The sequence below is a fragment of the Myotis nattereri genome (genome assembly GCF_964212035.1).
Source record: "Myotis nattereri genome assembly, chromosome: 4".
Classification (NCBI taxonomy): domain Eukaryota; kingdom Metazoa; phylum Chordata; class Mammalia; order Chiroptera; family Vespertilionidae; genus Myotis; species Myotis nattereri.
The window spans coordinates 33555327-33843684 of NC_138079.1; the positions used below are offsets into that span (position 1 = coordinate 33555327).

The 288358-nt window shown below is 39.3% G+C and overlaps 3 protein-coding genes across 4 annotated transcripts in view; 2 read left to right on the forward strand and 1 right to left on the reverse strand.

Moving 5' to 3' along the window:
• SHISAL2B (shisa like 2B) overlaps positions 1-17481 on the forward strand; it is a 22782-nt gene extending 5301 nt beyond the window's left edge. Inside the window, exons 2-3 of the mRNA XM_081089111.1 lie at positions 3576-3733; positions 16170-17481. Coding sequence (XP_080945237.1) covers positions 3576-3733; positions 16170-16306 — 295 coding nt within the window. The 3' untranslated portion in view covers positions 16307-17481. The remainder of the gene's footprint in view (positions 1-3575; positions 3734-16169) is intronic.
• A 4529-nt stretch (positions 17482-22010) lies between these two features.
• On the reverse strand, positions 22011-64160 carry SREK1IP1 (SREK1 interacting protein 1). The gene is made up of 6 exons (XM_081089112.1): positions 63797-64160; positions 56429-56696; positions 47121-47168; positions 39687-39830; positions 26766-26838; positions 22011-22796 (listed from the first exon to the last, which is right to left on the reverse strand). Exons 2-6 carry the CDS (start codon positions 56439-56441, stop codon positions 22607-22609), a joined length of 468 nt encoding a protein of 155 aa, XP_080945238.1. The 5' UTR covers positions 56442-56696; positions 63797-64160; the 3' UTR covers positions 22011-22606.
• CWC27 (CWC27 spliceosome associated cyclophilin) lies at positions 56837-240763 on the forward strand. Of its 2 annotated transcripts, XM_081089109.1 has the most exons (15): positions 56837-57097; positions 65862-65958; positions 73934-74046; positions 76220-76363; positions 77788-77886; positions 79213-79316; positions 81526-81595; positions 88696-88775; positions 89558-89591; positions 92767-92924; positions 161968-162071; positions 207448-207557; positions 211928-212031; positions 238201-238389; positions 240007-240763. In XM_081089109.1, exons 1-14 carry the CDS (start codon positions 57056-57058, stop codon positions 238361-238363), a joined length of 1422 nt encoding a protein of 473 aa, XP_080945235.1. In that variant the 5' UTR covers positions 56837-57055; the 3' UTR covers positions 238364-238389; positions 240007-240763. The 2 variants fall into 2 exon arrangements, with proteins under 2 accessions (XP_080945235.1, XP_080945234.1); XM_081089108.1 differs by lacking the exon at positions 240007-240763 and having other exon boundaries at positions 238201-238704.
• Positions 240764-288358: the final 47595 nt, after the last annotated feature.

A 288358-nucleotide genomic window follows, 5' to 3' on the forward strand; every position in this document is an offset into this window, starting at 1 on the left:
TGCCAGGATTGTGGGCTTGATCCCCAGTGTGGGGCATGCAGGAGGCAGCCAATCAATGATTCTCTCTCATCATTGATGTTTCTATCTCTCCCTCTTCCTTCCTCTCTGAAATCAATAAAAATATATTTTAAAAAACAAAACAGAAAGCAGAAACAGCATACTCTGTTTTTGTTTTCCTTCATGTGGACTGGTTTTTTAAATTGTGTACATTAAAAGCCCACTATATGAACGCTGAATTCAACTAAGTTGCCAATTTTACTTTTAAATTGACTAAATTATGTGGGTGTTTTTTTTTTATGAGATTGTATTTTTTTTAATAACCAGGCTCTCACTTCAGAAATCTTGCCAGATGTCTGGCCTCCCAGCTGCCTTGAGCAACAGATAATATTAATGAAATGGGTTATGCTCCCATGTACCTGTGTAGAGTCCTCACCCTCCTTGACCTGTATAATCTACAAAAGTCATCTTTGGGGCAAACAAGCAGGAAAGAGGAGTTGCCAAAGCCAGGAGTCTACCCCTTGGAGTGCACCAAGTGAGTGAAAACTCCAATGTAACTATAGAACTATAATTCTTGCCACAGAATTACTCACTCTTCACTTGTGTGCAAGGCTAGGGGAAGTGGGCTGACGTGAATAAATCAAGCATAAGAATTTCCATGCCTGTGGCTCAGGAGGCAGCCTCTAACTTGCAGGGGTGATTTATCTCCTAAAAACAAGGTTAAATTAGATGAGCTTAGCCCCTTACTTTTAATTCTGTTCTCCTTACTTCCAAGGCAGTGACATACCTAGCATCGCTATTCAGATTCTCCCTTCCCTCCCTTGTGGTACATGTCAAACTTGTCAAGGCCCTAATCTCTGGGAAATAGCAGAAGCCTGAGGCAGGGGGTCCCGCGGGGGTGAGGCCTACGGAGTCCTAAAGAAGCATGCCCGACTCCGGAGACCGGTTCAAGACGCAGATCTGATTTTATTGTTTAAGAGCAGCAACATATATAACATTCCAGACCAATCAGAAGTTTACACCATCCTTAGGGCAACCAATGGTAAGAAAGATAGGGTACTATGTAGGGGCTCTAGGGGGCTTACTCAGGCGGGCGCTGCCACTTCCCAGTGTGCCGAGGAAGCTTGTATAGGCGGAGTGCGCTCACGCCATTGCATCTGCCACTGCACTGAGATAAATCTCCTGAGCTCTTCCCACAGAAACCTACAGGCAAGCCAGGAAGACAATGAAGGAAAAGGTTATTACTTTTCAATAGTGATGAATTTTTAATTACTACAAGTAGACCCATCACCCGTAAATTATTATTTACTTCCACTTATGGAACATTTATTACAAGCTAAGGATTATGTAAACACTTTTAATAATTGTGCAAAACACCATAGGAAAGTCAACAGAAGTATCTGCCCTTGAGAAGCTTAAAACCTAATTACGTATTTACACACCCACACATACATATGGTTCATGAAGGTACATATATTTGCATTAGTCTTTCAGTCCTTTTTCTTCAAGCTCCATCTCCCATTTAAAAGCATTAAGTTCACAGGTTTATGTAAACTATGTTAGTTCTCATCTGATTAGTCTTATAGATAATTGTGTCAGAAGGAATTATTACAAATTTAGTGTAGAGCAAATATTATCAGATATACACTTTATTTTTACAGGAAAGTGCAAGGGTTTCTTCCTTAATGCTAGAAGCCATTGGTATTATGCTCTTTTAGAAAGGAAAAACTCATACTGAACAGGAACTTTATGTAAATTTCATAACTATTGCTTTCCTTTATTTAAACCTTCTCCTCTTTTGTGATAGTTGTGGTTTGGTATAATAGTAAACAATATCTCCCACACATATCTCCAAAAGAAAAGTTCTGCATTTCTGGTAAACATTTGTTTCAGTACTTCTGTGGAGGCAAATGTTTGTTTGTTTGTTTGTTTGTTTGAGATATATATATATATATATATATATATATATATATATTGACTTTTTTACAGAGAGGAAGGGAGAGGGATAGAGAGCCAGAAACATCAATGAGAGAGAAACATAGATCAGCTGCCTCCTGCACACCCCATACTGGGGATGGGCCCACAACCAAGGTACATGCCCTTGACCGGAATCGAACCTGAGACCCTTCAGTCCGCAGGCCAACGCTCCATCCACTGAGCCAAACCGGTCAGGGGGCGGCAAATGTTTTTATAGTCATCTTTTATTGGTAAACCTGATCTTTGCTTCTGGAATATATTAATAACAGAGTCACGATTGAGATGTTTTTGAACTATCTCTAGGGAATCATGTAACCTTTTACCTATAATATGAATTCACATGATATTCTATACTAATATTAACAGACTAGTGGCCCGGTGCATGAAATTTGTGCATGGGGGAGGGGGTGTTCCTCAACCCTCTCCAATCTGGGACCCCTGGAAGGATGTCCTACTGCCAGTTTACAGGGATTGGGCCTAAACTGGCAGTCGGACATCCCTCTCGCAATCCGGGACTGCTGGCTCCTAACCACTCACCTGCCTGCTTGCCTGCCTGATTGCCCCTAACCACTCTGCCTGCTGGCCTGCTTGCCCTCATCTTCCCTCCCCACTGGCCTGATCACCTCCAACTGACCCCCACTGATGGCCTGCTTGCCCTCAACTGGCCCCCCTGCTGGTCTGCTTACCCCCAATGGCTCCATCCCTGACCAGCCTGATCACACACAACTGCCCTCCCCTCTTGGCCTCTAACCGCCTCTGCCTCGGCCCCGCTACCATGGCTTTGTCCAGAAGAACATCTGGAAGGTCTCCTAGAAGGTCTCCCAGTCTAATTAGCATATTGCCCTTTTATTAGTATAGAGGCCTGGTGCACGGGTGGGGACAGGCTGGTTTGCCCTGAAGGGTGTCCCGGATCAGGGTGGGGGCTCCCTTGGGGCGTGGGGCAGCCTGGACGAAGGGCCTGTGGTGGTTTGCAGGCCGGCCATGCTGCAATGGGGTGAGGGTCCCCGCTGGGGGGGCATGGCCAGCCTGGGTGAGGGGCTGATGGCTGTTTGCAGGCTGGCCATGGCCCTGGGCAACCCAGGCTCCCAGACCCTCCTTGAGCGGAGGCCACAGTGGCTGGAAGCAGGTATCTGGGTTTAATTTATTTTCTATAATTGAAACTTTGTAGCCTTGAGCAGAGTCCACAGCCGGCCAGGGCAGGTGGGAAGCTTGGCTTCCTCCATCGCCAGGGGCAACCCAAGCCTCCTGTTTGCTCCAGCTCTGTGGCTGCTGCCATCTAGGTTGGGTTTATTTGCATACTCGCTCCTGATTGGCTGGTGGGCATGGCTTACGGGCATGGCTTGTGCATGTGGTGGAAGTATGGTCAATTTGCATGTTTCTCTTTTATTAGATAAGATATATGTATAGAGAAAATATGGTAAGAATTTCATGGTAGAGAAAGGAGAGCTGTAGATTGCAATCATATACTACTATTATTTATCCTAAAATATAATTTGATTATGAGTAACTGAAGCAAGAACTAACAGTATTTAAACCTCCTCTTTAGTTCCTGTGCAAACTGGTCTGTGTGACACTCACAATGTTTTCTCTGTTTTCCTCAGCATCGGTGCCCTGATTGGATTGGGAATTGCTGCCCTTGTTTTACTTGCCTTTGTCATCAGTGTCTGTGTCCTTTGCTATCTATTTCTGCATACAAAGCCTCAAAGGTTAGACACTGGCCTTAAACTTCAACACCTAGAGACTTCTTCCACTCAAGAAGGTAATTAGTACCCATTATTTGTAGCCAATTACCTGTACTCTGTTGAAAAGAATAACCTGTACCTGGGTAAGAGATCATACTGCTAATGAGTGCTTTTTAAAAATTCAATTCATTATGTTTCTTTGTATAAATACATGCTAAATTAGGCCTCAATGATGAAATACCTTAGAGAAATTGTGCCTGAGGGAAAATAGCAGCAGGATGTAGATGTTCTTGTGAAAAATAATACATTGATCCAATAAATCCACTTTAAGATATGTATGACTCATTACAAAGTTTTATCTTCTTGGAATTTTTAAATTTTGTTTTTGATGGAGCCACAGAAGTCACATAAAGAGAGAAACGACTACCTGATAATGAATTCTCGGTGTTGCATTACTCTAGATTGGTTAGTCAATGGCCAGCTAAGCATTTACCTTGTGCACCTATGGTGTACAGACTTCGGAGGAGGTGTGTAAAATAATTCAGAGGCATGTAAAAGAAACAGAAAAATAGACAGAAGATAGTCCTGTTTTTGAGTAGATTATGAACTAGTTACATATAGTGATGTGTTTAGTGTGACTATAAAGTAGGAAGACATTTTTATGTGTCGTTCATGGAACTGGGTTTCATTGTTATTTCAGTTATGATGTGCTACACATCAATTGGTTGCCTCCTGTATGCTAATTGTTATCGTTAAGAAACTCAGAATTATTAATATTTTGTGAATATAAATTTCTGCAAGTGTATTTAAAAAGTAGTAATTATGGTCCAGAGTTGCTCAGTAGGTTAGAGCATTGTCCTGTGCACCGCAGGATCACAGGCTCGATTCCCAATGAGGGCATATACCCAGGTTGCGGGTTTGATCCTGCTTGGGGTGCATACAGGAGGCAACCAATTGATGTGTCTCTCTCATATCGATGTTTCTCCTTCTCTCTCTCCCTTCCTCTCTCTCTAAATCAATAAAAACATATCCTTGGGTGAGGATTTAAAAAAAAAAGTAGTAATCATAAATTGTATTTCGACATATATTTAGAATGTATTTTAACAAAAATTTAGAATATACGTATATATATATTTAAAACATGACACATGCTGACTACCATTTAAAAAGAAAATTTAGAGAGTTGTTTTAAAAAATTAGAAAATTCTCTGCTCATATGCTCTATTTTAGCTGGATCCTGAAGCTTGTAAGTGTGGAGCACGTGCTCTGTGACCTTTCAGTCCACTGCTGCTGCCTGATTGCATAAGCTCTCCTTGCCTTCTCTGTGGGGAGCTCTCTCAGGGGTATCTCTTTGCAGTCCTCTTTCTGAAGCCATTTCTGAAGTTTGGAGATTGCATGGCAGACTTGACAGGTTTTTATGGGTTAAACCCTTGTTTCTCCACAGGCAAAATGAAGCAGTGGGTTAGTGATTATGAAATAACCAGATCACATAATCAATTTTTGTCTCAACTGCTTAGATAATGTAAGGTACCAGTTCTTAAGTTTTACTACGCATGAGAATCACATAGGGAGCTTGTAAAAACTGCAAACTTTAAAACAAATAGCTCCCTTTCCTATCCTCGTTCCCCTGTTGTCTACTGCCCACGCTGGCCAGGCATAACTGGTCCTTTTTAATGCTGTTGAGCATCCTTATAATCATTACTCTGAACTCTATAGCTGATAGATTGCTTATATTCACTTTATTTAGTTCTTCATCTGGAGAATTCTCTTGTTCCTGCATTTGGGGCCTGTTTCTTTGCCTCCTCATTTTGGCTGCCTCTGTTTGTTTGTTTCTTTGTATTAGGTAGGTCTGCTGTGGCTCTCAGTTTGGGTAGGGTGGCCCTGTGGGTGGCCCTGTATAATAGGTGACCTGTGGGACCCAGTGGTGTAGTCACCCTAATCACCTGAGCTCAGGGCTTTAAGAATGTCCCTTGAATGCATTATGTGGGCTTTCCTGTTGTAATTGAGTCGTGATTGCTATTGGCCCATTTGTGCATGGGACCAACCCTCAGCCTGGCTGACAGTGAGACTCAACCCCCAACACAACATGCAAGCTGCTGTGCAGGAGTTGATCACATGAAGTGACATTTGCCTCAGCATGGTCTAGTGCCTGCCGAGAACTCCCTGTGGAAATGCTTCTTGTGAAGCTTATTGGATCCTGCTCTGCTGTTTTCCAGAGCTGACCACTGGGTGTATTGGTTTGGGGACTCTTTGGAGAGACTCTGGAGCAGACCAATGTCAGACCCTGTTTGTGACTGACCCTGGGCAACGTGTTTGGAGCTGTTAGCAATCCACAGCTGTGGCTCCTTCTACTGGGCCTGGTGCATGTGGAAAGGGACAAGCTGTGCACCAAGGCCTGCTTTAACTAGCACCAGAGCCCAGGGGAAGGTCAGGAAATATTTCAAAACACCCAGAGATCTGCCTCTGCCTGCAGGCTGTCTCTTAGGTTCTGTCACATAAAGATCCTTTGGCTGCACTCCTCAGCAGGACTTAAGCTCCACAAGGTGGGACAACTTGGATTCCCAGTGGGTGGGACTATTTGCCCCCCCCCCCCCCCCCCCCCGCCCAGGCTGATGCGGCATAGAGGGGAATGCTCTGCCTGAGAAAGATGGCTTCTGCAGGATAAGGGAATGAATGACTCAGCACAGGGATACTGGTGACTGACCTCACAGCTCTCACCCCAGAGCCACCAACCCCAGACTCTCTTCATGTAGCTCTAGTCCTGAAGCCCAGTGTGAACGGCTGCAAACAAAATGTTGTATATTGGCCCTTTGAGAGGCAGACAGAAATCTCTCTGCTTTTCACAGTCAGATTTTATGCAGTCACCTTTTCCAGTTCTGGTGCTTTGGACTAGGGAAACCACCTTGGGGTCTAGACCCCAGGCTTCTCAGGGGGAAACCCCACAGCTGAGCTATTCCTCCAGAACTTCAGTTGCCATCCCTGGGAGTCTGGCCAGCCTTCTTGTGCCTCCACACTTCCTACTAGCCTTGATGAGGCCTCCTCTGCAAGTCCTTGGTTATAGATTTCTCTCCAGCTAGTCTTCACTTGGTTATTCAGGATGATCTTTCTATACTTTAGTTGTAATTCCAGTTTGGTCCTGGGAGGTGAGTGTAACTTCCACCTGATTCATCACCATCTTGGATCTCCAGCCTCCATTTATTTATTCATTCATTCATTCACTCATTCATGTATTTATTTGTTGAGAGTACAGATAGATGTCCCCCATACTCATTCCTTTAGCCCCCACTACCCAACCCCCACTGCACCCTAGGCCTTCCTCACATTATTATCTGTGTCCATAGGTTACGCATTTATGCATATATGTTCTTTGGTTACTTTCTCCCATTACTTTAAATTAATTTTTATAATTGAAACTGTTTTCATTACAAGCAATTTGCATGGCCTTAAGGGAAATGTACTTTTGTGTACACACTAAAACTGACTTAGGGCACTGCACTGGATTTTTTTTTTTTTTTTTTGTCTCTCTAAATGACAGCAAGTTTAAAATAGTTTAATCTTAAATAATTTTGCCAAGATTTTTTCTTTCTGTATCTTTATTCTATTGGGTTTCATTTTTTTTTCAATGTATATAGTTCAAGGCTTTATACATTTTGAATTGATCCTGAAAGAAGCTGGTCTCTGGCAGTGACCATAGCATTTAATTGGGCTACCTCCAGGGCTCACTTTGTGTAGAGATCCTATTTCTAAGCAATTGATTAGCCTTTAAATTGTGGCCATAACCATTTCTTCCTTTTTAACTTTTGTATTTTGAGTTATGCATGTTTCAAATGCCAACATTTAAAAAGAATAGCACAGCTTGTAAATCATACTGTATAAGATGTACAGCTCTGAGCAGAAGATGGCTGTGTGAAGGGCATTTTTCTGAGTAGACACTCCTGAGGGTGAAGCCTCATTTGAAAACATATGAATTAGTAGCTAGTAGAGGAGCAACGAAAGGGGCGAGAGTCTTAGATCCCTGCTTCTCAAACTTTTCCATTGGTGAATCCTTGAAGGTCAATAAGAGAGGAACTTATGCTTCCAGAAAAGCAAGAGCTAGAGTGGAAAGGCCTGCCTTAAGCCTTATGAGCTTTTAATTGTTTGAAGTTACCCACTTTAGTTTTTAGTTTATGGGAATTTTCTCTTTGACTGTATAATGTAAGGGCTGGCTTTACTCTAATAATATCTTATTTTCAGATATGAGTGAAATTGATGCTCCAGGACTGACAGTGTATTCACCCTGTGATTTTTGAGTGCCCATCGACACCCTGCAGCTGTGGAGTGGGGTGGAGAATAGAGGAGAAGCGTTCTGAGAAACAGAGTTTTTGATGAAAATTAGAAGGCAGATATCAGCAGGGGTGCCTGGTACACATAAATAATATAGCTGTATGGGAATAATAGACAACTCCAAGCCTGTATTTGGTGATTTCTTTTGTCAAGGCAGGTGATGTAAATGAAAAGGACAAACAAATCAGCAGTAAGACACAGTTGTCTAGGAGAAAAACGTAAATTACATCTGGAGTACTGAGAAAGAAAGCAAATTGAAGATCATATAATCATTTATTCTGCCTGTGAGCAAAATAGGACTTAGACTGGCTCAGAATGATCTATTTCTTCTTTTTAGAGGACACCCTTACTCCTGAGTTAAAAACAAAAACAACAACTCACTTCTCTTTAATTGTAAGAAAATTAGAAAATATAGAGAAACAAACAAATAAATGACATCCATGATCCCACCATATAAAGATAATAGATATTAAACCATAGTGAATATCCATGGATTTTTTTTTTTCTTTGCATCTATAGATATATATAACAAAATGGGGAGGGGGTGAGTCTTATAATAACGTGCTTTTTTTTTTTTTCACGGAATAATATCAATATCTTTGTTTGCCAATAAATAAATACCTTTGCCATAATTTTTAATTTTTAATGGTTACATTTTATTACCATGATGGAGTACTATGAATATTTATTTATTTATTTTTTCTATTGATTTCAGAGAGGAAGGGAGAGGGAGAAAGATAAAACATCAATGGTGAGAGAGAATCACTGATCAGCTGCCTCCTGCATGCCCCCTACTGGGGATCAAGCCCATAACCCAGGCATGTGCCCTGACCAGGAATCGAACCAGTGAACTCTTGGTTCTTGGGTCGATGCTCAATCATTGAGCCATACCAGCCAGGCTATTTTTTTATTTTGATATAATTTCACATTCCAGAAAAGTTACCAAAAAATTATAGAGAAAGTTATATACCTTTTCTCAGCTTTACTAACTTAATATTTTGCCTCATTGTTTTCATTCTTGACTTTCTCTTGATATACATTTTCTGAACAATTTGAAAATAATTTTCAGATATCCTATCTTTTAACCATAAATATTTCACTGTGCATTTCCTAAGAACAAGAATAGTTTTTACATAATTACAGTAAATTTATCAAAGCCAGGAAATATAACATTAATACAGGAATATTATCAAATCTGTAGTTCATATTCAAAATTTGCCAATATCCTTAATAGCTATTTTTCTTGTCTCAGAATTACATCTTGTAATTAGTTGTCATATTTCTTTAGTCTCCTTCAATCTTCAGTCTTTCTTTATCTTTCATGACCTTGACATTTTTGAAAAGTAAAAGCCAATTATTTTGTACAGTGTCCCTCAGTTTTAATTTGTCTGATGTTTTCTCATGATTGGAGAGAGATTATACATTTTTGACAAGAATACCATAGATGTTATATGCTCAGGGCACCATAACAGGAAGCACACACTATATTGGTTTGTTCCATTACTGGTGCTGTTACCTTGGATTCTTTGGTTAATGCTGTATTTGCTAGATTAATCCATTGTAAAGTCACTATTTTTGCCTTTATCATTACTAAGTAGTTGGTTGGCAGGTACTTTGAAATAATGAAAATATCCTGTTCCTCCTCAAACTGACAACCCACCCATTAATTGCTATTAATTATAATTTTTTTCATTCAGAATTTCAGAATAATTTCAGGATTATTATTATAATGGGTGTAAAATGGTGATTTTCTAACTTCATCATTCCTTCTACATCTATTAGTTGTTATTTAATTACAGGAATTCTACTTTCCATTCTTCCCTATTTATTTACCTGTTCATTTATTAAGATCAGTATGAACTCAGAGTCCTTATCATAAAATATCCTACTACTACAGTTATTTATTTTGATCCTCGAATTGTTTCAGATTTGACCCATGGGAGTCACTTTATACATGGTCCGGTGTCCTTTTTGAAAAGTGTTCATTATTTTTAAAGCGCTTTTTTGCCTTCCATCACAAGATGTTCCAGGGTGTTCTGTACTTTCCCTGTTCCATCCCAGGAACCTGACATTTCTCCAAAACCCTGGTGCATTTTAGTTGTGAATGGTGTTTAGAAACCGAAGTCTGGGTATGCCATATTTTATTAAATTACTGACTTTGAACTAGCTTCCATCGCCCGCCCCCCACCCCTACCCCACCCCCACCCCCATTACATACATACAATGAACATTTAAGTGTTTTCTTAGCACAGATCCCTTGGAGTGAAGTTGTTGAGCAAAAGGATGGGCACATATTAAAGGCTCTGGATACAAGCTGCTAATGGCCCACCAGAAAAATACTATTTCATGGGTATTATTTCAAAAGATATGTTCTACTAATTTCATTGAGAGAAATAATGTAGTGTTTTGATTTTATCTAATTAGGAGACTGGATATTTTAATGTTTATTTGTCATTATTTTTTTGTGGCATGTCGTTGCTCATATCTAATACACATTTTTCCATGGCAGTATTCTTTTTTCATTGTTTTATAAGAATTTTCCTTACAATAACTAAACTCTTTTTCATATATATTGCAAATATTTTTATAGTTATTTCCTTTTTAATTTTGTAAATGACAATTTTTTAATTTGTTTCACCTTTTGTGATTTCTCCCTTTAGTTTCATATAATACATTGATTCATTTGTTTTTAACATTTAAATCTTCAACAAGCCAGGAATTTTTAACTTTGGTTTAAAGTGTGAGGTAGGGATCTGCTTTCATTTTTATTTTGCAAATAATGAGCCAATGTATTGAAAAACCCATATTTCTTTTGCCAATATAAAATATCATCTTTGTCATAAACTAAATTTTTATATAAACAGGGATTTGTTTTTAGATTTTCTGTTCTGTCAAATTTATCAGTCTGTTTATTCTTAAACCAGCAATATACTTTTAAAATTATTATAGCTCTATAGTTTAATATTTGATTAGGCAAGACTTTCTCTTCTCTCCATTATGCTTCTTTTTCAAAATTTCCTGGCTACTCTTGTAAGGGTCAGATTTCCAAATAAATTTATAAATCACACAGTCAAGATTTTAAAAATCAAGTGGTATTTTTTCCCTCAATTTACAGATAATTTGGGGAGCTATTTTTCTTAGTAGGTTTAACACCACTCCAACAAAGCACTGCTTAGAACTCATTAATTAGGCTGCCAGATTACTTCGTAATACTATTCTATTTAGAAGGGCTTTAAGAATTCACTGAGATCTTAGTAGAGGATGGACTAATTTGAACTTAATGACAGAAGAGGCCACTTGTGTCTCCTAAAGAGAATTTTCTACTTAAAATAATGAGTCTGGAATTTCCTATGGCTGTTTTTGTTCCTAGAATGCAGAAAACCAAATTGCTCAGCAGTCTATGGCTACATTTAGCATCTCTGAGTCCTCCTCAGGGCACAGTGTTAAACAATCCTGGTTGATGTTGGAAACAATAAGCAAAATAGAAGCCAGTCTCTCAGTGTGAAAATTCATTGAAAGGACTTAAAGTATCAGTTAAATTCCTTTGTTAGTTATATTAACCATCAATGGATGGGAAAGATTAACAATGCACAAAATGTAAAGAAAAGAAAAACCAATTGTGGAAAAAATAGGGTAGGAAAACATTTCTGGATATAATTGCCTTTACTCATTGACAAATGGACAAAGCAAAAATGCAAGCTTAGGATTTAAACTTTCACAATGAATTTTTAACTATGGCTCATCAGAGATAACCCTATATATCCTTAAGGGAAGGCAGGGCAGTAAGAGGGGAGAGGTCTATAGTTTTGCTCTTCACCATTTACTTCAGATCCAGCCCTGTGCCTCATATTAAACTTGAGAGGAAAATGTCTTCTTGCAAAAAAACCCCTTTTAGGTGAAAATCTAAGATTGCTTGTTTCCACTAGAAGTTACAGTGGGATGAGTGGGATATGTAGATTTTCTACTAAATGATAAAGTGAGCCAGCTGATTAGTAGTTAGAAGCTGTTGTAGGCCTGCCGAATGGTACACAGAAGGTAGGAGCTAGGCAGACAATGGCAGAAAAGTTTAATTATAATTCTGCCAGAGAGATAGGAGATGAAGACTGGCAGAGGTCCCAGCATTTTTTTTAAAAAAAATGGCAGGCAAGAGTATTGTACATAAATAATAAAATACATAGGAGAGTCCTGGCCATGTTCTCAGTGGTTAGAGCATCAGCCTGAAACTGGAGGGTCATGGTACGAATCCCCATCAAGTGCACATACCTGGGTTGCAAGTTTGATCCCCAGCCCTGGCTGTGGTGCGTGCAAGAGGCAACCAATTGATGTGCTTCTCTCACATCAATATTTCTCTTTCTTTCTCTCTACCCCTCCCTCAGTCCCTCCCTTCCACTCTCTCTAAAAACCAAAGGAAAAAATATCCTTGTGTGAGGATTAATAGAAAAAGGAAAAAATACATACAGGAAAACATAGGTACTAAGCTTATGGACCTTGGTCTCAGAGAGGTTTATGTGAACTTGCTCCTAAAGGCAAAAATAAATGAATGGGACTACATCAAACTAAGAAGCTTCTGCACAGCAAAAGAAATCATCAATGAAACATAAAGGCAACCAACTGAATGGGAGAAGATATTTGCAAACGATACCTCCAATAAAGGTCTAATATCCAAAATATATAAAGAACTCATACAACTCAACAACAACACCAAAAAACAAACCAATTAAAAAATGGGCAGAGAACCAGAAAGACACTTTTCCCATAAAGACATACAGATGACCAACAGATATATTTTAAAATGCTCAACCTCACTACCTATAAGGGAAACCACGAGATATTAACTCACACTTATTGGAATGGCTATTATCAATAAGACAAGAAATAAATGTTGGAGAGGCTGTAGAGAAAAAGGAACCTTATACACAGCTGGTGGCAATGTAAATTGGTACAGCCATTATGGAAAACAGTATGGAAGTTCCTCAAAAAAAAAAATTAAGAATAAAGTTACCATATGACTCAGCAACCCCTCTTCTGAATATCTACCCTCAAAATTTGAAAATATTTATTTGTAAAGCTATACACTGAGTGGCCAGATTATTATGACCACCCCATCAGTACAACGAAGTGAGTTAGTTATGCAAATAATAATAATAAAACCTTGAGAGTATTTTCTTAGGAAGTTTTCAATATTCAGTATTTTTGGAAGTGTCAATGAAGTACTGATGGGGTGGTCATAATAATCTGGCTGGTCATAATAATCTGGCCACTCAGTGTAGGATATGTACCCCTATGTTCACTGCAGCATTATTCATGGTAGGCAATACATGGAAACAACCTAATCAACCAATCCTCGATGGATAATGGATACGAAGCTGTGGTACATATATAAAATGGAAAACTACTCAGCCATAAGAAAGGATGAAGCACTGCCACTTGGGATAACATAGATGGATCATAAACTCTCAAGTACTAGTATCATGTTAAGTGAAATAAGTCACATTGAAAAGGATAAGAACAATGTGATTTCACTCATAGGTGGGATATAAAACAGAAAGCAATAAACTCATAGACACAGACAACAGTACGGTGTTACCAGAGGGGAAGGTGGGAAGAGGAAAGATGGTCAAATATAAGGTGACAGAAAAGACTAGACTTTGGGTGGTGAGCACACAATGCAATGTATAGAAGGTGTATTATAGAATTGTATACCTAAAAATTTATATGATGTATTGACCAATGGTTACCCCAATAAATTTAATTTTAGTAAGCAGTGTTCACAGAAGAGTTTATAGGATAAGTGGGTCCCTGAGGAATGGTTCTGAAAATGAATACAAAATTTAAATCTTATCAGCAAAAATATATTGGCCTAGAGACTGTGAATGAGGATAGGTAGATTGATGAATTTGATTTAAATGAATTCTATTCGTTTGATTAAATGAATTTAAATGTTGGTAAAGATTAAAATTTTAATTTAAATGCCAGTCTGAGAAGTATAGGATTAAAGGAAGATTGAGATTTATATATGATGACCAGATTAAAAAAAAAAAAGGGAAGCCAGCAGCAGAAAGCAACTAATGTCAACCAGGGAAAGCACATGGATCTTTTTTTTACAATCTGTACTCAGGTTAAAAAAAAAAAAGAGGCATTAGATAAGAAAAACTGCTTTATGTGTAACAAATCCTTTGAAAGCTCAATGGAATTATAGATTTCTTACTTTAAATCGAATCCATATTGTAATTTTTTGACCCAAAAGAGGCAGCTGGTTTTACCCCTATTTTATTGGTTAAAAAATTAGCTTTTGTTTCTTAAAGCAAAAAAAGGAACTGTCTCAACCACATTAGGAAAAGCTGAGGTGGTTGAGACAGTTCCTTCTTTCTCTTTTAAAATTCTCCTAAAGGGCCAGAGTGGCTCATTGGTTGAACTTCAAAGTATGAACCAGGAGGTTGAAGTTCTATCCTGTTCGGGGCATATGCCTGGGTTGGAGGCTCGATCCCCAGTGTGGGGAGTGCAGGAGGCAGCCAATCAATGATCCTCTCTCACCATTGATGTTTCTGTCTCTCCTTCTCCTTTCCTCTCTGAAATCAATAAAAATATATTTTAAAAAAATTCTTCCAAAGGGATGCAGTCAGCTGCAGGAAGAGAACATTGGGGATGGTAACATGCTCATCAAAGCTCCTGTTTCAAATAGCGTCAGTATGATATTTACAACAAATCTTTTCTTGTTCGTGGAGCAAATTGCTTGTTGGGGAAACTGCCTTACCTTAAGAGGCCAATCTAAGAAAAGATCTCTGTACCTACACTGGTTAGAGGAATCCAGGCAGTAGCCAAGGAAATAATGAGTCAGGGCTGAAGGAAGGGGACTGCACAAGTCCTTGGTGAGAAAAATCTATAGTAACTGAAAGGTACTTTGTGAGCCTCTAGGTCTCAGAGGGCTGTAGACAGGTTAGATAAACCCCTTGAGTTGTTGACAGAAAAAACGCATAATGGAAACTAGAGATGTCAGAATGTTGAAGACTTAGAGAGAACCTCAAACTAAGTTGGGAAATAACTTCCTGAGTTTATTCATCATAAAAAGAGAACAAAAACGGTGACAAGGTAGACAAAAACACCTTGCAACCCTGATTAAAATGTTATGAATTTAATTAAGTGAAAAGCTTCGGAAACATGAAGGACTTGAATTACACATTAGTTTTCAGATTTCCTGGAATTCCAATAAAATATTCAAATTTTAGATGTTTAAAGGACATGCTTACATGAGATACAAATGCTACACAGATAATATGAAACTTGGATCTTTTACTTTTATCTGCTATGATACAGGAGAGTAAAAATAATACTAAACAAATGAAAAATAAACCACAAACATTGTTTTTCAGATATTATAGGAGGAAAATAATTTCAAGGGCCCTCATTTAGAATATATTCTACTAAAGTATTTAATTGTATTTAAATTTGAAGCAAATATATTTTAAAAGTCTACTTTGCAAATAACAATCAAGAAGTTATCATTTCACCCAATTTTCATGCCAGCTTTCCCTCCTATGTTTACTTTAAATAGCTTTACTTGCTTATTTGGGCAGAGGGCTACTTGCCAAGTCAGAAAATGTGCCTTCCGCAAATTAGCTTTTACAAATCAAATGGTTGAAACATTATGCCTGGATGTTTAGAGGTAGAACATTATTTTGCCACCAAAAAGTTCTCTATCCTTGTACATTCTGGACTCATATTTACATGAGTGAATGAGATTGTGGCACAAGTGTGTTCTTTTTTAAAATTACATCTAAATCGACTTTGATGGCAAAGCCTTAAAGTGCTGCAAATTATGATGATTGGCCTCAGTATAGTTTTGTTCACTTCAAGAATAGGGACAGCCACACTTTTGTTCAACAATTCAGAAATCGTTACCTTCTCTTCAAACGTGTAGTTATCTCCAAAGAAGCGTGGAGAAAGGTAAGCATGGAAATAAAACCCGACTTTTGTTACTGAACATTTCCCTTATGTGACTTTCAGGAGAAAACGCTCAAAAACAACTTTGAAGGGATTCAGTTCTCACGTATCCACATAGTGTTTTCAGGACACCGTATTTTCAATATTTTCAATATTGCTACAAAATATATGTTGTTAAGCAAACCTGTTACAAAGTCAAGTTTCATGACATAATTTCTCATTAATTCATTTTGTTTTGTGTATTTGCAGGCAACTCAAATAGGAAAATCAAAACCCCCAATTCAAACGCAGCATCAAATTCAACAAATGAAACAATCTATGAAGCTGATGATGTAATTGAGGAAAAAACAATGGATACAACACAAATCAACATCGTGTATTATTAAAAATTCTGTGTTATAAAAGCTCACAGGAGAGATGGAACAGTAAAAATAAAGTGCATTTTAAATAGTTCGTAATAATACTTTTAAAAAATTCACCACTCACAAAGCAAAACATAGCTGCATTTTTAATCAATCTTTTTATTAAACACCCACTAAGGATTTAATAGATTTTCATGTACATAAGTTTACTTTTACTTGCTAATTAAAATGTACATTATACAAAATTATGCTAATACTTTAGGCAAAGTTAAATAATTTATCAATTAACAGATAAGCAAGCCTATCTCTGTGAGAAACGATGAGACATATTACCAGAATTTCACGACTTTTTGGTACTTAGAGGCAGTTATTTTTTTAAAGCGATGGCGCAGATAGGTAGATTTTGGGAGAATGGTCTTATAAACTAGAGGTGGAATGCTCCTAAGTCTCTTAAAAGTCAACCCATGCCTTTTTTTTAGAGGATTTGCTGGCACACTCACCATATATTTATTGCCTTTATAAAAGCTAACATTCAAAACCAAAATACATTATAATGTATAATCTGCATAATACATGTTTTCTGCATACTGAAGGATAACCATGACAAAAGTCCTTCACTGAGAAAGTTCCTGGATCTACCTAATGCCACTGAGACAGCTACAAATAAACTACAGTTTCTGCAAATTATAATTGTCTTAAAAGATTTTTTCCCCCCTTAAGTGGTATTTTTATTACAAGAACACAGACTTGGTTTTATAATAGAATTCAAAGGGAAAAAGGAATCATTTTAAGCTGGCTCTGCCGAACACATACATCTCTGTGTTGCATAAAGTCTGCAGTTGGGAGACTAGTCTTCTTCAAAAGTGGTGACTATAGCTTCTGTGTTCTGATAGGAAAAAGAAAAAATGCTTTATTTCTCTCAGGGATAGAACTTTTGATCATTAGGTGGCCAAAATTTCTACCAAGAACTGGGGGTATCTTCTAAACGAGTGCTGTGAAGTGGAAGTTTCTGAGAAGATGGGAATGTCCTTTCTCTATGTGCATGGTCTGGCAGGGTAGCCACTCCACACTGTGGCTACTGAGCACTTGAAATGTGACCAGTGCAATGGAATACATTTTTATATTTTTAGTTAATTTAAATTTAAATAGCCACATGTGGTTATACTGACATCATAGTTCCAGATGTAACGTCTACTGCCTGTTATATTTTACGTTTCAAAAAAGGGCAATTTGGTCAGTGTTTAGATATTAAGATTGCTTAGGGTGCATGGGAAGTCTAGAAGTTAAAACACTACATTACAAAAATTTTCATGTGGTCACAAAAGCCAAGAATTTTCATTTCTTTTTGTGAAAGCATGTATAGCATTTGTAGTACTTCTTGATCTTTTAGCTAGCTTGATTTAAAAAAATTCCAGAAAGTCAGCTATCTTAATGCACACGTTAATAATTATATTACTAATTAGATGTTGCCTCTGGTGAAAATAAATGTAGGTTTAGTTAAGGCACTGGTACAGTTCTACTTTTCTGCTCAAGGGGAAGGACACAGGCCATAAATGACATAAGAAGTAGGAAACTTAAGATTCAGGGTCTGCAAAATGCTCATGGTCCCGACTCCTGACCTGTGGGACAGGCATGGGCTGGGCGTGACTGGATGCCTCATGGGTGTGCTCTGGGAGACACATCCCAGTCTCGGGCACTGCGTATTTTTTTAAAAATATATTTTATTGATTTTTTACAGAGAGGAAGGGAGAGGGATAGAGAGTTAGAAACATCGATGAGAGAGAAACATTGATCAGCTGCCTCCTGCACACTCCCAACTGGGATTGTGCTTGCAACCAAGATACATGCCCGCAACCAAGGTACATGCCCTTGACCGGAATAGAACCTGGGACCTCTGAGTCCACAGGCTGATACTCTATCCACTGAGCCAAACAGGTTAGGGCAACACTGCATATTTTTAGAGGAGTTGGGAGAAGACAAAATGAGATCAGAAGACCCTGAGCTTCACAAGTGGGATTAGCGTTATTCAGGCCTAAGAAACCAGTTCTTGAATGCTGGCTGCCCAAGAGTCTTGAATCCCAGCACTAGGACCAGGTGGAGTTCTTGAAGCACTCCCTGTCTAGCCAGGTAACCTGAGGGGGCGCCACAGGGCTCATCCAGTGAAACAACAGGTTGTCTCTGTCACTTGGAAGCAGTTGTGCTTCATAGATTGAGACAAAATATTAAAAACAAGAAGCCTTACAGACAACAGTGTGGTGATGGCCAGAGGGAAAGGTTGGAGGTATCTGGAGGTGGAAAAAGGGGGAGAATGGGAACAGAGAGACTTTGCTTGGGGTGAAGGCCATTTGTTGCAGTGTGATGACGTTTCGTTGTGCTGTACACTTGAAACATATATGGTTTTGTGAAACAATGTCACATCAATAACTTTTTTTTTAAAAAAGCAAGAAGGCTTATCAAATTACAGCACAGCCTGTACATTTTAAATGATTTATTTGGACATAACAAATACTAACATAGTAACAGAATTTGTCAGTCAAAAATAATCTAAAATAAAATTAAAAACAAAACACATTTCATAGTATGTACATATGCATAAAATTCTGGGGACAGGTCTGATAAAGAATACTGCAACTTTATGTGTGTTTAGGAGACAAGTCACTGTATGATTTTCGGTAATAAGCAGATCTTAGAAAAGTGGGACTAGAAGAGTACAAATAACAGGACATAAAGATTCTAATCCTTTTTATGTGGCCTTCTAATGAGAGCAATTTTATCTTTTAAAACTGGTGGAATTATGAAATAAACGAAACCAAACCCCAATAAGTCATTTCTTTCCTTAAAATTCTGTCATGGTGCCTCAGTGCTTACACTAAATTAGAGTCCAAACTCCCTAAACATGGAACCTAAGACCTCCTCCTTTTGTTCCCGAGAACCTAGATGGGAGTCTGAAATCTTACTTCTTCGGCCTCACAAATTGCTTGTTAATTCTGACACACATACCCCCCAGCCTCCACTGTGGTCTTTGTTCAGTGCCCACTGGTCAGGAACTACCATAACTGCCACCCTCATCCTCAACCAAAATGCACTTCAAGCACAACTTTCCCTAAGGAGCCTCTTCCAACTTCTCCAGAGCTGGTGAAGTACCCCTATGTGTTTCTCTAAACCCACGTTCCGGTCAATTACTGCACTAAAGTGCTGTGTTTCTCCTACCAACTGAATGACGAACGTCTTCAGGGAAGCCAATTAGTCTTTTTAATCTGTGTATTCCCAGTGCTTAGTAGAGTGTTTGCCGCGCCAGGCGATGCAATAAATGTTTGTTGAAGAAAGGCCACGATGGAATTTTTATGAACACTATTAATAACTCTTCAACCTAGTTTAACTGAAGGTGACCTAGGGTTCTATAATTTGAGAGTGGTAAGTATAGATACATACAGTCATTTTGCTCATTTACTGATGTTTTGGCCTCGAAGGTCAAAAAGCAGGTGAGTATTAAACGTGAAGCACTGGAGAGTCCTCTGAGAGATGTTAGTCAACAGATGATCCGGAGAAAATAGGGAATTGTGTGGGGAGTGGGTCCATCACCCCAGAAGCAGTAGCCTCAAGGTGTTCAGATAATGTGATTATTGATACAGGTCTAAACAAAAATTCTGTCTGCATCTAGCAAAAATGGTGCACGTTGGATGGTGAGGATGTGAACCAAATATCAATTATCTGCTTGCAAAAGCTGAATGTGCTTAACAGCAGTATTAATAAATTTGACCTTTATCATTGCAGACTGCTACCTGCTCATCTGTAATAATTTCTAAAATGAACAATATCACCTGAATTTTACTAAAATATCAATACTCATACATTAAGGACTGGGAGGGATCTTAGAGATAACTTGGTACAATATTTTATAGATGAAAAACACCAAGGCCCAGAGAAACTAAATGACTCTGCTGAAGGTCACATAGGTAGTTAGAAGTCCAGGACTTTTTGGATTTTTACTACAAAATTGACTTTTCTGCCTGCTAATACTGCCAGAGAGGAAATTTCACTATTTTCCCCCCTAAAATATACTACTGAGATTTGCATTGAAGACCAATAATAATAGTATCACTTTAGAAGAAAATCACTTTAGTAAAAATAAATTTATTTAATTCAGAGGAGGCGTTTCATAAACTATTCTCATATGATAGAAAATTTACCTAAGAATAATTCTAAGATTGTTTCTGGGAGAAAATAATTACCAAGCATTAAAATCTTTCAATTTGCATACCACAGAGTTAATGAGAGCTGAATTTTATGTAACTCTCTGAACCATTATTAATCATGTCACCATGCAGAAACAAATTTAATGAGCCAAATTATAATCTTTACAATTAACAGAATTAAACTTACAAATAACTAAATTAACTCTATTCACTAAAATTATAATATTAACCACGTTACACACTCAATAGGATGAGACCATTCTTTTGCATATGGCACTTTCCAATAATTTAAATAAGACCTTTTTTACTTATTTGGTCATTTTGATGCCAAAGAACTATATTTTCAGAAAATATAGATTTCAAAAATACATAAAATACAGCAAAGGCAAAACAAGCCCTTAAAAACCTAATAACTCTGTGTTTCTCTCCAAACAACTGACTGAACTTAATTTAAACAAGGTAATTTCTTTTCATGGCCATATGACTAAATTAGGTATGGAAAAGCTGTAAGTGTGAGAGCTTCCGTGGCTGTAATGCGATAGGACAGGGATGTGGGTGCAGCCTCCCTAGAAGCTGAGCATGGTAAGCATACGTTAACAGGGGTTGTGAGGCTCCCCAGGCTTACTGAGGTCATGCCAGGTGGGGGTGTTGGGTAAAGAAAGAATCAGTACACCTCTCCGGCCTGTGAGGATACGTGTACTTACCTGATTTCCCCATAAAGAGTTCGTCTGTAGCCATGTCTGTAGGTTACCAATTTGAAAACTTACAACTGCACCGCAGTGAGGTACCTGCAATCTTTGGTGCTGTGCATTGGTAATGGATTGACTCCTGATGCTGCTACAATAAAAGTATTTAAGTTATTGGGCGTAAGGGATACCCAAATGTTAAGTAAAGTAACTAACACTGATCACTGTGACATATAAAATGTAAGAAACACTTATATCTACTAATATTGTTTGAAAATGCTTACCCATATAAAATTTCTATTGTTATATAAAGACTTTCATGATGCAACTCCCTGGCTCTTAAATTTTAAAAAGTACAGAATAAAATTCTTAATCCTAAATTTTTATCACTGCTCCTGAGGTTTATGACTGAAGTAAAAGAAAGAAACACCCCAAACGGGTCATTTATGAAAGCATTAATTCGGTGTGAAACCTGCTTCAAAACTACAAATTATTTCAGACAAATAAATATATATGTTCACATTTATAAAAATTTTCCACATTACCCATAGAAACAAGTTTCATAAAATTTACATACAGAATACAATAAAAATCAGTTCTAATGAAGATTTCGCTGTCATCTCCTAAAGAGTTCTGTTCTTGAGGTATCACTCTGAGAGATGCCAATATGGCACATTTGTAAAACAAACCAGGAGTCTATTCTAAAAATACTGCCCAACACAACATTATCTCTATGAGACTAATAGGCTGAACTAGGCTTGTGTTTTTAAACAGGAAGAAATATTTTAATAGTTATAAAAATAAGGAGGCACGTACTAGAAATGCTGCATGTCATAACACAATGAAACTTTGTTATAAATATTTTCATTATCCTCTTCCATTCATTTAAAAAGTTCTAGTCACGACCAATAAATCAGCTTCATCTTCTATGACATCCAAAAAAACCAGAGATTAAAAAACAACAGTGAAGAATATTACTATCTTCATACATTATCATAGGATATAAAAAGCTATTAAATTCATCAGTGTCAAGAGCAAAGCATTATCCCCTATCTCACTGTATCACTGGAAGGTAGACACTTGATTCGGCAATACTCATTAACTGCCAGGTAGATTACCTGTGTTGACCATAGTACAATCAACTTATGAAGTAAAAATACTAGTCAAACATACAGAGACACGGATACCAAAAATGATGTGTTTGTATGTACAGATATCCATATTGGGGCACACCTATCAAGTAATAAGACTGATTCATACTTTATAATCATAGTACATTAAAAATATATTGCCAGAGGTTAATGGTCTCATATGTGGAAAATATGTCCATATGAACAAGCCCGTGATTTATTGCAAAGCATAATTATATAGCAAATTCCAAGGAAGGTGAAATGATTTTCAAAACCAAAATTTTAAAGTTAGTGGCTTAAAGCCACAGTCTGTTATTTTTTGGAGATTTCAGAAATAGTAGGGGTGGAAGAATGCTTTTCCTTTTTTCTCTTCTTTTTTTCCTTTTTGTGATGTTTCCCCTTTTTTGACTTATTCTTTTTTTCTTTTTTCTTTTCTTTCTTCTGATATTTTTGTTTCTTTGGTTTTGAGGTGTCCTCTTCAGCGGAACTGGATGAATAAGACCTATGGGCAATAATGTATACTGACGGATAACTGCATTTATAGCTGATAGGTAAATTTAAATGGGATTTTATTTGCCTTAAATCCTTCTTGGAGCAAGGAGGGAGTATAAACAATGAACTCAAAATGTGCTGTATATATTTGGATTCTCTTAAAATGCTGAATTTGGAAATTTTACTATTTTGTCAATGAAACTGACAAAACAAATATCTCTATTCTGCTCAACTCCAGTTATATAAGTTTCATATCCTATATAATAAGAGCCTAATATGCTAAGTGTCTGGTCGCCTGGCCGTTCAACCAAAGTGTAATATGCTAATGATATGCTAAGGTCGCTCAACCACTCGCTATGACATGCCCTGACCATCAGGGGGCACACAGTCAACTGGTCGACCAGTCGCTATGATGTGCGCGGACCACCAGGGGGCAGACAGTTGACCGGTCGACTAGTCGCTATGATGTTCTCTGACCACGAAGGGGCAGATGCTCTGACTGGTAGGTTAGCTTGCTGCTGGGGTCTGGCTGATCGGGACTGAGCGAGATGGGCTGGACATGCCCTGGAGCCCTCCATGGTCACTCCCTGGCTGGCCAACCTCCTGCATCCCTCCCTGGCCCAGATGTGTTTTACTAGTGGGGTCCCTCGGCCTGGCTTGTGCCTTCTTGCAATCTGGGACTCCTTGGGGGATGTCAGAGAGCCGGTTTTGGCCCGATCTCGCAGGCCAGGCCAAGGGACCCCACTGGTGCATGAATTTGTGCACCAGACCTTTAGTAGTTATATATAGTTTTATATAGTTACAGAGTTACAGTTTTATACAGTTATAAAAATTATAAATTTGGTGAGGATGAAAACTATTTTTCTGATTTTCAGTTTTCATCCTATCGTACCCTTCAAAATCTTATAAGGCAAAGTTGCGTTTACCAAGCCTTATTATATACACTAGAAGCTCAGTGCACAAAACTTGTGCACAGCTGCGATCCCTAGGCCTGGCCAGTGATAGAAGCGCAAGCGTCTGGTGTGGAAGGGCAGGTCCCAGCTGACCTCTGGGCTGTGGGCAGCACCTGGGCCCCCACACTCCCATGCATCCCCCCTCTGCCTGAGTCATTGGACCCCCGCCACTGCCTCTGGCTGCTGCCTGCGGGGCAATTGGTGAGGTGATCGGGCCCCCGCCTGGCTCCCTCAATGCCTGGGAGCTGGGCGGCGGCCCTGACCCCCACCCCTACTGCTGCCACTGGTCGCCGTCTGCGGGGTGAATGGCGGGGCAATTGGGCCCTGCTCGCACCTGCTTTGGCCTGGCACTGCCCACTCACCTGCTCCACCATCCCGCCACAGTCCTGCTCTCGTTGGGGCCCATTGGGGCTGGCAGCGCCTCCACTGCTGGCCGCTGCCAGTGCTGCATTGCTGATGCCCACCATATTCCACACCGCCCCCTGGTAGTCAGCACATGTCATAGCAAGTGGTCAAACTCCCGGTCGAGGGGACAATTTGCATATTAGGCTTTTATTATGTAGGATAACTCACTTGTATTGCAATAACTTGTTAGCATATTCCATCAATCTTCAACCTTTTTCATCTCATGGTAAAAATACTAATTAGTAAAATTCTGCAGCACACCAAAAATATATATTACTTTTGCTGATCTGACAAAAAAAAAAAAAAGGTATAATTTTGATTCATTCACACCGGATGGCTGTTGTTGTGTTGACTGTTGTCATTTTTTTAATTGACAATCTAAGGAAAAAAAGGTCAGTGCCTCTGATTATATAGTCAGGTGTTGCATGTTTTAAAAATACTGTGGCACTCCAGTTGAAAATTGCTGGCATATTCTTTTAAAAGAGCCACAAAGGAATGCGATTATATAAAAAGGGTTATAATTACATAACTCAGTATAAATGGATAAAAGCTCAAAATTAGCAAAATAAAAGCACTTTTGTTCTTTCTCTTTTTTCTCCCTTTATTTTATTTTTTTCCATTACCCTTTATCCCCCATATACCCTCCTCCACTTCCACCCACTCACATCCCCCTAGCAGTCACTGCACTGTTGTCCATGTTCATGAGTTCTTTCTTTTTCTTTTTGCTCAATCCCTTCAGTGCTAATTCTTTTGATTTTTTTCAAGTTAAAGTACTTGATTTCTCTAGATGCAGAGTGATAACAGATACATATTTTTATTTAAAAATAATTTTCACTAGTTACAGAAAAGATGCTTTTAAATGAATATTCTATATAAATTAATTATAATGATTTATTATTATACTTTATTTTTCTTATATTACTGTAATACTAAATTGGGGAAAAAAACTATAGAAGTCCTTCCTCTAATATTAAAAAATAAAAAGAAAACAAAAAGTGGAGAAGCCATCTCTTAAGACCTTCTATGAAGTGTGCAACAACCTACCCTTACCCAAACCCCAAATATGTATGACTATACAGGAACTGCATCAATTTAAAATAGGCATCTCAAGAGACAGTTCAGGGATCTAGACATTAGAAGCTAAAACCCAAACTAAAAAAAACTCCAGAGATTCAAAGAGGAGAAAAGTAAAGACATGAGACTACAGGCTGTCTCTGCAGATTGACTTGTGCGAACTCCCTGACTGCCTGCCTTGATTAGGGACCAGAAGCTCCCCTGGTTCTGTGAGGTTGTATTCCTTTCTCCTCCTTGTCTACTTACTTAAGACTTCTGGCCATTTCCTGAGCTTATTTACCTGCATTCTCTTATTTCCTCTTCAACTCTATCATTCTCAACTCTTCCCTGCTTCCTGTTTTAAAGAGCCTGCTTGGCCTTTGGATTCTGCTGAGAGCTTCTTCTCCACCTGCACAGTTTTTGTCTTTTTTGTTCTGGAATCTCATTTTATTATTTTATTTTATTTTATTTATTTTATTATTTTATTTTATTTTATTGTTGACACTATTACAGATGTCCCCCTTCTTGGTACAGCAACTCTATTAGGTGGCATTATCTCTGCTAAGGGTGCCTAGAAAAGTTCATATGATTTCAGCTCTGTCTGAGGTTTGTGAGGCCCAAGATAGAAAAGCCTGAATAAATAATCTGTTACAATAAAACAAGTTTATTAGATTTGGAAGAAAATAATCTAACTTTCCCTATAAGCAAACCACATTGCTGTGGCAATGCAATAATTCAACAATATACTAGTCAGACTACACAATACACTTGAGGTCTATCTTTCTATTAGTTTTTATATTAAATATTATTTTAAATCCTAATAATTATTCCAATTTATAAAATAGCTGAGGTGTTAAAATGTATATATTAAATGCTCTATAAAAACTACAAAATGACAACACCTGATTTGCAGAATCTGCTGTCAAAGCCAAATTATTATTGCCGAGTGCTTTAAAAAATGTCTGTATGCATATCTTTGTTCTAGTATAAATGAAACTGTACTCATTAACCATGGAAAAAGTTGCCACTTAATTCTTTTAATCTATTTCTTTAACCAGTTAATTGTTAAAAAAATTGCTATAAAAATTCATAGGTGGCTGATGAAGGTTTTGAAAGACTTGAAGGAATTTTTAGCATGACAAGTGAGTATATAAATCCTATTAATAAATTAATATCTAGGCATGGCAATGATATTTTGAAAATACAAATATTTAAGCTCCCACCTCATACAAATGAGGAGAAAATATATATGTGAAGAAGTTAGACTTATATTCCTTTAAAAGATTAGCTGATGTTCTAAAACTCAAAATTCTATAATATATAAAAGAAGGGGAGGGGTGTTCCTTATTTATATCTTGATTTGCTCCAAGAAGAATATTTAAGGTGGCTAAATGCTGACGTTATTTTTGATTCCTGAAATGAATGACTTTTAATATTTCACTAAGACAATTGAGTATCTAACTTCTACTAAGAAAAAAATGTTAAATAAACTGGACTATACAGGAAAAAAAATTGTAATCCATCCTGGATTCACAGTCCTACTTTAAAAAAATGATGTTAAAAAATACCTTTTCCTTTTTTTTTTCAACTTGATTTTCTCTTTGCTTTTTGCTTTTTTCTTCTCCTCTTCTTCATTTATTCCTGTGTGTTGAGGGGAAAGAATCAGGTCACTATGGGTCCAAATAATATAGTATGTACACATTTTTATAAGAGTTTGTTTTTTTAAAAAATATATTTTATTGATTTTTTACAGAGAGGAAGGGAGAGAGATAGAGAGTTAGAAACATCGATGAGAGAGAATCATCGATCAGCTGCCTCCTGCACATCTCCTACTGGGGATATGCCCACAACCCAGGTACATGCCCTTGACCGGAATCGAACCTGGGACCTTTCAGTCCGCAGGCCGACGCTCTACATTTTTAAATTTTGGTTGTTGGTTGATGATTTCACTCGTTAGGATATTGCACTTTTCTTGTAACAATTTCCCCTTTCTTAAATTTTTTAAATTGAAGTATAATTGACATAACACTATATTACCTTCAGGTGTACAACATACTGATTCAATAATTTAATATATTGCAAATCAATCACCACAATAAATGTAGCTTACATCTGTCACCATATATAATTACAAAAATATTGTTTTTCTTTTGATGAAAACATTTAAGATCTAATCCCTTACCAATTCTCAAATGTACCATACAGTAATAAACTAGAGTCACTGTGCTGTAAATTACATCCCCATGATTTACTTATTCTATAACTGGAAATTGGTACCTTTTGACCTCCTTCACCTATTTTGCCCCCACCCCCAGCCCTGCCTCTGGCAATCATCAATCTGTTCTCTGTATCTATGACTTTAGCTTTTTTTCTTTATATCACACATACAAGTGAGATTATACTGTATTTGTATTTCTCTCTCTGACTTATTTTGCTTATCATAATGCATTATTTTTATTATATGCTTTTAATAAAAATTTCAAATACTATTAAGTATATTGAGTAAAAGTATTTTAATGTTAATTCCTATAGCAAATCAATTTTTGATGGGCACCATTCCAGGCCTTAAAAAACAAAATGATACAATCAAGTATAGTATTAAAATTTTCTTTTACAAACAAAATTGGGATTGTGGGATCCTAGGATCATGGGACAATAACAATAGACTTAATATTTATGCCATTGGTGTTCTAGAAGGAGAGAATACATACTGTTAGGAGAGGATATAGGGAAAGAAAGGAAAGTAAGGTTTCCACATTTTACTTAAACTGGTAAAGTGACAATACAAGTAGACTGATAAATTATGTATATCCAATACCTGGAGTAACCACTAAAAATACTATACAAAATACCACAGAAAAATTTAAAAACACCATGATATATTCAAGGACACTAGATGAATCAACATGGAATTCTGTAAGTGTTCAAGTGACACTAGATAAATCAAATCAAATTTTTTTAGAATTATAGATAATTATAATTATATAGAATTATATAATATATAGAATTATGTAGAGAATTACAGATAATTCTAAAAAAATGTTCAGGTAACCCTCAGGAAGGCAGGGAAAATAAAACAAAAAATACAAAACAGGGAGAAGAAATAATAAAATGACAATTATTCTTAACATATAAATAATTACATTAACTTTTAAAAAGGATACCAATTAAAAGAAATTGACAGAGTTGATTGAAAAATATGACCCATATGCATAACATCTATAAGATTTTCACCTACAATTATAATAACACTAGTGGCCTGGTGCATGAAATTCGTGCACATTGAAAGTAAATTAATTAGAAGAAATATTTTAATATCGCTATTCGCCCTTTCTCTATAATAGAAGTGTCAACCAAATTCATGATCGACAATCACAGATGGAAACACATGCATGCGACTGGCGCCAGCGAGAGCTTTATATGTACTGAGCATGCACGAGTCACCTTAGCCCTTTATAGATATAGAATAAACTGGCTTAATTAGACCTGCTTTCTGATGTAGCTAAACTTTCTTCAGCCCAGTGAAGCACCCCAACTTCTCTTTCAGGTAATTTTCAGCAATGTAGCAGTAAATATCAACACAAAGATTATTATTATAGATTACGCAGGGAGAACAAAGGGTAAAATATTTAACTGCAGCAGTGTTTGTGTTTGACAAAATTCTGTGCCGTTAGAAAACCTGAAGTCATTTTCAAGGTCCACCATTTCTTACTTCTTTTCAGTCAGGTCAAGTTTCTAAACTTTCTAAATCTCCATTTTCTGGCTAATGAAAAGAAAATAGGATTCCACCGAGTCTCCTATCTACCTACTCCAGGACTTCTATGAGGATCAAATGAGATGAGGCACGTGAAAACGCTTCACAGATATTTGGTTACAGTGTGAAATGTTTGCACCTGGCTATAAAGCAAGTTGTGTTCCTGGGCTGAAGAAAATGCAAGGAGGCTAGTCGTCACTAGGGAGAGGAAGCCGGGTGTTGCTAGGTGATATCATTACCTGGATGGACACTTAGCATATTAGTCTTTTATATATAACTAGAGGCCCGGTGCACGAAAATTTGTGTACTGGGAGGGTGGGTCCCTCAGCCCTGCCTGCCCCTTCAACCAGCCGATCAGGGGAAGGCACCACCCCCATCACCCTCTCACTGCTGCTGCCTCTGACCTCCCTCTGTGGGAGGCAACTGGACCGATCAGGGAAAGGTGACACCCCCATGACGCTGCTGCTGTTGCCACTGCCAGCTGCTGAGGTTGCTTGAGCCTCAACCCGGCCCTCGCAGCAGCAGCTGTTGCAGCTTTGTCTGGAAGGACGTCTGGTCCAATTAGCATATTACCCTTTTATTAGTATAGATAACATAAGTACATTGAAAGTGAAAGAATAGAAATGTATATGCCACACAAACATTCCCAAAGGAAAGCTAAAGTGGTTATATTAATATCAGATAAAAATTGACTTCAGAGCAAAGAAAATCACCACTGTGAGAGAGAGACATTACATAATGATAAAAGTTTCAACTCACCTATAAGCAATTCTAAATGTGTACGGGCCAAACAACAGAGTTGAAAAATACATGAAGCAAATCTGATAGATGTGAAAGGAGAAACAGAGAAATCCACATTGGTAGTTAGAGGCTTCAACACCCCTGTCTCAACAATTGATAGGAACTCTACAAAAAGTCAAAGATAGAGAAGAACTCAACACCACCATCCATTAACAGAATCTAAATCACCTTCAAAAAACATTCCACCTGGCAAGAGTAAAATACACATTTTTTTCCAAGTGCCTACAGAAAATAGACCAAGACAGAATACATCCGGGGCCACAAAGCAAACCTCACCAAACTTAAAGGAACTGAAATCACACAGAATATGTCTTGCACAGTGGATTCAAATGAGAAATCAGTAACAAAGATAACAGGAAAATCTCCAAATACTTGGAAACAAAAGAACATACATAATCCATTGGGCAAAGAGAAAATCTCAAGAAAATTAAGAAAATACATTGAACCAAATTAAACTGAAATATAATATATCAAAATTTGTGCAATCCAGTGCTGAGAGGGAAAGTTATACCACTAAATGCTTACAAAAGAAAAGGAGAAAAGTCTCAAATTGATATTCTAAGTTTCCATCTCAAAAACCTAGGGGGAAAAACTAAATAAACCCAAAGCCAGTAGAAGAAAATAATAAAGAACAGGAATTAAAAACAAGAAAAAATGAGCAGACACAAATTACCAATATCAGGAATAAAACAGGGGACATCACTAGACACTACAGAAACCAAAAGCATAAGTGAATACTGTTAACAACTCTATAAACATAAATTTAACAACTTAGACAAAATAAACTCCTTTTAAAAAAGACACAAATTGCCACTAGTCTAAGATGAAGTAGGTCATTTCAATAACCCTTTAACTATTAAGGAACTTGAAATTGTAACAAAAAACTCCCAAAAAGGAAATCTCCAGGCTTAGATAACTTCACTAAAGAAGTCTACCAAACATTTAAAAAAGAAATAACACCAATTTTACACAATCTTATCCAAAATATAAAAGAGAAGAAAACTCTTCTTACTATTTTAAGAAACAAATGTTCTGAGGGAGTTTTAATAAGTCAATTCAACAACTTAGGTAAAACGGACATGTGAAAGATACAAAGCACCAAAACTTTCAAAGAAAAGAAACTGAGCGGCTGCATTTATTCAAGTAGTTAAATGTTCAGTGTTAGGACTTTCAGCAAAGAAATCCCAGCTGCTTTCATGAATTTACCAAAATTGGCTGCCTCCTGCACGTCCCTCTGATACCATAATCAGACTAAAATAGCATATAATAAGAAAACTACAGACCAACATACCCCATGAATATAAATGCAAACATTCTTAAGAAAATATCAGCAAGTAAAATTCATGTATGTATCTCCTTATTGCATGGCTAGAATTTCCACTACAATGTTGAATAGAAGTGGTAGGAGTGATATCTTTGGTTTGTTCCTTACATTATGGAAACATTCAGTCTTTTATCATTAAGTATGATATAATCTTTCAGTGTTTTTAAAAGACATTCTTTATTAGGATGATGAAATTCCCTAGTTTGCTAAGAATTATTTTTATCAGAAATGTACAATGGACTTCCTCAAATAATTTCTGAAAATATTGTAATTATCATGTAATTGTTCTTTTTTCCATCTGTTAAAAATGGCAAATTACATTGACTGATTTTTATGTGACTAAATCTCATATTCCTGGGATACACTATACTTGGTCGTAACATTATTTTTACATATTGTTGAATTCAATTTGTTAAAATTCTTTTAATTGCTTAAAATTCTGTGTGTCTATATTTATGAGAGCCTACTTTTCTTGTAGTGCCTTTATCTGGGTTTGCTATCAGGGTAATGCTTGTCTTAAAAACTGAGTTAGAAAGTATTCCCTTCTCTTTAATTTTTAAAATATTTGACGTAAAAATTGTATTATTTTTCCTTTAAATGTTTGGTAAATTCATGAAAGCAGCTGGGATTTCTTTGCTGAAAGTCCTAACACTGAACATTTAACTACTTGAATAAATGCAGCCGCTCAGTTTCTTTTCTTTTGAAAGTTTTGGTGCTTTGTATCTTTCACATGTCCGTTTTACCTAAGTTGTTGAATTTACTTATTAAAACTCCCTCAGTATCTGTATAATCTGTAGTATTGTCATTCCTTTAATTACTGATATTCGTAATTTATGACTTTTTAAAAATATATTTTTATTGATTTCAGAGAGGAAGAGAGAGGGAGAGATAGAAACATCAATGATAAAAGGGAATCTTTGATTGGCTGCCTCCTGCACGTCCCCCATTGGGGACCCAGCCTGCAATGCTGCCATGTGCCCTGACCAGGAATCAAACTGTGACCTCCTGGTTCATAGGTTGACACTTAACCACTGAGTCACGCCAGTAGGGCATATGACTTTTTTTAATCTGATCTGTTTGGATAATAATTTTTCAATTTTACAAATCTTCTCAAAGAACCAGCTTTTTAATTCACTGATTTTCTCTACTGTTTTTCTACGTTCCATTTCCTTATATTATCTCTCTTATTCCATTTCCTCTGCCTGTTTCTGGGTTCCATTGACTCTTCTTTTCTTGTGCATTACAGTAGAAGCTGAAAGTCATAACTTTGAGGGCTTTTCTTCTTTGCTATCACAGGCAATTAGTGCTAAAATGTGCCTCTAAATACAGCTTTAGGGGCATCCCATAAATTGTATATTGTATTTATATTTTCATTAATTTCAAAATATTTTCTAACTAGAGGTCCGGTGCATGAAATTCGTGCATGTGGGGGGGGGGGGGATATCCCTCAACCCAGCCTGCACCCTCTCCAATCTGGGACCCCTCAGGAAACCTCTCAGGGGTTGGCAGTTGGACATCCCTCTCACAATCCGGGACTGCTGGCTCCTAACTGCTCACCTGCCTGCCTGCCTGATTACCCTTAACCGCTTCTGCCTGCTGGCCTGATCGCCCTCTAACCGCTCCCCTGCCGGCCTGATTGATGACTAACTGCTCCCCTGCTGGCCTGATTGCTCCCAATTGCACCCCCCCCTGCTGACCTGATGGCCCCCAACTGCCTTCCCCTGCCAGGAACTGATTGCCCCCAACAGCCCTCCCCTGCCGACCCGAATGCCCCCAGCTGCCCTCCCCTGCCAGCCTGATGGCCCACAACTGCCCTCCCTTGCCGTGACCCGCCTCCTCTACTGGGACCCGCCACCTCCGCGCGAGGTGGCAGAGACTATGGGACCAGCCTCCTCGGCGCAGTGCAGAGCCGCGGGACCCCCAGCCCTCACCACGTGGAGTGGCTGCTGGACCCTGCCTCCACTGTGCATGTGGCCATTTTGTGGCAGCCATCTTGTGGCAACATCGTGCAAGGGTGTCACATGAGGGCATATGCCACCTAGGCTTTTATTATAGAGGATTTCCTTTTGCTTTTTTGCTTTGACCTGTGGGTTACTTAGAAGCATATTAAATTACAAATATTTGGAAAATTTCCAGGAAGCTATCTGTTACTGATTTCTAATTTAATTTTCTTGTGGTTAGAGAATATGCTTTGCATAACTTGAATTGTCTAAAATTATTGATACTTGATTTATAGCACAGAAAAAGGTCCACCTGGGTAGATGTTCTGCATGCACTTAAAGAAAAGGACATTCTGCTGTTGTTTGGTAAGGTTAAACAGGTCAAGCTGGTTGACAGTGTTATTTGTCTTCTATATATTTTCTGATTTAATGTCTACTTGTTCCATCAATTATTGAGAAAGGTGTGTTGAAATCTCCAACTATAATTGTGGATTTGTGTACCCACAAAAATTTTCCCTGGGAATTCTATCAGTGGTTTGCTTCATATATTTTAAATTTTGTTATTAGGTGCATAAACAGTATTTTTATGTTTTCTTGATTAACTAAGCCTTTTATCATTAGGGAAAAAAACTATCTTTATCCATAGTAATATTCTTTTTTTGAAATCTGCTTGATCTGACATTTAATAGTCACTTTAGCTGTTTCTTGAATAGCTGTCTTTTTTTTTTGTAGTTACAATAAGTTCGGAATGATTAATTGTAAAAATGCCCCAACACTCCCCCCCCCCCCAAAAAAAAAGGTTGAGTAACTAAGCAAATAAAACAATTGGTATGGGAATAATTACCTCATCCACTTAGGAATGATGGATAACTAGCCCACTGACTAGATTATATAGAGAAATTAGTTCTAATAGAAACAAAACAATCCTAGAATTCAATAAGTACTTATACAGAGCCATTTACCCTTAGGAACAACCAGTACTGACAGTACGATATGAGAATCCAAGCACTGAAGACAAAAGTTTATTTTAGAGAATTCAGTGTTTCTGTACTACCACTCTTAAAACTATTCCACGTCTATTTATTGAGGTTCTTTCTGAGACAGAATGTCGAAATGTACACAAGCGTAGCAGGGGGAAAAATTTAAGGTTTTGCATAATAATAATTTCTTAGAAAATTATCAACCAACCTTTGGAATACAAAATAGAAGGCAAGAAGATCCTGTGTACTTTACCACTTAAATTTTGTAATGATCAACAACAGTGGGGTTCTCTTATGTAACATACAGGAGTCGGAGGTTAGGATCCAGTGCTTACACATATATTTGGGATAGAATGCAAGATCCATCCTAGAAGTACAAGCTGGCTCAGCGACTAGATCTTTGTTTGTATATCCATCACCAGCTACTTTTAAATACCTGAGTAGGCAGTTCCAAACCTAGACCCATTAATCTAAATTTCTCATTCCCTCTTGTATCTTCCAACTACTTAACAAATATCTTTTAGAGCTGAACCAAATATAGGCTTTACTCCAATTATTGTGTGAATTCATTTAAGCCCTATCTTTACAAAGCTTGAAGCCACTGTTGTAAGTCATTCATCTGAATCTGATTTCAGCAGGAAAAGGAGAGAGACAATTATGGCAAAATGCAAATACTTATGTAGTTTTCAGTGTCAACCATCTTTAAATAAAATCAAGTATAAATTTAACATAAAACTCTCTTAAACAAACAAACCAAACCAAAAAAGGCCCCAAAACCAAAATTTGTTAAAATACATTACTTTTCTGTACTAAACAAAAGAATATAAAAAATATTAAGGGATGAAATATGAGAGAACTATTTCCTAATACCAGGCAAACTGCTGATTAATATTAAATAACACTAGATTAAACAGAGTATGGAAAATCCATACACTTGAATTTCTTGGATCCTTTGTAAATACTGAAATTCTTTTACCTTGACTTTATATATACTGTAACATAAATAGGTTTTTAGATATTTCTACTATATACAATTCCAAAGTTTCTTCAGGAAGTTCAAAACACACTGTAAAGTTTTCACAAGCTTCCTGAAGAACTGTAGTGCTACTAGACAACAAGCATGCTCACACTTTGATCCTTGCTATATATTGGTTGAGCTTTCCCTGTTCATAACACCAGTAATATAATTTTCTATGGGGGCACAGGTCCCAGGTTGTTATTGTATAATAGGTAACAATGCTTGTTCCTGTCCATGCTAAGTCCTCCTCTCACATTCTTTAATTGCATCAAAAATTATATTTGTCATTTAAATTATATTTGTTTTAAATGAAAGATATTAAGATATTAAATGCATTGGAAAATATGCACTATAATAGAAGCAAATATCTACAATAATAAAAGTTTAATATGCTAATTAGACTGGACAGCCAGACGACATTCCGGACGAAGCCGGGGCTGCGAGGGCCAAGGCAGCCACTGCAGCTGCGAGGGCCAAGCCCCTGGCACAAATTTCGTGCATCAGGCCTCTAGTATATATCTATAGAGGCAAAATAGAAAACAGAACTTACATAAAAATAAGTTCTGAGTCTGTTTTTTAGCTGACATTTCTCTCTCTATTCCCTTTCATGACTATTTCATAAAAGCAGAACAACTAAGTACACTAAGAATTCTTTGCTTTCTCCTGGTTCACTATTTTTATTGTTATTAAAACAAACAAACACACAAAAACCTTACCATATTCAAGATAATTGGTACAAGAGCTCTCTACCTCCAAGGACCAAAGGAAGGGTGATGTGGGATGAGCACTCACACTCAACAAGTCAGTGTTTCATCCTCACCCCTTTAGAGATCTGAGCCATATCAGAAAGTTATCAATGGAACTAAGCACCATGACCTGTACACCCTCTTCCTCCGTGTACTCAGGAACCAACCTATTGTTTATTTGGGTAGGGTTGGGTCACTGGGTAGTAATAGGTGACCATGAAATAAATATGGATCCTTTTTATAATACTTTATTATTGGAATCTGCATGATATACTGAAATGAGCACTGTTCTGAGCGGAAGTCACGACACTTGGAAACAAGTTCTGAGCCTTTAACCAACCATGGGCAAACATCTTAGAAGTATAAAAAAAAAAACTAGATGGAGTCCATCATTCTCAATGTGAGGTTGGAGGAAAGCTGATTGTAAAAAGGAAAGTTTACCGACTACTTCTTATCCTGGAGGTAGTATGTTAATCTCTTCCCCTTCCTCCGAGGGTGGATTTGTCCCAGGCCTACTGATTAAACAATCACCTCTAGAATAAACCACCCCACTATTTATGTTCTTTATCCTTCCAGACTGATGTGATGAGGGAAAAAATGGTCAAGAAGCAAGAGCCTAGATCAGGGGTCCTCAAACTACGGCCCGCAAGCAACATGCAAATACAAATATTGTATTTGTTCCCGTTTTGTTTTTTTACTTCAAAATAAGATATGTGCAGTGTGCATAGGAATTTCTTCATAGTTTTTTTTTTAAACTATAGTCCGGCCCTCCAACGGTCTGAGGGACAGTGAACTGGCCCCTGTTTAAAAAGTTTGAGGACCCCTGGCCTAGATGATCATTAAGTTTGGAGAGCAGCATGTTAGAATGAAAAGAGTGTCAGGAAACCTGGACCATGATTCTGGCTTTACTGTGACCAGTTAGTGATTTGGCGAAGTTACTTGTTCTTAATTTATTTTTCTTTAAAACTAGGTGTTTAAACTATGTGTTCTCTAAGATCCTTCTTAATTCTAAAATTTTATGCATTTATTTTTTTAAAAAATAGGGCAGTGAAGATCAAGCATGTCAAACTTGAAGGCTAACACGGGCCAAATAAACTAGGCATGGGGTCCGAGGGCTGCAAGTTTGACATGCTTGGTGTAGATGGATGGGGTAGAAACTGCCCTTGTGGAATGGACAAGCTTAAGCTTTCTCTCCTAGAAACTTCTGTTCCGCTCCAAGGTGATTTGGCTGCTCTGTGTCTGGGATCTCCCTGTTCCAACATCCCAGGCATTCCCTTCTTCTCTCTTCTGTTTCCCTTGTTCCATGTCTTCCTTTTTGGGGGTCTACCCCCTTATTTTGACAGATAACAGCTTACAAGTATTGCTTTAGAGAAGTACAAAGCTATTCTGACTCCTGATCCTTTACCTATGACCTGTTTTGGCCCTGGCTCCAAAAAGTTTGAGTTATATTCTCCTTGTTTCCTATGGTATAAGTTTCACAATGGTGTGCCTCTGTATGGGTCTATTTTTAATACTGTGTTTGGTACTTATTGAATCTTTTCATCTGAAAACTAATGTCCTTCAGTTCTTAGAAATATTTTTTGTTTTCTCTTTCTGGGACTCATTGAATAAAGTATTTCCTAGACATATCCTTCAGTTGTCTTATTTTTTTTCTCATTTTGCTCTTTCTAAGATTACATCATCTTTATCTTTCTGCTTTATCACATTTTATGCCTGCTTCTTTTTTAATTTCTAAAAGTTCTTTTGTTGTTTTTGTCCATGAAACTGGATATTAATTATTTCTCTTAGGTTTTCTTATCCCTTCACAGACTGGATTCTTCAAGTTGATGTTTTTGTTTGTTGGATTTGGTATTTTTATTTTATGCTGGAGTCTTTCCTCAGAAATGTAGTGCTCCTTGGTTGTCTAAAAAGCTGAGTGGAAGCTTTCAGCAAGCAAAGCTTGGAAACCTGGATTTCCTGGGAATCTGGCTCGGGCCACGTCCTTGAAGAATCCTAGATGTCAGTATCTTTATTACTTTCCCCTTAGAGTAGGCAGAGTTCCCAGGGAAGAATCTTCAAATCCTACACTTAGGTGATATACTAGTATATCTGGGAACCAAACAGGTGAAGATGGCTGAAAGGTTCTCACCACTCAGTACCTATGCTTAGCTTATGTTTCCCTCTGTGGTTGGGCTACCCCTGTTTAAGGACCCTTTGTCTTACGCTGTCTAGAAAATGGCCCTAGAATAGTCTGTGAGGTGATGGAGGAAAGCAAGCCATCCAGCTTCACAGAGCAGGGAAGGGAACTGAGTATCTAACTGCTTCGGCTTTTTACCAGCCCTGCTTTTAGCCTTATATAATTCCTCAGTTACAAAGGTACCTCATTAGCAAGTCTTTGGAGGGATTTGGAGTGTGTGTCAGGTTACTTTTCAGCTTTCCACACTGTTAAGGACATTTCTTTCTCAAGTATACAGTCTGTCAACACTAATACACCTGCTTTTCAGCAAAATTTTGTTACTACTGCTTCCTATCCCATTTTCTTTGCCCTTGTCGATTTATGTCTTTTAAAAAAATTCTTTTACTGTCATTTCAGTGATGCTACAGTAGGGAACAAATGTAAGCGTGTGCATTCAAGGGCTGTCTTTACCCTGCAGCTGTACGTACTCCTATGTAATGTCCCTCTCATTTGCCCTCTTTGCCTTCTCACTTGCTCCACTACCCCGGCGCATTTGATCTCTTCAGTTACTTTCATTGGCTATAATATGGAAAGCTGAAAAAATTTTAAAGTGTTTATTGTTATCTGGTGATCTAAAACGAGCTTCACTTTTTGTATTTCTCTTATCCCATGCCTAAATCCATAGTCAAATAAATTGTATTTTGCTAATGTAGTTCACAAAGCATTTTCACATACATTTTATTTCTAAAAACCTCACTGCAAGGAGAGGCCATTTTATAGATGGGAGAGAAATGCTTAAACAGTAGGTCTGTAATCTCTCTTCTCTTTGAGGGGGAAGAAGAGGATGCCTCCAGGAAAGAAATTTCTTTACACACATGCTAATTACAGACCTTCTGGGAACAAATGAATGGTACTCGCTAGCAAGAGAACCCTTTTAGGAAGAAGGGAGTGACTTAAATAACAGAAACTTATTTTCTCACAGTCTGAAAGCTAGAAGTCCATGCTCAAGCTGTTGGCAAGAGAATCCTTATTTACAGACAGCTTATAGCAGGATGCACTGGCTTTGCTAGGATTGCTTATGATTAATAATCCTGGAACCTATGGATTTAGAGGGCCTGGTTCCCTGAAAAATGCAGGTGTTTCATGATAAAATGACTTCCTTTTGTGTAAGTACTTAAAAACATCTTATGTTAATCCCAGCTAGAGTGGGTTCTGAAGTAGAAATAAATACCTGGGAGCTGATTTGGCCAGCCCAGAGCTCTGGCTGCTTCGCCTCTGCCTCAGGGTCATTTATATACTTCCATCATTAGCAAAGCTTGATGTTGGCTAAAATCACTGATTTGAAAAAGCGCAATTTGATAACCCAATCTTTTGTGCTTTCCACAAGGAACCTGAGGTTCAGAGCGGTTAACTGACTTGCTGAAAGTCACGTGCTAAAAAATGGCCCAATAGGGCCAGAAACCAAGTCTTAAATCAGACACTCTGTCCCACTGACACATGCTAGGGTGATGGAACAACATCAATAACAATAAAATCTGGGTTCTAGAATCAAAAACAGACTTGCCTTCTGGTTCTGCAACTGATGAGCTGTTTGATTTTGGGAGAATTATTTACAACATTCAAAGCCTATTTCCTTACCTATGCAGTATCTCTTACATAAAACAGGAAAGATATCTTAGTGATAAACGCAATAGAACAATAGATAAGCATGACACAATACACACATTTCCAAACATTTGTAAAGAATGAAGAGAAAAAAGGCATCACTTACTTTTTTCTTGTAGTGCCTGCAATTTATTCAGTTCCTCATTCTCTTCATCACTCTCTTCACTGCTTGTGCTGCTCACATCCAAGACTATGTCCCTCTTGGGGTCTACTCGGAGGAAATTGCGGCATTCAAAAGTCAGGTGACCAGCTAAGTAAAAGGAAAAAACATGAATGACAAAATGATATGTTACATAATTATTGTTGGTTGTCTCCTGGTGAGCAACAAGCTGCAATTTTAATAATATAATGTTTAGTTTTAACGTTTACTAGTGGGTGGTGGTATGCTTTCCCTGAATGTAATGCTAAGAAAAAGAACTTTTCCTTTCTTCATCAGGGCTTCTAATTCAATAAGCATTATTTTTGGGTACTGAATTACTATAGTTTTCCATTTTATGTAATACTAGAGGCCCGATGCACGAAGTTCATGCAGGGGGGTTGGGGGAGTGTGGCCCTCAGCCCGGCTTGAACCCTCTCGCCATCCGGGACCCCTCGGAGGATGTCCAACTGCCACTTTAGGCCCAATCCCTGCAGTCGAACATCCGGCAGTCGGAAATCCCTCTCGCAATACGGTACTGCTTGCATCTAACTGCTCACCTGCTTACCTGCTTGTCTGCTTGCTCCTAACCACTCGCCTGCCTGCCTGCTCAGTGAGCGTCATAGCGAGTGGCCGTTCCAGTCATTCTGCCATAACAGTCACTTAGGCTTTTATATATATAGAAGACTAGAGGCCTGGTGCATGGATTCGTGCATATTGAAAGGAAATTAATTAGAAGAAATATTTTAGAGGCCAGGGAGGGGCCACGGGAGATTGGCTGGCCAGGGAGGGACTGCGGGATTGGGTGTGTCTGGCCCTTCTTGCCCAGTCCTGATCAGCCGGACCCCAGCAGCAAACTAAACTACTGGTTGGAACGTCTGCCCCCTGGTGGTCAGTGCATGTCATAGCGACTGGTCGAACAACAATCAGACTGTGAGCATATTAGGCTTTTATTATATAGGATTATAAGAAAATACTCTCATATTAAGATTTTATATTTAACTAGTGGTCCGGTGCACGAAATTTGTTCTGGGGGGGAGGTGAGGGGGGGAGAGGGTGTCCTTCAGCCCAGCCTGCACCCTCTCCAATCTGGGACCCCTTGAAGGATGTCCTACTGCCGGTTTAAAGGGATCAGGCCTAAACCAGCAGTCGGACATCCCTCTCGCAATCTGGGACTGCTGGCTCCTAACCGCTCACCTACCTGCCTGCCTGATTGCCCCTAACCATTCTGCCTGCTGGCCTGCTTGGCCCCAACTGCCCCCCGCTGCCGGCCTGCTCGCCCCCAAATGCTCCCCCCCCCCGCCAGCCTGCTCACCCCCAACTAACCCCCGTGCCAGTGTGGTCGCCCCCAACTGCACCCCCTGTTGGTCTGCTTGCCCCCATCTGTCCCCCCCCCCGCTAGTCTGCTCGCCCCCACCTTCCCTCCCCACTGTCCTGCTCACCCCCAATTGCCCCCCTGCTGGCCTGCTCACTCCAAACTGTACCCCCCCCCCCGCAGTCCTGATCACCCCCAACTGACCCCCACTGATGGCCTGCTTGCCCTAACTGGCCTCCCTGCTGGTCTGCTCATCCCCAACTGCCCCCCCCCCCCACCGCCAGCCTGATCACCCCCAACAGCACCCCCCACTGGCCTGATCACCCACAACTGCCCTCCACTATTGGCCTCTAACCACCTCTACCTTGGCCCTGCCACCATGGCTTTGTCCAGAACGTCCAGAAGGCCTCCTGGAAGGTCTCCCAGTCTAATCAGCATATTACCCTTTTATTAGTATTGAGGCCTGGTGCACAGGTGGGGGCCAGCTGGTTTGCCCTGAAGGGTGTCCTGGATCAGGGTGGGGTCCCGCTGGGGTGCCTGGCCAGCCTGGGTGAGGGGTTGAGGGCCATTTTCAAGCTGGCCACACCCCCTTCAGGGTGGGGGTCCCCACTGGGGTGCCTGGCCAGCCTGGATGAGGGGCTGATGGCTGTTTGCAGGCTGGCCACAGCCCCTTCAGGGTGGGAGGGTCCCGCTGGGGTGCCTGGGCAACCTGGGTGAGGGGTTGAGGGCTGTTTTCAGGGTGGCCATGCCCCCTTCAGGGTGGGGGTCCCCACTGGGGTGCCTGGCCAGCCTGGGTGAGAGGCTGATGGCTGTTTGCAGGCTGGTCAAGCCCTCCAGTGAGGACCCTCACCCCATGGGGGTGTGGCCAGCCTGGGTGAGGGGCTGAGGGCCGTTTTCAGGCTGACCATGCCCCCCAGCGACCCAAGCTCCCAGCCTCTCCTTTTTTTTCTGGGATTTATCTTCTATAATTGAAACTTTGTAGCCTTGAGCAGAGCCCCTCCTTTAGCGGAGGCCACGGCCAGCTGGAAGCAGGTATCTGGGATTTATTTATCTTCTATAATTGAAACTTTGTAGCCTTGAGCAGAGCTGAGGGCCAGGCAGGGCAGGTGGGAAGCCTGGCTTCCTCCATTGCCAGGGGCAACCCAAGCCTCCTGTTCGCTCTAGCTCCGTGGCCGACGCCATCTTAGTTGGGTTGATTTGCATACTCTCTCCTGATTGGCTGATGGGAGTGCCTTGTGGGTGTAGCGGAGTGGCAGAGTGATGGAGTGATGGTTAATTTGCATCTTTCTCTTTTATTAGTGTAGATGAAGTCTGTATGATATCAGTTCTTTGGTATTTGCTGAGATTTCTTTTGTGTTCTTCCATATTGTACATTTATATATTTTATCGTTCAAATCTTCTCTACCTTATATTTTTATCTAATAACTTCTGAAAGTAGTTAAATTTTTAAGTACCTTTATCATAGATTTATTCATTTCTTCTTGTGAAAGCTTTTGCTACACATATTTTGAGATTATATTAGTAAGCAAATCTAAGAACATTATTAATTTATCTTCTTGGTTGACTGTTCTTGAATCTCTCTTTATCCCTAGTACTACTCTTGCTTCAAAAGTCTGATATTAAAATTGCTCCACTAATGTTTTTTGGTTATTATTAGTTGAATCATATGAAGTAACAATTTTTATGAGTGAAACAGCTGAATCTCAACAAGATTCAACCTAATATCTGTTCTCCCCACCCCTTTATTTTAAAATTTTCTAAGCAGTTTTTAGTTTTCTACATAGTTTTAATAATGACATGTAAATAGAATTAAGTTTTTTAATGTAATGTGATACCAGTCCAATATTTAATGTTAATTTTTTTAGCTTGGGAAAACAGTTTCTGCCTCACTGGGTGGTACCTTCATAAAGGGGATCAATGCCTTCCTTATAAAAGGGACTCCAAAGTGATCTTGGCCCCATCCCCTATGTGAGGATAAAACAAAAAGCTGGTGACTTGGAGAGGGCCTTCACCAGACCATGCTGGCACCCTGATCTCGGACTTGCAGCCTCTGGATCTGTGAGCAATACATTTATTTGTTTATAAGCTGCCTGGCCTGTGATATCCTATATAATAAAAGCCTAATATGCTAAGTGTCAGATTGTCCGGTTGTCTGTTCAACCAATCAAAGCTAATATGCTAATGATATGCTAAGACCACTGAACTGCTCACTATGACGTGTACTGACCACCAGGGGGCAGACAATCAGTCGACCAGTCACTATGACATGCATTGACCACCAGGGGGCAGACACTTTGACTGGTAGGGTCTGGCCAATCAGGACTGAGTGAGATGGCCAGACATGCCCTGGAGCCCTCCTGTGGTCCTTCTCCAGCTGGCTAACCTCCAACGTCCCTCCCTGGCCTGGCGATTGTGCACCAGTGGGGTCCCTTGGCCTGGCCTGTGCCCTCTCGCAATCTGGGACCCTTCAGGGGATGTCGGAGAGCCACTTTCAGCCCGGAGGTGGAACAACTGGTCGCTATGATGCACACTGACCACCAGAGGGCAGACACTCAACCCAGGAGCTGCCCCCTGGTGTAAGTGTGCTCCCACAGGGGGAGCGCCACTCAGCCAGAAGCCGGGCTCACAGCTGGCTAACGCAGCAGCAGTGGTGGGAGCCTCTCCTGCCTTTGCGGGCCTACGCTATCAGTTGGACATCCCCCGAGGGCTCCTGGACTGCAAGAGGGCGCAAGCTGGGCTGAGGGACACCCCCTCAACTGCACGAATTTCGTGCACCGGGCCTCTAGTTCTGTATAACAGCCCACGTGCACTGAGGCAGTTCCATACTTTCCTCATGTAAATTTCTGGAAAACAGAGACATCACAGACTCTCTGCACTTTTCTTATTCCTCACCATTCAGGCCTGAATCTACATAGTTTGTTCTATAACCTACAAATCAACTTAAGCTAATCTTACTAAGGTCAGCAAGCATCCTACCTGGCAAATCCAATGAACATTTCAAAGTCCACTTCTTACTGATCTTATCTGTCACACCTGACAATGGCCCTCAATTTCAAAAAGTTCTGTGCTTCTTTGACTGATGTGCGGCTGCCCTCTCCTGCTCCCCCCTGGCATGTACGTCCCTTGTCACCTTTTCCTCAGCTCATGCCTATACATTTTACTCCATATGCTGCTATTGTACTCCCCTAAGAGTTGGTTACTATTTCAAAATGTGCTTATATAACATCATGCAGGCCAAAAAATGTAAGTGTGGAAAAGATAATGAGTGGTAATTTCTATGAAACAAAGCTGTACTTTCTCTTTAGAAAGAGTTGATTTAGATGAATTGCTTTTAAAAAGCAGTTTTCAAAATAGGCTTTGGCAAGAAGATTGTACAAGATGGGGACTGGGGGGAACTAAAACAATGAAAAAATGGCCTGTTTCTCAAAGGGGATACCATTAGTATTTTAGGCCAAGCAATTCTTCATTGTTTAGGAATGTCCTATACATTGCAGGTCGTTTATAGTCCCTGGGCCCTACATACTAAAAATGTCATATTGCTCCCCACCGCTATGGACAACAACAAAAACACCAAAAACTCCAGATTTCTGGAAGGCTTTATCACCCCGAGTTGAGAACTAATGATAGAAGAATTTTGCACTCAGATTTCTTTACAAGTATATTAATTGTTTCTCTACCTTTGAAGAAACAACAAAGTGGAAAATGCATTTCAGACATGATTTGCACTCAAAAGACTGTGTAACACCAATTAGCAGAGCCACAGACAAAAGGTCATGACTATGTATCAGTAGATTAGGATTTTAAATTACATAAAATGTTAGGGTATTCAGGTATGTTTTTATTTCTTGCTTCTGTAATCAAATGCTCAGCTAGAGTTTACAAGAACACTAAGCCGTTGTCCATAGAATACATGTCTCAAATAATGTCTTCCATGGACAAAGGATAGTGTCCTTGTAGCTTTTCAATTTTCAGAAATTGCCAATTAAAAATAAATAAATAAAACTCATTATAGAAATAACCATTCTTCTAATGTTGCTGAAGAAATTCTGCCATGAAAAAAGTGAGATCCACGTTATTTAGTAGCACATTCATCCTTAACTTGAAAGTTTTAAAAACAGTATTAACTACTATTGAAGTATTGACAAAATATTTTTCTATTTTTCTTTTTCATTGAACTTAGAGACAGAGAGAAGAAGGGAGGGAGGGAGAGAGTGAAGGGAGAGAGAGGAACAGAGGGAGGGGAAAGAGAGCAAGAGAAAAAAAACCAATTTGTTGTTCCACTCATTTATGCATTCACTGGTTGTTTCTTGTATGTGCCCTAACTGGGTATCAAACCTTCAACCATGGTGTGTATGGGATGACACTCCAACCAATTGAGCTACCCAGATGGGGCTGAAATTTTTTTAAATCAAGTATTAACATTTTTAAAAATTATAAAATCAAACCCGTTTTCACAACAATAAAAAGAGATAATATTCTTTTGTAACTGACTGATGAAAATCTACATTTTCAGCCATTAAAAACATTCAAAGGGTTTTGTTAACTTTTCTCTTACCTCCATAAGCAATACAAAGGTTCTGGCCTCCATGTAACAGAAAATTTTAAAAATTTAGTTTCTACCAGAAAGATCTGTAAATGAAGAAGACCCTCAACCTCTAACAGCTGTAAGATGTAAGTTTAACCCAGAGGAAAATACTACTAAACTTTTCCACAGCAGACAAATTAGAAGTTGTTTAATAACTTAATTACTAAAATCAACGATCTGAAAAACCAAGCTTGGAATACTGTCAACACTATTTCCTTACTAGGCTTCTCTAAAAAAATTCTGCCCTGGCCAGTGCTGTTCAGTTGATTGAGCATCACCCCACGCACCAACAGGGTGCTGGATGGATTCCCAGTAAGGGCGCATGCCCAGGTTGTGTGCTCAATCCCCGGTAGGGGGCATGCAGGAAGCAGAAGATCAATGTTTCTCATCTCTTTCTCCCTCTCCCTCTGTCTCTGAAAATGAATAAAAATATTTTTAACAATGTCTAATTACTACAGATGCTTCTGTTAATGTCTAAAATAAAATAGCAATGCAGAGACTAGATCAACAAATATTCTATTTCAAAAAAAATTTTTTTTAATTGTTTTCCTACAGGTTTTAAGTTAAAAGAAGTCCAAGTAGATAAACTGATAGTAGACAGACTGGCTATCCTGGATTTAAAGTAAATACAATAAATATAGTAGGTTCTTAAGTCTTGAATAAAGAAATGAGACATGGAAATTAGCAAGGATTGGAAGAAAGTAAACAAAATAGAAATAAATATAAACAAATTTAAACAGAAAAGACTTCATTGCACTCATTCTTTACATGCAAGTACATTCTTCAGAAGTTTTTATTTATATGAAGAATACGTGTACTTAAGTACCCACTTTATTAATTGAGCAAGCTTCCCTTGATCCAGGTTCCAACCTTTGATTGGAGGCATGTGAGTTGGTTCTCCCAGTGTGTTTTTATTCTAAATCCTTCTGATGAGTAATATTAATGACTAGATTGCTTTTTTATCATGTGTTCTTGCGTGGAAATCTTTTTTTAAATCATCTTTATTTTGTTAAAAAATAATTTATGACATTAACAACAATGTAGGCTCATTTGCATGGTCTCCAAACAACTTGAAAAAACAGAAAATATTATTATAGCTTTATCAGAGCCTTAGGGATTGCTACATTTAACTAGACAAATAGCTGCTTATAGTCCATAATGATAAATTCTGAGTATATAATTACACTTGTTAAAGTTTATTTTTCCATTCCATTAATCATAAAAGAGATTAATGGACCATTTAAACCAAATTTTGTCAGTGAGTAGAAATTCTGGGTCCAATTTCACCTTTATAAAGGAGAGTAAGTTCAACAAATAGGAAATGTTTCATAAATAGTTTTCATTTAGTGCTGATCGATACATTTCTAAATCATCTGCAAATGTGCACTAAATAACAGGACTAAAGGACTGTATGCGCAGGGCCCAGAAAGCTGGATGCTAAGTCACACTGCCCAATGAAATAATGATTCACCATACACACAGTGCTATTTTTTAATGTACTTACGGTAACCACATTTTTTACACCCTGCTCGAACACTATCCTTGTTGCAACCTAAAATACAAATGGATAACATTTTAGGAGACATATTAAGTAAAAACACAAAAATTTTATCACTTAAGAAACCTAAAAAACCACTTGAAGAAATTATTTCGAAAAAAACATCATCTCAACCTAGCTTAGTAACATTACTCCATTATTATGTTTATTAGAAATTATTGAAAAAGTCAGTTTACTCAAGTTATTTCTTTTTTGTTTTTTTAAATACTTCAAAATTTTACTTATTTAAATCATTTAAAAAATGTCCATTATAGTTGACATACAAGATTACATTAATTTCTGACAGGTCCTTTTTCATGTCTTTGACATTCTTATTTTATTACTTAAAGTATTACAAAGAGTAGTACATAATGTTCCTTTTTTTCCCCATTGACCTTCCCCCGGCCTCCCCTACCCGCCAGTATCTTGCGTCCATTGGTTATGCTTATATGCATGCATACAAGTCCTTCCGTCATCAAATTATTTCTTTTAACAAATACTTTAAGAACATATTTTTCTCTAATTCAACAAATGCAGTATCAACATATGCTGCACTGTGTGTGTTGTGAGCAGTGCCCATACACATCAGGTGTGACAACTTTCCATCTGATTTCATATCATGACCTTCCTACCATTACTTCAAAACAACGCACAAGCTGCAAACTTCAGGTCTTTTAAAGGTATAGTGCCCTATTTATTGCAGTTTTTATGTATCTTTTAACCAATTAACACGTGCAAAATTATACTACTATTTTCATCAGGTTCCTATTATTTTTATTTATTTATCACGGATGAAGTTTTTGAGTACTGTGCCCAATCTCATTTTTCTCTCATAAATGTTATGGTTCTTATTGCATAGGGTAGGAACACATATGCTGTGCTTTTAGCAGAACTGTGGAATAAAACTGGATTAATAATAATAAAATCTGAGGCTCCTTCAATATGAAATAATTGCACATTGAAAAAAAATCTCAGAGAATCCAGGTCAATATTAAGTCTGTTTCCATAGAAACCATAGATACTGAATAATACTGAATAAAACTGTGCTAAATGCACATTACCATTCCTACAAAAAACTAAAAATGTTGTAATGACAGATCCGAAATGACCTCTCTGAGGCAGTATTAGAAATTAACTAAAAAAAAGAAGAAATTAACTCATTCATGACTTAAAGACATTGATAAAACTCCTATCATCCAAGTATCTCATATTTGTCGAATAAATGAAATATAAAACTTTTTCAGAGGTCATTTTTAACAAAGTTGTAAATTTTACAAGAAAGGAAAATATAACAAGAACTCTAAATAAAGTAACTCCAGAGCTCTATTTCCTCATCAAATGTTGATAATTAAGATTTCAACCTTCATTTGTCTATAATTTGCATGAATGCCTGGTCAATGAAATGCTTCTTCTACCTGAAACTTAGAATCTGATGTAACTGATACAATACATGTGAGACAAATAAAGTGGGGGCAGCTCCTAATGGCAGTGACGATACTGGCTGCAGCAGCCCTAACCTGGCGTAGGCCTGTGAAAGATCCTGGCTCTGGGTTCCCTTGGTCTTATGAATTTTCTGAGCCTTATTTTCCAGCCTTTGTGTAGACCCTGTGAGCCATACAATTGTACATACTCGAAATCCACCTCAAATTGAGTAGCAAGACTACAGTGTGAGGCCCCTACTGCTCAAAATGTTCCTTTATAATCATGACCCTTAATCCCCAAAAAGCCTTTGAATAAAAACTTATAAATATGACTGCATAAAAAACCTGAATGACAAAGACCACCAAAAATAAACTCAAAAGACACATGAACACTTGTAAAAAAATATTTGCAAATCATAGAGCCAACAAAGGATATTATCCCTACTATATAAATCCCATCAAATCATTAAGAAAAAGACCAATAACCAAAAGGGGAAAAATGGACAAAGAAACTGAACAGAAAGTTCACAGAAAAGGAAACAGAAACAACTTTGAAATATATGAAGAGATGCTCAGCCTTATTCTTACCAATAAAGCGTACATTAAAGTCTATACTGGGATTCTATTTTCACTTACCAGAATAGGAAAGATGGAAAGGGTGGAAGAGGGTTTGGGGGAACATACTCCTGAACACTGCTGGTAGAGAGTAAATCAGTACCATCTCTATGGAAAGCAAGCTATCAAAATCTGCCAGAACTCTCCACGTGCATACTCCTTAACCCAGCACTTCCACATCCAGAATTCATCCTCACAACTTATGTGCACACACGCTATACTGACTTATGTATAAAGTTATTCACCACACCATTTTTTGTAACAGTAAAAGAATAGAAATAATCTAGACAAATTATGGTATGAAAGAATAAGGATGGTTTTTAATAATGGGCAATAATTTCTAAAATATAAAGAGAAAAGAGCAACATGTAGAACAGTGCTTATAGTATATTGCCATTTATACAAAAGAAGATGTAATATATATAATATAGATTATATAAGATTATATTTAAGGAGAAAGTTATAAAAAAATCTTTATAAGGATATACACTGGTTACCTGAAGAACGGAGAACTGGGTCGTGGGGTAGAAAAGGTGGGAGACATCACTATACACATTTTGGATCCTTTAAAATTTGAAACGTGTGAATAAACTGCCTTCTCAAAGACCCAACCAAAAAACCTGACTCAAACCAAATCCCTACACAAAAAGAGGTGGTGTCATGCAAGCATTCTGTGACCAAAGGCAATGATGGCAGCTGTAAATATCTCAGAGAAGCTACACTGCAGATTTTCAATACAATTTTATTAACTGACTAGAGGCCTGGTGCCTCAGCCCGGCCTGTGCCCTCTCACAGTCTGGGGCCCTTTGGGAGATAACGACCTGCTGGCTTAGGCCCTCTCCCGGGTGGCAGAGGGCAGGCCCAATCCCTAGGTGCAGCCCCTAGTCAGGCTCAGAGCAGGGCCGATTGGGGGGTTGGGGCTCTGTACCCTGTCATGCACAGAGCAGGGCGGATTGGGAGGTTGCGATGCCACCCTCAGTCACGCTCAGGGTAGGGCCGACTGGGGGGTTGGGGCACCGTCCCCTGTCACACTCAAGGCAGGGTCGATGGGGAGGTTGCGGCGCCACCCCGTCACGCACAGAGCAGGGCCAATCAGGGGGTTGGGGCGCTGCCCCCTGTCACGCACAGAGCAGGGCCCATCAGGGGGTTGGGGAGCTCCCCCCTGTCACGCACAGAGCAGGGCCGATCAGGGGGTTGAGGAGCTCCCCCCTGTCACTAACAGAGTAGGGCCAATAGGGGAGTTGGGGCACCGCCCCCTGTCACACACAGAGCAGTGCGGATCAGGGGGTTGGGGCGCCTCCACTGTCACACTCAGGGCAGGGCTGATGGGGAGGTTATGGCTCTACCCCATCACACACAGAGCAGGGCCCGTGTGGGGGGGGGGGGCGGGTTGGGGCACCGCCCTCTATCACCCACAGAGCAGGGCCGATCTGGGGGTTGGGGAGCTCCCCACTATCAGGCACAGAGCAGGGCTGATCAGGGGGTTGGGGAGCCTTCCCCCTGTCCTGAACAGAGGAGGGTGGATAGGGAGGTTGTGGCCCCGCCCCCTGTCACACACAGAGCCACAGGGCCATCAGGAGGTTTGGGTGCTGCCCGCTGTCACGCTCATCCAGGTGCCGGGAGGCCTCTCGGCCCCGCTGATCCTGGTGCTGGGAGGCCTTGCTGCTCCGCTGATCCCAGTGCTGGGAGGCATATTACCCTTTTACTATATACGATAGAGGCCTGGTGCATGGGTCGGGGCTGGCTGGTTTGCCCTGAAGGGTGTCCTGGATCAGGGTGGGGGTCCCCACTGGGGTGCCTGGCCAGCCTGGGTGAGGGGATGATGGCTGTTTGCAGCTGGTCACACACCCTTCAGGGTTGGGGTCCCCACTGGGGTGCCTGGCCAGTCTGGGTGAGGGGCTGAGGGCTGTTTTCAGGCTGGCAGGTGACTGAAGCTCCCAACTGCTCCTTTTTTTCTTTTTTCTTTTTTATTCTGGGCCAGCTTTAGCTCTGAGGCTCCAGCTCTGAGGCCTCTGCTGCTAAAAGCAGGTATCTGGTTTGTTTGGGTTCTATAATCGAGACACTGTATCAACTCCAGCTCTGAGATCCCAGCCGGCTGAAAGCAGGTTTCTGGGGTTTTATTTAGCTTCTATATTTGTAACAATGTTTCAAACTGCAAGCTCAGAGGCCGGCAAGGCAGGAGGGGAACGTTGGTTTCCTCCGTCACTGAAGCAAGCAAGCCTCAGGTTAACTTCAAGCTGCCTGGCTGACGGCCGCCATCTTGGCTGGCAGTTAATTTGCATATCGCCCTGCGAAGGGTAGCAGACGTATGGCTAATTACCATGTTTCTCTTTTATTAGATAGGATGGTTTCAGAAACAAATTTTAGAGGCTTTTATTTCTTGTATTTGTTAAGTGTAGAAAAGGCTTACTTTGAATCTAGAAATCTATTAAACAACTTGAATGGTAGGGAAGGTCACAGGTAATGGGGATAGTCCTTTACCTACCAGTAACTTAAAGGGAAAAGATCAGTTTCTCGAAATTCTGGACCATGCTAGATAATTTTGTATACAACTCAGTACTTAGCATAGTGTAGAGTTCTTATGAAGTCTTCAACAAATATTTGAGGTTTGAGGTAAAATTAAGAATATACTTCAGCACTGGGGAACAGGTAACTTCTGTAGGTCCCAGTTGACATGAAACTAGATAGTGTCTGCAGTGTCACTGGCCTATCTGAGGCATAATAGGCAGAGGAAAAGGAATAAAAGAAAGAAGGATAATAGAAATCAAAATAACAATTGCTGGGCAGGGGAAGGGGAAAAGACAGAGGTAGGTACATGGCAACTTTCTGAGGTGATAGAAATAGTCAAAATCTTGATCTGGGTGATAGGTAGAAAAAAAATATATACATATACATATATATATGTATATATATACATATATATTTATATATAATTCTTCAAGCTGTACATTTGTGATTTGTGCCTTTAAACATGTAAATTATACCTCAGTAAAGTAGTTAGCATAAAAGGGAAAAAATAAGTTGGGCAAAGAAGGAGGAAGAGAAGAGATAAAGGTCAGAGAAGACCAAGAAGGAGGAACAATGAGTAAAGGAATGAGCAAATGCGAGAGAAAGGGAGAGAATACCCCTCACAGTTGCCTCAGGTTGTTCAGTGGTTCCCAAAGGTATGGCAAGCCATCATATTGACCTAAATTTATTTTCTTGAAATTTCCTATCACCTAATGTTTCCAAAGTCAACAATTTAGTCATTGGAAAGTAAACAGTGACACTTGAAACTGAATATTTCTCTCTTATTATTTCTGACTTTGGGAAAGGCTGTCAAAGTTTTCTTTATATGAAAATATCTTCTGTAATCATTTAAATTTAACATTAAACAGCTTAAGTAACTAAGTTTTCTTTCTATTAAGCAGTTGGTAATTGCAATCACCTCTGTCCATTCTTTACCTTTTTAATTTGATTCGATTTGATTCTTTTTCTGTTTGTAACACTTGAAGTTTTATACTTGGCTACTCCATTATAGTTTCAGTTATCATAATTTAGGGACCCTTAAAGAAAATTAAATGTATAACAATGCTTTCATTCACTTGCCTCAGAAAATACAAATAACTTGTGAAACAAAAAGCTACAGGTAGTCCTACTTTAGATTAAGAAGAGACATGGAGATGTTTAATTATTATCTAATGAAACAGAATCAAAATCGCTGTCAAGTTTAGTGTGTTTATTTGAGTACTAGATTCCACTCAGCAGCAATTCTAATGATTAACCCACTAAACATTATTTACCTACTATGGATAGAATCTGAAATGATGTTAGAGAAACCATAAAGATGAGTAAAGTTCCTACAGTAAAGGAAACGATATTATACTAGGTTAGGATAATGTACCCACAGCTGTACTACATGCTAGAATGTGCCAGTGTAAGACACATAGTTCTATTAACAAGCAGGAAGACTGGCAGGCAAGACTCTCAGCTGAGGGATCAGCAAAGTTTCCCACAGGTAGAGAGCACGGTAGAGGAGGAACAGTGAGAACAAAGTTTGTCCGTAGAAGAGCACAGGAGAGGTTCTGGGCATGGCTGGCCATGTCTCTAGACTGTAGAATGCGCGAGAGGGGAGATGGGGGGACAGGGAAGCAGGAGCAAGCACTTCATTCTCCCAGAGATGGGAGCTTTGGCATTACAAGAATTTATTACAACTCCTTCATTACAGAGACAAGGAAATGGAGCCTCAGAAAGGGTAAGTCACATGAAGAGACACTAAATTCACAAGTACGAGTCAATGACAGGATCAGGTATATGATTTAGGAAAATTATTTCAGCAGCAATGTGCAGCATAGACTAGAGAGAAAAGAAATGACTTCTGAGTGAGAAGACTGGATGTAGTGTGATTCAGGATTCTTCTATGACTAAGATGCTATAGTAATGTGTTTTAAGAATTTTACTCACTTTGATATATCAGATGTAACGTTAATTTGGCTACAGAAAACCCTACCTTGGCTATATAGATTTCTCTGAAGAAGAGAAACAAATAGAGTTTTTGTGCCAACCACGTCAGTAACATAGATGCCAATTGTGCGAGGTCAACTCTTCATGGGGAATGGAGACTCATTAAAATGAGTGTCAGAACTAATTTCAAGCAGTTTCTAGAAGAAAGTAAACTTCACTGAAGCCTGTGTTTAAATGTAATTTCGTTAATAACAGCTAAGAGCCTATGATTTCCCTTGCCAAGAGAGTACGTACTTCATTGTTAGTTACATAATGGTGTAAGCTTATACACAATGCTGTGGAAAAACAGCTGAAGCAGGTGACCACAAAATAGGCGAGGCTGATTTTCATTGTACTTTATAGCAGCCTCACTACTTTATAGTCATGCCTTGTAATAATCACTAGTACAACCACGTAGGGCATGCCATGCTGAATCCATATGGTCATTACACCTACAAATAAAAGGCATAACAATACTTGTCCTTCTTGATGATTATCTCAAAATGTTTCTGATGGAGCCCCATTTCTGTTAATACACTATCTGGATCAATCAAGAAATTATCTTACCATTTTCTGTGTCTATATTTTCTAATGGCACTTGCATTATATTTCTGCAGTGCTATCATCCTTTTTTTTTTTTTTTTCTGGGTTTAAACCAAGCATGTCAAGCTCAAAGGCTAACAAGGGCCAAATAAACAAGGTTTAAGTGTATGTGGCTGCAAAAAACCCAAAAGCTTCAATTTTCATAGAAATGTAGGTTTATTTCCATAGAGACATGCTGAATACAAAGGGCTGAAATATATGAGTAATAGACATGTTAACTTTCTTTCAATTCAAAATAATAGGTTAAAGTGTAACAATTACTTCTAACTGGTAACTTTGCCTTCAAAGTAGCTCCCTTCCAATCCAATATGCAGTCAGAATGATCTTTCCAAAATGTGCATCTGTTTTAAAACCTTTAAAAGGCTTCCTATCCTCCTCAGGAAAACATTCAAACTCTGTCACGCTTACAAGATCCTTTAAGAGCTGGAAACTACCTTGTAATTTATACTGTAACATGGCAGAATGTATAAAGCACTCAGGGTCTCAGGCGCAGACTGACCTGTCCCTTACTAGCTGCCTCATAATAGGCAAGTTCCTTGATTTCTCTGCCCCTCAGCGTCCTCCTATGTAAAGTGGAAATGCTAATAGCTGTTTCACGGTGTGACTGTTAAAACCCGACATGTGCCACAGTGTCTGACACGCAGCAAAAGACATGTGCCACAGTGTCTGACACGTAGCAAAAGCGTCGTGAATACTAGCTGCTGTTATCTCTCTAGCTAATTTCTCACTTCTCTTCCATTTATATTCTGAGTCCCATCCACAGTGAACGTCTCTCGTTTCCTCCTCTCACACATTTGCACCTGCCCCTCCCACCACTCCCCCTGTCCTGCACCTCTCCAGGTCTCATCCCAGGTGCCACTTCCCCTGGAGAGTCCTTCCGGCTCCCCCCGGCTCCCCCCGGCTCCCCCGGCTCCCCCGGCTCCCGTTAGGGGGCCTTACTGTGCGCTCCTGGAGGTTCCGTACACTCCCTGCCATACACTGGCCTGGGTTTCTGGTACCTGTTCACTCTTTACTGCTCTTTAGTAAGTTCAGTTTGAAGAATAGCCGTCTTGCTCACCACTGTATTCCCAATCAATGCTTGGCACAGGCAGCGCCTAGCACGCAGCAGGCACTTCAGAAAGTTATGTGTGAATGAGTGTATTTCCCCCCAAACTACAGTGGGTGCACGAGCACAGCCTTCCCACAGCGGCGCTATGTGCAATCAGGTGCAGAACAGACGTGCTCACATAATACGGGGAGGGGTGGGTTGAAACAGGTAGAACTTCTGAACCACAGCATTTCCCAGTCTTTTCTATGCTAACGTGCACTGCCGATCTCCAAGGTCCCCGTGTGTGTGTGTGTGTGTGTGTGTGTGTGTGTGTGTCGGGGGGGGGTGGTGGTGGTGGTGGGAGGGGCAGAGAGAGAGGGGAGTACATTTCTCAATCATCAGTGTCCCCTGCCAGCAGGGTTCCGTACGCACATCCTGGCAAAACGGGGTTCAGGAGACGCCCCCCCCGCCCCCACTGGAACTTCCGAGTAAGGGGGTGGTTGCGGGCGGGAAATCTCTGAAGCACTGACTTGGCGGGGTTCACTGTTTTGGGGTCGGCACCCACTGGACGCAGAATCTGAGGGCTGTTGGCAACCACAGACATAAATGAACAAATCTACAGCAAATGCAGAAGCGGAGGCCCACGAGGGCAAAGCGACCGGCGCGCGGCCACGGAGCAGCTAGTGCAACAGGAAGCGCGGAACCCGGACGCCGTTCCGGCCGGCGGCCCCAACCACAGACAATGCCCCCGGCCGGCTGGGCACGCCTGGCGCCCCCCCCCCCCCAAATGTCTTATTTTCAAACCCTATCGGAGGAAGGTCGGCTCTTCTCGGCCACCGGCCAGCCAGGCCTCTGACTGCCCCCCCACCCCCACCCCCGGCTTCTCTGGGACCATCCAATGCACTGGAAGCCTGGCGGGGGCGGCGTAGACAGTTTCTTTCTTTCCTACTTTCCATCTGAGTTTATTTTTGGAGTGTAAACTTGTCCACGTAAACCAAACGATCCTGCGCATTTTAAAGCCTCCGCCTACAGCCCCACGGGCGCTACTGCCCACCCTGCGCACCCCAACCTCCCCTCCCCGCTTCCTTCCCCGCTCAAACCCAGGGGGCCTGCTGTCCGCACTTCACCTGGGACTGCCATGGCGCTGGGGACGGGATCGCAGGAGCCCTGGGCTTCGAGGGCACGCTCGCTTCCCGCCGCCGGCTGCGAGGCCGACGCGCTGCGAGGGTGGCGTCTCCTCTGCCCCGCGCCGCGGCACCTCGGCGGCAGTCGGGGAGGCCCTCCGAGGCGCCCGGAGAGAGGAACCCAGGAGCCGCCGCTGCGGTTTCCGGGGGAGCCCTATTGCCGAGCACGCGGGCCGAACCATTCCTGCCAGTTTCGGGGGAGCAGGGATGCCTGCAGACGCATGTAGAGAAGGAAACAACACCAAGACTTACGAATCGTTATTTGAAAAGTTGTCATAGAAATTAAAGTTATCTATGCAGGATCTTAATGCTTTTTCTCGTTCCCTGGAGGACATTGGGATCCCCCTGCTCGGGATTAGCGGTGCTCGAACCCCGGAGCAACATGGCGGCGTCCGTGAGGGGCTAGCTATGGGCAAAGATAGTGTTGGGTGTCGTTTTCTCAGGGGTTATTGACGGACTGGAGCTTTCCGCGACCGAACGACGAGAGGAAGTGTGATAAGTGGGTAACTTTAGCGACCGGCCGCCCGCGTTCCTCCTCAATTAGGAGCCGAGTCCTGGGCACTGACCAGCATGAGCAATATCTACATTCAGGAGCCTCCCACGAACGGGAAGGTGAGAGCCCCGCCTAGGATACCTGGGTCCCCCAAAGGGACACCTCACCGAGTAAGGGAGTCCTAGGGGTGGGCGGGACCACCAGGAGGCTTGTCTGTCCCCCGGCCTCCGACCAGGATGGCAGCGAAAGCCATCTGTTGGCACTTGTCAGCACAGGCACACTTAGAAAAAGTCCTCGAGTGGGGATGTCTCCATCGACCCGCCTGCGGCCCTGTTTCTAGCCTCAGCCCAACTCCTGCAGGCGGGGGTCTTAGGTAGAAACCTAAACACACGAGCAGATCTGACTTAATTCTGCAACCATTGAACGAGGCGCCTGACACTGTACTAGGTGCTGGGGATACACAGACGGATGGATGCGGTCTAGCTGTTGCCCCGGACGAGCTTATGGTTTAGTTTGGAGGCTGACAGGTAAAGGAACATCTCATGCCATGTCTAGTAGGCGTGCTCCCGAGAGAGGGGCACGGTGCTAATGGGAGAACTGCGAAGCGCGCAACTGGGCAAGTAGGGGAGAGCTTCGTGGAGGAGGTATGGCTGGTCTTAGAACGCGAGATCGTTGTCAGCCATAGAAAGTGGGGCCTGGGAAATGTTCCCACATTGGACCGGGAGAATAATGTTCTGGTTGATTTGATCGTCAAGGTGTGTCAGTTCTCCTCCAAGGTGTTCACATGCGGTATGAAGTAGAGGAGTCGGTAAGGTAATAAGTATCACCTGAATTAATCTAAGACCTAGTCTGTGTCATCACGTATGAAACATGATGAACTAGCAAAATGTAGACAATAGTGGGGCTGAATTAGGGTGAACTAAATTTATATCAGGTATAATTCTGTTGCATGACTAGATCATGTTACTTATGCAATCTTTTGTTGATTGACATCTGGTAATATAATGAGGGCAATTTGAAAATAATAACAGAAGTTTCGTAATTGATAGTCCCAGCAAAAATTTTAGTAGGTATTTTGGGCAAAGCAATTATTTTAATTCTTGGTTGTTTGAACTTTTCTTTACTCTTCACCCTTACCCTGCATCATTGTAAAAACTCAGAATAGCTACCTTCTTTAATTTCCAAATGTTTATTTTTTAGGGTGATAATCATCCCCAGTTGATAAATACTGGTAGGGATTGGATACATTGCCTATCCTGCTAGGCAGGGTCTTCATACTTGTGGTTCCTTTCTCTAATATACTCTTTAGCCTGCACAAATGTCACTTTAACAGAGGCCTTTCCTATCTACTCTTTTATAAAATAACAAACCTCATTTATGTTCTGCATCCCAGCATTCCCTGGTCCCCTTAACCTCTTTAGTTTTTTCTATTGTTTACTAGAGGCCTGGTGCACTGATCTGTGCACCGGTGGGGTCCCTCGGCCTGGCCTGTGGGGATTGGGCCAAAACCAGCTCTCTGACATCCACCGGGAGGTCCCGGATTGCGAGAGGGCGCAGGCCAGGCCAAAGGACCCCACCGGCGCACGAATCTGTGCACTGAGCCTCTAATATGCATTTAAGATCTTTGGTTAATCTCTTCCTACCCTCCCCTTCCCTCTGAGATTCGTCAGTCTGTTCCATGTTTTCATGCCTGTGGTTTCTGCTCCTACATTGAGCATCTGCCCCCTGGTGATCAGTGCTCATCATAGCTGTTGGCTGGGCTGGTTACTTAGGCTTTTATATATAGAGATTGTCTCCTCCCCTTATCTTTCTCCTCCCATCTCGCCTCCCCTTCCCCAGGATGCAAGCACTACAAAAGCAGAGATAAACATCTAAGAATGGTACTTGACACATGGTAGGAAATGTTCAAATATGTACTGAATGAATGAATTAATTAATACTATTTCTCTCTTCTGAGAAATATCAAGCATCAGTGAGTTTGTGGTTATAATGCTGCTTGTCAAGGGCAGATTTAGTTGCTTTACTCTGAAGGAAGATTTTACATGGTCATAAAGATGAAAACCTTTAACAAAGGTACTGCCTGAACAGGAGATCTTTCATTCTACAAATATTTATTGAGCATCTAGCAGGTGCCTGGCTCTATGTTCTGTTTCAGATACCAATGAAAAGAAAAACCACCATTGTCCCTAATATAATGGAGTCAGTTGAATGAAATGTATATTGACCAAATAATCAAGCAAATAAGTGTCTGAAAACTGATAAATATTGTCCTGAACAGAATTGGGTTGAGGGAGAATATCAGGCATGACTCAAGTCTTACTTCAAAAACAGTTTTGGAGAAACCAAGATGGCGGCATAGGTAAACACCGGAGTTTGCTGCCTCGACCAACCACTTCAAAAATACAACTAAAAGACGGAATGGACATCACCCAGAACCACAGGAAGGCTGGCTGAGTCTCGGAAAAGCATACCGAGACTCAGAGGAGGCACAGTGCAGAAGTAAAATACTAAGGTGCAGAGGTGCATGTGGAGCGGGCTGGTGGCTGAGGGCGCGGTTGTCGTTTTCAATTGGGAGGGAGTCTCAGGCTCTGAGCTCCAGTTCCGGGGGAGTCTCTAGGGACTGTCTGGCATCAGTCAGAACTCGAGGGCAGCTTTCTCTCGTAGGGGCTTGCAGCGATTACCGGGACATTGAGAAGTAGAGCCTCTGACAGCAGGACTGAGAGCAGCCATAGCTGCTAGCCCCGCCCTGTTGATCCTGTGGGACCCGCCCCGCCCAAGCCCTGCAGGGAGGCCTTTGCTGGATAGCCTCAGGCAAAGGCTAGATTAGCACCTCCCTAGAGATCCAGGAGCCAGAAACCCAGAGGTCAGAGTGGGATCATCCAGTTTGCAGCTCCATGGAACCATAAAGGACACACTCAGGGGGCAGACTCAGTGAGCACCAAAGCCCCATTGAAGCAAGTCTTGCCCCAGAGGGGTATCTCCAGCACAGAAGTTCTCCCACTGTAGACACAGTTGATTCTCACAGCCAATTGGCCTGGAGGTCAACTCCTCCCAGTGATACCTACAACAATCAAGGCTTAATTACAACAAGACTGTGCACAAAGACCACAAGGGGGTGCACCAAGAGTGTCCTCCTCAGGTAATTGGGGAGGCTGAACCACTGGGCCCTAGAGGACACTTAGCACAGAAAACCACTTTATCAACACAGGGAAGCATAAATAATGTGAAGACAAAGAAAAAGGACACAAATGACAGAAATGGAGGAAAGCAAACTACTGGATATAGAGTTCAAAACCAGGTTTGAGGTTTAAGGTTTAAGGTTTTTCAAGAATTTTCTAGAAACTGCTGATAAACTTAATAAGATCTATAAGAAATCTAATGAGACCCTCGAGGTTGTCATAAAGGACCAACTAGAAATTAAGCATACAATGACGAAATAAAGAATATTATACAGAGGTCCAACAGCAGACTAGAGGATTTCAAGAATCAAGTCAAAGATTTGAAATACGAAGAAGCAAAAACCACCCAACCAGAAAAGCAAAATGAAAAAAGAATCCAAAAATACGAAGATAGTGTAAGGAGCCTCTGGGACAGCTTCGAGCGTACCAACATCCAAATTAAAGGGGTGCCAGAAGAAGAGAGCGAGCAAGATATTGAAAACCTATTTGAAGAAATAATGACAGAAAACGTCCCCTACCTGGTGAAAGAAATAGACTTACAAGTCCAGGAAGCACAGAGAACCCCACACAAAAGGAATCCAAAGAGGACCACACCAAGACACATCATAATTAAAATGCCAAGAGCAAAAGACAAAGAGAGAATCTTAAAAGCAGCAAGAGAAAGAAAGTCAGTTACCTACAAGGGAGTACCCATCCGACTGTCAGCTGATTTCTCAACAGAAACTTTGCAGGCCAGAAGGGAGTGGCAAGAAATATTCAAAGGGATGAATGCCAAGAACCTACAACCAAGACTACTTTATCCAGCAAAGCTATCATTCAGAATTGCAGGTCAGATAAAGAGCTTCACAGGTAATAAAAAGCTAAAGGAGTTCATCACCACCAAACCAGTATTATATGAAATGCTGAAAGGTATCCTTTAAGAAGAGGAAGAAGAAGGTAAAGATACAAATTATGAACAACAAATACACATCTATCAACAAGTGAACCTGAAAATCAAGTGAATAATCTGATGAACATAATGAACTGGTGAATATAATAGAATCAGGGGCATAGAAAGGGAGTGGACTGGCTATTCTTAGGGGTGGGGGGAAGGGGTGAAGGGGTGAAGGGGATGCGGGAAGAGACTGGACAAAAATCGTGCACCTATGGATGAGGACAGTGGGTGGGGAGTGAGGAAGGAGGGTGGGGTGGGAACTGGGTGGAGGGGAGTTAATGGGGGGAAAAAAGAGGAACAAATGTAATCTGAACAATAAAGATTTAATTAATAAAACAAACAAACAAACAAAAAAACCCCAATTTTGGACTTTTTTCCAGCCTAATGCTGATTGAAGACATTGAAGTTACAAAGTTCTGTACCAGAGTTCGTAGAGAGCATGGCAAAAATTTTGGCTTGTAGCCGTGGCCAGTGTGGCTCAATTGATTGGACTTTGTCCCATGCACCAAAAAGTTGTTTCACTCTCACATCAGTGTTTCTCTTTTTCTCCCCCTTCCTCTTCCTCTAAAAATCAATAAAAAAATCTTAAAAATATTTTCGGTTTGGAAAGAATTCAGAGCAGATGTAATAAGTTTTCTTAATGAATGTTTAGTGTTTACACTCTAATGTTACATTAAGTACTGAAAGGATATAGAGATAGTATTCAGAAAAAGTGAGACAAAATTCCTCTCTTCAAAGAGTATAATATCACCCTGAGAAGTAATTAATGCATGATGACACTGGTTGACCCCCTCAGTTGTTCATAAATATGCTGTGTTTTGCTGTTGTGCTATAATTCTGGCTTCTGAAGATGAGGCACAGAAATGAACTACTTGATAGAAATTTCCTTATCCACTGAAGATTAAATTTCCACATATAATAATTTAATCTAAATTATATATTAACATTTATTCTTAAGTAACATTTTACTATCAAAGTATTGTTTTATTTGGAAGCTTTCAGAAAAGGAGCCACTGCCCTGGCCAGTGGCCTCCACACTGAATGGTTGCAAGTTGGATTCCCAGTCAGGGGCACATACCTGGGTTTCGGGTTTGTTCCCCACCCCTGGTTGGGGCACATGGGAGAGGAAACCATTAAGGTGTCCCTCTCACATCGATGTTTCTGTCCTTCCCCTCCCCTTTCATTCTCTCTAAAAAAACAATGGAAAAGTATTCTCATGTGAAGATTAAAAAAAAAGAAGCTACTGATGCCTGACAAAATGTAATGGCCAATAGGAATGTATGCATGGCCAAAGGAGGAGGGAGCCATGTGTCTTTTTCTTTTTTTTAATTCAGTAGCTTATCAGTGAAGATTAAGAAACCCTGGTAAGCAAGGTGACCCAACCTTACTTTTATGCATTCTTTTGCATACCACAAGATGTAAGTGGTACGTGTCCAAAAAAATTGTATGAAAACAATGACAACAATAACAGCTACCATTTTTTGAACATTTACTATTTTGTCAAGTGCTGTTCTAAGTAGTCTATGTACCTAGTGTAATAACTCATTTCATCATCACAACAAAGCTATGAGATTATTCTTATTCTTGGTTTTAGATAAGGAAATTGAGCCACAGGAATGTTAGACATCATGCCCAAGGTAAGGAAGCTACCTTACCCTTCTTAAGCAGATGGGTCAGTATTTGAATTTGAGCAGCCTGACTCAAGCCTGTAAAGGGATGGGGATGATGTGCCTTTGATTGTTTTTTAGAGCAGTGGTTTCTAAACCAGTGAGCACACACTCTAGGGGTGTGGAAAATCATCCATGAGATACAGGGAGAAAATCTGCATACAGGCAGTCCTCAGGTTACGTCGGACTCGAAGTACATCGTTTCGTGGTTACACCATCTCCCATTTATTTATATACAAAAAGTTCCGTCATTTTGACATACGTACATATGTGCTTTATGTTTTTTATTATTTATTTACCACAAGTAAAGGTCAGGAATTGTTATCTTTCTTTTAATTTTTTTTTTTTACTGTTTCACTTCATTACTGCTGTGTATGTGCTCCATGTGAGTGATGTAGGTGCTTATGTAGGTGGGTTCCGACTTACAGTGAAAATCGTGTATGTGGCGCAGTAGGAACGGATCTCCGACGTAACCTGAAGACCTACTATACTTCTCTTTGTATTTATTTTGTCCTTTACTTGTTTAAATGCAGTATTTAATATATAAAAAGGAACATAAGTTCACTTACTCACCCTGGCCAGTGTGGCTCAGTTTTTGAGCATTGACCTGTGCACCAAAAGGTTGTGGGTTCTCTTCCCAATTGGGGTGTGTATGGGAGGCAACTGATTGATAATTCTCTCTCATCATTGATGTTTCTATCTCTCTCCCTCTCCTTCCCTCTCTGAAATCAATAATATAATAATACGAGTGGCCTGGTGCACGGATTCATGCACATTGAAAGGAAAATAATTAGAAGAAATACTTTAATATTGCTATTTGCCCTTTCTTTGTAATGGAAGTGTAAGCACCTCCCCCTCACCTCCACCATCCCGCCTACGGGGTGATCGATCAGGGCCGGGCCCCCCGCCCCCCGCCTGGCTCCCTCAGCACCTGGGAGTCGGGTGGCAGCTCCGCCCCCCACCACTGCTGCTGGTCGCTGTCTGCAGGGCGATCGGGCCACTGCTCGCACCCACTTTGGCTTGGTGCCACCCGCTTACCTGCTCCACCATCCTGCTGTGGTCCCGCTCTCGTCAGGGCCCATTGGGTCCGGCAGTGCCCCCACTGCCGCCTGCTACCAGCACCGCATCACCGATGCCTGCCATATTCCGTGCCACCCCTGGTGGTCAGTGCACGTTATAGCGAGGAGTCAAACTCCAGGTTGAATTCCTGGTTGAGACAATTTGCATATTAGGCTTTTATTATATAAGATATTAACTTTTTTTAAAATAAAAACTACCATTATATAGATATTTCCACCTCTCCACCCCCATGGTCATTAAAGAATATCTATGAAAGAACTATGAAGCTAGTAAAGGCCCAAAAGCATGTAATAAATTCACCAATGTTATATAAATTATGGTATTATCTGGGCCTTTGAAACAAACTGAAAGGCAACTGAGCAAAAATACAGTGAGAGAAATGCTATTCCTGCTTTGCTATTAACAAGCTCTCAGACTCAGGGCAATTTACAATTTCTTTGAGGCATCTGTATAATGGATTGGGTGATGGGGCTTAGCTGAATGACTTTTAAATTCTTTCCAGTTTTAAAAAATTTGTGGTAATCAGGTAAAGGAGTTTTAGAAAATAAAAAGTGTGACTTATTGATACTGACATCCTGTGAGAATCAGTTTCATGTTTTTAAATACATAGTCACACTGCATACACTTTATTTGTAAAAACATTCTAAATGATGGTGATGGTCATAAATTATTGTCCATTGGGGGAGAAAAAATAATCCTAGAGAAGTTGGACTCCCACTGTGCAACAATAGTCAAATTTAGAGTCTAACATTCTTTTTGGTTATCCTCTACAATAATCCTATATAAAAAAAGCCTAATATGCTAAGTGTTCAGTCACCCATTCAACCAATCAAAACGTAATATGCTAATGATATGCTAAGGCCATTCAACTGCTCGCTATGACGCGCACTGACCACCAGTGGGCAGACGCTCTGACCGGTAGGTTAGCCTGCTGCTGGGATCCAGCCTATCGGGACTGAGTGAGACAGGCCCAACATGCCCTGGAGCCTTCCCGTGACTCCTACCCACAGTGGGCTGGCTGGACCTCACCGTGCACAAATTCGTAAAAGCATAATATACTGATTAGGCTGGACAGCCAGATGTCCTTCCAGACGTCCTTCTGAACAAAGCCGTAGCAGCTATGAGGGCTGAGAGCAGGCAGCCGCAGTGGCCGGCAGTGACAGCAGCGGCGGGGTGAAGGGGACAGCACCTTCCCCTGATCGCCTGGTCATCTCCTGCAGAGGAAGGGGAGGGAGTGGGCCTAAGCAGTCAGTAGGACATCCCCTGAGGGCTCCCGGACTATGTGAGGGGGCAGGCCAGGCTGAGGGACATCTCCCCCACCAGTGCACGAATTTTGTGCACCAGTCCTCTAGTTTATTAATAAGATGGTTAAAAGCTGTTTCCTCCTGTGGGGTCAGTAGGGGTTTTGGTTTTAAAAGATGGCTGGTTGCACCAAGGAATAACTGCCTTTATGAGCTAGTAGAAAGGAGGTTATCAAAAGAGTCCATTTACATTAAATGGTGATTTTCAGGCATAGCATTTTAATAATATACAACCCAGAATTCGATTAAGACTATTCCTTTATAAACTTTCTCATTCATGAGTTTGAATGAGAAAGTAGAGTGTTTATATGTAAAAGAGGAATTGTAAAATTGGCTTATAGTTTCACAATTTCATGTGTTCATTGTTCTTTAATTTCTTAATTTGCTACACCAATTTTATTAGAAGAAATGCTGTGGCAAACTGTCTTAATGAAAATAAGTTTAAATTATTGATTTTTAAATGAATGAGCTTTTTTCTTTGATTAAACAAGGTGTATGCTATTTTTCTTAAATCCTAAACTATTTCTGAAAATGGTATTTGAAAGGTACAAATGTACAGTGACTTGTATGAATAGTTGAAATTTTTATGAGCCAAGCACAGTTTCTAATTTTTACTTTAAAATTGAAAACTCATTAGAGAATGCTTCAAAGTTGATAGGTCATTCAACTGATTATCAAGCAAAACGATAATTTGATATAATGAGGTTATATTCTTTCTACAGGTTTTATTGAAAACTACAGCTGGAGATATCGATATAGAGTTGTGGTCAAAAGAAGCACCTAAAGCTTGCAGAAATTTCATTCAGCTTTGTTTGGAAGGTAATCATAATTGCTGAGCTGTATTCTACAGGATAAATTTTGTTAATTTACAAATAAAGTGCAGTGTATTTTTCTGCAACATTGAAGACTGGTATTAAATAGTGGTAATGAATGATAGGAGTTAATAGGAGTGATATGGTGTTGAGCTATGTTTCAGGAAATAGAGAGAGGAGATAAAAAATTAATAAATAAATCTATATACCTTTAACAGAGAAATTTACTCACCAAATGATACTTTGATCCTTTCTGGTGTCCTTGGCTATTTTCCACTTCTTTCTTTCATCCTCTAAACGGGTATTCCCTAAGATTGCCTCTAGTTCTCTATTGCCTCACTCCTGAGTTGTTACTTCATTCAAATGACTATTAAATTTATAATTCCAGCCATTTCTTCTCATCTTAGCTCTAATTTACATATCAAATTGCCTAGTGGACTTTCCTCTTCAATCTTCCAGTGTCAGTTATAACTAAAACCAGTGTAAAACCAAATTTACTAGGTTCTTCCCCAGTCTGCCTTGACTTTCACCTACATGATTGTAATTGCCTTTTACCTGGTCTTCCTCCCACTCATCTTTAATATCTTTACCTTCTTCTTTATTCATCTGGTAGTTGAATCTTCAGGCAGCATGGCTTCCTAGCTTTCCAACTTTATTTTTATTGCACTCAATAACCCCATGGTATTAGTTGATCATCTTTACCTCCTGAGCAGTTCATCCTCATTCCCACTTTCACACATATCCTCAGACCTCCTTCAGACAAGATGAGATCGGGCACATTCAGGGTGGTATGACCATAGATGCATACCTGCTTCAAATCCTCAGTTTCTTCATATCTTCAGTTTCCTTTTTGAAATACTTTCTCTTCCTTTTTTTCTGCTTAAGTCTACCTACTTTTTTTTTTAATATATTTTATTGATTTTTCACAGAGAGGAAGGGAGAGAGATAGAGAGAGTTAGAAACATCGATGAGAGAGAAACATTGACCAGCCGCCTCCTGCACATCCCCCACCGGGGATGTGCCCGCAACCCAGGTACATGCCCTTGACCGGAATCGAACCCGGGACCTCTCAGTCCGCAGGCCGACGCTCTATCCACTGAGCCAAACCGGTCTCGGCAAGTCTACCTACTTTTTAATGTCTGTTCAAAATTCCACTTTCTCTGTGAAGCCTTCCATTTAGCATTCAGTGATGCTATCAATGGCTCTAGTATTGTTTTAGATTTGAGTCATAAAGTGACTGTTTTTCTTTTCTTTTTAATCCTCACCCAAGGATATGTTTATTGATTTGAGAGAGAGAGAAACATTGATATGAGAAACATCAATCAGTTGCCTCCCGTACTCGCCCCAACTGGTGATCAAACTTGCAACCTTTTTAGTGCAGGGATGAAACTCCAACCACCTGAGCGCCAGGCAGTATTTTTCTTTTTAACAAACTTCACAGAATTATACATTCACTTGAGTGTTCTCCCCTTCAGAATATTTCCTTACAGAACTAAACATTTCATGCATTTTGGTAACTTGTTGGCATTTAGAATACATTACATATGGATTTGAATATCTCCAGTCATGGTAAGTCATTGTCCTAAGTTATATCAGATTTTTAGAGACAGACAAGGTTAATCAGGGTTCAGAAAATAGCATTTTGGGTCCAGAGCAAGGTGTGAAAGAGAATCAAAAATATCCAACAGGAAGGCACAGAGCTCTTTCAGTAGATAATTGGAACAATAGATAATTACCAGGGAAGATCTAAGGAGTAAATATACGCAGACCAAAAAAGAAAAAAAGATAGATAGAAAAAAAGAAGCCTGCAAAGGCCATTATTAATAATTGCTATGGCAGGCAGGAAGGAAATTGAGTCAGGTAGTTCAGTCAGAGAAGCATCAAATAACTGTCAACATAGTCAACACAGTAGAAAAGTCAGACTTGTTTCTGGAAAGAAGTTTGAAGAATTGAAAGCTCAAATTTTACAGTAGAAGAGGGCAAGTAGAAAAACATTAGAAAGAATGAATGGTAGATTACAGTCTATGACCAGGCAAATGGAAGAAGCAGGAAACATCTGGATATAATATGACAATGAAGAAGAAAGAAGTTTCCTAAGTTAGATAATGATGAAACTTAATTGCAACAATAAGAAATTATTCCTCTGTTTCTAAAAATATAAGAAGAAAGAAAGCATAGAACAATAACTAGAGCAGTTATCTTAATTGGACAGGTGAGAGAGAGAATTATCATTGCCAAGGATAACAAGAAGCCCGAGCAGACTAATTTAAATGAAGATACTTGTAAATGAATAAAGTCAGTGTTTTAAAAAATATGATTCAGAGAACCCCATTTAAAAAAAAAAATTTTTAAATATATTTTTATTGATTTCAGAGAGGAAGGGAAGAAAGATAGATAGAAACATCAATGAGAGAATCATTGATTGGCTGCCTTCTGCACACTGCCTACTGGGGAACAAGCCCGCAACCCAGGCAATCGAACCCTAACCTCCTGGTTCTTAGGTCGACGCTCAACCACTGAGCCATGCCAGCTGGGCGAGAACCCCATTTTATTTCTCTTGCCATGATTTATTTACTTATGATTTTTAACAAGTCATTATATTTCTAGATCTTGTAATATTCTTGTATATATACTTTAAAACATAGTTTCCATAATTAAAAGTAAATGAATGAAAATGAGGAAGGGGAAGCACAGCCTCAGCTATGGCTCTCAAATAAAAGTTTTCACAATTAAAGGGAAGTTTTGAGCTTTTTATTTTTCAACTTTATTGAGGTGCAGTTGATGAAATTGTATATATTTAGGTTGTATGACATGACTCTTTAAGGGCGTGCAATGTGATGATTTAATATACATATACATTGTGAAATGATTTCTACAGTCAATTTTAGTAACATATCCATCACCTCTCATAGTTATCTTTTTTCTTATATTTTTGTGATGAGAACACTTGAATCTACTCTCTTAGCAAATTTTAAGTATTCAGTACAGTATTATTAACTGTGTTCACCATGCTGTACATTGGATCCCCCAAGCTTATTCATCATACAACTGAAAATTTGTACCTTTTGACCAACATCCTTCGAGTTTCTTCACCCCCCACGCCCTCAATTCCCTGGCAACCACCATTCTACTTTCTGGTTCTGTCAGTTCAACTGTTTTAGATACTACATATAAGTGAGAGCATACAATATTTGTCTTTCTGTGTCTGGGGGGAATTGTTTTAGTTTTTATGAAATCAAAAGATCTATAATTACACAGACTTAATCTTGGATTATAGGTCTTTGCAGGATAGTTGAACATTTAAAAATGAGTGAAAATTTTAACTAATTCTAACTTTTAGAAGTAGGTGAAAAAGATAGATGGAAAGGGAAGCTTGCCAGCTTTGATAATTTTATTAGTTCCTTAGAAGTATAAGGAAGGAATACACTTTTAGGGCTGCAGTGCAGAAGGGAGAGCAGAAAGAGAAGCCGATAAGAAAACCATTTTTTTAAAACTTTATGCAATTATTAATCTCTTTACTTCTATTTACCTCAGTCTTTTTTCTCCAAGATCCATGCTTCATCATTTGCCTTTTATCCCCTTACCTCCTTTAATAGTAATTTAATAACTCTTTAGAAGTGACAAACATAAGTATATATTGAGATATTAAAAGACAAAACTAAAATATTTGTTAAAAAAAAACAGGCTAAAATAAATGGGGTAGACATCACAAAAGGAGTTTTTAAAGACTTCTTTGTAGTAATTTCTACAAAATTAAACACAAGATTCTAGAAGACACACATATAAGTGCTTTAAAAATGCAAATCTAAATGTCTATATGTACTAAGGAAATATAATTTGTCAAAATACATCATTTATTGCACAGCTAGAAACAAAAACTATAATGATTAATATCAGAGGCAGAACTGCCAATTTAGAACTTCATTTTATATTTGAGATATATGTAAATTTCTTTTTTCAGTAATGGAGAAAATTATGGAGGATATGATGAACAGGCATAATGAAATAATAAAGCCTCTTTCTTTAAAATACTTATGGGAATGCTACATGCAATTTAAGAAGACAGTCAACTTTATTGCAAGCAGCAAAATCTATTAAAGCCCATGGTAATCCAGCTAATCGGGACTGAGTGAGATAAGCCAGACACACCCTGGAGCCCTCCCACGCTCCCTCCCTGTCTGGCCAACCTCCCGTGTCCCTCCCCAGCCCTGATTGTGCACTGGTGGGGTTCCTCGGCCTGGCCTGCGTCCTCTCGCAATCTGGGACCCCTCAGGGGATGTTGGAGAGCCAGTATTGGTCTGATCCTGTAGGCCAGGCCAAGGGTCCCCACTGGTGCATGAATTCATGCACCAGGCCTCTAGTTATTAATAAATTGCAAGGAAGTAAAAATGGTGGATATGAAAATTTTGTGGAAATTTGAAATTCTAGCCATGAATACAAAATTATGGTGTAGATAAACTGTAGAAAATTCCTACTCAATGTGTGTGTAGTTTTAGTCATTCAACAAGAATATCATTAGGAAAGTAAAAAAGAAAAGCATAAAGTAAAAAGCCATTATCTCTGAAAGGCTTTGTAAGAAATAGCAGAAAAGAAAAGGATAGGTAATTTTAAAATTTGAAAGCACAAGTAACAAAGACCTCTTTCATGTCCTGCTTCCCTTACATCTAATAGATCTCTGAGTCTTAATCTGCTTCCCAGAGAATTCTTGGGTCTGTTCATTTCAAGAATGTTTTGACTCTTAGGACAACAATAGTTTGTTTTCTCTCCCTCTCTCTCTTTCTCCCTTCCCTTCCCCCACCCTGAGGGATTATTTTCATTTTCTGATATAGACTAGGTTATGTTTTATATTCAGATTTGAAAAGGAATTTATAGAATATTTTTGTAAAAATATTAAAGTTTGACATCATATTTATGTTGAACTTGAAAGCTTGTAGGTTGCATCTACATTATCTTATTTAATCTTTAGAGCAACTCTGTGAGTTCACCTATATTATTAGTTTTATAATGAGAATATTACATGTACTATAGTTAATACTATATTGTGACTATAGTTAATACTATAGTTAATATTATATTGAATTTTTGGAAGCTGCTAAAGAATAGATCTTAAAAGTTCTCATCACAAGAAAAAAAATTGTAACTGTGGTGACAAATGTTAACTAGATATTGTCATTAATGATCATTTCACAATGTTGAATAAGTTTCCAATTATTATGTTGTATACTTGAAACTAATATAATATTATATGTCAATTGTATTTGAATAAAAATATTAAAAAAATTGAATTTAAGGTTGCACAGTGAATAGGAAGCAAAACTCAAGAATTCCTGACTTCTGCATACAGTGTTAATCCAAGTAAATGGTTACTTAGGGATACAGGAGAGATACTTTTACCCCTTTTGGTTTTTACAGTTCCCATTTATAACTAGGGAGAACTTGTCTACACTGGGGAGCTCTTGTGAATATAGCCCAACGGCTCTTCACTGGGAGAAGTGATTGAAAAAAATTAGTGGTTTTCCTTTCAACTTCTTCCAATCCATCCTATGTACTGGATAAAGTTGTTAGAGTACAGAATACATATTTTGAAATACGGATTTTATATCCATCTGTAAAGTTATAAATGTAAGCCAGCAAGCCAGCCACTATATCATAGTACTTTATGAATTACTAGAGGCCCGATGCATGAAATTTGTGCACTTGGGGGGGGGGGGTGTTGTCCCTCAGCCCAGCCTGCACCCTCTTCAATCTGGGACCCCTCGAGGGATGTCTGACTGCCGGTTTAGGCTTGATCCGATCGGATCAAGCCTAAACCAGCAGTCGGACATTTCTCTCACAATCTGGGACTGCTGGCTCCCAACCGTTCACCCGCCTGCCTGCCTGATTGCCCCTAACTCTTTCTGCCTGCCAGCCTGATCAACACCTAACTGCTCCCTTCCTGGCCCAGTCGCCTCCAACTGCCCTCCCCTGCTGGCCCAGTCACCCCTAACTACCCTCCCCTGCTGGCCTGGTCGCCCCTAACTGCCCTCCCCTGCAGGCCTGGTCTCCCCTAACTGCCCTCCCTTGCTGGCCTGATCACCCACAACTGCCTTCCCTTGCCGGCCATCTTGTAGCTGTGGGTGCCACCATCTTTGAGGGCGTGAAAGTCAGTTAGCATATTCCCTCCTTATTGGCTGTGGGCACCGCATTCTTTGCAATGGTGTGAGGGTCAATTAGCATATTCCCTCTTTATTAGATAGGATGATAGACCATAGTCATGTTTTGACCCTTAAAGTACACAAAGTACCTATTATATATGTCAGTAATTACATCTGTGTAATTATGTCAGTTCAATTCTTACATAGTAACTATACCATTTTACAACCCAACTTGCAATGTAAGAGGGTTCCAGTTTCTCTATCTCTTCACTAACACTTGTTTTCCCTTTTTTTATTGATAGCCATTCTAATGGGTATAAAGTAGTATTTCATTGTAGTTTTGCTATTCATTTCCCTAATGATTAAAGATGTTGAGAATTTTTTCTTATGCATATTGGCCCTTGTTGCTACTTATTAATATAAATTCTATGATTCAGTCAAGCCCTAATTCTTTCCCTTTCACCCCCAACCAAATTCTTTGCTTATGCTTTACCCTCATTTAGCTATCATGATTCTGCCATATTCTTTCTCCTCTGTGAAGTAAGTTTCCAGAATGATTCTAGGTTCTAGATAGTAACTATTAGGAGATCATATATGATCGTCTTTTATGTTGCTGGCTTCCAGATAATATATTTACATATATATATATTAATAATTTCTTTTAATCATTTAGCGAGCTTATTGAGAGTTTAATTGGATTCAGTTATATAGTATGTTGATTATTGAAAGCTTCTCTGGGGGGTGGTGCATTGATAGTAGACCTATAATCAATGAGTACTTTTGATATATTTTGGGTTTGTATATTGTTTGTGTAAATTAATTTTCTAGGAGGAAAATAGGAAAGAAGGCATTGATCTCCACTATGATTTCTGAATCTCAGCACTGTTGACATTTTGGGCCAGTAATTATTTGGTGACATCCTGTGCTTTGTAGGATGTTTATGAGTATTCCTGGCTTCTGCCCACTAGATGCCAGTAGCATCTCCCACTTGTGACAACCATATACTTCTAGATATTGACAAATATCCCCTAGGGAACAAAATTGGGTGGGGCTTTTTTCCTGAATACCCCCTCCCCCAGCTGAGAACCATTGATCAATACCAAAACTCTCAAGTTTTTATTTTGAAAACTGTAATCCAGAGTTTGAGAGAATTCTTTTCTTTTCTTTTTTTTTTAATATATATTTTCTTGATTTTTTTACAGAGAGGAAGGGAGAGGGATAGAGAGTTAGAAACATCGATGAGAGAGGAACACTGACCAGCTGCCTCCTGCACACCTCCCACTGGGGATGTGCCTGCAACCAAGGCACATGCCCTTGACCGGAATCGAACCCGGGACCCTTGAGTCCGCAGGCCAACGCTCTATCCACTGAGACAAACCGGTTTGGCTGAGAGAATTCTTAAAATAATTTTAAAAAAACCACCATCACCATGATTTCTGTGGAAATTGTGCTGTTTTGAGAAGATATTTTATAACAAGTAGGGAAGAAAAGGTTTTGGTTTAGGAACCTACTTAACATTCAGGGGAGGGGAACCTTATGATTCTAGTTGTAGTAATTCTGGTAACTACAGATACACTTTGTTTTAGACTTTGATAAATTATTTTTTCTGCCGAAACCGGTTTGGCTCAGTGGATAGAGCGTCGGCCTGCGGACTGAAGGGTCCCGGGTTCGATTCCGGTCAAGGGCATGTACCTGGGTTGTGGGCACTTCCCCAGTGGGGGATGTGCAGGAGGCAGCTGATCGATGTTTATCTCCCATCGATGTTTCTAACTCTCTATCTCTCTCTCTTCCTCTCTGTAAAAAATCAATAAAATATATTTAAAAAAAATTATTTTTTCTTTCTTTCAGCATATTATGACAAGACCATTTTTCATAGAGTTGTACCTGGTTTTATAGTCCAAGGAGGAGATCCTACTGGCACAGGAACTGGTGGAGAGTCTATCTATGGAGCCCCATTCAAGGTGAGACCTAATTTATTATTATTACTTATTTGCGAATCAGCTTGGATTTCTTAATTGAAAATAATTATGCCCCACAAGAATAAAATGCATTTCACATTAGTGCACAAAATCTGGTGTCTATCACATAATTAGAATTACACAGGTATAATAACAGCACTTACCCTATCAAGAATTATTTCTAAGTTGTCTTATCACAAACTATTATGCTAGATTGAATTCAGGTGGAGCTAACGGTGAGTGAAAAATAGAAAAACCTGATATAGCATATTTCCTGATACTTGCCTATGTTTGATTCTGCAACTCTGTAGATGTAAAACATTTTTAGAACATTGCATATGCCATTCCATTTTAAAACATTTTGTTTAATACTATATGAACTTTGTATCAATCTGCTTGGACCTCTGTAACAAAGTACCATTGACAGGGTGTCTTAAACAACAGCAATTTATTTTTACAATTCTTGAAGCTAGGAAGTCCAAGATCAAGATATGGGTTCCTGGTGAAGGTTCTCTCCCTGGATTGAGAGAAAGAGAGAGAGAGAGAGAACATGCGCACGCTAGCTCTGGTGTCTCTTCTTCTTATAAGGGCACCAGCCCTACTGGGTTTGGGCTTCATTCTTATGACCTCCTTTAACCCTTAGGATCTTCTTGACAGGCCCTATGTCAGATATAGTCACCTTGGGGTTAGAACTTCAAAACAGGAATTTGGGGGAGCACAATTCAGTCCATAATAGATTTAATTCTAAATTTTATACAATAGATAGAACTCTGTAGCACAAAACGCATGCCATAACAGGAACTCAGCGGGAAAGAAGAAAGAAGCAACATAAAATTGTTATCAAAAGGAGTGAATATTAATAAAGAATAGGTCAGTGGTTTGTTAATTACCAACATAGATTTAAAAAGAAAAAAGAGTTGATGTTATGCTTAAGACATTAAGAATAACAGTGGGTTCAGGTAAAAGCTGAAAGTTAAGTTATTTGTTAATCTGATAGTACCAATATCATGTTCTTTGAATGAGTAAATCTTAACAGCTCTTAAAAGATGGGTGTTTTTGAAGACTTTGTGTTTATACTAATGGATAGAGTACCTGGAGTTTCCTTTAATATTTAACTGGGTCACTGATTCTTGCAAAAAATATTTGAACTGTTTTTGTTTGCTTTAATTTCTAGATGATAGTATCTTTAGAAAATGTGGAATGATTATAAAAGTTTCTCACATATTTATATTTTACCAAATTGAGGTATCTTATGGTTTTACAGCCTCCACCTAGTAGGAATCATTCCTTTATTCTATTATTTGGTGAAACAGAATAGCTCTTTTTGGCAGTTTATTTCTAAATGGAGATTTTTGCTAATCATGTTCAGGTAATGAGTTGTCTTGGTAAATTTTTCAGTTAGGTCATTTTTAATACAGTATGCAGAGTTATGATCCTTTGAGTTTAAATCTCTTGAAAATTATTCATTAAGGGAAAATAGCCTCTTTTCTGAAAAGTATTGATTATATAACAACTATATTATAAATGAGTCTAGAATGCGACCTGGACAGAAATTCTATTAACTAAGAGACTAATGTTTATGTTATGTAATGTAGCCTGACCATGGCAAGGAAACCACCTTAAAAAAGCTTGCTGCTGCCCTTTTAAAAAAAATTCAATTTAGGACTCTAAAAAATACAGTAAAGCACATAACATAATCATAGTAGATTTCTTGAATTAAAAAAACAAGGAGGAAGCAATCGTTTCCTGGCTTAGAATGGGTTGGAGGGGGGAGGTGGGCGGCAATAGTTGAAGACTCTTCAGTGATTCAAAGGTAATTTTCTTGGAGAAAAAATAGAAGGTTCTAAAAGCTTAGATGACTTTGAGGGATGGGAAAACGGGAATGACTCTTAGAAATCCATTCCCCTTCAAATACCCTTTGTCTGTGTAAATAGGCAGATTTCCACGAAATAGGCTAAATTTGTAGCTGAGTATATTCAGAAGATACAGGCTACTGAAGTCAAGTTTAATAGCATTGAAGGAATAGTAAATATTAGATATGGTTAAACTTGAAAAACAGTTAAATACAACTTCAGCATTTTTTATTAGAAGCTTTATGGAACCTTGTTGGTTAAATGAATATGAAGGGCCTTATCACTGAGGTCATTCACTAAATCTTTTCTTTTTTATGCTTCAGGATGAATTCCACTCACGATTGCGCTTTAATCGGCGAGGACTGGTTGCCATGGCAAATGCTGGTCCTCATGATAATGGCAGTCAGTTTTTTTTTACACTGGGTCGAGCAGATGAACTTAACAATAAGCACACCATCTTTGGAAAGGTTTGTGTCCATTATATTAGGCTTCCGGGATACATATGATCAACTTATCTATGAGCTGCCTTCTTAAATTATTCCCTAGGATATTTATTTATTTTTGAAAATGACAGACTATATTCCTGTTATAATGAACTATGAATTTTTGTGTGTGTTTCAAATAAGACATTGGTTGTGACTTCAAACTTTATTTTTCTAAAATCATACTAACCATATTAGCTACTATGCCATTCAGCTGATACCATTTTTTATGATTTTTGAAAGACACCTAGGTAATAAAACTTAGCAGTTTAATGTTTATTTTGTTAATGATGAATTCCCTTAAGTTTAAAGTGGAAGTTATAGTAACATTAAAATTGTTTACCTGAAATATTACTTTCAGTAATAATTATTTAATCCTGCACACAATCAACATCGTATCAGGGAATGTCATTTCCATAGAATTTTTAACAGTTTTCCTTAAAAAGGTTTTTGAAGGTTTTCTTTTCTTACTCTTCTCCCTTCTCATAAATACTACATCCCTGTATGTTTTGTCTTGGGCATGTTAGACATCACTAGTGTATTAGCTCCCTCTACTGGTTCGGTAAGAATGGTTTCTCCATATCCTAGGCAAAACTGGATGTTGGGAGGATGAAAGGGAAAAAACAAACTTAGCACAAATATCAAATTGGAATTATTTTAAAACTTGATAAATGTTGAATGAAAGGAGTCCCGCTAAAAACATGCAATACAATATTGTTGCTTAATACTTAACAACGTGGGTTAAGAAGTATGCATTGGCACAGTTGAGCCACTCTGACACAGGTTGCTGATGTTCATAGATTTTACTTTCTACTATTTAAAAAAATAAGTGTTTAATAAAATGAGATTTAAGTTGCCATTCTGCACCATTGTTTACAGTTGATGTTATGTAATCTACACATTCTATAACTAACAATGGTTAGAATTCTGAAAGGCCGTCACTGTGGGCTCTGTAACTTCTTTGAACCTCAGTTTTCTTATCTGGAGAATGAAGATAATGGTAATAACTACTTTTAGGATATTTGTGAGGATTAAATGAGATATCTGCAAAGCAATTACCACATTATTATTTGCTTGTTTTACTCTATTATAAAGTCTACATTTGTTTCTGATGTTTGAATGAAAAGTTGTCATTCAGTAAGAGGTTATTTGGCACAATATTTTCGTTTTTAATAAAAGTACCAGTATATATTGGAAATTTCACAAAGATTTTATTGAGGGGTTGGACTTCATCTAGGCTTTTTCCTCTTAAGATGAAGATGCTTTGTTTGCATTATTTAATGCATATGCTCTGATATAATTATATGAAATTCCCTTTTAATTATTTAAAATATATTTTCAAAAGTGTTCCCTTATTTCAAAGAATGAATGTAATAATTTGCAATTAAATTTTTGTTTTTATTTAATAGATTACAGGGGATACAATATATAACATGCTGCGATTGGCAGAAGTAGACACTGATAATGAAGAAAGACCACTTAATCCACACAGAATAAAAAGTTGTGAGGTAGGAGTATGATTAGTATAAGATATAGCACTTAAATCAGCGGTTCTCAACCTGTGGGTCACGACCCCTTTGGGGGTCGAAGGACCCTTTCACAGGGGTCACCTAAGACCATCGGAAAACACATATATAATTACATATTGTTTTTGTGATTAACCACTATGCTTTAATTATGTTCAATTTGTAACAATGAAATTGGGGGTCACCACAACATGAGGAACTGTATTAAAGGGTCGCGTCATTAGGAAGGTTGAGAACCACTGACTTAAATGGTCATATAAGAAAAATTGTCAGTATTTTTTTAAAAAGTATAGTTTATTGATTGTTTTTTAAAGGGAGAGGCAGGGAGAGGGGGAGAGAAACAATAGATGTGAGAGCCTAACATTGATTGGCTTCCTCCAGCATGCCCCCTACTGGGGACTGAACCCAGCAATCTGACTGGGAACCTTTTGGCAACCAACTGAGCTACACCAGGCAGGGCTGATGGGTACTATTTTTAAACTATCAGATGAAGTCTTTATACTAAATCTAGTCACAACTCAGATTTTATCTGTGTAATTTAGGTACGGTTTTTTTTCTTTAACCCTCGCTCGAGGATATTTTTCCCATTGATTTTCAGAAAGAGTGGAAGGTAGAGGGGATGGGAAAGAGAGGAGAGAGAGAGAAGAGAGAGAAACATCAATGTGAGGGAGACACATTGATTGGTTGCCTCCTGCATGTGCTCCGACAGGGCCAGGGGTCGAACCTGCAACCCATGTATGTGCCCTTGACTGGGAATCGAATCTGAGACCCTTCAGTGGTGTGTGGATCAGCACTAACCATTGAATAACATGATCAGGGCTAGAACAATTTCTGATTAAGACTTGTTTTAAATTGAAAGTTTTGAATTCTAAGATGAAATTTTAACTGATAATCTAATGAATGAAAAGCTTAACTCAGAATGGAAAGTTAGAGGAATTAGGTTTATTTAATCCAATCAAGTGACTTCATTGGTAACTTAAGAGTGATCCTTCATTGAAGGAGCCATTGAGGGTGATCTTTAAGAACATTTGATTTGGAGTCAAAATCAGGAAAGATCTGATTTTGTTTCTCATACTATATATTAAGTTTTCTTGAATATTTTTTCCCTTTGTAAAATAAAAATAAGATATCCTTTACTTAATAGCACATAGGATTATTGGGAGAATACATTGAGGCCATGTAAGTGGAAGCACTTTATGTAGTATATGTTTCACTATACTTACAATGTTTTTGTGAGGAAAAATTATAGACACTAATGTCAATACAATTAAATATTGTTTTTAATTTTCAAAATGTTTCTTTTCATAGGTTTTGTTTAATCCTTTTGACGACATCATTCCAAGGGAAATAAAAAAGCTGAAAAAAGAGAAACCAGAGGAGAAAGTAAAGACATTGAAACCCAAAGGCACAAAGTAATCATAGTAGGAAGATTTTTCTTCAGTTTGTAAACAGCTCTGATTCATTTAGTTCACTTCATTTCCTTTTGTAAACATTGTTTACTAGTGAGGGGGAGGCCAGTTTGGACCAGGGAGATATCTGAATTAGGAGTATGTGTATTCTATTCTGCATGGGCATTTCTTGTATTCAAATACAGTATATAACTTAAACTTAAGCTAAAGAAGTATTGCCTCAGATGTCCATATAAAATCTGTATTAATATAAATAAGCAGTGATTACTACAGCAATTACTTATATAAATGAGTTATTGAGAATTGTTCTGTTTTTTACTTGTTTTTCAATTAATATATGCTCAGTATAAGGAAATTGGAAAGTAAAATATGAAGTATATGACAATGTTTATATAACTTTTCACTCCTTTTTTGGTGTTTATAAATATTTTTAAGTATAAAGCTCTTTCTGTATTCTAGATTATTTCCTTAGAATAGTTTTCAAAAAAATAGAAACTCTTTTTTTTATTAAGTTCCAGCATTTTGTGAACAGTATTCTTTACATTATTAGTTTGTTTTATTAAAATAGATATTGAGTGTTAGATTTCAATTGATTCTTTTATTGAATTATGGCATCCATATTAGGGATTTTATTATACTTAAAGTGTTAGGTTCAGATAGTTCTAAATATAATCCTGCCTAACCCAGTAAATAAAAAGCAAACTTTATTAATCTTTTTGGCTTTTAGTTTCCCCATCTTAGAAAATGGAGATTATAATAAATATAACACCTGGTTGTTATGAAGCTTAAATGAGAAGGGAAATTTGAAAATACTCAGTAGTAAGGCATTTAATACATACTCATTTCTTTCCTTGATACCCTACAATATAAGTAAGTTAAGTTGTTTTCATAAACTCTCAGATATGAGCAGACAGTTTAATAAGCAGTTGATGTCTTATGGCAAAATAACTTTATATAGAGCTATGTATTTAATTTCCTTTTATTTATTTATTTATTTAGAATAATTTATCTTTGGGTGAAAGGTCACTCTCACTATGTTCCGATACAATATTTTTTTTCTATAGTTTATCTTGACAACAAGCTCCAAAGTTGGGTATTTTTGTTTTTAATTCATAGTAAATATATTGGGAATTATGTGGTAGTCATTGATTGCATCTAGGTTTTGAAGTAGAAGTTTCTCTTTTATTACCAAATCTTTTATTTTTATAATACTTGAGGAAGAGTTTTTTACTTATTTATTTATTTTTTTTTATTTCAGAGAGGAAGGGAGAGGAAGAGAGAGAGATAGAAACATCAATGATGAGAATGAATCATTGATCGGCTGCCTCCTGCACTCCCCTACTGGGGATTAAGCCCACAACCCAGGCATGTGCCCTTGCCTGGAATTGAACCTGGGACCCTTCAGCCTGCAGGCTGACACTCTCCACTGAGCCAAACCAGCTAGGGCTTGAGGAAGAGTTTTAATAACAAATTATTTATTTTTCTTGGGAAATCTTTGGTTTGAATGCTCAAAGAAGAAACTTAATTTTTTCTCCCCATAGGCTATTTTACAGTTTTGTTTAGCTTATGAATTTTAATATATTAAGCCATATTTTGGCAGACACTAGATTAATTGCTTCCCATTTGTAGTGCTCTCAGGTCTATATATTTATTAGTTTTTCAGAATTCTCAATTTTGATAACCAGTGTTGATAAATATAAAAAGCTTAATTATTTCTGTCATGTTTGATTTAGTATATTTAATGGTAGTGCTCAGAATGGATTTTTGGCCATTAGTTTAGTCTAGTATATGAATCATATGTGATCTGAAGCCAAAACTATAACATTATGCTGAAAATATAGATCTTTAGTATATTTCTACTGAATATTAAGTAATAGTGTCTACTGTTAAACAAAAGTGTCTCTTCTTGTAAGTTCTACTCTATTTTTTTTGCTAATAAGAGGGCAGGAGGGGGTTGGGTAAGAGATCAACCGAAGGACTTGTATGCATGCATATAAGCATAACCAATGGACATAAGACACTGGGGGGTAGGGGAGGCCAGGGGATTGTCAAGGGCGGGGAAAAAAAAAGGAGACATATGTAATACTCTTTGTAATACTTTAAGCAATAATAAAAAAAATAATGTTCATCATAAAAAAAAGATATTTTATAAGTTTTGTTTAATTTTTTCTTTCTAATTTTCTTTCATTCTTTTTTCCTTTTTATTAATTAGAAATTTTAGTTTGCTTTCATTTGGAGAGGAAGCTGAGGAAGAAGAGGAGGAAGTAAATCGAGTTAGTCAGGTAAAACCGTAATTTTCCCTTTTTTCTGAATTGTAAAAAAAATTAAGGTTTATATCTTACTCATTTTTGTATTTCCGGCTGTACATGGAGCACATTCAGTAAATGTTCATGGAACTAATTTGTAAAATGATTTATGGTCCATAATATTTGCATCTTCAGAGAAGATTTGCCCTCTTAAAAAAAACTCATGGACATGGACAACAGTGGTGATAGCATGGGGCAGGTGGGGGAGGTGGAAGAAGGTATGGGGGGATAAATGGTGATGGAAAAAAAGAAAAAAATTGATAGTTTTTTTTAACCTGGAATTTTTTTTTCCAGTCAGTTAGAACTAAAGTTAAAGAACTTTATGATTCAGATTTTAATTGCTATTTGTTTAATGGGTTTTCTAGATGATAATGTTTATTTTTAGTATTATAAACAGTGATAGACCAAAGCTCTTATATGCATTTAAATATTTATATATATTTATTCATTTTTTCAATTCTCATCACAGCCCTTTAAATTAGGTATTATTATTATTATCCCCATTTTACCCTTGATTATATTAAGGTATAGGTAGGTTATAATTTGCTCAAAGTCACAGAAGCAGTAAGTTATCGAGAGCTGGGATTTGAATCTACATTTATCTCGCAATAAAATCCATGTCTTTGGATTATATATTTCCTCTTGGCCTTTTACCTCACAATACTTCCCTTTTGCCTTCAAGTGTGATGTTCCTCAGTCTCACTTTCCCCACAGTACTCATTGCTGAAACCCTTACAGTGCCCTGCCATTGTTCAGAGCAGTGATTCTAATAAGTATACTTCAAGAAAATCATCTGAAGTGTTTTCACTCCCCAAGATTCTGATACATTTTCCTTTTTGGAAAGTTAGCAAACACTGAGATCTAAGGATTAGGTTCAGAGTCTTTACTGTAGTAATTAAAACTCTATAACCTAACACTGCCTTACTTGCTTAACTTAGTCACCTATATCTCACCAACACTAACAATAGTATTGACTTAAAAACACATTATTGTTACCCTTGTCTTTACTTCTTTATCCATGTACTTTGCTCCCCTAACCATTGAGCATAGTTTTGGTAGGCTAACATCGAGCATATAGTAAGCGTGCTACTTACACCCCTTGTATTAAAACTGAATTACAGTGGGCACATATTAGAAATATTTTGGTCATAATTTTTTTTTTCACTGACGTCAGTGTTCTTGATTGATCTGTTTGCTACTATGATTCAATTATCACCTGTAAACTAATATTCTGAACAAGGAGACAAGGCTGAATATTTCTTCTGGGCTCTTCCTCATTCTGAGTGCCTTGAGGAAGAATCTCTACTTCAGGTGTCAAAATTAAATTCCTCTTTACATGAAAACTTCCTTTCCCCATTCCTTATCAATGTCACTGATATGTCTGTCACACCAATAAAGTCATCTTCATTAGATGTCAGTGCACTGGTCTTGCACTATTCATGATTCAAATGTGTGTCTCATTAACATGAAAGATTTACTATGCCATGATCCTATGGGTATATTTGTAAATGGACAAAACCACAAATGTTAGATCTGGGAATTGCCAGGATTCCCTTTCATTGATGTTTTCTAAAGATGTTAAGTTTCCTTGCATACTCATGCCTTCCCCACAGTCTTCCTAACCATTTTCCCTTTTGTTTGAAGCATGCTCTCTCCTTTATGTGGCTAATTGTTGTTTTTTCTCTAAGATTTAGCTCCACTATCAACACCTGACTACCTCTACCTCCCTCCCCTACCCAACTTCTACCCAGGCTGAGCTTAACTTCTTTCAGTGGTAATCTGCCTCTGGCCTTCAGAAGCACTTATTATACTGCATTGTATTGATTTAATAAATATTTGACTGTGCCAAATACTTAGTTTATATAATCTTTATAACAACCATATCTCATATAAATTTTGTGAATGAAGAAACCAATACTCAGAGAGGATATGTAGCTTTTCCAAGACTGTAAGTAGAAGATGTGGAATCAGAAATTTGAAGTTAGGTTTCTGTAGCTATTTAAGTCTCTATTATGATTTTGAATGCTGCAGAAGCTGCCTAGTTCAAACATAAGCCATTTAAAAGGCTGGCCAGAAATTTCACTGGTAGCACAGCATCCTGGGGTGGAAGGCAGCCTAGTGCAATTTGCCTATGCCGTTCCCTATCTCCCATAGGGTCCTGGATTCTAGGTTGAGCAGCCTTGGAGATCAAGAGTAGGACAAAGGAGTTTTTCCTGTCAATCTTGAATTAAATATTTAATTTAGTTGAGTTAAATATCTGGTTGAAAGTGTTTTGTTCACAATTACTGTGAGATTGTCTTCACTAGGAAATTAGTTGAAAGTTTTTCTATTTGTAACAGCAGCATGTGTTAAATGTTTAAAGCTTATCTTCCTTCTGCTGCACAACATTAAAAAAAAAAGATATGTTTAACTTATACTGAATATAGTAAATTTGAAATTCCAAAAGCACTTTGAGCTTGCTACAAGGTTGTTATGTGGAGGGATACCACCACAGATAATGTTAGCTGGTTCTTTATGTTTGTCCTTAAACCTGAAAAATACTTTAAACATTAGAAAGACTAGGTAAATGCTTTCCTCTTTGCCAAGAAAATTGCAACCTACAGTCCATTAGCAAATGAGTAGTATAACCCTAGTATTGTGTCATCATATTTCTCTCATCTGACTCTTAAATAGGATGGGCTATGTGATAAAATTATCACATTTTTGTTTTTGACTTTTAAATCTATATATCCCAGCTGGCTTACTCTTCTTTTTCTGCCTACTGGATATCTCCCTGTTTGAATATCCTGCTAGTTACCCAGGTCCTAGCCAAGGCTTAATTCATTATATTTTCTTCTCAAACTTCCCCGCGTCCTGTGACTTTTCTTTCTATTCCCTGGCATCAGTATCCTCTAAATATTTTAGATTCAGTTTTGACTTTTTTCTTAATTTTACTCTGCACAACCAGTTAGTTTTATTGTCCTACCAGTTTTTCATCCATACTGTATCTCAAATCTATTTTTTTCTTTTAATTTATATTGCTGCTACCTTTGTTTAGGCCTTCATTATCTCTAGCCTCAGCTGCCGTGTAGTCTACAGACTGGTCTCCCATCTCCCTTCTCTTCTTCCCCTTCCACTCAATACTCTCAGAATAGTCTTTCTGAAGCCTCATTGCTCTCTGCTGACTGTAGATATAAGGCCAAATTCTTTGGCCTGTTTCTTCCAGCCCCTGTGTTCATGACTCCTCTTTGCCAACTCTGTCTTTTAGCCTCATACTTAAATTTCCCTGCTGGTAAAAATCACTGATAGTACTTTTTAAAAAAGTAGATTCCTAGGCCCCATCTCAGACCTACTGAATCAGAATCAACAAGGAAGGAGGGGCCTGGGATGCTGTACTTTTGTTGAATTCCCTGTAATTCTTATCAGGGAAATATAGGAAACACTACATCAGCAGATCTGAACTATTTGCTGTCCTATATAATAAAAGCATAATATGCTAATTAAACTGGACATCCTCCCGGATGACCTTCCAGATGAATTCAGGGCTGCGAGGGCTGAGGCAGAGGCGGTCGCAGCGGCGGGGGCCAAGCCTCTGGCATGATTTTTGTGCATCTGGCCTCTAGTTTTACATAAATGCCTTGTGTTTTCCCTTTTGTGTTTGTGTCTTTGTTTGTGTTCTTCTCCCTGCCTGAAGTGTCCTATCCCACTTCTGATATCAAAGTTATGTTTATTTTCATAACCTAAAATACAGTCTTTTCTAAGTGTCTTTTCCACTTTTTCATAATCTTTTCTTTTTCTGGTCTAACCTTTGCCTTGTGATCCTTACATTTTGTTTTTAAAAACATTTTTTGCTTTATTGTATAAGAACCCTGACTTTGTTGTCATTGTGTACTACTAAAACATTATCCCCTTTTCTTTCTGCCTTATTGTGTGGAGTTCCAGGCTGTGAGTTCCTTGGTGGTAAACTTTGTGTCATTTTTGAGTGAGAGTGTGTTGGAATAGAAATAGCATGGATTTGAGGTCATACAAACTTACGTTGGCACTTCACTTTCTACTGGTACTTGGTGATCTTGGATAACAGTCTCTCTGAGCCTCAATTTTTCTCTTTGTAACATGGAAATAATATGTACTATTTAGAGTAGTGAAATTAGGCTATGTATATCCTTACATTGATATATTATACAATCTTGGAAATGTTTTTGAAAGTTAAATGTCTTAAAGTAAACAATATGCTCTATGTTATAATTTGTATTTTATTCTCAGAGAGCTAAAGAATATCAAACAATCTCTAATATGACCGTAACTGTTATACAGAAGCTGCCACCCTCATGCTTAAGCAATCTACTTCAGCTTTCCGGGGTAGGAAGCCATATGCACAGTATGACTAGCCTAGTGCCCTTCCACAGCCCTCCCAGAGGGTCCTAAGCACTACCTTGAGCAGCCTGGAGAGCACAAGTCGACACCTGTACAGCATGACTCATCCGCAGCCTGTTCTCCACATAGAAGTGTGTCTTGGCACGCTGTGCAGTGTCTTTGGCCTACAGAATTTAGCTGTTTTGTCTGTTTATATAATGGAGCCATTGTTAAATTCATCTTGAGAAAATAGAACAACAACAAAAATCGTTGAAATTTACTGGCATAGAGGAAAGAAAATTTCTCTACAGGGCACGAGATTAATTCAAAAGAGATTCAGAATGGAAGTGTATTTTGTTTATTTTGTTTTTGAACTATTCTTTAGACTATGAGCACCATTCAAATACATTTTACATTATGGGTAAAATGAACCCGTGGTTAAAAAAAAGGGCGGGGGGTGGGGAGGGGAGAGGCTAGCTTGAATGTTAGAAAAGTCTGACCTATAGAATATATATATATATATATATATATATATATATATATATATATATAGCCTTACTGTTTTAAAAGATATATAATAACCAGAAACAGAGTCTTTTACAATGACTAAGAACAATTTGCAGTTTTAGTAGTTGCATGAAATTAAATATTTCTAGAGGACTTGAAAATAATTGTTTCATTATTCATTTGCTTATCAAGTTTCTTTTTTCAGTGACTCCACAGTGTTAAGCTTTATTCCAGAACCAGTCTAACATCACAAGTTAATAATTGGTGAAGTCTGAATTGAGGCTTTACTTTATGTGAAAGGAGAAATAAGATAGAGTCCCCTCTGGTTTATGGATTATCAGTGTGGGATTACAGACACCGCTTCACCCCACTCATTTATTTGTGACAAGGCGCCTCTCCCACGTGGGTTCACTTTCCTTCATTATTTATTTCAGTATCTTTCTACTACCTGATAAAAATCTCTTTTAGAATAATAGAATTTTATAGCTCAAAGGGATCTAGTCCAACTTCCTTTCTGTATAGATGGGGAAACTAAGACTCTGGTTAAGTGACTTTCCAGACTGACTCATTTCCTTTTTGATAGGATTGCATGATAGGGGGGTGCCATAATGACACATCTCGAGTTCAGGAAAGCACATTGTCAGAGTCTCTCATATTCTTGTGGACAGCATGAGGAAATGTGATCCGGGAGATAGTACAGTCAGATGGATTTATAGCTGATTGAATACTTCTGCCCAAGGAGTGCTTTGTTGTCAATCTGTGCCTGATTATTTGAACTAGTCAGTTGAAATATAATAGGAGCACATGTAAATTCTATACTTGAGTTTAATGAAATCAGCTGAATAGGTATAAGACTTAATAGCCTGTAAGCCCTGGTTGAATTATTAGGAGAGTAAGGTCTCTGGAATAAGGAATTTAACATTCTTTGCATTTTTGCTCGCAGTTGCAGCATTTTGTTCAGTTCTGAACACATTTAAGAAGGATGTTGACAAACTAGCTGCATCCAGAGGCTAAGAGGGTCGTGAGAAGGATGGGGATGATACCAGAAACCATCTCACATGGGGAATGCTTGAGGAACGCGATAGACTTTGGAGAAGTAAAAACTAAGTGAAAATGTAATCCTAGGCTTCACGTATTTGAAAGGTTTTTGTCTGGCAGATGCCTCCCTTTATATTGCTTTCTTAAATAATAGCTTTATTTAATTGTTTGTATTGGTTTAAAGTTTATTCCTGAATCTTTGTGTATAATTTAAATTCAGATGTCATAAAATATTTTCAAATGAAAGCTTATAATCAGACAAGTCATTTTTATGAGGCAAATTAAATGGTAGATTTCATTATAAAAGAATCTCAATAACTAGATTTTAAAATAGTGATGAAATTGTACCACATTTACAATAGTGATGCATATAATATTTCTCTTACTTCAAGATGTTCACATTTTTACTCCAAATGCAGTTATAAAAGGCTTTTTTTTTCTCACCCAGAAAAAGTTATATTGATAGAGAAATATCTTTCAGAATGGAGGGGAGGAAATGAGGAGTAGGAGTAGAGTACTGTAGCACAGTGCCTGGCACAAAGTATATATTTAATAGCAGGAGTAGTTGCTATTATACAGTTCTATTTATATCTTCCTATGACTTGTTTCTCTACTAAAATATAAGTTTATTGAGCACATGAACTTTGAACGTAAAGCATTTATTAAGCATTTGGTCATTGATGAATGTTGTCATACTTGAGAAGCTCTTCCCTTTTGTGTTTTCTGCTTGTTGAATAGCATCTCGTAGGTGCACTCATCTGGCTGCTTGGGCACATTTAAAAAGTGGTTCTGTGCAATGTAAAGAATATACTTGGAGTATAGTGTACATTTATTTCAAATTACTCATGATTTATCTTCTGCGTTTTAATATCTGGGTCAAATTAATTAGTTTAGCTGTATGTAAATCTTATGATGGTTCAGTGTTTGGAAATAGCAATCAATAAACTTATTTTCAAGGATATGTCACTTTTTGAAAGAAAAGATGTTTCTAAAATAATATTTTCAGCCAATTCAGTAAGGTTCTCATTTATAAAGCTTGAGTTTATACTGACATTTTCAGGAACACATTTCTTTTGCTGACCACATTTATTGGTACTAAATTTTATGTAAATTTGTTCACTTGTCCTTTTGGAAGACTGTTCCCCCCCCCCCCCACACACACACACACACTCATGATTTTATCATGCATTCCTTTCTAGAGCATGAAGGGGAAAAGCAAAAGTAGTCACGACTTGCTTAAGGATGATCCACACCTCAGTTCTGTTCCAGTTGTTGAGAGGTTGGTATGGTACTAGTGTGATTCTGAGTTCTCATCTTCTGGCGTAGATGATTTATAGCTTCCTTTGTGAGTAAGCAGTTGTTTCTCATATGTCAATTTTCTTTTCAACCCAGCCAAAAAGCTAAAGCATTTTGACAATGGCAGTAGTAGAGCTTCTCGCTTATGGAGAACAGCACTATAGTCACTTTCACTCCTCTTGCTATCTACTTCAGTTGAACTTATTAAATTTCAAATTGTTAAACTTTTAAATCTTGGGATTGTTGCTTCTCTTTGAGAAGGGAAGATATCTTGCAGTTACATATAATTGCATGTGAAATATTGGGCCAGTGTCTTAAACGGGGACTAAACTACTACTATACCAAGTTTAGCTCAGTTTCAAAAATTCTGTTTCAAAACAGTATTTTCTTAATATCATTGTATTTGAAGGATTTGATTTCATGAACCAGAATATGTCAAGCCAATGAGATAAAGATGAGGCTGTTTTCTGCAGCCCTTTGTTCATAAAAATAGCATTGTTGATTTTTGTTTTGCAATTTTTCTTTTAATTCTATTGATTTTGTGTATGTGTTGATGGAGCATACCTCTTATTCTATTTATTAAAAAATGGCTCATTTTTAGTATGTTTCTAGTTACTCTAGAATGCCATTCTGAAACTCTATGTTGAAATAAGTTTTTGAAGTATTAATCCAACAAAATATTCTAAATTTTTGGGTTACTGAATAATTTTATTACTTCCATTTTGAAGCTAAAATTTACTTGTTTTCCTTATTTTTTTTTTGTAGTGAAAAGGGTGATGCAGCAGGAGATTTAGATGATGTGAGTATCTATATATATGAAGAATTAATATGCAAATTAGGTCTGTACGCTGTAAAGGTCACGACCAGCTCAGGAGGAGGGACTGGGTGTGGCCCGAGCCTGAGATAACAACATGCAGGCTTGGAGCCTGAGAGAACAACACACAGGAGTGCCACTCCAAACCTCCGCAGTATGGCTGGGGGCAGGCCCCCAGCAGACACACACAGGGGTGCTTGCTCTGAGCTTCCACAGCGCAGCTGGGGGAAGGCCCCCAGCGGACACACATGGGGGCATGCTCCAAGCCACCACGGCCAGACTGCGGCCAGACTGCGCCCATAGGGAGCGGGCCATCAGTAGGACATCCCCTGAGGGCTCCCAGACTGTGAGAGGGGGCAGGCTGGTTGAGGGGACCCCCCCCTCCAGTGCACGAATTTCGTGCACTGGGCCTCTAGTTTTATTATAAATATAGTTTGAACAATATACAGAAAATTCAAAATTTTTATAAAAAATTAAATTGTTTTTCTTAAAAGGTTATATACAGGGTGTCCAAAACAAATGTATACACACTTTAACAACTGATAGCTCAATTGATGTTTCTTACTTTTCAGATTTAACCCATTAGAATTAATAATTATTCAAAATGTGTATATATTTTTGGGGACACTCTGTATATTACTTTCATAATTATGCATATCAAATTTTGAAAAAATACGAAAGATTTTAAAAATATATTTTTGCTATTATAATATTTTCTTCCAAGTGTATGTCTACATGTGTGTGGAATCTTATATATTAATTTCTAGACTGTTTTTTCTCCCTATGATATAACATAACTTGAATAATCAAAATTCAGGTGTTATTTTATTTTATTATGTTAAAAGTTGAAATGTTGATGCATGGCTATCCTATATGATGTATGGGAAATACTTGGATCAGTCATTTATAGCAGTATCCCTTCTTTATACACACATTTCAGAAGATTCTCTTTCATGACTGTAGTTATCTTTTTAGTTATACTGGCTTAAAGCTGATAAAAGAGAAGGCAGTTTCCTTTATATATAAGAGATCAAGTTTTTCAAGTCATCTATTTGTCACTTTATGTAAAACCCATTGATCTGTGCATCGTATAATTCAGTAGGAAGTACATAGCTTTCTATGCATGAATACTATTGCCACAGTCAAAAGAGAGGGTTCTTTCTGATTATGGAGGGTAGAGAAAGAATGAATATCTAACCTGTTCAAGAAAACCTTCCTGGAAGAGATGATTGTGTTGTGTCTTATAGAAGAATTAGGAGTTAACTAGATCAAAAAAGGCGGTGAAGGTTCCCCTAGCTCAGAGAATAGCATATGCTAAAGCACAATGACAAAGAGAGATTATCCTATCTAACAAAGAGGGGATATGCTAATTGACCCCCACACCATTGCAAAATATGGCGGCGCCCTCAGCCAATAAGGAGGGAATATGCTAATTGACTGTCCTGCCCTCAAATATGGCAGTGCCCACAGCCAATAAGGAGGAAATATGCTAATTGACTGCTGTGCCCTCAAAGATGGCAATGCCCACAGCCATAAGATGGCGGTGCCCAATCCCCTCAGCCCCACTCTGCATGCCTGCCTCCAGAGTCCCCCAGTCCCCTCAGCCCCCCAGCCTCCTAGGACCGGCCTGAGGTGCAGACAATCCTCGGATGGCAGCTGCCCAGCCACCCAGGGCTGTCCCGAGGCTCAGGTAACCAGGGCCGGCCGAGGCTTGTGCTGTCAGCAGTGGCAGCAGCAGAAGTGTAATGGGGCATCTCCTTCCCCTGATCACCAGGTCGCCTCCTGCCCCTGAGGGCTCCCAGACTGTGAGAGGGGGCAGTCTGGGCTGAGGGACCCCCCACCTCCAGTGCATGAATTTTCATGCACCGGGCCTCTAGTATCTTATATAGGAAGCACAAGCTGAGGTTAAAGTTTGAGAAGGAACTGGCCTTATGTAAGGAGCAGTGAGGATGAGTGTTGAAGGTAGAAGAAACTACACATACAAAAGGCTCTGAAGCAGGAGAGAGTTTGGTATGGAAGACCTAGGTCAATGGTTATCAAATTCTAGGGCTAAAGAATGTCTTAAACATCTTATTGAAAAAATTCACAATTTCTGTTTCTCAAGATTTGGTTTGGAAAGACTGGGATAAGGGCTAGGATTTTATATTTTTTAACAAACAATCCAGGTTACATAGTCTGAGGACCAGACTTTGAGGACCATTGCTCTAAGAGTCTACAACCTCAAGTTAAGAATCTTGCCTCACTGTGACTCAGCTGATCAAAAAAACAATAGAAAAAGATCCCCTTGAAATAGCATCTTTCTTATCCTCCTTTCTTTCGTCCCTCCCTTCCTCCTTCTTTTTCTCCCCACTCCTCTCTCTGTTGATGCTGGGAACTATTCTGGAAGTTGAAGATATAGCAGTAGGCAAAATGGTCCAGAATATTAGCTCTCATAGAATGCTTCCTCTAATTATGGGAGCAAGACCTTAAACACATAATTAAGTAAAATGTAGGTCAGATGAGTGATAAATGCTTTGGGGGGAAAACAGGGAGGGAGAATAGAGTACTAGAGGTGGGTAGGTGGTTCTGCCATTTTAATAGGGTGATCAAAATAAGTGTCACTGAGAGGGTAACATAGCAGAGATCTGAGATGAAAGAGCAAGCAATGCAGATAAATGGAATAAGGATGTTTCAGGCTGGAGAGAAATAACAACTCCAAAATTGGCTAGTGTGGCTGAGATGGAGCTGTATGACATCATGTCAGGGAGGTACAGATTTGAGTAGGGTCTTGAGTGAGTTGGAGATCCACTGAAGGGTTGTGAGAAGAGGAGTAATTGCTGTGACAGATTATAGGAAGAAATCTCAGCTGACCCATCTCTACCTCTTCTACTTGATCCCTGGTTGAGGTCAGCATGCTGGTGATACAGAAGGAGCACAGTTTACTGCACAGAGGGGCTGGGTGTGAATTGAGCAAACAGCCCTGACTGGGTTATCTCACACTTACATAGTTCACCCTGAGCAGAACTCGGGTATTCTCACCTGTAGCATATTCTTCATTCAGCCTTTGCTAATTCAAAACCCAACAAAAAGAAAAACAAACCTGGCTTAAGATGCAATGAAGAGTCTGGAAGTGAAAGGGGAGATGGAATGCCCAGCACATACTCCATTTCAATTTCTACAGGATGAAGAATTTGAGGGTGCAGAGAATGATGAAAACATTGATGGTGATGAGAAGAACCTGATGAGAGAAAGAATTGCAAAAAAGTTAAAAAAGGACCCAAATGCAAGTGTTAAATCAGCTGGAGAGGGAGAAGGGGAGAAGAAATCAGTTAGCCGCAGGTAAGTTGCTTATTGTGCTTCTAGGTATCAGAGTATTTGTCTTTTTATACTTCATTTTAAATTAAGATTGAGTCCTCTGTTCAACTTACTGTTTAAAATACTATTTCATAATGCTTGATATATGTACTAGTTGTGCTAAATTAGCCCATTTGGAAACGTAAAAGAAAATAGGCCAGTTTTAAAGTAATTACAGCAGTGAATCAAATTCCACTTCATTTTTCTCTGATCTCATCTTTAAAATCCTCTATATAATTTGTTATATATGAGCAAGCAATATTTTAGCTAGATAGGGAAGGTTGTGTTTGTTTAATATTAATGAGAGCAGCAGAATAATTGTGTAGAATGAAAAGAGATGTCTTCAGATTCAGGTGAGTAAAATTTGTCAAAACTGGTTAAGGAAAATGTGTGGGCATGAAGCATTTTTAAGTACCTTTTCAAGTCTGATTTATACCATATACCCCTCCTAATCTCTATAGTATTATAAAAAAATTTCAGCAAATGCCTGATAAAGAGTTGTTGAACTTTGTGACTCACATTTTATTCTCCTGAATTTCAACTTAATTGAAAAATTCTCCTTTGTGATTCTATTATTACAACTTTATGGTATATGTTTTAAATAATATTGCTTTAAAAAGTAATACTATTTGTTTTTTTTGGATGGCTTACATTTGGGGATAACATAGGTGTAAGTACATATAAACAACATTTTTTTGTGGTTGTTTCTCACCTTCTTATAAAAAAAACTTTAAAAAGTATTCCCATGTTATCATTGCTTAGCTCCCTTAATTTTTTTCTTTATGTAACTAGAAAAGTAATTTTCAAAAATTTTCACTGATGTTACAACCTTTTGCATTCAAAAATGGTACTTAGCAGTTACTTTAAATATCTTTTCTTTTTCCAGCAACATTCACCTGACAAGTAATCACTGTTGAGTAATTTAATAAAGTAGATTAACTTTGGGCCAGTAATAACTGAAGATTTTGGTGATTATGCTTATTCATAAATGGAGTTGATGAGCCTCTCATCACCTTTCTTTTAGTCAAATCATGAATATAGTGAAGAATCCTTTATTTCTCTCTCTCTCATTCAAAACAGATTTTCTGCTTTTTAAGAACTATGAGTTAGGTTTGTAATGTGACAAAAATATATTTTTAATTTTAATAAATAAAACATATTTGCTGTTTAAATGTTTCCTTAAGTTTTCAACTTTATCTTGTGGGCCTTAATACAATTTCAAATACTTATGTACCCTCTAATTAATAGAACTTATAATTTAGCAAAGTTGAAGTTTCTGTAAGAACTAAAGAAAGCTTATTTAACAAAATTGGCCTTAATAAACACCAAACATCTATTTGTAAGTGTTCTCTTTCCCAAATTTTCAATATTCACATCTTCTTCTCTCCCTCCTTCATCCTGTTTCTCTCCTACCTACAAAGGAAAATAAAAGAAAAATAAGATCAGGAGAAAGTACTAATTTCTTAGGGAAAACACAGTTTTTCACTCTTTTTTTATACATTTCCATGAGTATCTAATTGCCATTTATTTTAAGAACAAAAAATTTCCAAAATCATTACTGCTTTTGGTCAGTTATACTAGCTTCACTATACAGTGGGGCCTTGACTTACGAGTGTCCCGACTAACGAGTTTTTCGAGATACGAGCCATCTCTCGGCCCATTTTTTTGCTTTGAGTTGCAAGCTAAAATTCGGGTTATGAGCCAGCTTCAGATACCCCACCGCTAGTTGGCACAGCGAACGTCACAGTGAAAGCCACAACATCAGCCCAGCATCACGTGTCTCACTCGTTCACTTTTTGATTAGACATACGAGTAATTTGAGTTACGAGGTCAGTCACGGAACTAATTAAACTCGTAAGTCAAGGCCCCACTGTAGTTTAAGTCTCAAGTGAGTTTTATGTTAAAAAAACAGAAAACCTCTAAGAGTCTTAAAAAATTGTAAGGTGGTGAAAAGGATATTTATATTTAAAGGAAAATGACTGTTCAGTCTAAGTTGAATTATAATGGAAATAGCTGCCAGCCAGCTAGGACATTAGTGTAAAATTATTATCTACTAGAGGCCTGGTGCATGGATTCGTGCACTGGGGGGAGTGTGTGGCCTGCAGGGATCAGCTGCTGTGGGAGCGCTGCTCATCCTGGTCAGCCGAGTGGCGCGCCCACTGTGGGAGCCCACTGACCACCAGGGGGCAGCTTCTGTGTTGAGCGTCTGCCCCTGGTGGTCAGTGCGCATCATAGCAACTGGTTGACCAGTTGTTCTGGTTGTTCCACTGTTTGGTTCCTGGGTTTTTATATATATAATTAGATTTAAAACTCAGTGATTTTGCTATATACAAACTTTTCATCTGGATGTGCCTGAAGTATTCTATTATCCTTTGGTCAGTTTCTTTTTCAAGCAGGAGGGATCAGGGACTAGACTAGTCTACCAGCCCTTTCAGCAAAGAGCCACTTGATATTGCTTTTATTGGTAAAGAAACATCTGGAATCTGTTAAAGCTGCTTATCACTTTGTATATTAAACCTACAGCAGGTTTGCTGAGTACTTAATATTTAAGCTGGGGAATGGTACTTAGCAATATAATTTTCAACAAATTTATATAGAGTACAATCTTTTCTTAATAATCTATTCTCAGCAATGTCTCCAGTTGTTCCATTGAAAAGTACTCAGGAGTTTGAGAGAAATAAGTCCAAAGTTCTCCCTACCTCCTCTCCGTTCTTTTTTCTCATTATATTTATTCTGACTTCTTTAGGATTTTGGTCCCTTGCCTCCTCCCTTTTCTAAACGCATCAGTCTCACTCTCGTTCTTATTCAGCCCACCTTCTCTAAGCCTATATCTTGAGTACTGGATGTTGATGAGCAAAAGCACACAGCCAAGTACAAGCCCAGCCTTAGCTGTGCCTGCAGTACCTCTTTGTTCCCCACTTCCCAGGGTGCTTACTTCAACCCCAGCCTCACTCTCATCAGGTCACCTGACAGCCTGTTCTGTGAACTAGGAGTGCCTTCTTCAACTCATTCTTTTCTCTTAAAACCCTTATGCTTTTTAGACCTTACAGTTTAAAGGTAGAGGAATCCCTCTGTCCTTTCAAAATGATCCCATTCTCTTTCCTTTGGCTTCAGTTTTCTCTCTTCCCTGGTTCCTTTCCTTAGGCTTGTGATTAAGCATCTTCCAGCATTCAAGAGTAAAAAGAAAATCATTCCATTTTATGTCCTGTCTCCACCTTCTTACTTTGCACTTATTTCTAAATACATATCATTGAGCTTTCTCCTCATCACTCCACTAAAACTCCTCTCACTAAGGCCACTTAACTGACAAATGTAATGGCTGCTTTCCAGTTTTCGTTTTTCTTGGTGTTTGTGCTATGGATTTGACATTTTTTTTTATCTGTCCTTTCAAAACTGATCTTCCTCAAGAACCGAATTCTTAAAATGTAATCTGTGGGCCAATAGTATTAATATCACTTGGGGAGTTTTTTAGAAATGCTGAGTCACAGGCCCCAGCCCACACTTTCCAAATCAGAATTTGCATTTTAACAGTATCCCCAGGTGATTTGTGTGTCTATTCAAGTTTGAGAAGCACTCCTCTAACATACTAATTTTTATCCCTGCTGCTACTAGACTACTAGACTGATTCAAGTTTATAAAATCTTGACTCCAAGATCAGCAACTTGTAGGCACATTCTCTGACTCCCAGGGCATCTCTATTGCACCTTTCTCCACTTCTGTGATAGTTAGTATGACATTAGGTTACACTTTCCCCCCTCTTCCTGTACTTGTATTGTAATTTTCTTAAAGGCAGAGCCTGTGTCCCTTTATGTTTTATCTCTGTGGTCAAACATCATAGGTACCTAAATACTTGTATGAATGAATAAACAAAAAATGAGTGAATCCTTTATTGACAAATCAGTTTCTCTTCCTGGTCTTGTAAGTAACTTGCTTGTATATATCATATGGGATTTGTTGGTTTGCCTATCCCTTGGCTGAGACTGAGCTCCTTCAGAGACTCTTATCTTTACATCCTCTGAGTCATATGCATATAGTAATTGGTCATTAAAGTGTGTGTACTGAGTGGATGAGTAAATGAATGAATACAGTTGTGATTCATTAGAGGAATGGTTTTCACTCGGCACTGCACATTAGATTCACTAGATTTCACTCCTGACTGGACATTAGATTCTTATTAGGTTAACATTAGATGCCTGGGCCTCACTCCCACAGATTCTGTCATTTTATCTGCAGTGAAGCCTGGGCACATCTTTTTTTTTCTTTTCTTTACTTTTTAACTTTTAATTGAAGTATCATATACATACGGAATATATTTGTATAAGTTATATTTCATAGTACATATATCATAAACTTACATGGCTTGCTGAATTTTTATAATCCAAATACACCCATAGACCCACCCAGATCAAGAAGCAAAACTGCTGTTACCTGGAAGTCTCCCTCTTGCCCTATTCTGGTTACTTCCTTCCTCATCTTCTAATAATAGTAAACATTTTTCTAACTTCTAAAAACATACATTAATTTAGGACAATAATTCTTTATACTAGTAAAAGCGCTCTAGATAGTCTACTGTGTACCCAGAGTTAGAATCCTAGTCCCCACCAAACATACACTCCCTTGGTTATTTCTGAGGCATAGAATAACATAGAAGTAGATTTTAAAAATTCTAGTGTTACCTCAGATCTTTTTTGTAGTCTAACAGGGATAAGACATTTATATCAACTAAAGTGAATTTCGATCTTTGAAAAAAATAAGGGCCAATATAGGAAATCAAGTAACTTTAGAACCATGGTCAGCAAACTGCCGCTCGCGAGCCACATGTGGTTCTTTGGCCCCTTGAGTGTGGCTCTTCCTAAGCCTTAGGAGTACCCTAATTAAGTTAATAACAGTGTACCTACCTATATAGTTTAAGTTTAAAAAATTTGGCTCTGAAAAGAAATTTCAATCGTTGTACTGTTGATATTTGGCTTTGTGGACTAATGAGTTTGCCTACCACTGCTTTAGAAGAAGGAAAATATGATATTTGAGTATTCCTAGTGTTTTTAAAAGATGTGTACTGGTAAGTATTTAAATCAGTCTCCTTGAACCTTTTCTGTATATTTGGATTACGTGAGAACAGGTGATCAGAATTTTTGGTGTGGGATCGTAGACATTTTAAAAAGAACCCAAGTTATTCTGATGTGCACTCAATGTTAATTGAAAGTTGGGGGAAATTGGAGTTTTATTTGGAAAGTCCTATTTTAAACTTAGTGTAAAGGATCCTTTTCTTGCCTGTAGGTGGAGCTCAGCTGCTGCAAGTTAACCATGTAAACCAAATTGAGTTGTCTGCCCTACTTGTTTTTTGCATATGTGTATTGATTAATAATAAATGGCCAATGAGCCTGGCTGGCATAGCTCAGGTAGTTGAGCATCGACCTATGAACCAGGAGGTCATGGTTCGATTCCTGTCAGAGCACATGTTTGGGTTGTGTGCGGGGCCAGTGGGGGAGAAACATATTATCATTGATGTTTCTATCTCTCTCTCCCGCTCCCTTCTTCTCGGAAATCAATAAGAATATATTTTTAAAAATGAAATAAATGGCCAGTGAAATCAGATGTAACAGTCAGAAATCAGTGGTTTGTTGTGATTTTTACAGTTATTATGGAAATTCTCTTTTACTGTATTATTCCTATCATTGGTAATTTTATTGTGATTTCTCTTCTAAATTATTTTCATCAAATTGAAATATAAATCAAAGAAATCTTGACACATACCATCATATCTCAATTATTAAAGCTTTGATAGTAATCGTTCAGGGTTCATTAGAGTGGTATTAGTTTTAGAGTTGAAACAGTTACTGTGGCACTACTCCTTTTTCATAAACCAGCTCTCTTCTTTGGTAAAGTTAAGTGGGATTTATGTTTTACTCATGAGCTGTATTAGGTTGACTGAATATGAAATATCTCACTGTAATGAAAGCATCAGGAATTTAGATGTGAATATTGCAGTTGAGGTTAAAGGTCTCATGAGTTGGAGTGAACTTTAAATTGTGGAGCGAGGGATAATAGTCATGACATCCCCAGAGGCCTGGGCGAGCACCCACATGAGCCGTTGCTGGTTTTAGTCTCTCACATCTCCGTTTGTTAGGCTTTCTGATGGAACCGTGAACCTCCGCACTTCCTCCCAGTGTTTCTAGCCTTCTCAAAAACAGTAATAACCTTTCTCTTAGCTTTTGAGAATTTTTGGGTTTTAATATACTTCGTGTTCTGGTTTCTCTTAGTTAATGATTAGACTTAGGAAGTACAGAGTTGTCTTTGTACATAAACTCTGTTTGCTTTAGCAAATTCATAAAGATAGTACAACATTCAAATTTCAGAAATTTAAAGATAGTACACATTTTATAGTGATTGTAAAAATTCTAAGAGAACCAATGGATACAGACAGTAGGGAGATAAGGACTTGTGCTTGGGGGAGGAGGTGGCAGGGGAGAGGCCAATGGGGGAAAAGGAGACTCATGTAATACTTTAAACAATAAAGAATTAAAAAAAAAATCTAAAAGATTACGATAACAAGGATGGAAATCCACAAATATTCTAACAACCCTATTAAAACCATTGGAATCTTTATCTCTAAGACAGTGATGGCGAACCTTTTGAGCTCGGTGTGTCAGCATTTTGAAAAACCCTAACTTAACTCTGGTGCCGTGTCACATATAGAAATTTTTTGATACTTGCAACCAGAGTAAAACAAAGATGTATATTTTTGATATGTATTTTATATATTTAAATGCCATTTAACAAAGAAAAATCAACCAAAAAAATGAGTTTGCGTGTCACCTCTGACACACGTGTCATAGGTTCGCCATCACTGCTCTAAGAAGTCCCCTCTTCATCTCATCAGAACATTTACAAGGAGTGAAATTGAACAGCTCGAGCATTTCTGCTTTCTTTCGCCTTCTTTGCCTCAGGTGTACTTAAGCAAACAGTAAAAGGGAGTAAGGAAAAGAAACAATAATCTACACACTAGGTCATTGGTCTCTGAATAAAGAAAATTGCATTAATTATTTCTTTGGTATGGAGTAGTAGTGTTCCAGACGTTGTATTTTCATGACATATTTGGGTTTAACAGTAAATCTGAAGCTTCGGAGCAGTCCTAATTTTAATTAAGCTAGCATTTAGTAGCACTTGTTTTTCAGTTTTAATATGTTCTTTCCTGTCCAATCATTCTATTCTCAAACATATGTTACTCTTGTTGTGAGTCATTGTGCAGGGACTGCTGTGTGCCAGACAGTACTAGGCTCCAGGGACGTGAAAGTAAAGGAGAAAGGGCTTCTGTCTGCAAACTTTCATAATACAGTGTAAGAGTAAGAGCTAATAAACAATTAACTACAATTCAAAATGGAAGTGTGTGCAAAGAATTATGGAATCTAAGTAGACAATATATATTTCAGGAAAAACTCAAAATGCCAGGTTAAAAAGGGTTGAATATAAAATTGCCATTTTTGTAGGTCAAGAAAAGTAAAATATCAACAATTTTGTAAGTTTCACTCCAATGCTAGTAAGATAAACACTTTTTTTGGAGCCATTCTTTAAAAGAAATAACATTTTAGCATTAAGTTAAATCCTTTAATGTTGCATAATCTCCGAATATAGATTAATGGTTGTTTTATTACTTTTACCTGTTATGTGTAAAATTTTGGAACAGTAGCAATTATAATATAAACCATACCATCATTTGGCATTTCTGGCAAGCTTTCATTTTCCTTCTGTTTGCATCTTTATAGCAAGAATTTTGGATATTCTGGACAAAACCATGCCTTTGGCTATTTGAAATAAAATGCCACTTTAAAAATGTTCAGTTAATTCATTGAGAACCTTAATCCATATCCAAGGAATCACCTATGAAATAAAAATAAAACAAAAAATTCTTGAATTTCAGTTACATGCTTCAGAAATATGACAACCCTACTGTTTTTCCAATTAGATTTTGTAGGGCAGACAGGATGCAGCGAAATGCACATGTGGGTAGATTCTCCTGTCCCAGTGAAAAGGGGTACTTGCATCTCTTTAGAATGTGTTGACTTGTGTTACCCTTCAGTTATATTCTATTGCTCTTGCAGTATCATTTGTTTATAGGGAATGGAACTGTACTTTTGACATGTAGTATTGAGATTATGTGCAGAAAAACATTCTTTAAGTATTCAGCATTTGAGGAAGTGTTTTCTCTCTACCCTGGAACATATATAATCACGTTGGAATGTTTTGAAATGTTCATTGCTTTTCTGCCTTCCTTGTCTTCCTAATGAATTAATTCACCTGTAGATTAAATGGGCAAGTATAAGTTGGATAAAATGAAGAAGAAAAGGGCCACCCAAGACACAAAGTTCTTTGTTTAGCACTAAGTTAAAAGCACATGAAATTACACAGGCCACACTCTATAAAACAAGAACTATTCAAATGACCTAGAGACAGATTTTAAAAATTTATTTGATTTTTACAAAATGCATATCTTAGGACCCACTCCCCTCAGACAAACAAACAAACAAACAAACAAAAAATCTCATTCAGTATGTCTAGCATGTGATTTGCTCATAGTTTTTGTAGCCAGTTAATTAGTGATAAAATTACATGTTATTTAACCTTTTCTTGTATATTGGGAACATAAGTGAATAAAGGTAAATAAGGTTAAAAAGCAAGTTTGGATCTAAATTATCAAGATTAATCTTCTAAATGAGTGGCTTTGGGGGGGGTGGGTAATATTATTCTCATTTTATTTTATTTTTTATATTTTTATTTAGTTTTTAAATCTTTATTGTTGAAAGTATTACATATGTCCCCTTTTTCCCGCCTTTGACCTTTCCCACCCTGCCCCTGCCTCCCTCCTTAGGCCTTCACCACCCTATTGTCTGTGTCCATGGGTTATGCATATATGCATATGAGTTCATTGGTTGATTCCCCCCCCCAACTCTCACCCACCCCCCCAATCCTCCCCTGCCTTCCCTCTGAGGTTTGACAGTGTATAATGCTTCTATGTCTCTTGGTCTATTTTTGTTTGTCAGTTGATGTGCTTTTGTTCTATTTTGTTAGCCTTACTGAATCTTTGTCTTTATTTTAGCTTGTCTTTTAAAAAGTGAACACAGTATATAAACTATTCAGTAATGACTTACTTTGAAGAGGAATCTCATAGAATTCATTTAAGTTCTTTCCTACCTTTTTGCCAATTTTGATATGCTAGTAATATTTGATCTCTCCTCACTCCTTAGTCTTTATTATTTAGATATATCGTATATATCAGTTTATTCAATATATGTTACATTAATATTGATTTCACAGTGTTTACTATTTAATTGCACTTATGAGAGTGTTAAACCTTAAATACGATTTCCATTATACTTTGAAGTATATCCATAGCTTCCTAGACTTTTAATGTAATTTTATATTTAATTTATTTTTCTTCTACTCACTTAATTTTTTAAAAAAAGATCCTTAATACATTTTCCTGGTACTGCTAATTACCAGTGTTGTTATGGCAACTCACTCTGATTTCTGTTTTAAATTTTATGATATTGATTTAGCTGCTTCTTTAAAGAACTCTCTTGTTTAAACAGTCTTGTTTATTATATGTTAATGGGTAGGTTTCTGTGCCTACTGAAAAGCATTTTTCTTATGGTCAAAGGCAGATATTAATTGGCATATGAGTTTAAGTACTGAATTTTTTTTAAAATTTGTATTTTCAATTTGTTCTAGAAATTCATTAGATCAAAGGTATATATGTACTCAACAAATAGGAAGTTAGAATTATTCTCTAATGTATATTTGATTTTCTTGATTTTATGAAAAAGAATGTTTTCTTAACTTTGTAAGTTACATAATGACTTCATGGCAATTTCTTCTTCTTGTTAGATAAGTATTTACCTTTTTAGTTTTATTAATCATTACAAATTAATAGAAAATTTCCGGATATGCTTATGCACAATATTGACAGTAACTTGAAATTCCTTAAAGAGAGGGTTGTTTAAGGGAGTTAAAAAGAAAACCCTTGGCTTGGCTTCAAAGAGTTTAGAAAGATATCTTGTAGGCATCAAAGACGAATGTTGCGATTGTATTTTATATCCTGCTGCTATTTGGTAAGACTCCGTTTTAGGTGCAGGTTGTATGTACTTGCCCGGTCCCCAGAAAACGAGATTTGTGGCTGACCTGTGAGAGTACATTTGGTGTGATAGGAGGTGGGAATGTCTAACCCTGATGGTGCTGGAGAGGAGCCTAGAGATTGAAGGCTAGGATAATATAGCAAAGTTATTCACCACCCTTAATTTTTCGGCTTTATGCTCATTATTATCAGGATTTATCAGTATTCTAGTGAAGTTTTAAAAATCATGTTTTATTCCTTTTATTGTTTTATACTATGCTATGTAGGATGGAAAGAATGTTGGAACAAAATGTGTTTGCATTTTAGTAGATATCGAAAGGCCTTTGCACATAGTTTTTGTAGCAAATTAATTAGCGATGAAAATACCCATTACTTAATTGTTGCAGAAGACACTGGTCACCCTACTCTAGGGAAGTCAAGTGAGAGGGTCCCTTCTCTTGGCCAAACTAGCCAACAATTTTCAGTAGGAAGAAAGGGACTTGCACTTAACACTTCTTATAGTACTTAAGCACAGTCTGCAACAAAAAATTAAGCACCTATGACCCTGAGACAGGTTAACAGCCTAAGGATGGTTGACTTGCAGCATCACTGCTTTGAGTTTTGGTGTTATGGCCGTAATACGGAAGGTTTCAACTACCTTAATTCCTGGAATTAGATGGAGCCTTTTACAATGTCCAGGAGCTCCTACTCACTCAAAGTACTTTTCATAAAACACTGATTAAATACTGTTTATTCCAACAAAAAAGCATAAAAATCACTTGTGTGTAAGAAAATTAATTTGCTTGTTCTTTTTAAAAGTTTTAAAAACATTTTAAGAATGTAAGTTCATGTTGTATATTGTATGTATCTTTGAATTATTCTTTTTAAAAACACTGTAACTGCTGAGGCTTAGTATTAATCAACACCTGGCACCTACACCAGGTTAAAACAAAATGCAAACATTAAAACCTCCTAGGAAGCTATAAGTCGGACTTGGAAGTAGAGTATACCAAAGGGATTCACCTCATCTGGCTCTTGAAGGTGAAAAGCTCCCAGTTCCCTGGCGCAGCAGGCGCCTCGCCTTAGTGTATTATTGCATGCTGCCACGTTCTCTTCTGCTTCACATTAGCCAGGTTCTGCTTAAGTTAGCCTTTTTGTTGTTATATACCCTCCTATGATATGTATGATACCTTCAACTAGAGGGGTTATTTAAGTATATGCTGTGTACCAAAATCCAGAGATTACATGCTTATTAAATCTTAAACAGAAAAAAAAAAGATGGCTAAAGAATAGAGATAATGGAACAGAATACAGAGCCCAGAAATAGACTTACACAAATATCATCAACTAAGGTTTGATAAAAGTGCAAACATAATTTGATTGAGAAATGATAGTCACTTCAACAAATGGTGCTAGAACAATTGGAGGTCTTTATGCAAAAACAAACAAAAAAATATGAACTTTAACACATACTTCTGACTTTATACAAAAATTAAATCAAAAACTACTAAGCTTCTGAAAGAAAACACATGAGAAAATCTGTATGGACCAAGGTTTTATAGATTTTTAGACACACACAAAAAAACCCCACATGAAAGTCACTGATAAATTGGATTTCATCAAAATTTAAAAAATTTGCCCTGGTCTGGTGGCTCAGTTGGTTGGAGCATTGTCTGTACACCAAAAGGTGTGGGTTCGATTCCTGGTCAGGGCAATACTTAGGTTGGGGTTCAGTTCCCATTAGGCACTTATGGGTGGCAACTGATTGATGCTTCTCTCCTTATCTCTCCCTTCTCGTTCTCTAAAAATCAATAGAAACATCTCCAGTGAGGATTAAAAAGAAAAAATTTTAAAACTTTGGCTCTGCAAAAGATGCTGTTAAAGGGATGAAAAGACAAGCTGTAGACTCGGAAGCATTATTTGCCAATCCCACATCTGATAAAAAACTTGTACCCAGAATATATAAAGGACTCTATTGTTTAAAACTCAGCAATATAACAAACAAAACAGTTTAAGAATTGGACAAAGGGCCCTAGCTGGTTTGGCTTAGTGGATAGATCATCAGCCTGTGGACTTATCCTGGGTTGGATTCCGGTCAAGGGCACATACCCGGGTTGCTGGCTCCATCCCCAGTAGGGGACATGCAGGAGGCAGCCAATCAATGATTCTCTCTCATTATTGATGTTTCTCTCCCTCTCCCTTCCTCTCTGAAATCAATAAAAAATATATTTTTAAAATATTGGACAAAAGATCTGAACATATATTTCACCAAAGGTATATATAAGGCAAGCAATATATGAAAATAGTTTATATGTACATTCTAACTGAGATGGATGACTATTATAAGCAAAAAGGGACTTAAAAATTTCTTTGTTCACAATACATGTAGTGAATAAGGAGCTAGAAAAAAAAGGTAAAACCTAAAACCTTATTTCTTTTTAAATCTGGAATTTAATTATTTCTACCTATAGGGAACATAGAGCTTAGTTTCTAATGCTGGCTCTTAGTTTTGTATTTTACATAAAATCCTGAAGTTGCCCACTAAAGCATAGAAGAGTAGCATTACAAGAGTAAGGGAAGAATGGTGAAGCTAGAGGGCGTTCCAGTCTTCCCTTAATTGTATTTGCAAAGTTTAACTTATTCAGGATTACTCTCCAAGTAATGGACAATCTAAGATTTAAGCTCAGATACATTTGACTTACATGCCATATTATACCTCCCCTGAGATGCGGCATAAAGAATGAGATATTAGAATGATGGACCAAGGATGCAGATAGTATATGCAAGGGGATAGGTGAGAGTTTGATATCCTGATAACTGAGGGAACTTGTGTACATATGGACACACATCTGTAGGAATTATGGTATAAAGTATTAGAGAAGTAGACTGGGGCCAGATCAAGATGGGCCTTGTATTGGCATATTGAGAAACTGGACTTTGACATTTAGATGGTGGAGAACAATATAAAGGTTTAAAATTGGGAAGTGACGTGATTAGGTTTTTGTCTTAGAGGGCTCACTGTGGTAGTAATGTGGAAAATAAATTGGAGGTAGCCAAGACTATAGGTTGAGGAGACTAACTAGGAGATTGCTTTAATGGTCCAAGTCCAGACAAGACATTATGAAAGCCTCAATTAAGACAGTGTTTTGTTTCTGGGGTAATTTGCATTCAAAAAACATTTCTTTCAAACATCTACAATATGCATGTAGTAAATCCTGTATAATAAAAGGCTAATATGCAAATTGTCCCCTTGATCGGGAGTTCGACCAGGAGTTCAACCAGGAGTTTGACCAGGGGGCAGGGTAGGTTGGCCAACCACCTGCAGCCCCTCCCCCCAGCCAGCCTGGCCCAATTAGCCCTTATCGGGGTGGGCCAGTGGACCCCACCCATGCACAAATTCATGCACCGGGCCTCTAGTATAAAGATAAAGAAATATAATACTCTTGCCCACATCTCAACTGAGGCAGGTAGATAGACATCTGTACTCACAATGAACTCTATATAGAACAGAGGTTCAGAGAAAATATTGCAATTTCTGGAGGAGAGAGATATTAATTTTGATTTTAGGGATCAGGAAGTCTGCATGTATGCATACTAGATAGCATTAATACTAGGCCTTGAAGAAGAGTTAGAGTTTGAATAAGAGGAAATGGGTGGGAAAGGGAATTTCCAGTAGAGGAAACTGAGAGAAGTGCAGCGTGTATTTAAAGAACAATCTGTTATGATCAGAAGAGAGGATGTAGTTGGAAATAAACCTGGAAAGATAGGTTGGGACCAGCTTATTGAGGTCCCTATCAGAATACTGAAGGCAAATAAAACTCATTTTGCTTTATTTATTTGTTAATTCGAGTGTACAGCTAAACATAGATCAACTACTTTTTTCAATTAGAGTAAATTTGAGAGATTCAAGGTTGGGTGAATATTGGATTTCTACATTTTTGGCGGGGAGTAATACAAGTAGAAAGGTTTGGTGAGATTACTATATTAGATGATTATGTTTATTTTACTTTTTATCATTTGAAAATGAATACCAAATCCCTATAATAAATAAGGTGGTAGTTTAGGGAAGAGGAATGAATCTACCTAGTGGCAAGATGAAAACAAATTTTATTTCTAGCACTATGCTAAAAATGTTATTTGTATAATGAATCTTTTTTTAAGTATATTTTTATTTACTTCTGATAAGAAGGGAGAGAGAGATAGAGGTAGAATCATCAATGATGAGAGAAAGTCATTGATCAACAGTCACCAGCATGCTTCCTACTGGGGATTGAGCCCATAACCAGTGCATGTTCCCTGACCCAGAATCCTGGTCCTCCTGGTTCTTAGGTCCACACTCAACCACTGAGCCACTCCAGCCAGGTTGTGTAATGAATCTTACTCAAATTTAATGACAACTGTGATCTATGAAGACCCAGATTCTGATCCCAGCATCATTTACTCTAAATGAGATCTGAACAAATCAACATTTCTGAACCTGTTTCCTCATCTCAATAGGGATGTGGTCAGGCTAAATGAAATACCATAATTATGTTAAACTACTTTTAAAACATGATGCCATTGATGGCCTGTGATTATAGAGTTTAAATCCGTTGATGCTGCACAATGCAACCTTCTCATTTAACAACCATAGAAGAACTCACTTTTTGATACGCCCTTTCAACAATGGCATATTTCAAAAAAAATGAAAAATTAATTTGTCAGGAAACTAACAATAATTATTATCAATAGGATTTATGGCAACCAGAGTAGTCTTTAAGAGGATGTATGTATTTAAGGGATATGACCCCAATGAAGCAGAAGAGATGAACTCCATCCATAGAGACATTTTCGAGAGATGAGCCAAGCTTACCTAGAAAGAAAAGTAGTCACTGCTGTCCTTCATAAACATTCTGGTTCTCTCATCTCCTACACCCCTCTCTTGAATACGGAGAATGTGCTTTGTATAGATGTGAATATTGCTAAAATCATGCTCCTATAAAACATGAACACGTGAAATTACTTAAGACAGTAATACATTAAAAAGTTCCAAATGGCATAGACAGACTGAGTACTCCAAATACATAGGAAATTCCAAGTAAAATGTTGTTAAGTCAGATGAGGTTAATTGGTATTCCTGAAGGTGTGTGTTAAGGCAGGTTTATTCTGCCAACAGCCAGAACCTCAAGTGGAGTATGTAGATTACAAGAGAATTCTGCTAGTAAAAGAAATGGTCTCTTCTAAATTAATAGGCATGCTGATTTGTTATATTTTAATTAAATTGTTAATTACCATTTTTATTTCATTTGTTTCATTTTGAATATTTATAAAAATGGGAGCATTATTTTTTGGAACATCCTGTTTATAACAAAAACATAACTTCATAAAACAAAAATAGCATGTGTCTACAAATGTGATTATGGACATGTTCACTTAAGGAAACAAATTTAAAAGATAAATTTCTAATTTTAGCTCATGTAGGCAACTGTTTTACTTTAGAAAGATAAATGTCCTGCTGAAAATTCACTGATGACATTTATTGCTCAGGAAAGCATGTTGTTTTATTTTTTCCTTCTATGTGTTTTTTAATATAGCACTTAAAATCTTACTAAACAAAACAAACATAAAATGTCACTTTTTAAAATGAAGTACTAGTAATAAAGTTTTCCTGTCTACTCTTAACATTGTGATTCTGCTTGAGTATTTACAATATTAGAATTTTGGTATGCTAAGAGTTTTAAGATACAGCTTAAGTGTTTTAAGATAGGTTTTTAAAGGTTTCTTTCCCCCCCCCCCAAATTTACTCGATAAACAAAGTATTTTTATGGGTTGACATGATTTGATTTTCTGCATTTGATGAGGTGATTGGTAAACAGGCTACTGAAAACAGTTGTGTAGATTGTGACCAGAAAAAAAGGGGGCTTAGCCAGAAAGTGTGACCTGGAGTTCCACTCCAAGCCAAGTGCATTGGTGAAGGGCCTCATTAGTCTCAAGGAATGGGTGCCTTTTTCTAATCTTTCAGCCAAGAAAAAATGTATTTATATCCTTGGAGGTTCCCACAGAGGGGGTGCCTTTTTCTAATTCACATAAAGACACTTCATGTGCTAAGCCTGTGGGTAAATTTAGAAGTAAAAGATAATGAGCAGGTAGATATGGTGGTCTGTTTGCCAGTGGTTACTGTGGCACAAAGGCCTAGGTGTGGCAGGTTTTAGTGACGTAAGGCAACTTAGAGACAGTGTATTGCAGTAGGAAGAGCTCTGGGAAGGGGTTTTAAAAGCCAGGGTTCTAGTCCTTGTACAGGTTTTTTTCCCAGCTGTTTGGCCTAGGTGTTCTTTTTTGAAAATGAAAGGTTTGAACTACCTTCCATCTTCAAGGTTACATCCACCACAATTTATATGGGAAGTTTTATCCAGAGCGTGGTAAGCAGTGAGAAGTTTGAGCTGGGAATTTTCCAAATTAGCACACCTTTGATGTCATTAAAAGACCTTGAGATGTCTCTTTAAGTGACCTATAATAGTAAGTCTTGAAATCAAGCAGTCCTTCTGTCTACTTACTTTCTGTTTAATTTGCTTCTTCTCTTTCTCCTCTTCTCCCTCTTCTTCTTCTAGTCTGATTTGTTGTTACTGTTGTTTTGTTTTTTAGCTTCTTTTGCTGGAAGCTTAGATAGTTGATTCTAGACTTTCTTCTTTTCTACTAGAAGCATCTAAATTTCTCTCCAAGCACTGCTTTCTCTGCATTTTACCAATTTTAATATGTTGTTATAACAGTCTATTTTATGTGTCATATGCCTAAGCTATAGACCTTAGTTGTTCAATCAAACACTAATATAGTTGTTGCTCTGAAGATATTCTATAGATGTGAGTAAAGCCCATAATCAGTGACTTCGTGTAAAGGAGATTATCTAAGATATTCTGGGGTCTGATTCCATCAATTAAAAGACCGAGAAGCAGAGCTGAGGCTTCCCTGAAGAAGAAATTCCAGTCACAGTCATCCACAGCAGTTTGAAGTTGTGCTATGGGGGAGACTTCCAACTTGCCCTTCTTGATGTCCCACATGCTCAAATTCTTGGTCCAGATCTTTGGGATTTACTATTTACGAGATATATATATATATATATATATATATATATATATATATATATATTCTACTAGTCCTGTTTCTCTGGTTGAATCTGGACTGATAGAAATGTGCTTATATCCTAAGTTTCCCTTGTACCTTCTTTTTTGACCTTTGGGTCAATTAGAAGTGTACTGTTTATTTCCCAAATATTTGGAAATTTCCCAGATATTTTTCTGTTACTGATGTCTAAATTAATTTTATTGTGGTCAGAGGACATATTCTGTATGATTTCAGTTATTTTACATTTACTGAGACTTATTTTTTGGCCCAGGATGTGGCTTATCTTGGTGCATGTTCCATGTGCATTTGAAAAGAATGTGTACTCTGCTGTGGTTGTTTGGAATGTTCTAAAAATGACCCAATATTTTTTATGGCACCTAGACTTGCATTTTAATGCTTCAATTGTACCTGGTAGCTTACAAATTTCCTTGATTGATCAAATTTTTTAAATGAAATTATTTCTGAATATCTAAAAGACCAAGCAGTAAGCTCCAACTTTATTAATTATCTCAATAAGTTAACAGTTATTTTTAATTTTTTTCCTTGCTATTTGATTACTTGCAATAGGTCATATAGTATATGACAACTGTTAGTTATGTCTTTTGCTTTTAGTTTTATCCTATATAATACTTAGAAATCTTTCTGTTTCCTGTTGATTATCCAAGAATAAATTTTTAGTTGGTAAACTTTATTGGATGTGTACTACTTAATTTTCTTCAGAAAACTTTGCATGTGTGTATGTGGCACTTTTGTTTTCTTTTCTTGGCCGAAGAATAAAGTACAAGGAAATGAAAAATCAAATCAGTATATTCTTTGTTGGAACAAGTTTTTCCCATCTCTAAGAAAGCATTATTAGGGTTAAAATGGCCTTTTGAATTTTCAAAGTGTGTTGTTTTTTTTAAACCCAGTGAAAGAACAGTCCTATATAATAAGAGCTAATATGCAAATGGTCATCACACCCTCATGCCCTCACACCATCATGCCTTAACTGCTTAGACACCCAACACTGGGAAGAGAGGAATGGGGACCAGCCAGGCACAAATGAGCTCATGAGAGAGGAATGGGGACCAGCCAGGCACAAATGAGCTCGTGAGAGAGGAATGGAGACCAGCCAGGTTGCAGCACGGGAGAGGGACAAGCTGCCTGCCCCGCAGCCCCAGGTGCCAGCGGCTGCACCTGCGGCCCAGGAGAGGACAAGCCGCATGCCCTGTGGTCCCGGGTGCCTGCGGCTGGACCCAGGTGAAGCCTCCCGCCCACAGTCCCCTGTGGCTGCGGCTGGCCCGGACGAAGCTGGCCCGGGTCCTGGGTGCCTGCGGCTGGCCAGAGGGAGGGAAGCCCGGGTCATGGGTGCCTGCACTGACCGGAGGAGGGAATCCCGGGTCCAGGTGCAGGGCAAGGCAGAGGCGGTTATGGGCGATCAGGCCAGCAAGGGAGCAGTTAGGGGTGATCAGGCCAGTAGGGGAGTAATTAGGGGCGATCTGGCAGGCATGCAGTTGGGTTAGGGGCAATCAGGCAGGCAGGCAGGTGAGCGGTTAGGAGCCAGCGGTCCCAGATTGTGAGAGGCAGTCGGACATCCCCCAAGGGGTCCCAGATTGGAGAGGGTGCAGGCCGGGCTGAGGGACCTCCAACCCCCGTGCACAAATTTCGTGCACCAGGCCTCTAGTAAGTAAATAAAAGCGAGTCTTTGGATCCTTTTCTTAGAAGACTCCCTGCATTATTCCTTTAAATCATATATGCTTATTATTTGTGATTAGTCTATAATTTATGTAATATATGCTATACATTTCTATAATGGGTGGGAAATAGATTAGATGACCTGTTTAAGCTTTAATAAATTGAGAATATTCCTTACATTTGAGACTCGGATGGTGCCTGAGAAGCAATCTAAGATAGAATTTCACCAAGTCCCAGAACTCATTTTCCTGGAATTTATTCCATGTTATAAGCTGTTATACCATCTTTGTCTGGGATTTATTTTTCCATGTTATTCCTTTTCCCATTACCCTTAGTAATTGGAACTTGACAGTAGAAAAAGAAACTCATTTGTAGGAATAAAAATGTATTGTGTTATGATAGTAGAAAAAGTATTGCTTTGGAGTCAAACAGACCCAGTTTGGAATAACAGCTGTGCCATTTTTAAATTTAGGGCCTTTGGATGAATTATCTAATCTGAACCCTGGCTTCTTCATTTTAAAATAGTAATAAAAATACTTATTTTATCAGATTATTGTATGATGAGTTAGTAGCATTCTATAAATCATAGTTATCAAAATCACATCAGTTACATTTTCTTTTTCTATTTTCAAGATACCATGTACTTATATTATTCTCTAATATATTTTCAGAATTTTTCAAGTGATTCTTTCTGAATACTATTTACTTTACTCTTTGAGTTTCTTAATTTAAGAAAAATGATTAATGTATAATACATTAAAAATGTTATTGATTGATTTTAGAGAGTGAGAGGTGGGGGGGCCGGGGAGACAGACATTGATTTGTTGTTCCACTGATTTATTCATTCATTGGTTGCTTCTTTGTATGTACCCTGACCACGGTCAAATCTGCAGTCTTGGTGTAAAGGGTCAATGCTCTAACCCTACCTGGCCAGGGCCTATCATACAATTTTTAAACATCTAGGATGAGTCATTTAGAGTCCAGAGGTCCTCAAACGTTTTAAACAGGGGGCCAGTTCACTGTCCCTCAGACATTCCACACATGCTCACTGCGGACCTGGGACGAGTTGGCTGCTAAGCAGGACAGGCAGCGGCGGCAAAAACACCCGGCTGGCCGGATAAATGTTTTCGGCGGGCCGCATGTGGCCCGAGGGCCGTAGTTTGAGGCCCCCTGATTTAGACAACTTTCATTTCCCCATCAAGTAGCATTTAATCTTCTACTCCACTTAATCTTCCTATGCCAAATATTCACAGCAGCTAAATAGAATTATGAAAGTATAAAGTTAGATGATCCGTATCAACTGTGTCTCAGTTTCTTCATTTTACAGACAGAACTTTTAGAAGTTAAGTGACTTGGTCAAAATCATCTTGTTACTGTCAAACTAGGTAGTCTCATTGAGTCTGAATGTGAATCTGGCATTCTTTTTCCTATATTTCCTTCTGACATTCGTCAGTTTATAATAACATATTAGGTTATGTAAGTAGCTATTAATTTCACATTATTTTTCCTCTACTCACTAAATAGTTAATAAAAAGGATATGTGCAAGTAAAAGGCCAGGAAGCTGTCTAGCCAATGGTCATCTGATATATGGTAAATACCCAACCATTGTGAGAGGAATGAGTGAATGCTGAATCTATGATTCATGCAAAAATCATGCCAGTGATTGTGCAAAATGAAAGTGTGATTTTTAGTATTTTTACATTTATTTAAGACAAATTTGATTACAAAAGAGTAATTAGGCTATGAATGTCAGTTCTCATAAAATGATTTTTCTTGATTTGGGCTTTTTAAAAACAGGCCTTATCTATACCTTTTAAGACTCATATGTTTTATTATTTTATTGTTAGATTATGTGTTAGGGCAAGGAAATTTAGTCAATTTCCAATTTTAGAATTATAGGCTCAATGTCAGGGCACTTACTGACTCATAGTATAAATGGATTATATTTGTAATTTTATTTGTTATTTAAAACTGAAGAAAATTTTCCTATGGAAACAGGCTATATTTGATAATTGTTTTTTCCTAATTTGGGAAATTTAATTTGGGATCTATTGGAACACCACTAGGAAAAAAATGGTGTCAAGAAATAAATATGTAACCTATATTTGTATACATACACAAAAGTATGTGTGCATGTGTATAAATCTATGGAGTACCATTAGAACCACACATAAGGTCACACCTGCATTATTGTGGAAGTTATCCTAACAATATTTTCAATGAACAAGTCTGAGGAAGAAGAATCATTTAAATCAGTCTATTCACTTAGTTTTTTAGTTAACAGTGAACATTTATTGAGCATCTGTTGTGTGATTATGGCATATTTTAAGAAGTTTCTATCTCAACTGGATCTTTTAAGGATGAATAAGATTTAAATGGGTGGTATATATTATATTATCTTGTGCTTATATCAGTATTTGCTTTATATTTTAAATACTATCTGTCTGTGAATCATACATTTACTTTTGTGGTCTTCAAACATTCAGGAGTACTCAAATAGGTTTGTTGGTCATTTGACCCTCAGAGCTTTCTAATTTTTTATTATTTTCTGCTTAGTCAAAATACTACTTTTAAAAAATGCTAAATACCAGTTTCTTAATTATCTACACTAATAAAAGACAAAGTTGCTAATTGACTGTACCTTTGCTATGCTCATCAGCCAATCAGAAGAGTATGCAAATTAACCCAACAAAGATGGCCATTAAATTTGCATACTGCAGGCAGATCCCGCTGCAGGGTGGCAGCATAATCCCCAGCCGCCGCCCGCCCCAGCGTGGGATTCAGGCCTGCCATGTGCGGCCCGGGGTGGGGGGGCGGGCAGGCGGCAGCGCAATCCCAGCCACTGCCTGCCCCAGCGCGGGATCTGGGCCTGCTGTGTGCGGGGCGGGGCGGGGGGGAGGGGCGGGTGGCAGCGAGATCCCCAGCTGCTGACCTCCCCAGCACGGGATCCTGGTCTGCCGTGTGCGACTGGGGGATACAGGGCAGGCACCGGGGGATCGGGCGTGCCATCTGCCACCAGGGAAGCAGGCGTAAGCCAGCAGGTGGTTATCTCTCAAGGGGTCCCAGACTGTGAGAGGGCACAGGTTGGACTGAGAGTTCCCCCCCCGCCAGTGTACAAATTTTTGTGCATCGGGCTTCTAGAAGAATTATAATTGCCCAGCTCATTTTCACAGCTGTGTCAGTATATGCCCTTCTTAGTAGGGAAACAGGGGATTCCACGTCAGAAGCAAGCCAAGCTCCAAAAGATGGGTAATAACTATGGGAACAGCCAGGGGCTATTTTATAACAAAACTATTGTGCTCAAGGGTTGAAATTTCATAAAACTAATAGTTCTTACTGCTTCATCAAGGGTATTATTAAGTGATACTTGCTTTAAATTTTTTTCTCTCTCCTGTGAGTGCCTGGCAGTGACAAATACAATGACTTCTAGCATAGAGTGCTGCCTCCGCTACAGTTTTACGCGCTGTTGCTCTGTACCATCAGTACAAAATGTGTAAACAGTGAGAAGAGGAAATCTCATCTTAATATTATTGCTAAAATTATGTCTACCTCATGGACTCTCTTGAAATGGTTTCAGAGTCCTCCAGGGTCCACAAAGCATACTTTGGGAACTGCTTGTGCAGTGATTCAAGAGCAGATATCACAACCTCTAGAACAGTGGTTCTCAACCTTCTGGCCCTTTAAATACAGTTCCTCATGTTGTGACCCCAACCATAAAATTATTTTCGTTGCTACTTCAGAACTGTAATTTTGCTACTGTTATGAATCGTAATGTATATACCTGATATGCAGGATGGTCTTAGGCGACCCCTGTGAACAGGTCATTCGACTGCCAAAGGGGTCGCGACCCACAGGTTGAGAATTGCTGCTCTAGGACTAAACGATCTGACTCTGCCTGGCTGTGAGATCTAGAGTCTAGGGCAAGTAATTCCCTCAGCTTTCTTTGTGTACTGAGTATATAACAGTACTGTATACAGTAGGTTTACGTCGGAGATCCGTTCCTATGGCGCGACGTAACGCAATTATCGCCATAAGTTGGAACCCACCTGCATAAGCACCTACGTCACTCACATGGAGCACATACACAGCAGTAATGAAGTGAAACAGTAAAAAAAAATTAAAAGAAAGATAACAATTCCTGACCTTTACTTGTGGTAAGTAAATAATTAAAAAACATAAAGCACGTATGTACATACGTCAAAATGACGGAACTTTTTTTATATATAAATAAATGGGAGATGGTGACATAACCACAAAACAACGTACATGGAGTCTGACGTAACCCGAGCACTGTCTGTATAAGATTCATGTGAGGGTATGGGTTAAACTAGGTAACCTCTTAGACCTGTACCTAGCATAGAGTAAGCTTATCTGTTTGCAGATTATTATTTTGTATTATACAGATTAATTCTGGATATTTGAAGCTCCATTCAAGTTCATCTCACCACTTTCAAATCAGCTCATATTTAAACAAGACCAAATAGCTGACACATTTCAGTTCCAAAGATTCTCAGAGATAGCTTCTGTATTCAACACCTTACTTACACCCCTTTAGGGTTTCAGAGTGCACTTTGAATTGCTCTGCCAGCAGTGATGCTTCCCTCTACAACTGGATTCTCTTATTGACCCTGTGTGCTTTTGTGATGATTCCTTCTGCAGTTTAAATGGCCTTGAGAGATGTTTTCAGTGTTAAAGTGTTGTTGGATTGATTTGGTGGTGAATGATGGCACAACTTGTCTAGTCTTAAAAGTTAAACAACCGGTGGTACTGCTTTCTGTGGGTAAATTGCTTTTAGTTCATATGTTCTTTGCAACCTGGGTTTACTTGAAAGTTGTTAGCTCTGTGATAAACTTTAATTTTGATTCTCATTTTCCTTTGGTCTTCGTCCAGAGCATTGTTCTAAGAGGTTAGTTATCTTTGCCCATGAGGTATAGGAGGAAAGTAAGTAAATCCATCATTTATCCAAAACCCACTAACTATTGATAGCTTCTATCTTTTTTGAATAAAGTTGCCAGAACTTCTGATTGAAAGTAAAAGTAGCTTAACTGTACTTTGGGGGCCAACTGGAGTCTTTATGCTATTGATCAATCACATTGAATGAAATTATTCTGTTAGAATAGTAAATAACAATTACCTCAAATTGTATAGTATTACCAAACATGAGATGGGTGAAAACAATTGTGAATTTTTTTGAAGCATCCTCAAAATTTGCCCACTCTTTGAACAAAGTAAATCATGTTGCATCATTAATATTCAAATTGTACATTATAAAGAAAGTAAAACCAAATTAATTCTTTGAAAAATTTCAACATTTATTGAATTACATATGTTCATATAAAAAGTTAATAAAGAAAATTCTTGTTGTCATCTTTGTAACGAGCAACAAACTCTGCTCTTTTCTGATTCGAACTTTAAGTGAACTCTTCCCTATGTCTCCTCATGCTAACTCAGTATTCTTCTACATAGCTTAATCAAAAAATGAGCTGGCTTTTTCTTTTTTTTTTCTTTTTCCCTTTTTTAACCAAGGGAACTTTAATGTAATTTGCTAGGACTCTACAAAGATCTGGAATAATTTCATATTTTGTTTTAACCTCATGTTTATAATTGGGGTTTTGGAGCTCTATGAAACACCTTTCACTCTAAGTTAGACTAGATGTTAATCACTCTTCTCAGGCTGGCCAAAAGGTAATGGTCAGTTCAGTGACACACTCACAGGAAGATGAAGATTTTCAAGCATTTATCTTAACTTTATTTTTACTGATGTATGTCTTTTCTTGTATTTTCTGCTGTTTATTTTGATTGAAACTAAAATGTTTCTTTGTAAGCTCCAAGGACACATACATGTTCTCTACCTAGGGCCCAAAAGTTTCCCATTCATATGCTTCTACTGTGCTGTTTAGACTTGTGTACACCTAAGCTCTTAATCCTTTCCCCTGAGCCATCTCCAAAAGAAAGTTTCGTATTTGGTGAAGCAAGAATTGTTTCTAAAGATTGTCCTTGGACTCAGTTATAGAACAGGAAAGGAGTTTGCAATGCTGGGAGTTCCCTGGCTTCTATCTCCAAAATAACTTAAGGGTTCTGGAGCTTGCAAAGCTCCCCCACCTAAGAGTACAGAGACACGTCTTTTAAAACCCGGATTAACAGACAGAATTGGGGAACATTATAATAAATGTGTACGTTCTTGTGGTTTTTAGGTTCATAAGCATAATTTTATTTGATAAATAAAAAGCTACGCTTTCAGGCACATATTAGTAACTTTTCTAACAATAGGACATCTCGATTCAACTTCTTCAGTATGCATTAACATCGTGTCTTTAAGTAGTAAACATCTTCCAACATTATACCTGGAAAATTTCTTTTCAAAAGTTACTAAATAAATGAACAATTACTTTCTCTGTAAAGTGAAAGTCTAAATTGCATATTTAGAGGGTTATGGGCTAAATCCGTGTTCCTCATTCCCATTACATGCACATCCATAGAACAGAAGGCAGTCCTGGCTGTGGATCTCTCATGCATTCAAACTGTAGATTGCTGAGCATTTGGCCAAAATAATTATATACTTTGGCTTGGGATGTGGAAACAGCAAACTTTTCCACTTTCCATTATATAAATTAGCAGTGGAAATAGCTGTATATTTCTCTATGATACCTTGCTAAATACAGGTAATGCCAATTCGTTTCTGTTACAAGGAATAATATGCCACAAATTGATAGTCAAATTTTTGTGTAACTTACATTTTATAGTAATCTGTTTTCATTGTCTGGGAGATCCAGTATCTTTCAATAATCTTTTTCTCTCAAGGCCCATGGAATTATAGCCTATAGCAAAATTAATCAGACTTCTCTGGTGACTTGTTTTATAGGATATATTTATATTTTGAGGGGTTTTATGCTTGTTTATCTTTATGAGGGAGACCTCTGTATTCTTGCCATAGGAAACAAGACTTGTTCTGCCATGATATATGTTGTTTCCATATTTCTTGTTTCTTTGTGAGCCCATCTTAATTTGGGGGACTGTTGAAATGTGGGCAGTAAAGCCCAAACAAAGATTTAAAACTTCCTAGTGTAATTTTAATGATAAAATAGATAGACATTCAATTACTTAACTAAAAAGAAAATATTTAATTAAGAAGTAAACTGCTCTTCAAATTTTATCCCACATCCAGTTTAACAAATATTTAAATACTCTATTCCAATAAGTATTTAATTATCACACTTAAGGCACTTGGCTGAGACTATATTATTCTTATCTATATATTCTATATATATAAAAGGCTAATATGCTAAGTGTCCGACCGTCCAACCGGTCGCTATGACACTCACTGACAACCAGGGGGCAGACGCTCAACGCAGGAACTGCTGAGCTGCATTGACTTGGCAGTGGTGGTTCTCAGGTGACACATCCCGAAACCAGAGAGGAGGGCTCCCGATTCCTCAGGGGGCCTCGCGATTCCACCTTCAGCAGTGGGTTATGTTGTTGCCGGGGCACTGTCAGCCTGAATCTGGTTTACTGCACACTTGCATTTGCGTTCCACACCCTGTACGACAGCAACTTTGCAAAGTGCCCTCTCATACTCCGGGACCCCTCGGGGGATGTCAGAGAGCCGGTTTAAGGCCAGTCCCCGCAGACCAGGCCAAGGAACCCCATCTGCTCACTCTGCAGACGTGGGGGAGGGACTGCAGGAGGTTGGCTCCAGGGCATGTCCGGCCCATCTCGCCCAGTCCTGCACTGCTGGCCACCTTCTAATTAATTTTCTTTCAATGTGCATGAATCCGTGCACCTGGTCACTAGTCAGTTGATAAATAACTAAAAAGCCCAGTGCACGAAATTTGTGCACTGGGGAAGGTGTCCCTCAGCCCAGCCTGCACCTTCTCAAAATCCGGGACTGCTGGCTCCTAACCGCTCGCCTGCCTGCCTGCCTGATTGCCCCTAACAGCTTCTGCCTGCCAGCCTGGTCACCCCCTAACCGCTCCCCTGCTGGCCTGATTAACACCTAAGTGCTCCCCTGCCGGCCTGATCACCCCCAACTGCCCTCCCTTGCTAGCCTGGTTGCCCCCAATTGCCCTCCCCTGCCAACCTGATCTCACCCCCAATTGCCCTCCCCTGCCAGCCTGATATCACCCCCAACTGCCCTCCCCTGCTGGCCTAGTTGCCCCCAACTGCCTTCCCCTGCAGGCCTGGTCGCCCCCAACTGCCCTTCCCTGCCAGCCTGGTTGCCCACAACTGCCCTCCTCTGCAAAGCGTGGTTCCCCCCAACTGCCCTCACCTACCAACCTGGTTGCCCCCAACTGCCCTCCCTTGCCAGCCTGATCTCGCCCCTTAACTGTTCCCCCCTGCCAACCTGATCTCCCCCAACTGCCCTCCTCTGCCAGACTGATCTCGCCCCCAACTGCCCTCCCCTGCAGGCCTTATCTCACCCCCAACTGCCCTCCTCTGCTGGCCAATTTGATTCTGATTGGTTGGTTTCTATTCCAGTCAGCGTCAAAAGCTCCGCCTCCTAGGCAGCCATTGGCTCCTCACAGTTGACCCAAATTTGGATCTGATTGGTCGTTTCTATGCCAATCAGCGTCAAAAGCTCTGCCTCCCAGGCAGCCATTGGCTCCTCACAGTTGACCCAGATTTGGTTCTGATTGGTCGGTTTCTATGCCAGTCAGCGTCTCTGGGCCTATCAATGGGGCCTGATCAAAGAGGCGGGGCTCATCAGCAGCCCCAGTGGAGGCCTGGAGAGAAATGGAGGTGAGGCTGCTGATCAGGCCTGGAGCTAAAGAGAGAGGCAAGTACTGATCAACAGCTGCCACAGGGCTACAGATCAGACCCTGCTTCTCTCTTCAGGCCTCTCTCTGGGCCTGATTCGCAGCCCCCTCCGCAATCAGTGTTGGGTCACCGTGCCTGCAGCCATAGCAGTCAGCACTGGGTCTCCACAGCAACCCAGCGCTGACTGCAGGACTGACTTCCCATTGGTCGAGCCTCCCGGTCATTGTGGATGTGACTGTGACGGACCCAGGGTTTTTACATATTAGGATAATTGTATCTAGTGAACCTTCAGCAAATGGCTTGCAGTTAGGTTCCAATACTGCTGAGGCCCCACTTTTTCAAAGTGTTTCTAAGTCCTATATATTGCGTGGTTCTAGAAGACAATGAACAGGATAGAGATGAATTTCAACAAATTCAAGATTAAAATTCAAATTCAATTTCAAGATTATTTGCTGTGACTTTTCAGAACCTTATGTGATATGTTCTATTTTTAGATTTCACTTAACTGTTATGTTTTTACTTTCTTTCAATTACTAATCAAGAGTTTCCTCTGTGAAGATGTTTTTGCCATTCTTGGAACCACAAGGAGTTTTTCCTTTTAATAATGATGCTGTTTGCTGAGGTCCCAGGCATGTGACCTTTAAAGAAAAAAATGGCAAATCATTTTCCTACTTTTAGTATGTGGTTAGGAGTGAGTTGGCCCATTCACATCAAGCTTAATTTGATGTGAGTTAGTACTAACCTTTGACAAAATCCATGGTTTAAAATTTAGACCAGAGTAGACAATAAATCTTACTGTTTAAATCACCTAACAAGGGTAACAGTGCTGTTTGTAACATTTCTCCAGTCTTCATTCCTAAATCTGTTATTCTGTGATGTAAAGCCTTGGTTGCTTTTCAGCACTTTTAAATTTGTTTGCAGAAGGTGGGGCCCAGAAAATGTGCCCATCATTGAAGGCTCTAAGTTTAGCTGAGGAAAAGCAAGGCTGCTGTAATGTTTCTATTCTAAAAATGTTGTATTTATCTGAGTTACAGGACTGGTTTACATAAATGAGAAACTAAGATTTTCCATACACCAGGAAAAGTTTCAAAAGGATGGCTTTTGTGCTTGCCACTTCATATCCACCAAATGTTACAAACAAATACTCATGTCTGCAGTAGGCCATTTGTGGATGTGTGTAACTGTGGTTCACAGTCCTCAAGCTCAGGGCTTTTCCAGGTACTCATGGGAAACCCTCAGAAGGTTAGCCCTCCTTCTGCATTTCTGGAATGAGGTGCAGCTTTTAAGGTTTACAAATTTATTTTTTGCCTAAAAGTAGATAGATGAGAGACTCACTTTATTTCAGATAGGAATTCTAATACCTTTGGTGTGAAATGGCACTATCTTTAGTAATCTTTATCTTATGTAACTACATTTTTGGTTTTGGAGATTGGGACTTAAAAATGTTAAAATCTTTAATAGCTTACTTTATGTTAGTTAACTTTTAAAAAGACCTTTGCACACTGTTACGTTTTTAATGTGACTCCATTGCTTACTTTGGCTACTAAAGTGCTAAATTTGGTGTCAAAACTCATGAGAAGATAAATCAGTCTCTGTCATAAGGCAACCAGGAAAGATTTCAGTGAAGGTAGTGTTTAGTATTTAGGATTAGTGTTATCTCTAATTAAATAGCAAAATGGTTTGTCCTTAAGCCAACAAGAAGTCCAGGCTTAATGAAATCCCTCTTACCACTGTTTCTTTCCTTTTTTTTTTTTTTTTTGACTTAAAAAGCAAGAAAGTGGAACAAAAACAGCTCTCAGGGTTCTTTATTATTTAGAGTTCTACAACTTTACAAATCATTAATTTAGTGTGTGATATAACCTTTTCTGTCTTTTGAATTATCATTTCTAAAAAGTTGAAGATCTCTTAAAAGCACTTTACTAACACTGCATTTTTCCTAGAGATTCTTGAATTATCTAAATATTGCTTCCTGATCAAGACCTCTCCTTAAGAGTGACTTCAATTAATCAAATGAGCATTTTACACAAATAGTATTGATCACACAATCAACTTACTCTTTAGTAATTAGAATTACTTGAAGTGTTTAGATTGCCTCTGCTATCTTAGTTTTTCTCTAAGTCAGATACACTGTTTTGGCTGCTTAATAGATTGACAAGAGGAGAACATAAAAACATACGTACATACATACACATGTGTGTCTTTTAGCTTTAGTTTCCAATTTCATTAACCAAAGATCCAATATTTTATCAGAAGTAAAGTCAGGCCCAGCCAGCGTGGCTCAGTGGTTGAGCATTGACCTATGAATTAGGAGGTTGTGATTCGATTCCTGATCTGGGCACATGCCTGGGTTGCAGGCTTGATCCCCAGTAGGGGGCATGCAGGAGGCAACCTATTCTCATCACTGATGTTTCTATCTCTCCTCTCTGAAATCAATAAAAAATTTTTTTAAAAAAAGTGAATTCAGGGCAAACACAGATACACTATAATCTCAGCATAGCTTTTCTTAGCCACTGTGGTCCCTAGTAGGGGTCAGCAGTTGCTAATAACAATATGCATGCAAGATAGGGTCCCTGAATCAGGAAAGTTTATTTCTTGCCATGTCACCACCCTTTTACTTCACTCTTCTAAAAGAAATAACAATCCGTGGGCTATTCAATTTTCATAACTATTCCAGAAAAATGTGGGCTTCCTTTTACGGGAATGTTTATAATTACTAGACTTTTCTGGTTCTTGAACCCAACTCAATGTCAGCAAGGATACTTTCTCATTCAGAGGGAGAAAGCAGAGTTAATCCCCAGGTGTCCTCTGCCTCTTAGCTTACAAGTGGTCTGGAAAGCCCATTTCCCCATAAGTATTAAAGCTGACGTTTATAACTTTGAATCTTAAAATAACCAAATAAGCTCTTGGTTTTTGCCTAAAGAAAAAAAAAAGTAACAGAAGTATGGTAATCTAAATTGACCAAATTTGTAAAATTGTTTATAGTGTTTGGATTTAGAATGCTTTTTATACTCAGGTTTGAATGTGGTCATATAAGCGTAGGGTATTTGTGAAAAATAATGAGTCATATTGTGAAAACTTGACTCAAGAGGAACTGAGAAGCTATCTAGTCTATCTCTTCTTTAATAGGAAAAGAATCTGTCAAAAAATTTCAGGCTGTCCATAAAAGAAAAAAATATTTGTCTACTCACAACACTTTTGACAACAAATGTGTGGGTTTTCTAAACAAAGCCAGTCTGCATGGACACCAACCTGGTGTCCTGCAATTTAATTTAAATCTGATACTTACTACCTAGCTTACTACCTGGACTTAGTGCACACCTCATAGGTTTCATACATAATTTACTTCCTAACTTCTATCCCCTGCCTGATCCTATACTTCCTATACTGTAGCTTTTTCACCCTGAAGTCCCACAAGACTGCCCCCTCACTTCACATGCCAATTGCAAGTATGTAGTGGGGTCCCAGGTTACCCATACTTCTATCCAACTTGGCTACAAATCTGGGATTCCTACAACCCCCCTCTCAGTTTCGATAATTTGCCATAACGGCTCAGGAACTCAGGGAAACACTTTTGTTTACTGGTTTATTTTAAAGAAATTTATAAGGGATACAAATGAATAGCCATATGACGATGACAAGGTACATAGCATTAGACTTGCAAGGATGCCAAGCACTGGAGCTCCTGTCCCCTTGGAGTTTAGGGTACACCATCTACCCAGCACATGGATGTTTCACCACCCAGAAGCTCTCAAACCCCATAGTTTAGGGATTTTGATGGGGGCTTCATTACATAGTCATGGTTAGTTAGTAACCCAGTCTCCAGCTCCTCTCACCCCCAGAGAATGGGTGGAGGGCCTGAAAGTTCCAAGCTTCTCCATGGCTTGGTCATCTGGTGAACAACCTCCATTCTGAAGCTGCCTAACCCACCAAGAATCACCTCATTAGAACAGAAGATGCTTCTACCACCTAGGATATTCCAAGGGATTTAGGAGCTATGTATAAGGTGCTCCTATCACCCCTCAACTCAGGAACTTACTAGGGTTTTAGAAGCTCTGTGTCAGGAACTAGGGGCATAGACCAATATTTTTTTCTTATGTCTCAGACCATTTTTGTAATTTTAATTCAGTCCTCTTTGTGAATTTCTAACTTCTGTGCCTGACATATACTAGGTGCTCAAGAAATGTTTATTATGTGAGTAATAAGTACTTGTATGTATTAATTAATAATAAGTACTTATATGTATTAACTAGTTTAATTAGGCCCTTAAATATATTAGGTGTGCGGAGATATGAGGATAGTCTTGCTTCTTAAAATATTTGTGTTCAAAATGGGACTACATCAAAATAAAAAGCTTCTGCACAGCAAAAGAAACCATCAACAAAACAACGAGAAAACCCACTGTGTGGGAAAACATATTTGCCAATGTCATATCAGATAAGGGCCTAATCTCCAAAATCTATAGGGAACTCATACAACTTAACAAAAGGAAGATACACAATCCAATCAAAAAATGGGCAAAGGACCTAAATAGACACCTTTCAAAAGAGGATATTCAGAAAGCCAAGAGACATATGAAAACATGCTCAAAGTCACTAATCATCCGAGAGATGCAAATCAAAACAACAATGAGGTACCATCTCACACCTGTCAGACTGGCTATCATCAACAAATCAACAAACGACAAGTGCTGGAGAGGATGTGGAGAAAAAGGAACACTTGTGCACTGCTGGTGGGAATGCAGACTGGTGCAGCCACTATGGAAGACAGTATGGAGTTTCCTTAAAAAACTGAAAATGGAACTCCCATTTGACCCTGTGATCCCACTTCTAGGAATATATCCCAAGAAACCAGAAACACCAATCAGAAAAGATATATGCACCCCTATGTTCATAGCAGCACAATTCACCATAGCTAAGATCTGGAAACAGCCTAAGTGTCCATCAGTAGATGAGTGGATTAGAAAACTGTGGTACATCTACACGATGGAATACTATGCTGCTCTAAAAAGGAAGGAACTCTTACCATTTGCAACGTCATGGATGGAACTGGAGAGCATTATGCTAAGTGAAATAAGCCAGTCAATGAAGGAAAAATACCACATGATCTCACTCATTCATGGATAATAGAGAACATTATAAACTTTTGAACAATAATAGATACAGAGGCAGAGCTGCCTCAAACAGACTGTCAAACTGCAGTGGGAAGGCCGGGGAGGGTTGGGGGGCAGGAGGTAGGGGGGTAAGAGATCAACCAAAGGACTTGTATGCATGCATATAAGCATAACCAATGGACATAAGACACTGGGGGATAGGGGAGGCTGGGGGACTGTCTAGGGCGGGGGGATAAAATGGACACATATGTAATACCCTTTGTAATACTTTAAGCAATTAAAAAAAAATACTAAAAAAAAAATATTTGTGTTCAGAAGAGACAGTTACTCAGTATTCACCTTCTGTACATTGAATTATGGTGGCCTCTTTAAAGATTCCAATAATGACAAAATGATGGTACAAAAACTGTAGTATCAGGAATCATGGGATGGGGTAGGGGACAGAAATTGAGGAGCATGTATGTATGACATAGACCCTGTTAAAGGAATTCAAGTTGACTCATATGAACAAGGAAAGCTTGACAGAGTAGACAGCATTTAAGGTAGACCTTAAAAACTGAGTGGGAAAAAGACAGGCAGGAGTTATTCCTTTTTGAAAAGAATTTGAAAAAATACCTAGAAACCAGAAAACACAAGACCTGGTGAGGGAACTGGGAAAGGCCCAAGTATCTCCATAGGCAAATACTGGGGAAAGAACTGTTGAGCTGGGGTGTGGGGATCTTGAGGCAGACTGCTTCAGCTTTCTTCAGAGGTCTATTTAAGGTTTGTGAGCACCCCATTAATAAGATGAATTACAGTGGAGGAAGATCAGTTAGGAATTAGGGGCAGTTATACAGGGAAAGATTAAAGTACTTGAAAAGAACATGGAAAAGAGAAGATGGGGGAAAGTTGGTTGTGAAAGAAAAAAGGGCAACGTGATTGAGTGCCCAAAGAGGATGGAATCGGAGAGGATTCCTGACACTTCTTATAAGGAGCATGCTAACTGCCTGAGCAAGACCATCTGTAGCCAGAAGACTGCAAATTATAAACTCCCCTAGATCTAATTTTTCAGGGCTCTCTTGGGGAGGAAACTACTAAAGATGAGCTCCCTGCCAGGGACATAGCCCTTCAAGCTTGGCTTCTCTGGAGCCAAACCTCCAGCTCTGTGTCTGGGAGTCATTGTGGTGGGAGCAAGTGGCTAAGTGTGTCAGGCAGAGAAGTGAGCTCTGCAAGTTGCTCAGGAGAACACGCAGCAGGAGCCAGTCGTAGGAGAATGGCTGCTGCACCCAAGTAGTGTCCTCAAGGGATAATAGATATAAGGACAAAGCCTTCCCAAGAACTGATCAGAGGAGTTGGCAAGAAAAGGGAGCTTGTTGTTCTTGTGTGTTTTAATAATCTCCCTTTTCATTCAGAAAAAGTAATACGTATTCATTAAGGACATTCTAGAAGACAGGTAAAAAGGGGGAGAAGAGTCTTCACAGCATATATAGATCTGTTAATATTTTGGCGTAGTTTCTACAAGTTTTTCTCCGAAGCAGGATTTTTCAGCTGAAGGTAACAGTGTGCACCATGTAGTAAAGGCGAAAGAGATCTATGATTGCTCGTTACTACTTGTCAACAGCAAGTAGAAGTTAAATCATAAAAGGGCTTATGTGCTGTTAGAGAGCTGTTGGAGAGTTTTATGCCTGGGGTGGGGTAGGGGCATGATAAGATTTACACTTTAGAATGGTTCCTTTGTCTATTGTGTAGATGATGTATTAGAGGGCCCAAGGCTTGATGCCCAGGTCATAAGGGGCTAACCAAGGCATTGGGAAGAAGGGAAGGAAGTTGAGAGTTTTATAAAGAAAATTTAGCAGGATGTAGTGCTTGAAAAGGTAGGAAGATGGAGAAGCATGCTATACTTTCCTGTTTCTGCTTTATTACATCCCCTCACTTTAAAACTATCTCAATTAGGTGTCCCACAGGAACTTCAGATTCAACATATCCAAAACAGAAATTACCAACATTCTTCCCCAAATTACTCCCCATCCTAAATTCCCTTTCTCGAGGCCTATGTTCTTGCCCACCTAGTTGCCCAAGCTAGAAATTTGGAAGTCATCCTAGACTGTTATTTCTTCGGTAAGTCTACCTCTCCATCTAGTCACCAAACCTACCAGATCTTTTACTTGAATCTTTAAGATCAATTTCTTTATATCTTCAATGTCTCTATAGTTGCCAAGTTCTGGTTTTCATTTTTGACCTGTGGGTTGGTGAACTGCAATCTATAGACCAAATCCATCCTGCCCCTGTTTTTGGAATCACCTATTTGTGAAAGTTTCAGTAGAACTTAGCAAGCTTATTTGTTTACATTTTCTCTATTGTTGTTTTTATACCAAAGTGGTAGAGTTGAGTAGTTGTGATCCTGACCATGTGCCTACAAAGCCTAAATATTTACCATATTGTCCTCTATAGAAATCTTGCTTATAATGTTGTAATATAATTGGTTTCCCCTCTTTCTGTTCTCAATCTGGCCTTTACTATGTTGATGGAGTGATTTTCCTAAAACACTGTCTGTTCATGTCCATCCCCCTTGTTCATATTTTTTTGATGGTTTTCAACAGCCAACAGAATTTAATCTAAAACTCCTTAGCATTTATTACAGGTGATGAATTCTAGTATAGCTTTTCAAATCCCAATTCTTCCTCAGTCTACAAATGGCTCACTTTAAAGGGATTATTTACATGAGTGCAATCTCTATTTAATGTTTAAACATATTATGAAGTTTAGTCTTTCAAGGTGTTATATTGGGATTCTCTGATAAATCTGTAATTTTACGAGTGATTTCTTGGAAAACTCTGGCCATTTGTTGTCAGTTGGATATGTTAATAAAAAGGAAGAGAGTAAATATTATTGCCAGACATTAGCTTTACTTGTTCAGCAAGAACTCTGAGGCTTGCTAAGATTTTAACACCTCTGCTGTTTTCCTTTATTTTGTGATTCTGAAAAGACCATTACTGTACATTATCATGAACTCAAAGAGTCTTATATGGACTTTCATATTCACTACAATGGAAAAGTTAAAGATGGTTTTCTATGCAAGAGAGAACTGAATCAAAACATATATGAGGGAGTATTTATTTTAGCATCTCAATTCCAGTTGAATAATATTTATCTATAGTGTTCAGGCATTTCATTTGCAAATTTAATCTCAAACAAACTTCATTAATGACAATTCCCAGGAGAGATTGACAGTATCCAGAAATCACCTCCTTCCCTATAAAACTTAGTGCTATGTAAATGTTTGGTTGTATTGCATATGGTAGAAAGGATAATTCTAACAGAAAAAGAACCTTATTTTCTAGTTTGAAAGTGAAAGGAATTAATAGATCAATTTGGTGAAGATCAACAGATACTTTTTTTCTTTCTGAAAATTAACATTTTATAGTATTGAGAAATCTAAATGGAAATGTAGTTGTAGCCATTCAAATAGCTACATAGATTTTTCTTTTTTTAAATAAAATGTACTGGGAAGTGTTTATGAAAGGAGAATTGACTTGGAGTGGTAGACACACAATAGAATATACAGATGATGTATTATAGAATTTACACCTGAAATATATAATTTTATTAACCAATGTCACCCCAACAAATTCAACAATAAATAAAATGAAAATCATGCAAAACTAAAAGAAACAAACTAAAAGGATAATAATAATTCTACTACATTGCAGTTTACCTAATATCAAAAATGATCATCTTTTTACATACTATAACTGTATTTGAGGAATAATATTTACTTTTCTAAATGCTGGGGGAAATGTTAAATAAGTGTCCCTCTTTTTGTTTAAAAAAAAATTCATTGAAAATGATTTTTTAAAAAACCCTTAAAGGCAGCTTAATTATTGCCGAGCTATTAAAGTGAGGTAAAAATAATTACATAACTAATCTAATAAAAATAAAAAATGTATTGGAATTTTTTGAGAAATATCAAACTTAGTTGTATGATTTCATTTGAATGTTAAACAAAAGATACAGAGTTAAAAAATCTTTGCTCATTTCAATTCTGGATTTATTGAACATTTACTAAGTATAAAGCAGTTAGATGCTCATTTAGTCTATATTTTATCAAAAACTTGAGCACATTTAATTTACCTTACTCATTTTTTTCTCTTTTCAGGTGAATGCCAACTCTTTTAGAAGCTAATAAATATTTCAATTCAGTACTTGAAACCAGACTTTTCAAAAAAGTTTACAATTATTTCAGTGTAGAACATAGCCTATCAATATAATTTAGAGAGCATAGCCCAGTGGTCCGCAAACTGCGGCTCGCGAGCCACATGCGGCTCTTTGGCCCCTTGAGTGTGGCTCTTCCACAAAATACCATGTGCGGGCACGCATGTACAGTGTGATTGAAACTTCGTGGCCTATGTGCAGAAGTCGGTATTTTGTGGAAGAGCCACACTCAAGGGGCCAAAGAGCCGCATGTGGCTTGTGAGCTGCAGTTTACCGACCACTGGCATAGCCTAATGGTATAATTTTTAAAACTTGATATTGTTACCTAAATTACTTTTCTTATTTTCTGAAATAATATTTCACCAGTACTTATGCACAAGAGATACCCTTAGAGATGAAAACATAGAGTGCTTCAGTAATTTTGTTTCTGCTGCTAACTAATGCCTAGTATTAGTTCATGTTTATATGTGCTCAAGTGAATGTAGTGATCACAGTGACTAAAAACATTTTAATTGCTTTAGATTGTGTAAGTGCTGAACAGCTAAACTCTCCAACACTAATGAAAATGAAATGAAGAGCTACTAATAAGATACATGCTAATTGCATTTATTAGATGTCTGAGAGCTTCTTGGGGGAAAGAGCAAAAGAGCCAACTGGAATTTCAGCATCTAGCTGTAGTGATTCAAGAAGTAAAACTCTTTTGGTTATTAAGTTGAAGTCTTGCATTTTCAAATAGAAAGAAAACAAAATTATAAATGATTTTAAATGAATTATCATTCCTTTGAAAACTTCCAATCAGAACATTTTTAAACTGTATTTAAGAAAAAAATGACTTAAAATTATATGGGTCCTATTGCCCATCCTGCAGGGCAATGAATTAATGAAGTTTCTGGCAAAGAAACCAGAGACTATGGTATCATGACATTGTTCCCTAACCCCTTTATACTGAAAGGCATTCATATGAAAGAAGAGCTGGGTTATTTCTGTCCTCGCTGAGCTCCTAAGGGCAGAACCTGGATCAATGAATGAAAGTTACTAGGAGGCAGCTTTGGGTTCCACAGTAAGGAAAAACTTTCTGACAGGTAGGCCAGGCCCAAAATGGAAGGAATACAAATATCTTCACTAAGAAGTACAAATGGTCAATAAATTAGTGGCCCTTGGCCTGAGGTGCTAAGAGAGTGGGCTTTTTATTTCTGGCTAGAGGCCCAGTGCATGAAATTCTTGCACTCAAGGGGGGTCCCTCAGCCTGGCCTGCACCCTCTCGCAGTCCGGGAACCCTCGGGGGATGTCAGACTGATTGCTTAGGCCCGCTCCTCAGGAGTCAAACATCTTTAGCGCTGCCGCGGAGGTGGGAGAGGCTCCTGCCACCGCCACTGCACTTGCCAGCCGTGAACCCAGCTTCTGTCTAAGCAGCACTCCCCCTGTGGGTGTCCACTGACCACCAGGGGGCAGCTCCTGCGTTGAGCATCTGCCCCCTGGTGGTCAGTGTGTCATAGTGACCGGTCAGTCAATTTGCATATTAGCCTTTTATTATATAGGATTATAAGAAATTAACTTTAAGCCTCCTTTTCTTTTTTTAAATTTAAATATATTTTTATTGATTTTAATAAGGAAGGGAGAGGGAAAGAGGGATAGATACACCAGTGATGAGAGAGAGTCACTAATCGGCTGCCTCCTACACCCTCCCCCGCTCCCCCCCAACTCGGGATCAAGCCCACAACCCAGGCATGTGCCCGACTGGGAATCAAATCATTACTTCCTGGTTCATAGCTTGGTGCTCAACTATTGAGCCACACCAGCCAGGCAGGATCCTTTCGACTTGAATGATAAACCCCTGCTTTTCTCTAAGGGAGCTGTGTAAAACTTCTGGATCTTTTTTCAACATATCATTAAGAACTTAATTTACTTAATCTGTATTGAGTAGTCTCATATGCAAAATTTTAACATAATTTCTGCTTCCTTCTCCTGCCCCCATATTTCACTTTATAAAATTTTTTTAAATGTTAATAGTGGTAAAATACAAATAACACAGAATGTATTATCCTAACCATTTTAATTATATATCAGTAGTATTAAGTATACTCATGTTGTACAACCAATCTCCAGAACTTTTTAATTTTGCAAATCTGAAACTTTACACCCTTTAAACAGCTCCCCATTTTCCCTTCTTTCCAAGCTCTAGGCAACCACTATTCTACTTTGTGTTTCTACAAATTGGACTAATCTAGATACCTTATATAAGGAGAATCATACAGTATTTTATTTATTTCACTTAGTATCATGTCTTAGGGTTCATCCATGTTATAGTGTGTGTCAAAGTTTCCTTCTTTTTTAAGACAAAATGATATTCCATCATATTTCTGGACCACATGTTGTTTATCCATTCATTCATCGATGGACACTTGGGTTGCTTCTGCCTTTAGCTGTTGTGAATAATGCTGTTATGAACAGGAGGGTGCAAATATCTCTTTGAGATCCTGTTCAGTTCTTTGGGACAATTACCCACAAATGGAATTACTAGGCCATAAGGTAATTCTACTTTTAATTTTTTGAGAAACTGCCATACCGTTTTCCATAGAGCTGCACCATTTTACATTCCCACCAATAGTGCACAGGGTGCTGAGTTCTCTGCATCCTTGCTAGCACTTGCTCTTTTCTGTTTGTTTGCTTATTTTGCTAGTAGCCATTTGAGTAGGTGTGAGGAGTACTAACATAATTTTGACTCTAGTGCCTTGTACAATACCCTACGCATAGCAGCTGATTTATAGACCTTATGGTGGAGATGTCCTACAACTTTATGTTATGTTTCATACAGTGTTTGCCTTATAAAGTTGATCTTGGATAAAGATTCTTAACAGAGTCAATGTTCTGTGCTTTAGGATAAAATAAAGACACAATTTAGAAATAGCTCTTCTTATGGATGCTGCTCTATTAATATTCCAATTTTCAGCACCAATGCTGACTTTTATGTGCTATTCTCATAAATACCCATCACTGTCCTAGCTTAGGGTCATAAATTATCCATGGCTTTTGTAGTGTGTTTCTCTCTTTAATTCCAGCAATTTGTATAGCACTTGTGAAAGAGAAACTTGCCGATTCGTCTATAAGAAAACTATGTAGTGTACCTAGGAATTAAGGTTGGTTTTTGTTTTTGTTTTTAAGAATCCTGTCAAAATAGAATCTAGTTTGCTACATTTAGAGTTGTGGTGTTTAGTCTTTCTCTTCTCCTTTTCTCCCCTGCAGTGCCTACAGGCTGATATGAGATCACTGGTGCTCTGAGCCAAGTTTATAGTTAGTGTGGACATGTTTAAATTTTTGGTATCTTGACTAAATGCTTGGTAACTTTAATATTAATGGTCTAACAATTAGTAATTCTTGGCCTATGGAAAAGAGATTTATTGTTGTCATATTTGGAAAAAATGAACTGGGAATAAATAAGAAAGTAAGAGCAAATAGTTTTCACTCCTAAGTAGTTATGTTTTAAGTAGTTTTTTATTAGCAATGAGAGAAATCAACATTCTGAGACTTTGTGCTTGCAACTAGATAATATAGATCTTTCTCAGAACATGTTGGTGTAACTACAGGTGCTGTGTAGCTGTTTCACTTTGTCTAGTGTTGATATAGAGCAGGGCTCCCTTCTGTGTTTAAAATAAGGAGGTTTCAATTAATTTACTGCTTCTTTGAGAGCAATATAATAAATGTGTAAGGTATAATTGTACTCTGTTATGAGCAAAAACCAAACGCTATGAGGCTCAAACAAGTAGAACACCTTTTAATCTTACAGAGATAAGTGTTTATTAAATAACTAGAGGCCTGGTGCATGAATTCATGCATGGGTGGGGTCCCTTGGGCTGGCCTGCAGGGATCAGGCCCCAGCTCGCACCCTCAGCCTCGCAGCCTCACCTGGCACCTTGCCATGGCCTGGTGCTGCTCCCTCACCTGTTCCACCATCCCGCCTGCAGGGCAATCGATCGGGGCTGGGCCTCCTGCCCGGCTTCCTCAGTGTCTGCCGGGTGGCAACCTCACCCCCCACAGCAGCCGCTGGTCGCCATCTGCAGGGCGATCAGGCCCCTGCTCTCACCCGCCTTGGCCTGGGACAGCCCACTCACCTGCTCCACCATCCTGCCACAGTCCCACTCTTGTCAGGGCCCATTGGGGCTGGCAGTGCCTCCACTGCCACCCGCTGCCAGTACCGTGTTGCTGATGCCTGCCATGTTCCACGCCGCCCCCCGTTGGTCAGAACAGGTCATAGTGAGCGGTCAAACTCCCAGTAGAACAATTTGCATATTAGGCTTTTATTGTATAGGACTAGAGGCCTGCTGCACAAAATTCATGCAAGAGTAGGTCTTCCTTCCCCCAGCTGCCAGCATTGGCTTCCCTCTGGCACCTGGGACCCGGGCTTCCCTCGTAGCTCTGGCTTCGTCCAGAAGGTCATCCAGAAGAACGCCCAGTCTAATTAGCATATTATGCTTTTATTATAATAGATGACCAAGGCAAACCTGCACAGTGAGCAGTTAGGGATAACCTGGTAACACTACACCTACATAAATTATGCCCCACCATGACCATTTCACAAATAATATTTGGTTAAATACAAAAAGAAAGCTTCTTCAGGTTTGCCTTTTTACTTAATAGGACAAGACAGATGAGGGTATGGAAACATGAATAGCTATCAGATTGAACACATGGAAGTAACCTTTTTTATTCAGGCATTTTTTCTGACACTTTAGACACTTGCTTTTATAAAATATAACTCTTTCTTGATTTAATGCAGTAATGCTTTAGGCCTCCAAGGGATAAGCAAAGAAAGAAAATAGCTGTTTGTAAAAAAATCTGTAATAGGGGCGGGTCAAACGTAAATTCAGCTATCAAAAGGAAGATTGGCTTAGGGGGAATTATTAATATCACTATCCTCTTTACTCCAAAAGCTTATAGATCATTCTTTTGGATGCAGATTTTGTGCCTTTTTTTTTTTTTTTTTTTTTAAGATGACTGCTATCGTCAACATTAAGGATTTTTTTAGCAGACACCTCACATTCTTGTAAAAACGAAAAAAGTGTCCTTTGGTGGACCAATCCCATCATTAGCACTCATCAAGTAAATCAGTACTTATGGACACAATTGATTTGTTCTAATTGTCTCAGTTTTTAAAATATTAAAATGTTTATGCTTTAATCAAAGCTTTTATAGGATGGATATATATATTGTTTACTTGTTTGTTTTAGCAATAACCATGCCTCAGATAAACCTCATTGGCTACGATACTGCCACTGCACAAAGCTTAGAATATATTTTCAAAAGTGAATGCAAATGCTTTTTCTAATTAGCAGAAACCTTATAAAGCATTTACTGTAGAACTGATATAGTTCATTTTTTAAAATTTTCTCAAAACTATATATATTTTGAGAGCTGTTATGCCACTTCCATGCTTATCTTAAAGAAATTTGGGATATATATGAGAGGTTCCTAGATTTTAATCTGAACTTTTAATTGTTAAGTTTTTCAAAACGTTTTTGTTTTTTATTGGTAACACTTGGGATAAGAAATTTTTGAAGTTCTCTTATTGCTCTAGTTGCAAAAAGTAATCCTAGGGAAAATTTGGGGACTTGGATCATTCTAGAATATCATGTCCATTAGAAGAAAAGAAGATCGTGTTAAGTCGGTTGTAATTTTAAGGGATAGAAATTGAGTTCAAAATAAGCATTACAAGGAATATTTAGAGGCAATAGAATTGAATTATTCTTAGTTGTCTTTTCACAGCCTTTCTGTATAATAAATTCCACTTCTTATAATTCTGAAAATCAAATCTACATTAAGTTTTATTATTTCTGTAAATGATCTTCATAGAATAACACTATGTGAGGAGCCAGATGTTGCTAGCCCAGTTTGAAAATATAAGTATGTTGATAAAAATCTATAGGTGTGTAAAAGCCCATAAAGAATAGTGGTATTTTAGTAGCAGAGAGAAAAGTGTCAGTTGACAATGCATTTTCCAGTCTATTCACCCTGAGAAAGTACCAGATTAAAGATGTTGTAAGCTCTCGCTTGATTTAAGGTTTGAGTAAGTTAACAGCTGGGCGATGTATTGTTTTAAATAATAAAGTCTAGGCAGCACCATTTATTACCGGTTTAAATTTCAGTATTCAGTTCATTTATCACTGCCTAATAAAGACTGTACTTCCTTTTCACCACATTTACTCACTGACTGGTGTTCCACCATGATCCAAAAAATAGACAAAGACTGATGCTTATGTGTGGGCAGAATATGCTCAGTCAGGATTGTAACTGATGGCTACCAGGTTTCAGAAATCCAGTAATGCAGGCCTATAAAAGTACAACCCCTGACAAGAACCTACTGTTAGAAAGTTAAGAATCATATCCACAAAGGACCTGTTAGCAGCTTTTGGCACCCTGGAGAGTATATTAAGTGCATGTTCCATGTTAATACCCAATTTGTTGACTTTGAGAAAAGGAGTCAAGATAATACTCAATGTAGTTGCATAGATAAGATAGCATTACTAAAATACTGCAAGTCAAGGATTCATTCAAAATGGTCTTAAAAGTCAGGGGCAGGGGGAAGACTTAAAAATGGAGTCATTTAGTCAGGTCATATGTATCAAAAGTGGAAGAAACCCTGCATCAGGAGTTAGTGACAGATCTAAGTCTCATTGAAAACTCATTTGGGCCTCATTGTGTGTTCTTCTGGACTTGATAAATGATTATTGGAATTTTGATTGCACTTGACATCATTTCAGTGTCAGTTATACCTTAAGGGATAGTAAGGACTTTTACAAAAATAAAATTTTCAGCTTATTAAAAGACATCATTTATAAAAGTAAAGAGGTGGCCACGGATTGGTAGAAAATATTTGTGACATGTACATTTGATAAAGACTTGTATCTAGAATCTTACCATTCAAAAATAAGAAAAATGTTTAAATGGGGAAATGACTTGAATAGATATTTCACAGGAAGACAAGTAGGTGGCCAATAAGCAAGTGTTTAGGGAAACATAAACCATTATGAGATAACACCTAGCAGACTAGCTAAATAAAAAAAAAAAAAAAAAACAACAAAAAGAAACGAGAAAACCTAATTTTAGCAAATATGTAAAAGCAATATATGATAAACAATTTGACCATTTTTATGAAGTTAAGCTTACATATACACTGGGACCCATCGTGCCTAGGTATTTTTCATGCTCAAGTATTTATCAAAGAGAAATGAAAGCACTTTTTCCACAAAAATACTTGTACATGCATGTTTATAATGGCTGTATTTATAACTAGAAGCTCAGTGCACGAAATTCGTGCACAGAGGCAGACGGTCCCCTCAGCCCAGCCTGCACCCTCTCCAATCCGGGACCCCTCGGGGAATGTTCAACCACTGGTTTAGGCCTGATCCCGCAGGACATCCTTCTCACAGTCGGACATCCCTCTCTTAATCCGGGACCGCTGGCTCCTAACTGCTTACCTGCCTGCCTGCTTGATTGCCCCTAACCACTTTCCCCTGCCAGCCTGATCATCCCTAACCACTCTCCCCTGCCTGCCTGATCGCCCCTAACCTCCTCTGCCCGCCTGCCTTAGCACCCCTAACCCCTCTGCCTGCCTGCCTGATCACCCCTAAATGCTTCTGCCTGCCTGCCTGATGCCCCTAACTACTCCCCTGCCGGTCTGATCACCCCTAACCATCTCTGCCTCAGCCCCTGCCACCATGGTATTGTTCGAAGGACATCCAGAAGACGTCCAGTCTATCCAGTCTAATTAGCATATTAACCTTTTATTAGTATAGATCAGTGATGGCGCACCTATGACACGTATGTCAGAGGTGACATGCGAACTCATTTTTTTTGGTTGATTTTTCTTTGTTAAATGGCATTTAAATATATAAAATAAATATCAAAAATATAAGTCTTTGTTTTACTATGGTTGCAAATATCAAAAAATTTCTATATGTGACATGGCACCAGAGTTAAGTTAGGGTTTTTCAAAATGCTGACACGCCAAGCTCAAAAGGTTCGCCATCACTGGTATAGATAACCAAAAACTAGAAGCAACCCAGATTTTCATCAATAGGATAATGGGTAAACAAACTATATACAGGCTATCCCCAAATATATATACACTTTACATCATTTCAGTGTCAATTGTACCTTAAAGGGATAGTAAAGACTTTTACAAAAGCAAAATTTCAGCTTATGAAAAGACATCATTTATAAAAGTAAATAGGTAGCGATAGATTGGTAGAAAATAGCTGATAGCTGAATTTTGAAAATGAAATGTATATTAATAAACACTACCTTTATAATTATTCCAAGTGTGTGTATATATTTTTTGGGACATCCAATGTATCCATATTATACATAGAATAGTAGTCAGCAATAAAAAGAAACAACTACTAATGCTATAGTACTTTCTGTGGGTCTTGAAAAACACTTTGTGCTGAGGGAAAGAAGCCTGACACCAAAGAGAACATACTGTCTGATTCCATTCAATATGAACTGTTAAAGCATGCAGACCTAATCTACAGTGATAGAAAACAGAACATTTTGTGGGCAGGGTGTGAGGAGGTGGCAGGCATGGCAGAGATGACGTACAAAGGAGTACAAGGAACTTTCTGAGATGATGGAAACATTCTAGGAGTTTGGGGTACACAGGTGTATACTTCTGTCAAAACTCATTGACACTTAAGATACACTTACATTGCATCTAAGTTACAGTGTATCTTCAAGAAAAGAAAGAAAAATTTTAAATATAGGAAGACCTGATTAGAATTCAGAGGGGAATGGCAAACATTACTAGGAAGTAGGCCTGTCGGGAATAGTAAAATTACTAGAGTGTTTTGAGCATATCGTTAAAAAGCATTTATATAAAAGTTTGTCTAAGGAAAGTACTGTGTATACAAGCATTAAGAAGATAACATTCTGGAAGTAGAATCAGATGATTTCTTATCTTTTTCTACTAAGATTCTATTATTATTATGAGCATTTATTCTGTCCCAGGGACTGTACTGAGCCCTTTATGTTGATTTTCTTATTCTTAGTGAGACCTTTTCCAGAGAGTGTGAAAATTTAAAATGTGATTGTTCATTTATTTTGACTTTTGGACTGTAATACCAGCATTTTGTTGATAAAGTAAAAATGTACAAATAATCCTATATAATAAAAGGCTAATATGCAAATAGACCAAACGGCAGAACATCCGGTCACAGTGATATATGCTGACCACCAGAGAGCATGGAACATGGCAGGTGTGGGCCGCAGCAAGATGGTGGAGCAGGTGAGAGGGGGTGCCAGACCAAGGCGGGGCGCCAGTCGCTGTCATCGGGGCAAGCCTGTGTTGGTTACTGAAAATTCTTTACTCCCAGGTGTCACAGTCCTGCAGGCGTTCACACCTGCTGCCAGCGCTGGCCCCACTTGCACCTGCTGCTGGCACCAGAGCCACTGCTCACACCCACTGCTGATCAGCAGGTATGAGCAGCAGCTGCCAGCCCCAATCACCCCTCAGGGCTTCTCCACCTCCCCCCTGCTCCTGGGAGGAGATCTGGGCCGGCAGCCGCCTCTTGCACCCGCTGCCAGGCACAGCCCCACTCACACCCACTGCCAGTGCTGGAGCCACCGCTTATATCCACTGCCACCGTCAGCCCCACTCACACCTGCAGCCAGCGCTGGAGCCACCACTCGCACCCGCTGCCGGTGCCCAATGCCGGTCCCAATCGCTTGGGCGCCATCAGTGGGTACAAGTGGCAGCTGCCTGCCCTGATCACCCCTGAGGGCTTCTCCACCTCCCCCTGCTCCTGACGGGCGATCGGGCAGCAGTTGCCGCTCACACCTGCTGACTACGCCAGCCCCGCTCGCACCTGCTGCTGACACCAGCCCCAATCACTCCACACCTTCAGTGGGTGCGAGCAGGGCCAGCACCATCAGCGTGTGGGAGCAGTGGGAGCGAGGCTGCCGAAAAACGGGACAGGGTCTGCAGCGGGAGGGTCCGGGCAGGGGCGCAGAGGATGGGCCAAGACCCACGTCTGTGCCTACTGCAGCCTCGCGGCCCACAATTCCTTTCAAGGTGCCCAAATTTGTGCACTGAGCCCCTAGTCTATAATAATAAAAGCGTTATATGCCATTAGACCAGACATCCTTCTAGACGACCTTCCAGATGAAGCCAGGGCTGCGAAGGAAGCCCACGTCCCGGGTGCCTGGAAGAATTAGAATATTTAACATGATGACATGAGATCTTAAAATATATTTAAACCCTCAATGTGAATAAAATGCAGAAATCTTAGCATATGTAGTAAATAAAACATCAAAAATCTACATCTGTCTAACAAAGCTTTTGTCTACCTAGGCTGCTGAGCCAAGTCCTTTATAACCCATGAACTTCCCTACATGTGATTTCAAAGCACACCACCCTCTATGACAGATGTCATCAAGCTAGATTTTCACATTTTTCTAGGTGTTTTGAATATGTTTTATGTTGGATAGCTGTTCAACACAGCTCATTGAGGTGTTTTGGTTTTTAATGTTGTTAATATAACAGCATTAATCTTTTCTGGTTTAAAATTTCCCATAAAAATTTTGAGTGGATACTTAAAATATATAACAGTATGTTTTATTTTATTTAAAATGTTTTTTAATTTATTTTTTATTATAGTCCACATACAATATTATATTAGTTTTAATTATATACCTTACAAAGTGATAATCCCAAGAAGTCTAGTACCCTTCTGACACCGTACATAGTTATTACAATATTATTGACTGTATTTCCTGTGCGTTACTTTATATCCCTGTGACTTTTTTAATAGCTGGATATTTGTACTTCTTAATTTCTTTCACCTTTTTCACCCATTCCCCCTAAAATCCCTTCCATCTATCAACCACCAATTTGTTCTCTGTATCTATGAATTATTTTTTGTTTTGTTTGTTTACTGTTTTTTAGATTCCACATATAAGTGAAATCATATGATATTTGTTTTACTCTGTCTGACTTAGTTTACTTAGCATAATACTCTCTAGGTTCATCTATGTTGTTGTGAATGGTAAGATTTCATTATTTTTATGACTGAATAATATATCCACTATATATATAATAAAGAGGTAATATGCAATTGACCGTCACTTCATCACAAGCTGGCAGCACCCATAGCAGGGGCGGGGCCGGCCACTCCACACTCTTGTGACCAGAGTCCCCTCAGCCCCGCCGGGGGCCTCAGGTCCTCCTGCACCCCCCACTGACTGACAGCTTGCCCAGGCTCCTCCAAGGAGCTGCCCATCCCTCTCTTCCTCTCTCCCTCGAAGCTGAAGCCTGACTGTGGTGTCCAATAAACTGGAAGTTATAACTCATGTCGTTGAGAGTATCCTGCATTCCTCAGCCAGGGCCGGCCGCTCCTCACTCTTGCCACTGGAGTCCCCTCAGCCCCGCGGGGGGCCTTGGGTCCTCCTGAACCCCCCACTGACTGAGGCTCAGGCAAGTTGCAGATGGCGGTGCCCGCTGCCCAGGGCCACCCCGAGGCGCAGGCAAGCCTTGGATGGCGGCTGCTCAACCGCCCAGGGCTGGCCCGAGGCACAGGCAAACCTCAGATGACAGCTGCCCTGCCGCCCAGGCCAGCCAAGGCTTGTGCTGCTGGCAGTGGCAGCAGCAGACGTGTGATGGGGGCGTCGCCTTCCCCTATTGCCAGGTTGCCTCCCGCCCCTGAAGGCTCCCGAACTGTGATAGGGGGCAGGCCAGGCTGAGGGACCGCCCCCCTCCAGTGCATGAATTTTCATGCACCAGGCCTCTATATTCATATCTTCTTTATCTTTTCATCTATCAATGAACACTTAGGTTGCTTTCCTATCTTGGCTATTGTAAATAATGCTGCAATGAACATAAGGATGCATCTATCCTCTCAAATTAGAGTTTTGTATGCATTCTAAAGATTTCATGGAATTTCTATCAAAATACCAATGACAGTTTTTACAGAATTAGAATCAATAATCATGAAAGTTAAATGAAACTACAAGAGACCCAGGACAGCTAAAGCAGTATTGAGAAAGAATAACAAAGTTGGGGGTATCACGCTACCTGATATCAAACTATACAAAAGGCTACAGTAATCAAAAGGAGATGGTACTGGCACAAAAACAGACCCATAGATCATTAGAACACAATAGAGAGCCCATACAGAAACCACAGCTATGTGGCCAACTAATCTTTGACAAAAGAGGCAAGAATGTACAGTGGGGTAAAGACAGTCTTTAATAAATGGTGTTGGAAAACTGAACAGATAGATACATGCAAAAAAGAAATGTAACTAGACCACTATCTTATACCTATAAACTCAAAATGGATTAAAGACTTAAATGTAAGTCCTGAAACCATATAACTCCTGGAAGTAAACCAGGCAGTAAACTATTTGATATCACTCTTAGCAATATTTTTTGGGTATGTCTCCCCAGGCAAAAGAAACAAAAGAAATTTTAAGTGAATAGGAATTTATCAAACTAAAAGTTTTTGCATGGCAATTTGTGTTTTATCAAGCCCTCCGGTGATTCTGATACCTGCTCACGTTTTCGAACTACTGTTTAAACTATGTTCCATTGAAAACACTTTTCACTGTTTTCTAAGGAGTCTTTAAGCTCATATGTCCAGGCAACTCATTTGTTTATGGTGCTGAGGGTATAGTATGTGTAAAATATATCCTTTTTATTCTCCCGGGTTTATACTTTGCAGTTCTATTTATTGTACACTATCCACCAGGTAAGCTAAAGTGTTGCCTCATGTGCTTTGCTGTTTCTGTGTCATTATATTTGAATATGCCATTTCCTCTGTCCAATCCTCACTTATAAAAATAAAAACCTTTTAGAGTTTGATCTGTGGATAAAATGAGATAACATACAGAGATGTGCTTAAAAGCACAGTACTTGGAACATTTTCTTGAATACAGAAAAAGATAAAAAGTAACCTTGTGAAATTTCAGTCATATTACTTTATTGATCATAATTTTTTTAATGAATTTACTCCATTAAAGAAAATTTTAGTTTATTGACAGAATGAAGGGCAAATATTGAATCCTGCCACATATCAACAAAAATCAGTAGAAGTACATGAAGGCCAAATGAGCACCTTATTCTATGAAATGGTAGCTCTTATTCATGAAGCATGAATCAAGCCTAAATTAAGAACTCATATAAATATAAATAAAGCATCTTTTCCAATTGGACTGAACTAGTTTGGATTTCACATTAGCTAAATTAAAAATATGTTTTTATTAGGTGCAAGTAGTTTCCAAAGTGCTTTTCCTGGCTCACATCTTGTCCTTATTTTCTTGAAGGGTTGGTTAGCATAGTTCAAGCGAAATTCTTGGTCCTGTTGGTCTGCCAGGTGGTAACAGAATAGGAAACCCACAGAAAGGTTAAGTCTGCGTAGACTTATGGAAAAGAAAACTGGCCTTCCCCGCAGCAATAGCCTGGGCATTAGTCAGTTCTGCATCCAGTCACCATTGTCTCTGAGGATGCAACTTGTTTTCAGCTAAATGCCAGCGAGCGTTCTAGCAGTAGAACGCTAGATTATCTGCAGATTAACTTAGAGAACATCTTTAAGCCACAATGTAGGTAAATTTTTTACAAAAGTCAGGATGCACACTTCATGGCCCCTCCTGTGGCTTAGAGCCTATTGTGTCCATAATACTTTTTTACTGTATTGTGTATGTTGTGGAGGTTTACTGTTTACTGTTGAAAAAAAAAAACAGGTAAAATCTTTCTTTCCTTCTTTTCTCTTCTCACTGCCTTGTTTACTTGCTGAAGTCTTCTCCTTATCTCTTGCCCCCCATGGATCTTAGAATAGGAAAGAGCTTTAAAAAGTGTAAAGGTTTTTATTCACTCTCCAAAACACCTTCTTAGTAGCATAGTGGCCATAGAACAGAAGCATAAAACAGCATAGTTCCCAAAATGTGTTGTTTTGAGATGTGAGATCAAATTTGAACAACATGTTTTTGAGCGACTTGGGCTTGTAATTTTATCAAAGTCATACAGTGAATTTATTTATCCATAGTGATGGATAATACAATTACAATGGAAATTTTTAGAAACTTGCTTGAAGTTTCAATACTGTCATTATGGTAACAGACTTATTAAGTAGTACAAATTGGACTATACCCTATGATAAAATTCACTTGTCTTGTAAATAGAAAAATATAAGCATTATATAAGCACTCATTCAATTATGCCACACCTTTCTGAACTTAATCACTCTGTTAAAGAAAAATAGTCTAAAGTGTTTGAGGTTATGCAGTGAGAACATTGTGGAAATAAAAAAGTTTTAACAACTAGATTCTTAAATCGGTAAAAATGACCTGGACATTAGATTATGTTCAATTGATTGGATTTAACTTCTTAGTTGCAGTTCTTTATTTTAACTTTAGAGAAGGGCACAGAAGGAACAATGAATCATAATACCTACTGCAGATATTCAGGGAAAATCATTTGAAATATTCCATCTAGAAAAGAAACTGTTCTCTTTTTATCCACTGAGCCAAACCAGTTAGAGCAGAAACTGTTCTCTTTTTAAACAGAAGTAGATTTATCTTTATAATGAAAATTGAGTTTACAAAATTGTTGTCACATGGTATTGCACTCTACAAAACTAACTAGTTTTTATTTTGATAGAACTTTCAAATATTTCTCTATTTTTTTATATGTTGGCATGCACACACACTCATAAACATTATTTTATTTAAGTCAAATAATACTTTGTCTCTATATGTAATCTATGTTATGTAATGTGATTATTTTAAAAAGACACTTCCCATTATAAACAATGTTGTAATGAACAGCCAGAACATTCTTCACTTGCATTTGTCCAGGTACTTGAACACTTCCAAGTCCTTAGGATGCATTCCTGGCATTGCTGAGTTGAAGGATACACACTTTTAGCATTGAGGCATTCTGACAGTGCTTAAGAGAAATGAATTATTTTTTAGTGTTAAATGTACTCTTTTACCTACCAAAATGATGAAAAGTTGCCATACTAAGCAGTCTAAAAGAAAAATTGCCACCAGCAATTTAGTTTGATTTGATGTATTTACTGAATGCTGAGTACTGCTTATGTGTCAGATTCCCTGCTAGTTATGAGGGTTGCAAAAGTAAAATGACTAATGGAAATTACAAAGAAGTAACAGGCAGTTAAAATATGATAGGGTAAGTATGACAGTAAGGATAAATATAGAGAGTTTGTGTACCAGTATCAGGAATTCAAAAGTCTTTGTAGAGAAAGTGGCCTAGAAGACGAGATCTAAAGGATAAGTGTGATTTATGAGAAGAGAGGCATGTTTTAGGCCATGAGGATTAGGTATCAGAGGTTATGATGTATTCTGAGAATTAATATGACTTTAGAATGTGTGGAATGCATGCAAGGGGTGAGGCACCAGAGACAGAGCTAGAGAATAAAGCAGAGCTGAGACCATGGAGAACCTTGTAGTAGAGTTCCTGAGTATGGATTCAGAGAATTAAGGGTGCTATAATAAGGAAGCAATGAGATCAAATTTGAGCTTAAAAAATTAAACTACTTCTAATTTGAGAAGTAACTTGAAAGCAAGCAAATCACAGAGTCCCAAGGTCAAACGTTTGTGGCAAACTTGATTTGGAAAGGCATCTGTACCAAGAGTCCAAGCTTACCAATTAGACAAAGCAGTAAGGAAGGGCAATTTTCAGAGACAGGTAAGCAAAAGTACCATTTATCTCATGGGTCTTCTTGAAAAAGCAAGCAAACTATTTCCCAGGGGACATGGGAACTGCCACCCACCACCCACTCTCGTCTAAAATTAGAATTAGAAAAACAAGGTATAATAATATTATTATTATCATCACCATCATCCGCTTGTAGCTATTATGAGAAAGACTACACTTAGGTATTCTTAAGTATAGACCTAAAACAGTGACTCATTATTGAGCAGAATAGAAGCTCATCATATGCTTCTCGCCTTCATTACAAATTATTCAGAAGCCATGTGGAATGGGCTTGTAAGTGAAGGAGTGACTGCAAGGTCTCTAAATGCAGTGAATAAGAAAGGCAGGGCCAGCAGTCCTAGACTTAAATTTTGAAAAGTTTCAGTGATTTAATAGGATCACCTACATGCAACTACATTTGTGAAACACTGTAAAACTTTTATGATCTTTTAGAAGCCAATTTGTAGAATTCTAATTCACACTGACGAAAGTCTAGCTGAATGCCAGAAAAACTTCTGCCTCATTTCCCCCCTGTTTAATCCATACCATATATTGTATTTAAAAATTATTTATTCAGCCCTGGTTTGTGTGGCTTAGTTGGTTGGAATGTCTACCATACACTGAAGGGTCATGGGTTGGATCTGCAGTTGGGGCGAATGCGGGAGGCAACCAGTCAATGTTTCTCTCTCACATTGATGTTTCTCTCTTTCTCACTCCCTTCTCCTTTCTCTAAAATCAATAATTTAAAAAATATATATCCTTGGGTGAGGATTAAAAAATTTATTTGTTCACATTTTCAATCTTTTATATAACGTTGAAATCATTTTGATGTCAGGAAAGCAAACTTAGTAAGCCAAGGACACTGTGGGAAATGGGAAATCTTTAATAGATAATTTACATAATGCTGTCACCAAGCAAGTATGACCTTCACAAAAATGACCTCATCCTTTTTAGTTAGACATTATTTTATCTGGTGCAGTTTCTTAGTGATTTTTATTCTGTGTGAGACGTCTATTTTCTCATAAAATTCTTCCCTAGTCCCCATACCTCTGATGCTTTACAGGATTGGTGTTCTGATACCATTTCACTTTTAGTTTATGCCTGTACTTACTTAACATGTACTGCATATTGAATCACTGTGTTAGATACTATGATAAATATAGCTCATTAAATATTTTTTCAAAGTGACTTTTGTTTCTTGTAAAAATGATGCCTACTCATAAAAAATTAAGGCAATGTATCAGAGAGAGAAGAAAATAGAAAACCTAAAACAACACACCTAAAAACATCCAGAAATAACTGTCATTGGCAGTAAGTGTGCATCATTCCAGATGGCTCTTGAACTCAGGACTAGAGGTGCGGGGCTGAGGAGATAGTGGTAAACAATTATCCACTTAAATCAAAAAGTAAGACTATACAGCTGTGAAAATCCTGCAAATAAATGCTATGAACATTGACAGTGTAAAAATAATAATATAACTAACCAAATTGGAAAATGTGGGGGGAAAATGTTACATATACTAATTTCCTCAACCTTTAGGGCAGGAAGTTAATCAGTACAGCATAAAATTGAATCATGAAATTTTTTTAACGACTCCAATTTCTTAACATTTTCATAACATCTTTTGAAATGTTATGAAACGGAAGAATTCCATAGGAAATCTCTTTGAGACAAAGAAGCATTTACATACAATTTAGAAATTTCTTTAGTCTCACTTCCATTTAATATTTTTATGTTACATTAAAATAAAATAAAATAAAATAAAATAAAATAAAATAAAATATGCTCTTTAATAAAATTATTTAACCTTGCTTTTTCCTCTTCTTGGCTCACTGCGGGAGATGAGGACACTGGGCATATCCCTTCCCTCTCGTTTGGAGAGAGGCAGACAAATACAGAGTTGCAGAGTACCTGAGCACAAGTGAACCCACCATGGGAACAGCATTGGGATAGAAAACTTGAACTGTAACTGACAAATTGCTGGAGGCACACTGTGGACAGATCTGAGAGTTAAAACTCGAGGGGGAACCGAGTCACAGGGGGGCCTCTACAATATTGAGATTTACCTTCCAGAGCTCAACAAGGTTCTCGTAGTAAATATCACTGGTAAAGCTTAACTTTGACCTCTTGGAATAGTTAAGCTAGTTAGGATTAATTTGTAATCATTTTTGTTTAAGCATCCAGCCATTATTTGTTCTTCACTTTAATGGCTGTAATGAAAGAGATCATTGATGTCTTATGTTGTGTAAGTCCATGACTGCTTTCTTCTCATGATATGTCAGTCTACATTATGTCAAAGAAAAAAGTAAACTTCATTTTACATGATTTATCTTTATTAATTTATGCTGATTGTTTTAAGATCACTTTGTCTACTGTGTTCTGCATCTTGACTATGATATGCTTACATTTGAATTTTCTTTTTATTTATCCTGCTTGAATTCATTGAGCTTCCTGAATCTGAAGACTGAAGTTTTTCATCAATTTTTGATAATTCTCAGACATTATTGTCTCACTCTTAACCTCTTTATTTTCTCTTTCTGCAATTCCACATATACATGTAGTGGACTTCTCACTCTGTCTTCCATGTCTTTTAACCTCCTAGAGTTGATTATTTTTACTCTTGTTTTGCTTCCTGAAAGCTATGCATGCTTTCCATATATCTCTTAATTAACTCACTCTCTTTTCAGCTATTCAACTTTTCATTGAGTTTAACTTTAGTTATTCTACTCATACTTCTAAAAGTTGTTTTGGTTCTTTTTCCAGTTATTGTTGTAGATCTTAAATTCATTTTTTTATTTTCTTTAATTCTCTCCATATAATAAGCATTCTTGTTTATTTTTGCATTGTCTGAAGATTTGAGGGTGAGGCTCTGTTATCTGTTGTTCCCCTGTTTCATTGTATATTATGAAATCTTATTTTATAGGAGCTATTTTATTTTAGAACTCTTTAGAGTTTGTAAAATCTTGATTGAGAATTCCTTCCTTCAGATAGCATTTGCCTTTGGTTCTAGGGGGTGCATTAGAGTACTATCACTGGTGATTTTAATTAAAAATACTCCTTATACCATGAGAATATTCATTAGCTTGAAAGCCTGCTTATCTGCATGAACCTGAGACAGACAAGCTTTTTTAGTAGATGTGTTCATTCCCATCCTTCCAATGAGTGGAGAATCCTTGCTTCGTGTGTAGGAATAGCACTGTATCCTGATTGTTAAAGCCCCACATTAAAACTCAGCCTTTCTAGGTTACTGAGACTAGTAACTCAGAGTGTACCAATAACAGGTCCGATGCTTTTGCTCTGGTTTTCAGTCCTTTCCTTATTTTTCAACCCCTTCGTTTTTAGTGAGCTAAGTAAGCTATGCATTTAAAAGTATTTTTTAATGTACTTATTCAACATTTCTAGGTATTTGATTGCAAGAGAGTTTTTAGGTTACTAGTATGCTGCCTTACTGGGAATGGAAATCTCATTTGTTTTTCATATTGAGTTAATATCATTTGTAAAGTTGGATTGAGGAGTAGACATATGGCTAAAGACCGAATTTCTGCCACAACAAATTTGCTCCACTTCTGTGAAATATGGGCTAAGCCAAGTTCTTGCTGTGAAATAACATGTTTGATTCTGAACTCCTTACTTGGTATTTAGACAGAATAACAGTATCATCTTCTATTGTCATGGGCGTTTTATGATTTTATGCAATATTCCTGTTTATTAGTAGTCTATTTTGGAAAAGATGATTTCATTTTTTAAGATTTGAAAGAGATCTTACAAAGATTAATGACAATCTACATCTGCTGTCAAACTTTTTATTTAAAAATAATTGTGGCCCTGGCCGGTTTGGCTCAGTGGATGGAGCGTCAGCCTGCGGACTTAAGGGTCCCAGGTTCGATTTCGGTCAAGGACATGTTGGTTGCAGGCACATCCCCAGTAGGGAGTGTGCAGGAGGCAGCTGATCGATGTTTCTCTCTCATTGATGTTTCTAACTCTCTATCCCTTTCCCTTCCTCTCTGTAAAAAAATCAATAAAATATATTAAAAATAAATGTGATCTTTCATATGAAAGGAGTAAGATTATAAGTCTACAGGTGTTATATGGGTACATTTAGATTTCTTCTTCTTTCCAAGTTGCAATGTACTTACTGATAGGTATATAGTCTTTCAATTCCTACATATTGGTCTAAAAGATTATAAAAGGCCTATAGAACATTAGCTCTTACATTAAATGTTATCTTCTGATAGATGCTTTCCAGGATCACTTAGGATAAAATAATGTAGGTTCTGTTAGCCTCTCTCATAGAATTAGTGAACATATATATGTATATATAAGAGAGAGATTTCTTAGTTGTCATGTTTAATGTTTACCTTTCAAGTAAATCATAATGAAAGAATATAAGCAATTCAGTTCCAAGTGTTACTGACCTGAATTAGGATATGAAAATTTTATAATTTTTAATTTTTTTAAATGTTACATTTCCCATTTTCATAGCATATGGTTTTTAATACAAGCAGTGCATCAATGGCAGAAACCTATCAGCAAGCTTTTAAATCTATGCACCCATGAGAAAAATAGAAGGATTTGCCTTTTTAATATCTTTAATTAGCCTGAGGTCTCATTTTGTTGGTAACTGAGTTTTTAAATAGTAAGAAAAAAAGTAGTGTTGGTGGTAGAAGTGAGAACAATAATGGTAATAATAGAAGCAAACTAATGTTAAGTATATATTCTCGGCCAAGCACCATATTAAGTATGCTAAGTAGTTTCCATGGAATCATATTGTTTTCTTCCAGCCTTACTCTTATTTTCGTCTCCAGATAAGGAAACTGAGACTTAACATGGATTAACTTAGTTGTCTGAAGCCATACTGCCAGTAATAGGGAGAACAGAGCTTTGAACACACAGGGAGTTCCTGATTTAATTTGGTTAGATATTTCCTGGATATATGTATATATTTTCAAAATTAATGTATAAACTACAGCATATTCTGATACTTTCTGATATATGGTAAATATGCATCTCTGCTACTGCTGATGATACCAAAGTCTAAACGTCATGTCTTCCATCTATAGTTTTAATACCTATAATGGCCTTTTTTACGGCTATTTCATTATTTCATCAACAGCCAAATTATTGTTTTATTAAAAACAGATTCAGTATCTTTGTTATTAAAGCAATAGACTAAAAACCAGGAAGGGCGTACTGTTTGGTTTTCAATCATTTTCATGTGTTATGAATTATTATCAGATGTTGGGAAATTGCAGGCTTAAGCTAACTGCAAGTGTTACATCCATGGTCCAAAAAACTGTGTCTGTAATGGACATGTGTTTATCTGTCAGCTTGCCTAACAAGGTCTCTAAGCAAATTCATTTACTGTTCTATAAAAGAAATTTATACATATTTCATTCATTTTTGTAGATTAAAGTTCTCTTCAAAAACTTATCAAACGCTGTCTTGACAACTTTACCTTTTTTTTTAAGGTGTATGTTAGAGAAGGTCAGTGTTTGAGCTTACCACCCTTATATTAAGATATGTCTTATGCCATAAGAACAAAGAACAAATATAACTCAAAATTTTCCTAAGGCACATTCCTAGAAACTAAAGAAAATTAGAAAAGCACCTGGGAAAAAATAACAACTGACTGAAAATTATGCCATTGCCATTTTAAGTCTTCAATCTCAAATTGAAAAGCTGAATGATTAAAAAAAAGTGCAAGATTTTCAAAATCTTTTATAAAGTAATATAAATAGTCCGATAAATTTAAACACACTGTAGTTATAAAACTTTCCCATGTAGTCACTTATTCATAGTACCTTTTGTTGCATAAAAAAATATTTAGCTTAAAAATAAGGTATTCAAATTTAAATATACTTTTCACTCAGTGGGTAGTTAGCAGATTAAATGAGAAACTGCATAATGAATTAGGAGGTCTGTATCAAGTTTACCATTCAATTACTGATGTGGGCAATATTGAAAAAAATCTCTCACTATCTCTACACTCCACTTCTTTGTATCTAAGATGAAAATGACTATATTCTGCATCTCACCATTTCCTTAGATAATGGGCTTTAAGATCCTAAATCCAAAGTAATTGAAATAAAATGATCTACAGATTATAATCACTTTTCACATTTATATTATAATTATGATTATGCATTTCAGAAATACTAATTTACACCCTCCTCAGACTCTTCTTAGTTGATGATAAAACAGAGGCAAAGAAGGATTAATTGCTTTTTTATGGCCACATAGTGATGCTTGGTCTAGATCTTCTCATTAACATCCCTTTTTTTACAGGATGTTAAAGATCCCCAGGATTTTTAATATTTTTTTTTATTATTGATTTCAGAGAGGAAGGAAGAGGGAAAGAGAGATAGTAACATCAATGATAAGAGAGAATCATTGATCAGCTGCCTCCTGCACACCCCACACTGGGGATCGAGCCCACAACCCAGGCATGTGCCCTGACTGGGAATCAAACCAGTGACTTCCTGATTCCTAGGCCAACGCTCAACCACTGAGCCACGCCGGGCGGGCAATATCTCTTTTTTTACCCAAATGTTTTGTTTAATCTTTTGTAATGGATGTTAGTTTTAAAAAGAAAAAAAGTCCATCAGTAACATTAGAGTAGACATCTTCAGTGCTATAGTAATTAGTATCATTCTATTATCAATTTTTACTTGAAATCATTTTTATCATTTTTATCATTTTTATTTATTTAATTATTTATGTAATTTTACAGTCATGGGTTGGTTGTATTTTATCATTAAAAAACTGCCTCCTAGGCACCAGATAGTGTTCTTACTAATATTAATCCTTAATATTTGCATTAGTCTTACTATAATACATATGGTGAATATAGCCACAATTTATAGATGAGAGAACTGACACCCAATGAGGTTGGCAACTTTGCTCGAGGGCTATGTTTAAATGCCACATTCTCCAGGAAACCTTGAAAGATGAGGAAGATTTTAGCAGGCAGAATAGGAGGAAAGACCATTTTAGGTCATGAAAATGGTATGAACAAAGGGGTATGTGTGCTCTAGTTCAGAGTTTGCCAAGGTGTGCTGAAGCCTAAAGTTTGCCAAGGTAATTATGACTAGTATATTTTGGCTGAAATTTATTATAACTATAGAAGATATGTGAGAGACAAAGTTGAAAAAGTAGTTTGAAGGTAGCTCATGAGAGGGAATTAAATGCTTGGAAAAGTAATTAGTGCACAATTCAGTAGGATTTAGGGAGATCTGGAGATCAGGGGAGTAGAATTGTACAACTTGGCATAAGTGTGCAAAATGAATGGAAGAAACATTAGAACAGAAGCACATAGGCCAAATAGGAGACACTGTAATAGTTAAGTCATAAAAGCCCAGACCACTGTCACTAATCACAAAAAGGAAGAGACTTTGTAAAGGAAGAAGGGTGATTACTTATCAGCTGTAGAAAGTAAGGGAGTACCCAAAGGTGGGCCTCATAAGATGGTAAACAAAGTCAGATTCTCTTAAGGTCTAAGTTACCACTAAAGGGAAGCTGTTGAAATTTTTGATTAGGAGGTCATAAGTTACTTCTTGAAAGACAGCAATCTAAGGAGTGTATGGGTTATAGTAAGGTATTAAAATAGGTAGAGAGTGGGTAAAATGAAGACAAAAAGAGCAGTTAAGAAACTGGTTGTAATATATATATATATATATATATATATATATATATATATATATATATTCAAAGGTGTGGAAAAATTGAAGGAAAATATTCTCACCTGGCTACTCAAAAATGCTTAGTATTTAGACTTTGCCCCAGATTCTCATCCTAGCTCTATCTTTTGTTACCATCACCCCAACTCCTTTAAAACATTTATGCTTTAGCATAATGTTCTAACATGCACCTGCGTTTTCCCACCTCTCTGTCTTCGTTTAGGCACACTGTTTGGATCTTCTTCACTGTATCTCCATATGACTCACTCCTACTCATCTCTCATAGCCCAGTTCACATGCCTACTCTGAAGCCATCTCTTATTTAGCCTGTGCTAATCTTTCCTTCTCTGAATTTCAAAATGCTTTAGTCATTTCTTTGTCATGGCAGTTACCGCTTTTTATTATGTACTGTTGTTATTCTTTATGTATTTGGCCTATGTCTGCCCCTCCTTGGAATTTAGACTCCCTTGGAGACTTTCTCAAAGTATCAGTGTACTATAATGGAAAGAGCATAGAAATCAGTCAATCTCATTTTTAGTGTCTAACTCTCCCATTTACTGATTGTGTGACTTCAGGCTAAGTATTTAATCTCTGTAAGCCTCAGCCTTCTTACCCTTAAAATGCTTAGATCACAGATTATTAAGAAGAGTAAGTGGACCCTAACTGGTTTGGCTCAGTGGATAGAGCGTTGGCCTGCAGACTGAAGGGTCCCAGGTTCGATTCCGGTCAAGGGCATGTACCTTGGTTGCGGGCACGTCCCCAGTAGGGAGTGTGCAGGAGGCAGCTGATCGATGTTTCTCTCTCATTGATGTTTCTAACTCTCTATCCCTCTCTCTTCCTCTCTGTAAAAAATCAATAAAAATATATTTTAAAAAAAAAAAAAGAAGAGTAAGTGGTGAGGGAAGAAACTGCTTTAAACAATCTATTGAAGTTAGGTTTCTTCCCCTCCATATTCATCTTGATTTCTGTGCTATCACTCAGAATGGTACCAAATAAATATAAAATGCTTCAGAAATTGTTGAATGAATTAGTAGTTTCTTTGTTATTATTAAAATATAAAGGCTACTATAATTTCTAGACTGCTGATATTTTATTGGACTGCTTTTTTAAAGAAATTCTTTCTGTCATTGGAGCAGAGCATCTACACTAATAAAAGAGAAACATGGTAATTGGCGTACTACCGCTACCCTTTTCATTGGCTAATCAGCAAGATATGCAAATTAACTGTCAGCCAAGATGGCGGCCGGCAGCCAGGCAGCTTGAAACTAACATGAGGCTTGGTTGCCTCAGTGACGGAGGAAACCAACGTTCCCCGCCTGCCTGCCGCTGCAGGCCTCTGAGCGGGCAGTTTAAGAAACTCTGTAACAAATACCGCAGGACTTCAGCCAGCAGATTCGCAACATTGTAAGCAAAGGCCAGAAACCTACTTTCAGGAGCAGAGGCCTAAGAGCTGGAGCCAAGCCTCAGAGCTAAAGCTGGCCCAGAATAAAAAAAGAAAAAAAAAGAAAAAAAAGAGCAGTTGGGAGCTTCAGTCCCATCCTGAAAACAGCCCTCAGCCCCTCACCCAGACTGGTCAGGCACCCCAGTGGGGACCCCCCACCCTGAAGATGTGTGACCAGCTGCAAACAGCCATCATCCCCTCACCAGGCTGGCCAGGCACCCCAGTGGGGACCCCCACCCTGATCCAGGACACCCTTCAGGGTCAACCAGCCGGCCCCACCCATGCACCAGGCCTCTACCCTATATAGTAAAAGGGTAATATGCCTCCCAGCACCGGGATCAGCGGAGCCATGAGGCCTCCCGGCACCAGGATAAGCGTGACAGGGGGCAGCACCCAACCCCCCTGATCGCCCTGCAGCTCTGTGTGTGACAGAGGGTGGGGCCACAACCTCCCTATCCACCCTGCTCTGTTCATGACAGGGGAAGGCGCCCCAACCCTCTGATCAGCCCTGCTCTGTGCCTGATAGGGAGGAGCTCCCCAACCCCTGCCCCCCCACGGGCCCTGCTCTGTGTGTGACGGGGTAGAGCCATAACCTCCCCATCGGCCCTGCCCTGAGTGTGAGAGTGGCGGCGCCCCAACCCCCTGATCGGCCCTGCTCTGTGGGTGACAGGGGGCGGTGCCCCAACCCCCTGATTGGCCCTGCTCTGTGAGTGACAGGGGGCAGTGCCCCAACCCCCTGATCGGCCCTGCTCTGTGAGTGATAGGGGGCGGCGCCCCAACCCCCTGATGGGCCCTGCTCTGTGAGTGACAGGGGGCAGTTCCCCAACCCCCTGATTGGCCCTGCTCTGTGCGTGACCGAGGGTGGCGCCGCAACCTCCCTATCGAACGCTGCCTGGAGTGTGACAGGGGACGGTGCCCAACCCCCCATTCGGCCCTACCCTGAGTGTAACTGAGGGTGGCATCACAACCTCCCAATCTCCCTGCTCTGTGCATGACGGGGTGGCGCCCCAACTCCCCAATCGGCCCTCCTCTGAGCCCGACCAGGGGCTGCACCTAGGGATTGGGCCTGCCCTCTGCCACCCGGGAGAGGGCCTAAGCCAGCAGGTCGTTATCTCCCGAGGGGTCCCAGACTGCGAGAGAGCACAGGCCGGGCTGAGGGACCCCTCCTTCCCCCCGAGTGCACAAATTTTTGTGCACCGGGCCTCTAGTATTACATATTTATCAGATTAAAAAATATTATAAAACAACAATCAGACCAGATGACTCTTGCATCCTTAAAGGAAGAAATAAAAATAACTCTAAAAGAAAATAATGTAAATTCATAGGGAGATTAGCGAAATCATTACTAAAAAGCAATCAGAAAAATAAAGAGATTTTGGAACTCAAAAACATTGTTGAAAACTGAATTAAGTATCTTGAAGCTCAGAGGAAGAATTATCACATAAATAGGAAAACCTCAAGGAAATATGAATACAAGGCGAAAGATAGATATGAAAGATACATCCTGTCATCTAATAATAAGCTGCCTATACCCTAATATAAAGTACATATAATTCTAAGAGCTACCCTACAGTATAAGAAAGAGCATGAGTGAAAACTAATGTTCAGAATGCTTTCTGCAAGCTCATTGTAATAGCAAAAAATATAAGCAACCTAAATGTTCATCAATATTGGCATGGGTTAAATAAATTAAGGCATGTCCACTAGAGAAAGAAGAGATCTGTATATATTGATTTAGAGTGTATGTCCACAAATATGTATATATTTTATATTTTTATTGATTTCAGAGAGGAAGGAAGGGAGGGATAGAAACATCAATGATGGGAGAGAATCATTGATCAGCTGCCTCCTGCATAACCCCTATTGGGGATTGAGCCCACAATCTGGGCATGGGCCCTGACTGGGAATCGAACCGTAACCTCCTGGTTCATAGGTCATTGCTCAACCACTGAGCTTTACTGGCTGGGCCCCAAATATATTAAGAGAGTAAAAGCATATTATACAAAATTATATAGCATGGTTTTGTTTTTGTTGAAAAAAAGTTTAATAATATGTGTGTATATGTATAAATGTTTACTGGTATGTATGCATGTATGTGTGTTTTCATAAGCATAATTTAGAATGTTATCCTCACACACTATTGATAGTAATTACCTCTAGGAAATGGGCTAGAGTGTTGGGTAAAATGTTCACTTCTTTATAAGCTCCAAAATAAATTTGTGAACTTGTGAACTCTTTTAGTTCATTTTAATACTTTTTTGTATTTTCCAAAATTTATATGTATATATACAGTGCAGAATTATCTGGTGGATAATGGTGATGTCATACAAATCACATTACAATTCAAATGAATTCAAATTAGAAACACCCTATTAGAAAAAAATTAATTAGCTTAGAGTTAATAGCAGCTTATAAAAGCCACTAGTGGCCCAGTGCATGAAATTTGTGCACTTGGGGCGGGGCAGGGGGAGGGTCCCCCAGCCTGACCTGTGCCCTGTCACTGTGTGGGAGCCCTGCGATCCATTGCCCCAAGAGGTAGGCCCTGCCCACCCATCCGGGGCTCCTCTATGGATTGCCCCAAAGAGGTAGGCCAGAGCCAGGGGAGACCTGTGGACCCCTGGGCCGGGCCACAGTGGAGGCCTGCGGACCTCCGTGCACATGCGGACCCCTGGCCGGGCCTTCGGTGCAGAGGCCTCTGGGCACACCTGCGGACCCCCGGGCCGGCACAGGGGGTGGGGACGTGAGCCTCACGTCCCAGGCTTGTTGCCAGGGGCGGGGATGTGAGCCTCATGTCCCGGGCTCATTGCTGGGGGCAGGGATGTGAGCCTCACATCCCAGGGCCGGCGCAGTGGGTGGGGACGCAAGCCTCACGTCCCAGGGCCCATTGCAAGCATCAGGGACATGAGCCTCATGTCTCTGGGCTGGTGCAGGGGGCGGGAACGCAGCCTGCTGGCTGGTCGTTACGTGATGGCATCCTGACCAATTTGTATATTATCCTATTATTAGATAGATTTCTTTTGCCATACAAGCAGAAATTAGGCTCTAAGGGAGCCAGAAAAATGCTGTCTGGACTCAAAAGCCAGCCCATAGTTTGTATGCTTGCTTTGTAAGCAGTATTCTTCAGGCTTACAATTTTCATTCCCATTATATCAAATTTTAATATATTCTAGTGCCCAAGGATAGGCTTATAATCCAGAGAATATAAGATTGGGAACCCTAATATCAGACTGCAATCTAAAGACTAGACTAGAAATTTGCACTTCATTCCAAGAGTCATGGATCCCACAAGTACTAACAAATGGTGTTGTTTGAACAGTCTGAAAGATTATGACAATATTGTAAACTCTTCATCACATGAAAAATTCAGGATAATGAAGCATATTTTAATAATCTCTATCTATAGGCCTACTTTTTTATCTCACTTTGTCTTTTTTGAATTTTTCTGAGAGGAAGGGATTTTCTGAATCCAAAGTTAATCCTGTGCTCTACTGCTTCTATAATAGTATATGCTTTCATGGCCCCTCATTCTCTGCATACTTCAGATTACCCTTATAATGTTTATTCAGCCACCATGCAGCATTTCCTCTTTAATCTTCAGCATACCGTAATCGCAGTCATCAGAAAACATTATCTACATTTCTGAATTACTTACCAAAGTAAAAATGTTTTAAATCATTATAATAAAAAGATAAGGGTATTTAGTGGACAGAGCAAAGATGTGGTTGCTATTCCCTGTGTTTATATAACTTCAAGAAATAGGAAGTAATTACATTTATCTAAGAAATACATAATGAGAGCCTAAACTAGGCATTGATGTGAAAGTCAAGAAGAGCACTTGTATGTGAGAGAGATTGGAAAATGACGTGCTTCAACAGTGATTCAGGGAAAGGGAGCGTGGACAGTCCCAGTGGAAGTTTAAAGTCTGGTCATAACAGAAAGTGCTTCCACAATCAACTAGGGACCTCAGAAGAATGAACAGGTTAGGGCAGGAAGGAGATGACTTCAAGTTTGGACATAAAGCTTCTGTAATTATTGTGACATCTAGCCTCTGCTATTCCTCTAGATCTGGACCCTTGAAATGTGGCTAATTTGAATTGAGATGTATAAAGTACACACCAGATTTAGGAGATATAGCACTAAAAAAGAATGTAAAATATCAAAGTAATATTTTTATATTGGTTACATGTTGAAATACATTTTGGATATTTTAACCTGTTTTTTTGTGTGTGTTGTTGTGTGTGTGTGTTGTGTGTGTGTGTGTGTGTGTGTGTGTTTTTACCATTTGTTTAATGTAGCTGCTAGGAAATGTATGTGTCTTACATTTTTGTTGGACAGCACTAATATACATGGAGATTTGTAGTAGATAGTTACAAATGCAGGACCAAAATCAGGGCAAAACGTTTAGATTTGGAAATAACCTATGTAAAGGTGATACTTGATTTTATGTGATGATTAGATAAAAATGCCAGTGTACAGGGTATGGAAATGGGGAAAATGCGAACAATTATAGGATGAGAAGAAAAAGAGTAACTAGGAGAAGGAGAATTGGCAAATCAAGACTATTAAGTGGTAGTTAAGTCTGATTAGGATAGAATTTCAAGAAGGAAGGAGTGGTTAATATCATTGCATGATAGGCCAAAGAGGAAGAGGAGGACTGAGAAAAGGCCATTGAATTTGGTTGATACAGAAGCAGTTTCAATAGAGTATAAAAAGGATAGATTGCAAGAGATTAAGAAGTTAGAGGTTGATGCAGTAGGCTGTGTATATAAACTATTCTTTCAGGCAAGGAGTCCACTTGGGAAGATAATAATCACTTGATTGGAGCACAGTCCAAGGAAATGTGATCATGTTTGTTGGCTGAATAAAAGGATCTTTGAAGTAGGAGTGCTTGAAGTTGTAAGAAAGAGAGATAATTTCTATAGTAAGGTCCTAATGCATTGGGTCCCAAACCTGAGTGCGTAATGGAATCACCTGGGGAACTTGTCACAAAAGCAAATTCCCAGGCAGCATCCAATATCTAAAGAGATCATATTCTCTAGGGGTTTGTCTTCTGGAAGTTGTTTTAACAAGCTTTTTAGGTGATTATGATGTATCCGTAAGGACAAACAAGTTAAGAAAATTAAAGGTGCAGTTGAGCACATCAGTGAAATGGCTGAACGAATCATCCAGAATGGATGGAGAGCCAATTGGGCTTAGGATAGGACCAGTAGACCATGAACTACGTTAAGGATTTGGCTTTTGTTATTAGAAGAGTAAGCACAGGCTCAGACAAATGAATGAGTGAGAAAGCTAAAAAGGTTGCCTGTTCAGCATGGCTCAGTGGTTGAGCATCAACTTATGAACCAAGAGGTCACAGGTTCAATTCCTGGTCAGGGCACATGCCCGGCTGTGGGCTTGATCCCCAGTAGGGCTCATGCAAGAGGCAACTAGTCAGTGATTCTCTCTGATCATTGATATTTCTATCTCTCACTCCCTCTCCCTTCCTCTCTGAAGTCAATAAGAAAAAAGTTTTTTAAAAGGTAATAGATATTGATCAGAAGGAGAGTTTCAGAATTAAGGATCTTGGAGGCCAGGCAGATACATAACATGACTGTGTGTGTTTGATGTGGGAAAGAGGTGAAAAGAAAACTGAGTCACTGACATTGTAAGGCCTATCAGCTTGGTAACTCTATTATAGGGCAGTGGTAAAATATATATGTTTATAATCTATAAATCAGATTTAGAGATCAGGATGAAGAAATAAAGGTTGAATCAGTACAGAATTCATCAGACTTAAGATTCCACTAAACCTTCACATGGGCGTCTGTCTCAGTCTTTGTGATCCACTATAGCTTTAGTTGAAAATAGAGTGGATGTTTAACATTCACAGATATAAAATTCATAGTTTTGATTATTCACAAGTGACCCTGCCCTAGCCGGCTTGGCTCAGTGGATAGAGCATCAGCCTGTGGACTGAAGGGTCCCAAGTTCAGTTCCGGCCAAGGGCACATGCCTGGGTTTCGGGCTCGATCCCCAGTGGGGGGCATGCAGGAGGCAGCCGATCGGTGATTCTCTCTCATCATTGATGTTTCTATCTCTCTCTCCTTCTCCCTTCCTCTCTGAAACCAATAAAGAAATATATTTAAGAAAAATAAGTTTTTCCAAGACTCGAATTTGAATCTCCTGTCCTAAAACTGGCTTGTTGAAACTAGACACTTAACTAGTGGCTTACAGTGAAGTCACCATTTACATTTCACTTTGCCTTTAATATATGATTGTATTCATCATCAGAATACATTGGTCTGGTAGTTTTCACAGAAGAGGAAATTATTTGCCAAATTGTGGTATTAAGTGGGTATTAAAAGGTATTAAAATTTTTATTGAGTTTATAAAAATTTTAGCACTGCAGCTAACTTGTAATAATTGCTTAATAAATGGTAGTTATTTGTGCCAGTTCAGGAATTCAGTAAGTTTTAAAGCCAAATCTTTTTGGGTATGCCCAGGTTTAGTTATTAGTACTTATATTAAAATTTTTACTTTGATTTGGCTATCCACAAATTATTAAACTGAAACGAGGATGTTAAATTTGCAAGTAAATTAGAGGGAGAACAATGGGTCATTTATCACTTAACTAATTCTGTTTGATATACTTGAAAGGGGGTATATTTTATAATAATTCATAGTATACTAGAGGCCCAGTGCACGGATTCGTGCATATTGAAAGGAAATTAATTAGAAGGTGGCCAGCAGGGCAGGACTGGGCAAGGCAGCCAGACACACCCTGGAACCAACCTCCCGAGGTCCCTCTTCAGCCAGCTGCACTTGGGGCTGCGCCAGGGCTCGAAGGGTGTCTACAGAGTGAGCGGGGTCCCTCCAGCAGGTGGGGTCCCTTGGCCTGGCCTGCGGGGATCGGCCGAAACTGGCAGTCCGACATACCCCAGGGGGTCCCAGAGTGCAAGAGGGCACTCTGCAAAGTTCCTGTCACTTGGCAGCTCCTGTGTTGAGCGTCTGCTCTCTAGTGGTCAGTGCATATCATACCTACCGGCCGGTCAGCCAGTCGGAGGGTCAGCTGGTTGCTTAGCCTTTTATGTATATGGATAGATTGCTATTATAACTTAAAAATATTCTTTAAGTATATTTCCATACCACAAGTAAACATACACAAAATTAATTACATTACAAGCTGTGTTTTTCTTAGGGATTTAATGCACCTGAAAACCAGAATTACTTGTTTTTGCTAAGCAACTTTCTCTCAGTATATTTTATACTTATGTGATTGTTTTTGCTTTATAGTGAAGAGCTCAGAAAAGAAGCAAGACAATTAAAGCGGGAACTCTTAGCAGCAAAACAAAAAAAAGTAGAAAATGCAACAAAACAAGCAGAAAAATCAAGTGAAGGTAAGGGTATTTGCTTATATTTTAACTTGGTACTTCTTCTTCCTTTATACCTTCAATGTTAAGGTCTTATATAATCATAGTACAATGGTTAAAACCAAGTAATTAATGTTGATACAGCACTAGTCTAACTGTAGACCTTATTAGAATTACCTTATTAGAATTGGAATTCACCAGTTTTCCCATTAATGTCATTTTTGTTTTATGATTCCATCCAGAGTTCCATCATGTCTCCTGATTCTCACTTAGATATTTTGTAGAATGTCTCACCTTGAGTTTGTCCGGTGTTTTCTCATGTAATATTGAGATTATGCATTTGGGGGCAAGATTGCCACATAAGTGATATGTCCTTCCCAGTGCATTATATAGATGTAACAGGATGTCTATTGTCTTTTTACTGGTGATATTACCATGATCTCACGGTTAAAGTGGTGTCTGCCGAGCTGCTACACTATAAAATTACTCTTTTTCCCTTTGAGATTATAAATATTTAGGGGAAGATACTTTGAGACTATATAAATATTCAGTTTCTTTTCAAGCTTCCCCCACTAATTTTAGCATCCATGGGTGGGTCTTGTCTGTAGGCAACAGTTATTTACTGTGGTGTTGTAATGGTGAGTTTGTATGTCCCTGATACCTGTTATGTTTATTACTTGGAATTCTTCTGTAAGAGAGAGGTCTCTCTTCTGTTATTTATTTATTTACTTATTTATGTCAGTGTGGTTAATAAGCATTTATTTTCTATGTTTTAATCCCAAACTGTCATTATTCATTTTGTTGTTCAAATAATATCAGCATTGGCCCTTAGTAGCTCTTTCTGGCTGGCCTCTGTCCTTTCATCTTGCCCCATCCTTTGCGTACTTTCTTACTTTCTGGCACAAGATGCTCCCGATTGATCTTGTGTTTTGCCTTCTGCACACCTGGAATCAAGCACTTCTCCAAGGAACTCTGGTTTCTCTTATTGGAGTTTGTATTTAGAAAACAAAATGTGAACACTAAGTTGGTCATTTTATTTTGATTCTATTATTTTTAAGAGTGTTACTAGGAACAATATTGTATTGTCACCATCTTCTTAGAATGCTTAACGAAATTCAGATTTAGCCCCTATCTGTAATGCGTTATGGGTTACCTTTTTCTTAGGATTAAATTTCCTCTAAACTTATTTTGATCTTTTAAAATTGACAAGTGTTGCTGATAAGATGTTAAAAAATTATTTAGTATGAAAGATTTATGAATTTCAGTAGACATTATATTTTATTTGATATTTACATGTTTCTTTGAAGTTTTTAAGTCTAGTAGTCTTTCTTCCCCAGGATTGAAAATGATACCATGAGCCATCTCACTGCATAGCATTGTGGAAACAAAGTAGAATTTTAGGCATCCTTGAACGTTTGTAGAACTTAGCCTATCTTCCCAGCCAACAGATACTCCAAGATTAGGACTATGTAAACTCTGGGAGCAGATCCAGAGGTTCTCATATGCATTTGCATGGTAAGATTATCACATAAAAAGAAGTAGGAAAGTGTTATTTGACCATGACTTTATAACGTCATGCATCAGTTGAGCTGAATACCCTCATGAATCTATTCAGGAAAGATTTCTTATTTGGGCTATATGGCTACATATCAGGCTTTTATAAACCATTTTCTTTTAATCCAAGACTAAATTATTTGAGTATTATAGCAACTCTGTATGATTTGGTCTTTTGAACATGATATGAAAAGACTGAAAATGCCTGGTCGTACTTTCCTGTTTGTTTGTCTGTTTGTTTATATCTAGCTATTTAATTTGCCAACTTAGAAGTAGATAATCAATATTAAAAAAGAGGCTTGTGGATATTTTGTTGTATAGTAAATTGTGTAATATAGACTTACCTTTCACAGGAATTTTTTTTTTTTATCTGGATGCATAGACTACATCTGCTAATAACAAAGGGACTAAAAATACATTAATTTTATTTTTCATAGTAATTTTGACAGTAATATTCAGTGCTCATTATATGTAACACTAACAATTATAAGAATCCTTTGGAATATTATAATTTCTCAAAAAATAAACAGGAAATGAAACTCCCATTTGACCCAGTAATCCTACTTCTAGAAATATATCCCAAGAAATCAAAACACCAATCAGAAAGGATATATGCACCCTATGTTCATAGCAACACAATTTACAATAACCAAGATTTGGAAATAGCCTAAGTGCCCATCAGCAGATGAGTGGATTTAAAAACTGCGGTACATCTACACAATAGAATACTGTGCTGCTGTAAAAAAGAAAGAATTCTTACCATTTTGCAACAGCATGGATGGACCTAGAGAGCATTATGCTAAGCGAAATAATCCAGTCAGAGAAAGGTAAATATCACGTGATATCACTCATTTGTGGAGTCTAATGAACAACATAAACTGAAAAACAAAAATAGATCCAGAGACATAGACGCATCGAACAGACCATCAAACCTCAGAGGGAAGACAGGGGAAGGTGTGTATGTGGGGGGGGTGAGGGGGGGGGGTGTAAGAGATCAACCAAAGGACTTGTATGCATGCATATAGGCATAACCAATGGACACAGACAGTAGGGGAGTGAGGGCATATGCTGGGGGGTGGAGACAGCCGGGGAAAAGTCAATGGGGGGGGGGGGGAAGGAAACGTAATACTTTAAACAATAAAGAATTTAAATTAAAAAAAAAATAAACAGGAAAGTACTAAGACCAGGCATTTTCAGTCTTCTCAGTAAAGCTCAAGATCTGATATTCCTTATATCATAAGGATATTGTCAGATAATGGATATAATTATAGATCTGTATAAGAAGAGCATTATCTAAACATGACCTGTTCACTTTTGTCATTGGTTTGCCATCTATTTACTTTTTAAAAGCTTCAGATAATTTATAAAAGAAGTCTTTAGTAAATGAAAAGAAAAGAATGTCAAGGGATAAAATCATTATAGTCATACTAGAAACCCGATGCACGAAGATTCGTGCAAGAATAGGCCTTCCTTCCCCTGGCTGCTGACATGCGGCGGGCTTGCTCTGGCTGCCTGTGCAGCGGCGGCAGCAGTGGCAAGCCCCTCCACTTCCTCCTCACCTTCCTTCTCCAGAGAGTTCCTCTGGCGCTCCCGGGGAGGTGCAGAGGGGAAGAGGTGGGGGGAGCAAGGCAGGCGGGGAGGACTGGAGAGGTTGGGTGCGCTAGTGCGTTTCACTTTCCCATTGTGAAACTGGGATGCAACTGTCCCCCTTCCTCATCCTCTTCCTCCTCTGCCCTCCGCCTCCTGCCTGCCCACCCTCCTTCCATGCCCATTGCCCGTCCCTTCTTGATTTGGCGAGATAGGGAGGTGGGAGATCGGATAATATGGGTTACTGTGTAGGTGGCCTCTTTCATCTATTCAAAGCAAAGCTGAGCTTCCTGCTGCTGCCGCCATGGCAGCCACCATCGCCCCTTGGCTGGCCCGGGGCTGCCGGGGCACGCTAACTGTGCACCGAGTGAGCTCCCACCTGTACCCACGGGGCTGCTCCAACACTAGGGTTTTGTTTACTAGAGCAGTGGGGCAGAAATGGCATAGAGCAGTGGTTCTCAACCTTCTGGCCCTTTAAATACAGTTCCTCATGTTTTGACCCAACCATAAAATTATGTTCGTTGCTACTTCATAACTGTAATGTTGCTACTGTTATGAATCGTAATGTAAGTATCTGATATGCAGGATGGTCTTAGGCGACCCCTATGAAAGAGTCATTCGATCGCCAAAGGGGTGGCGACCCACAGGTTGAGAACCACTGGGATAGAGGGAGACACCACACACTGGGAGCTACGACCTCAGGCACCAGAGGGTTGTCTCTGAGGCCGGGAGCTGGGCCACTGGGAGGCTGCAAGGACGGTTGACAGGTGTGGAGTGTGGTAGGTAGGCCCTGAGGAGGCACGCTGTCAAGAGGCCCAGAGCAGCCGGGGGGGCAGGGCCACTGCTATCTTTGTTGGGTTAATTTGCATACTCACTCCTGATTGGTTGTGGACATCACAAAGTGATGGTCAATTTACATATTTCTCTTTTATTAATATAGATAATTAGAATTTTTATAGTAGCATGAAATTGAACTTAAAATTCTAAGGAGTTACATATCTTGTTGAATGCAGAGTTGCAGTAGGCTGTAACATCCCAATGTAGGTAAACAAGAAGTGTGGTGTTTTACTTAGAGACAGCATTGTCAGGAGAGATGTGCTGCAGGACAGTTCTGTTTGCAGCCCAGGAGTCTCGTTAGTCCCCCTGTAAATCACCCAGGCCTGTAAAGAGGACGTTTGTGGGGGGTAATAAATTTTAAATAAAATTGGTAGTTAATTGGAGGCAGAGTTAGTTTCCTGTGTTGGCTCTGTCAAGTACTTTAATAAACTATATAATCCTTTTCATTAAATTGTGTTTCTAAGTACTTCCCAGGTTTCTTTAAGTTTCATCATATCAAACTAGTACCAAAATGCACATAGTCACTTAGAGATATAGTTTTGGACTATTCTCTAATCAGCTTTAGGGAGATAAGGTGTCAGATCCTCTTTTCAAAGTTCTAAGCACACAATACCTGCTCTATAGCTAGTGCCAGAAATTAGAGGAGGAAGGGGCAACCGGAGATTGTAAATCAAGAAAGAATTTTAAAGCCTCTTCATGAAGCACATCCCTGAGGTGCTTAGTTCCTCTCAAATTGCACTGGTCCATTTCAGGTTTCTTCAAACTGTCTTTTTAATTCTGGATTAAGTCAGACTAGGGCCCCTCAGGTTTGATAGGTTATGAAAGTGTATCTATAGTTTTTTACTACTTTTCATCTATCTAACCTATAATGTTAAACTAGCTTAATCTTGGTTTTTATAAGAAACAAAAATCCCTTTGGAATGTTAGCTTTGTGCTGTGTCCGATACCATGTAGAATTAATTCCTCTTTTTGAGCAAACTAAGCAAAAATCCTTTTTTCAAAGTAGTTCATTTTCTTCAGGTACTCTTGAATTATTTTTCTTGGGAGCCAGAAGTATGAGTCCTATTTTTCCTGTAGTCTACTTTTAATTATGTACTAACTTTTAATGTCATTTATGTAGAAAAGTGAAAGTATATGCCCTTGGTTCATAGAAAGCCTCTGGGACCAGTATTACCAGTGGTAATACTCTTTATTTCTTACTTTGGTCATGGTGCTAACAAATTGATTATCTGATTCTAAGTTTAAAATAGACTAAAGAATAATAAAAGTCAGGGACAGTATCCTTTAAGAGGGCAAATTCATAAAATGTATGACTATATTAACTACATGTCTCAAAAATTAAAATATAAATAAATGAACAAGCAAAGGAAAAGCGAGGGCAGGGACTGGCCCATGGATCTCTCTAGCCAATTATATTATTGGGCTAAAAAAAGTGAGAGAGAAAGACCCGGGTAGGGATATCTATTCTGACAGCAGCAAGAGGTGGAAGCTGACCACCTGACATTAGGTAAGTAAGGAAACACAGGAACATAGGAGTGGAGTATTATGGAAACCTTTGCTGTTGATGATACTTCATTTATTCCTGGAGAACATGTCAGTGGTTCATTATAATAATCCTGATTCATTAAGAAGAGTTTAGATGGTATTTATTATTGTTTAATACGATTGAGAATGGGCAATGATTCTAACCTAATTGGCAAAAAAATAGTCATTTTAGCCAGTTAAAGATAAGATTCTCTTATCTGAAATATTCAGTTGTGCAGAGCATCCTATTTCCTGGAAGTCTTGGAAAAATAAAGCTTCCCTTTGTAGTCAGGACCACCAGTCTCCCAGGTGAAATTTTATTGCATACATGTTGTTACCTTCATGAGCCAGAAAGCACATTTCTAGCCATATATCTTACAGTCATATAATTTTTTAAATAATAAAGACTTTTAAAGGTATATAATGAATATAAAGATGTACATATCCTCACAATTAGACAAAGAATCTAATCTCTTGGTAAGGTGAATACAAGATGGTCATCTTTAATTTGAGAGTCCATAAAGCACTTTGTTCTTTTTTGGACATCAGGACATCAAGAGCAAGTCTTGTTGAAATTTATTTTAGAACCATTCATTATGGGCATATTTAATTTTTATGTGCATTGAAAAATAAACTAACTAATTTATATATTTTTCTATTTCTTGAATTCTATACCATCCTGCAGACCTCTTAATGGTAACTTAGGACTCATCTCTAGGAACCAGTATGTTAAGGGTATTTCTCTGCAGCCCTTCACTATCTTTATATAGTTTTTTACTAAGCATTCTTTCTGCCTGGTGGTTGATGTAATTCCAATGAAGGAAATTTAACAAGAGCCTTTAGCTATATTTATCATAACTCTAGTTTGTCTTATTATTAATATCGATGCCATTCCTAATCCAGTAAAATTAAGTTTGTTAATTGATACAGCTAAGCATTAATCTTTGGTGGTAACTGTTAATAAAAGCTATATTATTTCTTCTAATTATAAAAGTAACATACGTCCTTTGCAAAAAATATCAGAAATATAGAAGAGCATGTAGATAAAAAGAAAGATCATCCTGTAATACTTCTTCCAAAGACAGCCATAGTTAACTTTGTGATATTTATTTTTCTGGACTTTTTAATCTTCATGCCAGAAATATACAGGTGTATTGTTTTCCATAGATTTTATTATAATCTTTTTGGAATATGCTTTTTAAAAAAAACATTCAAGTGAAATTGGCCAGTAACTCTTAAATATATAACCTGCTTTTAGGGGTATTTGTTCCTCTTAATTCTATCATATCAGACAAAGTAAGATAGCGAAGACATGGATGTAAAGACTTCACGAATGTGGTGAAGAGATAAAAAATTCCTACCGCCTTCAGCTCTAGGTTTAGAAGATGTGAGGGTACTGGCACCCAGGGACTTCATCTCGTTACTGATGGGAGTTATTTAGAACTCTTATAAATTAAAACAAAACAACAAGCAGGGACCTGCTGACACTGCCTGGTAGCCTGCCACCTCCTCATGTCTCAAGTGGCCACTGATAAATCTGCAAGGAAATTTTATAAATTGCATTAGATATTTGGACCCTGAACTGACATAATTACAAATTTGTCCACTTTAGAAAGTAAATGAGGTGAGTGCTGTGTGTGTGTGTGTGCGTGTGTGTGTGTGTGTGTGTGTGTGTGTGTGAGAGAGAGAGAGAGAGAGAGAGAGAGAGAGAGAGAGAGAGAGAGAGTGTATATGGTGTTTTTTATTTTGTTTTGGTATTTAGATTGTCTCATGGCAGGGGGACTACTCTCGTCATTAAAAGTTTGATTACAACCAGCATTCCCACTTAGGAATGGAGTTCTTGACTATTCCAGACTGCAGTCAAGACCTTATTTTAAGTATGATGTTTTTCTTTTATGTGACATTTTCTGAGGTTTTGCCAAAAATGACATCAAACATATAATTCATTTGAGTGCTGACTTTCTTCAGCATCTTGCAGCACTTAATCAAATTTGAAAAAGATATATTCTTTTCACAGCTTTATAGTGTAAACCTGTGAATATGTTGCATTAAAACTTACTTTGGACAGTTTAATCTGTGTGGCATTAGATTGATTTTTTAAATGATTAATGCAATATGCTGACAGTTTTAAATGGTTGTAGTTTCAGAATTCTTCACATCAACTCCTGGCACATTGTACAGATGCAGCTTTTGAATATTAGTAATTTCTCATGCAAAAGGCAGATAATCCCTAAATTATACTAATAGCTACATTAAAGAATTTGAAATGCCAGAAAGAACAAAGAGAATAATAAAGTTCTCAGAACTAAGATGATGTCAAAATATTAAGAATTATTAAACATCTATTTTGAAGTACAAAAGTAGTTTATATTGTTTTTTTTAAAGTGGCCACACCAGAGTGTAAGCTTATTTAAAACACTGTGCTGCAGTGTGTTTAAAAATGTGAAAGTAGGCTTGCTTTAAGAAGTACCTTGTGCATCAAAACTCTGATCTTGAATATGCTCTATTTACATTGCATACTTCTGTGCAGTCGTCACAGTTTGGGTTCTAAATGGAGCATCCAGTCCTACCCTTCCATTATATACATGGGAAACCAAAGGCCAGCCAATTAAGGGGCTTACCCAGAATCACACAGCAAATTAATAGGACTAGAACTCAGGTCCCCTGGCTTCCAGTCCAGTGCTCTTTCCATGACTCCATTCTTCAATTCGATCCAACCTCGACTAGATACAGTCTGTGAAGTTTTCATTGGTATTTATGAAACTTCACTTTGGTTTTGGTGAGAATACTTGCTTTTAAAAACCCCTTAGTAAGCCCAGAGTCCTTTCAAGAGCACATTATTATCATGCTTGTTGTCAAAAAGTAAACATAATTTTGGAATAGATGATAAAATTTTAAATGTTATTGAAAATCGGTTTCTGGCAACATGACAGCCTAAGAGTCCAAACCGATCCTCCCACTAAAAACAATTAAAAATCTTGGATATAACATGAAAATATCTTCTCATATGTTCATATGAACTTGTAAATAAAAAGAAAAACAAAACAAGGAATACTCAGACCAGGGAATAAGTAACTATATGAAGGTAGAGAAGTAAGGGAGCACAATGACAGTTGATAAACTGGGTGAACTGGAGCACTTTTTTCAAGTCTCACACCAAGGGAATATAAAGCGTAAGACTTCCCAAGATAGTAGTTGTCTAATAGAAGACTCTCCTATTTAGATGGGGACCCAGAGACTTCACCCTTAGTGGCAGGGAGCATTAGCAATAAGCAGCCATCTCCCTGTCATCGGAGGACTGCAGGAAAACTGACCATGTTGAATTGTGGCACAGAATATTTTGGGGCAAGAGAATGTCCTAGGGACTGTAGCCACAGGCAGCCTTCCCATCAGTTTGGAGCCCAATTCACTGAGCCTGGGTGGCCTCAAAATTCTCCAGCCAAGAATTTAGTTGGAAATGATCCTGGATTCTTAGTGCCCCCAGAAGTCTGATACAAGCAAACATAAATCCTTTCAGGAGGAACCTACTTTTATTCCCTGTCCTTGAAGAAAGTACAAAAGAAAATGAGTAGCTCGAAATAACACACACACACATACACACACACACACACACACTCAGTTCAGACACCCTGACAAAAACTATTAAAAGCAACAGACAACAGAATCAGATGCACAAATTCTTAAGATTTTATTCAGACACTGAATGTTTAAAAAATATGTATAATATATTTTAAGAAATACATTTAAAAATATAAAGAACAAGCAGATTTTAAAACAAAGCAAATAAATCATATCTAATAAAGAGGGAATATGCTAATTGACCTTCATGCCATCGCAAAGATGGCGGTGCCCACACCAATAAGGCGGGAATATGCTAATTGACTGCCACACCCTCAAAGATGACAGCACCTGCAGCCAATAAGGAGGGAATATGCTAATTGACTGCCACACCCTCAAAGATGGCGGTGCCCACAGCACAAGATGGTGGCGCCCAGTCCTCTCAGCCCCGCTGAAATGGCAGGCATGCGGCAAGGCCAGGCCTACCCCTGCTGCACGCCTGCCTCTGGAGACCCCCAGTCCTCTCAGCCCCCTAGCCGCCCAGGGCCGCCCGAGGCTCAGGTAACCAGGGCTGGTTGAGGCTTGTGCCGCCGGCAGTGGCAGCAGCAGAGGTGTGATGGGGTATCGCCTTCCCCTGATCGCCGGTCGCCTCCCGCCCCTGAGGGCTCCCAGACTGTGAGAGGAGGCAGGCCGGGCTGAGAGACCCCCCCACCCCTCCAGTGCATGAATTTTCATGCACCGGGCCTCTAGTCTAGAAATAAAAAATAATAGTTGATATTAAAAACTCAATAGGTTTTACAGAAAATTAGACTGCATTAGAAATCTTTTTGAAAAATCTTTAAAACATTGGAGAACTAACAAGGAAGTGAAGAATTTCAAGGCTAAGAGCCAGTGAAGAATGGAGGTCTGGGGTTTTGGGCAACTCTTCCCCTTAGGAAAATTTGCTGAATTAATGGGGTACAGGGTGGGGCTGAAAGGCAGTGTAGTGCTTTTAGCAGCCTCTTAGTTTTGGAAAGGGGGGTGGGGAATGGGTGCAGGGCCTGGAAAGTAGATATTTGTGACTGCCTCTCTCTTTGGTCTGGTTGCCTCAAGGCTTTTCTCTGGTAGTGCAGGTCAACTGGAAATGGACAGGCTTTTATAGGTACAGCTTCTAATCTTCTCGGTTCCTGAAATTAGGATAAGGTGATCCTGAATTGCTAGAGCCTTCGGGCACTAGAAGAAGCCAATGTAAATCATCAGTGGAGGAAAATAATACCATTTAGGTGTTACTTTTTTTTTTTTTTTTTTTTTACAAACAATTTAGCAAATAGATTACCTGGCATACAATAAAAAATAGCCAGACACACAAAGAAATATAATCAGTGACTAAAACCCAGCAGAAACAACAAATAGAAAGAGTCCTATGGGCGGATAAGGACACATATCTAATACCTTAATCAATAAAGAAATTTAAAAAAAAAAAAGAGTCCTAGAGGGACTCCAGATATTGAAATGATCAGAAACAGTCTTTAAAATAAATATCCTTACTTTGTTCTTGAAATTCAAAGACAATGAATTTCTAAGTACCTGTCTTAAGATGTTGCAAAAGAGAACAGCAAATTAAATCCAAAGAAAGAAGGAGATAATTAAAAATTAGAGTAGAAATTAATGTACTAGAAAACACACATAAAGTATAGGGATTACAAGCACCAATTCTTTTAAAAGACTAAATCACATTGATAAATTTTTATTTATTTTTATTTTTTTAATTTCTTCACTGATTAAGTTATTACATATGTGTCCTTATCCCCACATTACCCCCCCACACACACCATTCCCCACCACTCATGCCCTCACCCCCCTGTTGTCTGTGTCCATTGGTTAGGCTTATATGCACGCATATAAGTCCTTTGGTTGATCTCTCTCCCTTACCCCCACCCTCCCCTACATTGATAAATTTTTAGTGAAACTGGATGAGAAAAAAGGTGTAAATAATCACCAACAATTTTAAAAAGGACATAATTACAGGTCCTATCAACACTAAAATGTTTTCAGATGATATTATAAAAACTGTTGCAACTAAAAATTATACCCCTTACCAAGACTAATCTAGGAAGAAGTAGGATGCTGAATATCACTCTTATTAGAGAAATCAGATCTATAATTTAAGACTTACGCAAATAGCACCAATCTTAAAGAAACTCTTCCAGAGAATAGAAAAAGAGGGAACACTTTTACTCTTCGATTTATGAAGCCAGTATAACCTTGATAAGAAAACCTCGTAAAGACATTGCAAGAAAAGAAAATCATAAACCAACCTCCTTAAATTCTAAACAAAATACTAATATATCAAGTGAGGCAATATTTTCAATACATAATACATCCTGACAAATTTGGATTTATTTCAAGAATGCAAGTTTGGCTTTATATGCAAAAGCAACCAATATAATTTACCACAGTATTAGAATGAAGAGAAAAAACATTTTATCATTTTGATAGAAGGAGAAAGAGCATTTAATAAAATTCAACATGTGTTCATGATTTTAGTAAAACATTCTAGCACACTAGAAATAGGGCTGAACTGTTATAAAGGGTACCATAGGAAACAAAAAGCAGATACCATGCACAGTGTTGTGGTGATATCTGGAATGAGTGAATGATGCACACTATAATCTCTCTTATTCAACATTATTACATTTTAAAAGATTTACTGTAGGTCCTAGCTGCTGAACAAGGCAAGAATTCGAAATGAAATGGTTTAAAAAGCAAAGAACTGTTTTCTATCTGTGGTACAATTATATCCATACAATATCCAAAAGAATCTATGGGTGAATGTTAAAATTAATATGTGAGTTTACAAGATAATTGTATATAAATACAGTAGAGACTCATCAGTAGCTGGGGTGAGCAACAGGAGTGCTTCTGCAGGGCCGGCAGGGTTTGACCTCCTGACTTGGGCGTTCACTTTGTGGTAAGTCATTGAGCTATACATTTTAAATCTGTGCACTTTTTCAATGTGTGTGTTACCTGTCACAATAAATACAAAATTAAACACACACACACACACACACACACACTCACACTCACACTCACACTCACACGTACGCAGGGAAGAGATCCTAACAAAAATTAAAAATTTCTATCCATTAGATACTTTTATCCTTTGAGTTTCCAATTTTGTGTTATTCCCAGATTCTTCTCAGCAGGCTTCTCCTGTCAGCCCCCTAACCATTGTTACCGGACTCAGTTTAATGACTATAACAATAATAGCAACTACCGTTTCATAAATGCTTACTATGTGCCAGGATCTATACTATAAGCTTTATATATGTTATTTACAGCCTTTTCTTGGTATCAGTGGGGGATTTGTTCCAGGACCCCCACAAATACCAAAATATGTGGATGCTCAAGTTCCTTGTATAAAACATCATAGTATTCACACAGAACCTATATTTGCATGTAGGCTGCACTAGGGTATGCGTACACATTACTTCATTCAGGTGGATTCAGCGTAGTGCTCAGCACATGGCAAATTCAAATTTTGTGTTTTGGAACTCTGAGGGGTTTTTTCCTGAGTATCTTCACTCTGCAGTTAGTTAAATCGGCAGGCGTGAAACCCGCAGATATGGAGGACCAACTGCGATTTAATTCTCACCGTGACCTTATGGAGATAGACATTACCATCCTCATTCTACAGAGAGGGAAACTGAAACTCAGAGAGTTCATTGAGCCCATTTCACACAATCGTGGAGCTAGAAGAATCTCAGTGTGTGGGTCTTTCCATTGTATTAACCTGCAACAGGAAGTCAGTGCTCTTTTCACTCTCCACCCTCTTCTCTGAAGGCATTGTCTCCTTTCCTCTCACTGAGGAAGAGCACAGCTCGAGTGTCATTTTCTTATACCTTTGGAAGTCCTTTTAATATAATATCCAAATATCAGATATGCCCAGTAACGGTTTTCCCTTTCAACAATGAAGTTATATTTTATAGAGTAATTTTACAAGATTTTCCATGTTAGCTTAACTTCTTTCAAGAAGTTTACTAAGAAAGCAAGATATAAAATGAGGAGAATATTATAATTTCTTTTGGTGGCAGATAATGTTGCAGGATCCCAGTTTTCAAAAACCATTGAGATGTCATGGTTAAGAACACAGCCTATGAAGTCAGAAAAATCTACATTTAATCTTTACTGATATCTCTCTGCTTCTGTGTATTATATAATGTATCTGTATATTTCTTAAGGTTCTTGGTTATAACCAACTACAATTTAAGCCACAGGATAGGATACTGAGATAGCCAACAAAATGGAACAAAGCACCAAATAGCTAAGCTTCAGAAAGGCGGGAAGACCAGGGGCCACTACAGAGTCTTGGGTGCAGGAGCTCTTGGACTCTTTCTGGGATCTATCATCAGGCACTCACCCTAGCTTCTTTCTAGCATTCTTGAGAACCCAGCTCCCAGGAGACAGACAACTCATTGATTGATCACATATCACTTTGGCATAGGGACAGGATCTGTTACCAGAAGAATGGATCAAAAAGCACACTAGGCAAACGAAAACATACCTATAACACTTGGCCTCTCTTCGCCTCGGTTTTCTCATCTGTGAAATGGGTATGTTTATTTGTTTATTGTAAGAGTTAAGCATGTAAAGTATATAGTATTTTCATAAATCTCTTTCTGCTTATATATGCATCTATTGGTCCTTTTTCTCTCTTTGGAGAACCCTGACTAATACACCCAATAAGTTAAGGACAAAACAACACAAAAAAAACCCTTAATTTTCCCAGTTGACATAATTAGTAATAATTCACCATCCTGAATGTGGTTGACAGTTGCAAAACAGACCACTACCCGCACAAAAAACACAATAGAAAATGGAATTCTTGATTTAGCAGATGATATTCACTGTTTTTAAATCTTAAAGGTATCTACATATTATTTGAATAAACAACAAGAATGGGAATAAGCCCCATGGTATTAATATTTTTCTCAAATTTAACAAGCGTAATGCAATCTTACCTTGGATCTTTTCTGCTTGTTTCTTCATGGTTTCAGTTTAATGTCTTCCACTTCCTTTCGTAAATGGTTGTATAATGTTACTGCTATGTTCCACAGAATATCTACCACAGTCCTGTTCACCTCTCTGCCCACCCAGCCCACCTCCATCCCTCAGTGGTTGCATGTTGAACATGAGCAAAGTCATTCTTCCAGGGTTTGGAAAGGCCTTTGGGATTATTGAAAACAAATGGTGTTATATAAATGTCAGATTGTTTCATAACAGTTCTTAAAACAATGAGATAATGTCTGTTAAAGAATTTTAAGTTCCATGGAGAAATGCAGGGCATAAAAACAAGTCCTTTTATGTGTTATATGCATGTATTTTTACTATACAACTCAACGCATTATAATATCCTTTAAAGATATGTGTGTGTGTGTGTGTGTGTGTGTGTGTGTGTGTTGCTAACTGAATAGAACTAAATAAATAGATTTTGTTGCTTCATTTTATCATTTGAGTCCAGTAAATTTGTTACCATAAATACTGGTTAGTATAAAATTAGAAATCTAAAGCAGTCTCTTTTTAGGGTTAAAAATAATCTTTTTTTCTCTTAAGTTAAAGCTTTGTAACTTGTGCAATACTGGATTTACCCCTGTATAGGTTAATGAATTTGTGAGTTTTATAAAAACTTCAGTGAAGTCACTTATTTAAAATAATTCCCAAATCCTTTTTCTACCTCTAAGCTGCAGGCCCACATTTCCAACTTCCTTTTAAATAAGTTTACTTAAAACTAATGGTGACCAAAATTAAGTGTATTTTTCTCCCACAAAAACATGCCCCAGACCTAATTTTTCTACTGCTACGTATTATTAATGGCACCATGGTTCTTCCAATGAGCCAAGCTAAAATAGTTTGGTATCATGTTTGGCTTCTTTTGCTTCTTTACTCACCCATTATCCCTAACCCCATAGACAACCGTATATATTTTCACTTGTCCTTTCATGTCTGTTACCTCACTCATTCCTCTAGGTGTGTCTCTCACTGCCTCCTCCTAAAATAGCATAGCTAATTCCTAATTGTTTCCTTATCTCAGGTGTTCCTTATTCCAGTTAGTCCTTGAGTTGAAGAGTTGGCATATGGGCTTTAATCCTAGTTTCACCTTATGTTGTTGTTTCCCTTAGAAAATTTACTTAAACTCTCCAAATCTCAGTTACTTTTTCTTGAAAATAACTATCTCATGGGTTAATTCACTGTAGTAGTCCACTAAGATGATATATTGGTCTAGTCTATACTTTATTGGGTCATTGTCCAGGAACCATTTAGCTAGCTAGTAAAGGAGATTTTTGTAAGCATACAGTGAAATCTTGTGAGCACCCAAAGACAGAACCAAAGAGTAGATAGAGAATGTGATCAGAAACTGAGGCTGATTTCCTTCCAGAGCTGTGTGATCTGCTTCTCTCTTTGTATCTTTGCTTTTCTTTCTACATCTGCCCTGTCCTCTTCTTTCTCTGCAATATATTTTATTCTCCTTTAGAACTTTGTGTTACACATGGTATCAAATAACCACCCTCACTCTGAATGTGCACATATTTTTACATAGCACCAAAAGGCTCAGTCTCACCATATTTCCCAAAAAGGAATCTGATTGGTCTAACTCATATTTTGATTAGCTACACAAGTCATAAACCCTCATGAGCATGCATGGCTCATGTCACCCCTGGCCCCAGCTTCTGAGTCTAATAGAGAGAGCAGCACTTGTAGCCAAGAAAGATTCTATTAGAAGTGGTCATGGATAAGCTGGTAATGATTGGCATCTATAACAATTTTAAGTGAAGTACTTAGCACAGTGCTCAAAAAATAGTAGTTATTATTTTTATATACCAAAATAAACTAAACAAGAGAGAGGAAAAGACCTGTGGCAAAATGTTAAAAATTGGTGATTTTGCATAAAAATATATGAATTTTACATTACTCTTCCACTTTTTTGTAAGCTTAAAATTATTTCAAACTAAAAATATTAAAATGTCTATTTAAAAATATATCCAAATTGATGAACTCATGTTTTCCCTTTTTCCTTGTTTTACTTTGTAAGGTATTTTAAACATACAAAAAAGTACAAGGATTCAACTGATTTTTTTACCCAACTAATCATAATTTTTTTCATATTTGTTTTAGACTTTTTTCAAATATAAGCTTTTCAAACACCATTTAAGTCCTCCATGTACACTCTAGTTTTATTTCTCTCCTCCCCAAAATTAGCCACTAAGAAGTGAATGTGTTCCCCTCCTGTGCATGTTTTTAATCTTTTACTACATTGTGTGCTTGTATGTAGCCATTAAAAGTAATATGTAGTCTTATAAGTGGTATCAAATAGTATGCATTCAGTTGCACCTTGTTTTTTCGCTTAACATTATGCTTTCCCCACTTACCCATGTTTTTATGTGTAATACATGCTTATTCATTTTAAATGATACTAGAGGCCTGGTACACAAAATTCATGCACTGGGGGGTGGGGTGGTCCCTCAGCCCAGCCTGTGCCCTCTTACAGCCTGGGACCCCTCACTCCTTAACGCCCACCTGCTTGCTGCTCCTTACCGCTTGGTGCTCGGTTCGCTGCTCCTTAGTGCTGCTGTGGAGGTGGGAGAGGCTCCCACCACTGTTGCTGCGCTTACCAGCTGTGAGTCTGGCTACTGGTTGAGCAGCGCTCCCCCTGTGTAAGTGCACTGACCACCAGGGGGCAGCTCCTGCATTGAGCATCTGTCCCCTGGTGGTCAGTACGCATCATAGCGACCAGTCCTTCTGGTCATTCAGGTCACTTAAGCTTTTATTATATAGACCAGGGGCCCAGTGCACAAATTTGTGCACGTTGAAAGGAACTGTGGGCCATGAGACTGCAATAGGCACAGGGGTGGGTCTTGGCCCATCCTCTGCGCCCCCGCCCGGCCCCTCCCGCCGCGGCCCCCAGTCCCCTGTCTGCCAGCAGCTCCGCTCCTGCCACCACTGCTCCCATGCGCTGACGGTGCCAGCCCACTTACACCCATTGATGGCGCAGAGTGATTGGGGCCGGCGCCAGCAGCGGGTGTGAGCAGCGGCTGCTGCCTCGATTGCCCCTCAGGAGCAGGGGGAGGTGGAGAAGCCCTCAGGGTGATCAGGGCCAGCAGCTGCCACTCGCATCCGCTGATGGCACCGGATGCGACCGGCACCAGGCACTGGCAGCGGGTGCAAGTGGCGGCTCTGGTGCCAGCTGCCGATATGAGCGGGGCGGGTGTGTATGGGGCCGGTGCTGGCAGTGGGTGCGAGCGGCAGCTCCGGCACCAACAGCGGGTGTGAGCGGGGCCAGCGCTGGCAGCAGGTGTAAGTGCCAGGTGGGACTGGCACGTAGGAGCAAAGAATTTTCAGTAACCACCAAAGGCTCACCCCCATGACAGCGACTGGCACCCCGCCTTGGTCTGGCGCCCCCACTCAACTGCTCCACCATCCCGCCACTGCCGATGCCCACCATGTTCCATGTTCTGCTGCCTGCTGCCAACGCCCATCATGTTCTGTGTGTGCCCCCTGGTGGTCAGCTCACATCATAGCAACCAGTTGTTAAGTTGTTCTGCTTTTCGGTCTATTTGCATATTAGGGTTTTATATATATAGACTAGAGGCCCGGTGCACAAAAATTGTGCACTCAGGGGGCAGGGGGAGTCCCTCAGCCCGGCCTGTGCCCTCTCGCAGTCTGGGACCCCTCGGGAGATAACGACCTGCTGGCTTAGGCCCTCTCCCGGGTGGCAGAGGGCAGGCCCAATCCCTAGGTGCAGCCCCTGGTCGGGCTCAGAGCAGGGCTGATTGGGGAGTTGGGGCGCCACCCCTGTCATGCACAGAGCAGGGTGGATCGGGAGGTTGTGATGCCACCCTCAGTCATGCTCAGGGTACGGCCAATTGGGGGGTTGGGGCACCGCCCCCGTCACACTCAAGGCAGGGTCAATGGGCAGGTTGCGGCGCCACCACCTGTCACGCACAGAGCAAGGCTAATCAGGGGGTTGGGGAGCTCCCCCCTGTCACTCACAGAGCAGGGCCCATCAAGGGGGTTGGGGCTCCGTACCCTGTCATGCACAGAGCAGGGTCAATCAGGGGGTTGGGGAGCTCCCCCCTGTCACGCACAGAGCAGGGCCCATCAGGGGGTTGGGAAGCTCCCCCCTGTCACTCACAGAGTAGGGCCGATAGGGGAGTTGGGGCACCGCCCCCTGTCACACACAGAGCTGCAGGGCGACCAGGGGGTTTGGGCGCTGCCCCCTGTCACGCTGATCCCGGTGCCGGGAGGCCTCTCGGCTCCACTGATCCTGGTGCTGGGAGGCATATTACCCTTTTACTATATAGGATAGAGGCCTGATGCATGGGTGGGGGCCAAATGGTTTGCCCTGAAGGGTGTCCTGGATCAGGGTGGGGGTCCCCACTGGGGTGCCTGGCCATCCTGGATGAGGGGATGATGGCTGTTTGCAGCTGGTCACACACCCTTCAGGGTGGGGGTCCCCACTGGGGTGCCTGGCCAGTCTGGGTGAGGGGCTGAGGGCTGTTTTCAGGCTGGCGGGTGACTGAAGCTCCCAACCGCTCCTTTTTTTCTCTTTATTTTTATTCTGGGCCAGCTTTAGCCCTGAGGCTTGGCTCCAGCTCTTAGGCCTCTGCTGCTGAAAGCAGGTTTCTGGCCTTTGTTTACCTTCTGTATTTGAAACAATGTTGCGATCCTGCTGGCTGAAGCCCGGCGGACTAAAGCAGGTTTCTGGGGTTTTGTTTAGCTTCTTTATTTGTAACATAGTTGCTTAGAGTTGCAGCTCAGAGGCCGGCAGCGGCAGGTGAGGAACGTTGGATTCCTCCATCACTGAAGCAAGCAAGCCTCATGTTCGCTTTAAGCTGCCTGGCTGCCGGCCGCCATCTTGGCTGGCAGTTAATTTGCATATTGCCCTGATTAGCCAATGGGAGGGGTAGCGGTCGTACGCTAATTACCATGTTTCTCTTTTATTAGATAGGATGGTCACTGAATGCTATGCCAGTTTATTTTTCTCCTGTTTTCAGACTTTGCAATTCTTTCCATATAGGTTTTATTTTAAGCATTTGGGGACAGCATCCTTGTACATTTCTCCTGTGCACATTAGCAAGAGTTTCTCTAGGGCTTGACTTAAAATGGCATTGCTGGGTGCGCATTGCCGTCATCATCATGATCATATGGTAGGTGATGTTTACCACTTCTATGTGCCAGGAGCTCTTCTCAGTGCCCTGTATGTGTTTATTTAATCCTCAAAATAATAGTAGACACTATTATTACCCACATTTTACAGATCAAAAAGCTGAGTGGGTAAGTAAATTATCCAAAATCCTGCAGGTTGGCAGCATCAGAGCCCTGATGCAACTGATGTGTTCTTAGCAACGACACTATGCACAACCCATATTCTGTGGAGTAGGTACACCTTCAGCTCCTCGAGATAGTGCCATTTTTTCCCAGAGTAGTTTTACCAATTTATCCTCTCAACAGCTAATAGAAGTGTTTTTTAAAGTTCTCAATTTATAAAATTAAAAAGCATCTCATCTATTAAAGTTTGTTTGGAATGTTTACAGGTCTCTATAGTCTGCAAGTCTGAAAACCACTTCCTTACATGACACTGTTTAGACGAACATGCTTTATAGAATCATAAGGCCGGAATTACTGCTTCCTTACTTGACACTGTTTAAAAGAACATGCTTTTATAGGATTACAAGGCTGGGATCCTGAGCTTTTAAAAGGCCCAGTCATAGGAAATCCTCTTGAATTAACCTGAATTCAAATTGTTCTCTCAACCATCCAGCCTGGAATTCTCAGTAACCTTTACTGCTTTTGTCTCTTCTCTACCTCTTCCCCTATTTTTATCCCTGTGCCTGTGCCATCCATTGTGGAATCTCTTACCTGTTCTGTTCTACTTCCCTAGGCTACTTCAGGTTCTTAACATATCTTTCTTAGCACTACTGTAAGGAAACTTAAACTGTTTTTTTCCTCTAAAATCTCCCAGAAATGATCCATTTTATATACTACTACTAGAGTGATCTTAATATAATTATTATATTATTCCTTTGCTCACAAACCTTTAGTAGTGTCTTATTGTATACCATAGTAACTATAAAAATCATCTATTATTGTTCTCCATAATCTTGCTTTCAAGTGATTTACTATCTTACACCCTCTTACTGTGCTATGTTCTATCAGTATGGCATGGATAGGTCTGGGATGGAGCTGGAGAATTTTCATTTCTATCAAGTTTTCAGGTGAAGCTGGTGCTACAGGTGCAGTCTGGGCACTACACTCAGAGTCACTGCTCTAGCTGGTCTGTAGGGCCTGGCGTGATGTCTCAATGTTGAATAGAATGGAATATCTTTCTTAAGGCCTAGACAAGCTGATTTTCCTTAGGTCCCGGGGACTAAGCATTCAAATCATAAGAGATGGTTACTTATGTTGAATATAGTTTTAACTTACCAAAAACTTAAAAGAATGGTGCCATGAATGAACACATATAGCTTTCACCTTGATTTGCCAGTGGTTTACTTTTTTTTTTTTTACATTTGAAAGCGCTTCATGTATGATATTTCTGTGTATCTAGATAACGTGTTTTAGAACCATTTGAGTGTACTTTAGTGATATCAGGTCTTTCCTCTAAGTAGTTAAGAATCTGTTTCCTAAAAACAAGGACTTTTCTTTTTTCTTTTTTTGTTAATCCTCACCTGAGGATATTTTTCCATTGATTTTTAGAGAGAGTGGAAGGAAGGGGGAGAGACAGAGAGAGAGAATCATTGATGTGAGAGAGACCCATTGATTGGTTGCCTCCAGCACACACCCTGACCAGGGCCAGGGATCGAGCCTGCATCCAAAGTTCGTGCCCTTTACCAGAATCGAACCCAGCACCCTTCAGTGTCTGGGCCAATGCTCTTTATCCACTGAGCCAAACTGGCTAAGACAAAACAAGGACTTTTTTATGAGCAATATAATTATCAAAATCAGGAAATTTAATATTGATGTAATACTAATTATTATTTCTTTGCTCACAAACCTTAAGTAGTGTCTAATTCACAGTCAAAATTAATATTTTGTCATTTGTCCTAACAATGTCCTTTAGAGCTGTTCTCCACACCCACCCCCAGTCCAGGAACCAATTGAAGATAATGCATCAATAATATTTAGCTGTAGTGAGATTATCAAACTTTCACAATTAGTTTTAGTATTCACTGGTGATTTTCTAACTCCATCATTCCTTTTATATTTATAGTTTGCATTCTATTATAAAAGAGCTGTCCTTTCTTCCCCATTTACTTATGAATTTTATCTAATAAAGAGGGGAATATGCAAATTGACCATCACACTGTAACGGTCAAGATGACTGCACCCACGGGGAGGCCGAGTTTTCATAACAAGCCTTAATGAGCAATCAGCAGGAACCTGAGGCTGTGTGGTGCTGGGCTGGGGCAGGGGACCTCAGGCTGCATCCCCTGCCCAGCGGAGCTTAACAGGGGACCTCAGGCCACACCCCCCACCCAGCAGGGCTTGACGGGGTACCTCAAGGCACGCCCCCTGCCCCAACCCTGGGTACCTCAGGCTGTGCCCCCCAACCGGCGGGGCTTGACAGGGGTGGGGCCTGCTGGGTCTGGGTCTCACGCAATTTCAAGGTACACCTGGGTGGACGGGGACTTGACTCTGGTTCCCATGGCGTGCTCCAGACTCTGACAGGAGGAAGATTTTCATATACATTTTACTAATTTTCTTTCATCTCTGACACTTCTATTATAGAGAAAGGGCAAATAGCAATATTAAAATATTTCCTCTAATTAATTCCCTTTTAATGTGCACAAATTTTGTGTACCGGGTCACTAGTATCAATATAAACTCGTAGAATCTCATTTCATGGGTTATAATATATTTTTAATTGTTATTGGTTTTGATGCTCAAAATAAATATTTTTTATTTTGATTTGGTCAGTGTAGCACCTTCAAACTGGCTCCTGTTTGATATTTTCCCATTATTATTTGAGCACTTTATTTTCTGGCTGAACAAAATATTCTAGACTTATATTTCCCTTGCCCCATCCTGAAATCATTCTTTTTCCTACGGTGCTCTGGTTTCTTGTCGTGGAGAAGAATATTTAGAAATCAACACTGGGTGCTGGGTCCTGTTGCTTCTACGCTCTCTTAGCTAATAGACTTGGGAAATATACTGATAGTCTAATTACAGTCCCACTTTTGTCTTCCCACTCTACCATATTTGTAACCATGTTCTTCAAGAGCAAGAATCCTTGTTCCTTTGCTAATTCTTTTATTCAGGCAAATATACTATTTAAGTATTTTAAATATGCTATTTAAAATATTTATCGCAGGAAATTTTTACCATAAAACAAAACAAAGAAAATGAAATCACCATTTTTCTCACCCAGAAATAGCCACTGCGATATACATTTCTATTCTCTTTTCCTGTACAAATATGTGTATAAATATAGAGATAATATATATTTATAATTTCATTTTAAAAATAGGGTTGACAATGAAATAGCAAAATACAAAATCTTACCTTTGTGAAACATTTTAGCCCCTCTGCCACACTGTCAGGAATATGGTTTTATAGACAGTGTGGCAGACAGATGTAGGCTTCATTACTCACTCTGAGTGGGGGATGGGCAATCTTGGACAAGTCATTTCTGAGCCTCAGTTTCCTTATTTGTAAGATCAGAGTAATAATAAATAAATTTGATGTAAGATACTAAATAATATATATAAATCACCAATCACAGACCTCTTGGTTTAGGAAGCATTTAGCACATTACCCATTCTTCACATTACCAAAGCACTTATTTACACGTGTAGACAAATAGTTCATTAATAAGTTTGTTAGCATGCTGAGTATATTACACTAGATTAAAGCACGTTAAAGGGCAGGAAGTATTGAATCTTATGCTACTAAAGAAAAAGTTTACAAGCATGCTTTTTAAAATAAATGGACAATATGAATGTACCAGTATATGCATAATAGCTTATGATATATTTAAGACAGAGCTGTTTATACCCTTTGCATATAAATCATAAATTAAGAATCATAGTTTTATATACAACAAAAGATTGATAAATAGATGTGTTATTTACTGTCAGCATGTGCTTGGTTAGCCTGTTTTTAACTTATACATGTTCATAAGGAGTAATGAAAGCATTGACTTTCCACAGTCAACCAAATATTTGTTTTGCTGCTACTTACTTGTTACTGTAGACTAAATAATTTTTCTTGCCTTCAGCAACATAAATATGGTTTTAGACAAAGTGCTGGATACTTCAGCTTTGATTTTATTCCTGTGCATAGAATGCCACATGTGTGCTCTTATAATAAAATTGTAAATACTTTATCTTCTGTTTCATAGTGAAGGAACTCATTGTACTCAGGTATACAAAAATGATTCCAGGGGGGAAAAAAAAGATAATGGTATCTGCTAAAATGAAAGAAAGAAAATGCATGCTGGCATGGAACACAGAAATATAACCCTTCTAAAGAAAATAACAGACATTGAAACTCTTAAATGTCTAAAACAGGGCATCCTGTATACTTTTCAATAAAAACTGGTGATAGCTGTGGTAAAATGTTTCATCAGTATTAGTGTAATTCTAGGTCAAAAAAAGATGGAGACAAGAGGGGGAAATGAAGTTAATGAATAAAACAAATGCTATCCAAGATCATGGCCCTATTTGTGTCTTACCAAGGAAAAATATAAAGATTGTGTAAAATATATTTATTTTTATAAAAAATTGAAGAACTTACAAAATAATATTGTTATGGGACAAAAATCATTTTAGAGTTAACATTCAAACAGTGATGACCTGATTTTCACAGTCCATGAAGAAGTCCATTTCATTTCTGAGTCAAGATTAGCTAATCCTGCCTCAGCTTCTTAGCACACTTGGAGCATGGGAGTGTAATTATCTCTTGATTTGCTGGTGTATATATAGGATGGCGCAAAAGTAGGCTTATGGTTGTTCATATGGAAAATAATACTGTAATTAATAAATAATAATACAAGAATAAACTCTGTTTCACATACAACTACAGACATATTTTAAAAACATAGCCCATTCTGATCATAGTTCATTTACTCCAGGAGTGTTTACTGAGTGTATACTATGTTCCAGCCACTCTTTGGACACTTTGGGTATACCAGGGAACAAAATAAAGAACTCTGAATCCTTTCACAATGTATACGTATTTCAAGTCATTAAATGTACACTTTAAATAGCTTACAACTTTACTTGTCAATTAAAGCTCAATGAAACTGGGGGGAGAAACACTTCTATCCTAATGGACCTTACATTCCACCCATATTTGCAAATTTACTGGAATATTATAGATTTCCCTCACGGTCATAAGATGTCTACAGCTGCTGTAAGCTTCATGTCTTCTTCATAGGATAGCATTCAAAGCAGGAAGGAAAAGTGGTTGCAAAAGGTGTTTCTCCTCTTGGACCTTTCTCTTTATAGGAAATAAAATCTTTCCCAGAAACCACTACCACATCAGACTTCCCTTAACATATCATTGGAAGGTAGAACAGGTGGTATTTTACACAAGGAAATTGTGGCTCAGATAAATTAATTGATTTCCCCCCTACCCCCACAAGAGCATCAACACAGCTAGTTGGGCTGAAATTTCCTAATAGCAACTGCAGTCCTCTTTTCATAGTGTCTAGTACAGTATTTTGTGGAATACTGCGTGTGAGCCAGGAGAGCCTTCAGCTCCAAAACAGTGATTATGAATCTGCTGGTTGTTTGTTTGTTTGTTTTTTGCCTGGCATTTCAAAATGAAAAAGCGAACACTGCATATTTAAGATTCTATTTTATATATCTTGGATGAAAGTACTTTCATAATAATTGATAAATTAGTTACCGATAGCTTATTTACAGTCAGGATGTACTTTTTACACAATGGAATGCAGAATATGTTGATTTGTCATCACATTCCTCCATTTTGATCCACATCATTTCCAGTCTTCCCAACAAGAAATTATAGCTTCCAGAACCGCAGTCAGAATATTCCAAATGCTAAATAAAATTGTTATTTTCAATCAGTCAAGTAAGTGTGCAAGCATAGTTGTCACCTGTTTCTGTTAGGTGGTAGAAAAAAAAGATAATTGTAAACTCTTTTACCTAGAAAGAATTATTTGAGATATTCAAGCATGCTTAGGTACTAGTAAGCTAGCTGTCTACTAGTATAAATGTATTTATGTGGATACATACCATAAATGTGTACATGTGTAATGCATATGATAAAACTATTCTGAATATGATTTATTCCTTCTTTCACATTTCAAAATGTATTTCTGGATTTTGTGGCTTCTTTTGGTAGGTTTCAGGGAAATCATTTATCATTTGCATTGTAGATAAACAAATATTCAGTTTCACAAAAATGTGGAGAATGGAGTGAAGAACATCCAGGTTCACTATTCAGTGAAGAAGACACAGTGACTGCCTTTAGGTTCTAAAACGAGATTAGATGATGGAGCAGATGAAGGCAATGGCTTATATTGGTGTTGGACTTGAGAGTGAATACCTCTGTGCTAAGTTTAAGGAAGATGTTTATTAATGAAACTATTGTTGTCATTTGCCGTTACTAACTTTTACAGTTACAAAACTTACCTGACTCAAGTTTTACTTCTTCCCTGAAGTTACACAAGAAATTTCTTTCCCATCTCATTTTTATATTGGCATCATAAGTTGTCTGTGATTTTGGGTTGGAATGGTGAGTAGCCGGGCCTCTCAGCTGCTAGGACTCATCATTCCTACATTACTATTTTTCTCATGCCTAACCTGATGTAAAAGGCCAAACATATCTTTCATCAACTAGAACTTAGTTCGGTTGCTAGTATGCATATCTACAAGGCCAGATATTAAGTTATAATTATTTTTTTCATCTCAGTGTCTGAGTGCCTTCTTGTATATATGAGCCATTTACTTGACTGTCTTTGATCTACAGTTTTCTAAAAACTAACAACATTTCTTATATCAGCAACCTGTGACAGTCCATTCCAACCAGCTTTTTATATATCATCTCACTGTTACTTCCTAAAAAGGAAACATTCCCTCCAGCCAGCAAGTGTTCCACCTTGTTCCTCATCAAGTAGGGCTGGCACCAGTTCAAGTTCTGTCAACACTGTTCCATCAGATAAAACTGCTAGAACATGAAGGATGTGAGGCGGTGGTATGCATACACGTGATATAAGCCCCAGTGAACGGGCTGCCCGCGCTCTCTTTGCTCCCGTGTAGCCTGTGTGCCCGTGTTCTTGCTTGAAGCCTCCTCTAATTTGGCTGTGCCTCGGGGCTAATAGTGACACTCGCCCGTGGGTAATCAGCATCTGTCTGATAACAGCTGAGTCACTTGGATAATAACTTGTGTTTACTGGTTTTCATTGACACAATGGTTAGTAATTAAACATCCGTACAAGATCTTTATATAAACATCATTTTTACAAGCTAAAAGTTCAATCAGAAGGTAAGCAGTACTTCTGTATCTGTTCTCACCTGTACTGTTTCACTAGTTAGTAACAGAACTGGATAAGCCCCACTTTTAGAAAATGTTAGACAGCATGGAAATGTTATGCAGTTCATGTAGCATAATGATCTTCTAGAAAGCAAGACAAGAACTGTCAGACAGATATATCCCCTATAGGCTTCCCCTCTTTGTGGGAATCAATCTGGCATTCATGTGAAGTTTTTTAGAATCAGAAACGACTTTGCAGAGAGCCTTATAAAACATATCAGGGTGGCCCAAGGGATGACCCTCATTTTGAACATTACCAGTCAACCAGTCAGTCAACCACACTGACTACATTTTATCATATGTGATCAGTTCATTCTCAATTCAGAAGAGATTTAGTCAGAATCCAGTATCAGAATTCTTTCCACTTAGTGTGATCCTTGCCACTGGAAAGTGTACAGAGAGTTTTTAGACAGGTGTGCCCCCTTTATTACTTGCTTCATCTTTACCCTGCTGTCGTGGTCCGCTTGTGAGTCTCTCAGATCCTCTTACCGGGTTCCCCCTAGAGGCAGGCCTAGATTATAAATTAGACTAGGGTTAAAAAACGCTAGACTGGGGTTTTCCAATTGAAGCCAGTAATTCACTGGTGGATTATGAAGTCAATAATGTAGGTTAATATTTTTTATTGAATGGAATGGTGTAGACAAGTAAACATCGGAGTGTATCATATGTAGTAAGAGTAAAGAGTGTTTTATGAAATTTTGATTTTATTTATTATATTTGGTTGAGCAATATGAAACTGCTGTTTTGTACATAAACAAAACAATGGAATGTCTGTAATTTCAATCATATATATAGTTTTATTAGCTAAATGCCAAACAAATATGTGTATAGAGTTCAGATGAAAATATATACTCTTTACAATAGATTATGATCCAAAGAGCTCAAAAGCCAGTAGGTTAGAATAAATGTCTAATAGCATGTGCTAAACTCAGAAGATTCCCACAGAACACTTCTCCCTACTGCTAAAATAGATAGCCTCCACTGCATAGAACAAGGCTAATTTGGGGAAACAGATATTTTATAATTAATAGTCAACCAGTATTAATAATGAATAGTCAGAATAAAACCATATTCACAATCAGTAGACATTTCAAGTGCTGCATTTTGTGTGCAGATGATCTGTAAGACTTCATGATATTCAGAGCAGTGAGAACTCCTTTAGTGAAGAAAAGCTTCCTTGTCAGGGGAGGTATGATGAAGAAATGGGTCTGAAACATGGTCATTTCTGAAACATGAGCTCAACAGTTTACAGAACCTTGATTCAATAGAACAGGTGCCTATATAGGGAAGAAATCATGAATAATACATACTTTTGATGAATTAGGATCAGAAAACAGTTTTACTTTGAAAAGCACTAATTTTAATGTGGTCAAGAACCTACTGTTTGGAAAGACTTTTGAAATCTCACTTTAGAGTTTATGGTACCTTACAAGACAGCTTGAATTTTACTTAGTTGGTGTTTTGGGGGGTCTTTTTAGATTTGATTTTTCTTTTAAGAACCCTGGGAAATGTGGAAAATTATAACTTTAAGGAAATTTATTATTTTACTTAGGAAATAAAAAATTACTTAAGATTTCTTAAAATGAATGTGAAATCCAAGACCTTGGGGGTAATTATTTTGTAAAGTTATTGTGCAGATACATAGAGGTATTTTAAGAGAAAAACATAATTTATCATGTGTCAATGGGGGATTAGCATTTGCATATTTTTCTAAATGAATAGAATTAGATTCAGATCTCAAAGTCCTGCAATATCCTTAAAACAAATCTGTTCTTTGTACATTTCTCTCGAAAACTCTGCTCCTTCCCTACAGGTTTCTAGTTTGTGCCTAATGTACTACCGTGACCATTTTAGCCACAATTTTTTTCTGTTGGGCTGTTTTAACAACCTGCTAACAGGCTGCCAACAGATCTCTGTTCCTAATCTTAGATCCTGCCAATACGTTCTGTGTGTGGCTTTTCTTAAACACAAACTTGATCATGTGTCAATCCCCTTCATAAAATTCTTTAATGGCGTCTCATTTCCTACAGGATAAAATCCTCTGCATGCTATACGGGGCCCTATAGGGCCTGAACTTTACCTGCCTCACTAGTATCATCTCTCATTATGGATCATATGCTCCATGGTGGCTAAATTTTTCTACACACCAGCCTGTTTCCCATCTCAGCCTTCGGTGGCACAGCTCCCTCTTCCTGGAATGCTTCATTGTGTAATGAATACTGCCTCATATCCAAGTTGTTGTTTGAGATCATTTCTCTACGATGTCATTCCTGATCTCCTTCAGCACTAGGCCAATGGGTCTCAAACTTTTCTGCATATTAGAATCACTTGGAAATTCCAAAGCTCAGGAAGTGAGGTCCAGGTGTCAGTACTTTTTGAAGCTTCCCAAGTATCTAGACAAGATGGTTCAAACATTCATCAATATCTTCCTCAAGTTACTTTACTTTTAATTGTGTAAGCCACATGAAAATTATTTTCATCTATGATGTGGGTGATGATGTAGGTTTGTAGTTTAGCAGATGAAAGAGGCAAACTACCAGGTATTAATACAACGTGGTGTGTATTCTCATGAAGGTTTGAAGGAGCAAAGGAAAGGCAATTAAATCTAGATAGCAATATACCTTTCTAGATACACAACCCACAAGGAATCATCAGTTATGGAAATGGATAGTCTCCAAAAATGTTTTATTATACCTCTAGAATGAAACTTTTGTTTTTTATTTTATTTTTAATGGTTTTATTGAGGTATAATTTATATACCATACTGTTCACCCATTTAAAGTGTGCAGTTCAGTGGTTTTTAGTATATTATAGATATCTTCAACCATCACAGTCAATTTTAGAAAAGTTTCATGATCTCAAAAAGAAACCCTGTGCCCTTTACCATCTCCTACTGCAACTTCAACCTCACCTCCCCCAGCCCTAGACAACCACTCATTCACTTCCTGACTCTATAGATTTCTCTGTTCTGGATATTTCATCTGGAAGAATCATGTAACATGTGGCCTTTGTGTATGGCTTCTTTCACTTAGCATAATGTTTTTAAGGCTCCTCTATGTTGTAGGATATATCAAGTGCTCATTCCCCTTTATAGTTCAATACTATTTCATTTTATGGCTATACCACATTTTGTTATTAGTTGATGGACATTTGGGTTATAAAATAAATTGTAAATACTTCCCAAATATGTATTTATATATATATATATATATTTTATTGATTTCAGAGAGGAAGGGAAAGGGAGAATCATTGATCGGCTGCCTCCTTTATGCCCCTCCTGGGGATCAAGCCCACAACCCAGGCATGTGCCCTTGACTGGAACCAAACCTGGGACCCTTCAGTCCACAGGCCAATGCTTCTATCCACTGAGCCAAACCAGCTAGGGCCGTATGTATTTTTAAAATGTGTTTATAATTCATGCATAGGTACTACTGAACAAATGTATTGTATACTATTTATTACACACATTTGCCCCTCCACTCCCCCAAAAAATAAATAGTTTCAACGCTACAACAAAATATAAGTAGGAATCTAGCATTTTCTTTTCACCTCTGAGTGGGTCACTTTGTACTCCAGACATCTCTCACTTTTACAGATTTTTGAGGTTAGTTGTTCAGGTGAGTAAGTTAGTTGAATAAAGGTATTCTGTACAAAGGATACAATGTATGCAAATACATGGAGATAAGAAAAAGCATGATACCTTTTCTTATCTTGCAAGTTCTGTGTCTGGAACACAGAGTGAAAGGGGTTTGGAATTTTTCATACAGTCATTGTATCTTCTCCCTCAATTCTATAGTTTTACTATTACTATTTGGTATTGTATATTAGACACTATATTGCTAAACCTTTCTCTCTAGAAACAACCTTACAGTTTGGGCTTCTTTCAAATAATCCCAACCAAGATTAGCTGCTTTAATTTCCTTTTACCACTCTTCTGGTTTACTTCTAGACATCTTACTGCAGTGTTTTCTGTGACGTAAGGAAACTGGCTCTCTGCTATAGAAAATCAACATAAAAAATAAGTCCTTTGTACTTTTCCTTCTACAAAACCCATGGAGAAAGTCCCTTATGCTTTATTCTGTATTGTGCTGACTTTCCATATAGAAGAATAGTAATGTTTATTCTTAGCCAATTGGTTATAGTTGAAGAGACAGTGGTCATAATATTTACTCTGCTACACCCAAAGACTTTACTAGTCTTGGTATCTTGTGAAGATGCTAGGCAGACTTTGGGATAAAATCCAATCAGTTTCTCAGAAATATTTCTCAATATTGGCTTGCTTATTTTTCTGTTATTCACACTCTTATTATGCTGGGTGTTTTTAACAGTGTATCACACATTCATTTACTGCATTACATACCTTAAAGGTGGCAGTAACTAGCACTGAATTTACCATCTAAGAAAACAGAAACATAGCATTTGTGGGGTCAACTTAATAAGCCTTTACGCCAGTGAGTGACAGAGCTGGGAATAGATTTGAAGTTGCTAATTCGAAATATTGAACCTAGTCCATTCAATGTGTTGACTTTGTTTTGTGACCAAGCCAAAGATTTTTCAAAAATTAATCAGTAAGAATGTGCCTGAAATTATGTTCTAATCCAAAATAAGAGGGTGAGAAATTTTCCACTTCACCAAGAAAAAAGTGCAAGATTGCTTTAGTTACAGTTTCAGTTTATGAAATTATTCAAACAAACCAGAATAAACTCCTTCTTCATTAAAGGATTAGTTCATGTCATTTCAAAACTGAGACACGTTAAAAATAATTATTTTTTCTTTCCCCAGAAAATGTGTTTTTGTGATATAGAGTTCAGAGACGTTAGTTCAGAAATCCCTTTGTCGAGTATTGTATTTGTGTTGTTTGGCTGTGTAACACATAAGAGACATTCAGAGACATTAAGCCTAAGATGGCACCTGATGATTGCAGTTCTTCAAGGTTTGGGGCAAGGAAGGCCAATTATTCGGCCTGTTCTGCTTTATCCCTACCATTTTGCCCTCTTTTTCAATTACTTTCTCTAGGAATGTTTTCCTCTGAACAAAATCACTTTCCTTTTAAAAAAATTAATTCATTCAAATACGATTCTAGACTCTGGATATAAAATGGCAAATAAAGCAGAAAAGTCCCTACCCTCAAGGAACTCACATTCTTGTGTCTAACTTTGGTGCCTTCTCACCAGAGCTCACTCACATTCACTCATCAGATATATATTTTTTTGTTTGTTTTCAGCTTTTTCCAAAAGAACAGATTTCCAAATATAATATTTACTCTACTACAGCCAAAGACTTTACTAGTCTTGGTATATTGTGAAGATGCTAGGCAGACTTTGGGATAAAATCCAATCACTTTCTCAGAACTATTTCTCAATATTGAGTTGTTTATTTTTCTGTTATTCACACTCTTATTATTCTGAGTATTTAAATGAGTCACTATGCATAAGACAGTTAGAATGCTTATTGGCATTGTTTGTACCAGGGTCAGCTATGAGTAGCAGACAGGATAGCAAAGCCTTTTCTATCTTATCAGTACGCCCGCAGATCCTGCTTCTTCTTAAGCAAGTTCTGAATTATAGATAAGCCTCATGATAACAATGCTACATTTGAACATCCAAATATATGGAAATATAAATTAAATTTTGATAATTCACTTCACAAAAGTATTTTCTACATTCCAATGATAAGTTTTATTTGTGTTTTGAAAACATGATTTAATATACAGAAATAATTTTTAGCCAAAACCGGTTTGGCTCAGTGGATAGAGCGTCGGCCTGCAGACTGAAGGGTCCCAGGTTCGATTCCAGTCAAGGGCATGTACCTTGGTTGCGGGCACATTCCCAGTGGGAGATGTGCAGGAGGCAGCTGATCGATGTTTCTCTCCCATCGATGTTTCTGGCTCTCTATCTCTCTCCCTTCCTCTCTGTAAAAAATCAATAAAATATATTTTAAAAAAAAAAAGAAATAATTTTTATTCAAACAAGTATGTTAATAAAATGAAAATATTGTATCTACTTGCTTCTTCAGATGAGATATAATCATCTGAAGGAACCATGACTATAAAGTAGCATACAGACATAAATATGGTGTACTGTAGTCACTGCCAAATAATAATACCTCATATTTATATAACATGAACAATTTACAAAATCCTATCACATGCCTCATTACAGTTACCTCTATAACAGTCCTGAGAAGTAGATTAAACAAGTATTATAGTTTCCATTTTGCAAATGAAGAAACCAAAGCATTAAAGATATTTAGTTCTCAGTAACTTAAACAGTAGATTTGAGGAATCAGTTCTTCTGTCCAATATTCTTTCCACTATAAAACTGCAAACTATTGTTTCCTTAAAAAAATAAAGTAAAATGAAATAAGCCACAAGCAATATGACCTGTTAGCTGGAAGCCAGAATCAGCAGACAGATTCTGGCCTGCAATCGACAGCAACACCACTAAGATTGAGTAGGTAACCCCCATCCAACTCTCCCTCCAACTCCGGGCTCCCAAAACACATTTGGACACAGGTCAACTCCAGATAAAGCATGGTTTGATGACCTTTTTCCTACCTTCACATCATCTCAGAATTTAGCTTGCTAGAGATATCATTAAATATGTGGTTGGGGATTTAAAATCAGTAAATTTGTGTACCTATAATAGAGAACATGATCTAGGCAGGTAAAAAATTCTGAGATGGTGAACAGACATGGAAACAACCAGACATGGTGCTTTCAAATAATTGTCTATTTTTTTTCACCTTTAAATTAGAAATTCTGGTAGATGTGGAAAAATAATTTACCAGGATATTTTTCAGTTTCAGTTTCCCTAAAGTAATTGGGAAAATCTCAACAAGATTTGGGGACTCAGACTCACTCTCTGTCTCTCTTTTCCTACCCTCCTTTGCTCTCTTGTTCACTGAACTACTGAGGCATGTACTGTTTGCATTGAGAGAAGTGTGAGCATCGGAAACTTGGAACTTTATCCCCCATTTTATCAATTAACTCCAGCTAGTACCATGAGAAAATACCCTTTTAAAAAATTCTTAGAAATGAGTTCAAACAACACAACAGTCTAGGTTGGTTCAACTCACTTCATTTAGTTTTATAAAAGGCAAAGATAAAAATTGTGGCTGCTCATTGCTTCCCAAAATAAAGTTCAAATTCCTTGATCTGGCCCTCGGGGACTTTCACGATCAGATTTTATCTTATTTTTGTTATCTCCCATTTTACCTATCCACCCTTCATTTTCACAAAACAGTTTTCCTCCCTCACGTGCATCCTGCACTTTGTTGCCTCCATGCTTTGGTTAGTTAATACTGTCTCTCCTACTGTTATAGCTAAATCTTTCCCCATCAAGGCCCAGTTATGCTTACTGCCACTACCTCCACCCAGCTTTCCCTCTCCTTCCTCTGTGTGAGTTTCATAAGTACTTTATCAGGGGCTCTCTTATGTTATTTGTACCACCACATGGTTAAGAGTATGCCTTATCCCTTTTCCAGCCATTACGCTCCTTTACATCGGGAACTATCTATTTTCCGCGCTGCCATACTTAATAGAGCCCCTCTCCTTCATGACTGTTTGCAGTGGAACAGAATAGAAAAGGCGTAGGCTTTGAAGTCTGACAGCTTTATTTCAAGTCCTTGCTCTATCATTTATTAATCATATAACCGTGGGCAAGATACTGAACCTCTCGGAACCTCTGTTTCCTCATTCATAACACAGAAATGACAATACCCCTTCTGTCCTGACAGAGTTTAGTGAGAAAGCAGGTAGAGTTCTTATCTAAGTTCTGAAAAGTGATGTTGGTGCTGGTTATAGTGGTCATACTTGTACTTCTAATAATGACTTTGAAATTACATAGATTTACTAGAGGCCCATTGCACGAAGAGATTCGTGCAATAGGCCTTCCCTTCCCCTGGCTGCCGGCACCGGTTTTCCTCCGGCACCCGGGACCCAGGCCTTCAGTCTTCGCTCTTCCGGCCAGAGCCTTCAGTCTTCGCTCCGCTGCTTTGCACCTACGTATGCAAATTAACCGCCATCTTTGTTGGGTTAATTTGTGTACTCTCCTGATTGGCTGGTGAGCGTAGCGGAGGGACAGCAGTTTACATGTTTGTCTATTATTAGGTAAGATAGTATAGTGTGACCATTTATAAAAGTAAAGCCACTGTATTGCTTTACTTTCCTTAGCCACATAGGAGACATAAAGAATACTCTGCCATACCACACATGTAAATATATGAGAACTATTTTGAACCAGTTTATAAGAAAAGCACCCCATGAGTTTACTACAAAACAATAGAACCCACCTTAGTACTATTAGGAAGGCAGATATTCTGCAGTGTTTAATTTGCTAGAATTATCATAGCCATAGGCAATTTTAGGTAGCAATTATTTCTTTAATATTTTCCCATATTGGTTTTATGAAATCTTTTTATCTTGATGAATTTTATATTTATTTTCTTATTGCTACAACACAGAGTATATAATTTGTAGTTGTCACATTTAGAATGACAGGGCAACATAGGAGTGTTGTCAAAGTGCCCATCAAACTCCAAGCACCATCTGTGGGTAACACCATCTGGAGAAGTATAGAGTGTGCTCTGTCAAGGACCTGGGGGCAGCATCAATCAGCCTTTGTGCTGGTCCTGAGGTCTGTGAGGGAGCACAAGGTACATTTGAATGGGAGCAACACACTGCAGCTGACAGGTGGAAGCGGGGTCCCCCAGGAGAAAAGCTACTCGTGTCCTTTAATAATTTGTAATAATAATTTATATATTGTAATTATTTTTCATAATCACTATTAAGCCAAATAGAGAAGTATGTTACCAAAAGCTTAGCAAATAGAGTCTACATAATTTACTATATAGGTAAGTATTATATTAAAAGATAAGAGGATCCTAATTTAAACCAATGTAATGTTTAGTATTCAGAACCTGTCTTTACTGATCTAAGTTCTCTTCATCTCTCAATTTTTTTGATAAGTTCACTTAAATTCTTTGAATTAATTTTTAGTATAATACTTTGTGGTAACTAATTTATGTGCTTTTATGATGGTAAGATATTACCAACATGACTGATATTTGAATTATAAACTCAACAAAGCAATATAACTGAAAAAAAGATAAAATTTTATATTTAGATAGGAGTGGGACTTGAAAAACTTTTAAAACATTTTTTAAAATTTCTTATATCTTAAGGAAAAATAACAAAAGTAAAAATTAAGAATATTCCTAATTAGAGAATTAAATCTATATTGGGCTTCACTGCCATTTTATAAATAGTCACACTATACTATCCTATTTAATAAAAGCCTAATATGCTAAGTGTCTGGTCATCCGGTGAATGGTCTACTGTTCAACCAGTCGAAGTGTAATATGCTAATGATATGCTAAGGCTGGTCAACCTCTCGCTATTATGTGCATTGACCACCAGGGGGCAGACAGTCGACTGGCCGACCAGTCGCTGTGACGTGCACTGACCAACGGGGACAGATGCTTCGACCAGTAGGTTAGCTTACTGCTAGCGTCCGGCTGATGGGGACTGAGAGAGATGGGCCAGACAAACTCTGGAGCCCTCCCGCGGTTCCTTCCCAGCCGGCCAGCCCTGGCCCCAATCAGGACAGGGTGAGACGGGACCAACATGACCTGGAGCCCTCCCGCAACCCCTCCCCGCCCCTGATCGTACACCAGTATGGTCCCTTGGCCTGGCTTGCACCCTCTCACATTTCCAAGACTTCTTAGAGGATGTCAGAGAGCTGGTTTTGACTTGATCCTACAGGCCACTCCCCTTGCGAAGGCGCCAGATGCGGGTCTCACAGCTGGCGAGTGCTGCTGCTGTGAAGCAAACCTCTCCTGATAAGGACTGATTGGGCGTGAGCCTGCGGCAGGCACAGTGGGGCCGGGATGAGCGGGAGCAGCAGGTAGGAGCTAAAGGTGGCGCTGGACTGCAGGTTTTGGCCCAATCTCCTCAGGCTACCCCAAGGGAACACACCTGTGCACAAATTCATGCACTGGGCCTCTAGTAAATCTATATAATTTCAAAGTGATTATTAGATTGTAATGAAATATACCTGTAGTGATTATATACTACAAAGAGAAAGTACATATAGTAGCACATATAGAGAGGAAACAATATTGAGTCATCAGGAAATCTGGGTTCCTATATTCCCAGCTTAGCACAATCATCTAGCATCTCTGAACCTGTTTTTTCATCTGTAAAATAGCAGGTCATTGCTGCCTAATAACTTCTTAGACTAATATTTTGTATTGTGATTCTAGACATACTTTTTTTTACACTGAATTTAAAAATTAAGATTAAGTAATTAGTAGAATATAAATATACAGAACTCTTAGATATGAACTCTCATATAGTCCCAAGCTACCCCTTCTGGAAGTGTCACAGAAAATACAGCTGAAAATTGTGAGTATTTTTATAGTTTATATTCCAAAATGGAATACAATTTGAAAATATGGATAAATTTAATTGTATTATAACTTCTTACCTTCACATTTTCAAATCAGCTAGTAGAGAAAGACAAAGGAAAATGTTCTGTTACCTTGTTTTGAGAATTTTTAAGCCCTAAAAGTATTGAAGCTAGGATGAACAACAGGGAAAGAATAATAAAAACTTCATGTAAATGTAGACTGAATTCCATTTAATCAGTGTTAGTGTTGAGCATACTCTAATATTTAATGTTTAGTGTGCAAGCATGTTTCAGGTAGTTTCTAAATCATTTAACCACTTTTGACTAATTTTCATGAAACTCTAGTCTAGAGGCTTACTTTGACCAGCAGATGGAGCCAATATTATTCAATTTGTAGAATAAAAATTATGCTGAAAATAGAATTTGATGAAATAAAATGAATAAATTGTAGATTTCTTATTTTAGTTCATTAGTACAGAAAAAAAAAATTTAGCCTGGTCTTTGCCTAAATTTCTGCATAGTTTTTGTAAATGTCATTGAGACACCTTCATTAAGTAATTTCTTTATTATGAAAGACTCTTTCATAATAAAGTCTTTGCATTTTGACTCTTTCATTGGCTAGAGAGACCAGTTTTCTTCTTTCCACTTTTTAAAGATATCATCGAAGCAACTTTCAATTATCTTTAAAATAAAATTAGTACAGATTCAACTTCTAGTCACTCAACAAATATTATGGATTATAATTACAAAGGAATGATAGTAAAGAATATATTCCATGAAGGTCCTCATTTGAGTGTCACAAGATATTCTCATTATTATCATTTCCATAAAGTGTTTTCTTAATATAACAAACCAATGAACAGGATATGAAGTTTACCCCCAGAAGCTCCTCAAGGAATGGTAATACCTTGGTGAATGGCTACCCAGAAAGCTCAGTGCTCAGGGGCTTTAATCAGGGGCCACTGCCTTAAAGTTTACTTCTCTTACTTCTCTCACCTCTATTTAATAAGTGCCAGAAATTATTTAATTCCTTACAATTCAACTTAATTAGGCAACTATCAATTGAAAACGTATTTGTATGCTAGAGGCCTGCAACCTCTGTAAGTCCCCAAGAAGCCACTCCATCTAGCATGCACAGTAAGGCACTGTGGATACTGTTGTAATCCAAGACCCCAAAAATGATCAGTCTGATCATTTGTCTGTTCAGCTACTGTTTATCAAGTACACACCATATGTAGGGCATATGCTTGGCCACAAACGGGGCAGTCCCTGCTGTATGAGTTTATAGCATAGGAGGCAATACAGACAAAGAGGCAGTTATAATGTAATGTGTTTAGGAGCTACAGAGTGTTTAAAGGTTCAAATAAGGGGGAAATATGCATAATTAAGGACAATCAAGAAGAAGCATAAAGGATTCTTCCTAGGTGGAAATGTTCATGTAAATCCACGGTTTGGCAGACTGAACTTCCCATTTATTATGGTCTGGGAGGAGTTTTGGACCTTTTTTGGTAGGATACTATTTCAGCAGGTTACATCCAGTTAGTGACCTGATGCCTTTTTATGTCAAATTTGAATATTTTCTTCTGAGTTTTCTTGTGATTCAGACATAAAGAAGAAAAAAACAAGCTGGTTAAAAGATTATACTTTTGAACCAGACTGCATGGGTTTATAGTCCCATGTTTATAATTCCTGAGATAAATTTTTTAACCTCTACTGCCTTAGTTTCCAATGCAAAATGGGGCTAATAGTATGCATTCCTCATAGGGTTGTTGCTTATGAAAGGATTAAACAAGTAATGTAGGTGCTAGTATCTGGCACATAGTGAGCATTTGAAATGGTAGGTAGCATGTTAGCTATTTTCAAATCTGGTACTTTTCCTGGAATTAATTTAAGATCTCATGTATATAAAATTTCATAAAAGCATACTTTGTAGCTTCCAGAAAGGATGATGAGATACAACTAGATAGTTTTCTATATCCTTTAAAGTCTATCCCTTTTGCTTTCAAATGCTGTTTACTTTCATCAGTAACACATCACTTTTATTTATATAAAAGTTTTCATTTATTATGGGAATTTTTAAAAAATTCCTTGAAATACTGATTCCAGATTTTTTTTTTAAATCATTTGTAAGCAGCCTTACTAGCAGTTTCTGATACATAATAATCACTCAACAACCTTTTTCTTAAAAATGAATAAATGTGTAGCTACTTGGACTTGTTAGCTTCTTGTGCTCTTGTACTGAGACAGTAGAGGGTATAAGCCCTTTAACTACCAAGTGAGACTTTTAGATGGAAACTGTTGGCTCATTAACTAAGTAACAATAATTGAGTAGTCATCACCCCTTTACGCTCAGGACAAACAGGTTGCAGAATGAAGAGATTCAAGTGGGGCCAATGTGAAGTTTCCGACTAGCTCTTAGGGAAGGGCTAGAGACATTCTTTATAACTTGCAGGGCTAAAAGTGCAATCCTGAGTATTGGCTACAGATTATCTCCTAAAGTAAGAATCAGAACACATGTTTTATCCCACATGCTGCTTCTAATCCACATGGGACACTAGCTGAGTAACCTCATTTACTCTATGGCTAGCTCACCTATAAATTGAGAAGTTAGATTAGAAGATCCTCAAAAGAATTTTTAGCTCCGGTGCTATAGTAAACTGACGCTCTAGTAGTAAATTAATGATGTAGTGATGTTGAACATTGTCTTCATTAGGCCTTTCTATATATATCACCTAATTTTATCTCAGAAAAGCCAAGATATTTTTAAACTTGTATTCCAGTACTAAAATGTAGGGAAGCTTTAAGCCCCTAGAAGGCTGCTATTCTACCCATGAATCCACAATTTGACACTTACAATCAATGACTGATTTCTTAACTATGTTCACATATATTATGTTCATTTTACCCTTTAGATTAATTTCTAGAATAAAAAGCCAATATTAAAAAAATGTTTTAGCTATCTTTCTTGGAGTGCCAGGCATATGTGGAACACTTAGTAAATTTTGCTATCTGAATTGAAGTTGTAGTTGAAGACAGTAAGGAGCAGTATGGGTCTTTAATACCATACAGACCTGGGCCAAAATCTCAACTTTACTATATTCTAATTATGATCCAACTAGAGGACTGGTGCACAAAATTCATGCACAGGTATGGTCCGTAGGCCTGGCCTGTGATCAAGGCCATGTTCCCCAGCTGCCCACAGCTGGCCCCGCCCCCTGCCGCCACTCATCCCCGGTTCCCCATTTGCCGTCCGGTGATTGGTGCCTGACTGCTGGGGGAAGGGACCAAGAGGTGGTCAGTGTACCTCATAGTGACTGGTCCAGCAGTCATTCTGGTCATTCTGCCATTAGGGTCAATTTCCATATTACCCTTTTATTATATAGGATAGAAGCCTGGTGCATGGGTGGGGGCCAGTTGGCCTGCCCTGATAAGGGCCTTGGATCAGGGTTGGGGGGTTCCTACTGGGGGATGGTGCCGGCCAGGTCGAGGGGCTGCAGGGTTTTCAGGCCAGCCCCATTTCCAATCAGGGTGGAGGTCCCCACTGGGGGCGGGGCTGGCCTGGGCGAGGGGCCGCGGGTGGTTTGCAGGCCATCCAAGCCCCCGATTGGTGTAGGGGTCCCTGCTGGGGGTGGGGCCGGCCTGGGCAAGGGGCTATGGGTGGTTTGCAGGCCAGCCACACGGCTTTGTCAGGGAGGATGTCCAGAATGATGCCCAGAAGACGTTCGGTCTATTTGTTCTAATTAGCATATTACCCTTTTATTAGTATAGATTATGTTTCTTCATTTGTAAAATAGGTTTATAGATCCTTTCTTTGTGGATAATAAGAGCACCTTTGCCTGGTGTCTAACACATACTAGGTCCCTAGTAAATTTTTTCACTAATTTTCATTGGTATTTATTTAGCATACTAGAGGCTCAGTGCACAAAATTCGTGCACTGGGTCGGGTGTCCCTCAGCCCAGCCTGCCCCCTCTCACAGTCTGGGAGCCCTCAGGGGATGTCCTACTGACAGTTTAGGCCTGCTACTCTGCGGGAGGTGACCGGCTGATCAGGGGAAGGCACCCCCCCCCCCATCACCCCGCTGCTGCTGCCACTGCCGGCCGCTGCAGCTACCAAGGTGTTTTCATCAACACAGACTCCATTCCCTTCACCACGAAAAAATGACAACTTTTTTTGGTATTTTCAAGATGTCTCTTTCATAGGATATGACATTTCTTTCTTTCTTTCTTTTTTTAATCCTCACCTGAGGCTATTTTTCCATTGATTTTTAGAGAGCTTGGAAGAGAGAGGGAAAGACAGAGAGAAACATCAATGTGAGAGGGGCACTTTTATTGTTTGCCTCCTGCATGAGCCCTGACCTGGGCCCCAGCCAGGAAGGAGCCTGCAACCTAGGTACATGCCCTTGATCAGAATCAAACCCGGACCCTATGGTCCACAGGCCAAGGCTCTAACCACTGAGCAAACCGGCTAGGGTAGGATATGACTTTTCTTAGCCCCTCCAGCAGCGGACCTTCATTTTTACCTCCAAAAGTGAGGTGGAAAAACCCTAGATCATCTTCTGGGATTCTCATTACCCAGGTTACCAAGAACACTGTGAGTGGCATACTGGGAGCTTAGCCAATGAGCGGTCAGAAAAGGTGTTTCCTCTGCAGCTCGCCCACAGAGGCAGGACTCCTGGTGTGCTGAGGCTGGAGCAGGCCCCCTGTCTGTGTCCGCTCCAGGGCTGCCTGTCTCTGTCTCCGTCTCTGCTCCAGGCCCCACGTGCGCACACAACTTCCTCCTGACTGGTTGTGACTGTTACGGCGTCCCGACTAATTTGCAAATTACCTCTTTTTATATATATAGGTGTTTTTTTTGTTTGTTTTTGTTTTTTTTTAAATATATTTTATTGATTTTTTTACAGAGAGGAAGGGAGAGAGATAGAGAGTTAGAAACATCGATGAGAGAGAAACATTGATCAGCTGCCACCTGCACATCTCCCACTGGGGATATGCCCACAACCCAGGCACATGCCCCCGACCGGAATCGAACCCGGGACCCCTCAGTCCGCAGGCCGACACTCTATCCACTGAGCCAAACCGGTTTCGGCATATATAGGTGTTTTATAGAAATTTCAGTTAATGGCAAATAGTCATCATGCTGCATCATTATTATTTATGTATTATCCATTGTATATTGAGAGCACAATGTACTTAGAGAAACTGAAATTTTCAAACTCCTTGTGTATTTTATTAGCCACTTTTATGTCACTAAAATCGTCTAGTCACTTATTCAATTTTTGTTTATTCAGGGGGATTCAAGTACATAAGAAATAAATGTGCTAATTCCTGTTCTGGCAACATGGACAGAGTTAACACAGAACTTCTTTCTCCTACAAATATATAGAAATGCTGGATTAAATATGATTCAGCCCAATTTAAATACTTAGCTAAGCTACAGAGAGAAAGAGAGAGATTGTAAGAGAGGGAGGGAGGAAGGAAGGGAAGGAAGAAGGGAGAGAGAAAGGGGAGAGGGAAGTCCTAGGTACCAAAAAGAGGAAGCATAACCAGAGCTTGAAGTGGACAAGCTGACACTATAGTTGCCCAGGGGGGTATTGGAACCAGATGTAGGCTCTAATAGCTAGAAGCTGGGTTTTTAATCTCAAACTTGGACAGAGATGTGGCCTCGGGTCAAGAGAGGTAGAAACTACAGAAACTGCCCACCTGGTCAGTAAGGCCACAAAGAAGCTTGCCATTTTTCAGAGTTATGTGTGGGAAAGGGGGGGAAAGTCTGTCATAAAAAATCAAAATCAAAACTCTAAACTTCTACCAGCCATGGTTATAAAATCTTAATGTACACTACCTATATGGTACAAGAATCCTAAGCCAAGAAATTAACTTAGAAAAAAATGGTTCTGGACCAGTGGAACCCCTTAATTGCCTGGTAGAAACAAATGCAAAAGTTCTCTGTAGAAATTTTTACACAGCCCTGGGTGCCTAGGATTCCTATGGAGCATGGTGTAGATGCAGCTCTAGCTGAAGATAAACTCACAATTAAAAATTAGAAAACACACACGAGAAATGTCTATACTAGGGAGAGAGTCAGAAGACATAACAGAAGGATTCCCAAGAACAACATGAAAGATACGACATAACAAGTGTGTTTTAAATAGAGATTTTTAAGGAATAAAAATTATATTAAAATACTAAGGCTATCAAAAAGAGTAGGTGAATTTTTAAAAGAACCAAATAGAATATCTAGAAATTAAAAAAAAAACAACACCTAATTATCACTATCAAAGACTTAGTTTGTGTTAAAAACTGGTTAGATACAAGTAAACAGAGAGTGAACTGAAATATAGAACTAAGGAAATCAGCTCAGAGTATACTGCTGAGAAAGTGAAACATGAAAAGTGAATGTATTATGATCATTTATAGTTGATCACATTATAAATAGAAGGACTTTATATTAATATGATAGACCCATTAAAAAGTGGAAGAATGGACCTGATTTTTCACAAACTAGGGTTTGTGCAGCATATATTATTTCATTTGGCTGTGTGTACTGTGTGAAAGTGTTTGGGTTCATTTCCATGAAGTCCATGTGGAACCTTAGCAGGCTTAATCCTGGCACCACAAACATGTATAATAAAAAACCAACAGCCTTACAACTTTTGTCAAGCTGTTTGCCTGTACATTTGGGCTAGAAATTAAAAGAGGAGGTGGGAAAAGATATCCTTAAACCAGGCAATTAAATACAGTATCTCAGAAGACCAAGAACTAGAGAAGCCATTGTGAAATGATTACCACAATCAAGCTAATTAATATATCACCTTATGTAGTTACAATTTGTTTGTGTGTGTGTGCGTGTGTATATGGTAAGAAGACTTAACATCCACTCCGTTAGCAAATTTCAACTATATAATGCTATATTATTATCTATAGTCACCATGCTGTACATTAAATCTCCAGAACTTACCTTCCCACATAATTACACATTTGTATCCTTTGACCAACATCAAAATCCTAGTAGGTGACCATTAAAATGTGTTTCTTGGTTCACACATTCTTTTTAACTAGAAAATCTCTTGAACAAAATGGCTGATTATTAATACAGTGCACATTAATAATACTCTTTAAAATGGGTAACAAAGAGGCAAATAAACCCAGGCTTAAGTAGAAAGATTACTAGCATTCTTTTTTTTTAAAATTGATTTGAGAGAGAGAGGGAAAGGGAGAAAGAAAGAAACACTGATTTGTTGTTCCACTTATTGATAAGTTCATTGATTGCTTCTTGTATGTGACCTGACTAGAGATCAAACCGCAACCTTGGTGTATCGGAGCAATGCTCTAACCACCTAAGCTGCCCGGCCAGGACCACTAGCGTTCTTGATTACATCTGGCTCCTCTTGGTTTACCAGTCAAGGACAAGAGACAGGTTATTGTTGTTTTTTCAGTCACAAATTTTCATTAATATGTATACATGTAATGTATTATAAATGTTAGTACAGCCCTAGCTGGTTTGGCTCAGTGGATAGAGCGTCAGTGTGCAGACTAAAGGGCCCCAGGTTCGATTCTGATTAAGGGCACATGCCTGGGTTGCGGGCTGGATCTCTAATTGAGGTTGTGCAGGAGGCAGCCAATTAACATTCTCTCTCATCACTGATGTTTCTATCTCTCTCTCCCTCTCTTTTTCTCTGAAATCAGTAAAAATATTTTTTAGAAAACGTTAGTACAGTACTTGTTTTTTTGAAACAAAACTGTATTCTATAACTCCATATGTTAACTAATCTTCAAGTGGAATTATTGCAGGATCAAATGCATACATTTGTTTTCTAATTTGTAATTTAGTAAAAATTATTTTTGCCTGCTTTTGGTAATTGTCCTAACTGACTTATTTGCTAGATATATTTACATATTATAATGCCATCAAAGTGAAGTTGTTTGTTACTATTCTTCTTCTTCTTCTTCTTCTTCTTCTTATTATTATTATTATTATTATTATTGTTTTTTCACTGGGGGGGGGGGGGAAGTAGCAGGTAATTGGAAAAAATCAACCAATATTGAAAGAGTGTATCTTATAAGGCAAGGGAATAATATAAAATGGTATTACTGAATTTCAGGAAAATCATAGTTATTCTAAAAATGAGATAGGTGATTTTAATATAATAGAGAACAGCTGCAATAATTCAGCATATAATAAAGATGTGTATAAAATTGGTTGATAAATTAACATCAGTCACTTTCTAATCTAGGAAATAGTTGTTGAGCTAGTCGAATTTATTGGTTTGGTTTTTTAATTAATGGAGGCAAACCAGCCCCAGGTTCTGACCTCCTCTTCAGTGATAAGAGCATAGACTTTAATATGAATCCACAGAGCCTTTTTACATTTAATCTAAGAATATTCTATCATTCTTCAGAGGAAGAGGCTGCTCTAGGTGGTGCTGTTGCAGAATACAGAAGAGAAAAGCAAAAGTATGAAGCTCTGAGGAAGCAGCAGCCCAAGAAGGGAACTTCCCGGGAAGACCAGGTAATTTCACAAACTAAATTTATTGCCTTTTAACTGTCTTCAAGTATTGTTAATGGAGCCTAATTTGATTATACATCAGGGGACACACTATCTCTTAGCAATGAAAAAGCACATGTTTATATAGGGCGGGGTGCCAAGGACCTTGGCCACTCATGCAAAAGTCCAGAGGATAGAGTTCTTTCCACACATAGTAGATGCAAAGCCTAAACTTTCAGGTTTTAAATCTGTACTCCCATATCAAGCACGGGAGCCTCATAAAGCCACATATTATCAGTTTCTTGGGTGGAACCTCTGGCTAAGTGACCATTATGAAGTAGAGAAGTGGTGACGATGAAGGGCTCTCCTGGCCCAGCATCTTATAAGCTGACTAGCCAGATCCACTTGAAACTGCAGGTTGCCTGCAGAGAAGGCATTTGGTCTACTAGTTGACGTCTACTGTAAATCGTATTGCAAAATTCTGCTCAGCAAGTATTCCTGTTTCTTTAATTAGTAATATAGGAAGATTGCCAGAAGTCAGAATAAAAAGAAATAGGGAATCAGCTCAACAATTTGAGAGTCCACCATACACACCATGCAGCACTTGTCCCTCAATAAAATAAATCTCCCTCAGTAGCCCTTCATGCTGAAAAACTAAGGGGCAGACGAAAATCTTTTCTCTTTAGTACTGCCATATATATATATATGAGAACACACCATTTTAGGTGTATAAATAAAATAGGCAAAATAAAAGTAAATTAAAAAGCTCAAGACTATTTGGATAAATAAATCTATCAGGAACTCTGCTATAAATGACACCTAATTCCCGATAACAAAGGAGCATGCATCATTACTTAGCATGAAAATAGTCATAGGGAAAGTTTAACAAGAAGTAAAGTATAGGAAATAATAATTGCAAATAACTAACTTATACAGTTTTCAAAAGAAATGGAACAGCAAATAAAATTAAGAAAAAGTACATTATTAACTTGCTTTCTTGGAGTCACACTGCAATGAATATACTACCAAAGATCTAAGGACTACTCTTATTCATGCATTCCTCTTTTTTCCTTCCTCACAAATAATTATTAAGAACTTACCATGTACTAATCACTGTATTTGGTGGTAAACAAGGTGGGCACATCCCTGCCCTCTCTGAGCTATCAGGAAAAAGAGCCAGTTAAACAGGTACAATAATACCAATAAAAAGGGGGAGCATTATGCCAGCTTAGGTACAGGGAACTATGCTTGTACTTTCGCTGTATAGTAGTAGTAAGAGTGCGGGAAGGCCTTCCTGAGAAAATGATTTCTAGGTTGAGCTTTGAAGTTTGAATAGGAGATGTGTGGCACTAGACAAAAGGAACAGTATAAGACAAGTCTTTGATCTCTTTGCAAAGAACGAAAAGATGTTAAGTATGACTGGAACATAAATGAGAAGGAGAGAGATGATACTGGAGAGGTAAGCAGAAGCCAGCTCATTCAAGGAAGGTGTTTTTGAGCCTTAATAAGGAGTTTAGATTTACCCTAAGGGCAGTGGGCAGCCATCAAATGGAGGAAGTATTATGATCTCATTTGCAATTTGGAAAGATCGCTTCAACCCGGCCGCAGTAAGGAGGCTGGACTGAACTGGGGCAGGACTGGAGACAGAGGCCAGTTGAGAGACCTTATGTGTAGATATGCACACACAGTTTCCGAAGGCGGGTCCTTTCAGAGCAGCTTCTCCGTGCTGGGAAGGCCCTAGCGGTGCGGCAGGTGGTTGACCTGCCTTCGGTCAGACCAGTTCCCCTGTAGATGGCAAACAGAAATACCTCCATGCAGATCCTATCTTCTTTACCCTGTGCTGTAGCCCATTACTTTTGTGATGTTTGCTTTTCTGCCTAGTGTCTTCTCTTGCCTTTAGAATGCAGCTAGAGAAAGCCCAGCCTTGAATAGGAGAAGCTAAGCCAGGCCAAGAGGATGTTTTTTGTTGGTCATAGCCCCCGCTTCTTTGAGGAAATGCCAGTAGCACATTAACTGGCTCTGAAAACGGACTGCCTTGCCACTTTCGACTCAAGGAAAAAGATCCAGGTCTAGTGTAATTTGCTAGGGAGTTTTAAAATTTCATTTCACTAAGAAGTATCCTTTGTTTTCATGTTTCTTTATGCCCTCAGAAAAGCCTTTTCCAAGTATACAAAAGTCCACCATTACAAATTGATGGGATTTACCTTTAAGTGATAAATGATTGATTGATAGATAGATAGATAGATAGATGAAGATAGATATTTATATAATATAGATATAGGTATTTAAGCACATACACACAAAAAAACACATAAAAAACCTTTAAGAATATTTACCAAAATGTCAGCAATGGTTATTCTGAGTAGTTGTATAATATTTTTGTTTTGTTACTCTTTATTTTCTAATATTTCTACAGTAAACAAAATACAATAAAAGTAGATTTATTTTAATGAATAAGGTTTAAAAACAAGGGATGCTTTCTTTATCTGTTAAACGTTTGAAGAGCTTAGTCCTGCCCTAGCTGGTTTGGCTCAGTAGATACAGTGTCAGCCTGTGGACTGAAGGGTCCCAGGTTCGATTTCTGTCAAGGGCACATGCCTGGGTTGCGGGCTTGATCCCCAGTATGGAGTGTGCAGGAGGCAGCCAATCAACGATTTTCATCATTTATGTTTCTGTCTCTCTCACCTCTCCCTTCCTCTTGAAATCATTAAAAATATATTTTTTTTAAAAAAAGAGCTTAGTCCTATAATCTACTCTAGAGATGGATAAAATATTTAAACCCTAACCCACCAGGCAGCCCTCAGAATGCCCATAAGGGTATTCTACAGGACTTTATAGTTTTTCTCTCAAAATCATGTCATTCAGCAGTTACGGTGATGTGTATATTTTCAGCTGTTGTCTATGTGGGCATTAAATTTTGTGAAACATATAAAGCACATTTCACTATCATTTTTTAGCAATACTGCTTTTGCTTTTATTTTGACACCACCTGTCTTCATTAAGCTTAGGTTCTAGACCAGTAAAACCAACTTAATTTTTTCATGAACTGTGGTGTCGATGATATTTGGCAGATAAACTCTGGAGCCTTGCAATTTACTGTGACTCCTTACTATACCTGTTATTCACATATTGAACTATATCATACAACTTTCTCCTTATGAAATATATTTTGGTACTAAATTCCATGTATCAATATTTTAATTAGATACTTGATTTTTATATATGGATAATACTTTATCCTGTTTTCTAATTATATTTTTTTAAAAACCGTAGAATAAAAATCTTTTTCAACTTCTTTTCTCTGCTCAAATTCTGGGGTAGGCTGTTAAAGTACAGCCCAGAGACAATGGAATTATCACATTGTAAGCACTTGTTTCTACTCATTCACAAAGGGCAAGGGAGCCAAACAATAATCAAAGGAATGATCCCTTTTTTAAAAAAACATACTACACATGATATTTATATCCTACTTCTTTCACTTAACAATAGAATGAAATACTTCATGTATAGAATTTAGTAACATAATCATTGCTTTTTACCAAATGTATCTAGTTCTTTATGGATAGACTTTTAACATTTCCATTTTCCCACTTGGGTGACTGTTGCTGGAATGCACATCCTTCACATAAGTCATTTTCTGTGTCTCAGAGTATTTTTCTCCATGTATTCCCAGTATTGGAATTATTGAATCAAAGGGAATGGTCACCTTAAAGTTTCTAGAACATAAAAATAGTTTTTAAAGATATCACTCCAGTGTACCCATCTTCCCAAAGTTAATGTGTCCATTTATTTCACCTTCCCCAGTATTGGTCCCTTTTTTTTTAACATTTTTAGGGAATTGTTCAATGAAAAATACTATTTGTTAGTATTTTGTTTTTTATTTTGCACTAGAGGCCTGATACATGAAATTCATGCAAGGGGCTCAGTCCTCGCAGCCACAGGGGCTTTCCTCGGACCTTGCAGCCCCAACTTTGTCCGAAGGTCGTCCAGAAGGATGTTCAGCTGTCCAGTCTAATTAGCATATTACACTTTTATTGTTATAAATATCTTAATGACGTACCTCCCTGTTTTGTGGACAGTAAAAAGTTAACTATTAGTAACAAGCATGCATGTGAAAATCTAAGTATCTTCTATATAAGCAAATTTATGTTCTCCAAGTAAGAAAATAATCATGTATCTCTGAGGTAAAATGTTGGTGCAGATGCAAATAGGGTAATGTTGGGGATTGTGAATATCAATCACTGTTGCAGCAGGAAGGCAGTTTTGTTATTTTCCTTCAAAAGTAGAAGTTTATCTAAGTGTTTTCCACCCTGGTAGGATATTTTTTCTAGCAAATATAAGTGTGTTTTCTAAAGTTACATTTATCCTTATCAAAAAATGTATTCTTATTTCAGACCCTTGCGCTGCTAAACCAGTTTAAATCTAAACTCACGCAAGCAATTGCTGAAACTCCTGAAGACAACGTTTCTGAAATGGAAGTAGAAGATGATGAAGGATGGTAAGGGCTTTGATTTCTTTCTGTTCACCAGGAACAAAGAGGCTCAGAGCAGAGACACTTCCACTACATCATCCCTTTGTTTTCAAACTTTGCCTTCAATCATACCCTCCTTGTTATAGGGCAGCGGTTCTCAACCTGTGGGTAACGACCCCTTTGGCGGTCGAACGACCCTTTCACAGGGGTCGCCTAAGACCATCCTGCATATCAGATATTTACATTATGATTCATAACAGTAGCAACATTACAGTTCTGAAGTAGCAACGAAAATATTTTTATGGTTGGGTCACAACATGAGGAACTGTATTTAAGGGGCCAGAAGGTTGAGAACCACTGTTGTAGGGGCTCATCACCCTTTACTTCATTTCACTTTGCTAAGCATTTATTGAGTGCCTACTGTGATCCCAGCTTTGTGCTAACCAGTGCAAAATACACAAGATGTATAGGACACTATCCCTGCCCTACATTATCTGCTATTGATAAGACTCACGTTAAACAACTAAAAAAACAGCCTTAAAAGATTCTAAATCATTAATGTTTTTACACTTTCCCACAAACATTTTAGAAATCACTAATCCATTTCATAATCCTACAAGTTTCTCTTCAAATTTATTACCTACAGGATCCTAGGAATACATGCATAGTTAACTTATTTTTATCTTTGGATATTTTTCAGCTGTTTAAGACACTGATAAGAAATAAAGGAATTAATGACTTGTATGCGTCCTGTGCTTAGCACTTTATCCTATACTGGCAAAAAGAAAGAAAAAAAGAATAAGAATTGTGTTTTCCCTTATCACACTCCTCTGCCCTTCAGTTGACTTCACATGTAGTATATTAGCCTCCCCACACCTACTGCCTCCATCTCCCACTGCACCCTGGCTCAGGCACATTGCTGTGTGCAAGCCAGCAGGTCACCCCCACACATGATTCATCGCTGGAGCCTCTGAACTGTCACATGTGCCATTACCCCAACCCAGAATCGTAGCCACACTCCTCTCTGCCAGACAGCATCTCTCCCTATTTCAAAACTCTGTTCAGCACTCCCATCCTCCAGAAAACCAGTCAGCAAGATTTGTGGTGCACTCACAAATCTAGAGGGTGGAGGAAAGAGGCTGGGACACACGTTAAGAAAGACATAAAAACACTCATTAAGAAAACATTTAAGCAAATAAGACTCGGCAGCTATATATAACTTGAATCAAAAGGGCTGAGAGGAGGATGATTTGAATGCAATGAATCCTAGCTACTCCAGGACCCTGAAAGTACTTGTGTATTTCTCTATATATGGTTTCTGTATGATCTGCGTTGTGCCAAAATTTTTTTAAAGCCCTGGGTCTCTCTTAATAGGTTTGTATTACTTACATATTTGTTTATACTTAAATTCTAAGTTGCTTAAAGACAGAAGCTGGCTTTTCCCATAATTCTATGCCAGAGGTGAAGGTTCAGTGAGTGTTGATTAACCCATAGAGATAAATGCACATTGCATAGCATAGCACTTTCTGTTCTTTATATGACTGGACATGTTTAGTTCTATTTTGGATTCCATGAATGTCTCAAAATATCTTTCAAATGTTTTGGGTTCAGTCACCACACACACAAAAAATGTTTTTGCCAAGTTTTCTTCCCCTTATTTTTGAATCCATATGCATTTTTTAAGGAAATATGATCCATGTGTTTCTGATTCATTTACACTTAACTCATCAAGAGGGTGTTTTGTAAGAGCAGTTTGATGCCCAATACGTTTTTTTTTAACTTTTTATAAGCCATTTAAGTCCTTTTTTATTGAACAGGAAAGTCACCAACAAATTTAAACCCAGAAGTTCCATTTGAAACTCATAACCCACAGGATTCAAATTTACTTTCAACTTGGCAAGACCATTTAACTTCCCAAGGTTCTCCCTCGCCCCTTTGGTGCAGTATTTTCTCATTTTGAATTCCTCATTAGCTTCAGATATCAATTAGTGCCATTATTGTTTTTGATGTAGTTTCACAATACAACCACTGTTCTAACATACTCATTAGAAAATTAAACAAATGAGGAAACTTCACTAGATAGGGGGGAAATCACTGGTCAATGATGTTGGCCAGTCCTCAGAGAGCAAAAATAAGTGGCAAAGGGAAAGCAAACATGTTAAAGGAGCCATTACCATGTCTTCCGGGGTTCGTTTCTGCCTGTAATTGCAACCTCCTAAACAGAAAATCAGTACTGTGCACTATGTACCTACACATTTTTCTGGTATTTGCTTTTTCTAATATTTAATAAAATGCCTTTAGTATTCAAGGCACTATACAGAATCATATATAATGCATGGGTCCCCTGTATAATGCCCTCTTGTTGAAATATAGACTGTTGAAATTTTGTAGCCTGATAAGGAACAACATCATTTCTGTTCATAAATAAACCAGTTCGGCTTTATCAAGTCTCTGGTGATTTAGATCATCTCTCGTAAAGTATATATTGCACTCAGAAAAGAAGTCTTGTATTCACAATGATTTATAGCAAATATTAGAAGTATATGGCATGTGCCTGTGTGTTATGCATAAATTACACAGCTTCCAGAGTATTTTGTAGGTCACGGTTGCCGCTTTTCTCAGAAGTGAAAGTCAGCCAGTGCTGTAGCACTGTCAGGGTCTGTTATCTGAGGTAAAATGATTGCTTCTGAGACATTTTTATGTGTCCGCATGAGTGACCACACATTGAGGGATCATTTTCATTTTCTGTCAAGATAGAAACCATTACCAATTTGTTATGTTTTCTTTTACTTGGCAAACTGTTCTATTTGCATTTTTGGCTGGGCTGCTGTATTGGCATAGTATACAACAGACATTTGGGTACCATTCAGCAGCATTCTATTTTTTATGCAAAAAAAAAAAAAAGTAGGAAGGGGAGAGAAAGAAAAGAAATATGATTCTATTGTAAACACTATATATGGTGTTTGATAATTATTCCCAGATTTCACTGTCTAGCAAGGCATTTAAAGAAGTGTTATTAGTAGATCTAAGCTGAAATGCATGATAGAAATTTTTCACTCAAAATTATTAGGATTCTCCCCTTTGTTGGGATATATATTGCCAATATTTGGTGGCAATGATGGGCACCAGATTCCAGGGTAGCAGTAAGGGCCTGTTTGCCACTACATTCCTTCTCCTCACAGCATTGCATTCTCATATAGAATCCTTTTCCAAGCATGGATTTTATAAAACCGATTAGATACATGGCTGGAGTCATCAGCCAAAGGATTCATATGACCATGTGGATGAAGTCCATATGTCATTTTGGGTTTGTTTAGATAAAGCTTGGTTAGCTCCCAAAAAAGTTTTGAGAGAGCTGTGTCTGACAAGGCAGTCAAGAGACTTATAAAAAAGAAAGCCACCTGCTCCTTACGCAACAAAATCAGCATTCCAGGAAGAGGAGAAAAATTAAATCTATGAGAGGATATTGCGATCCTGTAAGTCTTAACTACTCACTACTATGTTCCATTAAAAATTCTTTCCAGATAGTTAAGTCTAAGAGTAACCTAAAGCTTTACAACAAATGGACATGAAAAACAGTGCACAAGGGAGGTCTGTCTGCCTCCTCGTTATCTATCTGCCCTCACCACTTTCCCATAGAACCTGCAGTATTCAGCATTGTAAGAGTCAGAAAAGCACTAACAATCAATTGCATGGTTGCCTCCAGTAAACATTTTAATATTTTTATTATATAGGGAAAATATGTTTACTGTAGAAAAGCCAGACTCCTCCCAAAAAAAGTAAATAAAAATCACATGTGATCTAAAACTCAATAATAAATACCGTTAATTTATACATGTTATACCCCTCCAGATATTTTTATGTGGAGACATATTTTAAGCAGAAACGTGATCATATAATACTACAACTTTATAACTTGCTTTTCCCCTCAGCAATATATAGTGAATACTTTTCCTTGCCATATATAATTTTATGATATAATTTTAATATTTTGTTTTTATGGCCATCTAGTATTCCAAAATATGATGAACCACAATTTTCTTGATCTGCTTCATGTTGGATGTTTAGGCTCTTTCCAGTTTTTTTCTTTTTTTATTGTACACTACATTGTAATAAACATCCTCCTATCTTTGTCGTTGCCAATTTCCTCAGGATAAATTTCTAAAACTGAAATTCTTAGTGCAGTGGTTCTCAACCTTCCTAATGCTGCGACCCTTTAATACAATTCCTCATGTTGTGGTGACCCCCCCCAACCATAAAATTATTTTTGTTGCTACTTCATAACTGTAATTTTGCTACTGTTATGAATCGTAATATAAATATCGGATATGCAGGATGTATTTTCATTGTTCGCGATCCACAGGTTGAGAATCGCTGTCTTGGTGGGTATGCATGTTCGGCTTCTGCAAAGTATTTTCAAATGGCCCTCCCAAAATGTCATTCCAATTCATACTCCCAAGTAAATATCATTTCTATGACTTGCTTTGGGCTGTTAGTTTCTCAAGACTTAAGTAAGGTACTTTGCAGTGCTTGGTGAAAGAGTAATATTTTCAGAGAAATGCTTTGCCTTTGAAAACTTTTTAAAAATACGAAGCCTGATTTCCTTCTGTTTTTAATAAAGCAGGTACAGATTTCAATGTATCTCTTCTTGAGATGCTTAGCTCATGGGGCTTTTCTTGTTTGACTATTAATAGGATAAATTACACTCATTGATTTTCAAATCTTAAATGGCCTTGCAGTCATGTAATAAACCACACTTGATCATGATGTGTTTCCCTTTTTAATTTGCTGAATCAAACTTACTAATACTTTGTTGATGATGTCTGTGTCTGTGTTCATGAGTAATACTACTCTTTACTTTTCTGCTGTTTTTGTCTGGTAGGGGTATCTGGGTAATACTGGCCTCATAAAATAAGAAAAGTGGTTCCTCCTCTTGTATTTTCTGGAAAAAAGCAAGATTACATAAAATTGGTATTATTTTTTCTTTAAATATTTGGTGCAATTTTCCAGTGAAACCAGATGAATATGGAGATGACTTTTTCAGAAAAATTTTAATAGACTTTTATATGTTTAGTGCAGTTTTAGGTTCACAGCAAAACTGAGAGAAAATACAGGGAGTTCCCATATTCTCCCTTCCCCTTCCCCCACCCCCTATAGTCATCCCAACTATCAGCTTCCTTCACCAGAGTGGTATGTTTCTTCTAATTGATGAATCTGCATTTGCACATCATTATCACTCAGAGTCCACACACTAGGCTTCACTCCTGGTGTTGTATATCCTATGGGTTTGGACGAATATAAAATGAGATGTATCCACCATTATAGTACTTGACAGAATAGTTTCACCACCCTAAAGTTTCTCTATGCTCTGACTATTCATCCCTCCTCTAACCCTGGCAACCACTGATCTTTTTCACTGTGTCTGTAGTTTCGCCTTTTCCAGAATGTCATGTAGTTGGAATCATACACTTTGTAGCCTCTTCAGATTGTCCTCTTTCTTTTAGTAATAAGCATTTAAGTTTTGGATGTCTTTTCATGACTTCGTAGCTCATTTCTTTTTAGTACTGAATAATATTCCCTTGTCTGGGTACACCAGTTTATCCATTTGCCTACTGAAGGATATCTTGGTTGCCTCCAAGTTTTGGCAATTATGAATAAAGCTACTATGAACATCCATATGTAGTTTTTTGTATGGACGTAAGTTTTTTGATAAATTCCAAGGAGCAAGATTGTTGTGTCATATGTTTCGTTTTGTAAGAAACTACCGAACTGTCTTCCAGAATAGCTGTACTATTTTATATCTCCATCAGCAATGAATGAGAGTCCCTGTTGCTCCACATCCTCACTGGCATTTGGTGTTGTCAGTGTTATGGATTTCAGCCCTACAAGCAATCTATTACTAGATGTATAATGGTATCTCATTGTTGTTTTAATTTGCAGTTTCCTAGTGACCTCTGATGTTGATCATCTTTTCACATGCCATTTGCCATCTCTATATCTGCTAAGGTTTTTCTTTCCACTTTTTATTTGGGTTGTTCATTTTCTTATTGCTGACTTTTACATGTTCTTTGCATATTTTGACTGACAATCCTTTGTCAGATATGTCTTTGCAAACGTTATCCCAGTCTGTGGCCTGTCTTATTCTCTTGACATTGTTGTTTGTTTGTTTGTTTTTTCTCTCATTTTTTTATTTTCTTGATTTATTATTTTTTTTTCAAAATTATTTTGTTTTAGTTTCAGATGTATAGCTTAGTGGTTAGACTTTATAAAGTGTTTCCCCCCCCACCCCTGATATTTCCAATACCCACCTCACACCATAGATAGTTATTATAATATTATTGACTATATTCCCTATGCTGTACTTTCTATCACCATGACTATTTTGTAACTATCAATTTGTACTTTTTTTTATTGTTTAAAAGTATTACATATGTCTCTTTTTTCCCCCATTGACCGCTCCCTGGCCACTCCTCCCACCCCAATTAATCCCTTCACCTTTTCACCTAGTCTGTTAATATCCCTCCTCCCCTCTAGCATTGTTTTTCACAGAGCAGAAATTTTTAATTTTAATGAAGTTCGGCTTATCCATTATTTTATTCATGGATCACCCCTTTGATGTTATCAAAAAAAAGTCATCACCATGTAGTCATGTAGCTTTTCTCTTATGTTATCTTCTAGCAGCTTTATACTTTTGCATTTTACATTTAGGTCTATGATCCATTTTAGGCTAATTTTCTGAAGGGTCTAAGTGTCTAGTTTAATTTATTTTTACTTGTGGGACATTTCTATTTTCACAGAATTTTTTGTTTGGACACATCTTCATAGGTGCTTTAATGTGATATCTCATTGTTTCTTTTAAAACCGCTGGTTAAGTATATTTTTAGCCAATTATAAGTTATTCAGATTAATTAACAAAATTATATAAAATAAGTGAGTAGGAGTCACTCATACTTTAAATACTCATTCTTTTATGCCTTTTTTACTCTTATACTTCTCCTGGCATAGGAGATGAAGGTGGTTCTGGATCCCACCAATTCATTCTTGAAGCAAATAGTTGCATATGCTATTCAGTTGACCTTTGAACAGCTTGGGTTTGAACTTCGAGAGTCCACTTACACGCAGATTTTCTAAAAATAAATACAGTTAGCCCTTTTTATCCGCATCCTCAGATTCAACCAGTCAGTATTTTTGCATTGCAAACCACGGTTTCTCAACCATAGATTCCCAACCATGAGTCAAAAATACTGCTTTTGCTCTGAGGTTGGTTGAATTCTCAGGTGCAGGAGGCCAACTGTAGTTAAGTTTTAGGGGAACCAGAAGTTATACAGATTTTTGACTGCGTGGTGTTGGCGCCCCTAACCAACCCCCTTGGTGTTGTCCAAGGGTCAACTGTATTGCAGGCAACTGCTAGGACCCTTATGCTATCTTCTCTCATTAACCCTCCTACGAGCCTCATGGGGCTCATAGGTTAGGGACCAGTTGTGGTAGATTTGTTTCTTACAATTCCATCAGATAATTAGTATTATTCCCATTTTATAAATGAGGAAACTGAGGCTCAAATAAATTAGGTTACTCGCCCAAGACTATACAGTAGTAAATGGTTATTGTGGGTCACACTTAAGATCTCATGTTGCTTCCAGAACACCAGCTTCTACCAACAGTGATTTCACTGTGAAGTAATAATCAATGGGATAAGAAGAAAAACTCAACTTGACTTTTAGAGACCTTTAATTCTAAATAATACCTGTCTTCTGGAGCTGGTTACAGCTTATATCACCATTCTCATCTCTGGAATACTTTCCACATTCCTTTAAAGAAATGCACTATCCTGGAGGCTCTCTGTAATCCACATATTGAATTATCTCCTAATTATAAAGTGGGCTGGCAAACCAGACTGCCTGGGTTCAAATCCCTGCTCCAACAATGATTGCTGAATGACCTGAGCAAGCAACCTCTCTTGTAAAATTTCATTTCTTCACCTGTAAAGTGGAGATAACAACACCTATATCAGAATTATTATTAAAATTAAGTGAGATGATTTATGTAATGTAGTTAACATAGTGCCTGACTCTAAGGAAATGCTCAGGAAATATTAGGTGTGAGGGAGGGAGATGGGTGTATGGGACTGGGGTAGTATTGATAAGGCTTGACAAATTACTCAAGCAACACAAACTAAACATTGTAAATTAAATTGGCAGAATGTTAGTTATACAATCCTCTTGTAAAAACCTCAAAGAAAAATACATAAAGAAAGGTGAATGTTAATTTACTTCAGATAAAGTTATCTGTGACCTAGAAGGAATGTAAGTATATTCATTAAATTTGCTAGGGCTCGATGGTTCTATTTTAAAATCTGTTGAGAAAAAGAGAAAAGTATAGTAAGGCATGTTGATTAGCTGAATTGAGAATATAAAATGCTGAGGCTTAGAGTTTAGTGAATATAAATTTAGCAATCATGGGAAAAGAGGAGAGTGAACAAGATTACCTTTTCTATGCTGGGAATATACCATCATAGATTTTAGACTCTCTCCAGAGTTTTTTTTTCTTTTTAGCACACGTAATTTTGGAACAGATAAAAGCTACCTAGGCATAAGTGGTTTATTGCTATTGGAAAGAAAGTTTAAAGAGCAAGGGTTCTGGGGATTAGCACAATATAGTAAAAAGTCATTTCACAATGATGTTCCAGATAACAGAAAAGCCTGTAAGTACAGGATGGAAATTCCCATTGTACACAGACAATTAAGATGTTATCAACAGCACTCTGGCATTTTAACCATCTCCACAAGTTAAATGATGCTTCAAACATGATAGAAAACAAAAGTAGTAAGATTCCAGGTGAAATTTAGTGAACAAAGATGCATAACTTCTAGGCAGTTGTTTGTATCTCTTTAAAGGCAGTTTTTTGTTTGTTTGTTTGTTTAAATATACTTTTAGTGATTTCAGAGAGAAAGGGGAGAGGGAGAGATAAAACATCAATGATGAGAGAGAATCATTGATCGACTGCCCCCCTGCACGCCCCCTACTGGGGATGGAGCTCACAACCCAGGCATGTGCCCTGACCAGGAATCCTCCTATATAATAAAGAGGTAATATGCGAATTAACCCTCACGCTGTCACAAGATGGCTGCCTAGGAGGTGGAGCTTTTGACTGACTGGCATAGAAACCGACCAATCAAAACCAAATCTGGGTGATCTGCAAGGAGCCAATGGCTGCCTAGGAGACGGAGCTTTTGACACTGACTGGCATAGAAACTGACCAATCAGAACCAAATCTGAGTGAACTGCAAGGAGCCAATGGCTGCCTAGGAGGCGGAGCTTTTGACGCTGACTGGCATAGAAACCAACCAATCAGAAACAAATCTGGGTGAACTGCGAGGAGCCAATGGCTGCCTAGGAGGCAGAGCTTTTGACACTGACTGGCATAGAAACCGACCAATCAGAACCTAATCTGGGTGAACTGCAAAGTCAGAACCTAAGGTGGGGGCTGAGGAGGGGTTTTAAGGGCAACAGCTGTTTGGTGTAAGGTGTAAGAAAGCAGTTCAATTTTTTAATGACCAGTTTGGCAATTTAGTGCATATGGCTGGCTATCAGTCCAGATATAGGGATTATGTATTTTTGTCTGCCAAGAGCATCTATCTCCTCTTGCTGAAAAAGGCTCCCCCCTCCCATTTAAGCAATCCTATCCTATATAATCTATCTATATTAATAAAAGGGTAATATGCTAATTAGACCAGGTCAACCGGCCATCTTCCAGGCATCGGACTTCCTTCCAGACAAAGCTATGGTGGTGGGGGCTAAGGCAGAGGCAGTTAGGGGCGATCAGGCCAGCAGGGGTGGGCAGTTGGGAGCAAGATAAAGCTGTCAGGGGGAGGGCAGTTGAGAGCGAGATCAGGCCAGCAGGGGAGAGCAGTTGGGGGGTGACCAACCCAGCAGGGGAGGGCAGTTGAGAGCGAGATCAGGTTGGCAGGGAAGAGCAGTTAGAGGTGAGATCAGGCCAGCAGGGGAGAGCAGTTATGGGCAATCAGGCAGGCAGGCAGAGGCAGTTAGGGGCAATCAGGCAGGCAGGCAGAGAGGTTAGGGGCTATCAGGCAGGCAGGCAGAGGGGTTAGGGGCAATCAGGCAGGCAGGCAGAGGCAGTTAGGGGCGATCAGGCAGGCAGGCAGGTGAGCAATTAAGAGCCAGCGGTCCCAGATTGCAAGAGGGATGTCTGACTGCCAGCAGTTGGACATCCCCCAAGGGGTCCCCGATTAGAGAAGGTGCAGGCTGGGCTGAGGGACACTCCCCCCCCGCCATGCATGAATTTTGTGCACTGGGCCACTAGTCAAATTATACTTTCCTGGTTCATAGGTTGATGCTGAACACTCGAGCCACACTGGCTAGGCTAAAACGCAGTTTTAAACAATGTGTCATTTTCTTTTATAGAGTTATTAGATGAAATTAATACGAACTGTCATATTGATTTTTCAAATAACCTAAGTTGTGTTTATAATACATGTTCAATATATAAAACATTATAAAAGGACAGGGAAAAAATCACTAGTAATTTTATATATCACACATAATCATGATTAATGTTTTTTTTTAATCCATCCTCATATATTTATATTTTCACTTTTTCCAAGAATGGAAAAATTCATCTGATTTTATATTATAAGCCTTCATCAGTGAATAATCCATTAGTAAAATATTTTTTCAGATTCACTGTTATTTCGTTAGGCTAAAGGAAGTAAAACTGAGTCAAATGTGTGTTCTTTTTTGTTTTTGTTTTTAGTATAACTTAGTTATAAGAAAATACATAGTTTGGCCCTACCTGGCTTGGCTAATGGATAGAGCGTCAGCCTGCAGACTGAAGAGTGGTGGGTTCAATTCCAGTCAAGGGCACATGCCCAGGTTGTGGACTCAATCCCCAGTAGGGGGCGTGCAGGAGGCAGAGAACCAATGATTCTCATCATTGATGTTTCTCTCTCTCCCTTCTTCTCTGAAATCAATAAAAATATATTTAAAAACAAAAAAGAAAATACATAGTTTGTATCTGTTTATCTTGACGAATTTTGACAATTATATACACTCATGTAAATACCACCAAACCAAGATCTAGAACTTTTACATCACCCAGAGGGTTCCCTTCAGCTAGCCCCTCTCCCAGCCACTCAAACTTCTGTCAGCTCTGGTATGCCTTTGATGACATTTTTGCTAGATTGCATTCCAGAAGTTGAATCCTTTTTGCCTGTACCAGCAATAAATGAAGTTACTGATTGCCCCTTACTCTAGGTATTATGTGAGCATGTATGTGTCGTAATATATCACAGATAACTGATATAGATATACTAATCTTTGCCAGCTTCTACCATATATCATTTTGTATTTCTTTGTTTACTAGTAAAGTTGAACTTTTAAAATGTTTTAATTGACCATTTGTATTTTATTATTGTTATGATTGTGGTTGTTAATTATATATTCTAATGTGATTATATATCTCTTGATTTATAAAAGCTCTTAAATATTAAGGATATCTTTTTTTAAAATATTTTTACAATTTTGTCATTGCCTTACAATTTATTTATGGAGGTTATTGGGGTTTTTTGTGTTTAACATGTAGTTATTCTTCATGTTTTCTGCCCAGTGCCATTCTCTACATCTTCTTAATACCAGGATTATATAAATACCTAGTTATAGTATTCTCTAGTATTTTTATGGTTTTGTTTTTACTTTATTTTGGCATTTTTAATCCACATGAAATTGATTTGGAATCAATAAAAAGGCCTCATTATTTAACGGGTGGCTATCACTGATCTACACTAATAAAAGAGAAACATGTTAATTGACCGTCCCTCCACTATGCCCACCAGCCAATCAGAGCAATATGCAAATTAACCCAACAAAGATGGCGGTTAATTTGCATACACAGGCATGGATTGAAGGCTGAAGACAGTGTAGAAGGAAGACAAGCACTGCAGAAGGGAGCAAAGCAGCGGAGAAGGGAATGGAGCCGAGGCAGTGGACATGGGAGGGAGTGAAGTGGCAGAGAAGGGAGGGAGCGAGGCAGTAGAGACGGGAGGGAGCGAGGCAGTGGAGATGTGAGGGAGCGAGGCAGTGGAGATGGGAGGGAGCAAGGTGGCAGAGAAGGGAGGAAGCAAGGCGGCGGAGACAGAGGGAACTCCAGCCTCAGGAAGCCCTATTCTTGGAGGAATCTTCCTGCAAAGGGCCTCTAGTAATTGAATAATCTTGAGTTTCCCCACTGATACTAAATGTGTCCTTTGTCATAGAGTAAGTTCTTATGTATATTTTTCAGTTTTATTACCCTACATGAGTTTTTCTGTCTATTCCTGTGTCAATACCTCACTGCTAAATTATTATAGCAATATAATACTACATAATATCTGGTGAGCAAGTTGGACCTTTATTGTTCGACACATATTTTTACTTTAAAAGCTTAATCAGCTGGATAATGTGCTATAATTATTTTGTGTTAGTTAAGCACACCTGGAAAAAGCTTAGACAATTGACCATGGAATCAATAAAAAGGCCCCATTATTTAACAGGTGGCCACTACCTGAATTACAACCCTAGTGCCAGAAAGGAAATAATCACTCTTTAGACAAATGCCCTACCTTCAAAGTGATGGAAAAGATCACATGTGGAAAATAAGTAGCATGAGGAGTAACAAAGAACAAAATCTAGGATTTGGTTGCCATTTTCAGCTATAGGTATATAAATGTTTTTATGAAACGTTTGATCAGATTTTTTTCCATCTCTCTGGTACTGAACCAAAACACAGAGGATTAACAAAGTTATAGAGCAGTGGTTCTCTCCTTCCTGTATTAATGCAGATAATGCATTACATGTAATAATATTGTTCTGTTCCTTGTGTGCAGATAAGTCAGTTTATTATGATAGGTGAAATATTGGGCTTGGCCCCTTTTTTAGTAGAAATCAAAGTTATAGTTAGAAGCCCACTTTTAGTGGACATTTAAGAAACACCAATTAATCTTTTTAAACTATAAGCTAGATATTGTTCTGATGCGCAAATGATATGGGAAGAATCTGAGTCACAGAAAGGTTAAGTAACTAAAGGTTCGGGTCACGACCTCATAGCTAGGAAGTTGTAGAGTTCAAAAATAGTCAATCATTCTTGGCTCAACAATTTAATTCTGTTTGTTTTCAAAGACATTATCATTTGTGATTTTATATTGCACTAGTTTCTCTACCTGAGCTAGCCTGTATATTTTTCGTATTTTCAAATAAAGTAGTGTTGTTGTTGTTTTTAATAATGCCAGACAAGTGACTTCAGGACTTGGTCAAACTGTTGGTAAGAAATTGTCTAGCCCTCTTTAAATCGTGGACGATGTTAAGTCCATATCCCTAATATTATAATCCTTGTATTATTTGAAAAATAAAAATAAAAGTTATTAAAAGTTTGCTTACCTTGAACAAGAAGTTCCTGCCACATTTACCCATCATTTTCCACAGTAATATAAATAGTAGAGTAGTTATGAGTATGGGATTTGGAGTCAGGCCTGAATCTGAATCCCAGTTTGGAAATTTACTGTCTGTGTGATCTCAGGCAAATTATATAACCTTTCTAACCCTGCTCATTAATTTGTAAACTGGGGGTAATAATAGTACCTCCCTGGTGGGTTAAATTGTGGATTAAATGAGATGCTATTTTTAAAGGATTTAGCGGGATGTCTGGAATAATCAGTGCTCAGTGTTTTGTTGTTCTCGTCTACAAGGTTGTCGTTGATATTTTTAAGAACTTATTTCTCTGGATTTGACTACTATCAGTAGATCCATCAAGAGGATGGTTAGAGTTTCCACTATTTCTATAATTTTTTTGTTTTGTGTGTTAGTTTGTTTTTTACCTTTTCTTAATCAACCAATAATACTTTGCAATGGTTAACATAAGTTTCTAATCATAATTCCTAATATTCTGAAATAAAATAAATTTGAGATTTGAGACTTTTACAGTGAACAGTAATTCCTCATTAATGAATTTTTTTTTCCTTGAGGCTAGAACTAAATAAAAAGAAAAGGGGGGTGGACATCAATTGTAAATATAATTTAAATAGAAAACAAAAATAATATCACTTTGAAGAGCATAGAATTATAAGCTCATCTTAATGTCTATGTTTTGCTTCCATTCCTCTCTCTGAGCCAGCAGTTCTCAACCTGTGGGTCGCGACCCCTTTGGGGGTCGAACGACCCTTTCACAGGGGTCGCCTAAGACCATCGGAAAACACATATATAATTACATATTGTTTTTGTGATTAATCACTATGCTTTAATTATGTTCAATTTGTAACAATGAAAATACATCCTGTAGATCAGATATTTAAATTACTATTCATAACAGTAGCAAAATTACAGTTATGAAGTAGCAACGAAAATAATTTTATGGTTGGGGGTCACCACAACATGAGGAACTATATTAAAGGGTCGCGGCATTAGGAAGATTGAGAACCACTGCTCTGAAGCAAGTACTAAGGTAGTGATAAAACGAAGCAAGAAGGAATGTGATTACCCACCAGATACCCTAGTTGGTGTGTTCATTTTATAAAGGAGTATAAATGCTGCGGAAGACCAATGTGGTTCTTTCATAAGTAAATCTTGTCAGAGTTGCTGATCCTGGAAAGGTGATTATTTTTATTCTAAGCCCTCCATTCAATCCCTGACATCACCTCTTTTTTTGCCATTTTTCTTCTGGATGAAGAAAACTCTTCTGTATTGACTCTACTTTCATTTAGTGTGCCCTGAAACAAGTTTCTATCACATTAGGGGTTTTGTTTCAGAGACAGGCAGATAGCCATGTCCCCCTGCTGCTTACCAGGCCTGTTTGATTGGGAACCCTACCTTCCCTATGTGGTTTTGTTAATTCACTGGCCATAGCTTACTTATGCTATGGGCTGAGCAGTTGTTTAAGCCAAGGGCAGGTGTAAGAATGCATATTACTCATTTATTCTGGAAAGGCGCTTAAGCCTTTCCAACTGTGTCCTGCTGACTGTCAGTATGTTAGATAGGCGAGAAAGCAGAGAAACTGCATTCCCGTGTTGCTGAAGATATTTTGAAAATTACATCTTTCACATGTACTCCAACAATACTCAACATTTATTAAAGACACTCAACAATAGGAGGACTTCTTTTTTCTTTTTAACTGAGGGAAACAAGTCATTTTTAAGAGTTTGCTTTTCAAAACCCCAAACTGAGAGGAAAATACTAGCATTTGTTCAAAGTTCAGAACCAAGGTTTTTCCCTGTGAATGGTGAACAGTAAAGGAAAATCTGCAGGTTTTCATCTTCTGTTCTTCTTTTAAAGGCCGGTTTCTTCTCTGTTTGGTTTACCTAATGCTCTATATCCCTATACTTATTTCTGTTTGTTCAAATATTTTTAAAATTTCTTCCTATTTTTCTTCTCCTGAGTTTTTGCCATTTCTCTCTGCTATTTTTTATTTGTTGTTTGCTTCCTTTAAGTCACTGTTTCTGTTTCCCATCTTGAGTTTTATTTCTTCTTTACTTTTCCTCCTTGGTTTCTTTCTTCTCGTTAGCCTCTTCTGTTTCTCAGTCATCTCTGTCCTGTGCCTAAGAATTATAATATGGGGTTGATTGTAAATTATAGGATCAAATACTACACAGTGAATAAAGCAATGTTGAAGTATAGTTATTCATGTAAAAGAAGTTTGTGGTATGTGAAAAACAATTGTAAAATATATACGTCATGATACCTTCAAATATATATGTATATATGTATGTATGTATATATATACATGTACATATATATATACATACACACACAAATACATGTGTGTATTTGTATATATACATAGACATACATAGGAAAACGTGCAGGAAGTGATGTCTATATGTTTACTGTAGTTATTGATGAGCTACGGAGTTTCAAGTAATTTTGTTGTTGTTGTTTTATGTTTTTGCCTCTCAGGATTGTTATATTTTGCACAAAGAAAAAGTTCCCTCAACAGTGAATATGTTAATCATGCTATACTAGTAAAAGTTGTTATAATTCTTTGATACTATAAACAGTTTCTGCACTATGGCTTTTGGTCTAGTAATAGATGGGACATATTTTAAAATATAGATATAAGTCTCAAAGGTTAGATAGGATGAAGTATATCATGTGTGTATGATGATGTACATGAAAACACTTTGAAAAAGGCAATGCAATTAGTAGAGTATTATAAAGATGATCAACAGTTATACAAGCATAGTTTATACATAATACACACTCACACAAAGTGCAAAATGAGTTGAAATGCTAGTCAGTGTTTGGACCACACTTTTTCAGGCATGATGTTTGAACCTCACTCTGACTCTGTGAGGCAAATAGGGTGCCTATTACCATCCCCTCATCACAGATAAGCAGTGTGACTCTCCTACAGAAACACTTAGTGACTGAGTTGTACCACAAACCCAGGCCTTCTGACTGAGTCCACAAAAGTTTTCATAGTATCAAAGGCGAGAGCAGGTCCTGAGGCCCAGGGCAGTCAGGAGAATGTGGGAATTAAGCTGGGCTATGAATGGAGAGGGTCACAGACCATGGGAAGGAGGTGGGAGGATGTTCCAGAGCAGTGACAAGGACAGAAGCACCAAAGCGGGCTGCAGCCCATCTCTGGTACAGAGCAGGTGCAGTCCTTCACACTCAAATGTGAGCAAAACTGGAAGTTGTTTTGTCTTGCTGAATTTTTTTAAAAAACAAAAAAAGACTGTTTTGCTTCTAAAATATGTCTCCTTCCAAGCTCCATGCCCCCCCCCCCAAAAAAAAAATTAAACCAGATCATTTAAGTTTCTAACCCATAGTCCCATAGAACGATAAACTTAAGTAACAGGCAGGAGTTATTTCGTTTTGTTTCTTAAGAATTCTAACTGAATAGAGAAGTGAGAAGCTATCAGAACAGTATATTAAACACAAATTATGTGGATGCCAGTTTCACAAAGAATGGCAAGGGCTTTCAGACCGTGTAGAGCAGTGGTTCTCAACCTGTGGGTCGCGACCCCTTTGGCGGTCGAACGACCCTTTCACAGGGGTCGCCTAAGACCATCCTGCATATCAGATATTTACATTACGATTCATAACAGTAGCAACATTACAGTTATGAAGTAGCAACGAAAATAATTTTATGGTTGGGTCACAACATGAGGAACTGTATTTAAGGGGCCAGAAGGTTGAGAACCACTGGCATAGAGGAAGGCTGAAGACAATGTGTGCGTTTCTCCCCTGCTTCATCCCTCACAGAGAGTTAGTGTACAGAAGACAAATGTCAATCACTAGGCAGTTTAACTGGTACATTTGAGAAAGTTAAGTGTTAGATTTTCATAGCATAAGTTAGTGGTGGTGAAAATACTTTGTTTTAGTGTTTTGAGTACAGTATTAACTTTTCTCTGGTGTAGAGTTTAAAAGGAGAGTTACTAACCTGGAAAACTCCAGGGTCTATAAACATTACTGCTAACTAATTTGGAATTATGTATTAATACTACCAAGGAGAAAGATGAACAAAACCAGGATTCTAGCCAAAGGTTTTAGAGGTGACTGGCTACCCAGAAACATCTGTTTATTCAGCCAACATTTAGTGAGGGCATTCTTCTTGCCCAGCATTGTGACCAGGGCTGGTACAAAGGCCAGTGAAACAGAGCCAACTGCAGTCTAGCGAGGGAGAAGAGAGAGCTGACAGAAGAGTGCCCTCACCCTGGAAAAAGAGCAGGCCAGGCCAGAAGCGGAAAGGGACTGGTTCCTAGAGGGGATGACAACCTCAGCTAATAGGGAGAGAAGTGTATCACCCTGAAGAGGCAGCCAGGAGGCAGGAGAGAGCAGGTTTTGTTCAGGAAACTACAAATAATTCAGGATGTCTAGAGCAGCGGTCACCAACCTTTCGGACCTCGGTCCGTGGACCACCGGTTAGCGACCAGTGGTCTAATGATGAAAAGTTTTTGGGTAAGGTGACAATGGGAGCTTAAAGAGGGGATCAAAAGCCAAATCATAGAGGCCACATAAGCAACTTGAGTTTCATTATGTAGACAATGAGGAAACACTGAAGGATTTAAAACAGGACAGTTATCATGGCGAGATTTGCATTTTTAAATATATATATATAACAAAAAAGACCTGGATATCACCATCAACTGCAAGGCACTCCTTAGTAATTTTATGCCTGAGAGAAATTGTCAGACTTCCACCCTTACCGGTCCAGGCCATGGGCCTTGGCTCTGCCCCACTGAGACCTCCAGCTGAATGGGGGTCCCTACCTAGTACCCTCATTTTAGAAAGGTTAGGAGAAACTGGGACTGAGATTCCAGAGAGCAAAAATTAAAGGCAGTGAGGAATAAAACATTTACAGTGAAAATCAATGCTTCCCTGTTTTTAAGCAAGTGTTCACCTAAAGGAGAGGCTCCTGCCTGGCCAGTGTGCTCAGTGGTTGAGCGTTGGATTCCTGGTCAGGACACATGCCCGGGTTGCTGGCTTGATCCCAAGTCGAGGGCATGCAGGAGGCAGGCAATTAATGGTTCGCTCTCATCATTGATGTTTCTATCCCTCGCTTCCTCTTCCTTCCTCTCTGAAATCAATAAAAATATGTTTTTAAAAATAATTAAAGAGAGGCACCTTTTTCCAGAAGATGCTTCCACATTGCTCAAGGCATTTTTGGAACTGTTTTTTTGGAATTCCTTTAAACACCAGCTTGGGAGCCACACAAATAATCATTCTTGTCTCTATAGTTGCATTTTTAAATTTTTGTATCCTAAAATAAGCACCAACTATCCAATCTGACTTATTTATCCTTCTTATTAGGACTTAGCACTGAGTTAACACTAATTTATTCCTAAAGTTAAATCTATCTTCACAAGATGAAAGTTTACCTCTGAAGACATTACCAACCAGCTCTAAGTTTCTTGACCATGAACCTCACAGATGGCGTGTGAAGTGAGGGTGATAATAACATCTTTCCTGTCTACCCCATACAGCTTTTTTGAAGATAATACCAGACAGCATGTGCAGTACTATGTCAGTGGATGCTTTCATTATTATTGCCTCACACTTGGCAGGCAGTTCCAAAATATGCATTTGTCCTGGAGTCTGTGTGTTCACCCCCTAGTAGACTATTCACTTTAGGAGAGCAGGGCTTGGGTCATATTTGGCTTTGTGTCCCTGGAATCTGACATTGGGTCTTACACATAAACAGCACTCTGATGTTTGTTGAATGAATAATTGAATCTAGCTCCTTGCCTTATCCTCAAACCATTAATAAGACCTGGCAATACACTTAAGATTCTTCAGTTAAAATAATAGGCTCAGAGGCCATGTAACTTCTTCAAGTAGGTGAGCAGTTTGTCACTGGGAAGCATCTGTTCTCATCTCTGAACGGTCCAGACCACTGGCTGATGAAATCTATCAATCTGAAAGTATAATGGTTCTTTTAAATATATATATATATTTTATTGATTTCAGAGAGGAAGGGGAAGAAAGAGAGAAACATCAATGATGAGAGAGAATCGTTGATTAGCTGCCTCCTGCACGCCCACACTGGGGATTGAGCCTGCAACCCAGGCATGCACCCTGGCGAGGAATCGAACTGTGACCTCCTGGTTCATAGGTCAACGCTCAACCATTGAGCCATGCCAGCTGAGCTGAAAGTGTAAAGTGTAAGGCTTAAACCCTAGTGCTGCAGTCTTAACTTTGGCTGTATTTTAAAATCACCAGGAAAACATTTTCAATTCCTGATGCTGGGTCCCCATCCCAACCACGACAATTGATTCAGTACCTCTGGAGGTGAAGGCCAGGCCTGGCACCCAGTTGATTCCAATGTACAACCTGCGTTGAGGTAGGGAGGGCTCTAAGATTAGACTTTGCGAAACATTGCTTTAAAGAAATTGCCTACCTAGTTCTACATTAGTGCACTAGGAAATGGAAAAGACTTAAGACCAGCTCCCACTTTAGTCTTCAGGGAATAAAAACTAGCACTCACTGATGGGGTGCAGTGGGAAAGCAGCAGTCTATGTGCTGAGCCGGGATTAAGTCATGGAAAGGTGGGCTTGTGCTGAGCATGGGACTTTCTGCAGAGCCTGCGAGTCATTTTAGAAGTGTATCCGAGAAATAAAAGACAGTCTCTGCCCACAAAAGCAGGGTCAAGTGTTAGTTTAGCAAACCAGCAAGTACCAGCCAGCAGGCCTGGCCGACACAAAGGTTCTGAAGGCTTTGATTCACACCAATCACCATTCTTGGCCCTGGGAATACAGCTGTGAACAAGGCTCAGAGTGTCTCGAATAACTGACAGTCTGTTCAAAATTAAGTAAACGGGCAATTACAGAAGGTGAGAGCTGATGAAAGAAAGGAAAAGAGGTTGGTGAGATAGGAAGATCCCATTGTTAGAGGGTTTTAAGGGTCAGGCTGAGATTTCAGTCAATACAATAGCGGGTAGTTCCTGCTCAAAAGGACACTGTAAAAGAAACATGTAAGAAAAGTTACTTTGGAACCTTTGGGAGATTATAAAAAGGAGAAATAGTGCAGATGCAGAACAGTTAGGACACCTACAACACTCTAAGGGTTGGGTGCTAAGTTCCTAAATTAGGGAGACTTGGAAATGGGAAGGAGTGGTTTATAGACTTCCCAGTGAAAAACATAGCCGTTTTAATTATAGAAGCATAACTAATTTAAATACATCTCAGTCAGAAGTGAATTGTTAATATTGGAATTCTATTTTGAATGATTTACTATATATCTGAGAATGCATTTCCCATTATTAATTGCTGTCATATCTTAATCTATTTCACAACTATGTGAGAAGTTTAAAAACTGGTTGTCAAATTAGTGAGGTTAGTCAAGGTCCGGGTTCTTTTAAGAGAATCAGCTGTTTACTTTTTGTCTGTAAGCCCACACAGTCTCTGACCAAAAAACTTACCTGTCCAACACAGCCTCTGTGACAATGGTAACCCTCCATATTTCTTTTACACACTCAAGTCAGTGTTCTTATGAAGGATCTGAGCTTATGCAAAACTTTTTACTAATAAGAACTAAATTTCTGTCTTTGCCTTCAAGTGAACAAGTTTTAAAATTTTCACATGTAAATGATCAGTGTGTAATTCCAATAAACTCACTGCTCTTGTTGGGCCAATGCCATGACCAGCCACAGAGTGGATAGTATTGAGTTGTCGATACATACAAGACTGTAAACTACCAGACCCTATGCACTGGAATTGGGTCTGCATTATAAGTCTGCATGTGTATTCTCACCGGAGGCTGTAAAATGTGGGCATGCTTTCAATCCGTGCAGTCTGTGATTTATGGAGGCACATAGGTCAGGAGTTTATTATGCTGAAAATCATAATAACTGTTTTGTTTGCTCTTGAAAATGAAGTGATTGAAGCATGTTGAAAGATAAATGGGTGAAACATTTTGATTATGCTTTTATTTCTATTAAAGATTAAATATTATTGCTGAGTAACCAGCCCTGCTAAGTATTATGATATTAAAGCTGAAGTAGTGTGTAAGCCGATAGCCCCTTCTTTCCTCTGGGTTTAGGTTTGTTATTAATCAAAACGTTGGACCTGTTTAGTGCAGTGGTGTCTGAAACAAACAGTCGAAAAAGACAGCTACTTTAATTTACGGCTTTCTGTTTTTCCAGGTTTATAGGCAAATCTGTTTCTCTGTCTGGGCTTTGTGCTGTGTTCTCATGTCTAGAGGTCATTTCTTAGACCAGGGCCAACGCAGTCCAATAGTTGCATGATTCTCTCATGGCATAGAAAGGAGGAAGGTGCCTTATTATGGTTTTAGTTGACAAATTCTGGCAAAGTCATATTTGAAAGAAGGACAGTCCCTACTAGAAGTGGATATTACACAAAACCCATATGTATTGGGGAGCAGAAAAAGCGATAATGTTTTTAAGTAGAAGAATGCATATATGGAGAGGTATTAATAAGTTAACTAAGACGGTGGCTTTTGGTGTTTTATATCAATATAGGAGTATTGAATAAAATATTTTAAAGGGCATATGATTCCAGCTACTTCCTGGTGTTGGCTTAGGCGTCTGCACAAGAGTAACTTGGAAAGTGCTCACCACTTCCAGAATTGCAGTGTGGGGTGGGCTCCTTAGACGCGTGGTCAGGGACTTTTAATAGGACCGTCTGGCCACTCTCCTAAACCTGGACCTCAACAGTGGTAACACACTCACAATTTCTAGACAGTGCGCTTTGTGGGGAGTGCAGCACAGATTGTAAGAAGTATCAGAGGAAAAGACCACCTCTTAATATGTGGAAAAAAAAGGCTGAGTTTACTACTTACTGAAGTAAGAAAGGGCTGTGCTTTGAGGCACAGTCTCTGAACAAAGCTGGTTGCAAATCCTTATATAGATTTTTGGGCTGTGGATTGTTTAGGAGTGGACATCAGCCTCAGAAGCTCTTCATTCAGGAGAGATTGCCTGTGATTGGCTGGCTTTCGGAAACATGTTCACTGGAGTGAGTCCTCCACTGAGTGGCCAGCTTTCAGAAGCACTAGGTGCCACTGATGAGTTGGCTTTCGGAGGTGAGGTTACTGAAGTATTTACTGAGGTGCGTTTAGGCCCAGGCAAGTCATCATTAATTGATTAAATCTGGTGTAATTATGTTTCACATCCGTTCTAGTGGTCACTGTGGAACAACCAGCCTTTTTCTAGGAGTTGGAGATTGTTTTATTCTCATAAGCTAATGCTTAAACTGTAAGAAATTGAAGGACTCTGAGGAATCCCTCTAAATAAGCAATGACCCTATGATCCGTTTTTCTAAATCAGGTGCTTACTAAAGCAACAGGAAGTATTAAAACTCCGTAGTTCTCACATGTGAGGTGGCATGTTCATATACAGAGTGCCCCCAAAAATGTATGCACTTTAACAGCTGATAACTCAGTTTTGAAAATGGAATATCCTATCTAATAAAAGAGAAACATGGTAATTGGTGTACGACCGCTACCCTTCCCATTGGCTAATCAGGGCAATATGCAAATTAACTGTCAGCCAAGATGGCGGCCGGCAGCCAGGCAGCTTAAACTGAACATGAGGCTTGCTTGCTTCAGTGACGGAGGACTGCAACGTTCCTCACCTGCCTTGCTGGCCTCTGAGCTTGCAATTTAAGAAACATAGTAACATATAGAAGCTAAACAAAACCCCAGAAACCTGGGATCTCAGAGCTGGAGTTGATACAGAGTTTCGATTATAGAACCGAAACAAACCAGATACCTGCTTTCAGGAGTGGAGGCCTAAGAGCTGGAGCCTCAAAGCTAAAGGTGGTCCAGAATAAAAAAAAAAAAGAAAGAAAAAAGAAAAAAAGGAGCAGTTGGGAGCTTCAGTCCCAGCCTGAAAACAGCCCTCAGCCCCTCACTCAGACTGGCCAGGCACCCCAGTGGGGACGCCCACCCTGAAGGGTGTGTGACCAGCTGCAAACAGCCATCATCCCCTCACCCAGGCTGGCCAGGCACCTCAGTGGGGACCCCCACCCTGATCCAGGATACCCTTCAGGGCAAACCAGCCAGCCCCCACACGTGCACCAGGCCTCTACCCTATATAGTAAAAGGGTAATATGCCTCCCAGCACCGGGATCAGCAGAGCTGAGAGACCTCCCAGCACCGGGATCAGTGTGACAGGGGGCAGCGCCCAAACCCCCTGATCATCTTGCGGCTCTGTGTGTGACAGGGGGCGGGGCCACAACCTCCCTATCAGCCCTGCTCTGTTCCTGACAGGGGAAGGCACCCCAACCCCCTGATCAGCCATGCTCTGTGCCTGATGGGGGGAGCTCCCCAACCCCCTGATCGGCCCTGCTCTGTGTGTGACGGGGTAGAGCCATAACCTCCCCATCGGCCCTGCCCTGAGTGTGAGAGTGGTGGCGCCCCAACCCCCTGATCAGCCTTGCTCTATGGGTGATAGAGGGCAGTGCCCCAACCCCCACCCACGGGCCCTGCTCTGTGTGTGATGGGGTAGAGCCATAACCTCCCCATCGGCCCTGCCCTGAGTGTGACAGTGGCGGCGCCCCAACCCCCTGATCGGCCCTGCTCTGTGGGTGACAGGGGGCGGTGCCCCAACTCCCCTATCGGCCCTACTCTGTGAGTGACAGGGGGGAGCTCCTCAACCCCCTGATCGGCCCTGCTCTGTGCCTGACAGGGGGGAGTTCCCCAACCCCTTGATGGGTCCTGCTCTGTGTGTGACAGGGTACGGCGCCCTAACCCCCTGATGGGCCCTGCTCTGTGCATGACAGGGGGTGGAGCCGCAACCTCCCCATAGACCCTGCCTTGAGTGTGATAGGGGGCAGTGCCCCAACCCCCCATCGGCCCTACCCTGAGCATGACTGAGGGTGGCATTGCAACCTCCAGATCTGCCCTGCTCTGTACATGATGGGGCAGCGCCCCAACTCCCCAGTCGGCCCTGCTCTGAGCCCAACCAGGGGCTGCACCTAGGGATTGGGCCGGTCCTCTTCCACCCGGGAGCAGGCCTAAACCATCAGGGTGTTATCCCCCGAGGGGTCCCAGACTGCGAGAGGGCACAGGCCAGGCTGAGGGACCTCCCCTCCCCCCTGAGTGCACAAATTTTTGTGCACCAGGCCTCTAGTATTTTAATAAACACTGCCTTTATAATTATTCAAAGTATGTGTACATTTTTGGGACACCCTATATTATTGAGATCAGTTATGAATTTGATGCAAATCAGGTATTTTAATAATAAATTGTAGAAATGCGAGTTACCTCAGTAAGTTAAAGGAAACTCTAAGTCATTATTATCGCTCATCCTCACCTGCGTTCCAGTCAGCTTTATCTATCTGGGTGGAAAGGGGTGGGAATGGTAGTAAGACCCCACATGTCAGCCCTGGTGAACTGTAGCTACTGAATCCTGAGTAATTGTAGCATCACTAGTACTGTAACATTTTACTTTCCTCCCAAAATCTTTTTAGGACTCTAAAATCTGGGTATATCCTTAGGAGTTTGTCACATAAATAAACTTCACTCAGCATTTGTGCTACTGCAGGGAAAAAGAAGCTAATATAATATTTGGGTTTCATCTGAAAGTTACAGCTGGTGTATGCGGAGTGTTAATCCTATAGGCAATTTGGCCCTATCTTCTGTGATAAAGGAAAATGCTTTGTCTGCCTATTTTAAAAATTGTTGAACTAACTAATGGGAAAGCCTTAGTAGTTTTGTTTATATATAAAAATTGAACTTTCCTCTTTCCAAATTCCTTCAACTGCCCTGAAACCTAGTCTTTTGACTTCCCCGTTTATTCCTGACACCTCCTAATGGGGACAGAGCTAATCGCTTACATGTTCCCCTGCTGCTAAGGATAGCCAGCTTATGACCACTTATGAGTCAAGCACATGTTGATACCTTAAGACCAGTAAGCATTTGATAAAGTAGGAAAGCAGGGTGGTTAGATTTGTTGTAATCAATAGTAGGAGGAGGAAATTAGTCCACGGAGCTCTGCCAAAAGCTTAGTTTCCGTTTGTATGAAAAATATGTATATTTCTTTAATTCAGCAACTCCACAGAAAAGGGAGTCATAATACCATTTGAACAAGAATTTTCTTAACACATTACCTACTCTTTTTTTTAATTTTATTAAATCTTTATTGTTCAGATTATTACAGTTGTTCCTCTTTTTTGCCCCCATAGCTCCCCTCCACCCAGTTCCCACCCCACCCTCTGCCCTTAACCCCCCCCCCCACTGTCCTCATCCATAGGTGCACAATTTTTGTCCAGTCTCTTCCCGCACCCCCCACACCCCTTCCCCCCCCAAGAATAGTCAGTCCATTACTCTTGACCCATTTAAATACTCAGAACAAAATGAAACAGAAATCAGATAGGAGTAGCTTATTGCAGGAGTTTTGCTCTGCAGCCAGGCTCTCTCTAGCTGAGAAAGTAAGCTCTTTAAAGGCAGTTGGCGGAATGTTCTGGGAGTTTGGTTTAAGGAACACTGTGTGTAGAAGCCTCTTAACCTCCCGTCAGGAAAAGAGCCTCAAGTGAAACCTGAGGCAGCGACACTCGCCGCTGGAAACACAAGCCAGCAGGACAAACGCCACGTGGCTTTCAGATGCAGGTGTTTCCGGGTGGCACAAGCACCAATAAACAATAACCCATCTTTGTGTTCGGTGCCCTTACAGTTCATTTTGCCAAGGATGGGGAAGTATAGAATTTCTCCTTTCAGTTTCCACGCCACAATCACTGAACCGTCTCTCTCCCTCTTTAGGATGTCACATGTACTTCAGTTTGAGGATAAAAGCAGAAAAGTGAAAGATGCGAGCATGCAGGACTCAGACACCTTTGAAATCTATGATCCCCGGAATCCAGTGAATAAGAGAAGAAGGGAAGAAAGCAAAAAGCTGATGAGAGAGAAAAAGGAAAGAAGATAGAAGGAGAGGACTGACACCCAGCACAGGTGGAAGTGTGCCTGCAGTGCATGGCCTCCTGGCAGCCATTGCTCCCAGCAGCGTCACTTAGGCATGGGAAAAGTCTGGTTTGGAAAACCAGGGTCTTGTTATGTAAATTGTGGACTGACACAAACACATGCTCTTGGTTACTGGAACACACTTTTATTCTGCATTGACCTTTTATATTGTTAAATGTGAAATAAAATCACTTTCCTTCCAGTTTTCATGTTAACCATGTGCAGACCATGCAAGCCTACTTGTGCTTTTTTACCCTAAAATATGTGAAAGCTTCATTTTTGAGATTTTTTCTAAGAAATTCCTGCAAAAAGAATATTTGAGGAAAACCTCTTTGGCATTCTGTCATCAGAATACTATCTTTGGAATATAATAAAATATATATATATATAATATAAAGATTGATTTTTTTTTCATATAAATATCTCAAAATAGCCAAATCAACAGGACTCAGTAGCCCGTACCTTAAATTGTGAGGAACGCCCACATGAACACTCACACCTGCATCAAGGCTAATGCCTGGCTTCTACTGATGCAGCTGAGACACTGGCTACTGTCAGCCCAGCTCATGGCACACCCTGGCCGGACCCCAGGCCGCCTGACCCGGGCCACCTGCCCACTCGCCCTTCTCACACAGCAGCCGCAGCAGACATGTAGGGGCCCCATTCTTGCAGAGCAGCTCATTGAGAAGTTAGCCTTTGATGGCAATCACTCTCACGGGTTATTTACTACATATTGTCTATATTTAGTCAAGTTTTCATTCCTAGAATCAGAATGCTAAAATTATACCACAGACTAACTTTGTTACCTCATAAAACCTCACCAGCAACATCTTTTCAGATAGTGTCTCATTGTCTCTCTCTCTCAAAATGTCATCCAATAGGCTTTTTCTAAGAACACTAGTTCTCAAAATACAGTCCCAGACATTACACTACAGCAGCGTCACATGGGGACATGTTAGAAATGCAGAGTCTTGCTGCACTACCCTTCCCCTGCCACCCACCCCTCTTCCAGAGGAATGAAGCCGAAACTTTGAACCCAGAGGGCTTGTTAAAGAGACTCCTGGCCTCACTGCAGGTGATTCAGTCCTTGGAATTGGCAATACCTGCTAACGTTAAAGATGTGCCTACCCGTGATTCAAAAATTCTAATCCTAGGTTTGTGCCTTAAAGAAATTCTCACGCGTTGCTCAAGGAGACCCCTACTGAGTATACACTGAAGCATCAACCAAAGAATTGATAAATGAGTTGTTGTGTATCCATACTATCAAATACTTTGTAGTGGTGAAGATCAGTAAACCAGAGCTATATGTATTACCTTATCTTAAACATAATATGAAAAAAGGAGACCATCTGTATAAAAATTTAAAACACACAACCTACCATTATTTTTGTTTATGGATATACACATGTGTAGCAAAAATATAAACCAGGTATGGAAATAGTGATTACCTCTGAGGAGGCAGAAGGAATTTACAGGGAGCCTTGCTTGTGTTTGTGGTGTTTTATTTATTAAGGTAGAGGGTGGGTACTCAATCCTCATTATAGTATTCTCTGTACATGTTGGTATGCCTGAAATATTTCATTTTTTTTTTCTTTTTGATATCTACAGCCTGAGGTGAGAAGACAGGACTCCCAGCACTAACAAGAACCTTTGTTCTCTTCAGGAAGCAGAAAGTTTCAAAGAGGAGGAGAGGGACAGGGGAGTAGGACATGCCAGCCCCCTCAGTGTGGAGGGATTAATCTCACAGCCACCAAACAGTAAGCCAGTGTTGAGAAGTGTGTCCTGTCTTCTCATCACGAAGTTGTAACCTTGGTTATCACAGGTATTCACAAAGCAACATTTCGTTTTCCAAACTTACTGAGTCTCTGTCAGTTATTGTGAAATGTATTACCACTTGATTTGTACCTACAAGTTTCCGAACCTACAAGTTTCCGTGTCATTCTTCCTCATGTGTCCACCACCATAACCAGTGTGGGATTGTCCCAAGAATAGATAAATTAAACCCTCAGGTTGGTTAAATGCGTCTTATCCTGGTTTATTCACAAAGACCAGAAAGTTCTGAAATTCCACAGAGATTAGAATCTTATCAGCAGAATTTCACCATGATAATAAAATTCACTTTGAACTTAACTGAATTATAGCAATAACAATTTTTTAAGAATGTAATTAATTATCTGTTAAATACAAGATGAGGCAAAGGTAGGTCTACAGTTGTGCATATGTGAAATGCAATTTATTCTTGTATTATTGTTTTCCATACAAACAACTGTAAACCTACTTTTGCCCCACCCTGTATGATATTAAATGTGCTTATAGTAAAGTCTTTGGAAATGTCACAGGAGTGTGTTTGGGCCATATGAATTGCAAAAAATAAAAATAAAAAAAATAAAAAAAAATCAGTTCAAAGACAAAAAACAAACATGAAAGCATGTAAGAAGTTAGCCTTTTTAAGTTCATTCTAATTTTATATTTATTTGGGCTTATTTTTCTTTTCTGTCTTGCCATTCCTGAAACATGAAGCCTGTTAGCATTCTTGTTCATTGTCTGTGGCAATGCTAGACATTCTGGAGAGCAGGGAAAAGCAACTCCTGCAACTTTTTTTAAAAATTGTCACCTGAGAATATGTTTTTCATTGATTTTTTTTTTTTTTTTTTTTTTTTTTTTTTTTTTTTTTAGAGAGAGAGAGAGAGAGGGAGGGGGGAGAGAAAGATATATGTGAGAGAGAAACACTGATCAGTTGCCTCCTGTACATTTACCCTGATGGCTGGGGATTGAACCTGCAACCTAGGTATGTGCTCTGACTGGGACTCAAACCCACAACCTTTTGGTGTGTGGGACAACAGTCCAACAAACTGAGCCACCCAGCCAGGACAACTCCTGGAAAATTTTTTTCTCATTCCCTTACAAGCCGTTTTTTCACTTTGGTTGAACCTGTTGGCAACACTAGACCTCTCTTCTCATCAGGTAATTGAAGGGAATGCGGGTCTCTCTAGAATTTTTAATGGTGTAATATCAAAACATACTGTGACATGCCCTCGGCTCCCGGTGTGCTCCAAGGCCACACAGCAGTGCATCTGCTGCAGCTAAAAATGGGGACATCATAAAACAAGGTCATTAAAAAGTGTGAGGAGATGAGTGGTTTGCTGCTGTTGTTTTTAGAACAAGTTCAATAAGCTATGGTGTCCTTATCAAACTGTCAAGACCACGTTTCTTGATAGGATCCGACGTGTGAGGTACATAAACCTGTTGTGTTGTATCTGTTGTGTCAGTGTGGCCTGTATGGAAAAGGTTAGATAAATGCAGAATATTGCCCAAACATGCTGTTTAATCTTGGTGATAACGAGGGAGAAAATGGAGGTGTGAAGTGGGTTGCCACTAAGGGTTGTATCAGTATAAGCAATTTGTATGTACTGGGTGTAGAGAAGTTAAGAGGGGTTACATTCTTTAACACTGTCATTCACACACACACAAAAAAAAAGACAGCCAAGGCAGGTCTGGTTTCTCCATGGCTTTGGCCCAGCTCCAGGGACTTCACACAGTTTACCAGGTGACACCACTCTGCTTCCTAGAAAGCAGGTTTCCTGTCCCATATATATTTTACCTCTTTCTTCTTTTGGCTTTTAATGAAGAGAAGTGAGGCAGGGACCATTTTTTAGAGAAATCCTTTCTAATAAGGATTTGAAGATATTTGAAATCCAAGAGAAATAATAAAACACTGAGTCTTGCTAAGATGGGGATTAGCAGTCCCCTGCTTTTGAAAGAATAATCATTTATTCTCCAAAACCCTCCTCACCAAAGCTATGTGAATATGTCACAGGTGCTAAGGGTTTTGTTAACCCCCATGGAGAGCTGTTTTCAGTGGTTAAATTGTAAACTAGCTCCCTAAAAAAAAGCGGTGGGGGGCGGGGAGGCTCTGGTTTGCAGCATTTGCCAATTTCCGTGGTGTAAATACTTGCCATGGCGGATTTCAAGCCACCCAAGGAAGCCCCAGTATGCAGCTGGTTATTTCACAGGGTTTCGCTGCTTAGCTAAAGCTTACATAGTGACTCCTGTGCTGCACGAAAGAGCTCACAGAGGGTTTTAACCTTGATCCAAGACCGCAATCTTCACGTGTATTTCCACTTGATGTGATTACTTCACACAATTTGGTCAAGTTCTGGCGACATCTGCACCCTCTGTTTACAGACTAATTTGTATCTTCAGATTCTCTGTTGATGCCATTTTCAAAGCCACTGGCTCACATGAATTTTTTCCTCTGCTAGTCTTTCTGCTTTGGTCATATGTCCAACTCAAGAAAAAAGCAAATCTCATAGGAAACAAACAAAAAAAAGGAGGGGGGAGGAAGGCAAGAAATGTAAGTATAGTTCCTTGAAATATAATGTGCAAATTCATCATTTATGTGTGTGTTTTTTTAATTTAAAAAAAAAAAAGATACTTGGGGTGAGGAATGGAGAGGCCTACCTGGAGAGAAGACTGACCTTTAAATGAAATGCAGGCTTTTTTTTTTTTTTTCTTTTTTCTTTTTTCTTCTTCCCATCTGCTGGGAAGTTTTTCTTTAGGGTTAGAGCACAGTATTAATATTCATGTTACTTGATCAGTAAGAACATCTTTTGGAGGCTTTCTTCACAGCACTAGTCAAAAAGGAGATGTTCTTGGTTCTTTAGAATTTCTTTTTTTCATCCTTATATGCCAAAAATGAATTGTTGCTAAAGTTTTCACACTTTTTAGTGATCAAGATGATTTTGAGAGCAGGAAACTCTTAAGTGACTTTCCCGTTTATTTTCAGAATAAATCTGGTTGGAGTTTTATTACAATATTCAAACAGTTGAGTAACAATATATTTGTTTTTTAAAGTTTTTAATGATTTTCAATTACAGTTGATATTCAATATTATATTAGTTTCAGGTGTACAGCATAGTGGTTAGACATTTATATAACTTATGAAGTGATACCCCCCCATATAAGTCTAGTGCCCACCTGACACTATACATGTTATTACAGTGTTATTGACTATTGTGCTGGACTTACATCCCCATGACTATTCTGTAACTGTAATTTGTACTTAATTCCTTCACCTTTTTCACCCAACTCCCCACTTGCAACCATCAGTTTGTTCTCTGTATCTAATAATAACAATGTATTTGAAATGAAGGGTATCATGTATAGAAAGTTAATGACTACTTTAAAGTAATATATAGTCCATGGTTAGTTTTCAATAGTTATGAGGAAACTTAACAATTTGTGAATTTCCTCTTGTTTGTGTGATATGTATAAATCATTTTTTAATCTGCAATTTTTGTATCTTCACCTGAGGATATGCTTTTTATTGATTTTTAGGGAGAGAGGGAGGGAGAGAGAGAGAGAGAGAGAGAGAGAGAGAGAGAGAGAGAGAAAGAAAGAGAGAGAGAGACATCTATGTGAAAGAGAAACATTGATTGGTTGCCTCCCATAAGTGCCCCGACTGGGGCTCAAACCCTTAAACTAAGTATGTGCTCTGATCTGGAATCGAACCCACAACACTTTGGTGTGCAGGAGGATGCTCCAACCAACTGAGCCATCCATCCAGGGCTAAGTTGCAATTTTAAAAAATATATTTTTATTGATTTCAGAGAGGAAAGGAGAGGGAGAGGGAGAGAGAGATAGAAGCATCAGTGATGAGAGAGAATCATTGATAGGCTGCCTCCTACATGCCCCCCACTGGGGATTGAGCCTGCAACCCAGGCATATGCCTGACCAAAATTCTAACCATGACCTCCTGGTTCATGGGTCAATGCTCAACCATTGAGCCACACTGGCAGGGCAAAGTTGCCATTTTTGAGGAAACGTTTTATTTAGGACTAGAGGTCCAGTGCATGAAATTTGTGCATGGGTGCGGTCCCTAGGCCTGGCCAGCTATTGAAGCACTAGAGTCTGGTGTGGAAGGGAAGGTCCCAACTGACCTCTGGGCCTTGGGCAGCACCTGGGCCCCCATGTGCTCCCCTCCACCTGAGTCATTGGGCCCCCACCTGGCTCCCTCAGCACCTGGGAGCCAGGCAGTGGCCCCAACCCCTGCCGCCACCGCTGATCGCCGTCTGCGGGGCAATCGGCAGGGCAATTGGGCCCCCACTCATACCCACCTTGGTCTGGCACCATATGCTCACCTGCTCCACCATCCCGCGTGGTCCCACTCTCGTCAGTGCCCATCAGCATTGGCAGGGCCTCAACTGCTGTCCACTGCCAGCACCGTGTTTCCAATGTTCCACGCCGCCCCCTGATGGTCAGCACACGTCATAGTGAACGGTTGAACTCCCAGTTACACTCCTGGTCAAGGGGACAATTTGCATATTAGGCTTTTATTATTTGGGATAAGAGGAATGTGATCATTTTATCTGTGTTCTAAAATTATACTATACTGGAGACCTGGTGCACGAAATTCGTGCACTCGGGGGAAGGGTTGTCCCTCAGCCCACCCTGTGCCCTCTCACAGTCCGGTAGCCCTTGGGAGATGTCCAACTGACGGCTTAGGCCCTCTCCCTGGCAGTCGGACATCCTTAGTGCTACTGCGGAGGCGGGAGAAGCTCCCACCACCGCTGCTGGGCTCACCAGCTGTGAGCCCAGCTTCTGGCTGAGGGGCACACTGACCACCAGGGGTTAGCTCCTGCATTGAGCGTCTGCCCCCTGGTGGTCAGTGAGAATCATAGCAACCAGTCGTTCCACTGTTCAGTCGATTGGCATATTAGCCTTTTATTATATAGGATTGTTGGTGTAAATGACCAAGAATGGGTACTATCTTCCCAAGCAATTAAAGAATTCAACAAGTGATAGTTTAATTTAAAGTTAGATATGATATTATATGAGGTCCATTTCAGAGTGAAATTAAATAATGCTATTATGTGGATGCCATGTCCCATCAAACCTACACTTCCTAGCACTGCCTCCACTAGACTTTGCTTTATCGGCACTTTCCCCAACTCTGTTACTGGCAATGCTGTTTTCCAGTAGCTCAGGCCAAATAGTTTGGATTCCTGTCTTTATCTCACACCCCACATCCAGTCTGTTATGATATTCTGTTGGCTCTACCTTCAAAATATATCTAGAATTTCACCATTATTTACCACTACCCACTGCTATCACCCTGGTCAAAGGGACCATCAACTTCCACGTGGACCGTAGCAGCAGCATCACCAGTCTTCCTGCTTTCATCCTTGTTTCCCTATTTTTTATTACCAAGTCAACAGCCAAGCAAAATCTTTTAAAACATAAGTCACATTGCTATACTTCTCTGCTCAAAACACTTAAGTGGCTCCCCATTTTATTCAGAATAAAAGCCCATATCCGTGCAATAGCCTAGAAGGCTCTATCTAGATAACCACTATCCCTCCGCTCCAATCCCTGACCTCCTCCCTACTGCCCTCCCCGTTGCTCACCCCATCCCTCCTTCCTGCGCTCCATCAGATGAGCCAGGTGTGGTCCATCTCAGGTGCTTCACACTGGACTGTCCCTCACCTGGAACCCTCGTCCGAATGGCGGGCTCCCTCAGCTCAATGAGGCCTACAATAACCTCTCTCCTTTATTATTGCAGCCCGCCCTTCCCAGCCCCTGCTCCCAACATGTTCGATCCCTCTCAACCTCCCTCTGTGGTTATATTCAACAGCACTGTTAACACCTAAGCACTTTGCCTTATTCACTCTTGCAAACAATCTTATGCAGTAGGGGCTCTTGTCATCATTTTATAGAGGAGGAAGCAACCTTAGAGAGGTTAATACTTCTTTATTCTTTACCATCCATCTCCAGTGCCCTCCATGAGGACAAAGGTTTTTACCAATTTTGTTTATTATTGTTCCAGGGCCTAGAACCATGCCTAACAAATAGTAGACACTTCATAAATATTTGTTGAATAAACAAACCAATGCATTAAAAAAATGATACCTAATATAAGGTATTTCATATTTTATAATTTAATATCACCATTATTTAAAAAAACTGGGACATTTTTACACTAAAAAAAAGAAAAATGAAAGAAGAATAGAACATCAGTTCTGGGACAGCTCTAACATTTGAATAAATTTTACTTTAGAAAAACCTCACTACATTACTTTTCCTCATTTTAACATAAGACACTGTGTCACAGATGGGCAAAAACCCAGAGACCAGTTCTGGGGAACTGCCGGTTTGTTGGAAAATACATTTCTACCTACATCACTTCCTTAAATACCTGCTCATTATAAACAGCAATATTCTAATTCTTGAGACTAGGAAGAACTCAGAGCCAACATGTAATGTGTAGAAAGCAAGGCTATCAGGCTTTAGGTCTACAACTGAGTTAATATTTTTTTCCTGGTTCGAGTGGGAGTACCTACCTAGCCATCACAGTCAAAAGAAAGAATGGACAAGAAAACCACGCTTTTACAAAGCATAGAATGATAAGAGCTAACATTTGATGGATACTTCCTTTATGCCAGACCCTCTTCTAAGCACTTAATCTGTTTAACTATCTAACTCTTAATCCCAATAAACAACTCTCTGGGGTAGGCTCTATTATCATCTCCATTTTACAAATGAGATGGAGACTTGAGGCTTGGAGAAGTTAAGAAGTTTGTCCAGGTCACACAGTAAGTAGAAGAGCTGGGATTTAAAGCAAGAGTGACTTTCCGAGTTTCTGCCCTTGAATTCAGAGGCCACCATGCCTCTCACAGCACGAGACAGATTGTTTCATGGGACAGCTTACATTTACCTGCAGTGTTTATAATCTAGTGGAGTGAAGGGGGATGACAGCACCCTCCAAAAAACACTAAACAGGGATTTCAGTTGAAAAGAATTATATATGTGAAAACTAAATGAATGCTAGAGTAAACCAAGAGATCGATTTAGTGGGATTCATCTTGAACTGCCTCGTGGCAGAGGGAATTTTGAGCATAATTCGGAGGGAAGGGAGAATGTGGCATTGAGAAGACAGGCCACGTTCCAGGTGGAGAGAACGTTGTGCAGACAAGCTATTAAGACAAATGTAGGAGACAGCCATGTGTCTACGTGATGCCAAAACATCTGGTCAATTCCGTTTTTAAAAAACCCTCCATCAATGTAGTGAATTTCTTCAGTCAATCCAGATGTTTGGCGTCTTGTAGACAAAACATCCAGATGATTAACTGAAGATTTGACATCGTTGACTGGATTAACCAGATGTTATAGCGTTGCATAGACACTGTGTCAGGACGTTCACTTGGCCGGAGTAGAATCCAGCTGTAGAGGAGATAACGGCTCAGCAACGAGGGGGGGTTTGGGAGCAGAGGACTGGGGCTTGGATTTGATGCAATTGGGAGCTGCTGGAGGAGGTGTGTGGTGTAAATGATGCTTAAGGAAGAGGATTCTAACAACTGAAGGGGAAAAAGTGGTGAGAGGAAAAGTTGTAGACAGGAAAGAGGATGTTAGGAGAGTGCAGGTGTGTGTGAGGTAATTAGAGCCCAGACCAGAGTCAGGCTTGGGAAAGCAGCAGGAAGGAGCGGATCTGAAAAACATTATAGAAAAAGGACAGGAAGTCACGATGGGCTAGACAAGGGAGGGAAACTGCACATCACCCCAAGGTTGGAAGGGTCTGGGCCTGGGAAAGCAGCTGCCGTCAGCCTTACCACAGTAGGACACCAAGATGGGGCCCCAAGGGACACCTCCTCTCAGCCTCGGATCCAGAGGCCACAGCCAGGCCCATGGCGGAGGGAACCTGGAGTCACAAACACAGCTCTCATGCTAAGCTTCTCTAATCATTGTAGAGGCACCTAAATTGATTTCCCCTCAAGTCTGGTTTCATGAAAGGATTGAGAATACTAGATTCAGATGGTCAGGTATACACAACTTTAGTGAACAGTCTAAAAAGGCAAAATAAATATTTTCATGACATTTGCTTTTATACAGCATATAATGTAAACTGAGATGTCCAGGGGTATGAGTGAATTAGATGAAATGAAATTATGAGAAACTACACAATACCTGTATTACTTGACAGATTAGCATTATAAAAGCCTGTTAATGCAAAAACTGATGGCCAAATCCAAGAATTTATTATATACATTTTAAATCCTTAGTTTATGAAACCTTGGAATGCTAACCCTTGATGTAGATATTTTGCAGGATTTTTTAAAAATTCCACATATCTTATTTGATAAGAGTCAAGTTTATCTTTATAGTCGGAATTCATTAGGATTCAAACTATGATGGTTGTATGTTTTAAAAATATACTCTAAATATCCATGCAATTCATGGTTTTACAAATCTGCAGTTTCAAATGTTTTCAGCCCCAGGCTTATCAGCCCACACAGCCAGTTGTGTGCGCTTTACAAACAGACCAGGTTTTCTCCAATGACGTCCTCGTTCAGAGAGAGAACTTCAACAGAGTTTAATCTCTCTTTGTTCGTGGTTTGGTGCAAAATTGAGAATCAATCTCTCTGTCTCTTTCTCCTTCCCCCTGACCCCACCAGAGGAGCAACGCAGATTGTGAGATCATAAATATATTTATGTGTTTCAAAATCACCATGGAGAAAGTGGCGGGGTCAGAAACATGTTCAAATCAGTTTCCCAGGCCTCAGAAATGACAAGTCCATTGATCTGGAGTGGGAGCCCATGAATCTGTTGTTTTTGTTTTATTTTTAACAAGCTCCTTCAACTAATTCTGATGCCTATTTTCTGAAAACCAAACTTAGGCAAATGCTGCCCTGAAGCAAAATACTAGAGAGTGAAAAACATCCATTGGACATACAAAATCTAAAATAGTAAAATAGCTTTAAATTTTTTTGTTGTTACCCAAGAATCACATCCCTTAATTATTCCTTTATGTAATAAGCTATTAGGTAAATTCACAATGACCTTTGAAATGCAGAATTTTTCACAGAAACTGCATAAAGTCATGTGGACCTTTGCAATCTGAGAAGCTCAGAAGACAACGAGGACAGCCTGTCTGTTCTCAGTTCATAGCACTGCTCACCATAGCCCTTCCTGAACACAATGTTTGCATGATGGGGAAATGTAATTAATGATCTTTGTAAGTCTTTCTAGTTCTCCAAGGCTAAGTGAGTCACTTATTTATCAGACAGGAAAAAAAACAGTTGGGTTCACTAAAACAATGGGTGATTTATCCAGGTGTTTAAATATAACCTTCCCACAGCCAGCATTTTTATAAGAAATACCTCAAAGTGAGTAGATAGCAAACTAGTTATTCAAAAAGTTAGTCAGTGGAATGTCTCCAATCATAGCATCAAGATTAGAGTCTTTGTTCTTTACACATAATCTTTTGGGTGTCTTTTTTTTTTTTTTTTTTTTTTTTGGCAGCACAAACTATACTACAAGACAGATGAATAGATTTTTTTTTCTGGTATTGTGGTTCCATTTGCCTTAAACTCAACTTATTCTCCTAAATCTTTTCCCAAGGACCTAGGAAAGGAAACAGCTTGGAAGTATTTTATTGAGGCCCTTCATGACTTAAGGTGACACAACTGAAAGACAAATGTACTTTCAATAGACTTTGAATGATGCTTTTTGAAACACATCAAAGATTTGGTGGTTTTGGCTTGAGTAGTGATTCCTTCCCACTTAACCATTCTCCTGCCACTTTCAAATCCCATCTAGCAACCACCAGAAATGCTCTCTTGCCCTAGTGTGAGTCAATTAGGACCAGATATTATTGGAAAAGAAAACCCTTAGGAATTTTCAGAACATATAAAGTACTTGCAATTCTGATGCAGGTTAAAACAGAAGGATTCATTTCCAGCGATCTCTTTCTTATCTCCCACATAAAAATGTTAACCGTCAATGCCTCCATCGTAAACATAGTATCGAAAGATTCTTCTTTAGAGTATTTCATTCGTTCTACTGCTTTAATAGCATTTATTGCATGGACTGGCTTTGAATAGTGAACTTTTTTTTACCCTCAAGCCCATTGCTAGCCACATGGTGCCTTCGTGTAAATTAGAAAAAGGCACCCATTTCCCAAGACACTTTACTTCCATGTCAGAAAACTGGCAATGTACTAATTTTGTTTGAAAAAGACACTACAGCATCTGCAAGAAAAACTGTCGTTAAAATATCAAATCCATGTTGCTCATCATGTGAATCATGTTCTCTCAGACACGGTACCCTGTGTATGCTCAATGGCACAGCTGTAGGTGAAGGGTCTTCCTCTCTCCCCACTCACTGTCAGCCAGCCCACAGGCACCTAACAGTTCTCCCAGAACTCTCTAAGACTGCTCTCTCAGAGTTCACCCAAGATACTCTTCCTGACAAACGCAAATCCCCCCTCTTGGAATTTAGTCCTTCCACTCATAATTCTGATTCTCTTCCTTTTTGACCAGCAATTTGTGTTTCAGCTCCTCTTTTCTGTGGACTCTGTTCTTAGACTCTAGTTCTGAGGAATCTGGCCTGTTCTCCCCATGATAAAATGGTCTTTAGAGCCAAGGCTTTTAGCAGGTGGAAGTTAAAAGTGCCATCCTTTCCATCTGACTTAGCCTGTACCACTTCCCTGTTTCTCACAGCAAATGTTACAGTCAAATGTTTGTCTTCCTGTAAAATCTCCTGCACAGGCCTCTAGATTTAGCGATGAGACAAGAATTTTTAACTTGGGTCATATGCTATTCCATCTCATTTGCAGAGGCCCATGGCTTGTTAATGAAGAAGATCTGGAAGTTCAGATTCTACAATAAATAAAGACTTGCATGAGTCATTGTCCAGGACCACAGCCTTCTGCCTCTGCCCCTAACCTTCTACAGCACTCTGAGGAAGATGGTTCTTTGCCAAACTATAATTCTATGACCACCCAGTAAGATGAAGAACAAAGACATTCTTCCTAGTCCTGTGAGCTACATGAGTAGCTAAGGTTCTGTCTATAGGCTGATGATGTTTAAGAATGAGGTCTTCATGACCTATTGGGCTAGGGGGTGATCGTGTTCCTGGATGACATTTAGATATAGTCCATGACCTGCCACCAGCTTCTGGGTGACCCCTCTTAATATGCATAACACAGGAAATGGATTTAGTGCCCCTCTTCAAAAACATTCCTCTGCTGCCGAAACCGGTTTGGCTCAGTGGATGGAGCGTCGGCCTGCGGACTGGAGGGTCCCGGGTTCGATTCCGGTCAAGGGCATGTGCCTGGGTTGCGGGCACTTCCCCAGTGGGGGATGTGCAGGAGGCGGCTAATCGATGTTTCTCTCTCATCGATGTTTCTGACTCTGTCTCTCTCCCTTCCTCTCTGTAAAAAATCAATAAAATATATTTTAAAAAAAACAAAACAAAAAAAAACATTCCTCTGCTAACAAGGGTTAGTAATATGCTACAATGGTATACTTCTCTCTCTCTCTCTCTCTCTCTCTCTCTCTCTCTCTCTCTCTCTCCCCTCCCCCGTCCCTCTCTTTAAATATCCAAGACACTCGATGTCTCCTGAGACTTACTGGTTGACAATGGGGCTTTAATTTTTTTCCCTCTGACAATCCCATCAAGAACTAAAGAAGAGGCGGCAATTTTAAAATCTGTAGTAGCCAGTGAAGTCGTCCAGTATCTGAAGGCCAGTTCTCTTTGCCTTTTATCCCACACCTCTCTGTCCCTTACTGTTTGTGAGTAAAATTTATCCCACCGATAGGAGAAAAAAATATTTTGTCTTTTTTTTCTTTCTATACATACACTATTCTCCAATCATCTCATGGACTGGAAGTGAAGTAAACATTGATTTAAAAATGTTAAAGCACCTTAAGAACCAAGCAGTGTTTTTCCCGTTATAACCGATATGATAGGGGCAAGGTTTAACATTTCCATAGGCGTCAAAAATTACTATAGAGCTGCCTGGCTAGTGTTTCTCAGTGGTTAAGCATCAACCTATGAACCAGGAGGTCATAGTTCAATTCCTGGTAGGGGCTGTACAGGAGGCAGCTGATCGATGATTCTCTCTCATCTTTGATATTTCTATCTCTCTCCCTCTCCCTTCCTCTTTCTGAATTCAATACAAACATATTTTTTTTAAATAAAAGAAATTACTGTAGGGCTAAAAATACTAGTAACTGTGGTGGTCATTGTCCTAACATGAGACTTGTTAAACCTGAAGAAAACTGCTTCCAATACAGGCATATCTCATTTTCTTGTGCTCTGCAGATATTGCTTTTTTTTTTTTTAATCCTCACTTGGTATGTGTGTGTGTGGTTTTTTTTAATTGATTTTAGAAAGAGAGGGAGGGAGGGAGAAAAAAAGACTGATTAGTTGCCTCCCCAACTCACCCTGACTGGGGATAGAACCCCAAACCCAGGCATGTGCCCTGACTAGGAATTGAACCCACAACCCTTTGATGCACGGGATGATGCTTCAACCAACCGAGCCACCAGGCCAGGGCCCGATATTGCTTTTTATTACAAATTGAAGGTTTGTGGCCACCCTGCATCGACCAGTGCCGTTTTTCCAACAGCATTTATTTACTTCGTGTCGCTTTGTAATATTTCGTGTCACAATATTTCAAACTTTCATTATCAGTGTGTTTGGCATGGTTATCTATGGTCAGTGAACTTCGATGTTAGTGTAGTAATTGTTTTTGACCCACCAGGAACCGCACCCATATACTAGTAAGACGGTGAACTTAACTGATAAATGTTGTGAGTGTTCTGACGGCTCCACCAACCTGCCATTCTCTGTCTCTCTATCTCTCTCCCTCTCATCTGTCCTCCCTATTCCCTGGGACATAACAATATTGAAATCAGGCCAATTAGTAATGAAATAGCCTTTCGTGTTTAAGGGAAAGGAAGAGTCCCACGTCTACTCTTGGTGACGATGCCAGGAAGATTACTGAAGTTACAGCAAATTACTGAGAATATTATGTAAATTTCATAGGTTCAGCCAGTGGCAGGGCCTGAGAGGACTGACTCCAATTTCTGAAGAAGTTCTATTGTGGGTAAAGTAATTTCCAACAGCCTCACATGACTCATGAAAACAAGCGTCAACTGGTGCAGCAAACTCCATTGTTGTCTTATTTTAAGAAATAGCCACAGCCACCCCAGCCTTCAGCCATCACCATCCTGACCAGTCAGCAGCCATACACATCAAGGCAAGATCCTCCACCAGCAAACAGATTACAACTTGCTGAAGGCTCAAATGATGGTTATTATTTCTTGGTAAAAAGTATTTTTTAAGTTAAGGTTTGTACATCGATTTCTTTTTTAGACATAATGCTGTTGCACACTTCATAGACTTGAGTATAGTGTAAACGTAACTTTTATATGTGCTGGCAAACCCCAAAAGTGTGTGTGACTTGCTTTAGTGCAATATTTACTTTATTGAGGTGGTCTGGAACCAAACCTGCAGTATCTCTGAGGTATGCTTACATAGGACTTAGAAACTTCAGAATTTGCTGGAATGTGGTCAACAGGGGAAAAAAAAAAATCCAATCCTGGTTTACTTGCCTAAAGAACCTCCATGAGACAGACTCTATACAGGAAACAATTCCATCTTCCAGAGTGAATATTCACTCATTTGCTTTTCAAGCCAGGAGTGTGGAGGAAGCCAGCAGGCAATGTAGTCATTTGGTAATGTCCTTCCCATTGCCAAGCTAGATTAATGCTGGGAGATCTTACAACTGGTGAGTAATCTGCAGACCCTCCAAGATCCCCAAGGTGTGATTTATTTTCATACGTAGATTTCTGTCATCATCCTCCAAAGGGTGCTTTGTCATTTTCTTCGCTCTTCCTTCACTGTACACTCAAGTCCATATTACAAGGATGACATGGTTTCAAGTCATTGCCAATCTCCTCAAACCAAGCGGTGAGCACTTCAGAGACACTGCTAAGTTGTGAGGGCTATATTAATAAAATTATACTATTTCCTTTTAAGTGGTTCTGGGAAGGTATGAATAGTTGTTTATTAAAATAAGATTTAGAACCGAATCATCCTCTAGTTTTTTCCGATTTGGTTTATTATGCTCTTACCTAATTTGATATTTAGGTCATAGACCTAAAATCTCAGTCTACAAATAACCAAGTTATAGCAACTTCAAATATGTGAGATGTGGGTTTTTAAATGAAATACTCTTTGCATCTTGTAGCATTGATTGTTATTCACTCCCTACACATCCCAACTCTTCAACTTGTATTCAAACCCATTCTGAAACTAAACAAACCTATGAAGTAGGAAGTCTGAAAAAAGAGCTCACCTTCTGGGATCAAACAGCCTTAAGAGTGAGTTCTGTTTCTGCCACCAACTACCTGGGAATCCTTCGATGATTCACGTAAACTTTCTGAGCTCTGGTTTCCTCATCTGTAAGCTGGACATAGAGCTTACCTCAGAAGATTGTTCTGAGGGACTAAATGGCCTTATCCTTGTCAAGTGTTTAGCAAAGTGCTCAATAAATACTAACCACAATAGCATTTGTTTTGGTCATGGTTATTACTCATATTATTATCTCCTCAGTCAAAGCTTTACTGGTCTGACCCTTGTCTAACCCTGAGTTCTAGGCTGCTGTAAGTTCTTTTTTTCACTTTTTAATTGAATTTATTGGGGTGACATTGGTCAATAGAACTATATAGTTTTCAGGTATACAATTCTGTAAGTCTTCATCTGTATATTGTATTGTGTGTTCATCACCCCAAGTCAAGTCCCCTTCAGTCACCAATTATCCCCCCTATACTCTTCTACCTCCCCCAGTCACCCTTTTTCCCTCTAGCCATCATCATACTGTTGTCTGTGTCTGTAAGGTGGTTTGTTCTGTTTTTGTGGGGTTTTTTGCTTAATCCCTTCACCTTTTGCCGTTGGCTAAATGGGAACCAAGTGGGTGTGTGCTCAGCACATCCCTTCAGCTCGGACTCCCAAATCTTAAGATCACCCCCACTGCGAGGCTATAATTTTGGGAAACTGGGCCAAATGTACTCCCAGAACTTCCTAAGGTCTGGTCAGCAGCCCCACCCCCAGACACTGTGTTGCCTAAGATGAGTGCTGGTCCTGACTCACAGCAGCCCAAGCCATGAACCAATGGGCCCTGCCTCGGCTGATGTCACAGTCACCCACGAGCTCTGGAAAGCACAGATGTCTGCCCCACTCCCGACCCCGACCGTAGAGGTCTGTATTTGTAAGTTTCCTGGGTGATTCTGATGAGAACCCTGTTTGAGGAACTCTGATTTTAGCAGCTACCAAACATCCCTCTCTGTTCCTCCCCTGTCTCGGAACTGGATTATCTTTTCAAGCTCCATATGCCTGCTGCTGTTTTTCCTAAATGCAGTGAGTTGTTGACTCTGGTTACTATGAGCTCCAAACAGGTCAGAGGGACTCAAGCTGCTGATTACGGCTTAGGAACCCTCCTCCGTATCCGCAGCCCCTTGGGCCCAACAGACAGAAAAGACATCACATTTGAGCCAAAGAAATATAATCAAGAGAGCACCGGGGTTGAAGAACCGGTAGCAGCTAGTGTGGAACGATGGATGAGTTCAAAAGATTTAAAGGCCTGAGACTCCAACAGTGATCAAAAGCAGATAAAATGCCCTCTCCCTGCCAAGGCAATCTAACATCATGCAGCACTGACTTGTATTAGTGAAGTTCATAAAACAACCCGAGAGAGGCCTTTGTTTTGTAAGAGAAAGAAATGGAAAAAATTGATTGTGACAAGCCTTGATGTGACTAAAACGAACCAGCAAGGAAATGTGTGTGTTGGGTATTTATTGAGGGATGTCAGTTCTGCTCACCGGGACCCAACCTCTGGCTCTATCTCCAGATCCCAGGTACTTCCCTGCCCCTTGCCCACTGAGGTCTGCGGTCCACTGTTTAACATTTGCCTGATAAACTAGACAGCAAGCAGGGGAAGAGGGAGCTGAGACCCTGAGCTGCAGGGTCTCCAGGGGGAGCTCCTTCAAACTCCCCAGAAGGCCAAGGTCATGTACGAAACAACGTGAAGGCAAGATGGCGGTGTCCCTCACGCCATCCGCTCCTGGGCACTCTGCCCGGCATTTCTGAGCAGAGCCCATTAGCTTCCCACTTAAAATGCTTCCATCCCTCCTCCTGCTTGACCGGCCTAAAAACAATGCGTGGCTTTGCCCAGAGTTATTCTTAGAAGATTTTACAAAGTCATTCATAAGAGCAACATATTTCACTGCCAGGTATCTTTACTGATATCTCAGACCCCCTTGAGTCTTTTGATCACTTTCTTCAGGGTACAGACAGCGTTTATGCAAATTCTACTAGTATTTGGGACCAGTGTGAGTACTCTCTGCAAGGAAAATGGGTGGGTCCTTGGGTTCCTGATCCCCCAGAGAGCCTCTCCAGGCATCAACAGCCCACCCCACAATGCTGCTGGGTGCCCACTCTCTTTTTTCCTGCTGGGGGTCCTCGCAAGGGCCCCTGGGGAGGGCTGGCCTCCAGCTCAGCCCTGGAGCCCAGAGCCCAGCCATTCCCTGGCAGCCGGCTGACAAAACCCCAGTTACTCCCCAGCGCTGCAGATTGTGGTGTGTTCCCAGCGGGATGAAATGGTTAAAATAATCGTAATAAAAATAAAATCATGGATACTGTGTGACTGGAATACATAGCTGATTAAAACAGGCGGCTGGAAACCCCTCCGCTTGAAAAAACAAGAAGAATGGCCTCTCTCTCCAAGGGTCTTCCAATTGCAGTCCAGGTTCTAATTTACCCGTTTTGGCTCTGCTACTGGAACAGATCTCCGCCAAACAATTGTCTCACCGCCTGGTGATAGTCATCTTTAAGATTCACCATGAAGAGTCCCAGCACAGAATGAACCTGGCTGGGGCCCCAGCGCGACGCGACCGGGAGCAGGTGGCGGGCGGGTGTGGGAGGCGGCGGGCTGCAGGCTGCGGCGCACGCGCCTCTGCGCCCCGCGGCGGGACCGGGACGGCGGGCCTGGTGGCAGCGCGGGTGGCGGCCCAGCTGCGGCCCCGCGGCGGGTCTGAGATCGCGACCTTGTCTGGGGCACCTTCTCGCCTGTTCAGGGACTAGTCCTGGCTTCGTGATTAATCAGCACTTTCTGGTTTTCTTAGGGTGACATCAGCCCTGCTCAGAGATGAAACAGGCTCCTCTCTGAAGGCTGCTGCCCAGCGGGGTCCTGTGTCCGGAGACTGTCGGGGACCCGCCAAGCACCCGCCCCCCCACCCCCACCCCCCGGCCCTGGAGAGCTGAGTGCCCGGCCACTGCTGTTGATTGCTTTTGCTCACTGGTTAATTGCCAAAGCTCAAGGTTTTCTTTCCTTTTTTCCCCCTCATAATTATAAAAGTAGGATTAAAAGGTGGGAAATTATAAAAAGAAATGGAGTCACCTGAGGTCTCATCCTCCCGGCTCAACCTCTGGTCGTTTTGATGCATTTCCCTCCAGTCTTTTTTCTCTCTCTCTTTGCAACAACATTTTAGACTTTAAACACTGCTCAGCTGCAGTCACCATGTATCCTACCATCTTTTTTAAAATTAATTTATTTTTCATTGATTAAGGTATTACACATGTGTCCTTATCTCCCCATTGCCCCCCAACCCCAGCCCCGGCCCCACACTCATGCCCTCACCCCCGGTGTCTGTACCCATTGGTTAGGCTCATATGCGTGCATGCAAGTTCTTTGGCTGATCTCTACCCCTTCCCCCCACCCTCTCCTACCTTCCCTCTGAGGTTTGAGGGTCTGAAAGATGCTTCTCTGTCTCTGGGTCTGTGTTTGTTCATCAGTTTATGTATCCTACCATCTTTTACTCCATATTGTAGCAGAAATGTATTATGTACTTTTAGCAAATATCGCTTTAAAGCTCATAAAGAATCTCCATAGTAAATGTACCATTAGTTACTTAAATATTATTTCAATTTATGGGCATCTAGGATGTTTCTAAGTTTTACTAATGCAGTTGACCTTTGAACAACACTGGAGGCCAAGCAGTTGAAAATTCACATAACTTTTGACATCTCAAAAACTTATGTGCTGGGGGGTGGGGGCAGCCAGGAGAGGTCAAAGGGGGCGGGGGAGGAGACTGATGTAATACTTTAAACAATAAAGAATTTAAATATTAAAAAAACTTAACTACAATCATCCCTGGGTATCCACAGGGATTGGTTCCAGGACCCCACAGATATCAAAATTCCCAGATGCTCAAATTCCTATATAAAATGTCATAAAACAATGCATACAGTCAGCCGCCCACATTTATGAGTCCCACCTGCAGGTTGAAAATATTGTTTTCCGACCCAGCCAGTTTGGCTCAGTCAGTTAAAGTGTTGTCCAGTGGACTGAAGGGTCATGAGGTCTCTTAGGGTCAAGGGCAGGTACCTGGGTTGCAGGCTTGACCCCCACCCCCATCCAATCAATGTGTCTCTTTCACATCAATGTTTCTCTCTCTGACTCTCTCTGACTCTCCCCCTCCCTTCCACTCTCTCTGTAAAAATAAAATAATAAAATAAAATAAAATAAATAAAATAAAATAAAATAAAAAAATATCCTCAGGTGAGGATTAACAAGAAAAAAGCAAATACTGTTTTCCAGCCGAGGTTGGTTGAATCTGTGGATGCAAAACCTGGGACTATGGAGGGTTTTGACTGTATATAGTCTGTAATTATACAGACTAATGACTGTATAATTACTGAAAAAACAAGCAAGAACCTCCAAATACATGTAGACCGGTGCAATTCAAACCTGCGTTGTGCAAGGGTCAACTGTAGGTAGACCATCTGCACCCTTCCCCATGTTTGCCCCGGGGTTGTTGGTTGGCGAAACATATAGGCCCCAACTAAGAGTTTCACCCCATCTGTGGTCAAGAGTGAGGACAATTGGAAGCTTCTGCTCTTTTCCACATGCTGGTAGTAGAGAACGAGTGGAAGGCTGTGCATGTGCGGAGCAGTAGGATGAGCTTTTGTGCCTGTGAAGCTGGAGGTCGCAGGTTTTGCAGTGGAGATGGGGCAGAGGAGAAAGCACCTCCCACACAGGTGAGAAAGAGAGGCCAAGAAAAGGCAGGCAGGGGAAGTTAAGGGGCTAATGATTTTAGAACATTGATGATGCATGCACACTCAGTTTTAATTCTGTTAGTCACACACTCCAATGTATTATTTGGGAAAACACTTCTTAATCTCATTTTCTTACTTAAAATACCAGAGAAATACAGGAGGAAGGATTGAGCCTAAGTGAAGGAAGAGTACCACCCATTGGAGCATTTTCCACCTTGCTGTGACCTGCCCCTCTGCAAAACCTGTCCCTTTTATGAGAGACTAGTGTAATGTGTTTGTAAGATTCCAGATATCTAGGGTTAGCAGAGCCCATGAGCCATCCACAGCCTGTGAGCTCTCGAATAAGCCTACTTCTATTCATCTCCTGGAAGTCACCTTGACTAAACTTGTGATAGTAGAAGGAGGTGGTGGAAGAAAGGTGGTGGTTGGAGAATAAACTCAAGCTCCCAGCGCCTTTTGGCCAGACCTAACACACTCTCATGTGTTAGTCTGGTTGGTAAAGAGCATGCAATCCTACTGGCTGTGCGAATACCAGCACTACAGGTCCTGCTGGTGGTGGAGTTGTTACTGTCTGTAACCCACGGGACAAGCAGGAACAGCCAGCCCTTGGCATCTCCCTCTCTGCTTGGTCTGAGAGAAAATGTGGCACTAATCCTGTCTGGCTGAGCCGGTTTTCTCTACACCATCTCTGTGAGGGAAGCTAGACTGACCAACTGGCAACCTCCTCTGTCTTGATTGAACTATGCACCACAAAGCAGGCACTTTGTGTACCTGGCATATTCTTTGCAAAGTAGCTGTCAATTCTTGACCCACCTGAGAACTAGCAGTATGGCAGTGATACGATTTCAGAAAGACAGAGACAGGCCATGGTGGCTTTCTTTCCCCCTCTGAACCCAGAAGAAGTGCCTGCCTCTCCCCCTGTCCCTTTCCCAAGCAGCCCCCTCTCCTGACAGTGCAGCCATCCCCTCCTAACCCACTGCCTCATCTCTGTGGTCTCCACCTGGAAGATAGGTCCTGCGGAGAGCCCACAGGGTGGTATTTGCTCTAGGAGTAGCCTTCTCAGGGCAACACTTCAGACCTGGCTGCCAACAATCAACCCACCAGCTCCCAAATCCCACATCTGCTCCTTGATTAGTGCCCAGGGATTCTTTCAGCTCCCATTTCATAGGGTTGGGGGAAAGCCAGCTCCCGTCTCATCACGTCCAGTGAGGTCAGACCCTCCCAGCCTGGCCTCTCAGCATCTCTTTCTCCAACACAACATTCTCCAGGCACTTGCTGACCCTACTGTGTTCTGTCTGTTAAAAGGTCACCTGCTTTTCAAATTCTTTCCACTCTCCTCCCAGTTATTTGTGATAGCCTTTTAGAAGCTTAAAAATAACATTTGTTTCCCCAGTGATTTTGTATATTTCCATTTGTCAAACTTTATTTTGTTCCATGTGTTTCTAAGGGAACAGAAATCAAAATGGTTTACGTCCTACTTCCTATACCAGTTTGACTGATGTTGTCAGACTGGAATTGTCCTTCAGCCCAGGGTGGGTACACCCAACCATAAGCTGGGCCTTGATGCAGAAACTGTATAAACTACAGAGACATTGGACATTGTTTGGCTATTGGAAAATCTACTTCATTGCACTTCCTTTAATCAAGCAGTGATTTTTTTCATAGATTCAAGCCGTGTGGCATATATATAATAACATTGATAATATCGATAACTATATAAAAATGAGTTATACATTGTATACAATGATGTAATGATACAAATATTGATAATAAAAATGGGTTGCATTATAATCATGAACCAAGACACTGTGTCCTATTATTAAAATAAAACTGAGGGAAATATAAGAAGCCAAAATGGGTGGCTTGAGTTGCTGGAAGGGGTGCATTAGGGGACTTCTGGGAAAAGAATATATGCATAAAATGTTCTAGAACGTTGCAGAAAACAACGAAGATCCGGGTGGTAGTTCCATAAATATGTCTATTTTGTGAAGATTCATTAAGCTCTATATTTATAATCATATTTATCTTCATGTATGTTTTACATTAATAAAAAGTTGATTTACAATAATCAAACACACTGAGGGGTTTTGTTGAGGTAAGCAATGAAGGCAATTATTCCTTCATGCAACAAATATTGCTTTAGTGCTCATTGGTGAGCATGAACTTTGTACATATTATAGAAATGAGTAAGTTAGTGGCCACAGGGCCTGGCTTCAAGGAGTTAAGAGTCAGCTACAATATAAGTTGAAAGTGCTCAATGTATGTACCAACATTGGATTCTTAGTTGTGGCAAATGTACCACAGTAATGTAAGAGGCGAACATTAGGGAAACTACCTAAGGGGTCTATGGGAATTCTTTATACAATCTTTGCAACTTTTCTGTAAATCCAATTCTATTCTAAATTAAAATTTTTATTTTAAAAATATTCACTATCATAAGGGAGAGCTTACTTTTGAACTAAGGGAATTAGAGATGATTATAAAAGAAAAGATGCATGAACTGGGCCTTAAAGGAAGAATGGGATCATAATAAAGGGAACTGGGGAATACGTTTTGTAGACAGGGGAAAAATGATACAAGGAACTGTGGGCTCGGTAGGCAAGATATGGAAACAGCCTAAATGCCCATCAATGCATGAATGGACCAAGCAGCTACGGTGTGTATATAAATGAGATATTATTTGGGCCACAGGAAGAAAAAAAGATATCCTGCCATTTTGACAACATGGATGGAACTTGAAGTGAAATAAATCAGATAAAGACAAATACTGTCTTATATCACTTATCTGTGGAATCTAAAAATGTTAAACTCATAGAAATAGGGAGTAGAATGGTGGCTCCCAGGGGTTTGGGGGCAATAGGAAATCGAGAGATGTTGGCCAAAGAATACAAACTTCTGTTTCAAAATGAGTAAGTTCTGGGGATCTAACGTATAGAATGGTGATTATAGTTAATAATACTGTATTACAGACCTGAAAGTTCCCAAGCAAGTAGATCTTCAAGGCTCTCACCACAAAAAAAAGAGACATGTTTAATTATGTGACACAATGGCGTGTCAGCTAAGCTACTGTGGTAATCATTTTGCAGTATATAAGTATATGAAGTCAACCAAAAAACCCTGTTGAGTGAGTAACTAGACTAGTACAGGGTTCTGGAGACTAGTGGGTTGGGAGCATGAAAGAAATGGTGTGATGTAAGAACAACCTTAAACTGTAAAACTTAATGCACAAAAAATTAGCTCTGAATTGCTATTGAAGTCCATTTTACAGCAAAAGATAAGTTAACTTGAAAACTGATAGAAATTAATATATTCAAATTACCTCCCAGGTTTGTGTACATCTACCACAGAGCTAAAGGAATTAACTTATAAGATTTATTGAACCCTCACTCTGTACCCAGTACTGTGATAAGCACTTTATGTCTACTATCTTATTTAATCATCCTAAGATCCTTATGAAGCAGCTGTTACCATTTTATTTTACAGATAGAAAATCAAGAACTTCTTTCCAGCAAATACAAAAGAGTCATAAATATAAAAAATAGATACAGCCACCTGAGATCATGTTTGTTTCCAACAAGCACAAAAGTCATAAACATCAAAAATAGATAGAGCGCTTAGTGCCAGAATGTGCTTCAGTGGTTGAAATAGAACTCTGAGTTGAAAATCTGTTTACATTCACATTTTATTTAAATTTATTTTTTAACTGCAAGGAAAGTCATCTGGGACTAATTTAAGTTCTTCAAGACCTAATGGTCTTGATAAGTCCATTTATCAAGTGTGTTTTGTGGAATAATTCAGACAAGCAACTTTGGCAAGCAGTAATTATCACTCGGAGTACCAAAGACTGATAAAGTCTGGCCTCCACAGACTAGACTGGACACAGCATGGGAGAGTTGCTTTCCTATTGGGTTGTAAACTCTTGTTCTGTGAAGTCAGAGACAACACAGCTATGCTACATGGACCACAGGATGTATATCCCAGCTCTGAGTTGTGAATGTTTCCAAGTGTTCCCAAAGAAAATGGACAGGATTTAGCTTTCCTATCTCAGAGTTTCTAGTCTAGAAACATTGTGACTTGGCTGCAAAGCCAAGTTTCTATGTATTTGAGAGTCACTTGACTCAATATTTACCTATGTCATTTCCCCCCTTCTTATAAGACACAGTAAGAAACAAAGTAGGTTTTAGTTTGGCTTTTAATAATTCTCAAATCGTGCATAAATGAAAAGTTCATCAAAGATCCATAGTTGCCATTGAAAAGTTCCTTCTTTTGTTTTTTCCTATGACTTCCCTACAAAACACTTTCCCCCCTCTTTTTATTTATTGAAAGAGAACTAAACTTTTGAGAGAAAATTTTGTTTTCCTTTAAATCCTAACAAACTGTGTCCTATACCTGATAACCAACAAGGTAAGGAAGGCAGCTGAGTTACTCCAAGAAACATTTTGTTCTTGATCTTGCCATTCAATATCACAGGGTGTGATGAAAACTGGAACAAATATGGAAATCGCAGAGGTGCCAGAACATTACATTTAAAAAATGGAATTATTTGAGTCAATCTGGAATGTCTGGTTCTTTTGGTTTAGGCCTCATGGGTAGCATTGCGCTTCAAAAACAACTTGAATTGGCTACCAAGATTCCAGAAGGGTAACATAATCTTGTACCTTTGTGGAAAGATGCTTATCTTTGTCTACTGTTAGCAGAAAGAGGTTGGATTCTTCTACCTTTTTATGTTTCAAAATGAAAGTTGTTCAAATAAGTTTCAAACTTGAAAGCAATTTGGAAACAAGAGTGGGAGGTGGTAATTTCTCAGGTATTTTTTCAGTTTGTGCTACTCTTAATTTGAAATAAATACCCCAGCATGAATCAAATCCTCTACAGCTACAGAAATATGAGTGTTGGGGGAGGCTCATCATTATCACTTTCCTTCATGTGATTTGGCAATTAAAGAAGGGGTCTCAAAGTTTAGTAATCCTGACTACAAGACTCAGACCTGCTGCAGAGACCGACACTCCTGTGAGACCCATGATCAGGCGGTAGCTCTAGTCCCCTCCTGGAAAATACAGTTTGGAATCTGGGGACCTGCACTCCCTGGGAACCATGCTGTTACCTGCACAAAGGCCTCCACCAAGAGCTGTGAACACAGGACAAGTCTCACATCTCCCCTGTAACCAGCACTCAAAGTTATAGGGGTGTGTCTAACCTCAGTAAAGCATTGGGGAAAACCAAAGGGAATTACAACATATAAAGGAAGGAATTTTAAGCTGTCATCTAATAAAGAGGTGGGGGGAAAGCCCCGTTGAGTTAAGGGGACACACCCAACTCCTGATCTTGTTGACTTATTGTCCCATAATGGGAATGAATCCCCACGGTGGGAGTCTGTTGCTTCTTCCCATGGGTTGAGTCTAACTCCAGCTTCCTCTTTTCAATGCAGCTCACATCGCCATGCCTGGCCAACCCTGCCTAGAAGACTCCAATGGCTCTCAAGAGTCCAGGGTCCAGCTCCCTTGAAGGCCTCACCTTCAGACATGGCTCTGCATTTTTCCACTGGGAAAGTGTACACATCACACACACACACACACACACACACACACACACACACACACACACACATTCTCCCTCCAGACTATTATCACATAGAAAAAAGACAACAGTGATACAATTTTCTTGTCCAATACAGTGCTTTTCAACCTTTAATGTGCATGTAAATCACCTGGAGTGGGGGCTAAAACTGTACTTTTAAAAAAAAAAACAACAACAACATATATTTACTATAGGCCCGATGCTCAAATTCATACAAGTGGCTCAGCCCTCGCAGCCCCTCATAGCCTCGGCCAGCCCTCGCAGCCCTGGCTTCGTCCAGAAGGTCATCCAGACGGTCGTTCTGCTGTTCTGCCTAATTGGCATCTTAGCTCTTTATTATATAGGATTGATTTCAGAGAGGAAGAGAGAGGGAGAGAGAAATAGAAACATCAATGATGAGAAAGAATCATTGACTGGCTGCCTCCTACATGCCCTCTACTGGGGATCGAGCCCAAAACCTGGACATATGCCCTGACCAGGAATGGAACTGTAAACCTCCTGGTTCCTAGTCAACACGCAACCACTGAGCTGCACCAGCAGGTCTGAAACTGTATTTCTAACAAGCTTGCAGGTAATCCTGCTGCTACATGTCCCACATGCGGAATAGCAAGGATATAATTAATATACAACCCATAGTCAACTTTATTCAGTTGCCTCAAAATATCTTTGACAGTTCTTATTCTTTTCCAATGCAGGATCCAGTGAGGAACCACTGCATTACATTTGGCCATCTTGTCCCTTTAGGCAGAGGTTGTGAGCTTTTTATTGACTTCTCACTTAGTTACACAAAGACCCAGTGAAAGTGTTACTTCCCCCTGAGAGACACTCTGCATTAAATATTTGAACAAGGACCATGCTCCTCACAGTCTCAGTAAAGAGAGATTGATGTCTTGTCCAGTTACATCTGGAAGGAATCACCTGGAGATGACACTGTAATAAGTAGGTTCTATTATGTGTGTGTTTTTCCTGCAAACACACATAATGACCTGGACTTTCTGAGGCAAGTGCAAGGATATGGTGCCTAACTCAGAATAGCAGCACAACATTCAAACACAGCTGCAAAGTTTTACTGCCCTTAGTCCCAGACTTAAAGATCTTATTCATTCTCTCCAGAGAACATTAGAGTCCAATGCTACATATAAGCATGGTAACGCCCAGTGGGTGTTCAAACTTCACTTCCGACTTTGCAGAGCTTACAGTTTGGACCATTTTAATGCCTCCTACAGTAACTCTCCCAAGGGCTCAGGCAGGATGGGCCCTGGGAACATGCAACTGTGCAAATCCCACTACAATGTCCAGTGTGGGCTGTACAATCTCCCTCTCTCAGTGTGACCATCACCACTCAGTGCAACCATCATCTCTGCTTTCTCTTCCCAGTGGCCTCTGCTAAAATGCACATATTGCCTAGAAGGGGGGATGATGGACTAATTCTTCTGTTTAGCTGGCTAGCAAAGATTAAAACCTGAAGAACCAAGAAATGGGTTAGGTTATTTTTCAAGTTGCTGCAAGAGAAGGATTATGTGACTTCATAAAGACTCTTCTATATAGGAGGAGTGCAGAGGCAGGGAACCTAGATAAACTAGAAGCACAGTAGATCATCTGCACCTGGGATTAGAGTAAGCATCTCAAGAAAGGAGGCATTGAAAGGAGACCAAGAAGTTTCTTGTTCACCAGCCTCACACTTTGTCCTCAGGTCAACACACCATGATCCCAGGCAGCACAGAAGTTATTTCATGGAATGGAAAAGAATCCATGATTAGAAGGTTGTAGAGAGAGAACCCCTCCCCTAATATGGCATTCCCATACAACATTGTTATAGAAGAATGTTAGTCTCTGCTTGAGCATTCCCTCTGTGATGTCTACAATATGCCCTTACAGAATACATACTACTAATAAGCTAGTGGTTATTGAGTGCATTCAACACGGGCATCATTCTAACAGCTTTACACACATTCATTCAGTCTTTTAATGTGCACAACAGCCCCAAATTGGTGATTCTATTACAATTCCCGTTCTACGGGTGAGGACACTGAGGCACTGTGAGATTTAGTAACTGGACCAGATGACACATGTCTAAATTGGCCCCAAGAAGTGGGATTCCAAGACCAATGACTTTAACCACTTCTCTAAACTGCCTCCCAAAAAGACTTGCTTCCTTGTGGAAGTTTAAATCCTAAAATATGCAGCACATATATACTCACTCAACTCACAATTTTTAAATTCATAATGCAAGATTGTGCCTTGCTTTTCCTACTTTCTATATTTTACTTGTGGTAGGTTCAGCACAGATGCCAAGGAAAGTCTTGTGCCAGAGAGGAAAGATAAAGATTCCTTCTATAATTCACCCATGACAGGAAGCTTCCCAAGGCTGCAGGGGGAATGTGAGAAGGGATTTTGAGGGGAGGAGAGGGGGGAGAAGGAAAGAAAAAAATGGCTAAATACTACCTCTGAGATAGATGGTGACTTCAAATTGATAAACTTTTCCCCAACCTTTCCATTTTGGTGTCGAATAGACATCTCCAACTTAATTCCAAACCAAAATACTTGATTTCCACCACCACTCTCCAAACCTGCTCTCACCCACCTTATTAAATCATACCACTGGTCACCTAGTTTCTTATGTCAACATAGGAGTCATCCTAGGTTTCTCTCTCTCTAACATTCACAGCAGTTCCACTGGCAAGTCCTATTGGTTGTACCTTCTAAAGATATCCAGCATCCAACCATTTCTCACCATCCTTCCATCCCTATCACCTCTTTAGTCTAGGTCCCGATCATCTCCTGCCTGGATTACTGCACAAACCTCCCATCTGGTCTACCTTCTTCTACTCTTGCTCCCTAAAGACTCTAATCTACTTGGCAGCAGTGATCTTTAAAAAACATAAGTCTCATCCTTTTTCTTCATGCTCAGGACCCTCTAATGGCTTCTCATGAAATTTACAATAAAATTAAAAATTTTCATAATTGTCAACAATGTAGATGCTATGTGATCTGGTCCCTGACCACCTCTCCAAGATCATCTTCCACCACTTTCCCCTTGCTCATTTTACTCTAGTTACATAGTCTTCTTGCTGTTCCTAAAATGCCCTAAGTTTATTCCCCTTTGCATTTGCTAGAGTGCTTAAATTGCTTTTCCTTGTTCCAAAATCTTTGTAGGGCTCAGTCCCTGATTCCATTCAAATATCACCTCCTCAGAGATGACTTCTCTGGGCATACTTTCTAAAATAGCTGTTTGACACTACCTCTAACCATCACTCTTTATCTCTTTAACCTGCTTTATTTTTCTTTGTAGCACTTATCACTCCTGAAATAATATTTTATATTTATTGCTTACTCATTTCTAACTTATCCCTTTACATTATAAATTTTGTGAGAGCAGGGATCTTGTCATATTCACAGTTGTTTCCCCAGTGCCTGGCACATGGTAAGTGCTCAATTAATATAATTTATTTTATAAATATATTCTAAAAGCCCAAAATGTGTTTTTAGATTTTCCTTCTTGCTGATATCAAGATCCATATTTCTCACTGTTTGTGAGAAATTTATATTTATATTCCAAAGGAAACTCAAACTCAGCATGTTGAAAACTGAGCTCATTATTACTTCCCACCTCTTCCCCAAGCTGTCATACCCAAGCATAATTAACAGCACTAGTCTTCACCCAGGCCCCCAAGACATAAATCCAGGCATCATTCTAGATTTCACCCTCCCCCTCACCCCTAATCTATTACCAAATTCTGTCATTTCTACTTGTATCAGAATTGCTCTTAGTTACAGACAACAGAAGCTACTCCAGCTATTTTAAAGAAGGAAAAATTATTAGGTAGCACTCAGAATCTTCAAGGGAGCCCAAAAGCCCAACTTGGAGGGTCTTCAGACAAGAACATTGCCCAAGTCACCCTGCCAAGCTGACCAGTGGAAATACTGCTGCCGCCACTGCTGGTACAAGTCTTTGGATCGCAACAAACACCGGGGTGGAAAGAGACTTCTAGGACCACTGTTTCCCAAGACTCAGTATCCCACGGCCATCCTTGTCAGAATGGATTTCCTGTGCTATCTCCTTCTTCACATTCTCATTCTAAAACAAAGACCTGATGGACATCTGAGGGGTAGAGCCCAGATCACATTCCTGCTCCCCATCTGACCAGGAGGCTGGGAAAGCGTGGTTGTGGCTTTCTCTTTGAGGAGGTGGACTCAGAGTTGGGAAATTCCCCAACCATAGGAAGGGTGTTCCAGAAACTCAGGACAGCCACAGGCATCACCCACGGCGGTTCACTCTATCTACTATTGCCCAAGTGCGCCTATCGCCACTGACTCAGCTCAAGTCTTCATAGTTTGTGGTCTTGACTAATGTGATAATCTCCCTTCCTCTTTTCTCAACTCCACACACATGCTAGAGCAATATATCTAAAAGCAAATCTTACCACGTCACTTCCTTATGTACCGTCCATTATTAAAAACAAACAAAAAGTCCATCAAAGCCTCTCATTGACTAAAACTGAAGTCTGAATCCTCTGGTTGGCATCTAGAGCTTCTTGCGACATGGTCCTTTCCAAGAGCCTCTCCTCACTCGGGATCCTGTACTTCTTCTTCACCAAACTCTTTGCCCTTCTCCAAACACTGACTGTTCTCTCCTGCTTCTTTCCTTTGTACATTCCTGTTCCTTGGAATGGCTGACTCCCCAACAAACTCTTGCTCATCCTTCAAAGCTCATCTCAAGCATCACTCCCTCTCTGCATCTACCCTGATCCCTCATTCAGGACAAGACACTGTCCACTTGGCTCTGCCTTGACCCCTACCTCCATCTGTACTTATTCTATTATTTTGTAATTGTTTGCTTGTGTATCTATCTCCATGACAGGATGGAGCTCCACTGTGAGTTCCTTGAAGGCAGAAACCATTGCCTTATTTTTGTATCCCTAACAAGGCTGGCTCATGGCAGAAATGAATGAGTATGTGGAAGAAAGAATAAAGAAATGAAAGTGTGACGCTGACTATTTTACTCTACAGTTAGAATCACTCTCTACCCTGCACAGCCAGAAGACTTGCCTTACCTTTTGAAGTTATTATTATCTTACTTATTTCATTCTGCTTGAAATACAACTGCTTCTTTCCATGAATTCAGAGACAGTAAGCTCCTCGAAAGCAGGAAGTCATATCTTTTTTCACTCCTATGTCTGCCTATTTGTACTAGTTTCCTAGGGTTGACAAAATAAAATCATAGAAACTGGTGGCTTAAACCACAGAAATGCCCTGTGTCTCAGTCCTGGAGGCTGGAAGTCTGAGGTCAAGGTGCGGACAGAGCCATGCTCCCTCCGAAGGCACTAAGGGAGGGTGTGCTCCTGCCTCTCTCCTCACTCCTGGTAGTTTCTTGGCTTGTGACAGCAGAACTCTAATCTTCACATGGAGTTCTCCCGTGTGCCTGGTCTCGGTGTCCAAATTTATCTTCCATAAAGACAGTCACTTTGGATTAGGGCCCACCCTAATGACTTCATCTTAACTTGATCATCTGCAAAGACCCTATTTCCAAATAAGGCCACATTCACAGAGACTGGGGGGGTTGGGGCTTCGACATATTTTGGAGGGGGTGGGGGGAGGGAAGCACAATTTAACCCATAAATATCCCATGTCCAGCAAAGAGTCTTACAGTTATCAGGTGTTCAATTAAGGTTTGTTAAAGACCTTGAGGGCCCCTAGTGAGACCTGGCTTCTAGCCAGTGTGTTTGAGACCCTCCACCCACAGACAGGGATGAGGTGAGTGAACGTTGTCTGGTGGACGCATCATTCTCTGCTAAATCTCTGCAGGGCTGGTGGGTGGAGAGGGGTTGTAGTGAATACAGGTTATCTTCTCTTCGAAAACAGCATTTTCTCCCAGGAAGGTTATAATGCCCTTGGGCTCATCTGTAGATAAGAAGAAAGGGATTGGGGCTGGCTGTTTGTATGGCAATGGTGTTGGGCCAAGAGGTTGTAAACATGCCATCCTGTGGAATGTGTCTGCCTGCTTAGCTTGGCAGATTCCTCAAGGACTGGATGAGCTCCAGCCAATGTCCGAGGAGTCTCTGCCTCCTTACTTGGGGCCCAAGAGAATCTGTCCTGCTGTCCAGAGTCCACTCCTCTGTGCCTTCTTCTCCTGCCCTCAGTACTGGCCTCAGGGAAGAGTTCTTTTATTCTGTTTTTAAAATTTAGACACCTATCTTAGATGCCTGGTACTTTCTGCATCTCATGTCATTCGATCTTTACCATAGTACCATGATGCAGGGTTCTCATTTAATTGCAGAACACATCATATATAAAATGAACACATTTTATCTGTAGGACTTTAAAAATAGTAATGAAATTGGTAATCACTGCCCAGGATAAGAAACAGAACATTACCAGTATCTTAGAGGCTTCTGTGGACCTCTCTCCAATTATATCGTCCTTCTTCCCTGCAAGAGAAACATCTGAATTTTATTAATAATACCCCTGCTTTTCTTTATAGTTTGCCAACTATGTGTATGCATCTCTTAGAATATAATACTTAGCTTTGCCAATTTTTGTTCTTTCTATAAATGAAATCATATATAAATGGAATCATACAACTTATTTCTTTTGGTCATCATTATGTTTTTTTAAATTCTTCCATATTAATACCTGCGATAGTAATTCAATTATTTTCTTGGCTGTGTAATTTTCCATTGTGTAAATATACCAGCATCTATTTATTCTATTCTTTATAGACATTAGGAGTGTTACCAATTGGAGCTATTGTGAAAAATGCTGTTAGGGACAACTTTCTACATGTCTTTTAGTGTATAGGCATTTTCTCTAGGCTACATGCTAGGAGGTATGAAGGATGAGATCAGAATATGAACATTTTAATTTTACTAGATAATGCCAAAGTGTGTTTGAAATGCTAATGCTAAGTTAAACTTCTGCTAACAGTAGGTTAGAGGTTTCATTACTTCACAGCCTTGCCAATAACTGGAATTATCAGAATTAAAATTTGGCCATCCAGTGGGTATGAACTTACAATTTTTTAAAATATATATTTATTGATTTCAGAGAGGAAGGGAGAGGGAGAAAGATATAGAAACATCAATGATGAGAAAGAACCATCAATTGGCTGTCTCCTGCATGCCCCCCACTGGGGATAGAGCCCACAACCAGGAATCCAACCTTGAGACCCGGTTCATAGGTCAATTTCAACCACTGAGCAACACCAGCCAGGATAAAATTATAATTTTAATATGTATTTTCTGGATTACTAAAAAGAATAAGCACTATTGAAGTTTAACTCCTCTCTCATGAAGTGCAACTTTTTGTTTATTTTGCTACTGGGTTCTATTGTCATTTTCTTATTGATTTATAGAAATTTTTAATATACTCTGGATACTAGAGTATATTGATTATTGAGTGTATGTGTTGAAATATCTTCTTCATATTTTCACTTCTTTTTTTTTTCCTCTCTCTCTCTCTATACAGTGTCTCTTGATGACAGACATTTAACAGAAGTGAATTTATTAATATTTCTTTTCTGGTTTATTTTTTTGTCTCTTGCATAAGAAATCTTTCTTTACCCTTAAAGTATCATAAAGTTATTCTTCTAATTTATCTGCTAAAAGATTTATACCTTTACCTTTCATATTTAAGGCATTATTTCACTTGTACTTAATGTTTAGGAATGACTTTCATTGCTGCTGCTGAGAAGAGTCGATTGTAACTATTGGACCTCTGAAGGTAACCTATGTTTTCTCTCTGACTGTTTTTTATTGAGATATAAATCACATACAATAAAATTCACTTTTTTAAAGTGCACAATTTAGTGCTTTTTAGCATATTCATAATCATACAACCTTCACTACTATCTAACTTTAGGACATTTTCATCAACTCTCCCCCACAAACCCTGCATCCCTTAGATGTCATTCCCTATTACCTCCTTCTTTCTGCCCTTGAAAACCACAAATCTTTCTGTCTCTTTGGATGTGCCTATTCTGGACAACATATGAATGAAATTATACACTATGTGTGGGCTTTTATGACTGATTTCTTTCACTTAAGCATAACGTTTTTATGGTTTACCCATGTTGTAGAGTGTATCAGTACTTCATCTCTTTTTATGGCTGAACAATATTCCATTGTGTGGATATACCACATTTTGTTTATTCATTTATCTGTTGATAGACATTAGGGTTGTTTGTTTTTAGCTAGTATGAGTAATCCTGCTATGAATGTACAAGTTTTGTGTAGATGTTTTCAATTGTATTGAGTGTATATTTAGCAGCTGAATTGGCATATTAATTCTATGTTTAACATTTTGAGGACCTGCCAAACTGTTTCGCAAAGTGGCTACATTATTTTCTCTGATAGCTTTTAGTATATTTCTTTTTATTTTATTTTATTATTTTTTTTAATATATTTTATTGATTTTTTACAGAGAGGAAGGGAGAGAGATAGAGAGTTAGAAACATCGATGAGAGAGAAACATTGATCAGCTGCCTCCTGCACATCTCCCACAGGGGATATGCCCGCAACCCAGGTACATGCCCCTGACCGGAATCGAACCGGGCCCTTCAGTCCGCAGGCCGACGCTCTATCCACTGAGCCAAACCGGTTTCGGCATTATTTTATTTTTTATTGTTTAAAGTATTACATATGTTTCCTTTTTCCCCCATCGACCCCTCCCGGCCACTCCCACCCCCAGGACAAGCCCCCACCGCCCCAGTGTCCATGTCCATTGGTTATGCTAATATGAATGCATGCAAGTCCTTTGGTTGATCTCTTATCCCCTCCACCACCACCACCACCCTCCTCTGCCTTCCTTCTGAGGTTTGACAGTCTGTTCGGTGTTTCTCTGTCTCTGGATCTATTTTTGTTCATCAGTTTATGTTGTTCATTATATTCCACAAATGAGTGAGATCATGTGATATTTATCTTTCTCCGACTGGCTTATTTCGCTTAGCATAATGCTCTCCAGGTCCATTCATGCTGCTGCAAATGGTAAAAGCTCCTTCTTTTTTATAGCAGTGTAGTACTCCATTGTGTAGATATACCAGTTTTTTAATCCACTCATCTGCTGATATTATTTTTTATTCTTTGGTAGTCTGTAGTTTTATTATTATAGGTGGATTTTTAAAAACTCTTCTTAAGAGTCATTGGGATTCCTGAATCTAAAGGTTGAAGTATTTAAATTATTCTGAAAAAAATCTCAGCCATTACCTCTTCAAATACTGTTTCCTCTGCATTTTTTCTATCATTTTCTCTAATAATAAAAGTATACTAGACCTCAGTCTATTCCCATTTGATTTCTTAGAATTCCCATCCCTTTATCATTCTGTGCTGCATCCTGGGCAATTTCTTCACTCCTGTCTTCCAGTTCACCAGTTTTCTCTTCAGCTTCAGTGCCTTATATGGGTCATCCATTGAATTTTAAATTTCAATTAATATTTTTTTTATTTCTAGAAGCCCTTTTATGGCTCCTTTTCAAATTCACTCATGTTTCCTGCATATGTTTGCAAGCTTTTCATTTTTTCTTGAAGCAATTAAACATAATTTTCCAATATTGCGTCTAGTTGTTCTGATTCCTGGAAACTGCAGTCTAGCTTCCGCTCTTTCCCCTCCTCATTCTTAGTCGCTCGCTTTCCTAGGCGGCATGTTGTTTTATTTTTCTGTGAGTTGCTCATTTTCTGAAATTTAGCTGAAAGTTTTCTTTAAGGCCTGGATTGAAGTTGAGTTCCTCTCAGAAGATTCAAATTGCTTCTGCCAGTCTCCTGGGGGCATCAATCTGGTCTTACTTTAAGTTGAATTTTTCACTCAACGTTTTTTGACCACACAGGTGGCACGAATTTAGACTGATAAATCCTTACGAAGGCTCAGTAGTGATTCCAGTCTTGGGGGAGAAGTTGTTTTGTCCCTTTACCCAGGAAGTAGGTCAACACAAGCAAGTCCCGTCCCCTAGTTCTCTCCTTCTGTGTGGCAGGTTTTTTTCTCGCTCATGCCTTGGGGATCTCAGCTGGTGCCAGGGTGTCTTATTCAGTCTCCACTTTGGGGAAGCTCTAGGCCAGCGGTTCTCAACCTGTGGGTCGCGACCCCTTTGGCGGTCGAACGATCCTTTCACAGGGGTCGCCTAAGACCATCCTGCATATCAGATATTTACATTACGATTCATAACAGTAGCAACATTACGGTTATGAAGTAGCAACGAAAATAATTTTATGGTTGGGTCACAACATGAGGAACTGTATTTAAAGGGCCAGAAGGTTGAGAACCACTGCCTAGGCTTTATCTCCTGCCTCTGGAGTCCTGTACATACGTCAAAGTGGAAGTTCAAGTTTCCTGGCCTAAGCCAGGGTGAAATTCACCTTGTTTCTCAGTGACCTCTGGGTTCCTGCTGTTTACTTCCCTTTGGGGATTCATAGAATCTTTACTTTCAAGCACTTTAACAATGTGCTTATTAAAAACAAACAAACAAAAAACAATAAGAACCAACACACTTTGTTTTCTCCTTCATTTTAGTTTCTTTGGTTGGAAGGGTCACTCAGGGGATCGAGTTAGTTACACTGCCAGAAACTGAAACCCAGGTGGTCTTCTCCAGATGAGGACCATGAGGATTAGTTTATCCAAGTCCAAAAGCCAGCAAGTGAGTAGTGCCAACACCTGGACGGAGCCACAGGTAGCCTGACCTCTCACACAGCTCTCTCCATGGTGGACAGTGAGAGGGATCTGATTTAAAGCTAGAGACTCTCAAGTAAAGGTCTCAGGGAGGCTTCTGTATTCCCTGGGAAAATGGAAGTTGATATCTGGCAAGTTTGCATGTTTTGTAAAGTAGGAAGAGGCAGGGGGTAGGGACCTTCATAGAACCAGGCAAAGTCAGGACTTTGACCTAAAGGTTCTCCCTTTATGTCTTCATTCAATAGACATTTATTGAGTAATGTGTTGTTCCGGGGGGAGTCACTGAAAGTGAGACCCAATGTTTGCATTCACGGAGCTTACAGCTGGTGGCAGAGACAGAGGAGCGGACCAGACTTGTAAAGCTAGGGTGGCTGCCTCAAAGGGGTAGGCACTGGATGCTGCAGCAGCACCAGGAAGAGAGGGCTCAGGGAGGGATTTTTGGAAGAAGTGACATCCAAACTGAGACCTGAGGGCAAGCAGGGATTGGCCAGGCGGAGAGAAGAGGCCACAGTGTGCCACATGCAGGGATCCTGGGCCCAGGAGTTAAGGTGAGGAGTGGGCAAGACAAGGCCGGAAGGTGGGCAGGGGAGATGGAAAGGGTCTTATCTGTCACCTTAAGAAGGTTGGACTCTGCCTGGAGGGAAATAGGGAGCTATAGAGGGTTTTTGCTTTTTTAAAGGAGAATTCATTTAGAGAAATTGCTCTGGCTGCATTACGGGGAATGGGTTTCAGGGGGAAATGTAGTCATGGTGGCAGGGGACTGAGACATAGTATTTAGGAAATGGGCTTTGAAACAGACCTGAATTCCAATCCTGACTCTATTACTTTAAGCAAATTACATACCCTCCTTTGCCTCAGTATTTTCATCTATAAAGCAATAGTACAATAGGATCAACCTTATAGAGTTGTGAGGCTTAAATGACTTTTTACATGTATAGTACCTTTGACAATACTTAACATATATTAAGTGCTTGATCCTATTGTGTGTTTTTTAAAATATATATTTTATTGATTTTTTACAGAGAGGAAGGGAGAGGGATAGAGAGTTAGAAACATCGATCAACTGCCTCCTGCACACTCCCTACTGGGGATGTGCCTGCAACCAAGGTACATGACCTTGACCAGAATCGAACCTGGGACCCTTCAGTCCCCAGGCCAGTGCAGTCCCCAGGCCAACGCTCTATCCAGTGAGCCAAAACGGCTAGGGCCCTATTGTTATTTGAATAAACAGGACTCAGTTTTGATTGAATAGAAGAGGTGGGGGAGATAAGAGTCCAAAATGGTTGATGGAGTTTGAAGCCATAAGGAACCCAGATGGAGGTGCAAGTTAACTCAATGAAAGGAGCCACTGGGGCATTCATGGAGAGATGCCTCATTTCAGCTGGTGTCCTTGCTTTCTCCTCTTTTATCCCTGAAACAAGAGAAGGGCATGAAGAATTGGGGGACGTGATAGTAAGATGCAGTTTCTGCCCTTCAGGGACTAACAAAACTGTTAAGTGCTTTGCTAGAAGAACCCACAGGGTGCAGATGGGATGGCTCCTGAGCGGAATTGTGAAGCTGATGGGAAGCAGGGAGAGGAATGAGGCAGGGGCGGTTCTAGGGAGAGGGGAAGCTTTCAAAAGCAGAGCAGCAAGAGAACAGTCCAGCTGGAGCAAAGTTGAGGAGGGCAACAGTGGGAGATAAAACGGGGAAAAGGCCGGGGTCTGATTCTGTAAATGGTACTATAGAATTCAGAACCTACTTCCTCTTCTCAGCTCCTACAATGAGCCGTTGACTTTTCTTCTTTCTCCTTTACCTTTTCTGGAAAACCTGAATGTCTCCAACACACAAGATGCTCTTGCCCATTGCTGGCACGTAATGAAAATAGTTAATAGCAGGTCTACTTTATCAGTGTGGTAGGTCGGTACACACTGTCTTTTGGGGGCCTGGACTCCTCTGTAATTCTACATAAAAGGGGTTCACTCCAGGGAGCGGAGTCGAGGCCTGGCTACCTTTCCCTCTGTGGGACCCTCAGGACAGGTGACGGGCTGTGATGGTAACGAGAAAGCCTCTCTGTTCCTCTTCACGTGTCGGGTCTGTGGCAAGGAGCCAGCCAGCACCCTGGACTTCGCTCACCGTCCAGCTCACAACATAATTTGTTCTTTCCGCCTTCGAGACTTGGTAGAGCCACCCAAAATTTCAGCCAAAAATGTAGCTGCAGGCCAACACTGACAGAACGTCCTCATGATTTTCCAACATCAGGAGTGCAGGTGTGCTGGTCCTGGCTCTTTGCAGACCTCAGTTACTGTGAACTGCCTGCAGCAGCCCCACAGCAGCCTCCCCCATCTCCACCCCCAGATTCAGCCCGATGAGTCATGGGCTGCTGATTGCACATGCCCAGTGAAATTTCCTGAAAACCTGCACATTGGTGTGTGTCAAATAGTTGGTCTACCTGGAGTGATGGTCAAGCTAGCCAGGGCATTTCCCAGAGTCACTGCTGTTCTCCCAGGCGGATACTGACTCCTGACGCCACCTGCTCATTCAGTATTGGGGAGGCAGCAGGTTTCGTGGAAAGCCAGACCTGGGTCCAAATCCTAGCACAGCCACTTACTAGTGTGGCCTCAGACAAGTTAAGCCTCTCTTTCCTCACTAGTAAGAGCCCCTATAAAATAGAGATGATAATAACTAATTTGAAGCATTATTAGAAGGACTAGAAACAATAATGTAAGAGCCTGACGTGTAGTAAGTATTCAGAAATTGACAGCTGCATAGCATTTGGTAAGGTCATAGCATTTGGTAAGGTTTGCACCGTAGGGCATTGGACTGCATGATCTCAGAGTTTCTGAGAACAGAGCTAGCCATCGGTGCTGGCATGCCCAGTTTCCTGCCCGGCCAGGCAATGAGGTAGGCTGGTGGTAGGGGGACGGTGGGGAGGTGATCGGACCCTAGACTCCAGTGTTTCTCCTGATTCTTAAGTCAGGTCTCATAGGACAGTAAGGAGATTAAAGGGCAAGTCTTTGTCAATGGTTCACCCTTTCTTTGGGCAGAGGCACAGACTCCCCATGTTCATAAAACCCTTCTGTCTTCTTTATGAACCACTTTTATAGCTTCCCCAAGGCTAATATTTAATACATAATTTTATAATTAGCACTTCCCAGTCACCATCTCCAACTGGTCTGCAACAACCTCGGGCACTGCAATGTGATAGAATCTTTAACACTCCCTTTCCCACCCCACTTCATGCAACACCGCCCCTACCCCCGCCCCACAGAGTTGCCTGAGAAGGAGGATGCAGGAGGAATTTGTCCCCTCATTCCTTGTGGGTCATTTCCTCACTCACTGCAGGTTGTATCTCAATCCCAGCTGCAGTCTTCTGGACCCTTTCTGGACAGGGAGTGTCAGATGTAATGCACATGTAACTCACCTTTCCGGTCTGCAAGCTTAAAATCCCCTCCACAGTTTTGCCTGAGCAGCCTGCAGGAATGCCAGGAGAAAACAGGATGCTGCAAGGCTCCTCAGGATAATCCTGTGGGATTTGAGCAATCTTCCCAGCCAGACGTTACAATGTGTTAACACCCTTGTGAGTCATGAACTAACTCATGGTCAACTCTGTTTGGAGAACAGGATGAATAATTGAGAGTAACTGGGTGTTTGCCTGAATCTGGACCTAACTCAGTATTTATTCTGTTTTCTTGTCTGTTTTCGCCTAAAACAAACATGTCTAGTTTCCCATCTTCCACATTTCTGCCTAATCCTTCACTGGCTCTTAGAGGAAAGTCCAACATGTTTCACCCAGTCTAAAGACTCCGTTGGGTGGTCCTGCCTACTTCTCCAGCATCTTTATGCTGAGCCAGAAAAACTGGACATGAGGGCAACCACATCCTTTGGGTGAAGAGGGTGGTATACATGCCTAAAAGCCATAAACTTAATTATTTTTTTACTTTTTCTTTTAAAATAATTTTAGACGTATAGAGAGGTTGCAAAAATAAAACAAGTTTTCCCACTAACATCCTTTTTTCTCTGTTCCAGGATCCAACCTGGGATCCCACACTGTATTTCGTTTCAGGCCTTTTCAGTTTCTTTCCATCTGTGACAGTTTCTCAGTCATTTGTTGTCTGTCATGACGTTGACTAATTTGAAGAGGACTAGTCAGTTATTTTGTAGACTGTCTCTCAATTTGGATTTGTCTAATGTTTTCTCATGGTTAGATTTTTGGCAAAAATACCGCAGAGGTGATGTTATGCTCTTCTCAGTACATCATATCAAGGGGGACATGATGTCAGTATGTCCTATTTACTGGTGATGTCAACCTGGATTCCTGACTAGAATAATCTTCTCTTTATGCTTAGCTTCTAAACATACCATTTCTCTATTCCTCTTCTCCAATTATCTTTATTCCTTTGGTAAGCTCATCCTTTTCCGTGGGTTTGAGTATCACCCATCTATACCCTAAATATACTAAAATTTATATTTTGACTCTGGATCTCTCCTTTGAACTTTAACCCATATGTCCAATAGTCTATTCAATCTTTCCACTTGGATATCTAATAAGGATTTCAAACCTAATGTTCAGAATCAAACTGCTGAATTTCTAGCAGTTTTCTACATCTTAGTGAATAGCAACCCATCTTTCCAATAGGTCAAGCGAAAAGTCATTCTTTACTTGGTGTCATCCTTTACTCCTCTCTTTCTTTCTCACTATACCCAATCCATCTGAAAATGTTGCTGCTTCGACATTCAAAATCTATCCACTTCTTATCACCTTCACATCAACCACACTAATCTAAACCACCACCATCCTCTTGCACTTGGACTATTGTAATTGTCACCCACTGATGTCCTTGATGTTGGCCTTGTCCCTTTAGTGCAGCGGTTCTCAACCTGTGGGTCGTGACCCCTTTGGCGGTCGAAGGGGTCGCCTAAGATCATCCTGCATATCAGATATTTACATTACAATTCATAGCAGTAGCAACATTACAGTTATGAAGTAGCAATGAAAATAATTTTATGGTTGGGTCACAACATGAGGAACTGTATTTAAAGGGCCAGAAGGTTGAGAACCACTGCCCTAGTGTCTTTTCTCATTACAGTCACAGTAATCTTTCAAAAATGTAAATCAGATTATGTAACTCACTTGCTCAAAACCCTTCAATAGTTTCCCAGCCCACCTAGTTAAGGGATAAAAACTTTTTGCAATGGCCTACCAGGCCCTACATGATCCAATTTGCCACCTTCCCCCATCATAGCTCTGTGATTTCATCTCTTACTGCTCTTGCCCTTGCTGTCCCTTGAAAATCATCAAATGTGCTCCTGCTTCATGTTTTCAGTCCTCTCTTTCAGTAATCCCCCACTTAGTAAATGGTAGCTCCGAAAACCCAGCTGTACAAATTGGAGCCCCATAATAATCCTTGACACTTCCCTCTCCTTCATGTCCAATTCATCATCAAATCCTGTGCTTTTTCTCTCACATAGACCGTGCTCAAAATTGTCAACTTCTCATCTCTCCTGCTAGAACCCAGGTTCCTATTATTTCTCCTCTCTGACCTCTTTGATGACTGCCAATCGCTTCTTCTACTGCAGCCCAAGAAGACTTTTCGAACTACAAATATAATCAAATCGTAGTCTACCTACATCCTCCTTAATGGCTTCCCACTGCTGGTAAATGCAAACCACAATGCTTAACAATGCCTACACAGCGCTCCTGGTGTGGTCTGACCTTTCCATACCCCTCCCACGCTGGCCTTCTCTCCACTCCTCACAAGGCACCATGCCTCCCTTGCTACGGCCTGCTTCTCTATTTGGAAAAACATTCCACCCACCCCATCGTGGCCCACTCCCAGCCCTAGTTGAGACCAATACACACTCACACTGTAAATAAATTATCATTTTTCCAGAGGAGTCTCCCCAAGTCCTCAGTCCAGAGGAAGTTCCTTTGTTTTATATTATCAAAAACCTTCCTTCTTTCCTATGGAATGCTTATATAGCTTATAATTGCATGTACAGTATTGGGATTACCTATTAGATTGTGAATCTTATTATAGCAAGGAGCAAAGTGCTTGACACACAGGTGGCACTCAATAAATATATATTGAATGAATGGATTAATTAAAATAAAATCATGCTTTTAAAAGACAGGTCTGACAAAACAATTAATAGAAGGAAGAGACAATGAAGGGAAGGCATTCTGTATAATTAGGAGGCCCACAGAGTTACACAGGCCAAGAAAGAGGAAATGAAGTTAAACTAGAGTGTTGAGAGGAACTGTCTCTGGGGTACTGTATTGTGCTACTGATATACCAGGTCACCCACAAACAGCCCAGCAATGCTGTGCTCAGTGCCAGCTGCTCAGCCCAAATGTGGTGGATGGTTACCACATGCCTGGCATGTCAGCAGTCTCAACCCTGAGGGGAGTTCTGTGGCGAGGACAAAAGGCACTTTCTAGGACACCTTGTCTGTTAAAAAGAAAAAGCCATTTGAGTGACAAAGAAATTCGAGCACTGTTTTGCCATCCTCTGGACACAGGTTTCATAAACAAACTGGTTCCTGTGTGTGTGTGTGTGTGTGTGTGTGTGTTCTGAACAGCCTCTGATGTAGTTGATTATATTTTTGATTCAAATGATTCCATTACTACAAGAAGCAACTTCATTACCAGGAGGGCCCAGAGCCCAGACTATACTAGCTCCCTGTCATATAATTTAGCCTCAGTCATACCTCAGACAGTATTTATACAAGGTCACTTCTTCAAACCATGTCTAGCCTTCCCAAATGACAATATTATTTATGCCAAATGCTTCTCCTCGGGGATGGAAAACTGCCAGCTTGGTTTAATAGGCTATACGGACAGGCTAGAAAAACATCATTTGTAGCACACACAGTTTATGCATTTAGTGTATAACTAGGAGCACAGACTGATCATTGGAAACATGGCCGAAAGCTGGCCTCAGGAAAAAAAGCCACAAAAGCACTAAGGTTTGGATCTTTCCTCTCTGATATTAGTTTTGGAAGCCCTAGGTTCAGCCAGAATTATGAATGCACAAGAGAGAGCTGCCTCAGACTTCAGTGGCTACCTGAATATCCAAAATAGGGGGGAAACCTGCAAAAGGAAATTTAACTTGGGCGTCTGTGCCCAGCAGCCATCCTCATGTGGTTGCAAATTAATGTGACCATCCAGTGGAACAGGCAGCCCAGGGGCCCTTAGTAACAGAGAACAGTCTAACCCATTGATGTTAATTTACCAAATTATTCACATCCCACAATCTGGAATAGAAATCAGCAGCCAAAAAAATGCCTCCTCTACACCTCAGTCAAAACACCTATAAAAATCTAGATACCAGGAGGCAAAGTCTGGAACATAAACTACTCCATCCTGTTGCCAATGAGTTATTAAAATACAGAATGATGGAGCTGCCAGGGGTGTCTGGGCTAGGAACAAGCTCCATTCTTGGTGGTGTCTTTAATAAGACATTTGGTCAAAATATGTTGGTGACAACTCTTTTCTCTTAAAATCTAGTTAACGATACTAGTCATATATTCCACTTATTTCCTTGTGGACCCCTGGGACTTGAAAATCTCTCTGGTAGAGAGTTAACAAACTTCAGGATACCGAGCTTTCAAATAGTGTAACCTATCTGTCCAGACTCACATGACTTGTTGATGATATAGATCACTAATGAACAATCTATTCACTGTTGTCCTCTAAATAGATGCTTACTACTCCTACATAAAACTGCTGCATCTAAGCCCTGACCATTGTGCTTCAGTGTTTAGCGTGTCGGCCCATGCACCGAAGGGTCCCAGGTTCGATTTCCGGTCAAGGGCACATACCTGGGTTGCAGGTTCAATCCCGGGCCACAGTCAGGGAGAGTGGGGGAGTCAACCAATTAATGTGTCTCTCTTAAATTGATGTTTCTCTCTCTCTCTCTCCCTCTCTCTCTCCCTCTCCTCTCCCCTCCCTCTCTCTCTTCCACTCTAAAAATAAATGGGGAAAAAGTATCCTCAGGTGAGGATTGACAAAACAACAACAACAACAAAAAAAAACTGCATTTAATTTAAGTTTTAGAAAACAAAAATGTCAGATTATGAAGAGGTTTCAAAGGGACAAAATTGCTCCTTTGTATTAATAAACTTGGAGTGGTCTTATTCTTTAAAATGCATTTTAAAGGCTGTTGTATTTTTGTTTTCAAGAGCTATCACCAAAGGAATTGTTTCCCATTGGCTCAATATTCATTAGTACTTAATATTATTATCTATTAATAATAATAACATTAACACTTTATGATGAACATACCCTTAGCCAACAATTCCATGCCCAAGAATTACTTCAGAACAATAATTAAAGAGATATGCAAAGGTGTGTGTGAAAAGACATTCACCACGGAATTATTTATTATTGGTATTAAATGTACAATAGAGAACTGGTTAAACAAATTAGCCGTGTGATGAAATACCATACAATCATAGAACTATCATATTACAAAAGTTCACCATATAATAAGTAAAAAAAGGAAACGAAAAAATAATATATACCAACTATATGTCCAGACAGAATGGTATCAACGTGTTTACCCATGCCGGAGCGTCCCGAGCTCCCCCCCCCACCCCCCGTCCCCAACCCCCGGTGATGTGGGTGGTCTCTGAGAAGGAAGCTGAGGAGGTGACACTGATGTGACTTCATTTGTGTCTGCAGGCAGGTCAGACTTAGGGACATTTGGACAACAAGAACTTTTACTTACGCTTTTATTGTTGAAGTAATTTGCTTCCTACCTGACATGATCCAGGCAAGGAAGGGATGGCACGAGCATTTTCGCTGTCCTACCCCAGTGGTGGTTTGCACAGGGCCTGTGTGAGACTCTGCCCGTTCCTCCCTCGGAGTCGCTTTCCCTAAGTCTAGAGCGAGGAGCTGACTTCAGTCGCATAGGAGATCCCTGTGTCCGCAACAGTAAAACACTGCCATATGGTTTCGAACATTACGGCACTCATGGGTAACTCCTGAAACATCTTCATGCCCCTAGGATCCTACAGCGTTGAGATTTATTAGAATATTGTAAATAAAACTCAGGTAAACAGAAGCATGAAGCAGGAGACCCCACAGACTAAAAAAAAAAGAAGTTGGAAAAATAGACCTGTTTCATCAGCCTCCCTGGCAAGTAGATGTGGCCGATGATTTATTAGAACAGGAGCTTTTTCAAGGCATGATTATAGGGAAGAGAAAGCTGAATGAAGCTTTTGCTTAGGAGCATCTCTGTATGCAGCCGCTCAACTTTGCTATCTCAATGTCCTGTGGGCTCCTCAAGCTCAGTCCATTCGAAGCAGAATCGTTCTCCTCCGCTTTCCTTAGCATCACTGTTTGGATGGCACCCGAACCGAAAAGACAGGTAGAGCAATAGAGGAGGCTACGATCCCTGCAGGCAGGAGCATTGGTCAGGAGCATAATAAGATTGGGGAAGAGTTCCAAGGGCAGACCCTTGGGGACTGGCCCACGTTGGAGGAAGAGGGAGAAAAGGTCAACTCAAAGGGGTCATCTAAGAAGTCAGAGTATGAATGAGTGTCCTCTGCACTAAACCATATAAGCATCGCTGGCTTTAAGATGGAGAGTTTAGTCAAAAATACAGTTTGAAGACAACATAGTTTTGTTTTGTTAAATGCTAATGCATCTTTACTTTGGGGTAAAATAATCATATGTACAGGATAAGGTAAAACAAAAATATACTTACATTTTCCAAGAGCTCAACTATTTCACTCAGGAGGGGAGGGGTAACTTTTTAGGTGGTAATTGAGTAATTACAGGCTTATAAAGGAGGTCCAAAATGTTGAATGAATCAAGAAAAACTTGTAAATGGGTACACCTTGAAAGGCCCCTACTAGCTGTATAGACTAAGTATTTGCATTCTTTAAGGTTAACGTGACATTTTTGCTTGAGCATATTATTAAACGGTAGGAGCTAATGAGAGCTCACTTTTGTTTCCTAGGCTAAGGGTTGTCTGGCTCCTCTGCTTGGAAGTAACCACAGGGCTCCCTCACTCAGCAGCAAGGCAAGAGCACCCTCCAGGACTGGAGGTAGAAAACTGTTGCCTCTGTGGTCGCGAGGCTGGGATCAGACTGGAGTAGTTGTGCAGTCCATTTGGCCCATCTCGGGGACTTTGGCTCTCAAATGGCAGGGCTGTGCAGACTAAACTAGAGGTTATTTTACAAGGACCATCAAAATCTTCATTTGCATGTGTGAAATTCCTGTGGAAAGGCTGGTTTTGAATCAAGCGTGTTGGGCCAGATTACAAATTGAATCTGCCAGTGTGGATGTGAACAGCATCAGCTAGATCTCAGCCCCGCCCACTCAGCCTTTCTCTTCTCTGGCCCAAAGTACTAGCCCGTGGTTTGAATTTCCACACAAGCGACCCCAACATCTGCCATTTGCATTCCAGCTAACAGGAAGACATGAAGCTTTCTTAGAACAAGAAGTCATCAGCAGCCACCACCACAATAATGACGTTCTTTGAGTGCTTACCTTGTGCCAAGTGCTTTACGTGCATTGTCCCTCGGATCCGCACAACAACCCCATGTGGTTTGGTAATATTACCATTTTGCAGGGGAGAGCACTGAAGCTTAGAGAGATTAGGAACAACTCATCCCAGCTCATGAAAGCAGTGGATTGAAATGCAGATAGTTTAACTTCCACATCTATGCTCTCTATCCTTTCTGCCCCATGCCATGTCGCTTCCATATTAGTAGGCTGGCTTCAATTGGCAATTAATAGCAGCAATGAACACGGGGGTCAAAACCAGAAGGTTCTGTGATATGATTAGAACTCAGTTCCCTTTGTTATTTTTTGTCATATAATGGAGCTGTGTGAAATACAGGGAGCCTTCCTACTTGTCAATGGTGATTCTAGTTCTTAAAATATGGACATTATGGCAGAGTATCTGCTCCATCCCTCTAACTCCCAGTAACGGTTCACTCTGTGACTGCCATAGTTTTTGTCTGTGGAATTTAGAGCTTTCTCCGTAGAAGCTTGGGAAAGAGAAAGGAGCCCATAAACAAACTCCTAAATTTGACTGTAGAGAGCAGGTGCCCATAGTGTCGCAGCCTCCTCCCCAACCCCTCTTTCAGGGCTCATGCTAGGGATTGTCAGGGAAAGGGGACCACTTCTTCTTTGGCTTAGAGATTCTTCAGAGTCATCAGCACACGCGTGGTCTTAGAGGTGTGTGACCCAGGGAACAACGTAGCACAGTAGTGACACATTTCCCAGTTCTTGGTCCCTCCAGACATATGGAGGGGGGTGTCCTGTAGTCATCACCTGGACAGCAGTCTGGCAACTGATGGCCAAAGTGGTTTATAACATCTGGATAACTGTTTCCAGATGTGGCCTTCCACTGAAATACTTGATTAAAAGTTTCACACTCCGCATCTTGAAATAACTGACATGCACAGAGAGTTTCTATCATCTGGACCCAGAGTGGAAGCAGCAGGACCCTTGCAAACATGAGAGCAAGAACAGTGCATAGAATCTCAACAGCCCAAGAAATCCGTGAGGCCACGTTGTCTATGGGGGCCCTCATTAAAGTCAAGCCAATGGAACTAGACCTGAGCCTGGAGGTAGTAAAGTGGACTGAGCAGAGTGAGAACTTGGGAATCACACAGATTTGCATGCACACACAGACTCCACCATCACCAGCAGGGACTTCAGCAAGGACTCCGCCTCTGGGAGCCTCAGGTTTCTCCTCTGTAAAATGGGAATGCAACAGTCCTCAGGAAGGGGTTGGGATATGCCTGGAACATAGCAAGAACTCAATACATAGCTGTTTCTCTTTTTAAAAAAATTATTGATTGAGTCTATAAATTGAGTCTAACACAATTTTACTGTTATTTCAAAACTGTTAGCAAAACACCCGTAGGACTGAAAGTTTCATTTCACCCTTTATATAGAACATTAAGATTTTTAAAGCACAAACAATAGCAGCAGATGTTTATAATGTGTCCTTTTGAAGAGGAGCTCAAACAATTTCCCATTAAATAAAAAAAAAAAATCTCTGAATTTGACTTAAAAACAGATTCAGGCCAATCCTGACCACCGCTCCCCCTCCCCCAAACAGCATCCTGTGGTCCCTCACATCCTCTGGAGCTAGACAACCTGATGTCGCACAGAAAAGGGATTCCAGCTACACTGAAGGTTGAGACTCACCAAATCTGTAAATGGATCAGATAAAATTATCCCCATGTAATAAGTCCAGGGAGGTTAAGTAATGTTTTAAGTGTTCGGTTGGAGGTTTAGTCCAAATGAGTAGGCTCATTTTATTCACTACAGCCTCCCCCCTGCCCCTTTATTCTGAAAACCATTATCAACCTAATAATGGCTGTAATTTATGGAGCATCTGCCCTACTCCACGGCGGTGATACACACTTTTCCTACACTGTTTCCATCTAATCTTCTTTATGATCTGCCTGTAAAGCAGGCATTATTATCATCCCCCTTTTTCAGGTAAGGAAATTGTAGCCCAAAGAAGTTAACTGGCTTAACCACAGGTCATAAAGCCAACCAGCAGCAGACATGGAATTTGAACCCGTTAGTCTAGCTCCAAAGGCTTCTGCCAACAGCTTTGAAACGTCACCTTACCATGCGGTGAGCAAAAAGCTAGCGAACACGGTTTTCCCCACTCGCCTGAGATCGCTAGAGTAGTTATTCTGTGGTGTCCCTTGTTCACTGTGTCCACAAACTGGGCTCTGTCCACTGTTGCTTGTTGTCTCTAGAGTACCTTTTTTTTTGTCCCGAGGGCTGGACAGGTGTGCAGTACAATGGTTCCCTTTTCTCCCATCTGCTTCTCCTGGTGCAGCCAGGCCCCAATCCGTCACGGGCGGCTGCT

Excerpts from the sequence above, each read along its gene's own strand:
- CWC27 (XM_081089109.1), top strand. The coding sequence starts at position 57,056 with ATGAGCAATATCTACATTCAGGAGCCTCCCACGAACGGGAAG. Across the intron at positions 65,959-73,933 it reads CATTCAGCTTTGTTTGGAAG|CATATTATGACAAGACCATT; the intron begins GTAATCATAATT and ends TCTTTCTTTCAG. Across the intron at positions 162,072-207,447 it reads AGCAGAAAAATCAAGTGAAG|AGGAAGAGGCTGCTCTAGGT; the intron begins GTAAGGGTATTT and ends ATCATTCTTCAG.
- SREK1IP1 (XM_081089112.1), bottom strand. Across the intron at positions 39,831-47,120 it reads GTGTAAAAAATGTGGTTACC|CTGGTCACCTGACTTTTGAA; the intron begins GTAAGTACATTA and ends CCTTTTACTTAG. Across the intron at positions 22,797-26,765 it reads TTGAAAAAAAAAAGGAAAAG|GTCTTATTCATCCAGTTCCG; the intron begins GTATTTTTTAAC and ends TATTGCCCATAG.